The sequence below is a fragment of the Anas acuta genome, chromosome 8 (assembly GCF_963932015.1).
Source record: "Anas acuta chromosome 8, bAnaAcu1.1, whole genome shotgun sequence".
NCBI classification, from domain to species: Eukaryota; Metazoa; Chordata; class Aves; order Anseriformes; family Anatidae; genus Anas; species Anas acuta.
The window spans coordinates 3,784,159-4,063,504 of NC_088986.1; the positions used below are offsets into that span (position 1 = coordinate 3,784,159).

The 279,346-nt window shown below is 41.4% G+C and overlaps 5 protein-coding genes across 17 annotated transcripts; 3 read left to right on the forward strand and 2 right to left on the reverse strand.

The window, feature by feature from the left end:
* Positions 1-18,372: 18,372 nt before the first annotated feature.
* Positions 18,373-27,867, forward strand: LOC137860149 (cytochrome P450 2J2-like). Its single transcript, XM_068690038.1, has 9 exons — positions 18,373-18,986; positions 20,534-20,696; positions 21,361-21,501; positions 23,017-23,177; positions 23,962-24,138; positions 24,654-24,795; positions 24,967-25,154; positions 26,066-26,204; positions 26,824-27,867. The coding sequence occupies exons 1-9, from the start codon at positions 18,780-18,782 to the stop codon at positions 27,000-27,002; spliced, it is 1,497 nt and encodes a 498-aa protein (XP_068546139.1). The 5' UTR covers positions 18,373-18,779; the 3' UTR covers positions 27,003-27,867.
* Positions 27,868-29,335: 1,468 nt separating this feature from the next.
* CYP2J2 (cytochrome P450 family 2 subfamily J member 2) lies at positions 29,336-35,060 on the forward strand. Of its 4 annotated transcripts, none has more exons than XM_068690036.1 (10): positions 29,336-29,469; positions 30,052-30,382; positions 30,960-31,122; positions 31,369-31,518; positions 31,971-32,131; positions 32,553-32,729; positions 32,973-33,105; positions 33,363-33,550; positions 34,044-34,182; positions 34,432-35,060. In XM_068690036.1, the coding sequence occupies exons 2-10, from the start codon at positions 30,194-30,196 to the stop codon at positions 34,605-34,607; spliced, it is 1,476 nt and encodes a 491-aa protein (XP_068546137.1). In that variant the 5' UTR covers positions 29,336-29,469; positions 30,052-30,193; the 3' UTR covers positions 34,608-35,060. The 4 variants fall into 4 exon arrangements, with proteins under 4 accessions (XP_068546137.1, XP_068546135.1, XP_068546136.1 ...); XM_068690034.1 differs by lacking the exon at positions 29,336-29,469 and adding an exon at positions 29,496-29,842; XM_068690035.1 differs by lacking the exon at positions 29,336-29,469 and adding an exon at positions 29,496-29,836.
* A 2,714-nt stretch (positions 35,061-37,774) lies between these two features.
* Positions 37,775-76,583, reverse strand: HOOK1 (hook microtubule tethering protein 1). 2 transcript variants are annotated; one of them, XM_068690032.1, is made up of 23 exons: positions 76,564-76,583; positions 70,191-70,251; positions 61,378-61,463; positions 59,499-59,571; positions 59,121-59,171; positions 57,496-57,628; positions 56,109-56,176; positions 54,808-54,870; positions 53,687-53,770; positions 50,695-50,861; positions 49,988-50,128; positions 49,011-49,212; positions 48,143-48,253; positions 47,860-47,947; positions 47,715-47,775; positions 46,969-47,109; positions 46,233-46,320; positions 45,584-45,618; positions 45,026-45,108; positions 44,556-44,656; positions 44,119-44,220; positions 42,536-42,604; positions 37,775-41,464 (listed from the first exon to the last, which is right to left on the reverse strand). In XM_068690032.1, exons 1-23 carry the CDS (start codon positions 76,566-76,568, stop codon positions 41,306-41,308), a joined length of 2,172 nt encoding a protein of 723 aa, XP_068546133.1. In that variant the 5' UTR covers positions 76,569-76,583; the 3' UTR covers positions 37,775-41,305. The 2 variants fall into 2 exon arrangements, with proteins under 2 accessions (XP_068546133.1, XP_068546134.1); XM_068690033.1 differs by lacking the exons at positions 70,191-70,251; positions 76,564-76,583 and adding an exon at positions 67,946-68,104.
* Positions 76,584-77,460: 877 nt separating this feature from the next.
* On the forward strand, positions 77,461-89,949 carry LOC137860571 (E3 ubiquitin-protein ligase RNF170-like). Its single transcript, XM_068690951.1, has 5 exons — positions 77,461-77,804; positions 82,750-82,858; positions 87,314-87,387; positions 87,871-87,981; positions 89,062-89,949. The coding sequence occupies exons 1-5, from the start codon at positions 77,802-77,804 to the stop codon at positions 89,365-89,367; spliced, it is 603 nt and encodes a 200-aa protein (XP_068547052.1). The 5' UTR covers positions 77,461-77,801; the 3' UTR covers positions 89,368-89,949.
* A 2,211-nt stretch (positions 89,950-92,160) lies between these two features.
* Positions 92,161-229,529, reverse strand: FGGY (FGGY carbohydrate kinase domain containing). 9 transcript variants are annotated; one of them, XM_068690944.1, is made up of 17 exons: positions 229,376-229,529; positions 217,026-217,238; positions 215,147-215,258; positions 213,585-213,736; positions 205,465-205,553; positions 179,046-179,161; positions 165,733-165,861; positions 161,168-161,271; positions 138,509-138,616; positions 135,120-135,181; positions 129,942-130,089; positions 128,222-128,296; positions 124,505-124,625; positions 121,105-121,199; positions 116,903-117,006; positions 93,108-93,169; positions 92,161-92,387 (listed from the first exon to the last, which is right to left on the reverse strand). In XM_068690944.1, the coding sequence occupies exons 2-17, from the start codon at positions 217,224-217,226 to the stop codon at positions 92,356-92,358; spliced, it is 1,710 nt and encodes a 569-aa protein (XP_068547045.1). In that variant the 5' UTR covers positions 217,227-217,238; positions 229,376-229,529; the 3' UTR covers positions 92,161-92,355. The 9 variants fall into 9 exon arrangements, 8 of the variants coding, with proteins under 8 accessions (XP_068547045.1, XP_068547047.1, XP_068547048.1 ...); XM_068690946.1 differs by lacking the exon at positions 229,376-229,529 and adding an exon at positions 228,155-228,311; XM_068690947.1 differs by lacking the exon at positions 229,376-229,529 and adding an exon at positions 222,953-223,088.
* Positions 229,530-279,346: the final 49,817 nt, after the last annotated feature.

Genomic DNA, 279,346 nt, shown 5'->3' on the forward strand with positions numbered 1-279,346 from the left:
ATTGCTCACGGGGGTCTCCTGAGACCACCCATCCCAGTGAGATTCTTCTTTCTCCTGTTCCCCAGGGTAAGTTAAGGGCTTGTCACCCCATGTCACACCTGGGAAACGTAATAAGCCAGTGGACAAGGCTGTCCTTTACACGGCCAAAAGGCCTGGAGGCACCTTGACCCCACACAAGGAGCCTCCTCCTGCGAGGAGCCCCACGGCCAGCAGTGCCATCATCTCCAGGCACCGTGCTGAGCGTCAGGCTGGCACCTCTTCAGAATGAAAAGGTCTTGCAAGCCTCCAGCCAAAATAAAAAAGCAAATAAAGTTCCCTAAACGGTGCTCTGGGTTCAAAATGAGCTGTGCAGTGCTGGCGAGGGCAGGTTTTCCATCACAACAAGGCACTGGTGGGGGATGGCATTTCTCACCGCGCGCTAATGGGCACCACGCACCTGGCTCTCCACGTGTGCATGTTCTGTCTTTTATGGGTTTTCTTACTGCTGTTCTCACAAGCTGCTGGTCTTGAAAAGCAGAAACAGCACCGAAACCGAGGAGCAGATCCTCAGCAGATGTCCGTGGCGGGAGCTGGGCTGCCCCCAAATTACGGCAGCTGAGCCCCAGGGGCTGCTGTGCTCCGAGAAATAAATCACCCCGCAGTGACCTCCCAAATCTGGTGGCAATGAGGGACCATCTGCAGTGTCCTCGGTGCCACGGCACACACCTGGAGCTCTGATGCCCATTTTGCCAGGCTCAGGGCAGTCGGCAGCAGGGCACTGGGACCATCCGGCACAGGCTGCCAGTCAGTGCTCCACACCTGGAAATAAAACCCATGGCTGAATGTGGGAATCACATAAATCAGCTAATTATTCCTCTCCCCTGTGCCCCCTGTGCATAGTTTGGTGTCTGAGTTGGTTTTTTTTGCTTTTCTCCAAAGCAGCTGGAGATGGGATGTTGAACATGGTGTGTTATTGCTCCTAATGGTATTAAAGAAAAACATCTCAAGTGCTGGTTGGCATGTTTTGATTATATGTGAGGGTAAAATGAGTGCCAGATTTGGCGTGAGGAAGGCTTTTTCCTCCAGATGAGATTAACAGGAGTTGATGGGGGAGCGAGGAGGGGAAGCAAGGCACTGGGAGGTGGAGGGGGCACTGGATATAATCTCTCTCTTAGAATTAATTTGGTATTTTCACTGCACAAATCCCTGCTACAGAAGACCAGAGCCCTTGGTGGTTCCTCTTCTCTCTTCCTTTGGTGTTACTATTTGTGGCTTTATTTATTTGTACTAAAAGCCTTAAGCTCGTTATGGCATTTTGTGAAGTGTTTTTGTGGCTTGTGTTGAGTGAGTGTGTGCAGAGCAGTTGTTCCCTGGACCCTTTTGGATTTAATGTTTGTCATATGATTGCCTGTGATTTCATGACCCCTATGGCTGAAGTGAGCCCTGAGTTGTTTTTTTATGTATGTGCAATTTAGCTTTTAATTAAGGCCTTGTTATCCAGGGAGTTGCAGCTTGGTTGGCTCACATGCCTCAAGGTTCTCCTGGCTTGATGCTGCAGAAAGGTAGCCCATATTTGGAAATATTCGGCTTGTTTCTCTTCTTTCAGCTATCCAAGCTGTTTGAATTAATCTTCAGACTTCTTTTCCAATGTTTACTGAAGAACAGCAGTTTTTTTAACACTCCCTTTTATCACACAGTGTGATCAGCCGAGCTCAGACAATGCGCATTCATGCTGGGGTCTGTTGCTCATTTAGCCGTCTACGAACTCCTAACGAAGTGCAGATGTGCTGAGGAAGAGCCTCCCTCCACCAAACCCCGGGCCCTGATGCTTCAAGGAGCCACGGCCTGCAATCTGCAGCAGCTGATTGCAGGGACTGAGGACCAGAATGGTTACACTGGTCCTTAGTGGGACAGCTCAGTCCTACGTGGTCACCCTCGTAGCTTACCACGTCAGCACAATTAATTAAGCTGGGTTTTACTTTTATTTCTCCTCCTGTTATCACCTATTTTCTATGCTGACGTGGTTCATCAGGTCCCTGTGTTTAGCTCTTAAAATTCATATTATTCACAGGCCTAAGGTCTGCCTTTTTTCCAAGTGAGTGATTCTGTTGCCGTGGTTTTTGGGTGCCCAGACTGTACCACGTGAACAGGACTGATATACAGAGCTGACTTCTTTTTCGCATGCACGATCTCTCTCAGCTGTCTCTAAGATACCCACAGATTTTGGGAGCTTTGGCAGACACCTGGCTGCGGATTAATAGCAGACGACCGGAGCAGATAGGTACCAGACCATCATGCTGTCCCTTCAGACAGACCTGGCCCCCCTTTTCCCTCTGCCCCTCCTCCAAGCAGAGACTGTAAATTCACTTGGCAGCAAGTTTCTGAGATGCCACCACGCTCAGCTGTCTTACTAAAGTAACCTGAAAAAGATTACTCCTGCTAACAGGTTTTCACACATCTGTTTTTGGAGAGGTTTAACATAATGGGAAATTGAGCTGTGTTTTAAGGCGGTGGCTTGGGATGTAATACTGTATAACCATATGCCATGCCTATGAGTAATTAGTAGAGGTGGCTCAGACATCAGAACTTCAGGACCAGGCCCAATTTGGAGAAGCACTATGTCTTGAGAAGTTTGTAGCTGGTGCTTTTATTTATAAAATGTGCTTTTGTAAATTTAGGATCCAGACTTGATCTCAGATTTGGTGCATTTTGAAAGTTCCTTGTATGTTAGGTGCATTCCAGCATCTCCATCCTGATCCAGTTTTAATGGTTTTTTGTTTTATTCTTAGGGATTGTTTCTTACTGATGCTTTTCTTTAAAGCTATTGATTTCCCCTTCAGGTTCTTCCATGCTCAGTAGTGAAAAGTCAAGCTGAGTGCTACAATAATCTAATAATCTTTAGGAATAGTTCTGGAGTGTTCAGTATTAGCAGGGTGGTTAAACTCTGAGTTCAGTCAGTCATAATCATCATGTTGGAGCACGGTCAAGATGAGAAGTTTGGCCTGGACCCTGTGGCCATCTGGCCGTGGGCAAACCAGCTGCCTCCTGCGCTAGCAATGCCCATCATCCATCATGATAAATCCCCATTTCTAGAGACAAACCTTCATTCTGCAGCTTACCTCCCTGTGCACAAATAGCCACGCTCTACGAACAGCATCACTGAGGGTCATTTAGGTTTCACACAGGCTCTTGGAGAAAACTCACACCAAACACCCTGGTGCAGCCGTGGGTAGATGTGCCAAGCCTTGGAAATGTCCACAGCCTTGGTGGTGCCTCCTGGAAAGGAGAATGCCTGTAAATCATTTGGCCCAAAGGGTGTAGAAAGGCACCTGTGAAGGCACAGGGTCCTCCCAAAGGAAAGGCAGATAAAGAACCTTTAAAAACCTGCTCTCAGTGACACAGAATAGGAGCCATCCATCCTGATGCTGGCTTCTCTGTCACTTGCTGACTGAGGGAAATAGATGCTTGTGATACAGGAATTCCATTCCACTGAGTTCAGGTGCCTCGGGTAGGCCAGATAAATCACGATTTGGCTACTTTGATGCTTTAGCATCATCTCTGCTGATGCTAAAGGGAATCTAGACCAGTAGTTTTCTTGTAGACATCAGCCCCAGAGGCATCTAGCATCCAGGGAGCTGAGATGTGAATCTCAGCTGGCTTGTCTCTGCCTTGAAGCTGCAGTCTGAGAAAAAGGAAGCCTGGCTGAAAGCAAAGGCAGCAGAGACATAAAACAGATGCAAAATGTTGAGAAAGATAAAAGCTATGAGATGACCAACAGTCCTGGGAGGCTCAGGGCACTCTCTAAAAATGAGGCAGCACGAGGAAACAACGGGAGAGAAAAATGCAGGGTTGGACCAGTGCAGGAAGATGAAAATTTCCTTTCAACACTGAAAGTCACAGTTTCTAAAATCCACCTTCTCTGTCCCTCCCAAAATGTAAATGCTGGTAGTTACCCCTGTGAAAATCTGGAGCAGTTTTGTGGTAGCAAGTAGCAGATTCTTGGCTACTGGAGCCTCAACGTGGCAGATGGTTTTTTTGGAAAATGACACTTGCGGAGCCCAGCTGGTAACCACAGCTGAGATCTCCCTATCAGGGATCTTACAAGTCAACTGCTGCATCGGCTTTGATTTCACTGGAAACAGCGGCTGGGCTGCTGAAAATTGCACCCAGGTGTTGGGTGAAGAGGTCAGACGTGGCCAGCGGTCCCCAGGCCAAGAACGGACCCACTTCAGGCAATTCCCCACGTTTACCACCAGAAATGTCTGCATTAACTGTGATATTGCTGGAATGCTTGGCAAGTAATTATTCCTTTATAGGTGATCTGTTAAAAAAAGTCCTCCCCTGGGCTCAGCTAATATTTAGGTCTATTCTGGGCCAGAGTTGGTTTTCCTCTTCCTGTGACTGCCCAAGGCACCTTGCTTCAGAAAGGCCAATCTGCTGCCAGCCTGCTGCTAAACCAAGCCAGAAACAGGCGTTTTCCACCCCCCGGCAGGAAATGTTGGCATTTCGAAACAGACCCCTTCTGAACCACATGAGAAACTTGGAATATTAAAAGATTTTCCTGAATAAAAGGGTGGAAGAATGTTTCAACTTACACGTGTCAAAATGAAAATCAGTCAACAATTTGCCTCAAAAGTAAACAACGCAGCATATGGGGAACTCTGTTGTTGCTGCTGTTGTTATTGAAACCCTCATGCTCCCAGAATATTTTGCAGAAGTGACATTTTTAGATGTGGGGGGGGAAGTGTGTGACATGTATGACCAGTTGTATTTGCTTTTCCCTCAAAAAAAACATCAAAAGGGCTTTTGACATCATCTCTGCTGGGGGCTGCATGTTGTTTCACCAGCACAGATGACTGGGTTGCACTTTTTTTATCATTATTTATCTCTTGCACCAGGTCTCCATGTGCCCAACAATAAGTGAAGGACCTCCAAGTGTTTTCAGTGTCACCTGCAAGCTGGTTTTCATATCTTAACCTCCCCTCGGATCAAGAAAATACAGCTTTCTTTGTACCATCTGATCTGGATGCGATTTAACCCTCCTTTTCCAATAGTTTCTGTGTCCTCAAACTTTGTCTCTAAAACTTACTTCTTGCGCCCATGCCATATGCACACCCACCTGGATGTGTTATGTGCTATGTTATGTTTTATGCTGTGCTAAGTGCTATGCACACACACCTAACCATGATGTGTTATAAGTAGAGATAGCTGTGGATTTTCCATCCTGTCATTTTCCAACAGAAAAAGCAGATTCAAAAACATCAAATTTCGCTGTGGAAAAACAGAAGTCCTTTTCCTCTGTATGAACAGCCCCCAAATAAAGGGGGGGATTAAATGCAACTAGTAGACAGTCTACATTCAAGGGACTGCTTGCATGATGTAAGGTTTGGGAATTAAATCTATCCTCTGCAAATAAAATAAATAAATGAATAAAATAAAATAATTAAAATGTTGTTTTTTGTTTTTTAAAAAGTGTTAAAACTATTTTTTTTTACCGAAGTTACCAAATTTTCCAAGACAAGACACCCTATGAACTCCACCAGCAAGGTTCTTTGAAGGTCAAGGCTTAACTTTGGAAAAGCATAGTCCTGACAGTCCTCCCAACACCACAGTGGCAGGGCTGCATGACATGGACCGTGCTTTCCTGCAGATATCACAGCCAATAATGCTTTCCTATCTTGAAGTGTATTGGGATGTGCTCAGAAACCATGATGATCCTAGTGCCACAGAGGTGGATTGAAGTTACCTGGGGTCTTACTGTGACGTGGATAATTTGCTGGCTGTTCCCTGTGTTTGGGCATTTTTTCCCCCTTTAAACCATCCTAGTGTTTCAGCTGGCTTTGTAGTCCTCCAGATGAGCCAGTGAGCAGCTCACCTGAGCCAGCCGAGGTGTGCTAACACACAGACTGGATGATAATACACCATAAGAGATTACATCCCTCCTTTCTCACTCTCCATTTTTGGGGATTTAAACATCTACCCAAGCCAATGCAAGAATTATTCAGATTATTTAATGTTTCACCAAATAGATGAGCTGATTGATTTGTTTCCTATAAATAATTTCCTTTTTGCTTTTAGACATGCTAGAAAAGGAAAAGTATCTATTCTATAATTCTAGCCTTATCTATGATCCAGGTCCAAGTCCTCTGAATATTGCCCCAACTTTCTGAATGCTGTTGTAGAGCAAACACACCTTACAGCTGCTCTGTGGTGTTTAAAGGACAGAGGCACCTAAACAATTGTTCCCCTGGCTTCTGTTTCCAGTGAGTGAAAATATCTTACAGACCGAACATCGCTGATCACCAAACGCTGCAGAATTGTTGCTTGTTGCCTATTCTCTAACAGGGACGCACCAAAAATAGAAACAGCTGCATCTTTCAATTGGTGAAATTTGAATAATGTTGCTGTGCTCAAAATAAAATGGGGAAGCCGTGCAGAGCGAGGGGCTCGATCTGATAAGTGCAAAGGAGACCAAATTTCAGCATTCTGTGGCAGATATAATTCCAGATTTTTCTGACCCAAAGATCAAGGAATATTGGAATTTGGGATTCTAGTATATTCTTATGAAGGCAGCAGCATCAGCACAAAGGATTACACTAGGCTGCTCAGGGAATGGCCTCACCAGCTGATGCTGCTGATGGACAGATGTAGCAGACCAGTGACTGCCAGATGATCTCAGGGAGGTTTTAAACCAGGAAGATAAGAGAGCTGTTTTTCTTCCGTAACTCTTCTTCCCTTGAATGACTTTACTGGTTTTAACATAATTGACTGAAATTGGTAGAATTTTCTGAAGAGTTAAAGCTTTAACGTGCCTTGTCACTACCAGCCATTCAAGAGCACCTGTCAGCTGTAATTCTTAGGAATCATACATCTCTCTTACTTAGCAATACAGGAGAAAGTAACCCCAAAATCCATCCCCTTCTGTGATGCTGTTTTGCTGTTCTTGCCTATAAGGCTGAACCCACAGGTGCTCCTCAGCACAGGTGTCGAACCAGTGCAGCGCACAGCAAGGCTGATAATTAGTCGGATACTCTGCAGCAGTCAAACTGAGAGCAATTTCTGCATGTGAAATAGATGAACTAAGTCATTTAGGTCCTGCAGTACCTAAATATATTTGTAGACTGAGGTGCTGATGTAGGACAGAGGGGCCATGTCTGGCCAACGTGGGCCTGGTGCTTGCTGCTGTTCTCCACAGGAGACAAGAGGGTGAATGAGAAGCAGGGCTCGGTCCTGCTGCGGCGCCTCCAGATCTCCCCAGCACTGACCAAAAGGCTTTTTAGGATCTCTCTTGCCGGTTTGTTTCCAATCCATGGTTTTCCTGGGGATCACACCTCTGTGGCGCTCACCCTCCTCTTCCTCCGGGTGGCTGTGGGTTCCTGGGGCCTCCCGCGGGCTGGCCCTTTGCGACTCTTGCATCCTTCACATACTCGAGCTCATTTGTCACGTTCCCCCATTTACTCATTGCACAGTGATGCATATTTACTAATTCTAACATTTCCTCGTTAGTCATTCCCTCCAGGCCCATTAATCACTATAAATTCCCAAACGAGAGGCCACAGTACATCGTTCCTTCCAACAGACAGCTGACACGTAGTAATTAGGCAGCTGAACATAAAAATAATGAGGCTGAGGCTCCCGCAGATCTCCTTCCCCCTCTCAGCACCTCGGGGGCAGCCTCTGCAACACGCCTGGCCCCACAAACCACCGCTCACACCGTGCCTGCACAAGCTGCTCCCGGGCACAGACGTGCCTGTTTCTCCCTCTTTTCCCCCCAAACCTGCTACCCGATCCGTTGAAGAGGTACCCAAGCGTTCAGCTTTGTGACTTCTGGCGGTGTTTTTCTGCCCATGACATCAGCCCAGACACTGAATTATTGAATCTCTCTGCCTCCCCTGTGTCCCCATCATGCAGGGACTGGTCCAGCTCCCGTTGTTCCTCTCTACCTGCTGCTCCAGAAAACCCTCGTGCCAAGCTGCCCTGCCAGTTTGCCGCAGACTCTCCAGCTCAGGGCACACTCTTGGAAATAATGCAGCTTTTCACAATGGGTTTACACGCTGAAATAAATAGCATGATCCAGGCATTAGTTTGACTGCCATGTGCAACGCAAAAATGTTCTGAGAGACCAAAACGCTTTTTGTGTCCAGCCTAATTTTCCTATTTTCTTGTATTTTCCCTCTTTTTCTCTACACTGCACTGCTTGGGAGCAGTGCTGTAGATTTTTTTCTCTTTTTTTTTTTTTTTTCTTTTTATTCTGGTTTGGTTTTGGCCAGGAGGCGTTAGTGGTGATCACTTTTGCTTGCCACAGAAATGCCCTGGGAGCCAAGTGTCCATGTAGAAGGGCACAGCACCCTCCAGTCCAAACCACAGCAGCATGCCTGGCATTGCTGGCCAAACTGGAGTTACTGGAAAGTAGGAAGAAACTTCCCCTGTAGCTCTTTTTTTCTCCTCGTCCCTTCTGAAGCAATGTATCTGGGCTGCATTTGGCTTAAATAGCCCCTTGATCTGCTTTGTTTATGGTAATTTCTTTATTCCTGTGAGAGAGAGAGGGAAGCCAGCACTGAACTGATATTGTTATGGGACTACAGATGGGCAGATGGTTTGAAAAAACGATTGCAAGATTTCACTTGCACTCTGGGCCTGTCTTTCACATTTGGGTGCAAAGACCAAGTTTGTCTTCTGTCACAGGGAGCCTCGTTCAGATTCCCTAAAACTGGAAATCAGTTTGAAGGCAAATCCCCAAGGTCAGTGACGCCACAGATTTGGAGGTTAAGGATTTGAGGTTAAGAACTGACAATGAGGATGTTGAGGCAAGATTATGGAAATGAGGATCTGCAGCAAATTCTCTCTCGTTTCCCCCTTGTAACCTGCTAATGACATTAGTGTCCGCCTTTGGCGGCCCCTTCTCAAAAGGGAACTTTCTTTAGCACTAAAGGCGCTTCTATGAGTCCCAGAGATACCGGCAGTGAAACATGTGGTCAAATCTGCTAAGACCCAGATATGGGACACAGTCCTTAAAAGCCCGGCGCCGACTTAGAAGAAATAACCTGAAATGAGAAGCAGAGAAAAAAACAGAGAGGGAAGGTGGCCCCCACTGCAGCATCCCCACTCCACTCCCCACAGCCGCTTTCTCCCCATGCTGCTGAATGCACTCAGCTAAAAACTCAATCTTCACATCTCCCAGGTGAGCTGGAGCGCTCCCACTGTCCCTTCTTGCACCTGCGAGGCTGAGATTTGGAGGGATTCAAGCCAGGATCATAAAGCACTACCTACTGACGCTGCTTGCCCAGCTCGCACCACCCAGCTCCCAGCTCCGCGGAGTAAGCGAGCAGCCTGTGTAATGTGTTTTCGTGTCGCTAATGCAAGTCGCTGCCAGGAGGTAGCCAGACTCGTCTGCTCCAGGGAGAGTTTCTGGACATCTGGCCCACGGCTGGAAATTTCTGCTGTAAGTACTTGGCCCATCTTCCTCTAGGAGCACTGCGCGAGCTGGGCTGGATTTCATTTCTGCAGGGTGGCGGTTCAGTGAATAAAACAAAAGCCCCTTGTTTTCCTGCAAGGTCGTGTTTCGGCTCATGCACTGCAGCTTGGCTGCTGCAAAGTGAAGCCTCCTCCTGAAGCCAGTGTGACACCACACGTTTCCTCCTTCTTTTCCTCATGATGTTCCCACTGTAACTTCAAGGACAGACGACTGAGGACAGCCAGATAGGAGACATGTAGCAGAAGTGCATCTGTTCCCCATGAAGGTGGTGGGCTCAGCTGTAGGATTCATTCCCCTGTTTCTTGTCTGAAGGACTTTTCTGCTGGTGTTGGTGAGATCAGGCCCATTCCTCTCCCGTGACCAGGTGGCAGAAATTGGGATCAGTTTGCTCCTTTTCTTTAAATATTTTATCGAGTGATAGCTAATGAAAACCTGCAAGATATTTTTTAACCATGAAGTCAGCAAGATATATTCTATAAGGACAGCAAACTGTCCATGGGGATGGAGTTATTAAGTGTGGATAAACAATGTGTGTGCTGTTTGAGAAGCACCTTACACACCTGTCCAAAAGACCTGCCCTTCTATCAATCTCAGATGTATGAATTTACGGCCTTGTTATGAATTTCCTGATGCCTAAGCTCCCAAACATTGAAGCATTCATTCAAAGTAGCTATAGCTTTACAAATAGATTTTTTTTTTTCAGAAATAGTTTTTCCATCTGTTTGTTCCATTTTCCCATCTGTTCCTCCAGCCTCTTAGTCTTGTTCAACCTGTTTATGAAGATTGCTTTTAAGTGGAATATATATATATTTTTTTTCCATTACAGGACAATTGTTTCTTTCACAGTGGTTTGATTTGTTCTTAAATTGCCTTTCTGAACGGCTCTGGGCACATTTGCTGCTGACCCACTCACCCTTCCAATGGGTGTTTTAATCTTCCAATGTGACCATATGCTTTGAGGCCACGAGGAGTTATTGTTGGATAACCTGTGGTCACTGCAGGACCCGTGGCTACAGCCCAGTGAGACACCCAGCACGCCCTGCGGGTGGCATTAGGGTGTCCTCCTCGGTGCCACAGAGCTGTGACATCAGGGCACTTGAGTTGATTCATGCAGGTAACTTTTTTGCAAAATGGGACAGTCTGCTACCAAAAAATTCAAGTTAGTAGGCAACCCTGCTACTGCTCCCTGCCCCAATGGGTGCTCCCTGCCCTGACACCTTTCAGTCACCAGCTTGGGGACATTTTCTGCAAATGCACTTGTCTCATGTGACCCAGGTGTTGCTCACTGGCCAGATATTTAAAAATAAATAAATAAATAAATAAATAAAAAATAAATAAAATAAAAATAAAAATAAAAATAAAAATAAAAATAAAAATAAAAATAAAAATAAAAATAAAAATAAAAATAAAAATAAAAATAAAAATAAAAATAAATGTAGAGGTCCCCACTGAAGATGTTCTGCCACCACCTCCCAAGAGCTCTCTTACCAAGGAACCTGGAGTAGCCTCTGAGAGGCACCCAGGACAGTCCCCAGCCCATGTTCGACCAGTCTGCAAAAAGCTCCCAGGAACCACCAGGCAGAATTGTATTAAAGCTCGATCAGAAGCTGCAGGATTTGTCTCCCTGTAATTGTCTGAGAGACACAAGCGAGCGCTCTTCGAGGAGCTATCATTTCTGCTACTAAGAGAGCACACATTTGCGTCTCCCCAGGCCACCCAAAAAGGGATCTTTGATTTGTCAAAATATTCCTTTATGCAGGGGAATGGAGAGCTTGGAAGATATCCAAAAATGTGTTAATCTACACTTTTTAAATTTCTCTTTTTATGTAGGGAGGGGGGGAACTAATAATAAGCTTGTAAATCATGTGGTTAAGTTTAAAGAAAAAATGCTTTGGGAAAGTTTTCCAGTCTTCTGTGAGACATTTTGTTTTTGTTCCTTCTGTCTCCACAAGACTTTTGCCTTCTACTGTTTGCCAGCAGGAGGAAGACTGGAAAAATTCTGCTGGTCCTGTTATCACAAGTGACAATGGCAGAGTGCTTTTGTTGTTTTCCTTCTTCTGGTAGAATGAGATCAGACCCTCTGCTTAGCTAAAAACAAGACATCTTTTTTTGTTCCAGATGTGCTAAGCAATTTTTGAGAGAGCTATTTGTAAACAATGTTTTGTTTTTGTTTTTTGCTTTTTTTCCCTGTTCAACAAGAAGCTGAACACTTCCTCGTGTGGCCATGAGCCTTTGTAGGCTGCTGCGCTCCGTCTTTCAGGTAAAAGTGCTCACAATAGACTTTGGTGCAAAGGAGACCCCAATTCCTGGTCACCTGCAGGACTTCCCCAGAAGGACTCTGACCAAGCACTGGCCTTCCTGTCTCACTGCAGCCATCCACTTCTTTTAAAGGTCTATGCTCAACAGCATCTTGCTAAGACACTTACACGATGGGGAAAGCAGCTGTGGTTTTATTTCAGGATGTCCTTTTGGCCACTCGGAGCTGAACTGAAATGAGCTACAAATTTACTTCCATGGACAACTCTTTGGTCCTTGGGCTCTTGGGTACAAGATGCCAGTCCTGCATGTTTGATAGCAAATCTCAGGGCTCTACAAAATTTAATAAAAAGTTTATCCATCCTCAACCTGGGTTGGTTTGGTTCTCTTTGTTCCCAGAAAATAAAGGCTCTGTGTTCACAGATAAATTCCCCCCATATGAGTATTTCCTTTAACTGGACAAAAGCTTGCTAGAAGAGAACAGTTCTCCCTTTGGGCAATGATGCATTTCCCCGTGCTCATGGTATGCACTATTCCCTTCGTTCGCTTTGTTACTTTTTGCAGTTCAGCTTCCATACGCTGCTGCTCATGTGTGGTGCCAATGCTGCTGGTGATGAATTTCTCGCCGAGCTGACTTGAGCAATGTCTCTCTGAAGTAATCATTTTCTATCTCCCCAGCGTTTAGCTGAGCACATAGTCTCCAAGACCTTTCACCAAGCATCCATCAGCACTGAGTTCACGCTAAGCAAGACACTACCCTGTTCCAGAGGCTGAGCAAACCACATGCCTACGCTGTAACTAATTATTTCTATTGGCTGATTGCTTTTTAATGCGTCTGTTTTACAGGTAAACAGATTTATCTTAGAAAGGGAAATGTAATAATAGTGTTGGGTTTTATTCATCGCCTTCCTTCAGAGACTGAAAGGCTGTATGCTGAAATGGGTGTAAGCCTTACACAGAATTCAGCTGATTTTCGTACCCATGTAGCGTGGATGCTCCAGATTGTTGGGACAGATCAGGAAAGCCTAACAAAAATTGTGGAGCCTCCTAGCAGGAATCCAAAAACTGATGATATTAACCAGACGGTCTACAATCCAAAACTCCTCATGAACCTCCCCATTTTAAAAGGGACTTTTTATAATTTGCAAATCCCCTGGAGAAAGTGGTTTCTGGTGCAAGGAGACCACCACACATCTCAAGAACATCAGCTCTTTGTGGTATTAACTCACCCTTGTGATCCCAGGTGCAAAATCTGAGAACAATTTTTCCAAATTGTGAAAGTGTTTGCACATTGCTAGTACTGCAAAAGTGCTTGGAGATGTCTCAGACCACACAACCCATGGGCCAAGGAGATCCTAAAAACAGTGCTTGACCCAAAAATCTTGTGACTGACACATCAGAAGGGTGGATGGAGGCACAAAAGGAGACAGCAAAGCATGGCTCAGTTGTACAATGAGTAAAAATTAGGGGATTGCAGGAAAGGGAACAGAACCTGAGAAGCTCTTTCAGACTGACAAAATAAGGAAAGAGAAGATATTGAGGAAATTAAAATTCTTGGAGGGAGATGTCAAGTGTGTGCTGAAGGTGAAGCCCTACCTCCACGGGCTGATAGCACCGTCTGGGTGGCATCCTCACCCTAGGTACTCCTGCACCTTTTTAAATTATATTAAAAATATAAATAAATAAATAAATAAATAAAAAGGGGGTCTTGAAAATAAAACATTATGGCCAGAGATATTCAGGAGTGACAGTGGCTGCCTTCTTTTCAGCACACGGCCAACCTCCCTACAGCACTGGGCTGGGAGAGGGGAGAAGACCTTTACCTGCTGCTCGCTGCGGGCAGGGGGCACGGTGAAAAAAACAGGACCGAGGCATCTGGCAGCAGCTTTTGGGGCTGGACTTCGGTTTGCCTGCCGGGCTGGGGTTGCAGCTGGCTGGCCTGATCTCCCTGCCTCCCACTGGCTCTCACTGAGAGCAGAACATGCCTTCTCCTGCTGATTTCTGCTTGCCATATTGATTGCAGCAGGGTATAATGGAGACAAGTCAGGCAGAAAGCCAGCCACCCTTGGGAATGATTAAAGAGCAGGCAGAAAAGGATAGAAGTGAAGAAAAACAGGCTGACACTTAGGACGTGCTGGATTTGGAGCAAATTATGCCCCTTTCTCCACCTCACCCCATCCTGGTAATCGGGACCACGCAGCAGCACCTCTTTTTCAGCTCTGCCCAAAGAGAGGCACGGTATCGACCCTCATGTATGCGGGGAACAAAATCCCCAGAACTCATACAATATCCCCATTGTGCATGGATTTGCAGACTGATTATTCAGAGCGTAGCCAAGGAAAGGTAAGGCTATGACCCATTGTTTTCGTGCGATCAATTGAATACTGTCATTTGCATTTAAAACGCTCCGAATTCGCACTGTCAATATGCCAAACAGCTGCTCGGGCTTTTCAGCATTCCATGGTGACAATCACACTATCGTACATCATTGGCACCAGGATTTGCAATACTCTCAGTGTCAAAATTTTGTGTGTGTGTGTGTGTGTTTTTTTTTTTTTCAAAAAAAAAATCCCCCCCCCCAAATACCCAAACCTGTGAAAAATCCGCTTTTAAAATGATCGTGTTCGATGCTGCTAACCAGGCCTTCACAGATGCCAACATATCAAAATTCATCTCTTTTCTTCCTCTCCTACAATTAAAAGGTAGTTAAGAAAGAGGCTGTTCCTGATAGATCCACCTTCTGTTTTCTCCTTTGTATGCGTATTATTCATTAGCAGTCTAATAAGAGTTTCAAAATGCTCTGTGCCTCTGCCAGCAGGGCATATGTATGTAGACATGTGCTTGTGACAGATAAGTACATAAACAGCATATTGGCACCAGAAAGACATCTGTGCCTAGAAAAACGCTTGTGATATGTACATAAATGACATTTTAGCTCTAGTCAAGTCCTTGTGGCTTTGAGAGGAATATGTGACTGTACTCTTCTCTGTGAATACTGAAAAGGTGCATCTTAGGAAGGAGAGCGTTTTGGAGGTTTGCTGGGAGCCGAAGGAAGAGCTCTGATGCAGGGAATTGATGCTGGCATGCCACGAGCACGGCCTGGCACCCCCAAAATCTGACTCGATGCATCCACGCAGGGCACGTCGCTGAATGGGGCTGGCAAAGGCAATGCAGCCCCTGGCTGAGAAGAAAATAAAATCTCATCCCAAAGACCAAAAAGTGGGGGTGAGCTGGGGCGTGGGGGCACAAGGAGTGCTCCCCACAGTGTTCCTGCAACCTGCATTTAATTATCTGGCTGACAAATGTGAACAAAAGCCCTTCACCACAACTGCCTCCTATGGCAGAAAAGGGAAATTTTGGTCTATTTCAGAAGGGGACCAAGTGTGCCATCCTCTGGCATCCTTCCTGGGTTGCACCACGGGTTCCTTTGTAGGTGTACTCACACCCCTTGGCTTAGGCTCATAATGCCTCAGTTTACCTGCTCATGGTGAGAGTTGCCTGTCTGATAGCTGTAATTCATGCTGGAAACTTGATTGTGGCCAGGAGATAATGGGTGAGAGGCCCGTGGGAGAATATTTGCATCTGCTCATCGGTAGAAGAAAGAGAAGATGGAAAATTGGAGGCACTTGAGTATTTGCCATGCATGCCCGGCAGTAAATACGGACTGTCCTCCCTGATTTCAGGGCTTGGAGTCAGACCACCAGGGGTATTTGAGCCCTGAGCTCCCATGGGAGCACTTATGTCCCAGTGAAGTCACCCAAAACGAGGAACTTGAGCTTTACCCCTGCATAAACACTGGGTTCAAGCATATCATCCAGAGCTTGCTCTGGGAGGTACAGGTGCCCCGCGACTCTCAGCTCCTCAATTTCTGCAATTACAAATCTGCTGTGGATTTCACGAGATTCAATAATGCAAATTCTGGAAGGAAATGAGTGTCCAAAGCTGCCATTGCCCCTGGGTCAGTCAGGACCCACCTGGGTTGGATCAAGAAACAGCAGCTGTGCACATACAAAGCCCTTTGGGACATGGCCCTAGCACAAATATTGGGGTGGTCCCTGCTGTTCACCAGCTTGCTCATGGTGAAAACCCTTTCAGCTCTGATGTGAGGAAGAAAGAGCAGCAAAATATGCCGTGGTTCCTTTGACTTTGCTGGAGCCTGTTGGTTGACATGACCCGAGCATGCAGCTCCCCAGGCAGGTGGGGATCTCACACCTCCAGCCTCCTCGAAGCCTTGCAGGCTGCGAGGGGAACCGCAGAGTTGTTACTTGACTGAAAAAAAAAGTGTTCGGGGGGAAAATTGTCTCCAGTCACTCTCATTTTGCATGTGATTTTTCCTACATATGTTTCTAATCATTAAGAAATTCTGTAGCTTAAATAATGCTCTGAAAGTACGGTAACTGTTGGACTACATTCTGTTGTAACCTTATTGAATTTCACTTCTCTGGAAAAAATAATGGGATACTATATCTTGAAAAACAAATGGTAATTGCGTTTTTAACAGAATGTTTCTCTTTGTGTTTCAAAACCTTCTGCACACAGTTAGACATCTAGCCAGGGAAGAAGGTACAAAGCATATGGGCCAATTTCTGTCTGTTGGCTGTTCAAGATGCCTTAATATTTAAGCAGCGATGGGTGTGTGTCCATGCAATATGGCACAGTGTATCTATCTACCCCGTGTCCACGAGCTCAGGTGAGGTGGCCAAAAAGTTGTGTACTGGGGTCAGAAGAGGCATCCTAGGAGGAACTGGGGAAGGTGGATTTACATCTGCTCCCTATTAGGTGTCATCGTACCGTCCTTATCTCACATTAATTCACATTTGGGCTATTAGGAACACCGAAGATTGATGTTCTTGTGCTCATGGTGAGGACCAGAGACACAGGTTTATCTTCCAGGTGACCAGGATGTTACAGCAAAGGGTTCTGTAGAGATTGCAAAAATAGGAATTGTCCTGCACCTCTGCATTGCCCACACACCGAAGTGCTATCGCTTCCTGAGTGCTTTGGGGATGTGCACATCACCGTGAGCTGAGTTGATTAAAAAATGGGACCCAAAACAGCATCATTGCAATGCAGTTTGGCAACATGCTGGTGTTGTTGTCTACCAAGGTTAGGAGAGCCATGGTAGTACCAGAATGCCCTTCCCTCATTTCTGGTAAATCTAACATGTTAAGGACTTTGTGAAGAGATGCTTTTGGACATGTGAAGCTTCAAGGCAAAGTAATAGGCATGAGGTTTCTGACTGACAAGACACATGTGAGTACATGCAAAATGTGCTCCTCCAGCTAAAAATAACATTTCTCCTGTCAACCACGATGCATCCACCCCCACAACACCACCCAGAAGAACACATTAACACCTTGGCTTTGCACGTAGCCCAATTCACAGCAGCCACAAGTGGTAGAGGGATCTGCACTCTGTGTGCATGCTGACAAATCATATGGCATAGCGAAGAACAGAGGAGTGAAACTGGGCTAGCAGAAGTTGACGCCTTATCATCACAGTCCCTTTGAGCATGCTGTAGGCTGACACCTCCACCAACCGAGTCATCTCCCCGATGCCAGGATGAAGAGCACGAGCCCACTATCCTGATTTAGCCTCCGAGGCTCGGCTCGCCACACCAGGAAGGTGCATCGATGCAGATGGGTGGAAGAGGAGCACCTCAGGTGTGCTGGCACAGGGACAAGCAAAGAATGTCCAACCACTGCTCCTCACAGCTGTGCTACAGTGGGGGGTAAAATACACATTGCAGACCACTGATGTGGGATATTTCTCCCAGTGCTGCTCCTCACTTTGTGCCTAATGCCATCCAGAAACCTGTAAATAGTATTTCAAACCAAGAAGTGTTGAGTTGCAGATAGGCATCACCCTTGGGAAGGAATCCTACAGTACCTAAGGCAGAGGTCTGTCATACAGGCTGCGTGTGCTTCCACTGGCACCACAGTCCAAGGCAGTGAAAGACATGGACAGCAAAGCTTTCAAAAGAGTTAAAAGACTAGAGAAATATCATTTTTTGCCCAAAGATTACTTCCTGTGAAAATCGTCTTTTTTTTTTTTTTTTCTTATAAGTCAAAGCTTTCTGAAAAATGCTGAACACAATAAAAATTTACCATGCTAACCTTCTTACCATAATTTCTGGGCAAGTCTTTTTGAAAATCATTATCAACAGTTCAAATGTAGCTTGCTTGCACAGTACAGTTCCTAAAAGGTTAAAAAATATTGCGAAAATATTGGCAGCTGGCAAGGTTGATTCATGGACACAGATGTCACCATCAGACCATTGCAGTCTTCTCCTGGACAGCATGAAGCTTTACTCAGAGGAGATTTTCGGAAACCCAGGAGATTAAAAAAACGTAAATTCCAATCTCTCCTTTAGCCGGCAAGCACAGGAGCCTATGTTCTCACTCCTGAAATTAAGCTCCTTTAGCTCTCATCTAAGTGGCTGGGCAGAGCCTTGGGCTCTTGCAGTTCTTCCCTTGCCCGAACTTCACCCGACGCCAGCAAAGCCAGGAAGGCTTTGGAGGGCGTTGAAGGCATCTAGCCCTTCACAGACGGCGCTTAGCAGTTAACAGGATCAGCACCTCAGCGACTTGCAGGCTGTCCATCACCTCAGATGCCTTACAGTTTTTAAATTATGCAACGCCCACCATATGTAATTAGCTAAGTAAGCCGCTTTCACTTAACCTCAAATGTTTGTAATGCTTATAATCCTGGTTGGGTATCTGTATAAAGGAGCTCTTTGTTAAGGGCAGAAGGGAGCAATTTTCTTCTATAAGAAAACCAGGGACTTGACACGGATGTAAAGCTAAATGTTTGAAAGATCGCTTTTGTTTGGCAAACAGTGGAGTTTTGGGGGTTGTTTTTGGAGGTCCCAATGTTTAAACTTATTTAGCAAGTGGTCTGGCACTAGCCATACATGCAAAAGCAGCTTGCCTATGGTGAGTCCTGTCCCAGTCAGCTATAGGCATCCTAGCTATTTTTCCTTCTAGTCCTTTTTACTCCTGTTTCAGCAAATCTAACACCAACATCAAGTCCCTTCCTGGGATGAAAACCTGTGAGTTCACCAGCAAGCATGGAGCTTCAGCTTTGGCCCGTTTTGGTTTCTCTGTTGGACAAGCTGAACAGTTGGATGCTCTTGGTGATGCTTGTCACATTCCTTTTGATTACTGACTTTGTGAGAAAGAGGCGTCCCAGGAATTTCCCTCCAGGGCCACAGCTCTTTCCTTTTGTGGGAACCATTGTGGACTTAAGGCAGCCCCTCCATCTTGAGATGCAGAAGGTAAGGACATTTCTCCTACTGATAATATTTTACCTCCTCAGTGACTTTTGTCACCTAACCTGCAAAGCAAAGGTAGGTCCTGAAGAACAAGCTGTATATTAACCATGTATGATAGCAATAATTCTTGGTTTTATCCCTTACCACCACCTCCTCTTCCATGGGAGTTGGAAGGTTTGACGGAAAAGAAACTCGTACCAGAGGAAAGCCTCCTCTTTCTTCCCGTTGGACCATGGCCATTTTGTGCCTGAGCCCAGGAAGGGTTTGGAGGAGCCGTGCCAGACCGGGGGAGGGATGGCAATTGCTATGTGAAAAACTAATTGTTTGGACAATGCAGATCATGTCTCGAAGTTGTCTTTGTTCAGAGGCCAACAATTTGCCCCATTACATCTGAAATAAACATTAAGGCCCAGAGTTAACCTTCTCCATGGCTTCTTCTGTACCACAGGAAGAGGCAGAGATAGCTCTAGAAAGGTTTTCAGAGCTTTGACTCCCACCAAAGCCAATGACACACGCTGTGTACCTTGTCTGAAAAAGTGGGAGTAAAGGTTCTGGCATGCTGGTTGCAAATATCTTTTTAGTGACTTTTTGTCTCTCACTTTTACTTAAAAGTTTGACACCATCCTATCTACCCCAGATTTTCACAGCCCACTAGCCTAGCTGTCACCAGGGGAACCTTTGAGGAAGGCTGAGACAGTATGCTCAGGATATTGGGTCAATGACGCATAGTTGTTACTAATAAAATTAATCGCATTAATTTACACACATACAATGACAGAGCTGACCATTTGACCTCAGGCAGATTTCGTAAGTCACCAGGTCAGTTCAGGGTGACCGTGTGTGTCCCTCTTACAGAGTCACACCAAGGAGTACATGGACTGAGACCTTGGCAAAGCAGAGCCCAAGAGAGGGCATAATTGTCCTTTGCTCTTATACATCAGGGAGTTAAGTACTGCAGAGGAGAGAATAATGCTAGCAATGTCCATGCAAGGAAAATGGCTATAAATTGGCTATAAATGCATTCAGGCTTAAAATTAGAGGAAGTTTTCTAAGCATCAGCAGTTGGAGCCACTTTCCAAGTGTGATAGCTGGAGCAAGAAGCCTCACTGCTTCAGACAAAGTTGGTGAAGAGGACTACGTGTTGTGCCCTGCTCTCAGCAGCAAGAGCCTTGGCTTGGAGACCCAGGGGATGCCTTTGCTTATTGTGAAGAAGAGAGGAGAAACAGGTGCCCATCAGTCACAGAGCAAAAAAGGCCTTTGTTACAATTAATAACAGCTGGGTGAAAGCCATTTCATACCTACTAAAGAATATGAGCAAACCAGCCCTCCTGCACTGCATACAGCTCACTAACATTTCCTATGCCATCTCCAGCCTTCACAGAATAGTTGATGTTGGGTGGGACCTGCGGAAGATTTGGGTTTGCATTGTTCTAAGGTCCACCCCATTGCTCCAAGTGGAACTAAATTCAAAGTCAGATGCAGGCCTTCTCCAGGCTAGTTCTGAAAATCTCCATCTTCTTGCACTCAGAGGGCAATGAACTCTCTTTCAGCTCTCCGCTCGCTACGGGAAGATTTTCAGCGTGCAGTTTGGAAGTCTGACTTTTGTGGTAGTCAGTGGGTACCAGATGGTGAGAGAAGCTCTTGTCCACCAGGCTGAAATATTTGCAGATCGGCCAAATATTCCACTTCTCCAAGAAATTTTTAGAGGCTTTGGTAAGTACAGCTTCCGAGATTTTGCCACGAACATTTCATCTACTTGCAATGATAACAATCAGAGTGAAAGAAGGCTGAATTCAACCCTCGGTAACTGTGCCAATAAAAGTTTGTGCACAGAAGGTGTGGTGGTTTTACCGTACTGGGCAGCTAAACCCCACAACCGCTCTCTCACTCAAGTGCTGAAGTGGGTCTAATAACCTCACAGGTATATATTTGAATTTGTCTGGGGTTTAGGGATGACGCTGGGCTCAAAATCAGGTATTGACCTGGATGAAAGATGACACATAAAAGCAAGCTGTCCACTTGTGATGGGCACACTTGAAGAGTTTTCCCCTTGCCTTTCTCTGCCCAGGCTGCACATAGCTCCAGAGGCAGGGTATGGAGCTCCTGCCTGCAGCTCTGCCAACAGCGTGATAGTACTTAGAGTATTTTGGCTTACACCTTTTTTTCCCACGCAAAGTGACAAAGTAGCAAATCCATAAAGCTAGATCTTTAGCATAAGCCAATTAGTCTTGAATTTTAATTCCCAGGCAAAGCTATGGTTTCTCAATGTCTGCAGTTCTTGTTTGCTTTGGTCTGGGGTTTATAAGACCAATGGCCATTTCTGAATCCCACCACCCATATTCAACACAGAATCCTTGCTTGCTTTTTCCACCCACAGGGCTCATATCATCAAATGGGCATATATGGAGGCAGCAGAGAAAGTTTGCTTCAGCAACACTGAAAAGCATTGCTGTAAGTTTTGAGGAAAAAGTGCAAGAGGAGAGCCGGTATCTTGTGGAGGCGATTGAGGAAGAGAAAGGTAGGCAGCCCACGTGCAGCACCGTGCCCAAACCTTTCACCTAGCCTTTTGCCAGATGAAGGGAGAGAAGTAAAGCTCTTCCTCCGGTGTGACTCCTAACATGCAGGCCATTCCTACAATAGCACAAATTTCTATCTTACGCTTCCACACTGTGCCTTTTAGAACTTCTTCCAGACCTCAGGTCCCCAATTTCATTCCTTCCTTATTAATATTAAGCAAATATATGCTAGGTGTTTATTAAAGTGCGCATGTTTATGTGGCTAAGAAAGCCTTTTCTCTACCCTGCGAAGGTATAAATGCAGCTCTCATGATAGCAAGCACGTACGCTCAAAGGCGTTAACCTCTGCCTGTCCCTGGTTTTGCAAAGTATTTTAAAACTTGTTTAGTCAGGCTTTCCTTTTGTATCATGCACAGATGAAGCATGTGCCTTGCTCTTTTATGGTCCAGCTTTTAAGAACTGCCAGAGGGATATTAGTAAGAATAATTTGTATGTTGGTACATGGGTGATGCTGCACTTCAGCTTTAAATAGAAGCAGATGGGGTTTAGCTAATTCTATGGAGCTATATATAGTAAACAAGAAAGATCTAAATAGGAATTGTGAAATTATATACTGAACTTGCTCCATTTTAATTGCTGTTGCACTGAACAGTCCAAATACTTCATGTTGCCAATTGATTATAGTCCTTTACGGTCCTAATCAATAAACTAATTAAGCTGCTGTTTTGGGCCTTTCTTCCCATTAGTAATGACAAATAGTGATCATGTCCATCACTCTGGTATCTGAGCACCAGCCCAGCTTAATTACTTTCTCACGGAGTGGAGAGATCAGCAGTCCTGTGCGTGGTGCCTTGCATTTCAACGCGATGCTCCCCACAGTATCGACAGCAGCTCAGGGCTGTGCAGGACTCATTACTGATATTAGGCTCTTGTATCACGGCAAGCAGCTCTAGGCTGCCTAAACATGCCTGAGGAGATGATGGCCTCTGCTCGATAGCCCTCCTGAGGAAAGCAGGTGCGATGAGCATCAGGCCACACAACACTCTTTTAGGAGCCTATGGGCCACATAAGCCATCTCTGGATTTTCACAAAGGCCAGCATAAAGGCATTTCTGCAGTGTGATTCGTCTTGAGCTCCCTGCCCCAGGCTCTCTTGGTGTTTAAGATGGACACCAAAACCGCATTGGAGCACACAAACCCACACCTGCTTGTTTTCCCCGGGAAACCTTTCAGACCCAGCTTCAGCGGCTCTGTGTTAACATCAGTGTGTGCCAGCAGCCTGGGTTCGAGGGAAGGGGATGTCCTCAGGGAGAGGGCACCGTGGCACACAGTGCTCAACTTTCAGCAGGGTGAGTACTGGGGTTTTGGGGAGCCCAAGACACGGGGCAAAGCCTCAGCATCACCACTGGTGAGAGGCAGGGGAGGTCTCACCCCAGCTTCACATCTGTAGGTCAAGTACAGAATGTTTTATCTGAGAGTTAAAAGCAAGCTCCGTAGCTTTCATTTTGTTCCCTCCAGGACAACCATTTGACCCTCATTACAAAATTAACAGCGCTGTTTCAAACATTATCTGTTCCATAACTTTTGGGAACCGGTTCGACTACCACGACAATAACTTCCAGGAATTGCTGCACTTGCTTGCGGAAACACTGCTGCTCATAGGAAGCTTCTGGGGCCAGGTAAAGCCAGTCTGACACTTTTGTAACTTCAGCTCCATGTAAGTGCTTGGAAACAAGTTTCTAAGGTACTGAAGTAATCTGTTTTTCCCTGTAAAAAAAGGTCGTGCTATAAGGGAAATGACCACGGGTATTGTTTTACATGAGGCTGGGTTAATCCATTAAATCCATCAGGAATGCAGGCAAGCAAGTTAAAATTATTGAGGCACATGGACAAAAAAGATTGTGGGATTGTAAAGCCAACCTTATACCTGACAGAACAGAAAAGCAACAGAAAAATCTTTAAAGTCACTGTGTTTCTACCAAAAGAAGAGAAAATATTCATAGCACTCAGTGAAAATTCCCTCCTCCCCCACCCCTTTCCCAGCCAGCTTCTCAAATACTTTTATTTTATGACCAGAAGAACTCAGAGGCATGGTTTATAAGCAAGTAGGCAGCTCCGGGACTGGCTGCCATAGCTCCTGCATGGCCGTATGCTGTGGGCTGGGTCAGTCCTTGCTCCCTCTGACACTCATTTCTGACCCCAGCAGCCACCTCCAACCTGCCCTTCGCAAGAGGTGACAGCGTTGGCCACCCAGTGTCAGAAAACTTCATCAGCAGTAAACATCTGCTTTATTCTTATCTTGTTTCTACTTGCTTGCATGTGTAACTATATTGACCTTTGTAGCAAAACTGTTTTTTTTCTTGATAGCAAGCGGAGCTAATAAATTGTAGTACCGTCTCAGCTGTCATGCCCTGCTTTTCTTTTAAACCCAAGAAGTGCTCTTCTGTTCTGATTTCTCGCCAGCTGTATAACGCTTTTCCTTTGATAATGAGATGGCTACCAGGGCCCTTCCAGAAAATCTTCAGGCACTGGGAGAAACTTCAGCGCTTTGTGAAGGGTGTGATCATGAAACACAAGGAGGAGTTGGACCAGTCCGAGTCTGGCGATTACATTGACTGTTACCTGAAGGAAATAGAGAAGGTGAGAGGGAAATACCTAAAGCCACCTAAAGCTTAACCCCAAAAACGAGCAGACAAGACTCAAGGCAGTTTTGTTAGAGGGGCCTTCTCATTCACATCCAACTTGAGCAGCAGCAGGAGTCTGATCATTTTGAAAATACACAGATTTTTTTTATTTTTATTTTTCATTTGGAAGTATTTACACTTTGTCTTCTTCCATTTTTCATTCTGTCATGCGGTGTAGGAGGTTTCTCAGGGAATGTGTTTAGGTTTCTGTGAGAACTCGCAGGACGGTGCTTGTTGTGGTGAAACTTCACATTTAGAAATGCTACCTGCTTTTAAAAGTTGCAATACAGCAGACTTTGAGGCAGGCTTTGGGGGAAACCTCACACTTTAATGACAGTAAGGGATAAGAATTTCGAAGTCCAAGGGTGGTGGATAATAAAAGACTCGAGTTACAGACAGATGGCTTTGGATTTGGGTTTTGAAAGCATCCCCTTCCTACTAAGCACTTCCACTCTCTTTTTTTTACCCAAGTTTAAGGGTGACACAAGCTCTTATTTCCATGAGGAAAACCTGCTCTGCTCCACCCTGGACCTCTTCCTGACTGGGACGGAGACGACGGCGACTGCCATCCGCTGGGCTCTGCTCTACATGGCCGCGTACCCCCACATTCAGGGTAGGGCCACCAATGTGTCCATCACTATACAGCCCCAAAACAGATAATTGAAACAGAAAATTGAGTTGTTTCCAGGTTCACCATGTTGGGCAGGCCTGTGGTCCAGCTTTCTTATTGGGAACTTTTTGAGCATAGTTCTTTTTTGTATTTTTTTTTGTTTGGTTTCTGTAGAGAAAGTGCAGCTCGAAATTGACGCCGTGATCGGCCAGTGCCGCCAGCCCACCGTGGAGGACAAGGAGCACATGCCCTACACCAGCGCGGTGCTGAGCGAAGTGCTGCGGATGGGCAACATCGTGCCGCTGGGGGTGCCCAGGATGTCCACCAGCGACACCACCCTGGCTGGCTTCCACCTGCCCAAAGTATGCCCAGGACAGCAGCCCCCTCCTCGCCTCACCAGCATGGGGTCTTCACGGCCCCAGTCCCAAATCTCACCTGGAGGCAGCAGCCTGCAGGATCTAACAGAGAGATCTCAGCTTTGTAGAAAACAGGAGCTGTCCTGATTGACACTGTAGGGCTGTTACGGGTCTCGCCTCCTTACAGGGGAGAATTGTAAGATCCTCTTGTGTCGGTCATAATTTTCAGTTTTACAAAGGTTTGTTTCATACAAGATGCCTTCCATGAATTACATGAGCAGAGGCCCAAGAAAAACAGGAAAGCAAGCAGCTTGTATTTGTTAATTCCACAGAGTATTAAAAATAATCTATTAAAAGTAGCACTCGATAAAAGCCAAGTAATACTTATTGACGTGTATACGTTGTTCTGGCATTATGAAAGCAAATATGAGATTTGGATAGATTGAGTGTCTTCCATGGACATGATTAGTTGTTTCTTGGTAAATTAAAAATGAAAAATCTGGGCATTTTGCTGCACATTGATTGGAATATTTTTCTTTCTCTGACAGAGGATGTGAAGGTAAACCAGACACAGTTTTAATAAAAAGCACAGTGAAAAGGATCAATAAAAAAAATTATTTGGTTAAGTTGCTTCCAATTCCTCTGGGAACACAATTTTATTGGTTTAAATTTGGTTTATGTTAACATCACCAGTGACAGCAGCACAAGGTACAGATCAACAGCACAGTGATAGACCGTGGCACATAGAAGTGAACAATCCTGCAGGCTTTCACCCTCATTTAACCATGTTGGTTAGGAAAAACATGCTGTGCTTAGTAGTTTACTTTGTGTGTAGAGCAGAGCTAATAATAAACTAGTCTGACAGCACATCAGCTCTTCTTCCCCATGCAAACTCCTGCTTCCTCCACCTCTTGCAGGGCACCACGGTGATGACCAGCCTGACTTCGATAATGTTTGACAAAAACGTGTGGGAGACCCCAGACACCTTTAATCCTGAACATTTCCTGGAGAACGGCCAGTACAGGAGGCGGGAGGCTTTCCTGCCCTTCTCTGCAGGTAGTAAGATGGATGGGGAGATGGGTTTGCTGTTTGCAATGCTTTCTTTTTCCCCCCTGCCAGAGCAGGGGGAACTGCTCCGTGTCCAGCTTTCTGCCTCTAATAGCAGCCCATGCCTGGCATTTCCCACAGTGAAAATCCCCTGGCAATTAATATCGACTGCTCTGAGCCGAAGGGAAATCAATTCTGTTATTGCAGGATGAAAAATAAGGCTTTTTCCTCCTGCAAGAACTGTGTAAATGGGCTCTGTTTTTTTTTGACGAGTCTCCCCTCTTTGCCCATCCGAACAGCCACTGCCGTCTGCAGAGCAGGAAACTTCTGGGGACGGTTTCTGTACGATGTGTGGGTGAACATTGCCACCTAACCTTGCTAGGAAGAAAAGCTCCTGCAGCCCGTGCAATCCAGCGCAGGCGAGAGGAGCCTGGAGGCAGTGGAGACCCCAAACCAGGCCCCTCAGACCCCAGACATCGCCCTCCCTCATGTCCCACTGGCCCCACAGCCCCTTCAAGCCCCCATCTCCTTAAACAATGCAACTCCCCAGGGGCTGCTGCAGCAGCTATCGAGGACAATGCTTAAACCTCGCTCCACACACAGTGCAGATTTTTTCCTGCTTTTCCAGGCAAGCGGGCTTGTCCAGGGGAGCAGCTGGCCAGGACCGAGCTCTTCATCTTCTTCACCGCCCTGCTGCAGAAGTTCACCTTCCAGGTGCCAGCCGGTGCCAAGCTGAGCTTCGCCTTCACGCTCAGCCTCACGCGCTGCCCAAGGCCCTTCCAGCTCTGCGCTCTGCCTCGCTGCTGATGTTACTGAGCCCCCTCCTTGCTGCTTTGGCTGCTCACACACTGGAAAATGCCCCATTTCCCAACCACCCCCTTAGATTTTGGGCTGCAACGTCGAGTCACAGACATCTAGCACCCAGCGGCCTTGCTTGACCTGCGGGCAGTGGTAGCAAGGGTAGCAGGGCCGCACTCTGCACACTGCGATAAGGAAAGCCTTTGGGACACTTCCCTTTATCTCCTGCCCCCTCCCTCTATCGGTTTGATAAAATACATGAACTCTAAAGCCCTATGATTTCATCTCCACCCTCAGCAGCTCCCAGAAAGTTCTGGGCTCTTGCCCAGCACCATTATGGACACCCCGGGTGTCACAGCAGATCCTGAGCCTCAGGAGGCCTCAGGCCTGGGGACCGCACATTCCTCACAACACCCTCACAACGCTGCTTGCTTTTCCTATGGAAAGCCCATATCTAAGCAGACATTCTTGCAGAGGAAACATGCATTTTTTACTCCCATATATGTGGAAATTTTAAAGAGGTTACAAGGTGGTAGTAGTAGCCCAAGCAGGATGGCACAAGGAGCTGCATCTCCAGCAGGTCTCCAGAAATACGATATTGAAATTGTACGAGCAGGAAAGGCTTATCCCGTATGAGAAACTAAGTTGTGTTTTTGCAGTAGAACATGTTTTTTGAAGTAGAGTGTGTTTTTGCAGCAGAAAACTAACTTTCTGTGATCAGAGAGAGTTGTGTAGCCATAACAAAGAGAAGTGCTAAGTAGATAAGTAGACAGTAGAAGGCCTCAGTGTTCCAAAATAAGGTAAAAGACTGAGAAAAACAGGATGAGCAGTGTGGGAAGAGTAAAAAAAAAAAAAAAAAAAAAAAAAAAAAAAAGACCACAAGTTCTCAAAACATAAAAAAAAAGGATAAATTAAAGAGTCGATCAAAAGCAATTGTACATATATGGTACAGAGGAGCATCGAGTAGCTTGTGAACCTGTAGTACTCTGCCAGTGAGGAAACAGGGGAGGTGATCAGGTGTCGGGTAATGGGGAATAAAAGGTTATGACATGGTTACTATAACGTGCTCCTAATTGGCAGGACGCCCACTATTGCAACTGCAAATAAAATAGCTTCACAGAAGATCCTGTCTGAAGAAAATTATTGAGATTTTTCTCACAGCCGAGAGGTCTGTGCTCGTAAAACACACGACATGGAAGAAAAGGCCTGGGGCCATGCTCAGAGGCCTCTCTGCAGCCCCAAGCTCAGCAGGTGGCCCTGGGGCACGGCACAGGGCCGTGACAGAGACCCTGCTCCTGCCCACACTGGGGCCTCCCTGGAAAAAAGCCCACTGAGTATGTGACTAGTGGGGAATTTTTCCAGTTATGCAACCAGACTTTAACACTTAGAAATCCCATATTGTCTCCTATGTGCTTTAATAGTCACAGCACAGACCTTTCCCACTCTTTTTTTTTCCCTCTGACCATTCGCAAGTGACTTTTCTGCGTGCACACTTGCAGGACAGCAGCTATTTCACAGGAAAGCTGGATTAATTCGTGTTTCCTTTCCCCTGGGCTCGGAGCCCTCGCTGTGCAGTGGCAGATCTGGGCCACATGGGAGAGTCCTCTGCTCAGCCCTGCGCCTCCCTCCCGCTGCTCTCACAGCCGGACTCTAACCGGTTGCTTTAATCTTACTATAATTTTAATTAATGTTTTGCCGTTACAGGTGCCTAATGTGCCTTTTTAATTTTTTTTTTTCGTTTTTTCTTAATAGAGTAAAAAAAAAAAATAGATCTGTGGGCTTTTTCCACCTATGGAGTTTTCAGAGCCACTCAGGACTGGACACTGGTTTCTCTCCATTTTTATCCATGCCCGTGCAGGTCTGACCTCTGGTGTGTGGGTACAGCTTGCTTTGTTTGCATTGGCTTCACAAACAAATGTTGATCCCTTCCACTTTAAACTTGCCTTTCCCTGTTACGTTAATGCTTATAATGCTTCCTTCTCTACTCACACTCTCACACTGCTTCGTGGGAGAGAATAAACGGTTGCACGCTTTTATTTTTTCCCCCAATTCAGTGGTAAAAATAAAAGGAAAAAAAAAAAAAAAGAGAGAGAAAAAAAAGAAGGAAAAAAAAAGTTTGTAAAGACCCCATGCAATAAAGACAGGAGGCATGAACTTGTTTATTATGTGTTTATTTTATGAGTGGAACATCTCATGTGAGTGAAGGGGAACGTGTGCATTTCCGCATGCCGATACCTAAGTGTGCTTGAAAGCCAGAGATAAAAAGAGGTGTTCCCCTAAAACAGGCCCTTTCCCCTTTAAGCTCCATGGCAGAGCAGCGATTCAGCTTGTCCAAGTTTATCAGGTGTGCGGGTCACGCAGCAGCCTCGCCCCCTTGCACATGGAGTGCCCCTGTGGCACTTGGCCATCTCTGCGTTGCTGTCAGCTCTGGATGTCCCCGGAGCGAAGCAGCCGGAGCTGGCTCCTCCATCCTAACGTACGTGAAAATGAAGCGTGGTGTGTGCATGGTCGGACACGCGGGTGGCAGCGGGACCCGGCCTCATTAGCAAAAGCAGCGGGAAGGGAAGTCTGCGGGCTGGGAGCAGGGCTAGCGTCACCGCCGGGGCAGGACGCGACCATTCCTAGAAGCTGCTTCAGAGTGCAGACGAATTCACGTCCTACCCTCACCACCACGTGGAGACAAACCCTCGCCCCGTGAGTCAGCAAGCTTGTCAAGGTTTTGTGCAATCTTATATCGTACATCCCAGCTGAACCCGGCTCACTCTGGGGCTGTGCGTACCAAGAGGCAGTTGCCGCGAGCGAGGACAGCGAGAGGTGCTTGGACAGGGGCCGGGACCGTCACGGTGAGGGTATGGCTGCGGTGCCAGGAGGGTTTAATCCCTGCCCTGCAAGACTCGTTTCCGTGCTCTGCAGGAGGAGGCTGATCTGTGGGGCTTTGTAAGGCGGCGGTGGGGAGGTGGGAGGAGAGAGGGGGACGGGAGGTGCTGTTTTGTGGGGTAGTTTTAATGGGATCAGAGTTGATGTGTGAGTTGGCTCAGGAAGGGATTTAATCAAACAGGCCTCACGAAACCTGAGGGGGCAGGAGTCCGGAGGCCACCTGGAGGCCAGGCCAGCCCCAGCCTCACCGCACTGCTCTGTGTGCCCCCCGCTTCACCCGCACACCTTCCCTGCCCTGCTGTGTGCCGAGCTCGCCACCACCAATGTTGCGTCTCGTCTGGGATGGCATCTCCTTCCAGGTGCTCTTCGTCTTCCTCTTCGTCTTCCTGCTCGTCGCTGACTACATGAAGCGGAGAAAGCCCAAGGGTTACCCCCCAAGCCCCTTTGCCCTCCCCTTTGTGGGAAACACGCAATTTCTGAACTTGTCAGACCCTCTAGTCACGATGCAGAAGGTAAGGGGTGTTTGCAGCATTGCACGGGGGTCAACCCAACCCAACCCAACCCATCCCAACCCAACCCAACAAAGCCCCACAGCCCACGAGGACTCGGAGGGCTCACCCAGGGGGCCAGGAGCTTGGCTCTCAATCAGCAGCAACGTGGATGAAGTTTGCCCAGGTACAAGGAGCCAGTCAATGAATAAAGGGCATGGCACAATGCCACGGATCCAACCGTGGCTGCAGGTGCATCAGATAGGAGTGAAAAGGCTTTGGGGAGGGCGTGAAACAAGAGTTGTTTAACTCATCTGAGGCTTGCAAGGCCCGGAAAATGCAACCTGGAGAGCTTTACTTGGTTTATTTCACATGTACACCAACTCCTGAACACTGATTCAGAAAATGAGGAGAGATCATATGCAATCAAGCCTATGCTTGTGCAACCATCCCCTCTTCTCTCCTAAGCTTAGCTTCCCCATTTGCAATTTTGCATTGCAAATGTTCCTGTCCTTCACTGCAGGACACCAGGGCTGTCCCTGTCCCAACAGACAAATTCTTTGTGAATGAATCCCCTTTTATTTAATTACCCTTTTCCCAGCTTATCGACAAATACGGGAACATCTTCAGCATGGAACTTGGCAGACAGAGATCAGTAGTTGTAAGCGGGCTGCCGCTGGTCAAGGAAGTCCTTGTAACCCAGGGAGACAACTTCTTGGATCGCCCTGAAGTGCCTATCAGTGCAGAGGTCTTCAGCAGCTTGGGTGAGTTACCACTGGGGACATGTGTCTGAGCCCCAATCATGGTGCTGACCCCGAAAAAGTGCCCAGGAATGAGGCTGGGGGACAGTGCCATGGTTTGGCACTGATGCCAACCAGAGCCATGGGCACGGGCGCACCCCAGGAGGAAGGGGCAGAGGTCCTGCTCCTCCTTGGGAAAGGCAGAGCCCTCACGCTTCTTCCCCCTGGAGAGGGCACCTGCCTTTGCTCACGGTGGGCTGTGTCTGCCAGGGCTGATCTCCTCCAACGGGCACCTGTGGAAGCAGCAGAGGAGGTTCACCTTGAGCACCTTCCGAAACTTTGGCCTGGGGAAGAGGAGCCTGGAGGAGCGGATACAGGAGGAGAGCAGATTCCTCGCCGAGGCGTTCAGGGAGGAGCAGGGTGAGGACCATGTCACACAGAAACCAGTCTGGCCCATTAAAATTTCCCCCGTGACTCACTGCGTGCTAATGCCTGCTGAAAATACCTCCGCTCACACGCAATGCCAGCACCCTGCCAGCATCCCAGCTTCGTTCCAGGAGCGTTTTGCCCTCCAATTAACTGATGACTGCAGCGAGGTAGTGCCCAAAGCCCACCTTTGGCTTACTGTTCCATTACAATATTTATAAAATATCGTGTGCCTATAAGCACCAATGTCTCCAGTTTATCCAAATGGCATTTGCTCTTCTGCAGGCATTTCCAACCTTTCCAAACAAAGATCTCCAGCAGGGTGCCCACCAGGGGCCACTCACTTCACTTCTACTTGTGGAATATTTTACCTCTGATGACTGTGTTTCCTCCTCCTTTTTTGTGGAGACTGGAAGAGAATTGATTGTTCCCTTTTCCTTCTCCAGGGAATCCCTTCGACCCTCACTTTAAAATCAATAACGCAGTCTCAAACGTCATCTGCTCCATCGTCTTCGGCAATCGGTTTGAGTACCACGATGAGGAATTCCAGAAACTGCTGCAGCTGATGGAAGAAACGGTTAGACTCCACGGGACCTTTATGAGCCAGGTACAGCCCTCCTGCCACCAGCACAGTCAGCAGGCAGTTTTTCAAGGCCATGGTTGCTTCTCTGGAGTCAACCTCAAAACCTGCAGCCTTTCTGTCACTGAACGTAGAGGGTAGGCCAAGCCCAGATGTTCTCCTCTGCTCTGGGACCAGGTTTTCCGTGGGGGTTCCCACAGCTGTGCGGCCCCTCTCGCTCCCTGGAGGCATCCTGGTGAAGCTGCAGGCCCCACTGTGACTGAGTAATGCACCAGTCACTCTCATAACAGAGACACCAATTTTTTTTGTAATGCTTTCCCGGAGCTAAGTTATTTCCACCTACTCCAGCAGTGTAGCAAGCGTGGCAGTGCAAGCTTCTCAAGCTTTGAAAATGGAAGTGGTTTTCCAGCCCTTTACTCAATTTGCTCTTTTTCTTTTCTGTCCAAAGCTGTACAACTTTTTCCCCACAATAGTACAGTTTCTGCCTGGATCCCACCAAAACATTTTTAGGAACTGGAAGTTGATGAAAAAATTTGTGATTGAGAGGATCGAAAAACACAAGGAGGACCGGAACCCCTCAGAGAGCCGGGACTTCATCGACAGCTACCTGGAGGAGATGACCAAGGTCAGCAAGCAGAGCAAACCCTTCTGCAGTGGGGATTAAAAGTCAGGAAGGACAAGAAACGAGCCCAAATTCTCCACCTGAGCTGCAGGGGTGGCCATAGCTGTGCTTAGGATGGACCCATCGGTGGGATGGGGCTGTATGGGGCTTGGGGCTTCTACCAAAGCCCTTGGGGTTGACGTGGTGCAGATGTGGTGCAGGCAAGTCCTCGCTGTTCGTGCAGCACTAACACACCTTTTTGTGAAGCCCAACAGCAGCAACTTGCGTGAGGAAAACCTGGTGGCGTGCACACTCGACCTGTTCTTTGCCGGGACCGAGACCACCTCCACTACTGTCCGCTGGGCTCTACTCTACATGGCCATCTATCCCGAAATTCAAGGTACAGTTAGCAACAGGACAGTGCTTTTGCTTGGTTTTAACTCTCACAGCTCGATGGGAGACTCTCTTTGAGAGAAAAAAACAGGAATTCCCCTGCACTCAAGGTAAAAACAGTTTTTTCCAGGACTCCCTTGGTGCTCCATGGCTGACCTGGGCTAATCCTTCAGGGAGCCTCACGGCAAACACCCCACATTGTCCCCGTGTTGTTTTTTTAATGTTTTTGCTACATCTTGGCTGATCCTCGCTCTTCCCAAACAGCCCGCGTGCAGGCCGAGATCGATGCAGTGATCGGGCAGTCGCGGCAGCCAGCCCTGGAGGACAGGAACAAGATGCCCTACACCAACGCTGTCATCCACGAGGTGCAGAGGAAAAGCAACATCATCCCCTTCAACGTGCCCAGGCTGACAGTGAAGGACACGGTCCTGGCTGGCTTCCTCGTGCCCAAGGTAACTCCACTCCTGAGCACCGAGGTGCAAGGAGGAGACTCCACCTCCCAGGCACAGTTTCGGGGCAGGGCCACCCGCTCGCAGGCAGGAGGCACCAACCCACAGCATCCCTGCCCCTCACAGAGCTCACTCCTAGCGATCCCGTGGGGGTTTCTCTGTCCAAACACCGTCCTGGAGCAGGGTGAATCATGCACACCTGGGCTGAACGCCATGGGGCAGGGCCCCTGCGCGCACCACTCAGGCAGGGATCCCTTATCACACTGCTGTGGTTTAGGTGAACTTCGGCCTGTGGTTGCAGCAAACAAAAACACTGCAGATGACAGAAGGTTGTGGGTATATAATGATCACAATCCAGCCACGTGATGGGAGATAAATACTCGCAACAGCTTTGACTATCGATGCTCTTCATGGGAAGGAGAAGGGAGGATAAAAATCCGCCTCCTGTTGGCAGCGGCAGAGAAAGTGCAAAGTGGTTTTCTTTTTCTGCTCTCAGGGCACTGTTATGATCCCCAATATAACCTCTGTGATGTTTGACAAGGAGGAGTGGGAAACCCCAAACACTTTTAACCCTGAGCATTTCCTGAAGGATGGCAAGTTCTGGAAAAGGGAGGCATTTATGCCATTTTCTGTAGGTAAGATTTGCTGGATCACGGAACTGGGTCTTCCAGCTGCACAATGGAGACAGCAAGCCACCCAGGCTGGGGGCAGCCTGTGCTGTAGCACCTTGGGAAGCTCAGTTTGGGTGCAAAACTGGTCTTTGAAGCGTGATGTGGGCAAGGCGGTGCAGGCTGGGTGATGCTCCTGCAGGGGGAGGCTTTTTTTTGGCAGAGAAAACAAGGCAGCAGGCAGTGAAGGCTGAAGGTGGGTGGCTGTCTCCGCAGGGAAACGTGCCTGCCTGGGTGAGCTGCTGGCACGCACCGAGCTCTTCCTCTTCTTCACAACGCTGCTCCAGAAATTCACCATCCAGGCTCCGCCGGACACCACCCTCAACCTCCAGTTCAGGCTGGGCATAACGCTGGCACCCCAACCCTACAAGATCTGCGCCGTGCCGCGGTAGGGAAGCCGCGGCCACACTTCTTGGAGAGGGAGCAGCTTGGCTGCGAGGTACCAACCTCCTGCCTGCAGGGAGAGGCTGGTTTTTCTTTTAAAGCAATCGCAAAATCATTTCTTCTTACAGACAGACCTTGCAGTCTGTATCAGATCAGAAAGGCAGTTAGTACAGGATCTGCCAGGGCACTTTTTGGGCTTGCAGCACAGCTGTGCAATGAATGAGGGACTAAGGGATTTCTTCATTTTATGATGGATGGCCAGAGATCACCTTGGCAAGAAAATTAGCAATGCTTTAGAGAATGCAATGTTCTCACTGTTAGCACTTGTTTTACAATATTAATACAGGTAGCAACTGGTAACATTTTTTGCTTTATCTTTGGCAAATAATTTGTAAACAAAAAAACAAACAAACAAAAAACCTAACATCTCTCTTGTGCATCAATAAATGCTTCCTGAAACATTTTTGTCATAAAGCGTTTTGCAAAGAGAAGAGCAGCTCAGGCACTTCCCAGCACTGTCTGGGGACACCAGTCCTGCCGATGCTTTGGGGGATGGGGACGCTGGGACAGAGGTGGCCACACGGAGCCACGCTGAGCTGTGCCCACACCGCCGGAGCACTGCTCCCCGTTAGCAGAGAGGTTGGCACACGAACAGTGAAGGCAATTCATGCGGGCCTGATGAATATGAATGACCCTAACAACACCAGTGAGCCAGCAGGAAGACTACAAAAGCCTGTGGCTGGGTTCGGGCACACCACAGCAATTAATGAGGTGACACCCACACAGAGCACGGGCAGTACCCTCTGCTTCTGACCTCTCTTAAAATATAAATATTTTAATATTTTAAATAATTTAAATAATTATTTCTAATAATATAATAATAAAGTAAATAATTATATTAATAATTTAAATATTTTAAAATATAAAATCTACATCTGTAGCTACAGAAGCGGAGGGCCCTGCCTCCCAGAACGTGCTAACTCGTCCCCCTTCACCTGCTCTGTGTTTCCAAGGGGCTGGCATGCACGGGGTGGAGGGGGGAGCTCCAGCACGACGCACGGAGAAAACACTGGTGGCAAATTATCATCTAAAACCACCACATGGCAGGTGAAGGTGTCCCAGGACTGGCTGAGGGTTAACACCCGTCGTACATTGGCTCAGAAGGGCTGTGCCACTTCTAGCAAGGCTCCTTGGAGCGCAGGACTTGGCAGGGAGGCTCTGCCCCAGCCTCTCCTTTTCTGTGGCAGACACAGGCAGGTGGAAGACAACAGGTTGGACTAAGATGCGATTTCTGGCACTTGAGGCTCCTGGTTCACAGACCCCTAAGGCAGGGATGTGAGCACATAACGGTGGGAACCAACCAACCTATTTTTTAAGATGCAGGCTTGACCAGGCTCCTACTAGAAGAAGAATGAGCCAGCCCTGACCCTCCTCTCCCCGCACCCTCGTGTCCGCGGCCATGCAGCCACTCCAGCTTCCCTCCTGTCCTGCTCCCAGCGAGACTCCCGCATCTTCCCTTCACAACAGAAACAGGGAAGTTCCTTTGAACTTACGTTCTTTCTTTTCCTTCCTTATGAGAGCAAAAAGGGGAAGGAAGGGTTGAAGTGGGCTCAATGCCTAGAATCAGCTGGAAAGGGGAGGTGGGAGCAGTGATGTTTCTGTTGTGCACATTACTCCCAAAGCACTACCAGTCTGCAGGTGGCTGTTTCTTTTTTCCCCTCCTCCTTGGCTCAGTTTCCAGTTTCCTTTCCCAGGCTGCTGCTATATACAAAGGGAGACCTGGAGGGGAAGGAAGCCTTTGGTAAATAGAGCTCTGAGCACAGAGCTCTATCTCCTTACATATCCCTATTCCTATTTACATATCCCTGTTCCTATTTCCTTACATATCCCCCCCCACACACCCCTAAACCATCTCACACGGGTGGCTGACCTCACCCCCACCCCTTCTCGGCACTGGGGTCTGTACTGCTGCAGATCTCTCCCTCAAAATGCAAGCCTCCAGCTACAGTGCTCGTCTCCTAAGGAGCTACCAGAAAAGGTGTAAGCAAAAAGGGTCCCAGGGCTGACTTGGATGCTGCTTTGGGTAACCAGGCACCTGGAAACCAGCCCCCCTGCATGCAGCATCCCGTGCTCTGCTCCTTCCTCCCCTGCTCAGGAAGGCAGCAGTGGCTCCCAGTGCGTGCCCACAGCAGCTCCCCTCAAGCTGAGCCACAGATACTGGCTGAAAACATCCTGCAGCTTGGCTCAGGCTTCCTGTGCAGCTGATAACCTCTTTCCTTCCCTTCTCCCTCAAATAAACACCTGCAGTTTTGTTCTCTGGAAGCGTTTTTAAGTCCTGTCTTAGAAATAACACATACGCACACAGAAGAGAGATTCTTCTGTATCTGGCCATTTGCTTCCCCCTCACTGGGACATCTCCAGCAGCACAAAGACCCTTCTGCATCAGGAGATCCCTCAGCTCCCCCTCCTCATGGATAACAGGCAATACAAGTGCTTGCTTACATGTCAGGCTGCTCAGGGCAAGGATCGTGGTTCAGAGAAAAGAAAAATCAAGCTCTGTGGTAAAAGCAGGTCTGCAACAAGGCCCCTGAAGGAAACTTGCCACTTTCTCCCTGCTGATCTTCGTGCTAGAGGCCCGAGAGGCTGCCTGGTCTCAGTCTCACTTCTAGGTTGAGGTTAGGGCTCAGGAACAGGGAAGTCGTCAAACTGACAACCTGCAACACAGACTGAAGAAAGCAGTCATTTTTTTTCTCCAAACAAAAATGGGCCAGGGGTTGCAGAAGCAGGTACCTCAGTGTCATCAGTGTCCTCTTCGGTGTGGCTGAGGAGAGCATGCAGAGATCTGAGCGTGTTTCAGTAGCTATGAGCAATTACATAAGTCATTTGACAGCTCATTTGTAGCAGCCTTTAGCCTTTCCACTTCACCAGATGACTGCCAGCCAACTGAGGAGCGGGAACCAGCTTCATACAAAAGCAGAACTGTAAGCTGAAAAGACAAGGCGAAGGCAGCACACCTCAGATTTGCTGCTCTAAGACACGTACCACACAGTGGGACATTTGGGACAGCGTGATTGTAACAACGGGCAGAATCACTTCATATGTTGCCTACAAGTACGGATACTTACAGCAGCTGGGGACCATTAAAGGCATTGCTTGGAATAAAGACACCAATACATTACTTTTAAAAATCTTTATGTGAATATAAAAGAATTATTTCCAAAGAAACAAAACAAAAAAGATTAAAAATTAGTGCAACTTTTCAGGTTCTATGCAACACAGTGTTTACATTTGTTTTAAACTGACGATGTAGACACTGATACACAGAAAATCTTAACTCTAGCTTGACTAGTGGGGGGAAAGGGGAAAAAAGCAAGGAAGTCTTAAGAAAATCATTTTACTAGACATTATAAACTCAAACAATTGTTTTCATTTTCTATTTCCTAAACTATGGCTACTTAAATAAAACATCGGTATTGCTTATATTACTTATTTCCAAGTAAGTTTATATTGTATAAAATAGAATACCCATATACATATATATTTAATGAAGGAAAAAAAATGAGTTCAGTGAAAATTTTTTATCTGTTTCTTAATCCACTACAATACAGCTGCTCCAAGTCTTCTCAAAACTGCTGCCTGATCCACCTTAAGAAGAACCTACTAGCCCCGAATTTGTATTATTGCTACAAAATACTTCTCTTCCATAGCAGTTATTCTTAATCTCATATAAAGAAAATTATGAGTTAACAAATGATATGTCAATCTGAACTTATTTTTGCTTCTTTGGATCTGTATTACCCGTTTTACCAGAAAACGACCAAAATTACTAATAGTGCTGATTAAATTCAGCAATATTCCATGATTTCAACTCATCACTTGAATCTGTTCTTAACCGTGAAATCTGGGTAGGACACAAATTAATCCTGCTGCTGAACCAAGCAGCCTCTTTCTTTGCTCTGTCCCAGCAATGGCCAGAGCTCAGCAGTGGTGCACACTGCAAACAGCACTTAGATTAACATCGTTCTGCTGTTGTGCCACGTGAAATTTAGCCAGAACACAGCAACTCCAATAGTAGCCGTGTTTGACATTAATGAAGTTAATATTAAAAGGATATTTATTACGATCATTTCTGCACACCCAGATGAGCTGAAGTGACAGTATGGCTTATCAAATATTTACTTCTGCAGATCAGTTCCTCATTCACAGAACGTTGAAACAGCAAGTTGAAACAGCTATAAAATAGCCACTCTTACACAGGTCCTCAAAATCCCAAAGAAACGCTAAATAAGATTGCATTTAGCCATTTACGTTTTTTATGTTTTAACAGTTTGAAAAAATCCCAAATAAGTAAAATCTTTTCTAATACCTGAACACCTGATTCATTTTTGGCATCCCCAATAAGAATCCTGGGGAATACCCCACCCTGAAAAAGGCTTATCCCCAGCAGTAGTTCAGTATTTAAGTTTTTTCATTCCTACTCAGAAGACAAGCTTCTAATTAAACAATAGGGAGGTTCTTGGTCATTTTTGGTCCCAGGGTCTGCAGTTTTGAGAAGCGTACATCAAAGACATTTGCTCCAAGGTTTTCACTATTCAGCACCTGATATAACTACTGACACAGCTCTACCACTGTGAGAACAACGAATGTATCAAGCCTATTAACTAAATGATACTTGAAGGATGTCCATGAAAGTTTTCATGCTGTAAAGAACAAAAGCTGAGACCCATTCAACACCATCAATGACAGTTTCACATTTCACTAGAACACACCAAAGTACTAGGCTTTAGAAAAGTGAGAGTAAGCCTTAGCAAAATGCTTATGTTCTGCTGCTCACCACCAGCTCCCACACCACTAACAGATTAAATATGCAATTGTATCTTAATAATAATAATAATAAAAAAAATACTATCGCTGCAGCAGTAAAAGACTTCAAAACCCAAGAGGTAGTCCAAAAAAGCAGAGTCCTGAAGAACACAACCTGACAGACATAACTGTCCAACAACAGCTCGTTTGCAATATTCTGTTCCCATCACCTTTCACAAGTCTGGCTTTTAAATGCCTCGTGTAGACGTAAGTTTTGCAAGGAGAAATTTTCACAGAATGCCTAAACATCTAACACTGTAAGCCATCACCTCAATTAAGAAGCAACGCTTACTAAGTATTAAAAGTGAATACTTCCCTTTTCTCTAGCATTGCATACAATGCCCAAGAAAAATATTAAGATGCTTGGGAAGGAAGAAATCAAAGAGCAAACCATACTGAGGGGCATGCAAACTGCAAGACTATGCAGAATTCACAATTCAAAACATATTCAAAGTAGCAGAAAATTCTGCAAAACCAAAGCTGAACCCAGTTCTCAAAAGATGGCCTTAGAGGTGCAGACAGACATATGCTTTCACTCATGCATATGGTTGAGATTTACATTAGGTTTTGGACTGGAACAGCACCCTCAACTACGTAGTGTTAAGTGCATTCATTTAAGGGGTGCTGCAATTTTATTTTGTTTAACCACAGGTATAATGAGTTTGTTCTAGCCTGTTTGCAAAGAAGAATGGAATTAGCAAACTTCTTAAAAATACAGCTTGCAACAAAAATAAGACACTTTGTAAATAAAGTGACATAATTTTGTGAAAGGTAGCAACTTCCCCCACCCAAATTTCAGGTATTAATCCCAATTTCATCTTCTTAGATCTAGATACTGGAACTACTACAGTTTATGCACTCTTCTCCCTGCCAACAAATAATTTTTGCCGCCAACAATTAGCAAAGCAATCTCTCATTTACCTGCATAGCACAATTAGTTCAAAATAACTGCAGTGAAACCACATTTAAAAATGAAGAAAATTAATTTCTATTCAAGAGGTTGTATAAATAGCTGGAAATACACAGGTTTCCTTCCCACCCACACCACTACCTGCGCCCTGGCCTCTCACTCTCCCCGACCCATAAATGAAGTGTACCAATACTCCAGACTTTTAAAACATAGCCCAGACTTGAGTTAATACAATAGATTTTTTTTTTTTCTTAAACAGGAAAAAAGTCAGCTTATTTAGCTTTGGTGAATTCAACATCTTAAAGACAGGCTTTCCTTAGTGTATATATGCACAAACTTAATTGTTATTTAAATAGACTGAGTAATTGTGCCTCTGACTTGAGATGACAAAGCCTGTCTTCTCTTATACAAGTCAACTAGTACAACTTCTTTTTTTAAATAAATGCAAATATTTTCTTACTTCTAAAACTGTATTTTATATTATTTAAAAAGCATTTTTAAAACTTGGTACTGATCTTTTAAATTTATTTTCAGAAGAGCCTAGCAAAAACGTCAAATATTGCCAGTTTCCTGAAGTACATTTTTGCATAACATCTCCCTATTACAAAAGTCGACTCTCTAGCCCAAACACTTTAAATAGTTTTAAATATATAGTGCCAAATTTTATATTTACAATATATTCTGAAGGCAAATATAAATCTTAAGTTGTGCTTGTAAATACATACTGCAGTTATTAAATCTACTTCTACTTGGAAAGCTACGTGCTACCTTCTAGATACCACCGATCAAATTAATCACTTCTTGTTAGGTTCTGATGTTGAATTCACATTTGCCCTCCATCATAACCTCCTCTTTCATCAAGTAGTTGAAGTGGAAGCTATAAAACTTTTAAGGACACTTAAGCTTGTGAGTTTCCCTCATGGTCCTTGTGGTTCAATCAGATGTTGCACCTGGTACTTTAACAGTGAGATTCCTTCTGGTATTGGTGACGTGACGTTGTTGAGCTAGGAAGGAGCGTCCTGGGCCATCTCTGCAGGCTCCACTACTGCCAACAAGTCTAGCTTCCATACCTAGTTTCTGGAGGGTTAGGCTCTGTAAATGAATTAGATAATACTTAACACTACAGCAAAACAGAAGAAAAATGGGTCATCTTTCACACACAAAGCTAATGTTTATGTAATATGCACAAATAATTGCTTTTATTTTATTTCTAAGATAGCCTTGTGGTGCCATGCAAGGTATAAACCAATGCAGAAGTAAATAAGATTCATTCATTACCGAATGTTAATTTTAGTTCACCGTGAACTTGTTCCCTTATTAAGCATGACATTTAATTTTACTTTCATTGTTTGATTTCCCTCCCCAGTCTGTATGAAACTCTGTGCTTTGATTCAAATGAAAACAAACTTTCTCTAGTCCTTTTCATAGCAATCTAACGTTATAAAACACTTTGCAACAACACCGCTGTAGGATGGCTCTGGCTTCACTTCACAAACACTGTGCTAGACACTGCACATCTAAAGCAGGAACATGAAAATCTTTGGAACTATGGTCTCTCTTGGTCTCACGCCTAAGAACCTCAACAGTAACAAGTGCCTATTGAACATTCAAGAATTTTGCTTGATAAATTCATGAATTCCGTAAACTTATGATAACAAATGGTACATCACGATGGCAGTCATGGCCTATGACAAATTTTAAGTCTCCTGTTCCAAAGCACCAAAGACAAATAGAAAAGATTAAACAACATAATTTTACGGAATATTTGATTGTTATATCATTTTCCCTTTACGCTGCTGTCAAGCATGTTGATGCTGGCATTTCCCAAGTTACCTCAACAGTACTGGAAATTGTAGCTGGAACTCACTGAACTTTGCATTCTGGCCTACAGTCAGGATTAGCAAGTCGAAGAGTGTGATCTCATTTTAAACTGGAACTCTCTCACTTGTCTCCTTTTCCTAGTTCAATGTTTTTAGGCACGAGGCCATGCTAACCTGCAAGCTGGATATTTCAGACAAGTAGATAAATTACAGGCCTTCTGTCCTAAGCACCAGTTTATAGCAAACTTCAAAAGAAAAACAGAGATGCAAGATTTAATTGCCACACTTAGCAAAATGTGTTTCTCTGATTTATAAGATACCTACAAGTGAACTTTTGACCCACCTTGTTATACCATGCAGTTACAATTAGCTTTTCCTCATAATCACGTAATTTAGCAATTTTGTTTTCTGTCTGGAATGAGACAGAGAAGAATATCAATTAAAACACAGAAATGATCTGCATAAACTTACTTCAGTCCACGAAGTGAAATAAGCACACGCAGCAGAAATGCTTAAACATGCAAAGCAGCTAGAAGGCTTACAGATATAAATAAAGATACTTCCTTAAATGACGGAAACTACAGGCTACCTCAAGAAATGCAACTTCTATTTAAGCTTAACTGCTTCAAATTTGCAACTTATTTTAAAGCTGGGAAAAAAATACATGGAAAATGAAAAAACATGGAAAAACTACATGAAAAAACTACAGGGTGTATTAGAAAGTCTATAAATAGATTAGCAGTCTCTTCTCACTTTAAAGTGAGGAAAACTCAAAAACAAGAATGTACCCCTAGCTGCAGAATATTCTTATTGTATTCCTGAATTTCTGTTCTGTGTGTCCTCATGTGTCTTGCCCTCCAGATCTCTCTCTCACCATTGTTATTGCCGCCCTTTGGACATGACACAGTCTTTTTATATCCTCCTTATACTGTAGCACCCCAAACTGCACACAGCAGTTGAGGTGAGGCCACAGCAGCAGAGAACACAGCAGCACAGTCCCCTCGCCCGGCCAGCAGTGCCATGCTTGATGCATCCCCGGGTGCAGTTGGCCCTTTTGGCTGCCAGGGCACACTGCTGGCTCATGTGCAAGTCACTGAACAAAATCCCCAGACCCTTTTCCACAGGGCTGCTCTCTAGCCTCTCATCCCCTGGCCCATACATACAGCCAGGGCTGCCTGTCCCAGGTGCAGAATCCAGTTTCTCTTGTTAAGTTTCATGTCGTTGGTGATTGCCCAGCCCTCTAGTATGTCAAGGTATCTCTGCAAGGCCTCTCTGCTCTCCAGGGAGCCAACAGCTCCTCCCAGTTTAGTGTCATACCTGCTGAAATAACTATTCTAACCAGTCCCATCGGGGCAGCTATAAAACTGAATGCAGCATTTCCCAGTTTTCCTTCGCCCTTGGACTACTGCCAGCATTCCTTTCAGAGAAGCACAGGCAAGCAAATTTTCCTGCATTAACGGGTTACACTCTTCTGGTTTCAAGCACTCCAGTATACGAAGTCACTAACAATGGGTCTATTAAACAAGTCATTGCCCTAATACCTAGTCAATCACACAAACTAAGTTACATTACTACTGAAAGAGGTCAGACTCCACGCTTCTGTACAAGTTACTGTATTGAAGCAAAGCCATTAGGCTAGTGCAGTTTCACTTAGAGCTTTTCAGAGTTTAAAAAGTACCCAAATTAGTGTTTCGGGTGTACACAGAAAGACTATAAAAAAAACTTAAAGTGCCCATACAGATTCATGCTACGATAAAATCTTAATTTAGCTAAGCTAAAAATCTCTAGGTTGGATGGTCTGCACAGTTCCTAACTGAATGCAGCACTGAAGGGCACTGCACCATGAAGAAACAGTAATTTGATTGTCTGATATCTGAGACAGCAGAACACGTAAGAAGTTATTATTAAATATGCGTAAATGTTTACCTCCAATGCTTCAATCTTTTTGTCTCTCTCTGTTATCTGTTTTCTGAGTGACATAATTTCTGCTGATGCTGGATTTAGCTTGGGGTCTAAGGTTTTTATCACCTGTACAAGGCAAAACCAATACGTTACATGTCAGCTTTACATCTCATTTGCTCACAGGAGAGATACAAAAGCAGACCAAACTAGTCAAGTAACCAGGATGAAAACTAGGCTTTCATACAGTATGAAATAAGATATTAAAAGTTATTGAAGAATCATTAATGCATCTCATGGTTCAGGCTGAACAGTGTTCTCTCATACATTACACTGATTGCAACTGAGCAATTTGACCAAAAAATGCAACATGCAGCTATTAATTTTAGAGGGGAAGGGGACAGGACAAGTCAATGTGTTCAACAATTCATAGGAATGTATATGTTCAGAAATATGCCACTCACATTTCTTGCTTTCTCAAGGTACATTTTATATCTTTCTTCCATTGCTTTCATGTCCTCATCTTTTTTTCGCAAGGCTGCTTCCAGTTCTCCAATCTTCTGGGCTGTTTACAGAGATCATTAACAATGACATACAAAACAAAAATAGACATGGTACTTAAAACATTCCCCCTCCCCCCAAAAAAAGAAACAAACTTCAGTTACTACATAATTTCCCCTCAAAGTTCTTATTTTTGTTTCAGCTGAACCATAAGATCTTAGATCTGACCCCAAATTCCCATTTCGCACGGCATCATTCAACAAAACAATGCCCTCACGAGGCCTCCTTATGCACTTTTTTTTTCCCCCAGTTTCAGGTTTTAAAGCTACACTCTAGCAAAAAGCCTTATCCCGACAAGTATCCCATAGCCAAGTAGATATATGAATCATTTCAGAAGAAACATAACAGGGGGGAAGGGAAAACAACTACTTACGGTTCTGACTGACATCAGGCTGCAGTTCTGCAAGAGCAGCCTCCTTCTTCTGTAACTCATCATGAACTTCACTCAATTTTTCCCTACAAATGAAAGACTGTACTGAGGATTGCAACTAAAGTGACTTTCAAATTGAACCTTGATTACCTAAAGCTAGAAGCAAGATAGTGGGGAAGAAAAAAAAACACCAAAAAAACCCTTCTAGCATCTCTTTAGCATGATCTACAATCTGATGGAAGGATAGACGTATTTCAGAGGAATTAAATGCATTTTGAGTACATCAAGAGTGATGGTTTTAACAGTCTGTTATAGAATCAAAATGGTAAACTGCCATTGGTAATGAAGAGATGGTTAAGTGAATATTACTGTAACAAGATTATCATGACTGGAATAGACAAAACCTGAATGCTAATACTTAACTCACTACATGCATGGGTTCTCAAGACAGTGACTTGGAAGAAACAAGACATGGGTATGAAGATTTAGGCAGTTTATGTGCTAAAAAAGTCAAATTATTTGGCATAATTAAGTTATTGAGGATGCATGTGTCATACTTACATATGCGCTGCCAATTTCTGCTTCAGGTTGCTAGACTACGAAAGAAAGTTAAAATTCAGTTAATTTCAATACTTCACACCGCACAATGTTAAAAGTGTTCTTACAGATGAGCCTAGAATACTTAGCACACCTAAATTAGCTAAGCCAAACATAGCTTCAAAAACTGCATTTTTTATGCATGTCTATAACTGCATTCATGGTATCTGTCTGGTGCAAAAAGCAACCCCAGCATCTTCTTTCTTTAAAGCTATCCTCATTATAGCATCACTTAATCCTACAGTTAGAGATTTAAAGAAGTAAAACATAGAAGAGTTAGTTTCTTAAAGAAGGGGGAAAAAATGGAATTACACAAAATATGATTCTTTTCCAGTGAAAACAAATGGGTGGTGTATTTTTTTGATACAAAGCAATAAAGCAGTTTCCAAGTTTGCTTACTCTTGCTACAACATAAAGATATTTTACACCAATGAAAAAAAAAGAAGAAAAAGAAAAAGCACCTATCCAGAATCTTGCCTTCTTAGTATGTATCAGAACTAAACGCACCCACAAAAAAGAGGCACATCTAAACAAGACGTGATGCTATACTGAAGAATTTTAAACAAAACTTGTGTGACATATTCAAGGTCAAGAAGCCTGAGCATTTACTTACTCCTTCTGTCTTGGATCCCTGCTCCTGCAAAGTCTTCTGCAGATCTTCAATCTGCTGTTTTAACTCTCCAATATGCTCCTCATTTAGCCTTTTAGGTAGAAAAGCCAAGAAAAGCCAGTTAATACCTATCTTAAATAGATCACAGCACAGTAAGACTTTTCTTCTCCATGCTTAGATGATAATTTTGCAGAGGGTTTACCCAGCAGCACTTAAGCCACAAAGAAACTGATTTCAAATTCTTTTAGTCTGACTTCAACTTCTGCTGAAACAAACATTTGGCAGCTTTATTAAACATTTTATAATGACAGACCCAGAATCATTTTAAGGTTTAAGTAAGCTTAATTGCTCCTAAATACTCACATCCTAGTAAACTGCTTTCAGCACTCATTAAGTGATAGAGAAATTCAGACCATATCCCTGCATTATAACATTATTTGTTTGCAGTTCTAGAAATAGTTTATATCCATTCTTGGTCTCCCAAAAATCAGAGCTAAGAGCATCCTATAAACAACAAGTTCCTTCATAGCATGCTAGACACAGAACTGCCAAATTTTAAGACACATTTAAGCTTTCCTTCTTTGCCTCATTACCCTTTCCTGTTTTCTTCACATTGTTGAAAAGAAAAAGAGTAACCGGCTTCCTGCACAGTACCACGCTACAGATGGAAGCCACAAGACCACTCTGAAGGGCCAGAAACCACATTTCTCTGCATTTAGGATGCTGTTTCACCCATTACCTTTTCTCAGTTTCTAGTTCATTTACTGTCCGATGCTTTTGCTCCAGCTGATTCTGGAGCTCCATAATACGTTCATTTTCTGATCCTTCCTGTTGTAACAGAAGCATCTTATTTTCATGCTGCAGCCGAATAAACATTTCTCTGAAACAAAAAGAGGAACAAAAAGATCATTGCTGATTAGGAAATAATCAGAGGTAATATTCCTGTTCTGCCTAAATTGAGCAAAATAAGTTCCCCTCAGGAATACACTCAGGGGAATAATACAATTTTTGATTAAGTGTAACTTAAAATTCTCAAACAATACAACAGGTTTTTAAGAGAAATGACAAAGGTTTAGATTATATAATTCCAAATTCAAATTTTGTTGAGCCTTTATGTTTTACTCTGCCAGACTTTCACAGTAACATTAGCTAGCCTTTGCTATTCTGTCTTACTTGCTGTGTATTGTTTGTTTGTTTTGTCTGCAAGCCAAAAGATGAGAATTGTTTCAATCCATAAATGGATATTTTCAAGACAACCTTTACATAAAGGAAACTGACTTTAAAAAAAAAAAAAAGAACGTAAATCAGTTATGTTTTTGGGAAATAATTATTAAAAGCTACATGGGAGTCTAGAGAAGCATCATGGAGAGAAATCTAAGTGGGAGACAAAGTTGTTGCTGAAAATACTGAACTCACATGGAGATGATTAGTAATATGCCCCACACATAAAAATCCCCAAACTGGCTCAACGTTTGTGTGTCTTACCTATATTCTACCGGCAGAATTTCAGCAGCAAGATTATCGTGGCTTCTAACACGAGACGCACCTGAAATTGCATGAGAAGTTTGTTTGAACAAACATACAGAAATAATTAACATACAAAGAAAAGCCTCTGAATATAAAGCAATACCTGCTTGAGTCAGATGATCCTGCTGCATCTGTGAATACCGGAGCTCTTCATTAGTCTCTTTTAATGCATCACACTGCACTATCAGTCTCTAAGAAAACAGAGATGAAAGTAAGTCACACTGCAACATTTTAGGACCAAATAACATTAATAAGGACTAGTACTATGTATTCTATACATGCACTCTATGTATATATATATATCTATATCCATAAAACAAAAATATGAAACATACAGCACTGATTTTCATTAGATGTTCATATAAGCTCTCATTCAAGACACTTACTTCTTTTTCTTTGATTAAAGCTTCATATTTTTCTTCAAGTCGTTTCATCTCAAATGCTAGCTTATCAGCTCTTTTTGATTCTTCAGACAGCTTGTTATGAAGTTCCTGGACCTTTTTATTAAGAGAAGACATTCAGCACATGAGGGTTTCAACATTCTGTCTTTAAGAATTATGTTAGAACCTTCATTCATACCCAGTTTAGCAAAAATAAACAGCTGATCCTCCAAGCTTTTGCATGTTTTGGTGTGTTTGTTTTTTTTTTTTGTTGTTGTTGCTGTTGTTATTAATTAAGAGGTAATGAGCTTTTTGAATGATTTAACAAGTTCAGGTAGCTCCTTTCATTATTGCAGGAGTTAAATGTTTTATTGTTGAAATAAATGCTACTTTCACGGTTTAAAGTAAATTTCCCTGAAGAAAGTTAATATTACATGCATGTCATCTCAGTAATAGCTGAACAACTTCTCCCCAGGAACACAAGTTACCTTGGTTGAAGTAAGTAAGTAAAACCTCCAAATCATCAAACAGTTGACTGAGAGGGAAGCTACAGTTAAAATTGCTAGCTTGACTCTCTTTCCCGGTTTATTAAAGCAAACTGCAGAATATGAGGGAGTTTTCAGAGAAAAGGTCTAAGGGGGCAATACAGGTTAAGTCCACGGCCCATTAAATTAATTTTTGTTGATGACATCGTCATCAATTGAAAAGCAACTACATTTTTTTTTTGAATGATTTAAATCCACGGCCTGTTAGATTAAGCCATTCATTGTTTTTGTTGATTTTTTTTTCCAATCAAAAATAATAAAAATATTTGCACTCAAGTAAGAATATCAAAAGAAAAAAAGTAACATCTTAAGTATAGATGCAGTCCTACCTGTCTTTTGTAGGTTTCTAACTGGGCACGGGCTGCATTGGCTTTCTTTAATTCATCTTCCAGACTGACTGTATTGTGCATATACATCATGTTGGTTTCCTGCAGAGATTTGACTTGTCTGCGGAAGTCATTCAGATCCTGTAGCTTTTTACGATATACCTCAATAGTTGATTCCAGCTTACTTGCTTTGTCTGCAGTAGCCCTTAAAGAATAAGCAGGAATTAGCACAGTATGTTTCTTCTAGAGAGACTAGAGTCAGATTCTTCTTTCATGCAAATTCAAGCAATTTTCAAAGGCAGATGCAACATGCTTAAAAGCAGAATTAAATCTTACTGCTTTATTTTGCTGACCCTTTGAAACAGTTCATGTAATGTGTGCACCCAGCAGCACATCCAGTCACTGGATGGACCCTCTCTAGAGGCAGCTGGTACTTGCATTTGTGGCAACACAGGCCTGGACACAGAGGGTTGGGAAATACTAAGAGTGCCCCCAACATTTATGGACTTGTGTGTATTGGCCATCCACATGATACCAAAAGTTATGTCAAAGTTCTAGCTGCACATACACTTTTCTACATCAGAAAAGTCAGCCTCTTGACAGCGTAAAATGTTTTCCTTAGTAAAAATGTCCTCCTTAATAAGATGCACATTCACACTCATACAAAAATTTCCTAATTCATCCAGAACTTAACTTTCCACTGCATGTGAAGAACAGTATCTGTACTTATTTTACCCTGCTTTGCAGAAGAATTCTTATACTAAGAAAAGGTTATGTGTGAAAGCTTGCAATTCATCCCTGCTTTGTCAAGGGGCCTTTTTCGAACATTTATTTTAGACCTTGTTTGGGTAAGACCCATCCACAGAAGTAATAGCTGTAAAGAATTCTTTTGAAATACAAACCCTTATGTTTAGTCATTAAATCCTGCCAATGTGGAGAAAAAAATAGAAAGAAAAAAGAAATCTGTGTATATTATATACCTAAGAATATCATTTTCGTCTTTCAGTGCCCTAGATTCTTCTGCCAAAGAGGTCAGTTCGTTGTTTCTGTGTTGCAGTTCAATCAGTTGTTTTTCTAAATCTTCACAATGGACACGATAATCATCTTTTGCAGCTTCAAGCCTACCAGATCAAAAACAGGAAGTCTATTAAGAATCCATATTCATTACATATTTTGCTCATGATGACCCATTTAGTGCTAGAACTATTAAAGTAAGAAAAGGGAAACCTATTGATTTGAGTAGTAAAAAAAGGGTACTGTAAACTTTTGACTGTCTACTTGTTAAATCACAATGAATTCTGTACTGCAAATTTATGATATGATATTTCAAGGAATCATATGAATATTTTTTCATAGGAATTACAAGAAGAAAGACTAATATGTGAAAGAAATCAGTGCATTAAGGAGACTTTTTTAAACACAAATCACGTTGGTGCTTATTTCTGCTTTCCATCACCTTTTAAAAAAGTGTCGAAGGGCCACAATACTGTGATTACAAAATAACAGCTTTTTTTTCCCTTCAGGGTAAAGGCCATCTTTAAAATAGGTTATGTTAATACAGTAGTAGAAAGTTTTTATAGCAAAGGAAATTAAGATGGGAAATCCTTAAGGGGTATCAGAAAATCTTGTAATGTATCTGACATGACAAGCAAGGGTTCTTTGAAAGAAAAATAAAATGGTTTCATACCTGAAGTTTTCTTCTTGAAGTTGTTCTAGTTGCAACTGTGCATGAAAATACTTTTTTGCTACCACAGTATTTGGATCATCAATAGAGTCATCTAATTGCTCTAGTCTGTCATTCATAATCTCATTTTCTGACATCAAGCTGTTTTTTTCATCCTGAAGGGCAGCCACCTAGCATAGATAAAACAGCATCACCACTGTAAGACCTGTCCAACCAGAAAGAACTAAAGCAAGACAGCAGTATATCACCAAATTAGTTTACGAAAAAGGTTGAGGGTTTAGAAATTTTAGAATGTAATTTACACAGCATACAGATGCTTTAGTGTATGTAAGTTATGAAGCACTAAAGGAGAAGTCCCTCTTAAAAAGATAAATTTTTGTAACTGAAACCATGGTAAAGGCTTACAATGGGATATGGAGAGAAACTAGTACTTTTATTAAAAAGGATACCATGGATGCCATACAAAAAAAAATAAGTACTGGTGTCAAAGTTACTCTCCATCTTGCTTGTACTTAACAATAAAAAGCAGGATGGCACTGGCTAGCACACTAACACAGTACTGCCGTGCGCTCAGCAGTGGATGGTTGCGCAAGAAGCAGTTTCAAGCGCCATAAGCTGGTAAGCACACACGCAAAAGAAAAAACCTGGACAGCTTCATATAGAGCATGCATTTTTGGCAACAATCAAACAGGTTTGATACTGAGTGCTCACAGCTAAGCAAATGAGAATACAACACTGTACTGAAACAGTCAGTATATTAACAGCCATAAAATGGGGAAGGATTAAGAGGCTAGAATCTTTAAAGTTTTTCTAGTGAAAGCTGTTGTGTTAATTTTAACATCCTGTCAAACGTAAGAGCGTGTAGCACGTGTTAGTTAACTGGCATTTAAACAGGGACAATACGCTTTTTGGGTTATGCTTTCCTGAATCATAAAGAAAACCTACCTTTCTTATATTCTTGGAAAATATCAAGGAAGACTGAGACCTTACAAGTGAATTTATTAAGAATTAGTTTAAATGAGAAGTGTCAATCAATATTATGGCTTCAATAAGTAAGTTAAAAGTATATATATCGTGATGACATTACTAGATAAAACATCAGATATAGCCTAAACAATGCAACATTAAGAAACAGCTTGTTTGTGATCATAATTTAAAAATCTATCAAACAGATCTAAGAAACAAAACTGTAATTCCTATACCACTTCATTAGATGCTGGCTCTCTAGGTCCACTCCTTTTTAAATACTGGATATCAGCTTACTGTATACATGCATGCACAAACACCTGTGGGTAAAGAACATATCTGAGCCTTACTCAACATCCTTCTTACTGTTCAAGGCTCAGCCACTCCTGAAACATGCAGAGAATTCACATTTTTTTAATAATTTTAAAAGAACACCTGCCCAACACCTCCTAAAAACAACCCTTTCACACAATTCAGAACAAGTTTTCCATTTTTTCTCAGTTCCTTTCTGATAGTTCTCTCTTCTATTATTTCAGCATAACAGAAGTAGTATTAATCACTGGACCTCAAAGTCAACACAAATTATGAAAGTGTATTTAAAAAACACATCATCTTATTAAAGAACTCATCTGTTTATAATCAGCAGTACCCTTCCCCCAACATCGTTAATGCCTTCACCTGGGCCACACTGTTATGAGCACCTGGGTTTGTTTAACCCATTGTTATTGAATAGAGAAATCTCTGAAGGAAAAACTTGTGGGGGGTATAGGAGAAACCTCAAGATATCTCCACTGAGACATACTAAGTCTCCTAATGGAAGCAGAAAGGACAGGTAAATTATTATCAAAACTTCTAGAAGTAAGAACATTTGAATAGTGAACACAACACTTTGAAAAGTTTAACAACTGTGATCTGCAAGCTCAGCTGTCAGAGCAATCCTCTTGCACATTTGAAAGAATGGGTTTTCTTCTGCAGGGTTCTCCTCACAAATACTTTTACACCTTTGTTTTCACCAGGCACATGTACTATTATTTCAAGAAAAACAGAAGTAAAATACTAGTTTAATTCTAAAGAGATCTTCCTTTGCATCTGCAATTAGCAAGGAGAGCTCCTTTTCTAAACATATTATACTATTTCAGTTGTTACTACACTATCTGCAAGAAATTTAAAACTGGCCTCTTGATTTATTTAATTTATTTTACATAGGTTCATAGAGCCAGTATAGTTCTCTGGCTCCTATAAGATGTCATGCAAATGTTCACTTCATACAGAAGCAAATGTGAATGAACTGCCTTACCACACTAACCTCTTTTTATTCCCAGAGTATAGGGTCATAACATAGGAATAAAACTTAGGGCTAACAAATGTGTTTTTTTTTTTTTTTTTTTTTTATTATTTTATTTATTTGTTTTTAAAAAGTGAGTTAACTTAAAGTTAATTAAAAGTTCCATCTTATTGTTATGAAATCCTCTCTCCTTCCTCTAAAGAGACTGGATTAACTCCTGTATCCATTAAAAGCAAAAGTAAACGTATTATCAGTGTGGTTAAGCAAGAAATAATGAAAATGAATTGATCCTATTTTGCCAAATATGCTCCATGTTAAAATTGCATACAATAAAGAGTTTTTAAATTTTTAGATAAATTTGAATCTTTCATCAACAGCTGTTGGAAGCAGCATAATTTTCCTATGATTAAATCTAATGACTGATTATTATATGAACTGCTTTTTTTTTGGATACAGTTTAAAGGACTAAAGGCAGCAGTGACTAAAAATGGAATTGGCAATTGTTAAATCCATGGTAGCTTTGTTTTCATGGCTATTTGCTACTAGGAGTAAACAAAGGTAGAAGATGAGGTCCTTTGTCAACTCTTAATGCAAAGGTTGCTTCATCTTACACTTTCATCAGGACACTATTTCCAGTAATTGTATTCTGGAGAAGAGAATGGCTGCTCTTTCCAGAAACAGACAACTTTCTAAATCTTAAATCACAACCACTACATATTAAATTAGCTGCTTGCTGTTTCTTACCTGCAAATCTAGCTCTTGACATCTTTGTGCCAACTCTTCTTTTTCAGCTAGTGCTTCTTGAAGATCCTCCAAAGCTTTTTTAAGCTTTTAAAGAACAAAGACAGTGAATTAATTCTGGCTTCCACAGTGTCTCAATTGCTTATATAAATTGTTTAAAGAAGGATGTTAGGCATGCACATAGACTTAGAAACCCCCATATACTGTTGGATCAGGATCTCTGTTCATTTCAGCCACATTTTAAATTTATACCACTTGTAATAAATGAATTATTGAAACTCAGAGTAACATTCAGGTTCAATACAACAACTTATGCTAGCAGCAAAACAAAGAACACACCCAGCAAGAACCGTATTGTCGCAATTTCCAAGTCCCTGCCTGTTAAATGCCTCCTGCTCACTGGTTCGCATATGCTCAGTAACAGAAACTGTAAGACTCATGTACATGGATGAAGTCTAAAACCTGGTTCCCTGGCTTCCTTCCTCTCAAAATTAAATTCACTGTCAACACAGCAAGATCTTTCCAAATTCAGGCTTACACTGGTCAATCAAAAGTTCCTCCTTTCAGAAGAGAAATACAGATGTTCCTTTATGAGCAGACACTTTTACAACTTCATTATACATTCACGTTAATAAAAATTTTCATGACCTCTTAAAAATAGAGAAGCATTTAGCCTGATACAACTGAGTCTTGATGTCCACTTAACTCTTCTGGCTATGTAGGTTCACACTGGCATGTTCTACCCCATCAAGGAAGATTACCTAGCTTTCACTTCATATGTTGTAGAGAAGCTGTATTAGAACAAACCTTGCTACCCACTTCTTAGAATTAGCACTGAAAATGATACCTTATTGTATAATCTCAGCCTACACCAGCATGTTGCTCTGCCCTTTGTGAACCACTGTGGTTTAACACTGTCAACACTAACTGGAACACACCAAGCAGTTTGTGCAGAGAGGAGACAACAATGAAATTTATTGTTGAGTGTTTTTTTGTTGTTGTTGTTTTTGACTGATTGGTTTTAAAATTGGAGAGGAAGAGCTGTCCTCTTCATTTGGGAGATGGAAAGATACTGATTAGTGTTCAATGTTAAGCTGTAACAGCTACAAATATTAGGCAGTTACCTGCTGTTCCATTTCAGTTGATGTATCACTTGCAGATGGACCCATCACTTCCTTGCTCATGAGCTACAGAAAAAGGCCACAGGAAAAAAAAAGGTTAAATTAGAGGTTAATATTCTGCAAATTTGCTGTCTACTGAATATCAGCTGTATTTTCCATCATTTCCCTCAATACATCAAAATAGATTAATAATAACAAAAAACTCATTGTTTGTAAAAGCTTTGAAGAAAATGTAGAATAACAGGGCAGATTTCTCCTTCTTGATTAAAAAATTAACCAAGTGTGAACAGTAACGTGTTAATGGATGAATATATTCCCTGCTGAATTAATTGCTAGCCCCCAGTCAAGTTAAAAGGGAGCAGACCAGAGGACAGGATTTCACTCAGTGAATTTAATAGTTATCATGCTTCTTTGTGTCACTTACGCTAATTGTCATTAAGCACAAATAGGAACATTAACACAGCTCTCACTGATCTCAAATACAAAGATATACATTGTATATTTGACAGCAGTTAAAGGGCTTTACTTCTTACTCAGGCATTAGAGTTATTCATACGACTTCTTCAGAAAGTTTGATTAGTCATAAAATAACAAACAATTATTTCTACCAATAGGGTATTAACAGCTTTAAAACCTGCATAGCTAGTTTAAATCTCTAAGTTTTAAAGCCTCCTACCAACTCCACTGCTATCTGGAGGGATGTGCAATTACATGTTACATTTTCTTCAAACATCAGTATTGTAGTTCTTGCCTCCTTCCACACTCTCCTGACCTTCACAGCCCTGAAGCTCACAGATCTGTAGAGACTGTAGAGATATGCTGTAAGCTGGATCACTGCAACAATCCAACTAAAAACACAGGAAAATGGCAGGGGGAGGGCACCATGACAAAAACAGAAGAAATTCTGCTGGGAGTTCATAAATCAGATGCTGGAATGACCTATCAGAACTATGCAGCCAAACTGTTGCCGTCAGCATAGCCTTGGGTCCAAGACGATAACACTGGGACAGAAATTTCAGAACCTGACTTCGGTATAAACACCAGCTGCCATGAGATAGACATCTCGCGTGAAACAGGAAATATTAAGCATTTATCATCTCCACAAGTTGAACATTTGGGCATAGGAGACTAAAATCAAAACCCTTTAGCTGGAGTCTGAGGCCTCTTGGTTCTAATCCTCCCAGACAACTTAGTCAAGTACTTAGGCTCTTCACAGACATTTATTTGGATTAAAGAATGCACAAAGATCAACAATTGGATATACAAACTTCTCAGCTGACATTAGGCTTGGAATTATTACTTACCTCTTGTATGGCTGTCATGACAACATGCTGAACAGACTCTTCAAGGGTCATGATATTCTGTATGTGTTCTACGAAAAAAAAAATGTTGTGACTCACGATACAGACATCATAATGGCTTGAGTAACACGACAGCTTTTTTTGTTTAATAAAGATCAAGAAGTTCTTCTCTAAAATGCTGTTCTTTTTACAGTGCTATTATTAAATCAACATCATTATTATCCAATAAGATAGTAGATAAATTATAAATTCTTAAGTGAACAAATTTATACTATGTACAATAGAGAAAGCAGATTAAGATATCTTTCTTCCACGGTTCTTTTTCTAATAACATACCTATACATACGTATAAACATAAGTTATTGCAAAGGATCAAAACCCTTGCAATTGAGTTAATGAGGTATAATGAAATATAGTTATTTCTAGTATCTTCATTCCCAATGCAACCCAACTTAGCATACTTCCTAAGCATTCTTTGATGAAATTATTCCAGACTACTTAGGAATTACAACTGTTCTACCAACAAAAGCATGCCAGGATTTCTTAGCCATCAGAGCATTAAGCATTAGCTCCTGTGAGAGATTATTATCTCTACAGATAGATAAAAGACTAAAGATCGTCAAAATGCAGTTTCTAATATCAGTTTTTAATTTGATTTGCTTAATTGGCATTTGCATGGTAAATTTTAGGTCTTGGTACTTGTTTCACCAAGTAGGAATAACCCCTCACACACATATTTCAGACTATTTTCACCCCATCTTGAACATAATTTGAGTTTTATGCACAGAAGCAGAAAAAATCATAGAATCATAGAATCATAGAATATCCTGAGTTGGAAGGGACCCTTAAGGATCATCAAGTCCAACTCTTGACACCGCACAGGTCTACCCAAAAGTTCAGACCATGTGACTAAGCGCACAGTCCAATCTCTTCTTAAATTCAGTCAGGCTCGGTGCAGTGACCACTTCCCTGGGGAGCCTGTTCCAGTGTGCAACCACTCTCTCTGTGAAGAACTTCCTCCTGATGTCAAGCCTAAACTTCCCCTGCCTCAGCTTAACCCCGTTCCCGCGGGTCCTGTCGCTGATGTTAAGGGAGAAAAGGTCTCCTGCCTCTCGATACCCCCTTACGAGGAAGTTGTAGACTGCGATGAGGTCTCCCCTCAGCCTCCTCTTCTCCAGGCTGAACAGGCCCAGTGCCCTCAGCCGTTCCTCGTACGTAAATATGGGAAAATGAAGTGAAATCCTGTTTCAGATTAAGTATGCAAATGCAGCATATGAACAATTGAGATGTTCTGATACATAATAAAGCAAATAATTCTATACCTCTTCCACCTTAAGAATCACTACACCCTGAAGCAGTCTGCTGTTCATCAGAATAAGGTAGCCCATACCTTGTTTCCTTTCACAGTTGACTGCACAGCCTAGAATAAGCTGCAAAAATCTTCCCAGTTCAGTGGGATCCGAATTCTCAGATATCTTATTTAAGTCAGGGATAAGTTCTTCTGAAATCTGTTGACCCAAAAACTGAAAAAACATGAAAAGAGTAAGAAGGCTTTTGCTTTCTCACAACATGATAATGTGTTACCATGTAGGAAATCTGAAGAATGAAGAGGCCGTTAAGAGATTTGTTATGAAAAAAACTTATAGAAGGGAAAGATTTTAAAGATTAACTTTAAAGATTAAATGCAGAGATACAAACAGAGTATATAGTATTAGATCAAGAAATACAAAAAGACCTAAACAAATGTTCTTGTTTGTTACAGGGTATCATACATGAAACCGAGGTGTCACAAAACATCTCTTCTGGGGGCCAGGAAAGATAGTCCTAAACTTCCTCTCCTTAATCTTTATGTGTGCTGGGGAAAGGGGTACTCAGTGCAGTGCTAGCCAATGACCTTTACCAAACTCTGCACCTATTTGCCTCTGAATAGGTCTAAGTCTAATCTGAAGTGAATGGCATTAAAAATATACTCAATCCACTCAGCAATTATTAATTGCCATGAAGTTATGCAAATTGATAAGAGTTCATTGAAATTGCTCTAGCAAAAACACAAGTTTTGAAAATGCACTAACTGAGCTGTTTTTAATGACCCCTTGCACAAGAAAATAGTGGTAGCAATAATTTAAAATTCCTACGATAGGCTTCAAATATTAGAGATTTTTTTTTTCTACCACCAAGATAAAAAAGAAGTTAAAAATGTTCTCAAATTCCGTTTCTCCCTAATCCTTCAAAAACCTTCTCATAAGCCTAAATATATCCAGAGCACCTCAGACCTGACAATACAAATGGCTCAGCACTTGGTATCACAACTAAGGCCAGGTGAGACCAGGAAGCAGGAAGATGATCCAGCTAGCTTTTCTACATCATACCTATTACACAACTGCAGTCAATCTCCATACTACATTAAACAAATGTTTTCTGTTAGTGGGTTGTTGTTGGGCTTTTTTTTTTTTTCCCCATTTGTTTAAGTCAGAACACAGCACCCTTTTATGGCTACAACACCGTCCTGCATAAGTGAGAACAAACTGCAATCCTTCCTGTACCCAGGAGATTCATTATTTATCTACCAGCTTCCAGGTGAGTATCAGAATAAAGACCAGGATCACTAAATGTTGTCTAAATGTTGTGTAGAAAAGGATTTGAACTTCACCAGACAAGAGCAAATATTAATATACACCCAAAGGTCTGTAGGATGCTGTAGTTCAGCACTTCTGACATGTGCCTGGGCAGCAACAGAGACATGGTTTCCAGATTATACTCCTACTATCTAAAGTAAACTGTTCAAGCATGTGTATATATGATATGCACAAACATATCACTTGTATTAGCATCAGACTAATTTTATATTCATTCAGACCTCCCATTTAACTGGATAATTATCACATACTTTCTATCCTAAAAGCCCTTAAAATAGATTAATTAGCCAAGGGGAATAAAAAACACCCCAAAAATCCAGGTTGAAGAGGAAAACATCTATTCTTCAGAACAATTATAAAATTGCTGCTTTTTCCTTACCTCATGATAGTAGTCCATAATTCCTTGCAGTATCTTCTTCAGATTACTAGACTAATAGATGAAAGATAAGGTTATGGGTTTTTATTAAGACTATTAATTCCACTGTAATTAAATAATTTACAATCAAATGCTTACACAGCAGCTTTATGAGTGGACCACTTAATGACAGGGGAAGAGAAACACCACAACAGAAAATCCCCATGCAACAATATTGGAATGCAATCAAACTATTGATAGACAGTTCAAGTACATTTAAAATAACCTCAAAAAGTCTGTGCTTAATTCTGATCAGTAGTTTTTGGACTGCTAGATACACTCAGGAAAGACACTATATCCAACCCCACAAAATTTTTATTAACTTCAGCACTGAATACCTACCTTTATTCTCCAGTTGTCACCAACATCTTCTTTAATGCGATTCAGCCAAGATGCATCAAACCAAGCAACATCTCTGAAATGAAATTCAATGATGAAACATTAATAAGCATGCATTTAATTAAATAGGGTACTAGACACTTAGCATTAAATCATCAGAAAGTTTAACTAGGGTGTCTAATGAGGCATGAACTCCTGGAAATTGCAAATTATACTTATGTCACAGGGAATTTCCATCCTACTGGCTGAATTATGATACTATCTTCCAGGGCAGGAAGAATTTCTGTAGATGTTCAAGCTAGCTAAACTTGGTAACACAAGTATGTAAAGGCCTTTGTCATGCTCAGTTATTATCTTAAGAAGTGATCGCAGTGCTGTACAGAAACATTATCATTTGAAAAGTGCTGTCATTAAGTTTGCTACCTACTCTTATGTATTTAGATTTTTCTACCTTCACTACAATTAGTCAAAGGCACTTTGCAAGAAAAAAAATCATTTTATCTACTTGTATTTCATATTTTTTGTATCTCTTTGGCTCCCTTGGGTAGAAATATATTCACTTCACCATCATAGGTGAGCTGCTGGTGGGGGGACACGCTTTATACACGCTGAATTGCCAAGAAGCACAACCACAGCGTACCTAATTGTATCTCAACTTTCACATCACACTGTTTATCCCCGGCCTCAGAGCACCTAATAAGAGGCAGTTATTATCCCCACTTGCATATCAACCACCTGCTTGTAAAGAAATTTGCCCAAGGCCTGTGTCAGCCTAGTACCACAAATATATGCTAAGCCAGAGTTCTAGCCTCTAGACTACACTGCTGCTACAGACCTTCACTTGTAGCGCTGCTGATGTTTCCTATGCTAGCGTCCTGATGTGGCAGTTTGACTGACACACTACTTTAGAAATAGTGGCATCCAGCTACTTAACTGACACAGTACAGAGATGCTGGGAAACAACCCTCAGCAAATCTTCACTAGGCAATCCTCAACCAATTTTTGCAGGCTCCAGGAAAAGAGTGAGCTGTCTTTATGCAGCACACTTTAAAAAAATAAAAATAAAAGTGTCAACTTGAAAAAAGAAGTTTAACTTGTTAAAGTTTAAAAAATAATTTTTAAAAGTAGTATCTTAGTCAAAAACATATTTTGAGCAAGGAAGTGGTAGTTCAGGCTTCTCTTATTATGGGAATCACCACCAACAAATGTTGCAGCAATGACTTGTTTCAATCAAAGAATGGTGGTGTAATCCTCTCTGAGGAAACTACAAATTTCAGAATGAATGCGTCACCCAGCCCAGTACCATTTGTCATCACGCCAATAAAAATGGAATTTATTTGCTTTTGTTTGGTCCACTGCAACGGCTTTTAATAGTAATGGACCAGTGTTGCTGAGGTTTCCTGGTTCATTTTTCCACACAAATAAGTTAGCACTTAAATCTTGTGTTCTAAGTCTGCAACAATTGAGCAATCCCAAGAGGAAGACAGCACAGATATGACTTTTGAACTTTTAGTTCCTCATTCCACAGAGGCACAGATTTCCATGGATACCTGTATCTTAGGTATACAGTTGATTTAAAAAAAAAAAATGAAAGAGATTGTAGGTTTTGCCTAATTACTCTTACATATGAATTTAAAACCGCAGTTAATATCTCCTCAACTTCTTTTCCACTCTATCATATTATTATGTAACTAGTATATCATCTCCCAAATAACAACATAAAGTCATACTTTATTTTCTGCTATCAACCATCTACTCTAAATTTGTAATTATAACATAAATGTTTGTGTGGGAAATGTTGAATTTAGCATGACCATGCATGTTAAATAGAAAAGCCTCAAGAAACTAAATACCTCTTCTTGGAACTTAAGTATCAACTTACATTTGATGAAGTACCTGTGCCATGGCAACCCCATTAGTCAAGTCTTGAACATCTCTGCAAGGTGCCGCAGTATTGAATGTCTGCAACTAAAGAGGGAAAAACATTGTGTTTCTTAGTCAGATAGAAGGACAGCAAACTAGTTATCATTTTCCTCTTTAAGACACAAGCATTTAAAAGTACGTCTTTCTACTTCAGGCAGCCTGAAATCCTTTTTGAACTACATAGCTTTTAAACCAACCCAGTTGTCTCGGTATCTGAGACTGCTGATTATAACTAGTCGCTTAAAAAGTTAATATTACTATTCTTTGCTTTTCAACATTAGTCTTTTTATTAGAAAGCAGATTATGGAACAATAATCAGGAAAGTAAATTCATAGTTATCTATTCCTCAGATTATGTTGCAGCATTTAATTCTGGACACACGCTACCTAAACAAAAAGTGGCATTGGAAGAGGGAATGAAGACTGATGAGAAAAATACATATACATAGATAATATCTCCAGTCCTTTACTACGTGCATTTAGTAACAGAAGTCACAACCACCAATAGAATGCCCAGAGATTACCTGGGGATTAAGAATGAAAGCAGAAAATTATGAAAAACTACTGTAAAGTTAATGCAGTTATCCAAGAGCTACTGTACACGTCAAAGATATGAAGACAGCTGAGAAACACTGAAGCATTTGAAATGGTGCAAGCTGGCAACACAGGAATTCCAACATTGCTCTAACGATGTTCCTATTAAAATAGGCAACTTAAAATATTGCTGTATATCCAAGAAATTTCTATTGTAACATCTACTATACATTTTTCCCAGGTATTCATATATATTTTTTCTGGTATTTTACAAGCATCACACTACCTAATGTTTAAACACACTGCTGGATGCAATTTTACCCCATCTACGTATTTCTGCCTAAAGATTAAGCAACAAAGCCGCAGTTTTCACTTTTCAGCTCTATTATAAAACCAGATTACAGATGAAATTAATTTATTGGAAGTTTATTTATCTATTCTATACAAATTATTATAAGTAATCTTTGCATTCTGCCCAGTGATTCTAGACACGAGTATAATTAAAGTCCCTTTGTGCTAGGACTACACAAACAAGGTTCAGTTCCCATCCTAAAGATTTAGATTTATCAGCTTGAGTTTTTTGCAGCTACCTTCTCCAAAAGTAACAGCAGGGAAGAGTATCTTCTTCATTTCTACATCGTTACAGAGCACCGCAAGGACCATTTGCCTACCAGACAGCTCTATACACAGTAACCAAGAGTCCCATCGTCCAGTGATACACAGTCTGTAACACAAGTACAACACACAGCCGCAGGCAGCTCTTTTATCAGGCTACCAAGTTCTGCATGCAATTCTAATAGTTTCAAGGTATACAGCCTTAAGGCACTGAGGTACCCAGGTTCTCAAGTCACTCCACTGACCGTAAAAAGCAACCGCAAACTGCCAAATATTTCATCAGGCTCCAGGAGTTTGTGTCTTGGAGAACCCCTGGGGAACAGACAGGGTATTTGCCTTTAACAGCCCTCAGTCTCGTTTTCTTCCACGAGCTTGGTTGAAGCACTTCTCATAGCCCCATCTCAGCACTCACAGACTCTGCAGGACACCCCTTCTCGTTAGAGCTGCTCATCTGCTGGCTTCACTTCACACCCCCTGCTTCTCATGCGGAAAGAAACAGCGAACAAAGTCTTCCCCGGCTGCATTCTCCAGAAGCTCAAGTCTGTACTGAGCTTTGCCACAGCCACCTCATCCTCCTGTGTCATTCAGGGACTCAACAGTCCTTGGTTACTCAGGAAAAGAATTCCTGATAAGCTTTATTTTAAGTTCAGCTTTATTTAGCACAATGGATAAAAAGGAGAAAGTTTGCTGTTAATACTGTTAAAAGGTTTCTGTTGGATAGAATGGAAGGACGAACAAACCTTCATAATCTCTGCCCACTGTGAAACCTGACTTCTGGTACTTATTATGCTCACGATGTCCTAAGCCACCCCTCCATCCCATGAGACCTTCCCCAAGCATCCTGTGACACTTCAGCTTTTTCAAAAGCCACCAGTGAATGACTTAGTCAAGTGCATTTGGGAAATGGCACTACTTGGACAAGAGTGGCAGAGAATTACTGTTTCCAGTTGTGAGAATCTGAAGCAGTCATTTGCCGTGTTTATAAGAGCGACCAGAGACTGAATATTGGTTTGCTTGCTTCAGAAACTGCCTAACTGAGCCCAGAAGAGAAATATATGCAGACAGGTTTTTTTACACTTGTTTTTCAATTTAAAGAGTCTTTTTAAAATCCCCTATTATGGCAAGCGACAAGTCGGTAATCCCTTGTAGGTTACATAAAGGATTAAGTAGGAGCACACAAAGTGAAGCAGCGGTGACTGACAGCACTGGTTTCTAATACTATAGCAGCCTTAATGCCAACTCGGGAGCAGGCACAGCAGCTCACAGAAGTCAAGACCAAGCATGCCAGAAGTCAGAGCTTTATGGCACGACACTGCAGCGCTGCCGCTTGGATATACACCCTTGTAAACCTGAAGAAATTGCTAAGTAGGGTAACAGGTTTTCTCATTTCACTTCTCTGATCAAGGTCATCCAAGCTGGTCGAAGCAAACAAAACCTTAGGAAACCTTGTGACGCGCTGCGCACACCGGTACCTCCGGGAATACAAAGAGCTAATTGAAATTAAGCAAAAAGCAGGACCAGGAGTCTTAGTTTCTCCCCGTATTTGAAAGTTATATAAGCTCCCAGAAAAATATGAGAGTAGAGATATTAATCATGGATTCTCCAAATCCCATGCCAGACGAGCCACTTACTCCGAGCAGTTTCTGAATATATTTATAAACCAAAAAAAGTTAAGGTGTGGGGAGGAGGTTGGCAGAGGCAACTATAGACTTCCGGATTGCAGCAGAGCTATTTTGTTCACATTTGATTAGTTTTTCTAAAAATACAGCCTTAAGGACATGCTTAAGTCCATTTCACAGATCTAGCATAATCACTCCCTGCTGCTTGCTACTACAACAGAGGCAGATATTTTTCCTCACAGACATACAGCTACTAGATTCAAACTATGCATTTGAAAACTTAATTTTCTATCATGCAACACTTACTGCCTGTTCTCTGCATCTGCTGAAGGTTCTACCGTTGAACAGCTGTGCATCAAGCTGTGTATGTATTCACAGTGTCCAGCAGAAATCAAGAAACCTACCCAACACATGTATGCCCTAAGTCTCACCCAGGAGATCCAGAGCATTTCACACCCACACTACAAATATTTTAAAGTGACAGTAAACGCTCCCACTCCTAACCCCAGAATTGTGATGGACCAACTCCGCCACAGGAACGTTAACATTACAAATGCTGCTGGTGCCATTTGGCACTGGAGTAAGACCACAACTGCAGTGGGAAAATCCTCCAGCTCAGAACATTACCATCCATGGAACACACTACTTGCTGCTGGCAGCTGGCTCTCACGTAGCATTCAGTCACACTAGGACCGATGAGCACCTTGACACATTCTACAGAAAGGGAAAAATAAAAGCCACCCACTCTTTTGCAGGTTCACTTTTATAAAAACGTCTCCAACAAACACACCAAACCTGTAACCCTGTTCCTGTATCTGGAAAGGATGAACTAGTCCCACCAGACTTTCAAACTCCTTCCTTTCTGAGACACTTTACAAATTATTCTCTCATGCAGCTTCTAATTTATGTATGTGAAGCTTTGGGTTATACTTGCTCAAATGAGATTTCTAAAACACACTTTCAGAAGATCATAACCAAACAGAAACAAAATTTTCCTGTAAACAAACCAGTTAAGTCGGTTTCCATACCAGTGATCCAAAAGAAGCACTGCAGTTTTGCCAGTCGCTTCCATACAAGCAAGATCAAGCCTTTGCCATGACATGATTTTTATTAACCTTTGGGTACAAATAGACTCACGTCACATTTCTCACATTTGCCACCTGTACCTCTTATGTCCTGCACTTCACACACCCTGCCTCTGATTTTAGCAGAGGAGCGTTCCTGCAAACTGAGCTATGGGGGAAAGAGGCCATACGGTAACTTGTACTTGCAGTGCCCAGGTATGTGTCTTCCCATTCAGCACCATCCCCCCTTCATTAAATGAACAGTGATTATGGATGTGTGATACATACCCGAACACCCACACGGTGTAACACTGCAGCATATATAAAGTGAGCACATGCCTCACCAATGCTTTAAGGCATTGCCATTGGCTGGCCATAGCCCTACAGCGGACATTTGCAGAACCAACCCATGTGTAAGGACCCTCCTCTAGTTTGGAGGCAGACACAGAAGACTTGGAGAGGTGCAGTGCCAGAAGACATTCAAGGAACTCTTACTCTGCTGCATAGTACTGCATTGCCAGCCCCACTGATGCAACTCTTCCATGCCTCTCCTACCCAGGGATGGAAAACATTCAGGTTTACTTCACATCTAACAACCAGTTTGTCTTTCTGACTTAGAAAATTATTTCTGCAACAACTTTAGGCTTGCGAGTTCAATCTCAACACATACTCCTTGAGTCAGTTTTTCTTAGAAACTCGTACACGTTCCCTATATAGATTAAACTAACTCCACTCTATTTTTCTGTAACGTCCACAAAAATTAAATACAATCACATTTTTGTTACAGAACCAATAGATAACATTTTTATTCATACTTTCTCTTCCACCTCTGGGCACCGCATATTTTCAAGTACAAAACTGCTAATGTTAAAGAAAAATCAGGCAGCAGAACACATAAAGTCACAAGCAAGGGGAACAGATCTTGGTTGTATTAAAGAAACAAAATGAAAAACCTTTACTGCTACACAGATCTACAGAACCCTCTTCTCTTCAGAGCACTTCATTGCTCTCTCCCTAAATTACCCAACTTCAGAAGACCTTTTTTTCCCCAAGATTCAACCTACTATGAAGATCAATTTGAAAGGACTTCTGAAATATATCTTTATTAATGCTTGGTTTCTACTAAGTTGTAAAGTAGGTCAGAGAAAGAAGGTGTTAGATCTAAAGACACACACCTAGCAAAGCATCTGCCAGGTGTTGTGTACAGAACGGGAACACACGGGAGTTGGATGTTGATTTACACTAACAACTCTGTACAATGCCCTTTCCATGTAAGGCTTGACGAAGTTATTTTAGAATTCTCTTTAGGATCCGTTATGTGGTTAGAGGTATGTACAGTGACTATACTAGAAGGAAAATTAAACGTAATACATTTTAAAGGAGGAATTCTAAAAATAAATCAGCTGAGCCCTGCTGAAATGATTTTGAGATAGAGTTCAGGACTGTATTTGCTCAAGTTCTTTCACTGATTTATTTTGCAATAGAATCATAATAGAGTTATTTTTAACTGATTACCATGAGGAAAAGAAGGTTAAACAGCCCAAAATGAGAAAGAATAAATAAATCTCTCTTATCTTTTAATCTAACTGAAGAGAGGTAAGCACAAGGTGCCTGAAATTCTAAAAACCAACAAATTGTTAGGGGCATACAAGGGCACCAAAAAGAAAATGGGAGGAGGAAAAGATGGCAGAAATTGTTTTCCAGTGTTTTATGACAGACTGAAATGCATTAAAACTGCTGTATTGTCATGCAGAGAGGAAAAGGAACAGCAACTCTGGTACATGCTACTATCACATTCGCCAGTTTCATTCCTGGATCTCCACAAGGCTTCTCAAATGCTCTCTTCTCTCCTCTGTTTACATTTTATATAGGAAGAATACCTGTTATTTCTAGAGAAGCTGATAGTGCCAAGTATTTCTGGCCTTTGCCACATGAGTTCTGTGTAACACAGCTCACTCTCTCCTAAAACATTTGCATCTGCAAGACTAAAATTATGGATGAGCGCAGAAGAAACTCGGAAAGGACGAGGGACAAAGCAAGCGAGCCCGACAGCTGAACCCAAGCAGAACGTGCTTCTCGCACATGCAGCAACACCCACGTCAGCACGCTGCACCTGGCTGTGAGCAACGCTCTGCCCAACCAAAACCTGCAACCGAGTCCTGAGGTTTCCGCTCCTGTCAGCCGAATTAATTGCGCGTATTTATTACTATTGTTAATTACGGAGTGGTTTCCCCACGTGAAGCCACGGCCGCGGAACCACAGCTTGGGCCTACAGGCTACCACAGGCCCTTCTGCAGGCTGCCAGTCCTGCAGGGGCCTTTTAGCGGCTGGAGAAGGAAATTTATCGTGCGGGCCCTGTCATTACAGCCCTGCCTTCACAGCCTCGCCCCCAACTCACCATTTCCTTACTGCGGGGGGCCCCTCAAACACTCCTCAAACCCTCCTCGGCCCCATAGGACCCCACAGGACCCCTCAGGGTCCCCCCAGCCCTTTATGGAGCCCCCCCAGCCCCTTATGGAGCCCCCCCAGCCCCCCTCACACCGCCCCCCCCCCGTCACCATGGCGACGGTGCCCTCGCGCCGCTCCCAACGGCCGCCCCCTCACGAGCCTCCCCCACCCCTCCGGGCGACGCCGAGGCCGCACCACCCGCCGGCCCTCGACGCCCCGGCGGCGGGAGGGCCCGAGGCGGCGCTCACCCAGAGGATGAGGCTGTCGCAGAGCCGCAGGTCCGCGGGTTTCGCCTCCATGGCGGCAGCGGCCGGGCCTCCCCGCCAAGCGCCGCGCCGCTGACGTGACGGGCCCCGAGCGGAGGGAGGGAGGGGCGGCCCTGTCAGCGCCCACACCCGCCCCTGCCTTCAAACGCCCAGAGTGGCAGCGGGATGGACCAATCACAAGGAGGAGGGGGCGCTCTCCGAGCCAATCGCCGGGGCGGATTCGCAAGGGGGCGGGAGCTCCGCCGCTGCCTCAGCGCTGCCCGCCGGTGTTGTTAGTGGTGCCCGGGCTGCGCCCCGCGGCCGCCGGTGCTGCCACAAGATGGCGGCGGGGGCCGGGCTGGGGGGTCCCAGTGCCACGGGCTGTGGGGAGTCAGCGTGGCTGTAACGGCCTGTTCTTAATCGAGGCTAAAATATCAATACAAAAATAAAATAAAATAAAATTATTTCTTTTGGCGGAGGCAAAGGGCGGAAAGTGCTGAAGCGCAAGCGTGAGGAGAGGCTGTCAACTCTTCTCCAAGAGTTCTGCCTTCCCCATTTACATCAATATTTCTCCAACATCTGGTTCAGGGTCTTGTAATACCCTGCCTCAAATGCTCCAGAGAAAAGCTTAAATACCTTACACTAAGGCAAAACAATTACACTGTCCCTCTGCTGTTTTAGCATAAGAACTTCTGTAGATTTTTGCCTCCCTTACAAGTTCATGTATTTTTTTTTTTTTTTTTTTTTTTTTTTTTTATTGATTCAGTTTTATAAAGATTCTTGTAAAGATTATAAGGATTCTTACGGACACCTGTTATTGAAATATCCACAATGACATTACCACTGTCATGAATGTGTTAAGAGGGGACTACCAAGCAACTTAAGTAATATTTGTTAAGGGTCTTACCTATACTTTTTTCTGGCTGTTCTACTTATTAAGATACATGCTTTAATCCTCTGTTACTGATTCCACTTTGTGTGAAAGATTAAAATTGCAATGCATGAAGTAGACAGCATTTACATAACTATTTCCCCTCGTAACGCTATCCCACAGTGATAAAGGCTATCATTAAAAACAGGATAATGAGTAACAGGTTATTTGAATAAAGTCCCACAGACTTCTATACTAGGATTTGTACTGTTAAGAACATTTATATTCATGTTTGTCCTCTTTTATAATTTCTATTAGTTTTTTTTTTTTTTAAATTTCTTTTAGACCTCTTAATTTGGTTACTGTTCCTTCCTTTTGGTACTTTACCTCCTTTCCCTTCACGGGAAATAACGGTGTCGTGTCATTCCCACCCACATCTTTATGCAGTATCCTACTCACTTCCCGCAAGCACGTAATTCTCCATGTCTTCCTGTTGATTTCATATGCTTTTTCTCTACAGATTCAGCATCCCACACCTTCACTTTCTTTATATGGTTTCTAAAGACACTTCCTCTTTCCTGGGTTTATGCTACACGTGCCAGGGAACAGCAGAAGGCAGCAGCTTTCCAGGAAACCTGGACTTAACCAGGAATAGAGCCAGCAGGGCAGGGAATGCACCAGCTGGGGCCATGTCCCACAGTACCTCAGCAGTACAGGTAAAATGTGCAGGTTCAGGGATGATCAACCGTAAATGCATGGTATCAGGCAAGTTCATGGAAATGAGGCAAGTATGAGGTAAAGCCAGGAGGGCAACCGACCTGTCAGGGTCAGACACAGTCCCATGATCAGCACCATGACCAGGCAGCTCTGAGGTCAAGCTGGGAATTCATTCCATAGGTCACAGTTCAGATCAGCAAAATCCACAGCTGAGAGTGAGCTGAAGGCCCAGGGCTGAGCTTAAATAGAATTTCTGGGCCCTTGTCAGAAGTTGTGGAGAGAGGTACCCACTGAGGCCACTAATGCTTATTAGTGCACTCAGGGTCCTAATGACATACTCTGTTTCAGTAGGGATCATCTTCCATAAATGCAAAAAATAATGAAGAGAATATTTCTCCTCTAGAGGGCTGTACAGTACTGACAAAAGGGAAGGGTGGAGCTTAATCAGAACCAGCCAAGGCCTAATAGCTCTATTTCAAGATTGCTTCTAGTTCAAAAGCATCCTGAAATTTTTCACATGAGATGGTTATGTGGGAAAGATGGTACAGACTGTAGAGTACAGGGAGATTGGCTGTAATCTGTAGCACAAGCACTAGTCTGAAAGAAAAGGCAGGCTGTTCAGTTTGGTAACTGGGATTATGTCAGAAGAGATTGGCTCACCCTTGCGCTCCTGGTTTTTGCATCCTCTTCAGAGGGATGACTCCACATAATTGAGTGCTCGCTGAAATAAATCAGTATTGGCACACTGTGAGGACATTTCCAAGGAACGTTACACATACAACTTAAAGAACTCTACAGAGAAATACAATGCCAATCTGTGTAGCTATTTTACATCTTTCCAACTGCAGCTATACACGAGTACATCAGGAACACCGGCACTGTGCTTAGAGTTCAGCTGTGGGGTAGAAGAAGTAGTAACAAAGGGAAGTTATGTAAGTAATGTGGGTGATTTGGGTTTAGATTTTAAACCTAGCTGGAAATTTCTCCATGAACTGCAGCCCACTTGAACGTCTGTCATCAAATTTTGGTTTTGTGCCAACCAAGGTAAAAGACTACGACCTATGTTAACATTCCAGAGACAGGGAAGACTAGCTTGGCACCTCACACCAGGACTTCAGTTCAGTCTCATGATGCCTAATGTCCACTGTTAACAACATTTTAAAGTCAGGCTAAGTTACTTCTCACTTATTTAAAATATATTCACTCCTCTTGATAATGCATCCTTGACAAAAGTGTCTGACGGTCGCTTAGTAAGGGATGTCTACAATATAGAATGGCGTTTGCTACAATAATTTAAATTGCTAGGGAAAAAAAAAAAAAAGATTGTTAAGACTTTTTGATTTTCATTGGGATTTGCATTATGTCCAATAATATGAATGATATTTAGTTCAGACAGTACATTTTGGTAGCTTGCTCAAGAAAGTCATATATTCAGACACTTGAATTTCCCAAAGCTCTTGTGGCAAACACACATCTCTTGTTGTTTAACAATATTCTTGTTCAAAAATCCTCATTTATAGGACTGCAACTAATAGGGATTTTTTAAGCACTTGGAAACAAATACATTAGAATGAAAAATACCAAACAGTGACACTTGGTGGTTAGTTATGTAACTTGCACATTTCTTGACAGAATACATGAGTTGAAAAATGAATCTCAGCTTTTCTGTCATATTTAGTAGTTTCACTGATACAATTTGTGAAAGTCTATATTTCTTTGCCATCTTTCAAAAGCTTCAGAAGCATCAAGTAAGCCTCTTGATGTTCTATGGGACCAACACATTTGAAATTTTCAGATGAAAAAACTAGAAACTAACCAATTACCCAGATTTATGCAGTTAATTATTACAGAATACAAAACGCTGTGAGATTCCTAATGCCTGCTGTATTTCTTGGGCCACATGTCCCTTCATGTCCCATCACAATTACATCTTTTTTGTATATATACTTCCACTGCCTTTTGAATCAAGTTCAATCTATATTGAAAGTTCTTAATATTTTCATTAAAAAGGCATTGGCTATCTGTTTATTCCCAGAATGTGGATTATAACAACTTAGAAGTTGTTATAGTCAAACAAGGATTATTCATCAAAACTGAGCATGTAAAAATCATAGAATATGATTTTTAAATCTTGGTTCTAATGTGAACTGAAAATTTCATCAATACTTTACTGGTCTCACACAGGTACGTGTCTCCTGAATGTACCAGGAACAGAACGGGCTTCCAAAGCTGCAGGTCAGAGGCAATCAGCGATGACAGTCTTGTGATCACTGCTTTACCCCCATGGCTTGTTGTAAAGTAACCAGAGACCTTTGCCAACTGGATTAGTCATACCAATCCACTGTGTACTCCTTCTGGGGCATTGGTGAAAGAGTTGGGGGAACAGCTAACTTCATTATTGCTTTTCAATCTCACCATGACCTGCATTTTACAAGAGCAGCAACTCCCAGAGCAGAGAGTGGTTGAGGTTACCTTACCACTATCTGGCTTACCTCTTATTTCTGAGCAAAACATCTTGAGGAAATAAAAAGAAAGGAAAAGCAAAACAAAACAGAAACAGTAGAAAAATATATATATAGCCCTGATGACTGAAGTACTACTTGGGTAGCTGTCTAGTTTCAAAGGAGATCCCACTAAGACCCCACTTTAAAGATGCTCTGCGATACCTTACAGATCAATTATGCCCTGAGGGAAATCTTTCAGTATGTAACTGAACTATCTATTCTGTAAAATACTTTGAAATATTTTGTCTGTTACAGGAGATGAAAAGCATTATAAATGCATTCATTATATATATATATATATATATATATATATATATATAAAGTAGGAATTCTGGATATTTTATAATTCTGAAAATTAATGCTTTTATGAGAGTATATTCATCAAGGGAGTTTGTATTTGGGCTTTTCTGAAAGGTGGAAATATCTCCACATGGAATAAGCATCTTTCAAATATTTTCGTATCTGATGGAAACACTATCATCACTTGAGGCCCTTCTTGGAAGTCATTCAGCTATGAGAACACTTACTTTTAATAAAAGACTGTTTAAGCCAGTGGGATTCCTGGAACTCCTGAGCCATTTACGCTCCTCTTCACACTTTTCTTAGCACATCTTAACTCAATGAGTATTTTCTTTGATCCCCACAGACTTCATGGCGGTAAGAAACTGTAAGTCATCTCATTAAAACTATGACAGCTTAGACTGGCATTTGTAGCCTATCTTACAATGACTTAGATTTGACTGGAGTAATTTCTGGGGTCCTTGAGTACAAAATTGCTGGTATAGTTATCTTAGCCCACACAATACAGTGAGTTTGTACGCAGGATACAAATACATCTACACATATTATACAATAACGTCACAATTATTGTGTTATTATTCTAGTAGATTTAGTTTACTATGGTAGTTTCAGAAAAAAAAAAAAAAAAAAAGCAAGTGCTTTTACGAATATTATTTAAAGTTTGCTGATGATACTAAACTGGGAGGTGCTGTTAACTCTGGAGGGATGAGAGGCCTTGCAGAGCAATCTCGATACCTAGGAGTAATGGACAATTGTTAATAGCATGAAATTCAGTGAGGGTAGATGCTGGATTCTGCACCTGGGACAGAGCAGTGCCGCACACAGGCAAAGACTGGGAGCCAAGAGGCTGGAGAGCAGCCCTGCAGAGAGGGACCTGGGGGTGCTGGTGCCTGCAGGTTCAGCAGGAGCCAGCAGTGTGCCCTGGCTGCCAGGAGGGCAGAAGTGCAAAGTAGGAATCTATTGCTAATCTCATGCACAAGGCATGGTAGGGTACCCCTATAAGGTTTTTTGTCTTTTATTAGATAAAGAAGAAAAGGGGAAAGGAGCTGAATATACAGAGAGGCTGCTTGGGCTTGATTTGAAGCTGTTGTGAAGTTCCTTACTCGGTATTTATAAGATTCACAGACTGTGCAGATATGTGGGTTCTTTTCAAACTGTGTATGTTAGTGTGTCTGGCCACTCCACTGTCTCTAAATTCTCCTGGGGAAAGGAAATTCACTTTGCAGGGTCGAGAAGGCAAGACAGACTATACTAGAACTATCCGACCTGATCACTCCTTAAAGAAACAGAAAAGATGAGTACAGTGAATGACAGATTATCTCTGCATTAGTGTTCCGTAATTCCCATTCAAGAGGGCTAGACAAAATATGGAAATAATGCCACAGAAGCAAAAGTCCCAATATCCCAATAAATTCCATTAAAAACTATACTGGAAACAAAGTAGGTTGGGTTTGGGAAGCTAACTAGATTTATAAAAAAGAAAGTGACCAGAGCTTTATAATTATACCTTTTGGCTTCATACAGAAGGAATAAAAAAAAAAAAAAAAAAAAAAGTTTAACATCTTTAAGAATGATCTACATAATCTACCTCAATCACCTCAAGAATGTATCTCAGAATCAGGAATTCTTACTAACAGTGACTTTTGGGGATAAAGTATTTACACCTCTGTGACATCATTTCTTCTCCACAGGACCTCACTGCCTCACCGCAGCCTTTCTTCCTAACATGCTCTCTGCCTGCCTCAGTTGTTTTCTTAACATTTGTCAATCTCCTATCTGTCCTTTTCTATTTTAGGCTTTTTGTTTACATTCTCACAGATATCTGCACTTCTATTTTGGTACTCTTATCTTTTTTTTTTCAGTGGACAAGGTCACACGTGAAAAGGGGCTTTGGCAATTCTGGTATTAGCTCGCTGACGTGAATTGACATCACGGAACTGTTTGCACTGTCATGGTAGCAGCTCCTGGCTAGGCGAGCTCATACATATTAAATTTCTCAGATGCAATTTCAGTTTGAGCTAGTAACAAGATAATCAGTCCTAGGACATGAAATATGACATAACTTGTCAGAAACAAATCCACATTCACTTTCTCAAATCCTGTTTCCACAAGAGCATTGAAAAGGCAGTGCAATGTTGTGACTTCATTTGGCTAAGGAGTATTTGGCAGGTGAGCTTACGTCCCAACAAGACCATTTGGTTTGTAGATTCTGATCATTAAATATCCTTGCTTGTAATTAAAACTGTGCATCAGCTACCTCCAGTTTTCACCACATCTTTTTCCAGGACTGTTCTGTGAGTGAGCTCATGAGCTTTTTGCTTTTTTTTTTTTTTTTTTTTTTTGAGGATTGGGGGTGAAAAATGAACATAATTTCCAGAAAAAAAGTAATCCCTTTAGACTGATTGTGTGCCAGGGTACTGGTGTGTAGTTTTGCACACAGAAAATAATTGTGATAATATCTCTCATCTCTCTAAAGAGAAAATAATTTTCAAAACTTTATGTTCCCTGGCACCTATTATATACCATTATATTATTATACAAAAGCATATCATCAGTATACAAGATCAGCTGAGTGAAATCGTAATTTTTTGTTCATTTCCATTATTTTTCAGTTGAAAGTTAACAGGTCAGTTATTAAAGATCATTTTTTCCCTAACATCTATACAATGGTATAAAAAAATCACTAAAATATTAAAGTGTTTGAATACAGAATAGTATTCTCTAGTTGAAGAAGAAAGGTCTGTGTTGAAAAATAGAAACACTACACTAAAATGTCACAGCTATCAAGTGCTATTAAATGCCATGGAAATGTCCAAAACACAGTTGTTGATATTCACGGTATCATTTACACACCGAATACTACGTTTGCATGCATGTAAAAAAACAAGCTCAAATTTCCTATCACTTTTATACCAATGTCATTTTACTTTTTTACTTTGAAAATAAGCTTCAATCTGCCTAAGAATCTTGAACACATTTTATTCAGATTTCTAAGATTCTGTGTTCCAGAATGAAAGCCAACTCCTAACGCAGGTGGACTGAGCCTCCTTTTAGCAGGTTGCTCATTCTAAGCAGTGCCAGACAGGTTACAACTATTTTAATCGGCATTTTCAACAAAACTACATTTTGTGCTTGGATCATTCCTTAAGATAAAAGTTTTAATCGTCTGGTTTTACTAGCCATTCACTTACATTTCCATTTAAAGAGATTTCTCTCCTGATTTCCTGATGCAATTCACTGACAGCTGGTCTGATATGCTTTGCTCTTGCTTAGGAACATGTTAGTAGCAGCTCTGATAACCTACATCTCCATTTTAGCAGAACACTGTAAAGCCTGCCTACGTATTGTGTATCCAGCAGTCAGTCTTCACTACTCTTATTTCCCAGGATGGAATTAGGTTGGAGCTGGGACACACTGAGAATTCGTAATGCAAAGCTCCATCTCAGTCCTAAACCCCTTGGTTTGTGTCAGATAAGTCATTATATGAGCCCTGCTCCAAAACACTGCCAGGAGGAGTTATTTCACATCTTTATATGCCTTGATCCTGATTTTTGGTTAGGTAGACATTTGGGAAACAGAATAAGAAACTTTATGTGGAAAATTGGGAATTAATAACACAGTAATACAAGTGGTTGGGGTGAACAGACCTGTTGCCTTTGATGGGACTGTTTGACTACGTGAAATGTAATGGTAACTGAGCACTAATAGCTTGAGTGATATAAAGAATGAAAACAAAATCCTGCTTATGCAAACAGGGAAGAATTTAGCATCCAGTTTCCAAGACTAGTCTGCCTATTGTGTAAGGGCATCAGTGACTGCAAAAGAGACAGCTCTATGCACACAATCCCTGGCAAGTAAAAGGGAATCTGGGTTCATTTCATAGAAAGTCTACAATCTTTTTGCTATTATTTCGTTAGGGGGAGTTTCAACTCTGTATTAAAATAATTCTGATCATATTTTGAGTTAGTACTAATCAAATGCTTGAGTAACCTAGCTAAAATAATTCAATGTGTTCAAACGAATTTTCTAGTGGATAAACATTCCTGTCTAAAAACCAGAGTCACTGGCAGGAATAATTGGCATCCTCGTTAGCAGCCTTTATGGATCTAACAAGTTGAGCAGAGCAGCTGGGAAAAGGGTGGAGAGAATGAGCTACATTCAGGTATTTGGGGTGTCCTTTGGGGTGAAGCCTTTTAGCAGAACAGCCCGAGAAGGATGCCGTTACTTACCCCATGTCAGTTCTCTGGGTAAGGGAACGTCTCCAGCTTCTGCCTCTGTCAGTCTGGCACCTTTAGTAAGTAATTAAATCACACTGTAGATGTGTATGCATACTTAGATAAATAATAAATGACAGCTATCACACTGTCATGAGAGCATGCATGCATACCCAGGGCAGGAAATCACATACAGCATTTCATTTGGTGCCGATCTCTGTCTAACAAAGTGAGGAAGATGCCCTAGGGACTGGTGACTAACAAGGAGCATTGTTTATGCTACAAATCCCATCCGGTTATTAGTCTTTGAAAAGAGCTTTGTTTAGCTTATCAGTGCTCCAGCAGGAATGCCAGGGGCATTACTTTTGTTCTGAGTGTATTCCTATTCCAATATTACCGACTCCCACTCCACTCCTCCAGAAGAGGTTATGTGTTACCTGAGGGCTGAAAATTCGGCATGTGCTCCAGTGCCATGCTGTTAGAATCAGGGTAGTTAGCACTGCACAAAACCAAGGCCTCCTTATTAATTTTGCTGCATTAAACTGCAGAATATCTTTACAGAAATCAAGCCTTTCTAGAGGACTACAGAGCGCGACAAAGAATAACTACTTCATGAGGTATACATGCCCGTAAATTAAAATTATTTTAACGAGTAAGATCTTTTGCTTAAGTTCTACACTTTGCTTGCTTTATTGGACAATACTGTGTTACACAATCTAATTTGGCACTTATGTAATACCAAAGTATCACAAGTGTCTGGCAAGTTTTAAGCCCATTTCACAACAGGACTTCAGTTAATCACTTGTCTACACAACTGATAGGCTGCTATTTTATCAGGTGATCAAAATACCTGTAGATGCCCTTGATCAAGTTAATATTTAAAAAATAGTAATGCACTATTTTTATTACATTCAGGTACCTTTTGATTATGTTAAACATCTTCCGGGAGGAAGAAGATATATTTAGGTGTTTTAGAAAGGGAAGGCTGTTTTCTGTGTTGTTTTTTTCTTCCCCCCAGGAGACCTCTGTTTTTGTTTTTATTTTTTGTTAGAAGACTTGCTTTATTTGGGGGAAAAAAAACAAATAACGACATATTTCTTTCATAACCATAATTTAGAAAACTTGACAGACCCTTGCCATTGGGCAACGCAGTTAATAATTGACAAAGACGTACAGCGGGCCTTCATGAATGATTCCACACTGACAGCTGGTGTAACTTACTCAGCTCCTCGCAAGCAGTTCTGCAAAGAGGAATGGTAAGTTGAATTTTGCATAGGTTTTCTCAACCAGGGTAGGACATGATCATTAGAATGATTACAAATATTTATTCCTATATGTGATTATTTATTTTTATTTATCATGATTGTATATTGGTATATTATTTATCTATATCTATTTATAAATAAGTATTTATTTACATTTTTAATCATTAGATTACTTTTGGAAAATTTGCACAAGTCAATTCTTCTCTTTAAAATATGTCCTATTCTCATTTGTGATTTGATTTAATATTCATTGTCAAATAATGAGCTGTCCAGTGTATCCTTGTGGGTCATCTTAATTGTGATGTAGATCACTTTTACTCCTCATTAATGACAGATTCTCATGAAAAAATGAATAAATTGTTGTTAGCACTTGAATCTGCCAAGTGCTTCTTAAACTTTCATTTCTTTTCCTCAAACATACTGACTCATCACTGATGCTTTAAAACCAAACTTCCTAGTGGTAAAACTGGAGGATGTAGTCAGCTGAGCTGTGTTGCAGAAGTAAAGGTTTACACCTAGGAGCCTCTGGCTTCACAATCAATTATATGATTACTACTTCATGCTTTTCTTTTGCACACGTATTAGAAAGTTATCAAATCTAGTGATGACATTTTCATACAATAGGCTTGATTTTGCAGAATTCTGCTAGAATTATTTTCTGAACTGCTCAGCTTTTATTTTAAGACAAAAGATGCATCCAGTTTTGAAAAGATCTTTTTTTTTTTTTTTTTTTTCTCTGAAAAATCTGATTCCATGACACCAGGAACTTCTGGGTTTGACAAGCTTCTAAACCTAGCCTCTAACCAGGTACCTACATGGAGAGTTCCCTTGCAACTCTGACACCAAAAGCAAAAACACCTGTGGTGCTCATTGAGAAAAAAATAAACATGAGGACCCAATTGTAGCAAAACTTAAAACTGTATTTAGAAATAAACATGGAAACTCTCTGTGGTCTTCACTAGCAGACTTAAAATTTGACATGAAGCTCTGTACACCATCAATCATAGTAAACCCTATCAGTATGGCAATATCCAAGCCTGGGATTTTCCAAGGTGAGATAGGCACAAATATCCAGTACAAGGCTATGGAGCAGTAACTTAATGAACACTTTCAAAGTTTTTAGACTCAAGTGTCAACAGGAATGACAATTTTAATTGTATTCTTTCTAGATTACATGTAGAACTACTGCATGAGAGGAAGATCCTCAGAAGTCTGGTATTTTGGGCACAGTCACACTAAATATTTTGTTTTGTTATGACTTAGCACCATCAAAAACTAACAGGCACAAGCCACAAAATGCTAAGTGCCATAATCACTACTTCAATCTCTCATTCAGTCTGCTAGTTCAAACGTTCAAAGGCTGCCTCAAGACTTTGGAAGGGGGAAATTTATCCTGGCAGACTTATATCTATGTTAGGTTATCATCTGTCTTTCTATCAAATCCAGCTGGTCACTATCCTTATAACCAACATTAAACCAACTCAAACACCATCTTGAGTGCTTGGACTAAATAAATCAAAAATTTGATTATGTGCACATAATCTATTCAAATAAATGAAAGATCTAGCATGTTCTTCCTAGCCTATCTGAACTCAGGAAAAAACTAAGCCACTGATATCTTTGCTGAAGGTGACTGCAAGTCCCATTTTCCCCAATATGCTCTATTAATGGGGCTACGAAAGATCAAACCAGGGCTGTCTAGCCCTCACTGCTGCACTGGATGCCTACAGAAAAATAAAGAAACAGGTAATTATGTGAAACTTCCCCAGAATACTCTTTCATTCTCTGGTGGCTTATGGTTCATTAACTTCTTCCGTCAGAGGTACTACCTTTGCATTTAATAGCACTCGATATCCAGTACGTATTGAATTCAGAAATTTAGAGCATCCATAACAAGAACATCCACTGCTTAATTGTCTGTGTAAAGAACCGCCTATTTCTTTTCCCCAAATTTACTGCCTGTTGGTCATATTGTGAGAGCTGGACAAGTTTCCCACCTTGCTTCATTCAGTAAAGGAGCGATTCCAAGATAAAAAATGCTGCTTCATGGTAGTGAATTTGCATGATTTTTTTCTTCATCTATACATGCACATATTCCTCACCTGGTGTCACTACCACAGGATCATTGCCTGGTTCCTTCCTGTAATTCATAAAGTCCTAACTCAGATGCATCAAGCACAGAGCTTCTCAACAGCAACTCGCACTTGGCGGCTGAGTTTCCAGCCCTGGTGCTGTACAGCAACACAGCAGCAGTCAATTTTCCCATCTTCTGAACAGCACAGACTCTGTTTCTGCAGATTTGCTCATGTAAGTCAGCAGAAGATGAGTCATCTGGAAAAAAGTTATAATCATTTGTCCCCTAGGAATCGTATAGTAAGTTAATTATTGTACAACACATTCTGATACAAAATACACAAGCAGTTTCAACTTGTTGAGGTTGCAGAGAGCGAGAGCTTCTCACAATTTCCATCAGTTACGGTCTGGGAATGCTGGGTTTCCCTTGACTCAGTATCTGTTACATAATCAGAAACACATTTGGTTTGCTTTGTTGTGAGGCAAAGCTAAAGAAATGTGTGTCTTATTACTTTGCAAAAATAAAGAGCCGATACCTAATCGGTTTATGTAATATATGCCGATGTGTAAACATCAGTAATACAGTTATAAACACACCAGTTGAGCACTCCGGGCAGTTCCTCAGCTGATGCTAACTATTACACTTTTCTATCAGTTGAAATCATTCACTTCTGAATCTGCAAACAGCCCATCAGCTTTGCACTTGAAGGCAAAACACAGGGCTGCTAAGTGCTGTACGAATTTTAGGAAGCATTATGTCAAAGCATGTTTGCCCAGAGGTCATTTGTCAGCGCAGGGGACTCGAGTCTGTCTGATCTCCATTAGGTTTTAGTTTGCCATGGTCAGTAACCCCAGCTTTGTCGGGTTATTGTGTGGCTGCCACGTTAGCAGGGAATGAAGAGAGCATCTTACTAGTGCACAGAGGGGAAAATCTGAACACAGCATAAACACATTCAGCGTCTGAACTTTCTGCTGGGTCTCAGAACCATTTATAACTTCATAAACTGTAAGGAAGAAATACTTCCCAGCAGTTACAACTTGTTAGTTTAAAACCTTCAGTTCTTTCTGTTTACAGATCCTCATTTTAGGAAGGAAAGACCAGTATTAAAGGTGCTGATTTAAAATCACTAATTCAGCGAACTCATCATTTTAGGCATGGCTATGACAGGAGACCTGGTTTCACACTCATTTATTTGGAAGACTTGTAAGACAACCTCTTTCTTTCTTGGAATTATTAGTTAGAAGAAAATAATTATTTTTTTTTAAATCTTTGTTGTTAGACGATTTTACATCTTCACAGTCACTTTGGGTCTTCCAGCATTTGGCATGGAAAATCGAGAATCTATTCAATCTTCTCTTTATAAAAACTTCCATAAACAGGTCAATTATTTGGAATTGTATTCACTGATCTGTCATGGAGGCAGGTGCCAATCAGCTATGTGAGAAACAACGAAGCAATCCCAATTGGGCAACACGGGACAGCAAGCATACAGTGATACTGTAATCTCCAAGTATAGCATCATCACATCTGAATGCCTTATTTAGGTCATGGGAAAATAATACCCATTCCATATAAAGCTGGACTTCTGTGGTCATTAAGAAACACATGGAGTTCATAACTTCTTGATCAAAATGCAAAATGAAACTGTAATTGATGCTTTCTCTTGTTGAACCTCCCTAGACATGCCTAGGCAGTGGAGGACAGCCACTATTAATAGCCTTTAAGATGGTGCCTTAAAGTAGAGGACCTTCCTGGGAAGCTCCCTCCCAATTTCAGAACTCCTCTGTTTCTGGGACTGATAGAAACATTGGAATAGTTTCATCTCCGGAAAGGACACTGGCCATGTTATTATTACAGTTTCTTCATTGTGGTTAGGGCCATCGAACATATGGTCAAGTATAAGGTTCTCTGTGATGTGCTAAGACAATATAGGCAGGCCCCTTATCCCTTATGGACGAACTAATGCATCATAATAACAGTAGCAAAAACTTCAGCTGTGGTGAGGAATCAATATTGAGTAAGAATGGCTATTTTACCTCTCACTGTATCAAACAATCCTGGCAAAGATGAGTATACTGCCAAATAACTTTTATTGCCTTCAGATAATGACTTGGGAGCAAAATTTAGAAGACCTGCACACATCCTTCAGCCTTTCCAACACAGGTGGAGAGTACTCCAGGAATATTATAACACAAAGGAATATTATAATACAAATATGCCCACTTTGAATTTCAACATGCCTCTTTAGCACTTCAGAAGCTTACAAAGCTCTTATCTTTCCGCTGTAGAAACAAACCTCAGTATTATTCTTAATTATAGACTTTTATAAGCAAAGGGAAGGATTGCATAAAAGCCATTTTTTACTGAATGGTGACTTGTAGCTACATAGCCTATGATACACAGTAAGAATACCTTTCTGCCAAGGAAGGCAGAAAATGGCCTGGTCCTTATTTCAACACATTTAAGTGCTAGGCATGACTACAAAGAAGGAAGAAAAAGATCCAAAAGCTCCTGAGGCAAATTTTGGGTGCTGTCTGACTAATAATGACAGAAAGACAAGCCAGCGGGTCAAACTCTGCAGGCCTTCAGAACATAACTATTGCCCCATGGTATGTGGATTAATCGCTGGAAACAGAAACGTGTCTTGATCTTAGCTCTGACACTGGTGTTTTCTGTAGGATTACAGAAATAATTTCTTTCTGCCTATCTTTCCTTATCTGCTGAGGTAACTACTAGTTATGCATGACATCTATATTTATTTAGCCTCTGTGACTCTCTGCTGTTCATGGGAGATGGTTAATGAACTGAGCATGTCAATCAAAACACTAATTTACTGAAGACTCTGCACTACTTCTCTTTCAGGAATCACTCCAAATCTGGCAGCCCAGGAACCACAGAGACTTCAGCTGCCCCATCTGTCTCCAAACAGCTACTCTCCCAGTAGAAACCAACTGTGGACATTTATTCTGTGGTAAGTTTTCTGCATTGACAGCACGCTTCCTACAGAGATCTCAGGTTCTATGTAGGAACCAGTCCAAGCCTTTCTCCCTAGAATTAAAGTCAGTTCTCTCACTAGAAGCAAGAGAGTCCCATCTCTGTGTCACCAAAAATTCAGTAACAATATTTTTATCTGTTCATTGCCTTTATATTGACAAGGGGCCACTTTTGAAAAGCAAAATGCAGGAAGTCACAAGACAAGAGGTAACAGATGATTTTGCAGTATTCTGTTAAATTACAACACAACTCATGGAATGCTTAAAAGGTCCAGAAAACCACGCAATTTTTATTCAACTATGCAAAAACCCTAAGCTATAAAAATCATCAATTTAATCGTCATACAGTTCGTGACTGTAAAAGTTCAAGCTACAACAAATGTGAGGTCTTCTCTTTGAGCATGAACTCACTTCTGGGAAGACAGCTCGTCGTTTTATATATCAATATTCAACAGCATAAAAAAAAAAAACAAGTATCCCATAAAATTGATTCAAATTTTATTTACATTGGTAAAAATCAGGTGTAAAAGATACCAGGCTTAGGTCTGATTCTGTTCCACAGGCTTGCTTCCCCAGTGAAACAATTGCCCTAAACTAAAGCTGAAATGATTTAGAGCTATAAGGCGCTATTGTCTTGCTTTATAGTCCTGTAAAGGCTTTCTTAAAGAAAAAAAAAAAAAAAAAAAAGTGGAAGTTACGTACTAAACCATTCAAAAAGTGAGTTTCTAGTCATGTATAGGCCTTTTAATCTGTTTAACTCTTCTTAAAGAAAATCCATGTGGTCATACATAGAAAAAATATTCAGACATCTCATCATGATGTGTGCTCAGTAACTGTTTATGCCAGTCGAGGGCCTGTCTTAACAGAAAAGGAGACACTGCCTGGATAAGCAGTGTGAGGGTCCTTCTGTTGAGGCTGCCTGTCGTGTGGCCTCCTGTCCTCAGCCAGTGCAGCTATCGTTGCTGGATAGTCTCACGTAAAACCATAATTCAGCGGATAAATGTGTCTGCTAAGTGACTTCTTTGAGGCTGCTAAGCCATATGGTTAGGATTACAAAATTTAAATAATTTTTCAAAGGAAGACAAGGACGAAGCACAGAGTAGTGGAGGGAGCTATATTCATAACTGCATTTATAGAGGGGATTTCAGGATTTTTAAGGCCCACATTCTGCACCACTGGAGTCAGTGTGAGCTTTGCACCTGCTCTGAAAGGCTGCAGGATAAGGCCACCAGCATACTTGGCCTGAACTTCACAGCTTTGCTCACACCTCTGACATACATCCTCTGGTGAATTTACAGGCAAAGTTTACAACCTCACTGCCCCAGCTGCTTATCAGGTTCCTGGCTGAATGCTGTCATCACCGCTGCATGAGTGGCAGAAAAGAACTGGAGTTTGTGATCTGATGAGGTTGAAACTGCCAGTGAAGGTGCTTCAGTGCTCCTGTGCTGCCCATCAGTCATCTCTGGCAGAGGGTCGTGCAGGCAGCTGGCAGTAATATCTGATACTGCAGCACAAGGTACATCAAAAGACACTGGTCAGAACCATAAAGCTCCTTCCTACATTTTACGGAGAGCTTAAAGCAAGTGTAAGTTATATTTACAAGCCATTTGAACTTTTTTTCTCCAAGTAAGAGTGTTATAAAAAGAGTTAAGCGTAAATGAGAACAAGGCACTTGTGTTTTATATTGAAAAGCATTCACCCAAACCAGCCCCTCATCAGCACTGCCACTATCTCTGTCCTCTGAAACCGCAACAAATCAATGGATCAGCAACAGCTACAGGCTGCTTGTCTACCACAAGCGACACCATTTAATACTGTAGCCTCTTTTAAGTTTTTATTACCACTCACTGTTTTATACCATACAGGAAAAGGATGCTTTGAATAAAACTCACTCCAGAACAAACAGTAAGCATATGGCCTCAAAACATGTTTCAAATAATATCACGTAAGTTATAGTTTCGAGTACCGAGATAGACATAACAACAAAAGCCATTAACTTTCCACTTTCTCTGGCCTGGGTAGCATTCCCTTTCCTACCTCTGAATATGACATAATGATTTGGGCTTCATATTTGTTTTGAGATCTGCGGAGAAGTACAAGTTTGGTATATATTGTTATCATTAACTGCATCTATTTGGTTAGGCTTTACATTCCCCAAGTACATCTTCATATACACTCTACAGCATAGAATCCAGAGCGATGCATTATCCGGGTTATGACTATGTTTATATAGTAGAAGCGTAACATGTCTGTTTTTCATGTCTTAAACCAATAAAACTTTACATTGGGCTTATCAGAACCATTCTACGTAGATCTAAGCCTGTTGTGACTGAAATCAGTAACAAAACTTCTCTTGTTGCCCTGCAGAACAGAGCTAAGGCAATGCTGAGCACTCTTAATAAATTCCACTCTGGTAAAAGTTTTATTTAAAAAATGTGGTCAACCCAGAGCTTTTAAAGAAGATTAATGTGGACTTATAAAAAATGTCTGATTTTATTATTAGTAGTAATTCATACAGTTTGTCCTGAAGTTTTCCTTTTCAGCTTCAGTTTGAACCATATGTTCAGGAAGTTCAACTGAAAAACGATCCTTGAGCAATATTATTTTTTTCTAATTAACAATAACCACAGAGGTATTTTAGAAAAACCTATGGACTCCCTCAGAAGATTGTGTAGCAGGCTAGATTAAAACAGGATTTTGTCTATTTTATGAAAAAGGCACTGAAGCACAAATAGGTCAACTTCATAGGAGTCTTTCTTTCCTGTTCTACTAAACAAAGGATTCTGCATGTAGCACATTTTAATTTCCACAGGGTTATTTTTTAAAGCCCTTGATGAACTATGGGATCCAGTAGTACCCCATTGTCATCACTGGGACATCGCTGCGTGGATCACGATACAGAATCTGAACCTAGAGGGTCAAAGCTGCTCCTGAAGTCAGGCATGATGTCTGTCAAATGTAAAAGTTCAAGCAAGAGCTTGAAGTTGGCTGCCAGACTGAGTTTATACATCCCACATGAGGATTTAGATATAAACACAGCCATGTGCCCAGCTAACTGTTCCATATATGCAAACAAAATAGAAGAGTTAGAAAGAAAAATCCTGCACTCAAATGAAAACAAAACTAAAACGTACAAGTCAGAGCAAGGTTCATAAAAATATCTTTGGGCCAAATTTATCATCCCTAATATAAGGATGTCCTATAAAGGAAGTAACTGATAGTATCATGAACACTTTTTATATTTGACTTCAGACACATTTCTCCTCTAATATTCCTCTTTTCAGTAACAATGGACAAAAAAAGTCTGGGTGCAGAAAAGTATTGCACTGAGGGCTCCTGAGGATTTATTGTCTTCACTTAAACTACTTGCTGGTTGTTTCTAGAAGACCATTGTTCAATTCAATAAAACAATTCCATCAAAATGGCAATGCAGTGTTCTGCTGTTGCTTTCACTGCGGTCCTTGTCAAATTTGATCAGTTTACATGTTAAAAGATTTTTTTCCTGACCTGTCACGCTGCACACTGCGCCCGGGAGCTGAAAGTCAAGCTGTGCTGCTTCTGATTAGATGCAATTTATGTTTTGCTGGTTTTGCTGTTAGTACCAGCACTGACATTCACGTGTGTCAACCACTGCTGTCAGTTATATGCACACTCTAATCTTAGTGTCCTCAGACTCTGCCCTCCTCCACACCTGAGACCTTAGCACTAATAAAATGATAGTGCATTTGGAAATTAGTTAGCAGTTGTCTTGGCAAGACAAATCAAAAAGAATGCAGCAAGTCACTCTTCTAGAGCTATGCAGTTCCAGAGGGGTAACACAGTTGAAATACAGTAATTGGAAAAAAAAAAAAAAAAGGCAAAAAGATAAAATAGTCCCAAATATGATACTTCATCACCAAGACCTGTATTGTGCCGGGAGACGTCTGCAAAACCAAGCTGTCCCTTGGCTGTGCGTTGGTTTATTCACGATAACAGGCCCTCAGAGCCCCTGAATGCTTTACTGACCTGGAGGAAGTCCACCTTCATGCAGCTGCGCTGCTTTTGTCCACAGCAGCCAGCACAGTGCTCTGCATTGCACTGCACTATGTACACATATTGGAAGAGTACCTGTATTTGTGAGTGTTTCAGTCACAATCAAAGGAGCTTCAAGAATAAGATGCTATCCGCTGGCATTAAACTATCATAGTCATTGTTAATGGGAGGCCCCGTGGAGCTGGATACATCAGTGCAGGAGATCTAAGACACCATTTTCACACACTCAGTTTGCCAAGTAAAACCACATATTAAACTGAAAGCAAAGAACTACATTCATTTTCGCAGCCAGTTGCAGAAAGAGGGTTTATTATTTCTGATAACATCTTTGTAAACATGAGATATCCTCAAATATGCTTCATGCATCTTAACACTTGTTTTTGGTTTTTTTTTTTTGATAGGTTCCTGTCTAATCACGTACTGGAAACACAGTCCCTGGTTAGGAGCAATAACCTGCCCTCTCTGCAGACAAAAGGTAAGACATCTCCCTTGTATGTATCTGTGTTATGATAAATACAAATTGGCTTGAGCTCTTAGGATCAACTTTATTTACCCTCTATTTTTCCACTGCATTTCAAAACCCACTTACAATTGAATGACCCTGCAGCCATTCGCATTTATCATTTGACACGTCTTATCAGGCAACTCTGTGAAATATTAAACAGGCCTTTGGCATTTTCCTTTTGTACAGTTTATTGAGTCTCTTCTGAGATAACATTCCAAAAAAAGCAATAGGGGACTTCCTCATCTCATCTGACTCCTTCCAAAATCTGCCTGCTGTACTGGTAGGCCGGATGCAGGTTACAAAAGGAGAAGGTTCTTGCTGTCGTGGAACTGATGGAACTGGACAAAGGTCAATTTGCTAGGAAGAGACTGGACAGACGTACAACAGAACACTAGCCTTTATACTGAAGATTCAGATACACCGTGCTAATACCTATCTGCTTTTCTCATGAAGGTGGTTCTTCTGGATAACATCTCTTGTGAAAAGCAACAGGATAAGCCAAGCAAACAAGTTGTGCATGACATTAGAGCTTACAACAAGCGTTTCTCAGGGCAAACTCGACCGGTAAGTATTTATAAATCTACATTTACCTACTTAGTACTGCATAACACACAGGATTGAAAGAGACCCAACAGTGAAAACTAGTTTGTATCAGTGTGTGAATTATCTTTTTATGCACTTATTGGTGGTATCAGAGGGGAAGTCTTACCAGTCACTGCTGGGTTCAGCATCTGCTACTAAGCACCTACATCTAGGTGCTTCTGAGTTCCTAGCTCAGAGGAATCATTCTGCAGTCATCCTGGCAGGGAGAAGACAGTGTGAGACGAAACACAGTAAGCAAAGCAGAATTGGAGATGGTCAGCCTGGAACTTTCAGATTTGAACTTCAAGATTTTAAGTTGCATATAAGTTTCTTGTTCCAAATGAGATTCCAGCTTAGAAAGCAGCTGTTTTTTTCTCTAGGTATTGCCAAATTTAAGCAGTGTACATTGGCTCTGTACTTCATTAAAGCTGGAATTCCATCTGGTGCAGAGACGTGACAGGTAGTGGAAATGATACGAAAGATGAAGGCACACATGAGGCCCATTCTTGACAGCATGTAGAATATCACCAAAGCAAATCCTCCTCTCCTGTCATATCCTGGTAGGGGGCCCAAGCAGGACTGTGGAGTCTGCTTTAATCTATGGACTATAAACTAAGCGCTGTGGATGAGAATGTTATCTTTCAACCCAACAAACTAGTATTAATGAAGAGGAATAGTCAGTGTGTCCTATGGTTTCTGTCCATACTCAAGTGAGACCTAAGATCTCATTTTCAAGTATTAATAGCCACAGTTGAAGCTAGATTTTAAGGAGAGGCATATGCTCATTGCAGACATTAAGGCCCAGTTTCCAAAAGGACTCAGTGTCAAGCATAATACTTTATTTGCAAAGTGCTGGGAGAGTGAGAGCTCCTTTTAGAAAGCAATGTGCTTGTAGGTAGTACAAAACCACTGACCTCTGTAGGCAGATGTGGACAGCACAGAAAGTTTTTGCATTCAGGAGATTTGAATCTAAAAGTGCTTAAAGACTCATTCTTTAACACAGACTCAAAAAGAAGTGCACAAATCAGAATGCATCATAGTATAACTCATCTGCATATTTAGTTTTCAGATTACCTTTACGACATGCCGTTATTCCTGACTCTTGCCTGGAGAGGAATCTTTACCTGGGGTGGTCTCGTATGGATTTTTTTCATAAGAGTTGTTGTTTGCTCCTTTGGAACAATCATATGCTTATCGTCTCCCTTTGACACGATGCCTGGGCCTCTCTGTAGAACACTTGGAACAGCTGATGACATGGTAGTTGTTTCCCTTCTTTTAATTTGTATGATAAACATTTGTCAGCAAATTGCATCAAACGGGGTAAATATGGCAAGATCTGCAGCTCAGAGCATGCTGTCAGAATCCTGAGCAACTCAAACTTTGATTCCTTGGTCAAACTCCATCAAACAGTGACAGACTTCTCCTTCATTTGGGTCAGCATGTGATGGATTTGTCATTCTGCTGCAGACAAAGGCTGAAGCAGGACTCCGTGATATTTGGCGTGGCCAAATGATTTGATGTGCAAGTGCTTAGAAGGCTAGTTTTACATGCCACTGTATATTTGCTAGGCTCTTTCATGCTTCACTTTTCTACAACTTATCCTCACATAAAGTGCCTGAAATGAAACTGCTTAAGGCTGTGAACAAAACCTAGAATTAAAATGCCAATCAAATTGCAGTTGAAGATTTTTAGAACTCTTAAGCTTTGACATTTTACATCTTGGCTCTATTTGAATAAAACTTTGAGAACTTAGCAAACTCTGCAATTTGCTAGGTTTCATATAACAAAAACAATGTTTGGTAATACCTCTACGAAATCGTGTACTGGTACTTTGTGCTATCACAGCTGATTACATGTCCATTGGAATACAGATTTTTTATGTTCCACAGTGACTACAGTCCAATTCTAAAATTGGATAATATGGCTTGGAATAAAAAAGCAACTGTAAAGTAGAAGTATTACAAGGGGAGAACAGCATTAAAAGGATCATGCAAGAAATGTGAACAAATCTTGGTGTAAGTCTTCCGTATAAGCCTAAGCAAGGTACACAGCTTTGTTGGAATCTGTGCACCTAAGCTTTAACAAAGTCAGCATAAACGTTTGCTTCCTTTGTAGGCTTCATACACTCCTTGTGATTTCCTTGTAAGCCACGGTACTGGTTCAGCCAGGCAGATCAAGGCTAAGTTTATGATGATGATAATAAAGTTTATAGAAAGTCTGCTAAAGTTGGTGGGAGTGGTTGTGTTGAGCTGTGAAGAGTTAAAAATGCTGGTATAGTACCAGACAATCCTACACGTCTCTCCCTATATAATCTGTACATTTGCTATGTATTTGGAGTCAGTGAACTTATTTTTATGTATGACTTGTATATTAAAATTGTTATATTAAAATATATGAATATTTATTGTTCACAATACACTGGTCTCCAACTGTTTTTTTCTTTCTACACATTTTCAATTGACATCTTTTATTGTAGCCTTGAATTGTATGTTATGATACACCAGTATGTTGCAGTTATTTTCTTGCTTGTTATACTCTTTTTGTTATGATGTTTTCTCATTTTATTCCCATCAACTTTCATTGTCTTTAATTATGTCCCTGAACTTGTAAAGCTGTTTCTCTTAACAATGGGTACTTTGGAAATGGCAACAATTGCTTTTCCATGAACTACAAGGCAGGAAGTGCATTGTTTCTTTAAAAAAATTACCAGATGTTTTTGAGTGCTGACTACTAACATAAAAACCCCAGAAACTATTATTTTCCAAGTTCTCTAAGTGTAATTTTGTTATTGTGTAACTTCTGTTTGCATTTAACTGGGAATTGCAGCCTATGCCAATACAAAAGAATGGAACTTCTATCAAGCTAAGTGTATAAAGATGGAGTCCATTTTTATGAATACTGATGCATGGAGAGGGACTGACTGTAGGTTGTTTCTCTTGCATAATAAAGGCTCACCAAGAAGGTCACAGATTGCAGTCTGAAGAAAAGCAGGGTTCTCATTAGTGACCTATAACACACAGTTGATTTGAGTATGTTCTTCTGTTCTGCTACCCCTCACTTCTTTGTCCTTTAGGGGACTCCTTAGGGCTTCTGTTTTTGCTTTTAAAACAGAACAATATCTTTTATTAAAAAGTAACAGATAAATGCATAGAAAAAGAATTTCTGAGAGAATCTCACTAAAGGCCCTGACAGTGTTTGCATCTTTCAAGATCAAAAGTATACAACCAGAGTGTCCAGCCATGCCATGATCTGGTGGTGTTTGCGTGACAGTACCCTGCAGGACTAACTGTCTAGGGCAGCCTTCAAAATCACCTGAAAACAAATGGAAGCCCCTTGCTGACTGGATTTGGCCAGCGGGCAGCCAGGAAGGTTTCTGAGCACTGACAAATGCAAGTCTAAGGAAGGAAAACCATCTCTCTCCCTCTGCGTTCTCTGTACCTGCTGTCACTGGGTTTAGCCCTGCAGCTGGCAGGCTGTGTAGATGCATAAGGTTTGAGCTGGGTCTGTCTGAAGCAATGTGATGAGAACGGCCATGGAGTGCTGGACTGTCTCAGGGCTGACTCCCCACGAGGCAGCTGGCAGGGTGGAAGGAATGCACCTGCGCTATGAACATATTTTCAGCAACTGTGTCTGCTCAACCTAGTCCTTCAGTATCAACAGTGGGCTGTCTCACATCTGCACAGAGATTAATGTGTACTGAAGGCTACTTGCAGAAGACAAAACAGCTCAAGTTATTGATAGGAAAACGACTACGCTGCAGGAGTAGGAAAAGGAGTAGGAAACAGAACAAAACAGATAGGGGAAGATTGCACAGCTGCAAAATTGATTTCTAAATATCAACCACCAAAAAAATACTACAGTCGTGGTTAAAAAAAAAAAAAAAAAAAAAAAACACACATTCCAATGGAAATCACATCTCAGCTGTAGGAGATACCAAAATTAAAAGGGCCCCTAGTGACGCTATGGGTGCAATACCCGTGAGAAGCACGGCAAAGGTCAGGGATTCAGGTCCGTGTTGTTCCTCATGCTACTCCTGTGTGTGGCCAGTCTGTAAACACCAGCACCACGGTACCAGCAGCTGGCTGAGTCTTCTCTGACAGGACTAAATGAGTATTTGTTGTCCCTGATGTGTGTGGAGTATAGATGGAAAATACCCAACGCTTCACAGTGTATGCATTTTATTTCTCATTAATAAAGAAAATATACAATTTAGATGACAAAAATACGTTTTTACCATGGACAGTACAGTGAAAAGAAATTACCCTGAAAGTGTATCCCTGCTGTTCCCAGACTATATGGCTCTGGACTAGAAGCCTTTCATGATGGCGCGATACTCTCTCTGGTGCTCCAGGAGTTTCAGAAATACTTCGTATTTCTTGTCATAAAACCTGTAGTAAAAAATAATAATAATAATTTCCACGAAGCTTGAGATTTTAAGGTTTAAATCCCTTGTAAAACACGTTCACTTTCTCTGCCCCGCACGTCAAGCTCCCCGCAGCGGGCGGGCCGGGGACTGGTACCGGGACCATGCCCACAGCCCCCCGCCGAGCTCCGGCCGCGCCGCCAGGTGGTGCCCGCGCCCCTCCGCGCCGGGACGGCCACGGGGACCGGGACGGGGACGGGGACCAGGACGGGGACCAGGACGGTGGCGGCAGCACCCCGGGGCCTGGGGCAGCGCCTCAGCCGCGGGCCGCCCGCCTGCCTCGGCCTCAGCCCCGCGGCGGGCCCGGTGACTCGGGCCTCGGCGTCACTTGTTGGAAACGCAGCGCTGTGGTAGCCCCCGGCGGCTCCTCACAGCTCCTCATGTCCCCTCACAGCTCCCCACATCCCCTGACAGCTCCTCACAGCTCACAACCCCTAAAATCCCCTCACATCTTTCACCCTGCCTGCCGCCGAGGCGAGCTGAGGGCAAGGGTAGGGCTTTAGGGGGTGAGGTGTTTCCACACCACTTGGAGCAAATGTCTTCCTTCGCCCGGGTTGAAGAGGATGCCCGTATAATCTTTAAAAAATATGGGGCATAACTGCATTCAAGCAGAGCTAGAAAGAAAGGGACATGAACTTCCTTTGAGGCAAATTCTCACAGGTGAACACACAGAAGCCAGGGCTACCTTTTGTGCTCGTGGTTAGGCTGCACGACTCGCCCGATTTTTCCCATTTTCGCCATGGCCTCCTAGTAAAAGACAAACACACGCTGGAAAAGCCTGTTTTGATTTAAAATACTTTTTGACAAGAACAAGATGTTTCAAAACCAATCGGAACATTACTGATGTATTTTGTTTCGACTGAACAGGCCAGATGGCATAAAATATGTTCAATCCCATTATATAGTAGTCATGAGAACAAAGTACTGCAGACCCCTCAGTAAACCAAAATCTGTTCCTCTTTCTTACTGGGAGTCTGAGGCAGAACAGACTTATCTTTTATTATTTACACTAACCAAAGGAAATGTTAAACACTGCATCCCCGGAGGGGAGATTTCTCAAATAAAATGATGCTTTACATGAGATCTCTTAATCATATTCCCAAAGTATTGATTCCCTGTAGCAAGGGAGGACTCCAGTGCGCTCCAGAAGCTCAGTGTGACTTGCAAAGTTCTGTTACGGAGCCTACAGCTGCCCTCCCATTCCAGGATAAAGGTGTCAGAGACGATTTTGATCCTAATTTGCTTTTGGCCAACATAAAGTCAGAGGAAGGAATGCCACAAAATCTCCCCAGAAGGAGTCTCTGGGACAGTCACAAGAGGACTGAGCGGTTTGGTTCCTTTCCCAATTTCTATGAGATTCTGATTTCCTATGGATTTTCCTTAGCAATCCCACTTGCATGAGACACTGATCACCGATGTGAGCAGAGAAGCAAGCTCAAGTTCTTGGGCCAGGGTGGAGGCAGCAGGCTCAGGCTATTTTAAAAGGAAGTTATTTCACAAGGAGCATTATAGCCATAGTTTTCAGATGGAGCAGTGTTAAACATAAAAGATCAGGATTCAAGAATAAGTGTCTGACCAAATCTCTACCAGGAGTCATAGTTTCTAAGCAGGACCCTAAGTTTTAATATTAGTGCCTATTGTTTTAATATTAGTGCCTAAAGCACAACGCTGTGAGGGTGTCAGTGGAGAACAGTCAGTCTGTGCCAAGCTGCTTCTGCTGGAAGCCATCTCGTCAAATGCTCCAACCAGATTTGTTAAAGGGCTGGATGCTTTTATAGTCTGTTATATCTGTAGTAGTAGAATCTTTGCCTTCCACTAATCCAGCATACAGCTGAGGAACTCGCAGACCTTTACAATGCCGATGAGCAATGTAAGCACAGTTTCACCAACCCAGAACAAGCAGGGAGACTGCGGGTAAGCAGGTGACTGGCAGACGTCACATCTGGTTTCCCATTTCCCCTGCGTTAAAGAAATAGGATCATGACCTAAATGCCAGGATGTACGTGGCCAGCAGATCCTGTCTCCCATGCACAGCAGTGTCAGGTCAGCTGGCACACGGTGCCTGCAATGCCTTCGTGTGCCAAAGCCGCAGGCGGCCCTCTCGTTCTGCCTGGCTGGCTGAACCTGTGCTGTTATTACCTGTCATGTTCTGGGTACCTTTGCTTCATTCTTCAGCATCAACAAATCCTCTTATACTGCCAATTCAAACGTACTACTCAAACGTGGAACACCTAACTTTCTACATTTGTTGAGTTAAGGGGATTAAATGCTGGATAAAACTGTGGCTCTGCCAAAGCAAGAAGCACTGCCCATGATGGTGGTCAGCATTTTACTGTTAGAGCTTCTGACAGAACAGCAGAGGAGTATTTCTGTGCACTGATATGCCTATACTCTGTCATACGTGCAGAAGTTGATTGTACTTGGATTCCCAAAGAAACACCCTTGAAATAACACTTCCAGTGAGATACTGTGTTCTCTTCTCTGGGACAAGTGCGCCTGCTGGCACAGAGACCCTGCACAGCAGCCAGATTAAAATACTGGCAGGGAAAGGTTGCTATCTTTCCCAGTAAGAGAAATGAGCATTTATTCTCTACTCCTTAACAAGTGATACTAGCTCAAGCATTGTTCCTGTTTGCAACAGTCCATCGTTTACAACCCCCTTACATGGCCAGATGGATTGAGTCTGCTCACAAAATGAATGAACATGGGGGAAAAAAAAAAAGTAAAAGACAATTTCCTCTGATACAACCAGATATCTTTTTTTAAGATAGCTTCCTGTCTTACAGGAGAAACACAGAAAACATAAGACAAAGGCAGAGATCCTGCACGCTGCACAGCAAAGCCCCTCAAAGCATTCTCACCAAGGGGAATAGTCACAGAGCTTTCAATTCCTTGCTTTACACCTATTGAATTGCCCAGGTGCTACTGAACACACACACACACACAAAAAAAAAAAAAAAAAAAAAAAAAAAAAGCACAATAGGACCACCTGATAGGGTGCAAATGTCTCAGACAAATCAACTTTTTTCTCAAGTGCAACAAAAACGAAAGAGAAGGCCAGGCGTTGCTATTCCCCCTGTGCACACCGGCAGGGTGTGCTTGCTGCTGGCCCGTGCCGGGCAGCACTAAGAGGACACGAACAGCGCTGATCCCAGGAAAGGTTCTGCTTTGCCATAAATACTCCCCCCTAACCTTGTGTGTTACTCTGGGGCCTCTTACAACTTTCAGTGCTGAAAAATGCACTGACTACTTCTTCGGGAAATAAGCCAGCCCTCTGAGATAAACATGTATCTAGCCAGGTTTTATTTTTACACCGTTATGCATCCAGCTAAAGGTCTTCTCAGGTTGGTTCAAGAGAGCACAGATACCACAGTGGTATGGGTGCTGTATGGGCACGTCCTCGAGCTCCCACCTGTGCCGCTGTCACACCACTCAGGCCCCACAAGACATTGGGCACCCACAACACACCAGCTTTCAGACCACTTGTGGTGGTCTTCAAAGGGCCCGCGGAGCTGATGAAAGCCTCTTAAGCTCCCTGGGAGCTGGAGTTTCCACTGCTACCAGTGTTATGCCAAACTGCAAAAAGTTCCAGCAAGCGTCCTAAAACTCTGATCTCTCCCCAAACACGAAGCTTCTCTTCACATTTAAATTTTCATCTTCTCCCTGTGACTTCCCAAAACTTGAAATAAGCTGCTCTCACAGTGACACAGGCCCGTAGCCTTCCTGAAGCTCCGGCCTCATCTCTGGCACAGAGGGTCTGGACAGGCAGTGAGGGGGAAACCACCACGCCATGGGGCCGGGAGCAGGAGAGGCTAGGAGGTCCCTAAAGAAAAACGGGTCCTTCAAAGCCTGACCTAAATCAGGAAACACAGCCTTATCTTCTGCCGACTCACATTTAGCTCATTTTTTAAGCACAGGTAAGGAGGAAGATGCCAAAGCAGTCTCTTCCAGTTCATCATATAAATATTTTGTATTTTTAAATCTGCTAAACCTATCGAGGTCTGCAGAAATCCACAGCATTAGGCCTCACAGCAACCACCACGATAATGTCAAGTACCATGTTAAAGAAATACACAGCCAGCAATTTTCAACAACTCACTTGTTCTAGGTTGCTCAAAATATCCTAAATTAATTCCTCTCTTAATTTGCATTTTGGTTGTGTGGTTTTCTTTAAAGTCAGCTTGATCATTGTTCATTTGAACAAATACTTTATTCCCAGAGGAGAGTCTTTTCAACAATTTTCTGGGGACAAAGAAGAACAGAACATTAAAAATATGAATTTATAATGAAATCAGAAACAAAGGAACATAAGAATCGTATTACTGAATCAGATCAACCTTGTGCACTGTTCTGTCCCTAACAAAGCCTTAAATATAGCAAAATGATAATGCTGCTGTTCAGAAATAGTCTGTTTGAGGGTCAACATCCAAATCCATAATTCCAGTCACCAAGAATTTCACAATCTTAATTTGAATGATGCTCTATCTTCTTTGTTTGCCAGTCTAGACAGTACAATGAATACAGTGATTTAAACACAATGAATTCTCTCTTAAAACAAAATATTTTGTAAAATTGCTTTTTAATCATTTCTTTTCTCTCTTTCCATAAAGGCTAGGCTATAAATAAACCCTGAAAGTTCGCATTTGATCATCATTTCTAAAGGCTGGGCAAGAGGCAAGTGAAGGGTTTACACAGAAAAAAATAGAGGCACTGTGGAGCAGAAATAAAGGGATGCATTCATGATTCCTAACCTTTTGTTAGAGTGTCAACGCTGAGACAGATAGAAGCCAGTAAACACTCTGCTCACCACGGGGAGTTAGCCCCATGGGATTACCCTACCCGGGACCGAAGGCAGAGGCCCAGAGAACCAAAATCTCCAAGGCCTGCTGGTATTTCAGAGCCACGTGCCATTCTGCTGGCAGCAGGGTGACCCAGTTGGGAGGGCCACTGTCATTTGGAGCAATTCACTCAGTGCTGGTGGCCAAATTCTGCTCTTGAGCACGAGCTGGGGCAGGGGTATGACACCAGGGCAGCCCCAGGGCAGAAATGGCCCGCGGGGCTGGGGAGCTGGCCCACCACAACGCCCCCTGAAGTACGGAGCCTTCCCATGGCTTACAAGCTGTAGGGCAAACAGAAGGGTCCCCAGTTCTCTAGCACCACCCTCAAGGGGGACAAAACCTTCTTTTGACACAGCATATAACATCTGGAAATTTCAACCTTTGCCCCTTTAATAAGAGAAAGAAAAAGGTTTTAACACTACGTGGGAGACACACTGCAGCAACCTCCTCTGTCATGCCAGGAGACACCAGGAAAGCACGTCAGGCTGGCACTAGGAGCACACAGGTGTTACAAGGGTTATCTTTACATGGGAGGACAGCTCTCCTCTGATTCCCCAGGGAAGGGCTGACTCAGAGCACCCGGCACGATCCTGCGCATCCCACAAGAGCAGCCCATCTCCCTCGGGACAAGGAAGATTAGCCTACCTGTGAACAGTCCTTAAGCCTTTTTTTTTGGACAGAGACTCATGGACTTATGTGACTGAGTATTACCGAAAATTAATGGGATGTAGGCCCTCAAAAGCGTACATCACATGAGAAAATCAGATTTACGGGCATCAGCCTTAGGTTTAAGATAAACCAAAGAAGTAACTAAATCCCACGGAAATTAATGAGCTGGGAACATCAGTCCCCCTCAGAATTTAGGCTTCTGCTTTACTTAGGTACTTTAAAAAGTGTATCCAAAGTTAAATGGATAAGGCAGTCAGGCACAAATGCAATTTTGCAGCTGTTTTCTGCCCAATTACTCATTCTGAAAATCCCAAGAAATGCGAGGACTTTTAACTAGTGTAGTTAATAACAGTAAAAACAGCTATCTATCATCTAAAGTTTGCAGAATTTCAGTGGCTGAAAGCATTTGGCCTGCACGTATAAAAGCATACATCAAAGCTCACCAAACTGCCTGGGCATACCACTCTTCGGTTACAAAAACAGCGTGCCAGCTACTTAGAGGAGGAATCTTTAGGCAATATGAAAACCAAGAGGTGTAGTAGAGTGCAAATTCATCATGTTTTCTCTCTGAATGACGCTGGTTTATAGCTTGTCCAGTGACAGCCGTGGTTCTGTTGTACCAAGAATGACTCATCTAGGAATGATGGCAAGGATGAAAAATAACTGCTGTAAACCAGCTTTGGATCAGAAATTGTAACAGGAGTAATTCAGAAGTCTTGGAACAAGCTGGAACGAGATGCATGGCTTGCTCTTCTTTCCAAGCCAAAGTTGGTAATTCACCTCATCTTGGTACTTAGGCAAAAGAAGGAAATTATACTCACTTTTACTGTAGTAGTACTAAGTGATCAAAAGCTGCCATTCTTACAGCCAAGAGTGGTGAGAAAGCTGTAGAGGCAAACATCCTTCATCAGGCATTCCTGAGAATGGCAGGAGCATTCGCACAGGAGATCAGTCTCAATTTCTGAACCACAGAGAGCTTTAAAATACAAATTTCCCCTTGACAACATTATCCAGACTCCCACTCAGGTCAGTCTGGACTCTTGTGTTTCTGTAGAGCTCTGCTATCACAGATCCAGTATCAGAGGAAAATTTAAAAGTTGGTCCATTTACAACAGACTGATATTTAAGAACACTCTTCCCCACCACATTTGGTTTGATTTGTAGAGTTCAACAGGTGTAACTACCTTCAAAGTAACAGACCAACCTTCTTTACACTTTTAAGTCCCTATAACAAGTACAGTAGTAAAATTTACTACTGCAAAATTTACATGAAGTAAAATTTACTTTCTTCAGCAGTGAAGAACTCCTTCACCCATCTCCATTCCATACCCACAAGCTAACAGCTGCTAGCTAACATCCTTTTAAGAAGTCCAGTCACAGACATACTTGGATTTGAGGGGAATAAATAGATTTCTTGAAATGCTGATGTCCAAGAAATACTTTTAAAGTGTTTCAAGATTTGTAAGCAAGGCTGCTATCTTCTTACAGGCTTTCATTTAGGGATTGCTTACTCAATAGCCTGGAGATGCAAAATTCATCTTATCTATGCTTACAGGAGTTACATGAACTCATTTATGCAACAGAGCCCTAGCAAAACATTACTTTTCAGAGGTATATGACTGCATGAAAAAAGCATGTGATGGACCACATACAATATTTTTCTAGTGGCTTTCCCCCCCCTTCCTTTAAATTTGTTTGAGTTATAGGGGCAGATCTTGGCAGCATGCACAAAGCCCAAAATCTGTAACTCAATTCTCTGTGGTATTCTGAACGGAGGGAGCCAAGTTTTAAAACACGTTATGGATAAATACTAGGGCCGAGCAAAAATTTCACACCTAAGACCAAAGTGTGAAAATTTGGCTCTCGTTCATTTAGTGAAAAGGTGGAAAATTTCACACAAGCTTGTATTTTCCTTTTGCTCTGTTCCAGCAGAGATGGCTGCATTAGTATCAAACCTCAGAGCTGTTTGCTGTCTGTGAGTCTACAGTGAAGGAGGGAGAAGAGGATGGAAGGGTGGAGGTGCAGCGAGCAGGACAGCAGCTCAGGACTTCAGTTCAAGTCTGTCTTCTAGAAAGAACGTCTGGCCTTTTGAATCTCACTCCCCATATCTACTCACATGTTAGGTAACAGCACTGGTCCATCTTAAGAGAAAATGTTAAACATTTGTTTATTAAAGACTGTTCCTGTGGTGGAGGGGAACCAGGCAGGTAGCGTAGATGCCCCGCATTATTACACCAAAAAACATTATTACCAAAAACTTTCCAACTTCAGTCAACAGGGCCAATGGGGCAGCCCTTGGATGGGGCCTCAGTACAGAGACAAGGTGGTTTTCTGGTTCGAGCACTGAATCAGGGTACAGAAAGTGCAATAAATTCCCCAAGTTGTTTTCAACATGTAATTAACTCTTTTAAGGTTCAGTTACCTCTCCCTAAAATAGGCTGAGCCCATTGTTTCCCTCCAGGCTCGATTTGGCTTGTGCACGCAGCTTGTAACTCTAGGTTTGTCTCTAATTTTGGACCGTGGGTGGCACACGGCGGCCTCAGTCCCACTCCTGCCCTCCGTGCCTGATTGAAGTACGTATCACTTGACATCCCCGGCGGTGTGGGAGGGTGGTTTTCACTCCTTAGCATCGGAGACAAGAACAAACAGAAAAGAGATCACGTAACAGACGAGGCAAGTGCAGATGAGGCCACGGCACCACCTCTACCTCCAGAGCACTTACTCTGATCCCGTTCAAAGACAACGTGGCCATCGGTCAGACCGTGGCCACTGCAGCTCGGTGTCACACACAGCTCATGCTTTGGCCAGGCTGGCCAGCCCGCAGAGCCATAAGAGGAGCAGCAGTGGCAAGGCAGCTGCTGTGAAGGGTGGCTTGTCGCGCTCGCGATGATATTAATTACTTATTCTGCAGACCAAATTTAGCATGGGATGAGGGTCAGCTATGATTGTCACATCATCTATCAGCTGGAAACTATGTTTGGGTCTAAGCTCCAGCCACACTGCTACTAAATATAGGCTGTTTTGTTGTTGATCTGACTCTGCACTCCCCCAAGTTGCCTTTGACTATCAAATAATTAAGCAGTTTGCTCTGTGAGGGCTCCGCTGCTGGCAACTCTTAGTGTCCAAAGCTACTTGGATGCAGATTTGTCAGCTTAGCATGGGTTTCAGCTTACCCGGGCAATGGAAAGAACCCAAGTGTTTCGCTCCCGTTCCAGTTTCACAGCTTGCTGGCACTGGGTGCCATGAATCAACAGTCTGCAGGCACCGTCCACGCAGTCTGCACCGGAGCTGGGGCACAGCTTGGTTGCACGCACCCAGCCATGAGCTCGCACAAATTATTCATCAAGTTTATGTCCATTTTACAATGCTGCGGATGGAGATCCACAACAGTTTTAAATTAAGCTGGCAGATACTGCCAGGATGCAACCAGAGCAGCACAGAGCTGTGCCTGGTGCCCACCACCAGCCTGGGGCACACTCTGCCTCCTCGCCACACCGTGTGGCTATGCCATATACCACACGGTGGCTATGCTGTAGCTGGCAGCTGTGCCACCACAGTGGAGGCTCCCTGAGTACACCACAAGCCAGCACAGACTGTACTTTTGAGGTGGAATAGATTTATCAGCCATACACAGCATCACTGTTGCAACAGACTGAGAAGGTTTGATCATATCAACCACACAAGAAAACACATCTATTTAACCCGCTTCTTGGACTTGGAAAGGTTGTGCTGACAGGTAGTTCTGTGTAACGGGAAACTCACCTGGGAGTAAAAGATCAGATTCCTACATCACAGCCTACTGCAGGGGACTGCCACAGAGCTAAATCAGCCCTGTCCGTACTCATTGCTGCTGGTGATGGGAGCACTGCTCTGCTGCACAACCTGGAGCAAGTCCTTTTGCTTCTCTTTCCCCCTTCTCACCCTCTGCTTGCGCTATCTGCCCTAATGCTTTTATGCTCAATTTTAGGTGTGAAAACCTTTGGGGCAGGCAGGGCAGGTGTGCGGCTCCGCTCTAAACCACAGAACAAAAGAAATGAGCTGGACAGAAAGCAGGAGGAGTCGTTTGCACAGGGGAGGGTAGAACAGAGAAGCTGAAGACCAAGCATCCACACAGGATATCCTGACACCCGGCTGTGTATTTGACACAATATTTTGTTGAACTGTACCACTTCCTTTAAGGTGCAAAACTCAGATTTATTCAGCTGATTTCTTTTCACACACAGCTTTCCTTGCTTAGTTCAAACTTTTATTTGCCATCTGGCAATGGGTTGGGGTTTATGGGGGGGAGGGGATAGGAAAGGGGGCTTTTGCTTTTTCTTTTCTTTTCTTTTTTTTTTTTGCATCTGTATTTGCTTTATGAGCTATGGCTAAGGCATCATTTACACATGGGGAACTTGATCGGGTTCTCTCAATTCTTTCCATATGTTCACTTATGCTGTCAAAACATTTTTTTGATCTAATTAATCTGCACACGTCTCTTCATTCATTCCCCTCTCGGTAAGTTTTCGCATTTTGGGGGTTATCTAGCTGGGATTTTGTCATGAAAACAATTTCTGACTACACTTGGCTTTATGGCTACCTTATCAAGAAAACAAAAGTACATGCATCATTTCATTCTTCATCTAATTATTCATTCGCATCTTTCAAACACATTCTGAGGAAACTTTCCTTTTTCCCCTCATCTTTCAAATATATTCTTTGTCATGCTCCAGTGTCTACCTGAGGTTAATGAGGAAAAACCCTGCTGCGAGTTTTGATTTGGGATTATTTTTATCTAGTTAATCTGGTGTGTGGTCTACTATTTAAAAAAAAAATAAATCTCAGAAATATGCTTCTTTTTACTCAATCTAGACTGCACTTGGGAAATTACTCTGGTCATGGATTCATAAAAAACGAAAGTCCTTTAAAAAAAGTCTTTCACTACTGTAAACCATTAGAAGCTTGAGATGTTAAAGCAGAGCAGAACTGCACAAAAATAGGAAGAGAACCTTTCTGGTAACCTTGCAGACATTCTACCTACAAGAAAATAAAGCATTACTTAACAGATAAGTGGTGTTTTAGAGATCTCCAAAGTGCACCACGCAGAAAGTAAAACCTAAAAGAAACCAGAAATCTGCTAAGCCTAAAGAACCGGACTGCAGAGCCGTTCCCCCTTGTGAAGCACAGTGCAGAGAAGATAACTGCCTACTGCAGAGTGCATTTGGTTTCCTTGCCGTAATTGCTACAGACAAGGATGCTTCTAGCGTGCTGCTCCAGAAAGTGATTTTCTCTGCCAAATCAACCAGTGATTAAATTGGGCAAGAGCTGAAGCAAGGCTCCACCACTGACCAGCTGCTGGTGTTGCCTGGTTCTGTTAAAAGCTGTGGCATCCTGTCTTCTCTAGGTCTGAAAAACAGAGGCAGCGAGAGATGAGAAGTTACCAAGTGCTACTTGCACGTCTGCCAGTAAAACTCTAGCTATAGCTTACATGCCCCTGGCTATAAACATTTCTTGAGGGATCAAGTGAACAAACACAAGCTGTTCCCTAAGAAGTGTGCTGTTCCTAAAAAGCACCTTTGCTCCACATATTGGATACTTATTGCTAGGAAATTTTAGAAAGCTGCTCCTGATCTCTAGATAGCAAGGGAAGCCTGGTCTGATGGATGGGACGGCCAGTCTGCTCCCCAAATGTGCTCTAGCAGCAGCAAGGGAGGATCCCAACCTGGACTGTGGGATTCCAGCAAACAGGTGATAGGGATTGAGGGTGACATCCTCAATGCAAACAGCAGTGCGCTGTCCTGACAATCTCTGAAAAAACTGAGAGACCTGCTCAGCTTGGTTTGAGCATGCTGCCATCAGACACAGCTCACGGATGGGCTCCTTCCCATACAGCCACAGAGTCACTACGACTATTACAGGAGGGTTTGCTGGGCCACAAACAGCCACACAACTCATTCCTCTCCCAGCCCAGCAGTACTAGCCTGTGTGATGTGCATGCTCCTGTAAAATGTGATGAACTCAAGACCTCTTGGCTGAGTCCATGCTACCTGGGCCCATTTTGGGTCTCGGTTAATTTCTAGATCTTAATGGAAAATACAGATCTTCAGTGATTTATATGAGGAAACTACAACAGTCACATTAGAAGAGGTATACAGGAAGAAAATACAGGAGACAGCCCATGTACTACACCACGTAGATACAACACAGCAACCCACATATGGTATTGAAGGTCCATCCCAATTATTTCAGGCTGTTTTCAGCAAATGTGTAGGTGTTGGTCAGGCAGACCCTCCCTTATTCCCTCTACGACTCCTTCCCAGCTTCCACTTCAAGCACTCTGTTACCAGAAAGGTTCTCTCTTGTTTAAAAGGCTGCGCGCTGGGCAAACCACAGGTGGAGGGGAAAGCCTCTGAATGGATCAGAAATGGCACAAATTGCTCTGCAGGTGTTGCAGGGCAGGAGTACACATCCCACACATTCCTAAGATTGCAGGTCTGAAACCAGCCTTTCTCAGATGAAACTAAAATGTTGGGAAACTCCTTACGGTCTGCTTTTTTTTTCCAAGATGTGAACTTGTCCAGTTCCGATCCACTTGCTCCTATACACATGTATCTCTTGGAGATCACTTGGAAATGGTAAATATAGTTCTCTATCATTAAAACTTCTCTGTAAGTAGGAACGCCTTTCAGTACACAACCCCTCTGTGTACTGAAATTACATTTACTGCACAGAAAAATAAACCTGCAGGCACCAACTCACATGATGCATTGGGAAGAAGCCGTTCTTGTGGGTAAATGTCAGAAGTTACCCTCATCACTACCCCAGCTATCCGTCAAGCCTGGCATTCTTCTGCACAAACCCAAAACCAAGGGCTATTAATCCCCTCCTGCCCTAGTACCATACAGAGCCTCTGACTGCAGCGATATTACTTAACCTCTTTTAACGAGCAAATCTAAACCTGCCACCCAGCATTGCCAGCAGGAACGTTTAAAGGTATCTGAGGCATCTTTTTCCTTAGGAGGCCTTCTAAGAAAGCATTTGTATTCATTTGGCAAATAGAAAAAGAGCAGATTTTATACTTGACTGTGCCCCAAACAATAGCTGGTTGTGTCTGAAAACACACCAGTTGGAATTAAAAGTGCAGTTAGCGTGTTAGCGAGTGACTCATCGAGAGGCAGCAGAGTCTGGCTGGCTCGCAGCCCGAGATCTAATGCAGCACCATCCTGCCCCGGGGGTTATCTTTAAAGTTGAGATCGTGCAGAGAAGAGTATATTAGACAGACCCTACCTGCCCTCCCCCAGATTTTGGCTAGGTGAGGGGACTGGTGAGCTTGTTTAGAAGCTGTCCCTGTATCTCCAGGACAAACGACGCTGAATCCCCCAGAGGGGCATCCTGACCCTATAATACCCAGCTGGTCACCGTTCTGCATTTATGGGGCTCTCCGCTGTCCCCCCACGTTTCATGTTTTGTGAGATGCCCCCAGCTAGCTGCACCTTGGGGCTCCTATTTCCAGGCAAACCTTGCCCCTTCCCTCACTTCAATGAGAAATTTCTAACCCGCTGCTCCTGAAGTGCCTATGGGGGAAAACTCCTAGCACACTGCTGTGGCTCTAAGGAGGGCAGTGGGATCCGCAGCTCCTGGCTTTTAATCTTGGAGAAGTCACACAAGCCTTCTGCACCTCAGTTCCTCATATATGCCATGGGAATCGGTAACACCACCGGATTAATATCAAACACTCAGGCGGGAAACCTAGCCAATGTAAGGCACAACCGAAGAGAAAACACTTTGTGCTTTACAATTCAGCTGATGCTAAGAACTGAGTCAACTCCTGCTGCTGAGGATCTGGCCTTTTATTTAAAGACAGCAAACTGAGAGAGGAGATGAATAGCAGAGGCTCAGATGGCTCACAGAGCTTTTCACTTGTAGGTCACCAAGCAGAACCTCAGCGAGGTCACCGAATGTTTAAAAGTTATCATGGTATGCAAGCTTTTTAGTGTCCTTTGCTAAGTGGATTTATTGGTTTCAAATTAATTCCTATTGTAAGCAGTTCTCACAACATGAAACCCTCCGTTTTTCCTGCTCTGAAGCTGTTAACCCTTTGCAAAGCTACACAAGCGAAGCTGTTCCCACCACCTGAACAGATTCTTTTAAAACTGGATTTGAAGAAACGTCCTGACTGTGAGCTGAGCCTGGGTGACCTCAGGGAGCCTTTCCTAGGCTGGGGTAGAGGCGGAACCACGACAGGACAAGCTGCACTGCAGCTGCACATACTGTTCCTTGCCTGTGCATAAATCGGGACAGGCAGAGCCCAGCTCTGCCTTTACTCCCCCCAGGGTCCCGCAGGCTTCACGGGGTCTCCTCATGGGGAGAGATAAGTGTGTGTGCTGGCACCATCACAGGCCTATTCTTTGCAGAAAGCACTTTCTGAAAGAAGAAAAAACAAAACAGAAGAAGCAAAAATGAACAACTATATCATTATCTACTGTGCCGAGATCTCAGCAGAGATCGTTTCAAAGATCCATATTGTTTACAGCAGCTGATGGGAGTAACAAGTGCTGAAGCTGTGCTCTCGCTTAAAGTGCTAACATATTTACAGTTTTCAGTCCTGTCCTTGCGCTTATCTGTCATTTCAAGATGAATGCTCCTTTTGTAGAGGCTAATTACTTGCACGAACACTGCACCAGCTCAAAATCCCAGATTTGTTTTACTTTCCCATTAGCAGCAATTTTGTACTTTGGAAATTGCTTAATACAGCAAATATTAATATATATATATATATATATAGCTAGTTTTTGTTCAAAGGTATTTCTTTGGCTGTGACAAGGCTAGAATGGGGGGAGGGAAATTATGTTACTTTTGTCTGAGGAAAGTCTTAATTTTACTGTACAGCTTTTCTAAGTGCAACAGCCCATTGTTCTACTCTGGCTTGGTTTCTGGTTTTAGAATAATGTGTGAAGATGCAAAATCAGATTAGGTCAGTAACAAAGTGCTTGAAAAGACAACAAAGTGCTTGTTGTCTTATGCTCACTAATCTTCTCTATATATAAAATGTGAGAAGTTTGGTAGAATCCCATCCTACCCCCTCCTCTCCCAACCTTGTAAGCCTGTAAAGCTGTCAGTCGTTTCAGTTTTACAGGAACAGAAGGAATGCAGGCCGTTCTACAACTCAGTAACTTAATTAAAATAATAATAATAAAAAAATACAACCCAGACATGCAAGAAAAAGGATACAGGTTAAAAAATAAAAGTCTTATCCTGTTTTACATTACATTCATTGGATTACTGGCCTGCCACAAACCAATTTCAGAGACAAATCACAAATGTTCAACAGTACAAGAGGCATCTGCTCTTTGTGCTAATCCTGCAGTCAAAAAAGGGTAACATCTGATTTGCACAAGTCTTCAGCAAATAACTTTAACTGCAGTTGGGAAGGCTCAATCCCTGAGCAAAAGGAACATCCACTCTCTCAGTGTCTTGTAGGATACAGCTTTAGATGCCTAAAGCTACAAGCCTGTGAATGAAAATGCTGACCTTGAATTAGCCTTTGCTGTTTCTGAGGAATTGCCATTACAAGCGGTGACCAAATTTGTGCTTTGAAGGATGTGGTCTCCCTTTCCTACCTAAATATTTACTTTAAACAAGAGTTTTGCATATGAAGTGCATTTCATCATAGATGTATAACACAACCTTTAAAGGTCATGAATGCTGTAAATATTAATATTAAAACCTGATACAAACTTCGGAGTGGTATTCATGCCACACTATATGAGCCATCTTTCATATTATATATTAGCAATGAAAACTACCACACATAATAAACTAGTTACAGTTCTAATGTAAGCTTTTGTTTTCCAGTGAAGTCAAAAGATTTTCTGATTAAGTGCAAGTGGGTCAGCATCTGCTGGCCTTTCCACTCTTACTTCTTTTAATCCACCAGAGCAATACCATTAACACTGCCATACATTTTCTTTGCACTTTTCATTCTATCACCTTTAATATAACTCTAAAGCTAGTCTGTGAGGTACTTAAACATCACCAGGTCTACTTCACAAATCAGCTGAATAAAGAGCAATTTAAACAATTTATCCAAAGCCAGAGACAGAATCAGTGGCAAAGCTGGGAATAAAACCCATGTTCTCTGATTCTCAAGTCAGGTAACATCTATTGTTTGCTCATTCACAAATTCTGCTCGTATTAACACCAAAGTAAACTCAGAAGAGCTTGGTACTACAGTGGTCTACGTTACGTTTGAAGTAGTACAGCTGATAACAGAACTTCACTCAGCATGTGTATTATCTCCTACTACCAGGCTGCTAATAGGAATTACATTGGCAAATACAGCTCTTTTTTCCCCTGTCGGTAAGAAATACTGTGCTACAGTTTATATGGTATTTGTTTGATCCGTAAAGCCAGGCAATCCAGTTCTTATCTCAAAGACATTAAACAAGTCTGCTGATTTGAGGTGTTTTAACATTTCTGGACATTGGTATCTGTTCATACTTAAGGAGTTACAATATGAACCGGGACACTGATAAACACAGAAAAGCCCTTCTTCTTTAACCCTTACTGCTAACGCTGCAGAAAAAAAATCAAGCATGCTTGGATAGAAAATGTACAGAAACTCTCCTCTCCATCCCTAAATCCTATTGCTGTGTTACAGATATAAAGTATTATCCATTGTGTATTTGCCTGCTTCCTGAAATCACCATCAAAAGAATGGCAACTGTCCACATCAGGATAAATTAAGAAAGTTACAAAATATAGCAAAAATGTGTATGGGAGGAAAAAATAGGCAGTAAAGTTTAAAGGCAGCCAAATGAAACGCTCATGTGAAACAGATCCTGTGTAATTAGCCACTAGGGGGAACAAGAGTCATGCTGCTTAATTAAGGTGAGGTCACTTTTAGCAGTGGGCTGGCAGGTTATCCTTTCCCAAGCAAGCTGGGGATGCTTAAACACTTTCTCTGTAAGCTTATGAGTGGGACAAAACTTTTCTGACATTCGGCAGGTTTCAACTTCCCTTTTCAGGTCTGTGTGTGCCTTGGCACAAGCAGTTAACTAAACGTGAAAGATTCATACACCTTTTGTATTTTCTAGCTGCAGTTAACCTATTTTCCCACCTGTAGCACCTGGTAAAATATTTGAACCAAAACATGGGAACAGAGGGGAGGGGAAGAAGAAAAGGGAGAGGCTGTGTTTTTCAGACAGGGTATGCTTTGGTGTCGCCTCTTCTAAAGTAAAAGGGGAGAAAAACCACACACAGCTCATGTGTGAGCTGTGTGAGAGTTGTAAAGCAACGCTCAGTGATATGGTTAGAATAAGGTAATGGTATGGGAGGAATTGCCAGGCACCTGCATCCGTACCTGTCTGTGTTAACCTGAGAAACCTGCTAAGCACTGTACCATGAAAAGGAGGTGAATCTCTTTCCAGAAGGCAAAGGAGGTGCTGATTACAGCTCTCTGCTTCATGTGGCTCCCTCTCATCTTCCTATAGGGAGATGTACTACGTGATGTTCCCTAATCAGAGCGTGTTGCGAAGTTACACCCTAGCCCTTGGGGAACAAACTCTGCTCCACATGTGTTCAAGCTCTCCACTCCCACACCATCCACAGTGACCAGCTTTTTGTGACCTTGGGGCATGGCTGAAGCTGCACGAGAAAAATGAATGAGGCAAAAAGTAAAAGCCCCTCTCGGGCCGCTCTTTGCTGCCACTGCTCAGGACACCAACCCATTCATCAGTATGGCTGGGACTGAATCACTGGCAAACAATCTTTTCTATTACCATAAAAATGACAAAAAAAGTAATAGTTATAGCCTGTAAACACAAGACCCACATTAAATAAGAGCTCTACGTGGTACGCTGTGACTGGTAAGTGGTACACTGTAACTGGAAGCAGGAGCCCGCTCCTATTAGAGCCAGCTCAGCCTAAAGAGTATCAGATGTTACTCAGGCCTTAGAAGGTCTGAGACAAACTCTGTGTGTAAGAGAAAAAGAAGGCAAATGACTCATGACAGAGTTTGTTTTAATATAAATGACTTTTTCTGGCTCTTTGCTTTTAAAGACTTGCCATTTTCAGATCTTGAACAGCTAACCTAGGCAGCTGCCTTCCCCAGCCAGTGTCCTTCATTTTGTGTATAAAACGCTGGCATTTACAAACTCGTATTCATCTGGCTAAGGGAGGGCAGTTTATTTTAGCACTGCAATCAATGCCATCATAAATCTTTCCTCTTCCAGTCCAGGAACACTGGTATACCCTAATCAGTGCTATATGGATATGCTGTACCCATAAAAAAAGCAAAATGCACCACAATGCTTAACCAAAGTACTGCGAGCCTTGAAAGCAGACCTGAGGAATGAGCACACTGAATGAGCCCCAAACCTTCCCTTCCTCTTCGCTTTTTGCTATGCGAGGATGTGGGCACGGGGCTAAGATATGGAAAGAATAGAGAAAGTAAGAGAGAATACTATAAAATAGGAGAAAAAGAATCAACAGATGAGAAAAGCAAAAAAAAGTGGAAAAAAAAAATAACTGAGAGGCACAAACAAGAAGCTGGCAAGAACACAACAGGGAAAAAAAATATCAGAGTGGGAATAGGGATGTAGGCAGAGGGAGATGGTAGGGATACTGGCTATTTTATACCCAAAAAGCCCCATTCTCCACCATAACTACATTCTTTCTCATGTTTCCTTTAGTCTCTTTCCATGCCTGTCCCCTGGGTCTCCTCTGGGATGAGTGGAACTTCCCCATCCAGAAAGCCGCAAGTTTGGCATTTTGTGTCCTATGGCAAATGTGCTGGCTACACGGTGTTTCCATGGGGGCAGAGTCACACAAATAAAGCGAAAAGCAAAGCTCGCCTGTCTCCCTTCCATGCAGTACAAGAATCATCCCTTAGATGGGACCATTGCAAAATTAAACAGCCTTACAACCACGACCAGTAAATAGTGAGTAATGTGCTTGTATATACAAAGCTTTTATACCAAACAGTCAAAGAAAGTGAGGATAGCTCATCACAAAAAGACCCCATTTATTAGAAGAGCTTCAAACAGCTTAGCATCTTTAGGGCCATTACTCATCTCTTTCACCTAAGCTAAGTGCCAGCTTCCATCCTTGAGGCTAACACATCCAATTTATCAGCTGTAGGACACTCAAACACAGTTTCCCCCAGTCCAGTCTAAAGATACAGGATTAAATACCTCAGCTATTTTATGACAACAGACAGGGAGAAGCCAATCTGGGAAAATTTTGCAAAAATTCTTACCAGACGTTTTGAAAGCAAAAGTCTGACACAAGGCTGCTAGACTCAGAAATACTTTGCTGAATACATCCAAGGAGTTTAACACAGTTGTGAGCTACAGGGCTGGGCAACGAAGGACCTTCCAAATGCAACACATTAGCATTCTTCAGCCCCCACTTTTGGGAGGGAGAGGTTGGGCTGGGTGACAGTATGGCCCTCCATACACATTCTTGCCCTGGAGAGATTCTTTGGAGGAAAAAAAAAAACAAAAACTGATTAGAAGTCATTTTTCTTTCCCAGAACGTTTTGCCTTGGAAGGTCCCCTAGGGACAGTTGTGCTTCCAGAACTCCAGAAGAAGCAACGCAGCTGTGCAGGTGAGATGTAACCGTTCCTCAGCCTGCACTGCCACATCACTTTATTCCTTGGCAAAGCAAGGTGCTCCCCTCGGCCCTTCTACACCCACTCTCCTTCCCAAAATCTCTGCCTGGTAAAGGACTATCTGGAAGCTGAGTGAAAAACAGCAACTTATAGGTGGTGCTCACACAAAGAGGTCCCTCGTGGGTCAAAGCCATTATGTACTGAAGGTTAGTAATGTTCAGGGGAATGCAACCCTTAGGAGCATTACGCATGAAGTGCAATCCCTATAAATTATTCTTAGCTGAGAACTGTTCTTGTAAAAGATAACAATGCAACTCATTTTTGCTGCTTGTCCGCTCCCATAAGGCACAGCAAGATATGGGCACTGTGCTCCTCCTTATTCATGGTCCCCCAGTGCTTTTCAACCCTAACCTGGAGGAATATCTTTGTGCAAAAATCTGCAAGTTATGCTTTTCCATGCCCAGTTAGTGGTTAGCCTTTCTGCTTATATTTCCTTCAAGAGTGACAATTATGGTCTGCTAATCGCTACGTGGACACTTGTCCCAATAAAAACAAATCAGAACCATACAGCAGTTTTATATGGGTTGTCTCTACGGGTCACTGTCCAATTTCTAGTATTAACTTGTGCATTAAAAATAGTTAAGCACTGTGGGTGTGAAAATTTGCTTCAGAACACAAAAGCAAGCAAGGGTTGGGAGTGATCTATGTCTATATCTAAGAAATCAAGGAAGCAAGAACCTATGACTTAGCAAGACAAAGAAAGAACTGGATTCCAGTGCTGAAGATGTGGAAAGCCAGTATGCTAATAAAGCAACTGGCTTTTCTTGCTAATAAAACTAATAGGGCTTATGGGATCTCTAACACTTCCAATCCATGATTATATAAAAGAGAATAAAGAAATACTACTTAACATAAACCACAGTGAAATGAAATGCATTGGAAATGTTCAGATGGTAAGAGTCTTATTAAGCTACATTAGGGCAAAATAGGGCAAATTTTGAGAAACAAAACCCTCTAGGCATCTTTAGTAGAAAGGATGAGGTAGTACTTATATGGTAAAAAACCTTCAGATATAGGATGGCAAAAGTATGCCCAGGTGATACAAACTACTGGCATCAAATCCCATAAGTAAGTGATCATGACATTCTTCAAAACTTTACCACAAAAAGACCACGAGCTCTTCAGACAGCCAGTGCAGTGACTCTACACGCTCGTGCTTTGCTGCAGAACAGTCTGATCCCCTGCGCTGACATAGCAAGAGTGCAAATCCCAGATGGAAAATTAATCTCACAATGTAGCCAGATTGAGTTTCCAATTCTCTAGTGCATAACTTGAAGGTTGTTCTGCTCAGCTATTGAAGAGGTGAGGGCATGGAGACTTTAACTCGTTTGACATCTCAAACATTATTTAAGCAAGACACTCTGAAAAGGACCTTGCTGGCCACTGACAGTTACAAAGGATGCATGGTATCCTCCTTTGTACTCAAACCTCCCATAAAATATTGCTATCACGCTCTTCCCTGCCTACATGGCCTGGACAGAAGGGGAGTCCAAGGTCCAAATGACTTCAGCCATGTTTTTGAGCATGTGGGTAAAACCTGGCCTTAAAATAGAAAGGAGATGGATCACTGTACGTTTTACAGAAAGCATCTGTCTACTATAAAGACACATTTATGGCTTCCTCATATTTATGGTTTTCCTCAAGACAAGGCCAGCAAGCTAGAATAACGGTAAGGTAGAGATATTAAAAACACAATTTGTTCTACAAGTTGTTCAGTCTTCGTCTGCCTGAAAAAAAAAAAAAAAATCAGCTAATTGTACATAAACTCCACAGCTGTGGTCATATCGGGGCTTGTTCCATAAATGTGCAACAGCAGAATCTGAACTATTCTAGTAAGCCTATTTTCTCCTGTTTGCCAGGCCTTGGGTTTACCGACAGATGAGAAGAATACTCCTGGTCTAGTAAGAGTCTCAATTGCTGCAGCTTAACAAAACACTGCCTCCTATTCTTTGCCAACATCAGCTGATGTGAGTTTATTAAAAGCTAAAAGGCATGACAATCTAAGTGCTGAGCCCACAGAACAGATTTTATTTACATGCATATGGCTGCTTCTAACATGGTCAGCGGGCGTGCACAAGCAAGATGTAAAAGTCGGGTGAAGTCAGTGGAACTACACTAACGTGCAAACCTGTATGCATCTTCAACACAAATACAGAAAATTAAACAGATTTCTTGGGTCGTTCAAGCACTGTTGAGATCTTTGCTGCCCTTTCAGTCCACCCTCATAAATTTAAGAATAAGTAATAAAATCTTTATCACTGTTCTCAGACAGAATTAATAACAGATAAGCCACCCTGATATCCCAACACAATGACTTTCACTGATGCCCACATGGAAGGCTACGCTCCGTGTCATTTCATTAGCGTGGTATTTCATTACCCACTTTTAGAAAAATAATATGGCCGTATCTTTAAGTATTAGATTTCTGTGATTGTTGCCTCCAACTTCAGTACTTCTGTGCCAGATACTCAGCTAATGTAAATGGGTACAGCTCTGTTGTAGCCCATGTATCACACAGACTCACTGCAGCTGCCTTTCCTTGTCACTAAAGTTACTGAGAAATTCCAAATCTGAACATTTGTGCACTGGATGACATTTAAATTGGAGCATGCTAAGTTTGCACAGAAAGGCCAGCACTGAACAAAAGGCACAGCCTTTGTATACTATTACCTATAGCATCCACAGCTCGTTTCTGAATGGGTAATAATATGAGCCAATTGCGAGAGCCATAATAGCCTTTATCATTTCAAGATGTGTCATCTGCAAGTGAACCGTGTGTCAGATTCCTGCTTGGGCTCCGATCCAGTGAAGTACTTCAGCAGATGGGCAGTCCTGCTTGTCTTCAGCTGAACTTCTGGCCTACTTGAAAGTTAAATGATGTACCTAAGTGCTTGATTGGATCAGGGCACTGGAGTAAACTGGTGTCAGCCCCCTGCAGTCCTGGAGCAACGCTGATTTACATTAACAGAGAATATTGCATTATGATTATGGACTACTATCATCTGTCATTTTAGTAGCTATATGACCCGCTACTACAAACTTTGACATTTTCTTAGACAAGTTTTTACCTGTAATAATTTCAAGTGATATATAAACGACTACAAATCATCTAACGTGACAATGAACCAAACACTACCATAACAGCATGTCCTAATCTGATAATACATCAAATGTATGACAACATATAGCAATAGACATAGCACTCCACCAAGAACATTTAACAGCAACAGAATTATTTCTCTCAACTCCAATATAAAAAGCAGCCAGCAGGATGATATCAAATGATGGCAGCTCTGCTTCTCATAAAAGGACCTTGGGGACTCCAAGGAGATTTGTGTATCTGCACTTCAACAGCATAGCAATGTGGAAATGTTAAAGTCAGTAAAGCAAACAGTCCTCAAATGAGAAGGGCAACAGATGTCAACCAGTATCACATGTCAGTAAACAGCAACAAGACAGAGGGTACTTTTCTTAGCACTTTTGTGAAAGCATCCTGCTATCAGCTACAGCCACATCTCAGCTGTTTGACTCTCTAAGTGGTGGTGCTTGTACGTGTGACCTAACTCCCACCACGAGAGGATTTCCAAACATATGTGAACACTGCCCACTGAATTCAGCTGAAAGAAAGTAAAAATGTTTTCATATATTTATTGTGGCTTTTGAAAAGTGAAAAAAAATACACTAAATATTCTCAAACTGGTTGAAAGCTCATTGTGTGCTTGGCAGAGACACAGAAGCATTTACATTTCTCAGCTTTAATGCAAAAGGATCATCCTTAGGGCAAAAAAGGAGTCCTGATTCATCCATTTTTTACCCTAAGTGCTAAGACTTCTGACAGTAAGGCCAAAATACGCTAACTAAAAAGGCACTCTTTGTACCATAAACACTAGGCCACAAGGAACTGGACAGTGGCCATCAAATCACCGCCTTTTAATTTTTTCTCTCTCATCTATATTTCTCTAAAGATTTCTGGTAAGAAGGCAGCTGACTCTATACAAAAGCCAGAGGCATTGCCAGTATCTTGGTGGTTTCATACATGATGTATCGAATCTAACTTATTTATGCAAGCAAAACAAAAAACAAACCAAAACAAAAAACAACCTGTCAATTAGGGAAAGATGTATTTCAGTGTCAAAACACCACGGAAAGAGGTAAAGGGATACATTGCTACTGCTGAGTCACTGCTTTGAGTCCAGCCCTGGATGAAAATATAGCCCCCAGTCATCGGACATCTCAGCTGTTCGTGCAGAAGACAGCTTGGTTCTCAGCAAGCAGCACAGTCCACATCACAAACTGTCCCTGACATTGCTTGATAACTTTGCTGACAGTCAGAAGTGAGAACACACGAAATGAATGGACTGTGAAAACTCAGCTGTTTTCACCACCAGAATATTGTCTCCAACAATACGTATATGAGTTATACACTGAAATTTAGGGTAATTTTTTTATGGAGCACATGTCCTTTCAATATAGATTGATGATATACTTATCCAGGAAGGAAAGTGAAAGAATTAATTAAATAAAGAGGCCATACCCAGCCAATACACTACAAAGAAAAGCAAAAGCTGTCTCCAAGCCTTGCCCAAGGATGGCCTCTACCTATACTTGTACAAATGAGGAACTTTTGAAGAAAAGGAAGGAAAGCCCACAGCACCTTAACACACTCCCTGCACACACTGTGGTGCCTAAAAACAACCACCTCCTTCCTTTGCATTTCCAAAATACTCTAAGGGAATAGAAGTAAAAAAGCATCCCAACAGGACAGAAAGGCCTTTAGTAAAAGGTGCATTAATTGGGTAAGACAAGCCAACAAAATGATTAATTTGCTACTCTCCTTCAATATTATGTTTACACAAGTTGATTATAGCACTTAATTACTAATTCACCCTGCTCAAAAACAAGAGCACTTTAAATTTTTAATGAGATGAGGGAAGGCAATATTCCCTAACTCAACAGGGAGAAGTCATTTTATTTCCTCTTTTGATTTCCCAAGTTATTTCCATTTCTAAGGAAAAAACTATCCCCTCCCTGATCTTTCACTTGGTTCTTGCTTTTGAAAATATGGAAATCACGTAGAACACTTGTATTAATTTCAGTCCATGACCTGACAGGTAATGCTTTGGAAGAGGAATAGAGGATCAGGTCATCAGCTGAAGCACGTCCACGGAAATAAGTGGAGCTACACAAAATTACACCAGACAGCCTGATCCAGAAATGAAAAGGGCCCCATCTCGCCTTTTCTGTCAGCAGAAAACTCGAGCAGGTCCCTGCACTACTTATGGGTGTTCTCACAAGCGAGAGCTCTGGTCAGCAATTCTCACCAAGAAGGTATTGCCGAAGAGGTGCCAGCTTCTCTCAGAGCAGCAGTTCTGCTCAAATGGAGGGCAGCATCTCTCTTACATAGGAACAGACACCAGTGGTCTTGCTAAAGAGAAGCAACATATTGTTAGAATAGCAGTACCTACCGTAGAGGACAACGTGGCCCTAATCAATAAGACGAGGCGACATGCACAAGAGCATATACACAACCTGATGGGGTACAAGGGGAAAGGGCTGGATGCACATCACAGATACGGGACACTACACACAGCACTAAATACTCACAGAGCTGCACACCACACACCAGGGTGCTGACACGTGTACATGCTCCAGCACCACCCGCTGCTGAACATTTAAGCGGCTCCATCTAACAGAACATCGCCACCACGCCTACCTCATTTTTGTCACATTATTTTTTTTTTTGCTGGTATCATTGCTTTGCTAAGCACTCTCCAAACATTCCTGATGTTTGGAACAGCGTCAGTGCAAGACGAGGTCCTATGGAAGGAGCATTAGTAGGAAAGAAAACCAGTCCTGCTCCAACCCTGACTTCTAGCTCGATGCTTTACACCAAGAATGCCTGCAGAAAGTTACCAGTAAAGCGTCTTGTGGCAAATCATACCAAGTTTCTTCTCTTCCACCTTGGCCAGAAGAATGACCCACGTTAAGATACCAAGTCCAAAATAAATCTGGTAATTTGGTTTCATACAGGTAATTTTATTAATTGCTTTAATGTGCAATTAAGGAACAGTCAGTGGGCTGCTGGATTTTATAAGGCAATAATCCCGTTCCCTGGCGTACAGCTTTGTCCCAAAACGTAGGTTATCAAAAAAAGAAAAGAAAAAAAAAAAGAGCTGGATGATTGCCAAATCAAACAGCACCTTCTTCCCATTTTCAATTACATACAAGTGAAGCAGAGTAATGAGGATATACTGGAAACTTTGACATTTATTTATTGAATATTTTTACTGAGAAGGAATTGCTGGCTCGCTAAACCGGAAACTATATTTTTACTACAGAAACAATCACACAGAAAACCAGGATCCTGCTGCTCTGCATGAAAGGAATGGCTAGGACCAATAAATTGGCCCATCTAAGCCAGCAATGTTACGGTTATTTCATTTAATGCGGCACATATTTCAAAAATCCGAAGCCCCGAAGTACGGCATATATTTCCAAAATCTTTCTGTCGTGCGATATTGCACAGCGCTGTCCTCTGTGTCAGCACCGACCCAGGCAAGCTGCGCGGCAGTTCACAGGAACAACGACCAAGACATAACAAAACCACTAAAAGGAAAAGGCTGTAGCAGGGGCAAGTGAAAAGATAAACTAAATTGCAAGAAGAAATTCAGAAGATTTTCTCCCTTTTCCGGAGATTCTGGAGACTAAATAACTAAAAGCTGAAATGGGAAATAACTCTCACCACACTGTGTTTTTGTTTTGTTTTGTTTCTCTTTTTTGGATACCAATTGTTTTAATTCCCTTTTACCACAGAGGAGAAAAATGCAGAGAGAGTAAATGAAGAGGAAAACAAGGAAGTCAACATTCTTTGAAGGAACAACATATGGTGACCAGGCATGAGAGATGGAGGTTATAAATCTCTCCTTGATGGAATTACCTAAAGATGAAATTGCAGATCCAAGGGGCTTGAGCTTTTAAAACTACACACATCCAGCAAGTCAACCTGCATGGTTACAAATCTTGCATTAACCTTCATTTCCAGTATCTTTTTGCAAAGGCTCGGCATACTGAGGATGTTGTTCCTGCTATAGATGTGGTGAACAAAAAGCATGAAAATCTTTACTCTGCAAATCACTCAAAATAAGAATAACAAAATAAGAGAAATAAGAATGAGAAGAAAATACCGCATCCTGCAAATAGCCACTGCTGGGATGAGAAAAGGGATGGAGTCAGGACGTGTATTGGTGCATGTTTCTTTGTGAGAAGAAACTTATTTAGGGACAGCAAAGTATAGAGGAAAAGCTCATTGGTGTTCCAGCTACTATGACCAATTGCCCAGGAAAGTGAAGGGTGGGCATCCCATTGTTGTACATACACTGCTGGCTGGGTTCATCATACAGCGATGGGTTGGTAAATGAGCTCCCTCTCCTTGGAGCAATGATCCCCTAACATTTCTCTGAAGCAGATCCTTTCCCATTTCCAAATTCCAGTGATGGAATGGCACAGGACTAAGGATCAGGATACAGGAGTATGAGAGTAAAACAGCAACCACCAAGTCCACATATGTGGACACAGATACAGGTTAAATCTGGATGAAGATTACCAGAACTGATTGTGAGGGATCTTGGTTTTGGGTGGTATTTCCAAGTTTTCCTAAAGATGCCTGAATTTCACAAAATGGAGAACAGCCAAACCAGGAAAACCAGATAGTTTTTATGTGTTTTGATTTTGACATGGAGCGGAAATATCCAAAAATCATTCTGAGAAATGTGACCAAAATCACTGGGACAAACACAGTAAAAATTCCCCTTCAAACAAACATAGAAATAAGGAAATGGCTTATTGTAAAAAACACACTTTTCTTCTCTACTGTTAGACTGAGCAAACAAAGCTCTGAAAAGCTCAATAACTAAGTACAAAACATCAAAGGACATATAATAACTTCTATTATTTGCAGAGACTACAATGCTGCTGAATGTTTGCAGCAGCACCTCTAAGAAAGATTTTTTTTTGCAAAATATGTTAGAAAAATAAACTTAAGAGAAAGCTACTGAACGGCAATGTTAGAAGAACATTTACACCATCCTCCCCAAAAAGACATTTATAAAGTTTCTTGTTTCTTCATAACATGTAGTTGATTAAAAAAAAAAAAAAAAAAGCTGTGTTTGGGAAATCACACTTATTATGCAGTGCAAAGGCACTCGGATTAAATTTATATTTGTTCTTTTGCTTTATATACTGGTATTCCCGTGAGCCAAGAGGCAGGAACCTCCCAACATACTGTAAAAGAGCAAACACTTTTTAAATTAAGAAGTCTCTGACATGATGTAGTCTGACTGCAAAAGATTTCTGAAGGAGTGTGCTATGCTGACATATGCATCTATGTATAAAATATGCCTATCTTCTGACATTCTTGAATAAGCTGCTGACATATTCTGGTATGTAAGTGCAGGGATAAAAGCTAAAGGAAAGGAATATACCAAAATTATATAAAAACAAATTACACAAAATTTTGCAGCTATAGATTTTTCACATGGATATGAAGACAGAATTAATAAAAACAGATTTGAGATGCTCACTGATTGAATAACAGTGCAAGTTGTCTTAAACTAGGAATGAAATATTGGTGTATTGGAAGGGAGAAGATTAACAGAAGAGTAGGAATTAAATATGAAGTCCTATCACCAAAAGCTGCTACTGAAATTACTCATATCAAGACAATCAAGTTCTCATTACAAGCACTGGGTTTCTGAAGTAGGTATACACATTGCACAATGTATTTGTTCAAATAGGATTCATCTTAATGGAAGAATTCTTAGGAAAGCAAGCTGTTCCTTGTGCTAGGAGAGGAAATGTCTTATGCTAGTGGAGTTGACAGGTGGGAAAAGAAATATAATTTTGAGCATACAGACCCTTCTTCTGATTTCTGTTTATTATTATTTGTTTAATATAATAGCAGCTAAGTCATGCTTTGGCTGATCCACTGAGCATGAAAGCCTACTGCCACTTTTACAACTGTTAAAGGACTGAAATAACATGAATAAACATGAAGCTCCATCCTCATTATTAACTCTGCATTCACTCTGAGCTAGATAACAAGTGTAGGTGTGCCTTTTTTTTTCTTTTTTTTTTTTCTTTTTTCTTTACTGTATATATGCTATGTTTCTTATGTTTAAGATTCCTCAATGTGAAGGAAGGTAAGTAGGACAAATATAACTGAGATGAAAGTGGGGCCTTCCTGCAGGAGCAGAGCCTTGCCAAATTCCCTTTTCTGTCTGTAAAATTACACAGTCTAACTTCAGAGAGAGCAGCTTATACTTGCATGTAGCCACAGTCAAAAGACTATTAGATCTTCTACACCTCTAGCAGAGTTTAAAAAAAAGGCTTGTGAGAAAGTGATGCTGGCTCTTGTCCGGCTGTGCAAAAGGTACAAACTTTTCCACTTGAATTAAGGTCTGTACATGGTGCCAAATGTCAAAGCGTAAAATACAATAAAAATGAAAAGAAATCAGGTACTACATACCTGTATAGATGCAAAATCCCCAGAAGCACAAGCTCCAAGAATAGCAGCACCCACCAAAACAGACTCCACTTCTTTGGACAGGACAACAGGCTTGCCTATACAAGAAGAAAACATGTCTCTGTTAGAAAGAATAAAGCAGTACAGCACTAGCAGCACAATAAATAATTAAAGTAAAAAATACAAATAAAAAAGGAACGAAAAAGGACTCAAAAGCACGCTCACGCTTCCATTCATAGTTAAAATCCACCATAGGTTAATGTAAATATCTTGCTGTGTGGTTCCGGGCTCCAACAAAAATGCAGAATTTAAATAAAACAATTCCAGCAAAATATTAATGCAGAACATAAAGCACACAAAGACCAAACCCCAGATCTTTCACAGTGGTTATTTACCTTAAGGCACCTGGTATAAACCTGTTACCCACACCCACCAAACCCACCTGCAAATTAAAAGCTGACCTTGAGGGGAAAACAGGGAGGTATCCTTTTTGTTTCTTTTGCAATGAACAAAAAAAAATAAATGTTTGTGTTTGTTTTTAAATATATAGCCAACAAAGCCAGTCTGTTTTTGCTGGAAGACATAAAAATATGAGTAGTAACCTTTCACAAGCTATGTATGAAATCATATGAGAAATCTCATCTTCCAAATTGTACAAGATATTTGAAAACAAGATTAAAATCCTGGAAACAACAAAAACACCAAACTTGCTGTATATTTTGAAGTAGAATTAAAAAAAATTGTTTCATCACCCATGGGAACCATCAAGAACATACTTTCCTTCAGTTCACACAGAGTTTTCTGAGATCTGTCTTACCAGTGTAAAAAGAGCAGGAAAAAGAATAATAAACTAATAAAAATCTGCCTGCTTTCTTATTTCTCCCTTAAAATCCTAAATAGCAAAATGTCTAAATACTTTTCTAGCTACACTTCAGATGCCCGTCCTCACTAAGTCGAAGAGTTTCATATTCCTACAGTATTTGGTATATGTCTGAATTTCCATTACTGACATAATTTCATTCAGTGCGTGATGATGCAAACACAGTGGTGGGAGGAGGGCTTCCTTCTGTGAATAGCCTCAGTGATATTATGCCCCCAAAAATGCTGCTCCTAAGAGACAGCTGTAAGGCTACAAGGAGCTGAAACTGGAAGGAGGATCCAAAGAGAGCTCTGAGTAACTCCTACAGAGGAAAAAGGCAAATACATGCTTCTGAAAATGGGAAGTCAAATTAATGTAAGAAACAACTATGAATGCAGAGTAAATTCAGCTTCCATGCCAGGCATTGAGTTACATGATGCTAACTTCGCATTGTTCCACCAGTTAAAGCTGCTAACAATCATTTTTCAGTAACATAAAGGTGCCATGGTCCTTTTTATATAATATCTTCCCATAGGTAGCACAGGCAGAGAAATGGGTAAAGAAAATGGGTACAGCAAGTGTGTGTTTGATCGCTGGAATGCCTACTAACAGTGAACTAATGGAATTACAGCCTCTCTTCAATTTCTCTGGATTAAACCAAAGGCATCCACCTTAAAAACGTGCGTGGAGGATCAGACACTTGAGCATTCCTCCTGTTAAGATGGACAACAGCTCAGGACTTGGGTCAACTTGGAACAGATGCAGACAACCTAAAGCTGAAGCTTACAGCTCCATGGCTGTTTGCCAGGCATTGAAGCAGAAAGCAATTTTCAGCATGCTCTAAAATTTACTGCACATTTCCTGCATCACCAGAATGAATGCAGAACTCTTACCAGACAAACAAAAAGATCAAGATACTTTTTAAGTGCCCTACAAAATTATCTATTGGATGTCTGCATGGCTGAGTCATGGGCATTTGCAGCTAACAATAATATATTCAGATTTTTTTCTTTTCGTGGAAGAATGGGGGATTGATCCTGGAATGTTAGTTATTTTATCTGATAGGCTCTAATGAGTTCAACACAACCAAGAGCATTTCAGTTAGATGAACTCTGACATCTCTTGTCAGTCACAGATTTTACAAATGGGGGAGAATTCCAGACTGCAAAAAGGCCTTTTTGTACTGGATTGTACTTGGCCATTAGTTACAGTCAAAGAACTCCTGATTACATTTTAATCAGAATACCTTTTCACTGATCTTTTATTTTACGCATCAGGAACCAGCATCCCAAACTTCACATGCTGAAATTCACCTAAAACACTCCAGCCATGTAGGGAAAGGTATGCACCTGATAACATTGTTTTTCTGAGTGTCACTCTGACTACAAAGCACTTAGTGAATGTTAAGGTCAATAGGCATTACACTTTTTGCTTCTCCATTTCTGTTTTCATCCTAGCTAAGTACATAAAGCCTATTTTCATCTTCCCTCCTGCAGCAATGTTATGAAGTATGGTTTGGTGTTAGAGCAAGTCAGATCACAAACCAACTGCCCCAAATCTGAGCATTACAACGTTAACCATGACAGCTCAACTGGTCTTAATTTGAAATATACCCAAAGCACACATCACTCAAAGTTCCTCTGAAGCCCTTCAAACTAAATTTTGTTATTTGTTCCACATTCTTTAAAGTATATTCAGCTGACTCACAGGTGTGCTAAGATGTCCAGTACACAGAGGCTAAGGGGAGATGAGAAGTACGGGGCAAGCCTGAGACCTCCTCTTGGAATGAACCATACCCAGGACCCGTCATCCATCAGTTCTACAAAATCACATGGAACACCATGCAGGAGCAAGGACCCAAAAACTGTCCCCTAAACTATACTGTTGATAAAGACATGGACAATTTGGAAAGGGACAGTTCTACATAATGGATAACGTCCAGCATAAGCATGAACATGAAGCTCCACAGAATTCAAATAGGATGAATCTGATAGAGGTTTTAGTAGAAATGAAACACTCCTCACATAAAACACCCTCTCCAAGTGTACTGTACAGTATCCTCATCTAATTAAGTTCCTATAATCTGTCTGAAATGAATAACTTCTATAGAATGGTTAGAATACATTTATAAAAATCTGATAGTGAAAAACATCCTGGACATGTAATTTATACCTGTTAGTTTTAAAAATTCCAAACAGTTGTTGTTGTTTTTTTTCTTTTTAATTCTATCACACTTTCTTAAAAAGTCTTTAAGGCTAAGATCCACAAATTGGACATCATGCTGGAGGACTCTCCAGAAAGCTGATTTCTAACAATATGAATTATGGAGTTTTGTTTGCACCACATCTCTGTGTTATTCAAGTATCATTAAATTTCAGGAAGTCCAGTTGTGCAGGAAGTAACATTTCATTACAATATTTTTGGCCAACCAGCAAAATACAGTTCTATATAAAGAAAGTATTTATTTTTCCAAAGACAAAGTACTTAGCCACCTAAAATAATAAAATAGTTTACACTCCTTTCCCCACACTTCCTCTAACTTACCAGTAATGTCAGCGTGCATCTGCACAAAGAGAGGGTTCTTGCTCAGCCCACCACACAGAAATAGGGTGTTGAGATGATGCCCTGCAGCCTGCATAGTTTCCAAAATATGTCTTGTTCCTAACTTCAAAAAGGGAAAAAAAAATAATAATAATAATAAAAAAAAAGAACACAACAAATGAGCACAGGAGAACAACCACAGGAACAGATCTTAAAAACCAATGTTCAGGACAATGTGTAGGACTGAAATGTGCAGATGCTAACTGTCACCTAGGAGTAACCTGAGGCTGGGAAGAGATCTGTAGGGGCATGGACTAGACTTAGCTTTATCCAGTAAACAGAATCGTAATTGAGAACAAAAAAAATCAAACAGATGGCACCAAGAATTGGGAAGTACACAAGCACTACATATCACACTACATCCTTGGGATGGCTGAAGAAGGGAACAGCCAGTCTACAGTGGCACAGGGAGAAGGGGCTTACAGGGAAGTACCTACAAGGGCGAAGGCAGCGAGTATGAGAAGAGATAGAAACGGGCACCAGGAAAAACTGACGGCACTGATAAGCAGCTGGTGGTGACCATAAGCAGCAGAGTATAGAAAACATTTCCAGACCCAGAACTAAACCCTACATGGCAAAGAACATTCTCACCAAAATTCCTATTTACTTTGTAAAAAAGCATCTGAAAATCACTCTCAACACAGAGATTTCAATTCTGGAGCCAAATGGCAAAACAGAAGAAAAAAATGAGGGCAAACGAAAAACCTGTATTTTCTGTCTTTTCAGCAAAAAGGAAAACCTGAAGAATTTTCTATTGGCTTAACTATTTCTCTTGGCCTTTGCCCTTAGCAAAACAAAATGTTCCATTTCACGTCTGGATTAATTGAAACATGTCTAAAATGTGAGCATATTTTTAAACTTCTCATTTAGAATTCTCCATTCTGAGAAACTCAAATTAGAAGATTTCAGTGTTGTGCTCGGTAAACAATGAAAGCAAACACTTTGCCATTTAAAAAATACCTTTGCTTTTCAGGCTTGCTTTGCTTGCCTCCCACTATTCACCGAAGTCAACCCCTCTCCCTTTTTCCTCTTACAAGAACATTTTCAGTTTCTCTTACAAACTGTTTGTCTCCCCAAGTTCTCAGCTTTTTATAATACCCTGGAAGTTGATTTTGAAGTAGAAACTTGACAAAACGCCAAATTCAAGCCAAAATTTTACCCAAACTGACTGTTGGTATGAAGTCTCCTCCTGGTTAAGTTTTCACAAACCGTTATAGCATAAAGTTTTCTTTATAACCAGGTTTTCCTTATGCTGTGATGCGAGTTCACTAAGAGGTCTGCAGCCTGCAATAAATTCCTCTTAAATAAAAGCTACTGAAAATTGAAACTAGCAGAGTTTCATCAGACTTGAGACATTTACTGTGAATGACTGGCACAACGCAGGACAGGTCTTCAAATATATTTTGGTTTTTAAGGCGAGTGGTTATGAGGAACTTCAGCAGCCGCAACACCAGCTGACTAAATCCATCACTTCCCTATTGACACAGAGGGCTAATTTCCAAATCACACAGCCGCAATTTTAATTATGGAAAAATAAACTACTCAAGAAAGAGTCTGTCTCCTCCGAACTGGCTTGACGGCCACAATTATATCTCTGATCATGTTCTCGTTGGTCTAACTGTTGCATCGCGTTTTGGGATGAATAGCTGCAAGGATATTCTCTTCCACTACTTCTGAAATTCAAATTTATGAACAACTTCTCTCACAACATACACATGCCAAAGACCCTGAGAAATGCTGTGAAAATTATTTTGTGTTTACCTGCCTGGAAAATTGTATTCACAGAGCAATTTAAATTAAAGCCAGACTTATTTCACCGTGGGGGGAACTAATTTAATCCTGGATTGGAAAAAATGCAAATTGAGGGGCTTCAAATGCAAATTTTATATAAAAAAGAAAAAAGCGTCTCCTGCTGAAAAGAAAACTAAAGATTAACATTCTGTGGGCAGGCCTACACTTTTTACAAGATTTTTGCTTGGGTTTAAAGCCTATCTTGCACCCATTGAAGACAGCTAACGGTATGGGACTGGGGCTGTCCTGAGCAAGAACTGTTTCCTTCAGCAAAACAAAGCCAAAATTGGGAGTAAAATTAAATTTCTCAGGTATCACATCAGCAGTTAGTAAATGTATCAAATGAAAACCAAGTCTACTTCTGTCTACTTTCTAGTTACCGTTTCGGTAGTGTTCACAGAAAAATCAATTTCTGTGAACTTGCAATGAAAAGCAGAGTATGACCTTTTTATATTAAATCTCATGATCAATGCAATTAAGTATCAAAATGATCTACAGATGCTGAATTTTGAGTCAAACACAGTGTTCGTGTTTTACAATAAAATGTGAGTTGTATTGCACAATGAGATAATAGGTGACTTTCCCAGGATTTCCAGCAGAGAAGGTTTCCACCTCATTAGCACAGTACAATACCTGAGCACCTGTTCGATACTGGGAAGTTTTGTTTTCGGTTTCTTTCAAGGCAGTATCAGTGGCTGGCATTGTTTAAACTCTCCTACACATTCTTATTAAAATTGGGGGATTATACCGAAGCATCAGGTAAACCAAGCTAGATTTAAAAGGATCAAAACTGACAACAATCAATCCTAGACTCACGTTATTTGCTGAAGATGGAGGGTTAACACACAAGATGTACAATTCACAGTAAATTTACAGCAGCCGCCCACCCTCCATCCCAGATGGCTGACCCAGCCTAGCAAAGTTGTTGTTTAACCAGTAGAAGAGTTTGGAAGTTTTCCAAGCGAACAGAGTTTTGTCAGGAAAACTCCCCAATTCATCAAACTGTTAATGTTTTGCAAAAACACCTCAAGTTCAACAAGCCTTTTTTTTTTTTAAAAAAAAAAAATCACAAAAAGGATGTCAAAGGAATGTCAGCTGCAGTCCCCGAATGCCTAGGGATAGCACGCCTCATTGCAAATCCCCTGCACCAGTGTTTCAAAACAACTTCTTTGACCCAGGTTTTCATTTCAAAATAGAATTTCTCGTGAACTGGAAACTGTGGGTTCCAGAAAGTCTCTCATCTGAGAAAACTATGGCAGAAATAAAAGTATTTCAATAAAATTACCCATCTCTGCATGTTAGCAAACATCTATGTTCTTGTAATGATTGTCTCTCATCTGCTTTTACAGAAACACAGCCACAGCCTGGAAATGCCATGTACGAGGCAACTGCTTGCCTTGCAACAAGGGAGGAATGAGATCTGGTCCATTCAGTCAGGAGAGCTACCAGCTGAACCACTGACCCACTCCAACTTGCTGCGGTGCAGTTCTGGCTCATTGACCAGGCAACACAGGCAAATCCACAGATTTAGGAACAATTTGAAAGTCAGGCATCTTAGGGGAAAGCAAGTTCCACGCCCATAATGTCAACACTGCCCCTTAAATTATCAGCCTCTTTCCTCACATCGGCATCAGACACAAAGGCTCTGAATTGTCATACAAAAACTTTTTAGGGGAACACACTCTCCACACTCTGTCTCATACAGCAGGGAGCCCTCACCAATGTGGGTAAACAGTATCTTGCTCCTTTAAGAAGTCCATTAAGTGAATTCAGCTATTATTAGAAATCTGTTTAGCAGAAGGGAATGATCGGTCCGCCACAGAACATGAGACAATTCATTTATTCTTTTATGCACTTAAAATGGCTTACAGCAATGGCTTGAATCGTGGCCAAGTAGATAAGGGCAAGTTCATCCAGACCCCGAGACAATGTTAGTCCAACAACCTGTGCAAAGATCAAAAAAATAAATAAAATTACAAATCCAGCCAAGGTAAAACTCTTTATTTTCTATGGTTTCTTGTTGTAACAAGTTTAAGTGCTAATTCTAAGCCCTATTTTTGTAAGTTATACACATAATATTATGTTAAACATGTTATTCCTGATCTGGGGAAGAACCACATAAATTGTTCTTGCCCTTGCAAAGAAATAAAGAACAAACAGCATATTGTGTGGGATTAGAGATAGATTAACTCTGACAGTTTTATGTTATGACTCAGACATTGCTTGTGAATGTATTTAATGTAATAATATGAAAATGCTATTACATAAAAATAAGTTTTTAAAAGCACTTCTCCCTCTCCTTTCCAAGCACCCTAACGCTGAAAGACAATTAATAATTAAAGACCATATCTTAACCTCCTTTACTCTGACATAAATCAATATTGCACTGTAGTTACTCTGGATTAAAATCAGCATAGGCAAGACCTGAGTGCAGCGATAAATGTGGCAGAGAAAATGCACTGCTATTACCAATATTTGCGTAGCGCCATCGTACCAAGGGAAATTCTAATTCTGCTGAAGGCTATGGCTCTTCCATAAAACAATGCAGGTATAATAGGACCACACAAATACGTAAGCTATCTGTATTTTTTAATGTTTCCCCTGTTTGCAGTTTAAAATATGTGGCAGTGCTTACAACTACCCTTTCATAGCTCAGCCTCAAATACAGCAAATTTTGATGCTGGAAAGTAGCTTGAGATACTCACTTCAAGGACAAGATGACATTTTGACGTATGTTTTTGCATTAATCACTAGGCATTTTGATACCATCCAATTATGCCCTTACGACAGCTTTCTGTTACGACCCTGCACAGTAACATCCTGGCCTGTTACCTAGCCTATCTACCACTCTGACGTTCAGTGAAAAGAAACATCCAAATGTTTAAATTGCAGCTGAAAAGCTCCCCAGCAAAGGATCTCTCTGGTTCCAGACTGCAGTGCTCTGAAAATTTCCTCATGCAGAACACAACATTTCAAGCCTCTTGCGTTCCAAAAGTAGCATTTTTAAAACCACAGAAGATTGGGTTTAGCTTTGAGCAAAGACGTATGAAGCACCGTGCCTGCATATTTTTTACCATCTATGCCCATTTTTAACAAAAAGCAGAGGAGCTTTTCAGTTTCTGTTGAAATTTGCCACCCAGCAACTCTGATAAAATACCTTTACAGAACATTTATCTTCTTTAATTAAGCAATCTCTCAAGAGAACGTTTCATTCATTTCCCAGGTAGGTATACCCAAATTTGTGCTAAAATTCATCACAGCAGAGATGCAAAATCAGGTAGGGAGGGGAGGTAACAAGTGTGAGCACTGCTAGTCAGTGTTCTGAAGTATGATTCCTGGGAAAAATACTGGGAGACACACTCATTCTTAGAAAATAAATGTGGCTGTAGTGATATCTGAACTATAATGATCTCTGGTTTTCTACTGAAACATAAGCACACTTCAAAATACAGCAAGAAACCCAAATCCTATGGGATAGTTTAAATAGCTGAGGAGGAGTATGTTCAAAATTGAAAAAAAAGCTTCTTCCAGATTTTTTTTTTTTTTTTACCCTGTATTGACCTCTTTGCAAAGACAGGCTGTTTCTTACCATGCCCTTTAGTGTCAGATCTGTTAAGGGAGATCTGTTACCATGGAAATCTGGCCAAACATGTAAATCAACAGTGAGGAAACCCACAGGCAAGGATTTCTTAATCAGATCCAGGTGACTGTTCAAGTATGTATATATACTTTGAGCTCTAGAAGAAAAACAAGTTGGAAAAAAAGTGGGGGAGGTTATTCATCAAACATAAAACATTTGTACTACTATCAAATGCAGAAAACCCATCAAAGAATCCCAAATCCCAAAAGTAAAACAAAGGGGGAAAAAGACAAAAGTCTCTGCTTGCCAAGCTCATGGCATTGCAGAGTGCAGGCAGTGGGGATGCCTTTCTCCATGTCCATCCAGCAGATGATCCAAATTCCTCAGGTCTGTAGGATAAGGGAAGATACTAGATGCTTGTGATCTCGAGTTTGTACATTATCTCCTACGGGCCCCTAGTCGAGACCAAGTGGTCTGATATTTTGGGCTTTGATGTTGCTTGTCTGTAACAGAAAGGTGCTGACACTGTGAAAGAGAAAGTTGGAGAAAAGAAAGCCGAGAGTTACGCATGTTTAAAAATTTCTCCAATTAATCAATAGCACTAGGCTTTCAGCTTTCCTTTTTTAAACCATAATTATTTCAGTATGTGTTATGATTAAAATGCAGCACTAAGGGTGGAGGAGAGAAAGCAAGTGGCTGCTATTTTAGGGAGGAGCCGAACATGGGCCTAAATATGATTGTATCTAAGTTGAGATACTACACCCAGCTCCACAACATTCACCAGACATTTTCCTGGACGACCAGTAATCTTAGGACTAACAGTGAATTCTTCAATGCTTTGGCTTGCAACAGCTCTAGTGACATTCCATTTAAAAAATGTTGCAATTATGCTCAGAATATTTTTTCAAACACTCATCCTATCATAAACAGATTCGTATATATTTTTCAACTCCTTGGAAATCTCCAAGTGGGGCATTTAATTCTAGACATGTGGGTCAATAATACATCTAACCCTAATTACAATTGATTAGTCATTGTCTCATCCACTGTAGACCCAAACAGTGATAGTCATTTAGCCTCTACATGTATATTCAATCACACACTAATGAGATCCCTAAGGGAATTTGGCATATGCTTTACTAGTTTGACTTCTGACCTGCTAGCAGCTGTATATTTATACTTTGCATTCAACCATTCAGCTACATGTTTTTTCAATTATACCTTACCATGTGTATGCTATCAGAGGATATCATTCAAACTGAAGTACACTTGGAAGACATTAAAATAACTAATTCACATCATTATTCACATACTTTTAAATGTGCTTTATGTGTCTTCCTGGACCTGAATGATGATAATTTTGAGGTCACAGTCTTTTTTTTCTTTCTTTTTCCTTTCCTTTTTTTTTTTTCCCCTTGTGTAGAGGTGGCCTTACTTTCTACATCCCTAAAGACTGCGCTATATGCAGTATGTGTAAGGACAAAGTCATTGTATTTCCAGTCTAATCCAAGGTTTGACTGTTGAGAAGAAAAAGAAAGGAAAGCTTCACTCAACCAGAAACCCACTAGAAATTCCAGCTTCCATCTGATCTCCATGCTGCTTGATTATTCTCGCAAGGGTTAGCCATTTGTGCCACTCTGATACAACCAGAACACAAGGACTGCACAAAACAAGCTGAAATTCAGCCAGTTATGCTTAGGATCCAGATAACCTTGGAATTACACTTTTTCACACCTTTTTCTCTTTTTATCTATATATAGATGTGGGTTCGAGTCTGAGTGATTGGCAAAGTCCTTAATTTCCTGCTACTCCAGTTTCTACCAAGCCTGCAGTATTACGCCATGAGCTCTCTGAAGCTTTTTCTATCCAATTCCAGGAGATGGTATCAGCAGCAGCTGGAGCTGGTTTGCAGAGCTAGGCACAAGCTACTGCTCTTAAAAAGGAACGATGTTGAAAGTGGAGAATAAGAAATCAATACAAGTTTGCCCAGGGTTATGTTCTTATTAGGGGCATGATTTCAAAAAGCAACAAAGTTTGGTATTTAATCTGTTTAAGAATCCTGGAAGGTGTCAGCATGCGTCTTTGAGGAAAAAATCTAGAAATTTTAGATTTTCAAATCTACAAAAAAGGCTACAAAAATCTACACATACAGAAAACTGCCAAATATTACAATGTTCTGCTTGAAAGATACCAGAACAGCTGACAGATATTGTGTGTAACGTCACTGCTTTTTTTTTCAGGAGCCATTAGATGGGGAAATGGCATCAAGGAAGGAAAGCAAATTCTGTCCCAAAACGAAGCTCTTGACAAACACAGCTCAACTTCAAAAGGCATATAATCTTTGATGGCAAACAGTTAGACCCTTTTTCCACCAGAAGATTAGAAACTGCGATTTTAGGGAACGTAAGTATTTAAATTTTAAAGCGTAAATGATGGTGTTATTTCTTTGATTTCCTACTCTAGACTACACATACTGGATTTTACCGTATGTGATGGGTAGATGTCAGACCTACACAATATATGGAGTGAAGACCAAATGTGTTATCTACACAGAAATTTCTGCAACTCAGTGAACTGCAGGGAAAAAAAAGAAGCTTTGATGTTCACCGAGTATGTCAATTAGTTAGACCAACTGCTAAATTTACAGCTGTCCGGACAATCCTCATGTAACTCAACCCTCTCCATTTCCAGTAAAAGAAGGGAAAAGAGAACATGGGAATAGGACTGGGAGGGTTGCACAAGACTGGTCTTCAGCACAAGTGGTCATCGGGAGCTGGTTTCTGGCAAGCGCATCTAAGCCACTCACGCCCTAACAAGTTACCACAAATCAGCTGAAACAATGATAAATGCAGCATGCAAACTCTTGCTGCTGGTATATGCAAAGGAACAGAAATCTGCACAGTGTGGTTTCTGAGGCCAGCTGCTCAGCAGGCAGTTTGACACTGCTGAGCCTACTTACAGTGTTGGGAGCCTGAGAGGAAGGCCTGGAAGACAGGCTTGGGAAGGCAGAAGTAGGCCGCAAAAAAAGAGGCACATATTTTTCACCTTGGATGTTTTTCTTTAAAATATCCAGATAGACGTGCTTTTTGTCACCACAAAACCAGCTCAACTCTTCCCAGCATTGCACCTTGCTTGGGAAGTAAAGGGAACAAGCAATTGCACATGAAGCATGGAATTTGTTTTCTTTCAGTGACCCTTCGCAATTGCGGGACAGATAAAAATTTCTACACCAAGAATATACTAAATATAATATAATAAAAAGAGAGACTCTGAAATATTCTGCTGAGATTTCCAGGCACGTAATTTATCACCATCGTCAACAATCCTCCAAACGAGACACTATGTTCTCATTAAGTATATGACTTAATGCAAGTAAACACAGTACGAAGTCTGGGCCAAGAGTGTTCGCGAAAAAAAAATGCATCACACTTGTACAGCTACTGCTATAGTCCCTGATATAAGGCTACAATTTGTGTTCAGTATGTAGAAGGAAACAAATATGGAGAAAAATAAGTTCCTGTTTTTTGTTGATTCAAATGGAATTACCAAAATTTTACAAATATTTGAGAAGGAGAGGGAGAAAGGGGATGGCAGAATTAATAAGAAACTGGTTTACTAAGTTTGTAGCAATCAAAACGTTTCATTAGGAGTGTAATATCTGGAAAGCATTATAAAAATACATTGAACAAATTAATATTTATAAAAATTTTATAATCCTTTTAATAAAATATTACAATCTTTTTATCAATGTTCTCTTTCACAGTTTTACTTACCGCAGAAGACTCAAATCCAAAGTTATGATACCACAACCTCAGATAACATGGCTTTCTCTTCCCGATATTCTGTATTTAGTGGCCTATCCAGATCACAATCTAAACTCTTAGCACTCTGAAATTAGTTGTGGTCAGTCAGTATCAGACCCCGATATAGACAAGCAGGCAACTGCATACTCATTTTTTCTGCAACACACATAAAATGGTTTCTTCTGGCATTAGAGACCAAACTAATTCTTTGTCTTAAGCTTGCGCTTCATATGGGGGTTCAGGAAAAATGGCCTGGAAACTAAAATTCTGGAAAAAAACACCCCACAAGCAGTCCAGATCAATTGTTATTCCAACACAGAGATACATTTGTTTCCCCATTTTCTTTTTTTAAGAACAACAAAGAGAATTCTAGGAAGCATGAATCTATTCCATACTGAATGAAGTCCAATAGATTTCTGGGAATTCTGGTCAAGTTCTTAGCAAACAAATAAGACACTGAACATTACAAAGCATCAAAGGGTCATCCAGAGAAACCAGGTACCTTTATCTCCCCAGGGAGGGCTGAAAGTAACTACATGAATTTTAATACATATCTCAGGACCGTCACTTGTCTTTTAGACCAGAGTGATAAACTGGAGATAAAGTGGAAAATTTTCTGTTTCCTTCTTTGGTCCAAGGAAGAAGAAGAAATTAAAGAGAGAATCAATTTTTCATCCAATGTGCCGAATTGTTCAGCTAAGATCTCTATGGGAGTGCTGTGAACCATGTTAAGAGGAACCCAAGCCAAAATAGTCTCAGAACATTCAGATCCAACAGAAGCGTCTGAACTGTCCTCATCCACTTCTAAAGCAGACCAAACTAAAATAATACATCTCTCATATTCGCATGCTCAAGGAATCCTGGAACTCCATGCGAATCTCTCCTACAGCTTAAGTTTTGACTGAAAATTTATCCTGGCTTTCTGTGTTCTATTTTTGCTGTCATGCAGGAGTTTCATACTATGGCTATGCTTTCCTTCACATGACTGTTCAAAAAATATTTAATAATCTATTTTTAATTAAGCCCTATCTCATCCATAGAGCTCCGTATGTCAAATAAAGACACATCATTAGCTCAAGATGCTCTGCTGAACAGCGATAATGCTTCGGTACCAAGAAATATGCTGGGTTGGATACAAAATACGCTGAAAAGGAGGAAGTCGGTATCACCACCTAGATACCCTGAAGGTATCCGAGGGGAGGTTAAAGCTTTGAGCTCTGAGCAATCACCTGGGAAGCCTTTGTAAATACTTCCAAACCAGTATTGCTCTGCTGATTCTTGTGTTCCAGAATATGTGTAGAGCACTGCAGTTTCTCAGTGCTGGGAATAGAGTGTATCATCAATTGGTGAGGCAGGCAAGTTACAAAGAAATAAGAACAGTGACCTGGCTGTGGCTTTTGATTGTAATTCCGGGAAGGCAACATGGCCTCGGACCACATGCTCTATCTGAAAAAGAGGAAAACAACATTTATGGAATGAATACCTCTTAAAAATTCAGTCCTGGAAACGCGCAATGCAGTTTTATAACTTTAAAAAGACAAGAGCTTCTAAATTACTTATTAGGTATTAAATCCTCATGAAGCCGATGGCAAAACTCCCACTGACATTACTGGATTCACAATTTGGCTTAAGAACAGTAAGTAAAAACAACTGTATAGCAAAAAAGGCAACATATAAGCATATCGCTCCTGAGTCAGAACAGCAAGCTGAAAGGATGGATTTTTTTTCCTGTCCAACAATATTTGAGAATATGTCCTCGAATCTCTCCTCTTGCTTTAGTGCATACCCTCACTGGAATTCTACCAGGAGCATCTTCTTGGCTGAAATCCCTACATCTTTCCATATCACACTGTTAAGATAAAACACAAGGTGTGTTGTCATCCTGATACATGCTCCATATGCTCATTGCAGGAAACAAAATGTTTCCCCTACAAGCAATTATTGCTATAAAAAGCTCAATACAGGCTCTGCCTATACTAAATTTTAAAACATTCCTCAACTCCAGGATGGCTATCGTTATTCACAAAACAAAGTATCAGGTAGAAGTACATGGATTTTTAAGACTAATTCAGCAGGTTTTGTGGCCTTTTTATAATATTCCATCAGTGTGACCATAAAAGCTAAGGAAGCAAAACTAGAGCTACTCAACTGCACCGACTATGTTTGGTAATACCTACTGGCAGCAAACAACATTAGGTACCTCATTTTTCACTGTATGAGTTTAGGCCTTAACCAGTAGCAAAATTTTTATAACGAAGCATATGCATCTGAATGTAGAAATAAAAATAACGTATGCCTGTTCCTTCTGAGATTTACATCAAAGACAAAACTCAAACATGCACATGCATTAGAAACAAAGCTTTGGCCTGATATTTGCAATATTGAATAATCTCCGTAGAACACAGGAGCAGCTCATAAATTCAGAAACAAATCTATAAATAAGTATCATATGTATGTATGTGCTCTGAAAACACTTTACACAAAAATGTTACAGTAGTTATAAAGTTAGATATTTAAATGCCCTGAATTCAAGACATGGCCACATGAGGGTTGCATACAGAAACTCTTTTCTGCTATTCTTTATTTTACAGTTTGTAATGATATCATGACATCCTTCGTCTCTGTTACGCAATATCTTTCTTTCTGTAAATTTTGAAAGTCCAATGCAAAAATCCAACTAATCAATACACAAACTTTTTCGAAGCAATCAGAGTTTTCAGTTCTTCATTTGGACTCTGTGTGAACCAATGTTCAAAATCCAGCAGACTTTTTCATAGCTATATCAATAAAAAAATAATTACAGATTTTTAAAGGGAAGCATTTTAAATTCAACAGATAGCTCTAAAATAATTCACCTTTGGGCATAGGCCAAGCAGTGAAAAGAATCCCAAAACATGTCCAGATGGTAAAAGCTTGAGAAAGCAGAAGCTTACAAAGACTATAGCTTTAAAATTGAAGTGATGCTGAATGTGGTCTATCCTCCATGCTAGTGTGCACAGACTGTTTCTTCCTGTGGCTCCCCATGTGTTTGCTGTACATAGAACCTCAACAAAACCACATGAAAGATTCTAAGAACGTTTCAGTAAGATAGCTTCCCTAATATACCTAATATTACTACAGTTGACTTCAGCTATGCATCCTAACAAGAATATACATTTTTCCAGCAATTTCTTAAATGACTCAGGAGCACCTTGTTCTCTGGTACTAGAATGGAATCCGATAATTACTGAAAAATTTTGAAATGCCCTAACATAAAGCTCACAGTACATTTTCAGTGGGGAACAACCATATGCCAGCTAACAGAGAATACTACTAACTTGCTATATCCTCTCTAGAGTTGAGTTCAGTGTCTCCACCCACTTTGGGTTAAATGCATAGAGACATCTCTCAAAGTGTTCCTACAAAGTAATGCACAAGATTTTCTGTTTTCCTTTTGAAGTGGTTTGTCATGAGCAGTAACTAAATTTTACTTCTGGTTGTAGCAGTTACCTATAAAATGGGACACCTCGGCTCTAGCCCCAACTCAATCTGAAAAATTTAACACATACACATCCTACCTACTGAGAGAGTGCTGTAACCATGAGGCTAAGGGTAGGCGCTGGGATGAGGATCGGAGGCTGGAGGGGAGGAAGAGGGCTGACTCTCCCACTGAAGGTGTGACACTGTGCAGACAGGAATTTAAGACTCACGTGGCCAAGGACCGCACACGGGAGGGAACACCAAGTCATAGCTCACTGCTTAGGGTGTGTCTGAGCTTCCTGATCCAGGATTATTTTTGTTCCTTGTTCAGTGATTGTTTCATATGGAATGTGTGAATGCAGTGATGCCCGACTCCGCTACTTCCTGGACAGGTACTCGCATCACGAGGCTTTTTAAGAGGTAGGCGGTGTTCGGTCTGAGTAAGACAGCAATTATGCCTGCAATTTGTGAAAGGCCAAACCCACCTGTATGTTTCATGAGCTTACAGAGAACACCCGCAGGACTGAGCCCTGCTTCCTGTAGTTTCTCAACAGGAGCCTTGCACCTTGCTGCTCAGGGCTGGTCAGCATTGAGCGAGCAGGGAGCCACATTGGGAGCTTTAGAAGCTTTTGGGGTTGAGCAGGCATCGAATTCTTGCTGACACTTTAGGACTCAAGACGCCGACATTTAACCTAAATACTGTTTTACACAGCGAGACTTTCTTTAAATTTGACATCAGTGTTTTAGTATTGAGTGCCTCCGTGGAAATAAGACAATTCACTTTTAGAGGATCCACTACGTTTTTTTTTATTATTATTATTTTTATTGATAAATTAAATTAACCTAATACACTCAGACTCTTTGCACTCAAGGGATGGGGTAGATATAGATAGGATAGCATGTCAATATATTACTACTCTGTCCATACATCTTTCATTTACACTCATCAATGAATGAGTACAAATGTTCTATATAACAAAATGTGTAATTTTCTTTATCTCGAAGTCTATCTCAGCCTCCTGCTAACATAGAGAATGAATGCCTATTTGCCTCTAAAACTATATAAAAAGGAAGGGCATGTCTTCCTTTTATGGAGGAAGTGCTCTGTCCCATATATAATTCCCTACTAGAATGAAAATGAACAGGCTGTAAGGACAGAGCAATCACCTAATTGTTTACTGCTTTCAGCAGCATGGGTTTTCCTATGATCTTGTAAAGATGTTTCGGGCAAAGCTCTGACTTAATTGGCAGTGAAGCTATCCCAAATGATGACAGTTAGCTCCCATCTTGGGGCCTGTGTCTCTATGCACTTACCAGTTTTCCTGTAGCACTCTGACCTCCTTCGTTCAACCACAGTCCAGGTACCATAGCAGAGAAATAAGGTCCCCAAACACCAGGCACAAAAATGGGTGTTTCACTGACCTGGAAAAGTAAGAAATAGATTTAGTGACCCAAACTAACTGTCCAAGTCCAATACTGAAAACAGTTTTTACTTCTGCACTGAAGTTACCAATATAAGTGGAAATGTATAAGTAAAGATTTACTCTATGGAGAATATAGAGAAATATGTCATCATTGGCATCATTTTTAGACAACACAGCTGCAGCTACTGATTGCACAACTCCTATTTCTCCCACTCACACCCATTTACACAACAAGCCAAAGAAGAAACTTTCAGGAATAGGAGCTGTATTTTACACGGAGAGAGCAAATGCCTTGCTTCTCCAGAAAAACACCTTATCTAAAACGAACATTTGGATAAAACAGTCTGTGTTAGACAGTCATCAGAAAACACAGCTAACATTATCAGTAACCAGTGTTTACAGAGCGCTCCTCCTGTATGTTTTTAGAGACTCAAGGGGGGATCCAGCACACAGAGAGGTTCCCCCAAGAGCTGCCAGCTCCCAGGCAGGTGCCTTGGGTGGAAACTGCAAAACTGGCCTGGATGAAAGGGGATTTGCTTGTCCTAGCCAACAGGAAATACTTGCCTGGGTCAGCTTTAGATTCTGCTGCTTAGGCTTAGCATTACATGAAACATTCCTTAATATCTGTGAGCCCTTTCGTTAAGCCAGGTATTGAATCACTCCCTTTCGGGAACTGATGTGCTATCCCCACATACAGCGATGGCTTCTTCCTATACAACCCTTCAGTAGCTACGTTGCTCAGGATGTGGGAGACACTACTTCATTTCCTCTCTCTACTTCAGAAGATATCTATTAGCAGTTTATAAGGTTGAAAGGCATTTTCCTTCCCCTGCTAAACCCGTTCCACTTTCAAAAGACTAGACAGATTTTCTAGACTTACATTCCAGTCCAGAAAGAAACCATGGGAACTGCAGGAGGTCCAACAAGTCCAAGTGCAAGGTGCTGCGCTTGGGTCAGGGCAATCCCAGACCTGAGGTCAGACTGGCAGAGGAAAATTCTTCACTATAAGGGTACTGAGGCTCTGGAACAGGTTGCCCAGAGAAGCTGTGGATGCCCCATCCCTGGAGGTGTTTAAGGCCAGGCTGGATGGGGCCCTGCCCAGTCTGATCTATGGGGTGGCCTCCCTGCCCATGGCAGGGGTTGGAACTAGATATTTAAGGTCCCTTCCAACCCAAGCTATCCTATGATTATACAAACAGAACAATGCTTTTATATATATATATATATATATATAAACCTTTGTCTTCTTCAGCAAAATTCTAGACTCCTTAAATATGCTCGAGGTTTGCTGTTAATTTCAATAAAGCAAGAATTTCATGTCAAAACAGTTAAGGAGCGGTAAATAAAAATTCAGCCCTGTTTCTGTTAAATTCAATGCACATTCTCCTTACATTTAAATGGGCCGAACTTTAAAGACAGTTTTTGCTAGCAACTGGGGAATATGTGCTAAGATGCAGTTTACTGGCATTTGTGCATCCCACATGTTTAGTAAATATACCAGCAGCAGGGAGGTTTCTGCACAAACAATAGTCTTCTCCAGCCACCAAATTGCATTACAGCTGATTCTTGTCATGATGTAGAAGAACAAAGCAATGAGAACCGGTTTCTCAAAACGTATCCTTAAAATTTCAAGCAATCCTGATTTTAATCTTTAACGTGTCTAACAAATAGGAGAATCTTGCCCAATTCTCCCCTATCAGCTCTGGTACCCTGTCTTACTTTCACCACAGATGTATGCGTGCACATGTGGCTGTGTGTCTGCGTAACGTTTTGGCTGACTAAACCCATTAAAGAGCAAGAATAGCTGCACTGAATTTAAAAAGGCATTTATGACTCCAAGTGGACAAAGCTACGTCAAAAACATTGCAAAGACATTTGGTTTTGTTTTGTTTTCTCTTAAAACTACAAATTAATACAGCTTGGAGTTTTCAACACCTCTATTGGGCAAGCCTTCTCTTACAATTTCAATAACAAAATGAAGTGCAACAGAAATTATTCACTAAATGTTTCTAAAATTTAAAATCCGAAAATAAGCTGATTTTTAAACCAATTCCACATCACTGACCTTACTGAGAACACCGCATAAGGTCAAAATTGCTGATTGCTGTCTGCTCTGAACCGGTGTTGGAAGCGTGCTGAGGACCCGAGCATCTTGTCTCGTTCCCTTCCTATGGCCATGGACACAACACCCATCTCTCTACAGGTAGGAAATAACTTCTAGGGCAGAAGGGGCTTGCTGTTTTGAAGTGTCCTCTCAAAGTATTTTTGATCCAGTAAACTTTGCAGTACTCTATAATCTACTGTGATTTGTGATTCTAGCTCCACCAGATGTATCAGGCTTAAAATTCAACGGCTGCATAGTGTGAAAAGACCAAATATTCTATGGATATTAAAGGTACAAAGATGCTTTATGAACATATAAGAAGGCATAATAAGGATGGTACACTTAAAAAAAAATCTTTCTTCTGTCATTGCTCCGCAATTTACTAAATTGTTCTGTGTGTCCGGTAACAGTAAAAGGTTATACTGATTAAAGGACCAAAGTGCCCCTGGACCTGGCACTGGCCTGGTATTTTGGGGACTCACAGGCATTTGCCAAGACAGGTATTTCCATGCAGGCTCTTTGCAAATTACACTGAGCCTTTCCTACCATCTTCCTACTAAAGTACCATTTGTACACATTCCAGCAAACTTTCAACACGTATACAGAGCAAACGAGGGAGCTCTGTATTTGATGGACGTTGCTAGTGGGATACTAGGTAATCATTTTTTTTCATCTGTCAGAACTCCCAACCAAAATAAAGAACATTGGCTGTCATGCTTGGATTTATTAGTACTGTATGCGGCATCATTAAATTCCCCATTTCCTCCTTTCACTTAAAAAGTTTAATCCGCATTTTGCAGACACCATGGCAGGTATCTTAATTCTGGGTTTTGATGTGCGTGGTGAGAAAATTGGGAAGTAACAGACTCCCAAAACCAGGCACAACCTCTTTGAAAAGCAATAGGATGAACATTCTTCTGCAAACACATGCGCAAGAGATAGCAAACGGTTTCCATTTCCCCTCCTTGAAATAATTTGGATGACACTTAGGTTTTTCAAGCCATGTAGCAGCTGGCATTTGTATTTTCATAATAACAAGTCTAAATTCTATTTGAGTATACATACCACTCAATCCCACTAAAACACATGACCAGACATAAGCGTAAGGTTGGAGAAATTGTGCAAAGTTTGCCGCAGAACCCAAAGTTTTAGGTTTGCCCAGTTTGCCAGACTCAGTTATTTTTATTCCACTAACACCATGTCCTTTTCATAGTTTTCTACTGCCTTCAGACATTCTTATGATGATATAGATGGATCAATGTGGTGTCATTTTTTTCCTTTAATGAGCTTAAGAAAATCCTTAATCTTTTTAGTAGAAAAACAACATCTGTTTTAGATTTATGGGCAATTGATTTTTATTTTTAAAGCAAATAAGAGATGACATCCTTCTTTGAAAGTTAAAATTTGTATTCAAAAGGAGCCTCAGATTTTCTTCCTTCTATTTAACTTAAACCCATCCTGTAACACACTCCTATTGTGAGGAATATTAACGTTTATTATTTTTTACATATAGAGAAACTGGAACACAGGGAGGGTAAAGTCACTTGCCCTCTGCTAGATGTCAGAATGCACTCTGCACAATTATTGCAGCAGGCATCTGAGGATGGGAGATGAGAAGCATTTGAACCTATTCACATTTTGAGTCATAAGCAGCATCTATAAATATTTCATTTGAAAATATTCACACAGGGACTATTGCCCCATCTATAACAATGCTTACTTACAGAAGTGTTATACTCCCTGACAAGCAATTCCTCACAATTATTCGAGCTGTGGATAGGGAAGAATTCTTTTGTGCAGGAAAAGATCACCTTTCCTCGTCTCCCCAACATGTGCATTCCTACTTGCTTAGCCCTTCATTTCTGTTGAGACGAGCATTAAAACAGTTCCAAGATTTCTGTTCATTTAAATGGAAAAAGAGAAGTTCAACATCTGAAAGGGAAAAGAAGGAGGAAAAGGTTCTATCTGGGAGGATTTAACCTCAGTGTGTGCTCTACAAAAGATCATACTAATATGTAAGATATGTAAACATATAGAGCAATCAGAAACAAATGAAATGATGAATTCAGTTTAACAGTATTCAGCTGTGGTGCAACTGCCAGAAGGCACTTTTTGTTATGAATAGATCATTTGGATGAGTTACAGACCAGATTTCTACCCTGGCGTGTGCTAAGAAAATCAATGTCAAACTATCTAAGATCAGAAGGTATCACCAGCACATCTGGCAGCCCACAGAAATGAAAAATGTCTTTAAAATATATAATGGCTATATAGAACTAAGCTAAAGTATGAAAGAACCTGTTTAAATGTCACTAATATGAGAGCCGTAATATATTTAATTTAGTTTTAGGAGAGGCAAATGGGAAGGACTAAAAAAAAAAAACACAACAAAACACCAAAAAAAAAAAACAGAAAAAATCCATTTCTATTGTAAACATTTATGTCAAAACAAGCTCATGCTTTCTACTTATAGGCTAACTTACAGCTCATGTAAGGGAATCAAAGGAGTCCACACATTTAATCCAAGCTAAGTTCAGCTTTCTGCACTGTCATTTGGGACAAGGAGTGGAACAGTGCGCAGACCTTCAGAGATGAGAATCACCTAGGCACACAGCCATTCCATAAAGTGAGCGAGTTGCAATGTGAGATTTGTTTTACTTAGCTTTGTTTTGCTAGACTAGCCATAACGTTCAGGCACATGCTTGTGTTTCCTCCTCAGTTCTGTGTAAATGTTAACGGTAATCAGAGACAAGATAAAATAAAACAGGCCGTGCTGGAGAGGGCATGAATTCGAACAATTTTCTTCCTTAGATGACACCTTCTGCTGCTGTTAAATTCTGTAAAACACTGCTATTGGAGAACGTGGCTATTACCTGAAAAGTAAACCTTTATATTAACAGGATACACTGGTATATATACACATCTTCCATTTTCTTTACTTTTTCCTAAAAAGGCCATTGGGCCTCTGATATCTGTCAACATTCTAGTATCCATATCAGCTTCTCTATTTACTTGCAGTATGACAGAGATGAAATCAAATTTATGTGGAACTATTCTTGATTTACGCTCACCTACACGAAAGCAAAATTAAGCCTTCATTCTGCCGTCACAATTACTTTAATGTAACCGTTTGCTACTGAGAAGCTAGGTCAGAAAATTTGTTGGAAAATCATTTCACTTATCAACTTCTATAGCCACAAATTCAGAATAACAGCTGCTTTTGTTATGCTAAGGTAGGTATGAAAGAAAATAACAATTGAAGCGAGTAAAAGGAATAGCACTGTATCAGTCACCAACCAGTAAATGCTCTTTGCATGTCTGGACTTTGATCACTGACAAGTCAAATACTTTCATTAACTTCTTTGCAGATGTTTAACTTTCAAACTTTCTGACTGCCTGTGGGTTGAGAATACTGATATTCATTCAATTCCGGGGGTTTACACTGATGCACAAAATCCTGTTTTAAGAAATCTGTATCATTTTGCTTCTGTTGACAGATGGGTCTTATATAGCTATTTCACCACAACTCTCTGACAAAGAATGAAAGAGATTCATATTAAAAAAAAAAAAAAAAAGAGAGAGAAAGAGAGAGAATTCAAAGGGAAACCCAAGAATGTTTCATTTCTAGGCTTCTGGTTCAAAGTCGGGTCATATTAATAGCTACTGAATGTATGATTTAATAACAGCACTTTCTGGAGACATATATTAACTGGGTAGAGTTGGGGTGTACAGCTGTATTTTCAGAGTAGTGATGCCTACTCTACAATTGCCACCCTGGCATTATTTCTCAAGCACTAAATGGGTTTAAAACTAGGTTTCCCCATCACCCTGGGGGCAATTCTCTTGGTTGAGATTGCAATGAGTTCAGCCAACCTCTTAAAACATAGTCATATGGTCTGAATTTTTGGGTAGACCTGTGTGGAGCCAGGAGTTGGGCTCGATGATCCTTGGGGGTCCTTTCCAACTCGGGATAATCTATGATATATATTATGAGTAGTAATTAAACACAGAACAGCATTGAGTCTTTGGCTTGATTATAAAATAAATTTAAGAAAATAAGATCTTGAAACACAAAAGATGCGTTTCAGGACAATTAAAATTTATTAATATTCCGATTCCTATATGTCATATAGCCCCAGTAATTTATTTAATTATATTTCAAGCTTAAATCCTCTGGCAATCAGCGTTCTGCTATGTAGCTGCATAGCTTGTGGTGGCACGTCCCATAGCTCTCTTCCCTGTGACAGGTTGGCATTCCATGGGCTGCCCACAGGGATGGAGTTGCTCTACAATGACATTAAGACCATGCCACAACCATTTTTGCACAGAGCTAACTTTAACCCACTGAAAGCATGGAAGTTACTTGAGCGGAGACCACATGCACATGGAACATGGACTTAAGGATTCTGCCTGAACACATCCAACCACAGACAATCTTGGGAATTTGTTTACTGACAATTTAAGTATTTTGGCTTATATCATGAAATCACTTGCGTAAATGCCTTGATGAACATAGACACCATCATTAGTTGCCAAGGCTATGTCAAGGGTTTATCAAAGTAACCTGGATGCTTACTAAACATCACAAATTTGTTTCACAAAATCAAACCAAACACAACCCCACATTATGTAAAAACGACCAGAATCAGAAACATACAGAAAGTTTGCCTGGAAATGCAGACTGGGATGTGAAATTTCTGATGACAATTTGCAGCTAGAACTCCAGTTCAATCCCTGCTTTAGTTATTTCCCAAATAAACTTCCAGTACAACCTAGAGGAGGAGAAGCAGATACATTTATAGAGACTACTGTGAGCTATTACTGAAAATAGCAACCCATACAAGAAAAGCAGCAGAATTTGAATGACAGGCACACAGAAATAGTTCTGATTTTCTGAATATTCCTCAGAACATTGATCTACACACTACACACCAAACAAGGTATGTGATTAACACCCAGTGAAAAAAAAAAAAAAACAAACACATTCCTACAGCAACTTGACTGCCTCATCTCTGAAAATATTTCAGGTGACTTATGCAATGGGATAATATACTGCTCAACCTGGCTCTATATCTATCAAGAATTAATTAGAGGAAAACTCCACTGAGATTGTTAAACATTTCCACTGTGAGATTTTTATTCAAGGCCAAATAAGGAAAGGTATTTGATTTTTTTTTTTTAATCTTATAATTTTTAATGAAAGAATGCATTGAATCACAATAATGTTGGTTATTTCAACTTGTACTTAACTTATATTTTTATGTACAAAGAGAAAGTCATTTGGACCTGGGCTTCTAGCCTTGGGAGCCAAAGCCTCAACTTGTTCAAACCTGCATATTAACCATCAACTTCCACAGAGCTATGCCAATTTATAGTGCTTGAAGATCTAGGCTCACACTTGTAGTTAGACACTTATATAAGTAGTCTGACTTTCAAAATGCCACATTTCTTATTGAGTACTGGCTCAGGAACACAGAATGTGAAGCCCATTGGTTAGGTATCCAAATCCAGACTTGGGCACCAACCCCTAGGAAGTCTGTCAGCCCTAGCCTTCATGTGTCTGTAACGAGTATCTATAGCATATGTCCATACAGGTAAGAGACACCTCTTCAAATGTGGGACATTATTGTTAGGTAAGAAAGAAGAAAGGAATTTGTCTGCCCATGTTCCTTATTTCCTAAAATGTAGGGAATAAATGAGTTCCTAAAGACAGCTCCTGCACTCAGAGCTTTGTCTGTTAGAACTTCACACAACCTCCGCACACACACACTTCAAAAGCTGAGAACTGGACACAACTTTATTAGACACATTCCTAAATCAAGGGTGATGACTACACACTCCTACATTTACTGTTTAAAACTAATCCATCAGCAGAAACTATAAGGCAGGGTTTGGGGTCCCTCCCCAACCAGAGGAACCTGGTTCATAAACCAGTTAAAGACATCAACTAAAATGTTTCTTACAACTGATAGTAATTGTTTCCCTTGCTTACCCAAAATTTAATTTAAAGTTGTTTTATTCAGCTATATTTTCTTTTACCTTTTCAAATGCAAGAGATCAGGCCCTTGCCAAGAGCTGGGAATGTAACAGGTCACGGGCTGCACTTGTATAAGCAGCTTTTCTGGAGGTCTGCCACCAGAAGCCAGTCTGAAGTTGTGTTTCTGAGAAAACCTTCTGACAAAGGATGCTGCAGGGCTAAAGTAACTCACTGTACTCCTTAACAGAGTAACAGACTTCTCTACAGGGCAGCCCAATTTTAGATACCAGCCAGATCCAGCCTCTTCAGCTGAGCTGACTCTGGGTATTTCATGTTTTTCTCAGTATGCCGCATCAGTTTTCAGCCAATGGTAAGTGTGGTATCAGTACCTCTTAGGGTAGAGCCACATGAAGAAATGATTATGGACAAAAATAGGAGGTCAGTTGCCTGGCAAAAACCACCTCTACTCATCATCTTTCTGCGGCGTATCACGGGACAAATCCCAGCAACCTTGCACATTCCAGAGGAAACCAGGGCCAGGAGTGCTACTGCAGTCGCCAACATCGTGCAAATACAGGCTACAGATTAGTCAGTTAATTTCTTCACATGTCCATGCTCTTAATAACCTGATTACAAAAAAAGTCCATTGCTTTGTCTATGCTGATTTTAAAATAATTTCTCTTTTTTTTTAAAACTATGAATCTTATAAAAGAAGCTTGCAATAATATCACCCTTCAGAGAATTGTCCAATATTAACCAGGAAACCTGGACAACTGAGATCTGTTTTAAATAGAGTAATATTTTTCACATTATAAAATTCTACCATTTTCCTGAGGGGGAAATACAGTGCAAGAATGATACCTACCTCTCCTGCTGTAAACTTCTGACAACTTCTCTTTCCACTGCAAATCTCAAGGTTGAAACAGTATATATAAAAGTGGGAAAAAACATAAAAGTAAGGAAAAAAATAAAAGAATAAAATGATATTGGAAATAAAATGCTTTTCATTTGCCTTATTATTTTTTTAAAGTGGTGAAATGTTGATAAAGTATCATTTCTCTGCCAAAAAACGTGCTTTTATAAATCTAGTTTTCAGCCAAGAGAAGATTTAGTAAAATGAGAGACAGAAAGAGAAAAAAAAATCTTCAAGCATGATTAAATCCAATAGGGTGAGTATACATCATCTTATTTTCACTGTATATTGCTTACCTGATCAGAGCAAGGCAACTCAGTTTTAATAAAGTTAAGCTTGGCTCACTACATTTAGGGCTGCATTAAACCTCCCCAGTCATATTTTCCCCATACAAGGACGGAACAAACAGAGTGGGTGCTCCAGTTCAGAAACAAGACTGAAATTCAAACACGTACAAATCTTAGCTACTGAACTTTCACAAGGCTACCAGCAATGTCTTTGCAGCTCCTTCCCATTCAAACAAATCCTTCTCCGAGCTCTACGTAAGGAGACTGTCCCCCCATGTACTTTGTGATAAAAGCAGAGACAGCCTGCAAACATTTTCCTTCTCTCTATGCCATAATAAAGGCATTGTGCACAGGAATAGAGATATCACAAGCACATTGTGATCCCCAACCCACTATTTAAAAGCAAATGGTGCACCATGGAAAAAATATGCAAGTCAGTGTTAGGAGATGCAACGGATCTCTTAGCCACCTGATATTCCTCTTACCCAGGAATGCTCTGGCAACTGAAGCTGAGAGGACCACATCTGAACAATGTGCTCCTCCAGTCCTGTGTCAACTGTTTACCGAAATTTGCCAGCAATTTGCAAAAGATGGGAGCTGTAACAAGACCTGAGTGTCAGGTAGTTGGCTTCTTCAAAGCACAGGCTGGAAGAGCCGTATCAAATTCTTCTCACCTGTTGGCACTTTGTTATATGTACTTCTCAACTTTCCATGAGATCTGCAGAGAGCTGGCAGATTTCTGCTAGCTGACTCCTGATGGCTCTGTGATGATTTTACTGACTCACTGTGAGCAGCAGACTCACATGTGCATTCCTGTGGGTGATGTACCCATGAGGCCCTACAGAACTCAGGGTCACTAAGTTCACATGCGGTGGAAGATGATGGCAGCTTGGGATTAGGTAGCACTACCACCTTGGAAGTCAGATCCTGAGATTCCTGTTATAAAGAGACAAGTTGTGAATGCTATTCAGGTAGAACTGAAACCCACAAACACACGATAAGGGTAGCAAGATCTGTCTTTGACATTGAGAAACAGGCAAAAGGCTAAGAAAGCAGAGAAGGATCCCTGAGAACAGACTGTGGAGGCTGTGATTCAACAGTTGATCTAAAAGGATATCATAAACTAAAAAGGTGTTGGAGGGCTAGATGCAACTGTTTTCTTTGTAGAAGAATGATGCTGTTTTATTTGTACAAAGAAGTTTTACGGGGAACTGGCTGTTGGTTGAGACACTTGTCCCAGGACCTGAGAACTGACCCCTGAGAGAGGCTGGAGCCAGCTGATCAAACAGCTTCTGTAGCACTACAAGGAGAGAATGGTTCCAGGTTAACAGGGCATTTGGAATCATCTACGAGATAGGTCTCCACAAGATCACAATGAGAACGCTGTGAGAGAAGTCAGAGCACAGCATCCTAGCCTAGAACTGCCTCTGCATTGGGTTGCCTCAGACACGCAAGAACAAAGCTGTTGTCCTCAACAGAAAATTTGCACCCCTGTATATTTTTATTCCTTATGTGTGAGGTTAACCTTCTGTGTTTATTCCAGGAAGCAAACTTGGAGCCAAGCCTGGGACAACTTGAGAGTCTCGGCTCTGGAAGAAGTTAAATAAGAATGAATTCATGGGCAATCATTCCAGGCTCATTCACAGTTCACCATTTCCATCTCCCTAAATCAAAGATGCAAGAACTTTTAATGTCTTATCAGGGACTCTAACCGTATGTTCAGCTTTGAAACAAAACGTTTAAACTAGATGAATTCTGATTGTTCCAGGCCTGAATCCTCATATACATTTAATTCTGCCCTTTATCAGTATCCACTAATACTAAGCATATCTCATGTTTCAGCTTGGGTATGTATACAACAGGCACACAGTAGTATATCATTCTTTTCTTTTCCCAAATTCCAAGGTTTCTCATATAAATTGGAGGAAAATAAATAAATTAATTAATAAAAGCTTTAATCTGTTAAATTGCTTTTAAGGTCCAAAACAGAAAGAAAAAAAAAACACTTTCCTGATGGATTCAGAAGTTTTTTTTCACTAAGCACTTAAACACTACCAGTAATGCACTGTTTTGTTTTATTGTTTTACTTCATGAAATGTCTGGATACAGATATACAGATTAACCTTTTTTTTTTTCTTTCTTTTTTCCTTTTTTTTTTTTTTCCTCATATTTACTATGTCGCCTTCCTTGAAATGGGAACTAGAAGTGTTTTGATAAATGGACTGAAAGGTTGTCTGGTTACATGATAGCTTCTGCTTGTGTCCTGTGCTGAAATGCTATTATGTACTCTTCTAAAGCAATGCTGCTCCATGACTCACAGCAGTTACTTCGATGCCTCTCATAACAATAGCTCACTGGGGATATAGGGCTTCAAATGAGCTGGAAATTTATACCACCCATTTATTTTTACTTCTCTTCCAATGATAGATACTCACTGTCACAAAATGCCAGTTTATGTGAAGATTATAAATCTTTCAGCACAGATAACTAATTGCAGGCCATTTTAAATATTCACTTTATAACACTACAATTTGCTGTTATGGTAGATTAAATCCCTGAAGTTCATCACAATATGAACTAGCCCTACCCAATGTTGTAACAACAGAAAAAGTTGAACCAAAAGATCTGTGTAGCCCACTAACCTGTTGTTAACAGTGGCCAGTAAAAGATAGCTTAGTGAACACCACAGGAACAGGGTAAGCATACAATAATTTCTCCCCAGAATATCCTCCCAGTCTCCAGTGAGTGAAGGTTCAAGCAAGTTTCTGTTTGCACTTCCAAGCAGTGCAAGACATCAAATCTTCAAAAGTGACTGAAATTGCAGACAGAACATATTTTGCTTGAAAGCCAGGAATCTCTCACTAAAAACTCCATTCGTGCATTGGAAAATAAATTTACTATAGTGTTGACTTGGAGATCAATTTAAGGCTTTGAAAGAACATTGGAGTTTTTGAAGCGTCTCAGCACAATTCTTTCAGCTCACAGTCTTTCAGCTTCAGTTCTGGTTCCTAAAGAAACATGCCACAGATAAGATTTGCAGCACTACCTTGTTTTATGAGACTAGCAAGAGCTCTCCCCAACCTGAAAGGTCGGGAAATGTGTGCATGGAACAGCTATCACACAAATACTGCTGGTTGCTGCACCTCACATGCCAGATACTCACAAAAAAACAACTTCACAAACCAACTCCACCTCCAAATAATACTTAAAAACCCACTGAGAAGTCTTGGTGTAGTGCAAGGCAGGTCCACTCCTTATCACTGCGTCTGGAGGACAGCAGCATGACATGCTGGGCAAGCATACAAACACAGATTTTCCGTAAGAGAGTTTTTGAGCACTGATCTTTTCCCAAAGAGCTGATGGCAGAATTGTCAAATTGCAGGCAGATACGGGCTATCCTGTTTCATACCTTTTCCTATAGACTGTGCCATAAGACCTTTGTCTTCTCTTGAAAAGTATTTTCATTGTCATCTCTAACATGCATGCTAAGTAGTCCAAATCTCGATAGCCCAGTTTGGTCAGCTCATTCTATCAGATGGTGACAATCCTGAAGAACTTGGAGCTTTGTAGATGATGTAACAGAAATTAAGGGAAGAATGGGAAACCAATCACAGGTGTGGCATTGAGCAGGTAGCTCAAGTTTTCTTGCACAGATGTATCACTCCTTACTTCATTATTTATGGGGGTGAATTATTCTACTAAACGTGCAGTGCTTACTGCAATTAATACAAAACATCAAGGAAAAAAATATTTTAAAATGAGGTCTGGTTTATTTACCTACTCTGGATGCCCTTCCCATGTACCTTAAGATATTTTTTTATTTATTGCACAATGCAGTCCATTTTAGAGATTATTTTTTTTTCTTTTTCACTATTAGGTAAGTATTCCTGCTATATTGCTGAAGGCCACTACCAACAATAATATAAAACTTACAGGTAAAACAAAACTTCTGCAATACCCCTGAGTTAATGGAAGCAGATTTACATTACATGGGCTATGCCATCACACACTATTTTAAACACGCTTTTATTTGAATAGCTAAATGGGTAAATCCTGAGAACCTTACTTGGTGTTTATTCAGCCTTTACTTACTGAGACAAACTCCCAAGGACAGAATAAACACTGGGAGAGGACCTCAGGCCTTCACCCACAGTTATAAACAATGAACTCAGCATAAACTGTGATTCCCAGCTGACACTGGGAGAAAAGCAGCAGCTAACGCTTCTCCTCATTTTGCTTCCAGAATGATTGTATGAAAAGAGATTTACTTTCTTCCTAATAAACTTTTCCCCATCTAAGATCCTCACCCCAACACAGTTGGAGCAGCAGCAGGAAACTTGGATGAATAACTCCTGCTTCACGAGAGGCTGAATAAAAGGAGGGGGGAGAAAAAAGGAAGAAAAGGAAAAAAAAATGCTACTAGAAAACCTACTGTCCAAATACTGATGAAAAAGTTGCCTGACTGGGGAAATTGTTGCTGTTCAGAAAAGTAAAAAGATACTTAGAAATACTGTTATATCTTACACCAGGTTGGCCCTGGGAGTCCTTAAGACCTGGCAGTGACATAACACACATTTCATTACCAAAATATCTCTCTGCACAACTTCAGTTTGATGCTCACGCTGCAAGTGGATAAATTGCAGAAAGGAAAGAGTCTGGCCGAATCATAAAGCAAACCAACGATACTAAACAATATTTGGGATTTTGGCACCAAGTTCCATGCTACTCACTGCAAGTACTGCTACCTCCAAAATTTTAAAACTGACAGAAAAAAACGAAGCTGCTTTTCATACAATTATTGTATTCCTTGAAAACTCTATTCAATTGTTTCAGGGCCCAGAGACATCCTAGCTGATGACCAAGGATATCCTTTATAATCTTTCATTTAATCTGAAACTTATTCCTTTACAGTCCAGCTAAGTTCTTATGAGAAAAGGGTTAGTATGAGTGAAAGACATCACCTGTCCTTTTGGTTCACCATGAGATCTAGACACACCAAATAAGCAGGGTGCTTAATAAGTTCATGCTAGCTCACAAAAACAAGGTAAACAAGTCAACTGGAAAGACCATTCATTATATATAAATACGCTATATGCTTGTGATCTGAAGGAAATCACCTATCCAGCTCTCCAAGTAACAGAGCGTGCCAGTAAGGCACTCAGGTTTGGTCAAGACCTGTGGGCTTCAGGCTAACACCTTCTTCTTGGTCAAGGGGGGAAGAATCAGAATTGGTTTGCTGGAAGCATCAATAAGATGTACCTGTCAAATCTGATATCATCACTTGAAGAACATAGAAAAGGAAATAGGAAAATCGTGTTACAAAGGAGGTCTGCTTCTGGACTGCAGAAGAGGTCTGTTCTGAACATAAACAAGAATACTAGTATATAAAGAATGAAACAGAATTAGTGTTGTTTTATCCTATCCCCTACAATCCTATGGTATCTATACATCAATGAAGCAACAAAATATTGTAATGTTCCTTGCTGCAGATTCCAGAATCTAATTTCCTTCCTCCAACAGAGCAAACAAACCCCCTATTAAAATATACAAGAATTATAGTTCAAGGTACAAGGTGCTAGCCTCTAGAGCCAAATCTACTAACAGGTAACCTTCAATCCCACAGTACTTTCAGCAGAGGGGCCAAGTCAGGCAGCAGAGTATTTCTGGCAGCTAGACCAGACAAATCTTACCAGTGTCAACAGAAGTAGGTATGAATTCCAGTCTCTTGCTCATGCTTTCTAAGGAAAAGCATGGAACAAGTAGGGATGAAAAGGTGATGAGCCCTATTAGCAGTCAGACCTGGAGGAAGCCCAACATAAGCCTTTACATCCATTGTGCTTTCATCAAATAGATCAGAAAATCCGAGGAAGGAAGAAAACATCTCTGGTTTGTGCATTTATCATACAGTGTAATATAGCATTGTCTGGAGTCTGTAAACACTGTCAGTTCAGAAGAGGGAAATGTCTTGCATGCTCAAACATACATGGCAGAATTTCTCACTCAGATGCCCTGCAGTCCCAAAGCACTGGATAGGTGCAGTTTGCAAAAGTAAAGACAACAATTAAAAATCTACTAAACTACAAAGTGCCTCAGTCTCGCACCTAATAAAACCGGAATAACAGTTCTGTCTCTCTTACCCCTTTCATTCATTGTTGCAAGAACCCTGAGACCACCGAAGGGAAGACACTGCAGAAAGGCTTTGTGTTATAAATCAAATACCCTAATATATGGCTGTGTGTCACACGGGGTAGTTTGCAGTTAACCGCAGTATGAAAACCACTGTGTCTGCTGGAATTTTCAAAGCAAGCATTTTCACTGATGTCAGGGAGATGTCTGTAGAATATCAGTCTTCATATAGTCTCCAAGCAGAACATTTTTCAAAGCGTTCACTCTATCCACATCTATTCTTTGAGTCTTTGAACTCGAATGATCTGTTCACAAAAGGGAAGGAGAGTTGACTGCAGTTTTCTGGAAATGTTACTAAGCATTACCTAGTGTCCGTACAATACAGTGACCGTACTGCTTTCAGCTACATTCCCAAGAACAGGTTGATTACCTGCAAAGTGATAGGATGGAAAACTTGGATTTCTCTGGCAGGTACACACTAAATAGGAACATCCCATTCTCCCAGTCACCAACGCATACCTGAGCTTTGAATTATGTCAGACCAGGAACAAAGGAATCTTGGTCATAACAAAAACTTTTAATAACCCATTTACTGAGAAAACCTTCCTTTCATCTCCGCCAAGCTTTAGAAAAGGCTGGGAGGCAAGCAGAAATAAACATTATACAGACTCACCACTGCTGGCTCTAAAGTAAACTCCCCAACTTCCTATTTACATTTCAAGATCTTAAGCTTTGTGGTTTACTAGTTCTGCAAGTAAGTGCTTTGGGTTTTGGAGGCTGCCTGCACATGATGTCCCACCACTACTGAATTCTTCCTAGCTTTTATTAATATAATAAGGAGGTCAGAAAAGCAACAATCTTTTATATGCCCTGCTAGCAGAAATATTTTACTTCTCGCCTTTTAAAAACAAAACAAAGCAAACAAAGCGTACAATGTCAAATTAATGCCAGCGAAGGGGATATTACAGCTCTGTTTGTTTCTTTTTCAAACCAAGGATGCTAGAAAATGGAACAAGAGAGTCTCATTAAAAAAGGGTGTGGAGGACTTCTTTGAGGGACAAGTAGGAGGCGGCGGCATTTTTATGGACGTGTAACCCTTCGAAGGCCACAGGCTGGAAAGGCTCCGTGACCTTTTCCTCAGAAGGCTAAATTTGTGTACAGAAAGGATGGGCAACCTGTATCAACAGTCGTGAAGAAAATGTGGTTTTCATTTCATGCAGCCCTCCCTGAATGTAAAACGTCTTCATTAGCTGGGAAGTCAGCACTGTGACCGCTGCCAAATGCAATATAGAAGCCAGCAGAACTGAACTGAAAGAGGACAGAGTAAGGGAGAGGTTCCTGTGACACTAATTTATTTCTCCCATTTGAAAGGCACTGGCTCTGTGATTCACATGTGCAGAACCGGCCTTAAGGAAGAGGAGAATATTAAAAAAGCAAGTGGGCAAGCGCTTATCAATTTCAGAAGGCTTGCTCAGGTCATTTCAAAAACTTCTCTAGGCAGTCTCTGCTTCCAAAGCTTTGCTTTTGTTTGTAGTTTTTTTCCTCCCCTCTCTCCCCACTCCTTACCCTCCCAAAGCCAGCCCCTTTCCCCTGGTCAGCAGCAGGACAAATTGCCGCCTTTGCTAAACCCTGGGTCGCAGCCAGTTGGCACTCAGCGTCGCTGCCGAGGGCTGCTGGCCCTGTCCCCTCGGAGACCGCACGTTTCACGTCAGGGCCGCGTGTGCAGCGGGGCCTGCGGGGCGCGAGGCTGGAGCGCCGCACGCAGCCCCCAGCCCCCTGGCCAAAAACCCATCGCTCGGTGCCACCCCGCTGCATTCAGCACAGCTGGCAAAGCGAGTACCAGGCTGCTTCGTCTCCGCGAGTTTTCCTCTCATCACAGCTGATTTCAAGCAGCTGAGGAGTCCCTGCGTAGTAATTACTCAAAAAGTCTGCTGCTTTAACAACGTGGCATGTTCTGAAGAGGAGACTCTGGTATCGGAGCCAAAATATACTGAATCCACTTGCTGGTCTGGCTCCCACCGAGATTACAGAGATCAGGCTCTGAGAACACTTTGAGCCAGCATGTCTCTGCAGCCTCCACTCCAGGATGTACTGCAAAGGACACGTACTGTGCATGCTTTGGGGGTGGAAACGTGCTTTGCACTCTATTTGTGTGAACAAAGCTGGCAGCCTGGGCGGATATTGTGGAGCAACGAAGCCCTATTGTGTTTGCCAGTCATCACGAGAATCAAATGAACAAATTTAGAATAAGCAAATTGGACTCAAGTTCCTTTAGCAGAAAACAGGCAAAGACTAGTCAGGCTTGGTAAAAGAGCCTATGGGATATTCTTCCTAAAATAATCCATAGTAAGCACAGGAACAGCAAAATGAGCTGCCCATTTTGCTCTTTGTGTAGTTGCTCAAGCTCTGTCTCTTAGGTTATATAGTGAATCTGGCAAGATAAAAAGTGAATTACTTGTGCTTCTCAAATTTTAAAAGGGACTAAATTATAAGCTTCAAACCACATGCGCATTGCCACCAGGGGAAAAAAAGCACTGTGCAGCAAGCCAGGTGACTCAGTTCACAATGACAAGGAGCACAGGAGCAGCAAAAAGATGCAAAGGAAGAGACTCCATCTAAACCAAAAGGTGACCTGACAGTCCCCAAAGGAAGTTTTGCACAGATTGCTGATAAAGAAAAAGGAATGGCTGAAGAAGCACACAGACCACATCACCAAATGAAGATGGAAAAAAACAAAGAGAGATCCTCAACAGGACAAAACACAGACATGGTATATTTGGGACTGAAATGCCAGCAAATTCAGATCCCCCTTTCCCTCAGTAAGCTGAAATGAGGCCAGGCAATGTTCCCGTTAAAAGCTGTTCTGGGCTCTGGCTACTTCCTTCAGCTGTGAATCCAAAGAGGTGTTCGGGCAGGAATGACAAATATTTGTCATGGGAACAACTGTTCTGCAACAAGTGCAAAGCAGAACACCGATCCCTCACTGCACCTAATTCACCACGGCATAGGCAGAAATAAAAGTTATACATGTTTTATGACCAGGGATATTTTAGGTGGATCTCTTTTACTTTATGCATACGTAGTACATAATCAGTACACTTACAAAATTAGTTTTGGGAAAAAAATTTTCCTTATAACTCCTTTCAAAATCTTCAAAACCAGAGTGGTCGCAATCTGCTGGGTGTAACATAGCTTATTCAAACCTGTAGTCTCAAAAAGGCTAGTATCATAAAACATTTTACTTTGAGGAAAAAAAAAAAAAAAGGTGTTATAAAAGGTGTTATAATGTCAATTTAGTGTCCATGAAAAGAGTGTTATTCTAATAGCATGTACGGGAAATCACTAGATTTATATACCAGTAAGAAGCAGCAACACTGCTGGGTTATTTGCTGCAAGGAAGACTAGGAAATTCCTGGTAGGAGTACCCTTGTTTGTATTGCTCTTTTGCTGTTTGCAAGAGTTAACCCAATTCTTCGTGGTTTTACACATCTGCAAAAGGGCAAGCATGTTTCTGTTTAGGAGCGGGACAAGATAATACAGATGTCTGTACCGAAATCCCTCCGATCACACACAGGTTTCAGAAGAAAACAAAGGATTTCTGAAAACATTAAAATATCAGACACATAAGATACTGGCAGGAAGACAGGCTTTTAGGGAAACAACTGCCTTATTCCCAGCAGCTAAGGCATGTCTGTTAGACCGATGCAAACCACTGCTTGGGAATAACGTACGAGCTTCTATTTCAATGCCTCAAACCTGCTGCTATTTCACTGTGAGAAACGACTCACGTATTTTGGGTTGTCACCATGGCTACACAAGCAAAGTCTCCTAAAAGTTCCAACACTGAAATGTGGGTGCTGGAGTTCAGAGACCCTTTCTCCACAGTACGATGACCTGCAGCAGCCCACTCAGAAAAGCCAGCCACTGAGTGTCCCTCACTTGAAAGGCATACCTACGCTCTCCACAGAGATCAAAGCCACAGCAAATGAATCCCAGCCCTGAACCGAGGGACAGACCTTCACAAGTAAAAGGACAGCTTATTTGCCATTCCAAATGCAAAATTTCGCTGATGACTTTTTGCTAGGGCAAAGGAGGCAGCAGAGAATCACGCAGAATGAATAACTGTCCAAAAATATTCCACAGACCATCTTTTTTTTTTCTTTTTTTTTCCTCTCATGGATAATGGATGAGCCCTGAGGTGGCAGCGACTTTCAGCAACTACCAGCTCGGACCTGGACGTGGATCAGTAGCCTAATTACAACATGCTTTTTGCCTCTTTCATGAGCTAGTCAAGTATCTCAACAGAAACACAATGCTTCGCGTGTGCCTGATCACCCCAAACTGTCAGTGGTTAATTCCAAAAAGCGTATCCTCACTTAAAAATGATACTTCTACCACAAATTAAACTATTACAGCCAGGAGTAAAATTAGGTTCCACATTTGTACTCTCTAAAATATCAAAGGCATGATTAGCAAAGTCTTTTGTTCAAGATCTCCGGAGTCCTTGAGGTAATGAAAACTGGGTCATGGAGTTATTTCTCTTAAAAGTTTAAAGCAAATGCCACGCTCGAGCAATACCTGCCCTGTGACTCACGGAGTATGAGAAGGGAAACGCTGTACCAAGACACCCCGAGCAGCAGCAGCACCCCTGCCCCCACCAAGGGGAGGAAGGGGGGGAGGCACAGCAGATGATTTTGAACAGTTTCCTGTTACGATCCCTTGAAAGAAATCCAACCGTACTTTCACCCTGCTTTCTGTTTTCTGAATTTCTCCTGACAGTTGGCTCTTGCGTTTGCCAGAACCACAACAAAGGACGGCCTTGAGTTTCCACACAGGCCATTTTCTCCCTCTCTCTTCTCTGATCATCTCACAAAGGTATTATTGTTGCTGGCTCACTGGGGCTCAGTGCACCTGAGGCAGATCAAAGGCACTTTTTAATGCCCGCCTGACCACACAGGTCTCTCTCCCACTGCATTAAATTAAACTCGATGATTAATCTCTGTAGCCCTGAGGGTCCCTCGGTGCACATGGGGAGAGAAAATATATATTTCTATCAAAACACAAGTATAATATACTTTCATTTTATAGCCCTAATTAAAAAAAGGAACAGCTAATTCCAGCCAAATGCAGCTGCGTATAGGTCTCATTAAAACACAAATACAACTGCTCTGTGTGCTCCACATTTATTTCATACAGTATATGCAGGTAATAGATAAAAGAGCAGTAAACCAAAATCTTTTCATAGATTAAATCCAGAGAAGTTCAGAATTGGCTTATTGTCTGTTGGCTAGAGATTGCCATGCCTCTGATCAGTGGAGTGAAAGAAGGCAGTGAAGGAAATGATTATAAAATGCTGAGTAGTTATATTTAAATAAACCCAAAACTGCACAAGCATCTATCTCTGAGCTTGCATTCAAACCATTAAGTCTTGAAAGGTTCTACCTTGCCTGTGGCGTGTAGCCTGTGCAGGCTTTGGGCTAGCTTTAAGGACAGAACAGAGCATCGATTCACATCAGCACGGACTTTATCACGCCACTTCTCTTACATTAGCACAGCTAATGGAGCCATGTCTAACATTGTCACGGAGTGCACACACAGCAAGTGCTGTTAAAGTCTCTATCCTGACATGCTTTGCTCCAGTTTGGCAAAGGAAACAAACTGCAGTTGTGAACTGGGTCTACATTGGAACTTACCAATATACATAGATTAAAAATTAATAAATAACCATACACATGTCCTCCTCCAGGGTGAGTTATATTAAAGGAGTAAGTTACAGCCAGCTGGCCCATTTCCAGCTGCTCCACGTTGCCCTCAGACCTTTTGGGGAAACTGTCTGAGAGCTCCTTAGCTCATGGCAGCCCAGTATTATGTCTCTATTAACCCAGCTTAGTTTAATGATTTAAACTAACTCAGCTAAATGAAACAGGTTAGGAAGAGTTCACATAAACAGATTATTCTGAAGGGGCAGAAACTTCCATCAGAAGTGGAAATAATAAAATAGAGGCAGGCTTGGAGGGGCATGGTCTTCCCCCAGAGCTGGTATCTGCAGGGTGCCTTAACTGCACCTTGATAGATACAGAGGTATCAATGTGATTTTTCAGAGACAGAGTAAGCTAAGAGTGGTGGAGTTAGAGGTTTGAATCTCTTACTTGGGAAGGAACCCAAATATATTCCAATAGTTGTACAGGATTTAAGCTTTTGTTAAAAAATGCTCTACTTCACAATACTGGGATTATTCATATCTTTAAATTCAATCATGTGCTTAAATGCTTTGTTGAACTACAATCCATGTGACAAGACCATTTTAATACATGCTGTTACTACAAAGACAACTTACAGATTCTGTTAAACCTGACATTTTATTATTGCCTTTCTTTCTTTTTCTCTACTGGATATCTCTCTCCATGAAGCATGTTAGTCCTCTCTAAAGCCTCTAGCACTCCCACTGCCATGTGCTCATTTAGGAAAAAACAAGTTATTATCAGTCTAAATTTAAGAGCAAAATGAGTTTTAAATAAAAAATGTGGCAGAAAAGGGTACTTATCTAAATGGAATGCTTTCAGACTCATACATTTTAAAAAGGTATAAATTTCAAAAGCAGACACTAAATTTTAATTGCAATTTCAGAAAAAGCTTTTGTATTAATTCTCTGAGAAAAATTAGCAAAGTGAAAATTGCTTATCTAGGTTTTTCTTTTTAGTCATGATACGGATCATAATTCTATAGATCATGGCAACTTTCAGAGGTAGAACGATTTATATTGATTAAGTGAAGTGGTGATGGAGAAGGGCTGTGACTGGAGATATGTATTCCTTCTCCAAAGACACTATTCTGCAACACATTAGTGACAAGCTTGTCACAGATAACTCAAGCTCAGATTTCAGCCTGCTCTTTAAGCCACTCTAGCATCGCGGTTTTTACTTTTCATGTCATTTTTCAGTATTGATTTCTACTACTATTAAAGTCCTTGCTTAATAGCAAATGCATGGTAATATATAATTAATATCCAAAGTTAAAGATAGAGTTACCAGAAAAAAAAAATCGAGGCAAAAGAAAAGGGTGAGAGGTACAAAGGTCATTTTTCCCTTCAGACACATTAGTTACTATATTCTGTACAAATTAGGACTATGCATACAACCTACCCCCATGTGGCATGAAGATGTTCCACAGATCATAGCAACTCGCGATGTAATTGGCTGGTTTTCACATGGCAGGTTATGTCCTTTCACATCTGCTCCAATTACTCCTATTAAAATAAAATTAAAATTCGATTTTAAAGAAGAGCAAGCCAACCCTCACAAAACAGTGCTTTTCCATGCACAAATAATTGCCAAGTATCTCACACCGCTACTGCAAATCATAATAAGTCTACTTAGAAAATAAACAAAGCTATAAAATAGCTGATATAATGTGTGAGGTTTTTTAATTATTATTACAGATGCATGAGGACACAAGATGATTTCTTGTTCATGTTTATCATCATAATCTTTAAGTGTTATTTCAACTATAAGCTGACCTTTGGTTATTGTTTACTTCTTAGGTTGTACACTAAGATACAGAATAAAAGCCTGCCTTGCTAGGAAAGGCACTCCAGCAGGTATGTTTATTTGTTGACAGTTTATCTTGTATATACTGTATGATGGGTTTTGTCAGGGGAGAGTTGAAATATTGGATAACTTGGCAGGAGACTGGAAAGATGCCAAGTTTGTTGTCTTGCCTGCTGCTGCTGTCCTGTCCACATCAGACAGAAGCATCCTCAGGAGGAGAGATTCCTCCTTCCCTAAGAGGAGTTGTGCTTGTCTATGAGGAGCTTCTGCATCCAGGACAGGACAGAAAGGATGACAAATTCAACAAGCACTCAGCTCACAGCAGGAATTTATACCAGGAGATGCCAGAGAAGAGCCAGGAGTGTGCTTACAGATTTGGGGCAGATCTACAGCCAACTTCAACATGCATGTTATTATGCTTAGATCAATTAAGGGCAGGCTGAAGTGGAAATTCTGCCCTCTCCTTCTTCTCTTAGGTTGCATTCTTATGTTGCATTGTCCTGCATCCAGAAAACTGAAGCAACATGACAAGAAATGTTCTTTAGTTTGTCTTGTTTCTCTTGATCATTATTTTTCAATCAATCAGATCAAGGTGCAGTTTGGTGACTATGTTGCCAATCCTACAAAAACAAAACAAAACAAACAAAGAAACAAACAAGCCTACAACAACCTTTCTCCACACTGTAGGAGGATGGCAAAAACGTTTGCTGGACATTTTATATTTTTAAAATCAAAGATTTTAAGAATTGAAAGATGCCAAGTGTTGTGGTTAGCATGCTACATTCCATTAACACCCTCTGATGTAGGACACCATTGCAAGATGGTGCCCAAATCAATCTGTTGGGCTTTGTCTTATCAGGGTTGTCATGGTTATTGTGGTATTATCATGGTTGAAAGTTACTAAAATAATCAGAAAATTAAGGGCTAAATTTTAGTGTCTTTCCTTATAAGGAAAAATCTTTCCTTATACCCCTTTATCTTAGCTGGCTTGTGACTACATAGAAGCATGGCTGTCATACACAGAGCTTATTTGTAAGGAACAACAGAAAACTAAAAGTAATGTTTCTTACACTTTATTTTTCACTGCTCAAGCAGAGATGTGCAAGAGTTTATATTAAGAATTGTGGATACGGTTATCTAAAAGGCAGTTTCCTGTACTAGAAAATACTGTATTAAAAATTCTAAAAGGAGTTAAAAATACTGTTCATGCTTCGGAGCGAAGAAATATTAAACTGATTTGTCAGCATATGTTGCAAATGTATTTTCATGAACAATACAAAATTGAAGAGCTTCATGTTTAGATTTTTTTTTTTAATCACTATGAAAACATGCATCTGCAAAATATGCATTCTGCAGAATATGCCTTTTGGGTTTTACTGAAATCAGTGGAATTTTGTCAATGGCTTTAGTGTTTAGAGTTACTGGAGTCTTCCTATTTGTGATTAATTTAAGTCAGATAGCAAATAATAATAGTAATACTGAAAACGTATATGTTTTTATTAACCAATAATAATGTAACTATTTTTAGAAGTTACTTTTATCTTTAATTTAGTTGTGATTTTTCATAATCTAAAGCAGACTAAAAATTTTGTGAAGGTTCTGAAGACAAACTGAGAACAAGTCTGTGTATCACACAAACTCTAGGACAGATTTTATTAAAACAATCAATGCTAAGCATTCATACTTTTGGATCTCTTCCACAATGACAAAGTACTTTAGATACTGGACAATAAATCCTCTAGTTTTGCTGAAACAATGCTGATCTCTTTTTATGAGATCAGTCCCAAAAGACTGGCCTCCCATACTCACATTTTTATCTGTAGACTCTTTTAAATTGGTACAGTAGGTCAAAATGAAAGACATATCTATTTGGCTTTTAGGTTTTTACCTTTCTGTAATAGGTATCAGATGGACTGATTGAGGAGTCATACATGACCTCTACTGACATACGTATTAAATAATTCTTTATCTTTACCTTATTTTACTCAAAACTTCAAAGCCTTCATAAACTCCAGGGACCCGTCCAGCAAAAATACATTTTATAGCCAGCCAAAAGCAGATATGAACAGCGCATCAAATGCTATTAACACTGAAAACAAGATGTCCATCACGCTGTTTTGGTTTAGCCTGCAGGATGCAAGAGGGCTGCTTTCCTTACTCTCCTACTACAGGCTATTTTCAAAACCACAAGCAGAATTTGTTCAAGAATGAGAGTAATGGCACCCACTGGATGTTATTGTCCTGCAAACTACCCTGATGTGTCCTAATATATAAGCCATACCCTTTAGAAAAACTGTTGTCCTCAGTATATAATCCTCAAAATACATATAGCATAAATTCTTCAGAACAGATTTTGTAAACTTTTTTCTTTTATCTTCTATTTCTGGAATGTAGTCTTACAGAGATTTTGGTCCCAAACTCTAAAGAGGTTTGAGATGCTGCAAATAATTCTCCACTTTTTAATAAATACTTTGCTGTACACACAGTATGAAGACAGGAAGACAAACAGAAACTCTCTGATTAAACATTCATGATTTAGCCATTACAAAAAATGTTTACTAATACATATTAATAGCAAAAGATCTGATGCTATGGTCCAATTTGTAAAAAGGGTAGGTGACTATAAAGAAGTCCATTAGAATACACCAAACACCTGTTTAGACACAACATTAAATTTAAAAACAAAATTTAAAAGTTTAATTTAAAATATTTTTCTCAGAACTTGTTAACATAATAATGTTTGTATTTCAGACCAGCTTATCATTACATCCATTTCAAGAACACAAAACAGCCAAGGCACTGCCATTTTTTTGCACCTAGATATCGTACGATTTGGTCAATTAGGATACTAATTGACACAAACTGATTTTTAAATCAGTCTCAATAGTAAGGACTCAACATATCTACAGCTATGACACTAAAACTCAGTCTTCCTTGCTGCATACACTCCTTTGTGGTCAAAACAAAACACTGGATCCAGAGCTAATTCTTCTGAGGTAATAAGAAAAGCAAAAGATTACAGAAAAAAATTACAGAAGCAAAGTAAATGCATTTAAACATATAAGAAGTTCCAGGCCACAACTTCTAGAAAAATAAATAAGGTTTAAAACACCACAAAATATTTGAAACAAAACTGGTACTTTAGCAACTAATCATATTTCATTTAGATCTAGATAAAAATATTCTGATGAGCAATAGATTTCCATTGAACAGTACTGCTTCAATAACACTGAAACTTTCTGAGGTAAAAATTTTTTCTAACCTACCAAACTAAAAAACCTCAATTTCCTGCTGAAAGTTACATTGAATCACTTTGTTTTTGACTGTATTTAGATAAGGACAAACAGCATAGTATGAAAATGAAGGACTTCAGCCTCACCAAACATATTTCAATACACCTGAAACTGAGCATGTTAGAATACTGTGCTGGAAAAAAAAAAAAAAAAAAAAAAAAGAAAGAAAGAAGGAAAACTATTAGGCCTTCCACTCCATCTATGGATACAATATTGAAAGCCTCAGAAGGGAATTACCTTTCACCAGCCAGTTCTCCCTCCACTCTTGTTTGCTACAACAAGAATTGCTTACTTTTGTTTGAATATACAGTATTTACATCCTCTTACAGCTAAAGGAAAGGCACTGGTTTTAGTATATATTCCATATTCTGCTATCATAAATGTATATGAAAAAGGCTCCGCTGCATTACTTAAACCAGGGATGAATTGCTCCTAATGCTAAGAAGGAAGACCAACTATGAAGAAGCCTCAGACATGAGTCTTCTCCCTCAAAACTGAAACTTTTTACTTCTCTTACTTATCCCCACAAAATTTTCAGCAATAGAAGATGCAAACTGTCATCATGTTGGCTTGCCAACCCAATGGTGTTTCAGCTCAGGAATTCAAAGTGGAACTAAAAGAAGTTAATGCACAATTTGGAAACCCAGCTGCAAAGAAATAAACAGTGATATTTAAGGACTTTGCTATAAACAGATATTCAACATTAGTAGTTATTGTGAGGATTTTTTTTATTTTATTTTAGTTATGCTATTTCATAAGAATAGCATCAGAGCAAATTGCTGGATACAAAACAGGCTATGCAAAAAATGGCTAAAATTAATTCAATACATTCCTGTTTCCAAGAATAGCAAATATGTGACTGAGTACCTAGTCCTCCAGCATGCGCATCAATGAGAGATGCTGCTACTGCAATCCCTTCCGGGAGACCGAGATCTTTTGCAGCTTCTGGCGTTAGACCTTTTCCAACAGACTCTCCAGGAGACAAGACGTGGTTTCCTGGGCAGACACAAGAAAAACCATACACCTGTCAATTTACCAAACAGAAAAACAAACACATACGTTATTACAAGAACTCCCTTCCTCCCCCTGAAGTTAGGGTGGTACATATAAAACAAAAAGTGTATCAAAGAACTCTATCTGATTAAGAAATATGTTTCATTATGTGTCTGTATATTAAACACAACCATGCTAGATCAAGCTACCCCATAGCAATTTTAAAGTTCAAAAGCATTCAATGTCCTGTCTCGCCACGGAGAAAGATTTTGCCACGAGCAATTACATTCTGCTTGGCACCTTTCCAGGAGATATGAAATACTTGTGCAGAAATTCCAAGTTCTTGGGGTAGCTGCTGACTACACTGCCTGCAGCCATTCCCTGTGTGCAGGAATGGGATTCAGCTCAGCCCATGCTCGCAACTCCTGTTGCATAAGACAATGACCAATTTTTTTTTTCCTTCCGATTTCTACCCTCTCTGAGAGTTTCCACTAGCAATAAGGTGGCTATAACAACAGAAATTCTCAAACTGCCTAAACCATCAAATTCCTGCTACTGCAGCTCTACTTCCTCGTAGGCATAAATCATCCAGTTTTGGGACTTTGCTGGAAGTATGAAGAATGTTATGGTCACTCCAAGCACAGTCGGTGCAACCCTTCCCTCTGCCTTGACACCAAGGAGCCTGTGTCAGGTCTCGCCTCCACTATCATAACATATTTAATTCTTTCTAGCTGAAAGAGATATTGTTCAGTAATTAAACTATGCTGATAGAGGTAACTCAGGAGTTAGAAAAAAACTAAATTCATGAAACTTTCTGAATTTAAGGACTCTCCCGCACCCAACAGACTCCTCTCTGGCAGCCGAGTCTAACCAAAGCCAAAGCAATAAGTGGCAGCTCCTGCAATCACACACACACCTTTATTTATCTAAAGATTTGGTGGGTGAGAAGCAGTGAAAGCCACAGCAGGAGCTCTCATACACCTTCCTGCCAATACCATGGCTTTAAGTCAGAGACGTGCTCATTTACTAGTACATATCTTTAGCATTACTCAGTTCGGCAAATCTTCAGGGCAGAGTTGACAAAACTCCTTTTTAAGAAAGAAAAGCCTACTTTCACAGTTGATTCAAGTGAGAATGTTACACCTAAAAAGCATTTTGATGTGTAGAAAGGAAGCAACACATTGTCCACAACAGAAGCCAATTAAGGGGAACAGCGTATCACAAATTAGCAGGAACACACCAATGCCCATGAGCATTATCTTCTAAAAATAGTTATGCTACCTTACTGTTTGTTGAAAAGAAGGTTTTAATACTAAATTCACAGGTGGAAAGTGGGTCTTTATTTTTATACATCACCGTGGCAGAAGACCTTTGCCTTTGCTGCAGACAGCACGCAAACCGCTCCGTGCTCGCTGTGCCAAGAGTTTCTGTTCTGTCAACGGCCACACCTCTGTCTCTGAAATGTCAGGCTGAATCTCATACTGGAAATTTAAAACAAATATGTATGGCCAAAACTTTTGATTTGGCTTTGGGTTTATATTCAATTATTAGGCACACTAAGCAGAAGTCATCACTCTCCACTAACTTATACAGGAGGAAGAGATAATATCTTTACATCTCATCTCTCCATCTCTTTACATCTCTATCTTCTACATCAAAAGAAGCCTACATTTTATTAGTTCCTGGTGTAAACACAAACAATTGTGCTAGCTGTTACAAGAGCTGTATCTTTTGTGATTTCACCCCTCAATAAGTTTTGAGAGCAGGATGTTTCTCTTTAAGAAAAGTTGTGTGTTGTCTTTTGGGTTCTTAAGACATCAGAAAATAATCCAAGTTGTGTGCTTCACCTGACATTCAAAGACCCTGCAGGTGGAAGGAAGTTCAAAAGAGTTCATGCAGCTAAAACCACATCTTTTTCTTCAGAACCAGTTACATGACCTGAAAGCAGCCAGATACCTTGTATATACAGCACGAGATGAAAGCAATCTGATATAAAACCTCTTTCCAGGCACTCCATTCCACTGGCAGCTTGTTTGTATCAGTCATACTGGTCAAATATTTTAATGTGTTATTATTATGTGGTTAAGCTCCATTTTAGAGATCAGAGCTACTAAAAAAAAATCTTTTCCTACCAGCTTCTCAATTATTGTATTCCTAGTTAATAAGCACTATGGGAGCAATTGCAGAGATAAAGAGAATGTGCTGCTTCTAAGGGCAGCGGCAGCAAATGACCCTATTGATTCCTTTGGCACCAGTGATAGATCAAAGTGACCAGCAGCACTGCTGTCCCCCATGGGCATCAAGTGGGTGAGGATGTGTCCAGGGATGGGCTCCTGTGCGTTGGAGATACAGAGTAATAAACTTGTATTTTAATAAATGCATTAAAGGTAGGGTTTGGCCAGCCTGTTTTAGGTAGAGCTGAGCAATTTCTCGACTGAAAGCAACGCTTCCTGACCACCTGGGAAGTGATGGCATGCAGAAGTCACCCACTACAAGGAGTGCGAGGAGGTGTCTCCTACATCACCCAGGTCAGGGAGTGCAGCAGGGAGGTGCCAGCAAGCGAGTGCAGCAGCCAGAACACCGACTCTGCCCCTCTACTTCATCCTCCCAGCTCTAGAAATCCCTGAATGCTCTGCTACATGCCTATGTTCTTAAGGAGCTTTATAAAAGAGAAAAAGCAGGCTCTGCATGGCCACTCCTGTCATCACAAGAGCTGCTTCCCCACCCACACAAGAGTGAGTAAGTAGGTGTGGAATGGGCCGAGACCTAGAAAGGGAATTATCACTCCCATGGTTTACTCCTCACCGAAAAACGAGAAAACTCAGCTAAGCATCAGTGTGCCTACAGTCTGTAAGTATAAAGCTATGAAACGATAAAAACAAAACAAACAAACCAAAACATGAAAAGCAACCAAAGAGGAGCCACAACTGAAAAGCAAAGGATTTGTAACAGATGGTACCTCAGGACTAGGCTAGGAGAGAATGAGGAGATTCTTTCTTGAGCAAAAGGCAGTGGCTTGAGAAGTCAAGGGACAGCTAGCACAAAAACAAAGGCATTACACAGCTACCCAGCAGGACTTCAGCAGCAGGTGCTGCCACCCTTAAATCCTACCTGTCAGGGAAAGAAGCTGTCAGAAAGGGAGGAAGGGAAATGAGAACCGCCTGCACACAGAGGCCGTCAGTGAGGGCATTACAGGAGGCTGTGTAAAACAGGCAGTGAAAGGAACGAGTCTCCTCAAGACTCCTGCCAAAGTAAATGCATCGAGTCTTTTGTTTACAGTAGTCTCCTGTGCAAGTCATTTACCTTTGCTATAATGATTTCCAAAATTAGACCTACCCAAACAAACCCATAATGGCTGAAGCTGGAGAACTTTCTCTTTCACATTCGTACAGCTGTTTCAGTAACGCAGTGCCTCCACAACCTTTTCATTTTCTGTGAGACGTACTATTTCTAGCTATTTTTCCCCTATAAAGCAGCAAGTTTACAAAAGGAAAAAGCTGTCTGAATCTCTTCCTCCTCTTTTATCCTTTTTCGAAGACTAATGTTCGAATTTGCTATGATCAGGTTTTGTTTAAAGAATTTATGTGGTACCAGTGACCCTCTACCTTTTCAGGCAGTTTCCACAGCAACTAGCTATTTACCAGACGTAACACACCAGGCAGACAATACATCTCCAGTCAACTTCGGTGATCAAAATTCACTCTACAGTCTTACTAATATTTAACAGAAGTAGGTTTTTTTCGTACATAGACCTTTTTCAAACAATAAAAGCAGAGCGCAGCAGGAGCCCGCTTGACTCAGCTATGACATACCCGCTCGCTCCAGAGCAGCTTTCCTTCCATCACGCACAACACGGTTGTGCTGCATATGCAATTATATTTGGCTGCATATGTGCATCAACATACAGGGTTAAAAAAAAAAAAAAGGAGAAGGGGCTGTCCCATTTCTTCACTGACTTGACACAAGCAAACTTGAAGGGATGTAAAAACCCCTTGTTGAAATCCCTGCAGCCTCAGAAAACTCAGCCAAAGGATACATCCTAAGTTTTACAAATACTCCTCCAAAACTGGTCAATATAAATGCTTTTTAATTTAAAAGCCAACACACAAAATAAATATGCTGTTAAATAAATGACTTACCACATGGATTAGGAAAGTCATTTAGTTAAATAAAATGGTGCTAAATAAGCATCACAGGAAACTGGAGCCCAGTACAAAGAAGGACCATCCACCTAAATGGATCTCAGAATAAGTTATGTAAGAGTATTTTTCCCTTCTCTGAGATGCATTATTATAGGTTTTGTGGGGCATTTTCTTCAAAGATTTTGTAATATCTAGGATAGCACATTTAGGTGCTTAGTTCATTGCAAAGCTTGCAGGTCAATCTCTGATATTTGTGCTTTATAACAGTAGCATCGCAAAATGCCAGAATTCTGGGATATACAAGGAACCTGAGTGATATAAATCTTCCGTTATGTCATCCCAGCCCTACCTACATAAAATATATTACTCACTATCCCACCCTATTACATACAGTACTCACATTTAACTGAGGTGTGACTGATTGTTCTGCAATTTTTAAACCTGGCTGATGGGCAGAAACGGGATCATTAAGAGATAAGGGAAATGGGATAACAATGTGGACTAGAAAATAATATTCACTTTTCTTAGGACTGAAAGTCTGGTGGTTAGAAGAGTGTTACAAATGGTCAGATGTGTTTTGTTTTTAACATGGAAATATCTTCCATAAAATTTCCCACGTGGTAGTTGAAAACTTGAGAATTTTCTTTGAGGAAAACCCAAACAAATTGTGATATTATAGGTCACCTTATTTAAAAGTGAGAAAACCAGTTGGTTAAATAAAATCATTTTGGCTTTCCTCAGTTCCAAATTAATCTCTGTCTATCTGAACTGCCACAGTAGCTTGAGGCAAGTCTAGTTTGGGTCCTTTCCATCCCACCCTCCCATACAGCTTATGCCTTCCACCGGACTACAGCTCAACTACCTAACATGGAATTACTTAAGGCAGACATTAGGTTGCTAAATACGGGCAAAAACAGGCAGATTGTCATTCATTAAGCTGAAAAGTAAATTGGTCTGCAGACCATAGGTGCCTACTTCAACAAATACCATATCCTTCTTGTCCAAATTAAAAAGAGCTACCTCATGTATAAATGGAAAGCTTTCCTGGTTGAAGGTCAAAAGAAAAAGAAGAAAAAGAAAAAACAACATTCTGCATCACTGGATCATTAGGCATGTACATTGATGGACGTGGTTGGGTTGTCTTTACTAGATTTCAGTGAAATAGTGCAGAATGAAGATTCCGTGTAATGCATGGTTCACTACTCACTTGGCTGACATGCATGCAGCTATACAGCACATGTATTTAGATGGCTACGTAACTAGGTGTAGTGTATTCGCATCCAAACTTGGCTGCCTTACTTCACATTTCTGCTTGCAAGCAGTAATTTCAGTATGTTGATTATTTCCATTTCTGACTCTTCACAGTACAATATTCCTTACAGTCTCTCAAGATACTGGAGCATCGTCAGTGTAGATGACGTGACTATTGCTGTACTCTCAGAGTTGCAAGTAATCAGACTCTGGTTTGGTACAATACATCACTTAGATCGTACAGGCAATTTAACTTGTACTAATTATGGATTACTACATAACAGAATGTTTTTTTATTACTGTATTTTTTAAAAAATGTAATTCAAATGATAGCATCTCCTCTTTGAAGAAATAATTACCCCTTTTCAAAACTGAAAGAAATGACAGACCAAAAATAACCCAATCAGTTACTGAAAGAATGCTTTTGAATCTTTCAGCTAAGCTTCTGATACTTGTACAGTCTTATTCCCCACCACATTCACACGGTATCCACTTCTAATACCCATACTGAGAAGATACTGATGCATTATAAAGGGTTCAGAAATGAGTCGGAAAAGCAATGATAGGGATTGAGAAGTATGATAATTCACACAAGAGTTTTGGTGAAAAACCTTGAGTAGCTCAGTGTTTTTCTTTAGCAGAAAATTTCAGTCTGTGCAGGTCAGGCATGTCACTACAGTCTGGCAGACCAGAGTAAGAAGTTAAAATTTAGATGAAAAATGAATTATTTAATTAAGTCATTAATTCTGAGCAATGAGAGCAACTAACAATCAACAACCTTTATGTCTGAAGTGGGCTCTGTCACAGAAAATTATAGAGTCAAGACTGGTTCTAAGATACACTTTAAACTACTTAAACATCAATTTCAGGGAGTACAACAGCCTCTGACTTAGAGGATGTCAGCAAATTGTTTGAAATAGCCCTTCTGGTTTTATAAATCCTGACTCAAAGCAGACATCTCTGTTTTAAAAATCATCTCAGTATGAGGCTTGAGCAAAAAAAAGGCGATGAACAAATCAGGACCAGAGAGATGATGATCCAGGTAAAAAGAAGAAATGACCTACAACTTTTCTGCGAACGGATGTTTTGTTTTGTTTCTTCTTCTTTTTTATTTTTTGTCCTACTGCTTTCCTTTTTTTTTTTTTTCTTTTTTTAAGAATTGTATGAAAAAGGATGTCAACAGATTTAAATATTAAGCAATCACAACAGGCTCAAAGTCTGCTCAAAGCTTTGCCTATGACTATTAAAGTCAAAAATTCAAAGAAAAAGCTCCTCGTTTTCATACTTTATAGGAAGAAGTTTAGAAGTCCACAGCAGGTAGTTTTATTTATTTATTTATTTATTTATTGAAAGCTCTAAACTTTTAATACTAGTCATCTAACCCACAATGAAGCCTGCAGATGAAAGAACACAGCACGGTACTCCTCACTTCTTGCATGAGAGAGGAGAACTGGAAAGGTACAGTCTGCCAGCAGAACTCAGCCTGATAATAAAAAGGATGACTGATGGTTCCCTTCCTTAGAGTGGAAGAGGAATTAAAAATTGTCACCCAGGAAAGGCATTGAGATAGACCTGAGCTGTCTTATTCATTTTGAAGCAGTTTAATCCAGCCTATTGAAGAGCAGTTATTGGAAAGAGCAAGAAAATCTCACGTGGAGAACTCAGGTGACAGGACATGCATGAAATTCAAGAAACGGGTAAGGGAAGTCCTGCACTGCAGTGGAAGAATCCCGTGTACCAGAAGAGGCTGGAAGCTGACAATCACAAAAAGAAAAAAAAAACAACAAAAAGGTCCTGTAGCTCCTGGTAAGCATCACGTCGAATGCAAGCCAGCAACGTGCACTTGCAGCAACAAAGGCAGTGGCATCCTGGGCACTATTAGAAAGAGCATCACCAGGCTGATGGAGGTGATCCTTGCTCCCTACTCAGCATTGGTGAGATGACATCTGCAGTGCTGTGTCCACGGTACAGGAGAAACATGGATGTAAGAGAGCGAGGCCAGAGAATGGCCCCAAGGACAACAGAGGCACGTCATGCAAGCAGAGGCTGAGAGCTGAGACTTTGCCCAGCAATGAGAGCTCTGGAGGGAGATCTTACCCACGTGTATAAATATCTGATAGGAGGGAGTAAAGATGACAGGGCAAGACTCTTAGTGCCACCCAGCAACAGGACCAGAGGAAATGCCCACAAGCTTAAATAAAGGAAGATACATTTAACCATAAAAACAAATGTGTTTACTGGGAAAGGGTGGCCTGCCTAGACAGACTTTGGAGTCTCCATCCTTGGAAATACTCAAAAAAACAAAAAAGAAAAGAAAACAAAAAAAATCAATTGGATACAGCCCTGAGCAACCTGCTGAGATGACCCTGCTTTGAGCAGGGGGGCTGGACTACATGATCCTCAGGGGTCCTTTCTGACCTCAACCATTCCTATGATTCAGTGATGTCAAAATTAAGAAGAAAAAAAAAATCACAAGAATATGTTGCTTTTCTGAGAAAAAATATTTTTAACATCTTACTGCTGAATCATATATTATGAAATAATGCCTCAAGCTCTGAGGAAGGAGACACCCTAAAACCTCTTTGCACTGTGCCAGTTTCACCTCCTTCACAGTTGCTGCAGCTCTTGGACACGCTGAAATGACAGGAAGCCAGAAAAATGTTAGGATATTTGGAACACTCTTCACTTTTAAATTCCATGGATTCTGACAGCATAAAAGTGTAAATATCCTGTGATTCATCCTTTTAATTTTGTTCAAAATTGTAACATGTTTTAATTTATTTGGGATAGGAAAATACAAAAGAAAGATAAAAGGACTCTATACTTAAGAGAAACTTTTTTCCTACTGTTCTTTATTATTTGCAAGGCGTGGTGTTTGAAGCTCACTGTTACAATCCAGTTTTATGAAGACCTGGCAGTTACAAACTGACCTGAAAAAATCTGTCTCTCCCAGCCCTCAAGGAAATCCCTCACATACACTGGAGGATCTGGCATCAAAGGCCTTGGAAAAGATAGAAAATTGGCTGAACTAATAGATTGACCATTTCCTTCTGGAAATCAACGGAAGCAACCTGTGGAAAAGGGAAAGCATTCTTACTGAGTCTGGCTATAAGAATGAATGGGTAGCAGACCCAGAACAGAATTTAGGCAGAGGGGTGTAGAAGGACCAGAGGGTGTTCCTCCTTACACCACCATCACCTGCAAAGTCAAAATCAAACATGAAACAATTCTAACAGCCTTACTCTAAAGCCAATAAAGAGAAACTACGAGTTCGGAGACAAGAAACAGCAACAGAGACGTGATGCTTGAAGACAGGAATACAACTGATTTCCAGACTACGTGATGTGAAAGTTCAGGAAAAAAACAATAAAATTTTAAGAATGTTTTATAATTTTATGAACAGGATTGGCAACGGTAATCATCTACAAAACCCAATCTTGTGACATCACAATCTGTGCGTGCAACAGTCATTTTCATTAGTATATTAATTTCAAGTACTCTTAAGTTCAAGGCAGACACTGAATTTCCATAAAACCTGTGAGATTTAAGCAATCCAAATACTTCCCTCAGTTCTGCCTCAGATGTTCACAAAGATCTTATAATTATCAGCCACGTATTTATTCACTTTTGAGGATGTGGCTCTAAACACCTACTCAGGAAGGGCTGTATTTCCAAGAATTAAGTCTATTTACAATATATATATTTAAAAAATAAATAAAATCAGTGTGCCATCACAGATGAAAGAAGGTAACAAGCTGCTGTTTACAAAGGCTCAGTATTTCAGCCTTCAACACACAATCTATGAGAACGCTGAAACCTACCCTGCAGTACCTGCAATGTTCTCTCAGACAAATTGAGCCATTTTCAACAAAAAAAAAAGAGACCTGGCATAAAATATTACCATTCAATAAAAAATCATTATTTGGTCCCTTAAGTAGCCCCTGAAGTAGAGGGTTGTGGTGGAAATTTATCAGGCATTTTCCTCCAAATGGAATACACGCTTCGGTACCCTAAGAGGTCTATAGTACATGAAATTTTAACGGAATTGTTAATGTCTTTCTAGGTTTTATAATACCACAAAGAGATACTCATCATGCACTTTCGCCACAGCAGATAAATGCTAATGCCTGTAGTACACAGCATTTTCACAGTGGTTTTGAATACAAGCCATCGCCTGCTCTCACGGTGGGCAAATTAATGAGATCAATAAATTTTGCAGTATTTCCAGATACAAATCTTTACCTTCGCAAAAATGCTCAGTAAATTCACAATGTACAGAAGGGACCACAAACAACTTCTTAGGTGGATTCCCTGAAAGGTTAGCCTGCTCTGAGAAATGCAGAATGTCAGAGGCCTGGGAATTTTCATATGTGAACCCAGACTTTGATGTGGGAAACATTGGTGGAAGATGCAAAAGGTCAGAAGCGAGGGTCACCCTTATCAACAAGGTTATATGTTAAGTTAAACTGAAACTACGAGAAGCATGCTACCTGGAACCACAAGCAGCGCTCTGATTACAGTAAATATATTTTTAAAGGGCAAGACATTTTAAAAGTGATGTTTAAAAGTGTATTTATCAGAATAAAGAAAAAATTACATTAAATAAGTTTTTTCTCAGGTAATTTCCATAAATATTTTCAGTATCATGAAAGCTAATGCTACTTCAAAAAAACCTCTAGTCATAGCGATTCATTGTCTGATTGGAAACAATACTAATATCAATTACAGATTTAAAAATGCACAGCTTTTCTGCCTATTTTTAATTGGTAATTTTTCAAAAAAAATCTCAGCTGATTTTATCTTGTGATTTTTGCTTTGTTTACAACAAAATTATGATTCAGAGCCTACTGCTGCTAATCTTTTAGGACAGATATGGGAAAAAAATATTATCTCTCTTTTCAATGTGAATGTGCAGGCATTAAAATCCATCCTTGTATTTGAGCTAAACAAACCTTGAGCAGAGGCATGTGGGCTTGGGCAAGCTCTACAGGAGAACAAAAAGGGAAATTCCACAAGAATTACTTCAGACTTGTTAGGGTTTTGTTTTTATTTTTATTTGAGGAGGAGTTTTTGACCATGTACAGTTCCCCTCCAACCTACTCCTACTGAGGTTATCTGTCAATTTTGGGCTCCTTAATCTGCAAGGCAGCCAAGTGCACTGCTTAGGATTCAGGTCTGTTGGGTGCAGCACATTATTATACGCCTCCTGAAAGTGCACACGAGTTAGTTATACAAAAGGAAGGCAATTTGTTTAATGTGCTGAAGTTAACAGCAGCTGAGGTTGTTCACTTCATGTGACAGTGCCCTGAAGTGGTATTAGAAATATAGCCTCAGCTGAGTTTGTGCAAGGCATAATCCTGGGTTTGCTGTGCTCAGGTGAATGTCTGTGGGCTCCTGGGAGGACGTCTGTGCAGCGATGCTGCCTCGCCACCACTGCTGACGCCTCTGGAGCTGCTAGGAGCCTTCCTTCCACAAAATACAAGGCAGTTCTAGCTGCAGATCGCCCAGTGCTGCTGGAGTGACTGGCACTTCCCTGGTAGCTGCACCTACACTGTCCTGATTGATTTAAATTAGCTGAGCTCATTCAAAGTACCTTTACCACGTCAAGTAACGCTGAACACTCATTAAACCAAACAAAAACCCCAACTTTCACCGGAATGATGTTACTACTCCCATACAGTGACACTGATAAGATTCGGGGTGGCAGATAAAAGACACTTCCCCAGCACACAAGACAGACCTCAGACTTGTGGGGCAGGGAATGAGTTGGCTTGTTCTGGTGTCTTTTTGTCTCCTTCTGAGGCCAGATCCTACCAAGAGACTAGCAGGCACAGCTTAGAAGTTGAACTTGAAGGAATTAAAGAGTAATTGCTGTCTGTTTTCCACATTCATACAGGGAGCTCCTTACTCCCTCTTCATAGACATGTGAATGAAGGTCACTGTCCTGCTTTTAGATTTTATCGCAGCTGAGTATAATGAATGTAACAGCTTCCTTTTTGAAAAAAGGCAAGGTCAGAAAAATAGGTCATGGAAATAACCATGTATTATACCTGAGGCCAGGTTTCGGCGCTATTATACAAAACAAGAAGCATCTTATACTTTAGATATGCATAAGATAATGAGCCCAAGGATCTGAAAAGGTGAATTTTCAAGGTGCATTACAGTATGTACTTTTCAGAAGCTTCAAGTTCTAGCCTACAGTTTGATGTAATTCTCTAGGTCATATTCTGTTCCTCCAGTTCCTGCAGACGTGTACCCATGTATCCTATGTGGAGTTTGTTGAAAATCAATGCAATTGCCCAGGGAACTAGATGCTTTTGCCATTAACTAAGGAATTATTGTTTTCCTTTCAAGAAGTGCCTGTCAACAGAAGCTAATTTACTGATTTGTTTTGTAAATATTGTGCTTTAAAAAATGTAAACCTGATATTTGAAATTCATTGTTTTTGTCTTGCCAAATTTTGAGCCATAGACAGATAACTTTTATGAGGCTTCCATCACTCCAAGGCCCTTTTTCTAATGACTACAGTATCATTTCAAACATGTATGTTTAGTTACTTAAATGGCAAATTGCTTTGCACTGCCTTTGAAGTACATTGCATAAATATTGAATTAAAACTTTAACTCACACTTCATAAATAATTTATTTTAAAAATACTATTCCGTAAGACCATCCGCTGCTGAGATGTTCAATTTTCTGGTAAAAACATGAAAATATTGCAAGTCTTACTTTAATTTGTTGAAGATTTGCTAAAAGCCACATGTGATAGATGTTACAAGAATTGTATTCAAACAAAAACCTCAGGAAGCTAAAAGTCTTATGCTCTAGTAGGTTTTAGACCTTTGCATAAGCTGTTTCAGTGGCAGGAGGAAATGCTGAAATCTATTCAAGGAAGCTTTCAAGTACAATTATCTGATACACCTGAAAATGGCTTATAGTACATTTTGTAATGATCAGAATAGCTTATGGATTTCTTTATATTTCATTTCCCTACAGTCCTCCCTTTGCCACTTCTTTTTCATGTTGCTGCATTTAAACTGCTGTACAAACTTGTTCAAAGTGCTAGACATAAAAAAAAAAAAATCAAAGGAAATTTCAGATAATTAACTTTGATGAATGAGCATATTTTAATTCATGTCTGGTAATATTCTTGTTAATGACATGTCTGCTTAGGACATCCATTAGAAGTCCATTAACTTAACAGGGAAAGTCTAATAAAGTTATCCTGGAAATTTTCTGGTATATTAACATTATGGACTTTTAATGAATATCTGCTGTAGGAATTGCTATTAGCAAGGCTACCATTCTAATTAAACTTATGCTCTAAGAGAGTGAAGAAACAGCATGAAGATACTAACAAGCAGAAGTAGTACATTTTTGGAAAATTACTGTAAGAGAGATTGGTATAGGTTACAAAACATGCTAATAGTAGCAGAGATATATATATGTGTTTATATATCTTTTTTTTTTTCTTTTTTGTAGCTTGCCATCCAATATGCCAATATATTGTGCTTCCTTCATACAATCAACTGCTGAGGCTCCCCACTTACTTCCCTGTTATTGAGATTGAGCAGCAATGAAAGGCTAGGAGATACAAAATTGAAAAATAATTTTTCATGACAATGCCAAGTAAAAAAGTGTATTTTGGAAAGCTATTACCTATAGGCATCCCACCTTGTTATCAACCCATCTGAAGATTCATCAAGGCCTTCTACACTCCTGCTGACAATCACAGTAATACAGCTAAAGGTCTTTATATGTGTGTGTGTGTATAAAAGAATCCCCCCAATATACCTATTTTTTCATATTTATCCTTCACCAAATCTTCCAAACCAATGATATTCCAGAAACTGTCATCCCAACCTCCATCTGAAGTGTATGTCCACTTGCAAACTAACGTACAGAGGGACCTGAAAGGAGACAACACATGCACAGAATCAGGAAAATGAACACAAATGATTTTAAAGTTGTGACTAGAAAGACAGTTGTGCAAAATGATCTCTTCATTGACTGTTCAAAAGTTCCAAGCATAATGCTAATACCAAAACAAAAATATGTTACAGTTTGGAGAGTACGCCTTGAGATAACCTTAAAAGGACCTTATGTTTAAGATTGTTTCCTGCTAACACAGCTTCATTACATAAATAAGTCAAATAACAGGTCATGCACATGCATAGAAGACAGTATAGCATGAACATAACAGCTCTTCATCAAGCAGCTCGAGGAAAGATTCCTGTTTTTCCAGGCTGTACATAAATAGCAGTGTTTTACAAAAAGCATGTCCTTAGAAAAACCTTCTATTACTTATGTTCAAGCTGAATTACAAGTTGCAGGACATGATGTATGCCCTGATAATTAGATTAAATAGCATTGCTTCAATACCTGCAGGTACAAAATGCCTTTATCAGGTGAATGTGTACGAGCAAAATCACATGCAACTACAGGAGCTTCTGTTACAGCATGTGTTCAAGTACCACTATCATCGGGTCTGTATCTCAGCAGAAGCTGATGACAGACCAGTGACATGCTGAAATAGCATTAGCCATGATGCAAGTGAGTGCAACATTAAGCTCTTGTTTCAGGTCTTGTTCCTGATAAGACGATGGTGAACTTCACTGTGACAGCAAAGCATCACAAGGGCAGCGTACAGGAGCAGAATATAAACAAAACACAACAGCATGTGCACAAATGCTATTGGAACAGTTTTTTTCCCCCTCCTAAAGTGATCCATACCCCCAGCCTCCCATTTGCCCCAAAACATGAATAATGTTCTGGAAAATTTAGTATTTAACCAACTGTTGTCTGTCTGAACACTAAGAACCATCTCAGAACATCAGCATTTAATTGTGCTTGAAAAGTCAGTAAAGTAGAAGGTATTAATAATGCTAACTACGACTGAAAATTTCAGCTATCTTTAATCTTCAGAATACTGTTGAACCACCAAGAACAAGACAGCTGTGATGCATCTCTGAAACACAACATCATAACTGTTCTTGAGGAGAAAAGCCCCTTTAAGGGATTCATTCTTTGGTATCTTACAAGATAACTTATTTATGACTCATTTTCAGCTGAGGTGTACTTTCACAGATGTATACTTTTTATTAGGATTTTATAATCTCAGCAAGCATCTTCAGCACAAACTGAATTTTACTAAAGCATCTGAACAGTTTTGCAAGAAAAAGATCAGATGCTTTAGTAAAACTAACATAAAAATCCTTTCTACAAAGTGTATTTTCTGAGTTAAAGCAAACCCTCCCTTTTTTTCTACGTGACCTACCTAGGGACCTAAGTAAGGAGAACTAAACTAAAAGTCTCATTGCATTACATATTGCTATTACCATAATACCCACGAAAACCAGCCCTGGACAAGAACCCCACCACACACAAGGTACAAACACTGGAAGACTGCTGCCTTCAGAAAACTTAAAAATAAGACAGCAGCGAAGTTTAGAGAGGTGTCTGAAGCAAGCCAAGTATGTAAACACCTAGAACCCACACCTATAAACACACTGAAACCCAACTAGATACTCAAAATACTAACTGTGCAGTCAAACAGAGAGACAAAACATCAGCTGGTAAAGATGCCATTGTACTTTTCCTATCTAGGCAAAGGAGGGCTTCTTATTTTACAGCTGTAGCAGAAAAGTATGCAATAAACATAAGGCATTATCTCTCTCCCTTTGAAAAGGAGGTTGCTAAGAGAATGGAGCCTGCTGCTTTCAAATTCAACAAACACTCCTGGCACAGCTTCCTACTCACCTGATAGAAATACCCTACAAAAGATGCGACAGTGCATACCTCTCCTCCACTAAAACCCTAATAACAGAAACAAGGAAAGAAATCAGCAAACAGAACAGAAGAGAAGCTGTTTTTATTTATTAGATGCAAATCAAACACTGCAGCTTCTAGACACTGATACTGTACACACCATACAGCCAAATGAGAACAGAAAGAGACTTTCCTCACAACTAGAAAACTTCTGCAACTTGGATTCACCAAGTTTTGGGGGTTTGCAATGAGAACCAAGGATGCAGAAGTGAGGGCAGGATTACAGAATCATAGAACGGCTTGGGTTGGAAGGGACCTTAAAGGTCATTGACAGTTAAGGACACTGTTCTCAGTGTAATCCTCTGAGCAGAAAAGATCATGCAATTATGTGGACTTTGTATCCTCCCATTTTCTCATCCAGGACAGAAATGTGTATTTTAAATGCATACATGCATCATGTTTTCCTTCATTCTGTTCTTCTGGAGTGACTTTTTTTTTTTTTTTTCCAAACAGAGGATTGCTGCTGTTCAGTGATATTCCCACTGCTTAAAAAGGTGCAGTGCCTTCTCTTTGCAAGAAGCAAATCTATTAATATTACCTGTCTTGGAAAAAAACATACGGAGTTAACTATTTAGAGCCTTAACAATACAGTGGAGATTATTTCAGGGTTGCAGTTCAAGCACTGTTGAAGTCTGCCTCCTCCTCTTCCCTCCCCCCACTTTTTTTTTTTTTTTAAAAGCAGTTTAGGAGTAGATCAGACAATTACAGTTCAGTGTCTGGTAGGAAAACAGAAAAACATATGACTGTAACTATAGCAATGATAATGTTGATATAAGAAATTCCAATGTCCAAGGATTTAAAAGCCAAACACAGAAATCTAATTAGAACCTTTGACAAAAACTGAGTGAATAAATAAATTGTATGCTGAAGAAAATACTGGGGGAAAAAAAATAAACATTTTCCCCAAATGAGCTCAAACATCTCATTTAAAAGAAAAATGAAGACACAATTTCAATGAAAGATTATTTCATGACTTTAGGGAAAATGTAGACATAAAGAGTGAAACAATAATGCATTAAGTTTTCCCAAATATGGTAAATATCAAACCATAACAATTTATCATCAGAACGGAACATGTATTTTTCTAATTAGATCAATGCTATGAACTGTTGCCACACCCTGAAAAATGCTCTAAGGATGACAGCTAAATGTCATGGCTTCAAAGATCACAAAGCAACTCCCTCTGAGTCTCTGTGCTTATCCAAAGATAAACTTAAACTGCCCTGCAAGACTCCAAAGAGCACGTTTTAAACAAACAAGGGCTGGTTCTTCCATGCAGCTCACTCTCAGCAGCACTTCATTACATATATTACACATATATACACATATATACATATAGTACATAATTACATTACATATAGGTTCACTGAAATGGTGTGAGCAAGGGACAGGCAGACCGGCCCCATCCACTCAATTCCAGCCTGTTGGAGCTTTCCTATGGGGTATTGCTGACCATATGAAACAGCGAGCCCGTAAGTGTTTTCATCCTGTCTGTATAGATTTATAAATGCAAAGTGCTTACAGAAAAAGGATAAATAACCGATTTCTAGTTGAATTTTTAACACAATATAGAAAATATGAACTGGGAAGGACATGTCTTCCCAAATGAATCAGCTGGCATATCTATATAAGTGGAAGGTTTTGATATGAATGCCAACCTCAAATCTGAGCTACAATTTATCTCATGCCACTAGGCTTTCATTTTCATGGTCACAACAAGAACCTCAAAATGCTTATTTTGTAAATACCTTACAAGTGTTTATGTTTCTCTGGGATTTATGTTTCTCTGGGATTTAAGGTTCTTCTTCCACCCTTGCTGATACTCATTTTCCACATAAAAAGAATACATTTAATTAAATGATACAGCTTTCTACAAATCTTTAATATTTAAGAGAAAGTAGTGTAATGCAGAAGGGCATTCTGCTCTCTTAGGTAACAGATCAAGAAACTCAGTTAAAGGATTTGAGACCTCTGTAAAAATAGATAAACTTTATGACATGGTTCAAAAGAACCTAGATGTGTTGGTCAGCCACCCACCTGATAAGGTGCTCTAATAATTACACACAGTTGCTCGATCTGTATATCCCAGAGAGCTGTATACATGTGAAGAAAGAATAGCTTATTCATGTTTCTTCACCTTTGAATACAATGGTATAGATGCATATCAGTTTTATTGCTAATTCCCCTTCAGCATATAACCCTGAGGAAGTGATAACTCAAATGGTACCTTGGGAAATCTGGATCCAAAGAGACTGGCCAGTAAAGAGGAAGTTGAGGAACCAAAGCATTTATTTAGCAACTCCTAAGTTTTATGAGATGAAGCACAGGCATTAAACAGAAAAAGTACTGATGTTCATAGATGTTCATTCTATCGTATTCCTTTTTTTCCTGATTATTTGGCTGTACTACCTCAATTATTTGGTCATAAACGACAGACTTGCAGCAGTGGATCCTGGATGAACCAGCTGCACAGAAGCCAATGCTCCCCATCCTTTGCCACCAGAGTCTGATGGGTTCAGAGGTGCTAAACTGAAAGGCAATAATCCAGGACACAATCCTCTCCTGACTGCCTCATCTCACACAGACCTTCAGAAGACAAGGAGTGGAACCCCCCAGTAACACAGGCCATATTTAGCCAGGCTGACAGACAATGAAGTTGAACTCTTCTTCAAGCACATTCCAAATACAATGAAATGAAAGATTTCCTTTCTCTGTTCAGAACAAAACATTTTGCTCAGAATACTCCCACCGAAAAGCAACACTTTCAAATGGAAAACTTTAATTTAAACCATATTTTCCAACAGGAATATGATTATGTTTAGAGTTTCTTACAAATTTTAGTCTATGAAGAGCGATAGGATCCTCCTTGCATCCAAGAGCCTCAAGAAAAAAAAAAAAAAAAAAAACAACCTTAAAATTCATTACAAATTAGATTTGGCTGGGCACAGCATATTACACAATCCTTTCTGTTACAGTCTAGCTTTGAGTTCTTGCACATCTTTTGCTGGGAACTGGCTGTGACTATGCTGAAGTCCTGTATGACCAAAATCTTGGTATGTCCTCACTAAAAAAAAACGAGGTTCAAAGTGTCTTCAGTGATTAAGCACCTGAGTTGCTCTGGCCGTGCTCTAGTTGCCTCAATGCCTAACCTTTTGAAGGTTAGTGGGGGCAAATGGTCCTTTCCAGACAGCATCCTGGCATTAGCAGTGTGTGCTCCAAGTTGGTTGATAAAGGCTCTGCCCCCATCGTCTTCCCATTCTGAATATTCTCATGCACTCTGTTGTGCTCCTTGGAGAGATGGAAATTAGGTACTCATAGAAAAATGGGAAAAAAGTACTGTCTTAGTTATCTGCCTGAAAATGTATCTAAAGTATAAAGGTCACAAAAAACTTCTCCACAACTTGAATATTACCTAGTGAAAAGTTGCCCAAGCTTTCTTTGCAGAGAGAGCACTTGCTGTCTCTGACAACAAAATACATTTTGGGCCATGTTCTATAATTGCAGTGGTCTTCTGGATGTCATCTGAATTTGGTTTATAGGTTAACAGAAAAGTCTTAACAAGAAGAGTTACAAGAAGAAAGAGTTTCTCCCTGAAAAGTGACCCCATAAGGAATTTCCATTCAAGATGGTTGGTACAATACCAGTTATCCTGGAAAGTGCTTTGGCCACCAGTTTTAAAGACAGATACCCTATCTTGACCATCCTGAAGTGAATGGAAGCTTTACTCTTGATTCCAAAGCAAAGGGATCTGCTTCATTCATCCTAGTGGGTCAGAAATGAATTCAAACTAATTAATGCAATTCATTTTGCAGGCATCATCAAACAATGCAAGGGTTTAATCACAAAATGTGTTAAATGGAGCACTTCAGTGAAAAATGTCCCTGCATCTTGGTCTCATATTGACAGAGACTTGGTGGTGATGAACTAAAACCAACTGCACCTGCTGAGGACTGTACCCAAAGCTAAGCCCCACAAAAGCTGGGATAAAGTACTGTGAGGTCCCACAAGGAATAGTGTGCAGTAGGATAAAGTAACCTTCTGCAGAAAGTTTCTGTCGGCCAGATTTATTTAAAGCCACAGACAATCAAGAACTACGAAAGCTGTATGAGGTTCTGAAAGCAAGAATGAGACCTGAAACAATGGAGTGTGACCGTCACAACATCAAACATGTTTTTCCTTTTGTTCTGCAAACTTTAAATTTAAAGCAGATTTCAAATGCAAACTGAAATCCAGGGCTTAGGTTCTGCTCAAATGAACTTCTCCGCATACAGACATCTGGACCAAGCTGTCAATGTCCTCCCAAATTATGCATCCCAGTCTTGAGGCTTTTTACAAAAATGAGCAATTCAACACTCCGTTACAGATCTAACTGTGGTTTTTCACAAAAATGTTCCAGACAAAAAATTAAGACATAGCACACATACTCTCACTGTCCAAGGTTTATATGAAGCAGAACTGGGCATTGGCACTGCAAAATCCTAAAACATAGCAGAGATTATCACAGAGCAATAGGAAAACAGGCAACTATTTTCTGCTCCATTATAGCTAATATGTTAATACCTGACCTTTTAAATAGAACCAGATTCTTAGTTACATATACCCCACTGTTGTACCTGTCACACCGATGTCTGCCTACCTGCTGTATTTGGCTGCTTGGGGGGAAACAGGAAAAGAAGAGGGTAATTTGTCCTGAGGGAACACTTCTCGGTAATAGGAGGAAAAATGTGACACCTAGTCATTTAGTCTTGGAGCATATAAAATGAATGAGATGTTGCCCATGTTAAGTGTTGGCTAAAAAGAATCAAAGAGCTGTGGGTTGAGTTCACAGCAGTGTAAGAAGAGCTGCACCTGTTGTCACTCAGTTACTACCGTAGATCTCCCGGGCAGATTAGTTTTAAACCACAGGGCCAAGTAAATCTGGGTGTGCTCCATTTCACATGTGCTGTCTGCATTTTACTCATTTCACCTATTCAACAGCTCTTTAATTGCATGTACACAAACTGAAACATGTCAGGGGCTGTTCCATCCATCCACCTAACCGTGCAAATCCCAAGTTCCTAATATTTACAACATGCTACTTTTTATTATTCATGCCTTTGACCTAAACCCTGTGAAAACCCTGCTTGCCCAGACCCATTGTCTTTGTACAGCAGTGCAACGTGACTGTTGCCTGACGAGGGTTTGCTTCTAACAATGCATTAAACATGCCAAACAAAAAGACAGGTGGAGAAGCCGGTTCGGGACAACTAGCAGACACATTCCTATCGCACTCAGAGGCCTCCCCGTCCAGCCTTTGCATCTCTAAGGATTTAAACCCAGGCAAGAAAGGCAGCAAGGACATCACGGTAATCAGCAATACCAGTTCTACTAACTTCATTCTTTCTATGCTCTGGATAACATTTATATTAATAAAAAGTAGTCTGTTTGCCAGCTAGACTGTTAGAATTATTTAAATGTAAAAAGCAAAGTTCTCTCCCCTGTTTGAAATCTACACTAAAACTGCACAAGAAAAAAACAAAACAAAACATTTTTGTATGTATGTGTATATACACATATATATAAAACTCTATGTTGAATTTCCTTCCTTCTGCGTGATATAAAAGCCAGCATTTGCTAACAGTGAGGTCAATGCCCATTTTTTCATGTGTCACGTGTGAAGCAGGATTTAACTCCACATCTCAACCTGCGAGAGCCCATGTCCCTGAAATTATTTAAATCTCCCTTTCTTTAAGAAGTTTTCATTATCTCACTTTAAATATCTTCAGTATTGAGTTGTCCATGAAGAAAACTGAGTCTCAGGAAGCAGCTCTTCAGTTTCAAAAAAGGGTCGGTAGAAAAGGCTGCATTTTCTTGCAAGTGTGGCAGTTTGGTAAAAGCTACAAATCCACAAAAATCACCAACCTAAATAACAAAGCTCATGACCTCTAAGCTGGATATGTTGAAACTAATTCAGATACTGGAATTTGATGATAATAAGACCTTCCCTTACACTTTCAAGGCAATTTCTTTTTTAGCCTTGTCTTTTACTGAAACCGCTATTGCACAGGCTTTTCCTTAAAATCTGTACTGAAACTATTTGATCGAATTTCAGCTAAGATGTTATTATATGCCCTCCATTTCTTAATGTTGCTGGCTCAGTGTACTTCTATGGTCCTAAGTGATTCCTTCACAATTGATGAGACTGAAGCTTGATTTAAAAAAAAGTAAACTTTTATTCAGCATAGCTTTCATTTAAAAATGCAGAACGGGTCTGTCTCCCTTCCTCTACCATAAATCTTCCTGGCAAAGAGTAGTCCATGGAAGAGTAACGTATTGCTCTATGTAAGAGGAGGGCTCCAGCAAAGGCCGCACTCCTGGAAGCAATGCACAAATACAGCCTCCACACCTGCCTGCCAGCCAGCCCCATTTCGGTACCTGAAATCCCCTACAACATCCAGGAAGAAAATACAAAACAACAATCGCTTGTAGGACCACAACTTTGTTTCCTTGCAGACTTCTCCAGGATCTTAGTGAGAGGAGGCATTCAAGGCAGGTGTCTTACCATGGGCTCTCAGGCCTTGTGTCAGGATGCAGCACGCAGAAGCAGGACTCTGAGCACACACAAACCTGTGTGCGTGCCGAAGTGCCACTCACAGCCCTTAGGAACAACCAGAATACAAGTGAGCAGGAAAGAAAGTCTTTCCATTTGTAAGCCAAAAAATTAACATTATTTCTGTACAGGAGAAAAAAGAATAATTAACTCAAACCCCACTGTAGGACGTGGTGTTCGTGTTGGAACTCTTAGGAGCTTTTGATTGGCTTTTTAAATTACTGAATTTTCTACGCAAATATGTTGCTTACTTAAAGGGAAGGATTTTATTGCCTGAAAAACACAATTCACATCTGCAATTTTCTACACCCACATCTATAATTAATCTCCTCTGATTACAGCCACTCCCTGACAAGATTCCATGTTATATTTAAACACTGGATGCCACTCTGAAAGGAAAAAAAAAAAAAACACACAGAACAATAGGATCATTTTCAAGGACCACATAGCAGCGTAAGGTTTAGAATCAGCAAAGTCTTTAAATTGTGCTATCAACTGACCAACCCCGCCAGAGTGAAGAGTGACCTCCAATTACCACCATAATGGGCACAGACGTCTCTTGAGAAATATAAAGTGTAGATGTTTTCTCTGCTCCAAAGAGGTAAGAGATTGATGTTGTATTACACAGATATGCTTCAAACTTAATGACACATTGTTGGGGAAAGCACTTCTGTGACACTCACACTCTAAGAATCAGCCCCCATAAAAAGTCCTTCACTGGATAAGATATCTTCAAAAGGCAACTTTTGTACATCTTGCCAGAAATCTGAAAGCACACACACCCCTTTATATACATACAGATATTTATTAAGGGCTGGGAGGATGTACGTCTGTATTTTTTTGCTGAAATCTATTTAAATCTCTCTTTAAAATATATAAATAAATGCTTCAAACAAATGTTGAAAAGGTCATAAAACAGAACGTGAATCTGCTAACTAAACTAAACTGAGAACTACTTAACTAACTGAGTAGATATTTCTTTTGCTACTTGTAATAGTGTCCAATTAAAAAAAAAAAAAAAGAGTGTTTCTCTTTAGGAATACGCTATCAAAAGACTTAAAGCTTTAGACTTTTAAATTCAGTTTTCCTAGAAGTTATGTCATCAGACCTGAAGGGAAACACCCATCTCAAACACAACACGGCAAGTTAGATTAATCCCTTGTGTATATCCAGTAATTTTGGCAGATTCATACCAGGGATGCATTTAGCTAACCATGTTGAGTTGAACCAGAAATTACAAAATAAGAATATTTTATCCACCCACATACACCTCACCACGTCATGAGGCAAGGGGAAGCAAACAGTCAGCAGACTGCCTGCTTTTTTATTAATTTCATTCTGTATTATATTACAGACACCCAACCAAGATTCAAGCCCATTGTCTTCAGCATTGTTGAAAAACACATAATGAGACACAGTCCTAGACACAAAAATGTATTGTCTAGACAAATCAGACATAGCATGTGGGACTGGAAATATTAATCCATTCCCTCAAAAGATGGCAAATGGAGGAAAAAGAAATTGAGAGACTTGGCCAAGGGTCAAAGAGTAAATGTCAGTCGGACCCCTAAAATGAATCTTCAGTCCTGAGACTCAGTCCAGTGACCTAGGCAAAAAGACACCATTCAGATACCATGATGCTGAACATGTTAACCATCTTCCTGTGCATGGCTACAGTCTAAATCTTTAAATATGAGAGTAAAAAAAAGTGTATACTTACATACAACTCTATTTCTTCTCCACTTTAAGTTTTAAAACTTTAATAAGCAAAAGAAAGGTCATAAAAATCATCCAAAAACAACAATGCAAATGAAAAGTAAAACTGGAAATAAAGCCCATGCATCTAGACAGTCCAGTCCAGCAGGCTGCCCTCTGGACAGACCTCCTGCCATTATGCAACATCAGCAGTGTTTCGGTTCAATTGATGCAGAAAAAATACACTTTTCAACATCAGTATTTCAAGCAAACCGAACTGCAATAGTAAGTAAATATATTTCTAAATACAAACTCTTAGTTGAAATAAATATCTTCTCCTGTTACCCTCTGTAGACATTTAAAACTATTACACAATTAAACCTGAAAGTACTGGTACACAGAGCCAGCATACAATACAGCTTTCCTTTGAAGTCTAAACTTGGGCAAATTTACCATACTTCAAGGCTTCACCAGACATTCAATGAGAAAAGGCTACAAGTTACCAAGAGAAAGGAAGTTAGGTTTCAGACCAGCTCCCTTACTACTGTGTGGTTTTTGATAGAGCAAAATTACTCCCTTACAGCACCATTAATTTCTCCTAATCCAATAAGGGCAGCACACCACTACTCACACATCCACACGTGCATCACCAAGCACATCTGTCAATAGCAGCTGGTGCTTCAGCCACTGGTCCTCCCATGGTGACATGCATCCTCATATCCCTTTGCTGTATTATAATAGATTATTATTCAACAGAATTGGCACCAATAGGGTACAGGAAGGTTGCAGTTTTTAGCTCCATTGACACTTTATTCTTCTACCCTGTGAAAAGTGGATGTGGGAAATGCACCACCAACATCCATCTTCAGGGAACATAAGGACTTAGGAGGTATTTTGGACTTTTCCAGTGGTTTGGAAAGGGTGACATGATGCTGAGAAAAATGTCTGGCCAGCAGCAGTGCAGACACTGATACTCTGCATGGTGACTGGTACTACATGTCTCCATGTGAGCAATGCTACACTTCGTGATGTGGTGTGTGTTTTTTTTCATAAAATTATGCAGAATTAGACTAATGGGGAAAAAACAACAAACAACAACACAAGCAAAAAAACACCACAACAACAAACACCTTACAACCCTAACAATGATATTTTGAAAAATAAATAATTCTCTTCTCTAGTTTGCTATAGAAACAGAGTTTACTAATTCATGAGTAAATAATACGTCTGTTCCTAACATTTTAAGTGTTGAGATTCTAATTTTGCATGGTACTTAAATATATATATGAATATAAAGTCTTGAAGAAACGTCAGTAGAGTTAATGGAGCTTTTACCAGCTTAGGCAGGCATGTGCTGAACGACTGTGCTGAACTGGAACCCAGGCTGTCAGGCACTTGTGGCCAAAGACTAAGTGAAACCAGAACAGAAGCAGGGAAATTGCCAAGAGTGCTGAAATAAAAGAAAGTTTTAGTAACTATATTTTGATGGAGACCGATCAAATTTCACACTCCAAACTACAATATTGAGCCCTCCTGTATTCAGGCAAAACACCTTCAAACCATATTCGAGTTAGGATGACAGGATTTGGCTGCCATGTGGATGTGAATCAAAAATGCATGTTAGGGATTCCTGCACAGGCAATGAGGTGTGTTTTTACCTCCTGTCACAAAAATCAGGTCAGTCAATTTATATTCTTTAAATCAAAAGTCATTCCAAAATACAAGGTACATTTGTTCAGAACCTACAGTCCCTAATATCATTTTTTAATGTTAAATGTTTAAATGTTATGGTTCTCATTTCAGATGCTTAGATCTTGTTACACAAGGAAGATGGACAACAATGGTTTTTACATTCATTTAAATCTTAAAAACAACTTAATCTGGGAATGAACATCCTCAGCGCTCTCAGGGACAGAGCAAACCCTCCCAGGTAAGCCGGGTAATGCCCGAGCTTGCCTTGCACTAAACACTGTGAAAGGTGACGGTTGAACCAGAAGGGTGGAGTTTACCACTGTTCTAAACTGTAATGAACTCTTTCAGGCAGTTCTAACAACTCTACAATATTTGTCTTTCCCTTTCCTGATACTTGAATTATACTGTAATACTCAAAGAAAATAAACATGCAAATATTGCAAGCACAGAGAAGAATGGACTTACGGTCAATTTAAAATTCCTTTACTGGATGCCAGAAAAAAAAAAAAAAAAAAAAGAATGTTCTAGTCTTTCTTTAGTGCCAGGTATCTTTTAAAGAAAAAAATATGCAAGAATTTCCATGTTTGTGTGGTTTAACAAATTAGGCGATGGAATTAAGATCATGCTTCATAGAAGCACTGTACATTTTAATGTAAGAGAAATTAAGAACCAATTTTAAAAATGCAATTTTGAAAACTTCTATTTATCCAAGAGCTGGGTCCTACTAAGACTTAGGTATGCATAATCTGACCTGAACAGCACCTTTGACGTCAACTGGAGCATTTATATAAGGCAAGTCACTTGTATGCATAAGCATCCACAGGATTGTGCTATACAGGTAGTCCTTACTACCTCCAACAACTAAGTCAGCAATACCAGGTTACACATTCTGCATGATAAAGTCATTTTCCTTAGCATAAAGTGTTTTGCCCCTTGTCAAAGACAGCAAAAATAAAACGTGCTAATGTTCTAAGATGGCTCTAGAGGTGAAAGGCCAACTTTCACAGCTGCAAGATGCAGACAGAAATCCTAAAGTCTCAAATTAACTGAGTTCTCTTGCCCTGACTTGCCATGGATGGTACGAGAATGAAGAGAAGGGACAGCACAAGATCTGCAGATCTGTGGTAATCAGAGAGATGCAAGCCTGGACCGCAGTAACAAAAACCAGAAACAAACAAACAAACACCTAAGTAAATCTACTTCTAGATTAAAAATTAACAGCAACTGCCACCTAAAAGGTAGCAAAAAAAATTCTGGAAGGACATATGTACCATAGCATGGGCTAGACCCACAGTACTGTGCCTGAGGATGCCCTTGTTGTATGGCAAGTGCTGCCAACCAGATTACTCAGCAGGAGCAAGACATCAGATGAAAACTTCTCTGGGTGAACTGACCTTGATTTTTCCCAAATGCACGATTCCTTCATACACATTGCCTATTAGTTTCCATCAATAGCCTACAGGCTGCAAATCGTTTTGTGTGTCGTGCAGGATGTCATACTCAAGTCACAGAGTATCTTTCCTGGGATGTAAGTGGACAAAAAGTTCAGAGGAGAAAAATCAATAGCGTAAAAAGAACAGTTCCCCAAACATTCACACAACCAACAGCCTGTTCATACCAACATGCCTGGAGAGCAAATAAAGGCCCCAGACCAACAAAGCACTTAAGCACATGCTTTAACTTTAAGCACGTGCCTAAGTGCTTTGCTGGACATAGGCCCAAAGAAAAGAATGAACACGGTTAACTGAAAAGCCCTTCAGAATTGGAGGGACTGCTTTGTTTTTCCATTAGCTCTAGTTGCTAGTAAACACACACATGTGGCCTCAGCATCCCGCCCGAGGTGGTGAACCCAGCTCACACCATCAGGGATGTGGCACAAGCGATCCCTTGACGTAGTTCCACGAACGGGAGGGCAGGGAGCTGGCAGGCACCAGTGGAAGCAGCACCCTCGTGGCTCTGACAGGCAAAGCCATCCAATGCCCCGACCATCCAGCTCCCTGAGTAGCTCACCACCCGCACCTCGCTGTGTCGTTATTCTTTCACATCAAGCTCTGGAAACACAGCCTGGAGGCCTTACAGAGAAGGCACAAAATGTTGCCCTGGGATGGACGGCTCTCCTCGCCCTCTCCCACGTGAGGGAAAGAAAGCCAGGCTTGGACGGGATCACGCCGACTGCAGGCCTGGGGCCTGTGGCTGGCTTTGAAGAGCACCGCTCAGGCCATTAACAACATTTTTACACGCATCAAGTTTACCCCAAATAGAAAGCGAAAGCAGAATTCCCTAAATTATCTTCAGCAAAACACTTAAGTTAAAAAAAAAGACGGGAGAGTCCAAACACGGCCTGATGATTAGGGAGGTAGGTGAAGCTGGAATGAAACAATAATAAAAAGCCTAAGAACACGTCGTATATTCCTAGCTCTCGAATCATTAAGGCTCCACATGACAGCTCTCACAAGCACTGGAATGGCAAACTCACTCGCTTTTAAGCAGGAGTGAAAGTGGTTAAGCCCTAGGACAAATAAGTTGAAAATTTCAGCACAAGTCTGATCTCAGAGAGTTTAAAGGAATGCAGACTGCCCAAAAACACAGCAGCTGTTTGTTTTTTCTGCCACCTTTCCAAGGTTCATGTCTGGAGTGAGGATAAACAGTTCTGAAAAAAAGTTATGTGGAGTTCAGACTTTAAGAAAATAAAACATCAGACTAGCGTTTCTTGCAGAAAGATTAAAAAACCCCAAACCTTAAATTATTCAGCCCTGGAAGTTTTCAGGTAGAACTCTTGGGAACAGAGAGGTAGATGGCTCGAGGCTTCAATATATTAAAATGCTTTCTCTAAACCAGTGTGCATTTTCAAAAGCTTGGCATGATGTGGTTTGCTTGGGCAATAATCCTCCAAGCGGAGTTTCAAATTTAATAAGGTATTCCCTATTACATGCACATATGTGCACATGCACACACACACTGACGCACATATGCTGGGTCCCCCTCAGATAAAAGAGGTAAAAAATAAAAATTAAAATAAATAAATAAATAAATACCAGACAAAGCCTTAGAGATCTTCCTGAAGCGGTTTCTATCAGCACAGTACTTATCGTAGGAACAAGGTAATTTGTGCCATGTCATTTTGGACATCCTCTTTCCACTCCTTCTCCTCCTTTCTCTCCCTTTTTTGTTTGTGCTAAAGCAAATGAGCATCAACTTTAAGTAAATAATTAATATGTCTCTTGATAGGTTAGGCAATTAACAATCCCTTGACACCTAACATTTTTAGTAGGTCTAATTTTCTTTTGATCCACATTTAAAGAGACATTACCCTAAAAAGAAAGAGTTAATAGAAGATTTACTTTGATAGATTGCTGGTGGAGCTAACCCATATAAATAAGGATTGCCTGTGTTGTTACAGGCGTGTCAGAAACAGCAGTAAATTTCAGGCACCACGTTGAGTTTCAACATCTGTTTATGAACCGTCCTTATACACAAAATGAACAGTTGCTACAGGACAAAGTATACAGAGAGTCTGAAACAAACTGGGATCCGTTCAGAAAGCTCTCCCATCACAGTCATACCTGGTGCTACCCAGCTCACCATGAGGATCGGGGAACACTGAAGAACTCTCCTTTGTCTGAGACACACACATGCCCATCTTAATGTTCATTAAGTACAGGTACAGGTTCATGGAAGGAATGTCAGAAGATGGAAGCTACAGGAGAACAGCTTTCTGTATATTTTGTGGGACATTCTCCCCCCTCACAAAACTTTTCACTGAATATTAAAAAAATCCTATTGTGCAGACCCTGCCTCACCCCTCAGAAGAAAGAGCTCGCCTTGGAAAATGAGGATGGAAGGAGAAGACAAGATCTTAAAAGTTTAAAACTAGTGAATGAAACTTGGAGTTATTTCCTTCATCCTAAAGGTGTATTACATATGCATGCACACAAGTGGGTTTGGAGGTGGGATTTTGTTTGCTTTTGGATTTATTTATTTATTTTGAATAAAACTAGCAAATCTTTGCACATCCTCAGGTAAGTTTTCCCAGGCAACATAATATGCAGTACAAAGGGCCCCAAACCCCTCTTTCTCACTGACAAAAATTCCTTGCACATGGGTATTAGAGGCCACTGCAAGGCTCCCTTCCATGACCTCCCTCCCACACTAACACACACTGGCACGGGGAGCCTGGGGGTCCCGGTGGGGGCCCAGATGTGGGACTGTGAGCTGCCTGCACCCCCCAGGTAACACAGGGACAGGCGCTGAGGAATGCTTGTTGTTCCCAAACCTCCACTCAGCGAGAGCAGAAGGGCAGATACATACCACAGAGCACCAGCAAGTTCATAACTCAGGCTGACAAATCTGAGACAGCAGATAACTACACGAACCAAAATAAAATGGACAAACACGGGCTTTGACTTAGATTAGCAGCTCAGGAGACAACTTAAGGCTGAATGTGAGTAATCTGAGATACTAAAATACAACAAAATAAGCAAAGTTGCTCATTCTTGTTTCTCTCTCTAAAATCTAAATATTACCTGAAGCCAGTTAATACTTAAAGACAAAATATAGAGCTTCCTCCATACACTTTAAAATTAAGGTAAAGACATGGTAGAACCTAGTTTTAACTATCCTGTCCATAGGAAGATTGTTTCCTACACATACAGGGTCTAACAACCAGTAAATGTAACTTTGGTGCACCACACTGCAATCATTATTGCTTCACCTATTTCTCTAAAGTCAGACGGTCAGAATCCTACCAGTAAAATTTAATTAAAGAAGGTTGTAAGAAAACAAACAGCCTTTCTTGGAATGTCTTTGATTCCGTAAGCACAAATACATTTCATCCACTGAAAACTGAATTACAGCTTCTCATCTAATGAGCAGCTTAATGGAACGGCACTGGAATAAAGGAAGAGGGGAACAAAAACCCAAATCCTTGGTGATTTCATATAACACGTTATACAAGAATATAATACTGGGCTCGCTATCTGGGAACATCAATTTGCTATGATAGAAGTGTTTGCTATCTTAATGTAAGCAGGAGGCACAGCCAGGCACACCGAATCAATAACCAGACCTTACTGAAAGTGGCAGATGGGCTACCACAAAGCAGAAATGGCAGCACACACACGTAAAAGCGTTTGCCTTCTTTAGACGTGTTCTTGAAGGCACTGTACCAGTGACCTAAGATGATTTTTATATGCAGATGGCAGGTCAAGCATAAAAGTACACTATTGTAAAGGTTACAGTGCTGGCAAAAAAATCGTATCACTGCTATGGACAAAGAATCACTTTCTTTTGAAGTCTGAGCTGTCAGGATATTTACATTTCACAGTTAAAAGGCTCCTCTCTGGACAATATGAATGCTAAAACAAACAAGAGGAAAGGTCCTATGTAAGCTAATGCTACTTTAAAGAGATAATGTAAATCAACCCTGACATCATCAGTGTCATCCTAAAGCACGAGGAGAATTTCCAGTGAAAGTTACTAACATTAAACAGATTTAGATAGCCAGCCAACAAAAATAAAGCAAGCATATAAGTAGACTGCCTTCCAGTCCAAGACTGTTGTTTCAACCATGTATTACAGTGAAAGGGATAGGAGGAACGCTCCGGTGGTGAAAAGCATTTGTTTGGTGAGTCTGGAGGAAGAATTGGTCCAGAATAAATAATTTATAGTGTGAACTGTAAAAATACGTATGCAATTTGTAACTGCAAGTTAGCCAGAAAGCTGGACACAAAGCTAAACACTTAGAGAAATCTTACCCTTCACACTGCATGGCTATATTCCCATATACAAAATATTAATGCCACCTTTTAGTTAAGAAGAATATTATAATGCTGAATTGATTAAGACTTTTATATATATGATATTACAGAAGATAATTTTTTTTAAAGGATGCCCTTATGGAACAGTAAGTTTAAGTGAGTTTTAATACTTTTAAGCACTATATGTACTCAAGACTTCACGTTACATAGTTTTCTTTTCCTTCTTTGGTTGAGAACTCTTCTGGAATGTTATTGTTTTCAGGGGGTGGTTTTTAAGAAGTTCCCGTGAATACATGCATTATACATGTGCTCACTGAAACACTGCTGGGGCTGTAAATGACCCAAGAGTTCAGCAGTACAGCTATTTTCTTATCTGGTTCACATTTAGGCAAGAAAGCAATATTTGCACACTCTTTGCTGAATGGAGACCCAATTTCACAAGGGACAAGGGCCTTGCATGGGGCTTTCCACAACGTTTCACGTAAGCACGAGTTCAAAGAAGGTGACACTGTTTATAGCATGTCTTGTACCACGGGGGTCTGATCGGTGATGGCGTTCTCAGAAGCTAAAGCAGAAGAAACATACACCCTGAACTCCTGGCTTAATAAATAGATAAATAAATAAATAAATAAATAAATAAATAAAATAAAAATTAAAATAAAAAAAATAAAAGGAAGAAGAGGACTGAAAGACAAAAAGCCCTTATGTGGTTTCAGCCTTGTCTTTCCTCAGAATTTAAGGCCCTAAGACCACAACCTCCTTTATTATCCCCCCAGCTTCAGTGAAGCACAGTTACCCAGGGCTGCCACCATTGCTTAGCAAGTCAACAAGCTGGATCTGAAAGACTCCTAGCCATCTCTTTGCAAACGTTATTAAGGGAAGATTATTATCTGACCCTCCGAGAAGCCAGTAATTACAGTGTTCATGTGTACATTGCTTCTGCACAGGATCAACAATGAAAGGGTTGTTTAAACACAGCTCCTTTGCCTTGATGGAAAACTTTGTGTGTACCACTCATCAGCTCAAGTAAATGTTAATGACTATTTTGGAAAAATAAAAGCCAGAAACATTTTCTGATGTACCATAGCATACTTAGGCTGCTTGTGATGTAGGATGTTGCATTTTGAAACTGCAGAAGTAAGACCTTTAGCAGCAGTGAATATATGAACCCCGAATTTTATTTTTAAAAAGTGCTGGCGAATGTCTTAACCATTGCACAGACACACACACACACACACACACACACTCTCAAACTACCACACTAGGCAAGATCAGAGCTTAACAGCCAACAAAACACACATTCAATCCCTGAGCTCATTTTCCTGAAATAGAAAACTACATATGTTTCTCAAATTTCACATCAAGCCACTGCACAGCCCGAACTGCAGGGGAGACCGGAGCCAAGCCTGCCTTTGGGCTTGGGGGAGTAAGGACCTGAAAACAAGATGATTCCTCCCCTATCACCGCACTTCTCGGCCACAATCTAAGCTTACAAACACCCCCGTTTAACAGCATTTCTAGCGGGGGTTGCTTATCAAGCAGTCTTTGCTTTGTCAAATTAAGACGCATTGCCTTGGATTAGTGAGACTCCCTGAGTTCAAAATGACTTCATGGTTGGCTCAGAGTTCACTGTCTCCGTGGCAGGGTGCCAGTAATACATCTACTACCGCGCCTGCCCCCAATCCTTTTCTATACTGACCTGGCTGACTCTTTTTTTTTCTTTTTTCTTTTTTTTTTTTTTTTAAGCAGCAAAGGAACACAATAGAAAACTAAATGCTAGATGCCGTCGCAGCTAATTAAGGACCTTAACATCTTTAAGAAAAATAATTGGAGTAGTAAATATTTGAAGATGTGAATTGAGATCTCTGAAACGCGACGTCTCGATGTATGTCAAAGCTGCTGCAGAGGGACAATGCAGGTTTTCTTCGCCCTGCAGATACAGTTAGACACTATGAAGGGCTCCTGTTCTTGTGGAAAACACATTAAGTTTCTCTTGCTAATATTTTGTAAAGGGCATTTGTACAACAACAATAGCTAAAGCTTCCTGTTTGCCTGTATGCTTCCTGGCTAACATTAACGAGACCTGCTAACAATTTTCTTATTTAGCACACAGAGCTCTTTCAGACGACTCTGACCCAAGGACATGCCGTTTTTAAATTAATCATTAAAAAGAAAATATCTAGCAGTAATGGCTCACATTGCACCTGCCCTTCACATTCCTGATCATTTTTGCAGCTACACACTTCCTATTTTCTTACACTGCATCACTCTGTGTGTCACCAGTCTCCAAAGAACATGTTTTGAATTTATTAAAAGCCCGATAGAAGTGGAATTCTCTCTTGTTTGGCAAAGATACCGTCGCAGGGACACTTGCTATTGGCTTCAGGACAGGAAATTCATGGTACTTTGTTTGTCCAATCTCAAAAACACCATCCCTCCCCTCCCTACCAGCCCTTCAAGATAATTCTCCCTTCTCCAGAGATTTCTCCAAACAAGTCTGCAAGTCTGAAGGCTTGGGTTTCATAAACAGGACATAAAACCCGAGTGCAAGTCAGGATACTGTCACCGTCACATGGACCGTAGTGCTGATCAGGAAACATTCCCTAGCCCCTCTCTTTCCAGAGAGAGGCCCGATTTTCAGACTGGGCATCTTCTGAAGCTGGTACAAAATATAAACAAGAAGTCAAACACCAGAATCCCAGCCAAAGGGTATACATTAGTCATGGCCCAGCTAGGAAGGAAGGGAAGGGCAGCTGGCCCCAGGAATATGGTGTCTGCGCTGCTCCAGTTACCACGGCTCACTGACCAGGATTGCTCAATCCCTTAAAAAGACACAAGCATCCTTCAGATAATCATTTAACTTACATTAGCTTGTCTCTTCTACAGCACCTCTAAATATAAGCTCCTCTTCCAAATTCTCTCTCCTTTCGAAGTTTCTAGCCCATCTGGATAAAATGCTTGGTGGGGACTCCACTAATCACAGTGACAAAATCACTGAAGGAAAAGTGATAAAACAAGGGGAAAAGAAGCAACCTCACAGCAGTATATGTATGTATCAGTTTAACAGATGAAGAACAAACATATGAATGAGTAAGAATCAAATCCTCAAAGGTATACAGTTGTCTAAACACCTCCAAAAATTCACTTCTACAAATCACACAGGGGACATGATAAAGCAGATCTGAATCAAGGTTCCTGGATTCAAAAGTACCTCCCTAGCTTTAATGTTTTACTGCAAGCTTCCAGCACTGCAGTTCAGCAATGGCCCATATTCTCCTCCTATTTATCCCAGCACGCTCTGCGTCAATCCCACTAACATCACGAGTTCTCTGGATTTAAATCAGTACAACAGAGCCATCCTTAGCCCTAACAATAAGCAAGTGGGAGGAGGTTATAAATAAACCTTTAGGACTTAATCACTGCTTAATGTAAAGAGTCAGCTATTTAAATGTACATAAACCAAGACACCAGCCTCCTTCTCATAAATGAAGGAGAAGGAAAAAAATTGTCAAGGTATTTTCCCACTGAAAATATACTGTATATTAAAAAGATACCCTTCCCCCCCCTTATACACATAAATAGCCTAAAACTAGTTATGTGGTTCATGTTTTTTTGATATTTTTTTTTAAGAACTACAGCCATTTGTGTTTAAGTTTACAGCCTGCAATTACTATAACAGTGTGAACTTCTTTCCTATGAAACTGTTTTTCTCTGAAGAAACTCGTGATTCTGAGATCTATGTTGGATGTAGATAATTTACAAAAGATTTCCCAACAAAACATCTCTGCTATATCATTTTCCCTGGAGTAAAGGCTAGCAGTTGAAGACTGAGTGGACAAATATTTCCACAGGAGAATCATTTGGGTCAATACTCATACATGAGATGAAGTCTCTACTAGTTAATAAATTACCTTCCCCAACTATTAACACATTTGGAGTATAACATTAAAAAAAAAAGTTCATATAAATGTCAGCTTGTTCTGACTTTTTTTTTCTGCAACTTTGGGAGTTTCTTTAAAAGAGTTCTACGTGTCTGACTTCTTCACTCATTCTGCTACTTCTCACTTAGGAACTATTTGCCAATGTTTTCTTTATAGGTACTGAATTGTTCTTCCTCATCCAGTGGCTTCTTGCATGTTGGATACTCTCCACTTCAGTTACTGTCAGGCCTGACATTCCTACCTGCGCTTCCAAAACCTCTACTCTCTTTTGATTACAGCTCATCTTGAACCATGTGAATCCAGTAAAGACTACCTGGTTTTCCAGGGAGCAAAATGCTTGTGATTGGAAGTGGCCTCAAGCAGAATGCTGGACCTCAATGCACATGACCTTTTGAGAAATTTGTGTGTGAATTCTACCTGATGTAACAGCTTAGCCATAGTCTTCTCCACAGACTAATCCTTCATCAGACTTAGAAATACAGCAGAATTGTAGAAGTGCATCTCTGATACAAATCCTCCATCCACAACGCAGTAACTTCTAACTAAACCAGGTATGTATTTAGATATTATTAAGATAGCTTCATCCAAAATACCATATAAAGGAAAAGTTATCAGAGGTTATAGACGGTGGGTGGAAGAGAGCAGTGAGTCACACTCACCATGAGTAAAAGTGCTGAGCCTCTGAAAAGCACTGCTAACATGTCTGTGAAAAACCAGCTCTCTTCCTCTCCCCAGCAGCACTTCTGCAGTAAGACAACTGAGTACTCAAGTGGCCAAACCAATGCTCGTTGCTGCAGCCCTGGGGGGCAGGAAATGTTCCAAAGGTTAACTAGAGAGATGTCAGTAACACTTCTTAATGCAGACCAGCATCTGGATCATTCAGAACAACCACACGGTATTTCATCAACCCAACGGAGCAATAATATGAGTATTTTTAATAGGGAATATTGTGGGTGATCTTTGAAGACCAATGGGAATCATCAGTTTGGAACTCATCTTTTGCAGTTCATGGGTAGATGCTGTTCACTGAGACATACAGCAATTTCAAAGGTAAAAATCTGAGTATGTTTGAGTGCCCATCTTTCAGGTAGAAAGCATTTAGTGCTTACTAGATATCCACTGGGAAAAAGTCCTTTGGCAACAAGACAGTTGAAGCCAGTAGAATCATCTGAAGGTGAAAAACAAACGATTTCATACTCCGAAACACTTATCAAGAACTGTCTTCAAATACTTCAAATCCTGATCACACACTGCTTAACTTGTAGCACTGAGTAATCTCAGTGAAACCAAACAGGGTACATACAGTTTTTAAATGTTAAAAACATCCAAAATGTTTTAAACTGGCACTTCAAAATGGAAAGAAGCAAGACTAATAGTTTCGATGTATGCAGAAGTCTCCTACAAAAGTGTCTCTGCAACTGCTTTGATCCTAGTAGAATACCCACCACCAAAACAGATTAAAAACTCTGTATCTTTTATCAGGGCCATGTAACGTGTGATTCACAATGACTAACACTGTGCCTTGCCCTGTGAATAGGCTCCTTTGTGCTCAAGGGGAGAAAAGGTGGTAAGAATCTTACACTTGTTAATTCCCACTTCCACAGAATTATGAACATATGCGGGATGAATTACTTCACTTCACCAAACTACATGGAAATTCTCAAGAAACAGGTGTGCACAGGGGAGAGCAGAGGATGGAAAAAAAAAGTAGGTTTAATTCCAACAAAATATTTCTTGTCCTTATTTTCCTATTTCTCCCTCCTTTGTTACCATATAAGACATTCCACTAGAGCCAAAACGATCAGTTTAATGTGGGGGAGCACACATTAAAGCAGCACAGGAGGCTGTGCAAGGAACTACTTCACCCAAAATATAAAAAGGTTGAACCAGAGGGAGTGATGAAAAACAAAAACAAACACACACATACCACTTTCTCCATAAAGTGTTTTCCCTACATTCCTCTCTCCCGTACAACATTCATCAATACCGTCAAAAACTTCTGGACTAACCAAAATGGCATTTCCAAGGAAATAGACTCGCCACTAATAATTCAGTCAGCTCTAATCTGGAGTACAACCTTTTGCAGTACTTTTTTTTTTTTTTTTTATTTGAGAAGAGATTTTTCTGCCTCACCCCCCCAGAAAGCTGCTGCTAAGAACACAGACCCAAAGCGAGGAGGGACCAAGGAGCTGGAGTTACCCACGAGCGCTCCCTTCCAGATCTACTTTCAGAGCAAGAGCACCTGAGCTTCACTGAGATCTGAGTGCCAGAGATCTCCCCAAAAACTCACAAATTAACCCTGTCCCTTAACTGAAGGCATCCATAAGGGACAGTGGACAATAACTCTGTTACCATGCTCTAAGCTCCCATGTACCCCTTCCTAACTTCTTTTTAAAGCCTCCTGCCATAATCTACAGAGGAGGCTGAAAATTTTCATCCCAAGAATTCAGGCTGTACTCCTGTACAGGTTAAAATAGCATTACAGAATAAAGTCTTTAGTTTGTAAGATCTATTTGCTCCATCCCAAGTTCCCAGGAGGAATTAGGGTCCTGCAGTGCTGGGCATTGACAACTTACCCAAAAAATCCCCTGCTCTTCCCCAAAGACCTCCCAGAATTTACAACCACTGACAGGTACATGCAGCAAACAGATGACAAATACTATGCTGGAATAGCAAACACCAGGCATGGCACACCGACTGTGTAATTCTAGCAAGAGTTTTGCAAAAACCACAGCAGGTGGGAATTTTCAGGAATACATAAAAGGCAGATGATAAACAGCTTCACTGTCCTGAGCACAGTCATCCTCTTCTCCATCCAGACTCCCCAGTGCTGCAGCATCCGTTGTTAGCAGCGAGCCCTCACTTCTGCAATTCAGAGAGCTGCCCCGCCAGCATAACTCCTGTACTTTGATATAACCATTCATTTCCCAACAGCTAAAGAATTAGCCATAGTAACAGCTACATCTTTAAGGCTGCAGGAAGGCACTGCTCTTCTTTTCCATCAGCTCTCGCACTAGTTGGAGATTAAGAGAGATGGAGAGAGAAAGAGAGAACAGAGAGGGGGATTTCTTTTATACATTAAAGCTGCCACCATTAAACCCAAGATGGACAGGACTGCATTCCGTTTTGGCTTTTTTGTATATCAGCACAAGGTGATCATTTCTTGATTTGCTCACACATTTCATCCCATCTATTAATCTCCATCTGGCCACAAGGCCAAACTGAAACTGGGTTTGGAACAGCGTTCTAACCAGTGTCCTAGCCAGGTGCAATACGATGCTCCTACCACATGTAGGAGCAGATAAAAATGTTTCCTCCATGTTCTGCTAAACAGAATTATTACAAGACAAATGGCAAAACTCTGTAGCCACATACAAGTGATATTTAGGCATACCTATTTTCCAGGTCATCATATCCTCCAACTACCTCAAAAAGGCTCTCTTTAGGACAGGAAACTAGTTTTCTCCCACACAATTGTGCCAAAATTTGAGAAGCACTCGATCTGCAGCACCCTTAAATTGTTTATAGAAAAACAGGCAATTGCCTTTCTCCGCCTAGTCCCCTGAGCACAGGGTGCTAGTTTTAAATCAAAGTCTTGAGTGTTTTCACAGTACAGAGGCCCTGCATGGCACATCCTCTGGGAGCCTGGGATTTATCCTCCTGAAATTAGAGTTGGGTCAGGTGAGAAGTCAGCCGAGATTGCAAGATCTTTGGGGTGAGGGTTGTTCCCTTGTTACATAGTTCACAGCCACACAGCACAGGAATCTGACTAAACTTGAGATACTATCTTTCAACTGAAAGCTACCAAGATCTTACAAAAACATTGCTTTTTTTTTTTTTTTTTTTTTTTTTAATAAGCTAAACTTGCACTTTCCTGCTATATAATGCAAAATATTTAACAATAGGTGTCTATTATGGAGACTGACTAGGGAGAAAGAAAGCACTCAAACAAAAAGAACTGTGCTTGATGTGCAGGCATCTTCCACTTCAGGAGCCTAAAGCTAGCCTGTAACCACTTGTCATTTTAGACTAGTTTTTTGCACAGTTACAACTCTGTAAACTGTGATGGAAATATCTGTGACCTGCACAGAGCTGGGTGTGGAACTAGGCCATAAGACTTTATTTAATTATTTTTTTAACCAATTAACACTTTACCTCACTTTTCACATGGACTTATTTATCTGCAAATGCATCACTTGTAGTGAAGTCACTTTAATCAAGACTAAAGGGCTTCTCTCAAAAGGTACTGATAAATGGATAAAAAGATGCTTTGGAAAGCAATACAGCTGCCACATTTTACACTGAAGCAACCATTTTTAGAAAGGTTTTACCAGATGCCTACCATACAAGCAAAGTATTTTGTTTCAATTCTCAAAAAGTCAATAAATTTGTCAACAAAAGCAGATTTCAAAGCATTATTAGATGCATATTTCACAGTAACTAGAGCAATCATATTTATGTTCCAAAATGGGGTATAAGACCAATTAACCAACAGTTGTAGCAACATACTCTATCTGTGAATTACACTGCTCACAGGAACAACTGTGTTCAGGAATGCACAATGGAAGCAGGAGATAGGTTCAAGATGTTTTGGGGCAGACAATTACAGACAGATGTATATAACAGCATGTCCAGTCAAAATGAATTAAAGCAGGAACATACATAAGAAAATAGACTAAGACGACCAAATCATAATGTTATAATTAACATACCTTGCAGTAACACCTGTGGCTTTCCAAGATAAGAAATCTGGAAGATCAAAGAAGTAGCCTGCCTTCTCCCAGCATGATTCTTGCAAGTTCTAACAAAAAAAAATAGAAACATAGATATTAGAGGCCAGACATGATCACGTCCTTATTTTAACAAAATTAATAAACCTGCCCGTTGTGTAAAAATGACAATCTTTCCAAACCCAGTGTTCTGATCTCTCCCTAGATTCCTGCTCTGCTCACTTTGCAGCAATTTACTGCCTGAAGAACTGAGTCCTTCCCCACCAGGGACTGATCATAAGAAACGAGTTTCCCAAGAAGACTTCATGGAGGCACATGTTTCAGATCAATAACGTGGGCTCTTTCAGTTCCCAGTCAGCTGCTTAATGTCAGAGCAGTCTCAAAATCAGTAGACAATTTACTCAAAAAAATATTTCCTTGAAGAATGCTCTACTTTCTAAAATTAACCATTTTATATTTGTTACTTCTGAGCTCTAAGTACAGAAAAAAAAAGAAAAAAGCACAAATACCTATGTGAGCACCAGAACAAACCTTTCCAATCTATCTGGCCAATTGATCAAAGCTTGCAAGGACCTGTAAGCTTCCAGGGAAGCTGGTTTTCCCCACAGCTGGGACATTCAGAAGCTCTCGACCAAATGGATGAACCGATAACAATCAGCTTCAATGCCACACTACAACCTTACAGTTGCCATCGAAGCATCCACATAAATGCTCACCAACAACCAATAAAAGTGTGCAAACTCTGCCTCTCTTTTGTAAAATTTGGTTGAAATGAGTACCAAAATACAAAGTGGTGGGTTCCCAGTTGAACAGAGAAATGCTATTTCTCCAATTGACGGAGTAAGTGAAGATGATTGCAGACAACAATTAGCAGAACTATCCCCATAAGCTCCCAATAGCCACATGACATTTCCAAGCTCCTAAAGAACTTCTGCCAAGAGAGATCATCTACAGAGTTTGGTGCAGGTATCACAGGATGATCAATGGCAAGGAAGTTCCCCAAAGAGTAACGTCCCATGGCAGAGCAGCCTTGCCCTGTCCTGCACCACCACAGTAACACCCAGTGACCACCTTGGTGTATTGAGATAACTTGGAAATACCAAAAAAAAACGAAGGCAGTGCTGCCAGCCGCAAGGTTGACAAATCAGACTTCCACAGAAAGAGAAGATTGCTTTAAAAAATCTCCACTGCCTTTTTAAATAACTGAAACAATGACAAGTTGGCTCACTAAGATCACCACATCCTAGCTGGGGTCTTTTGGACACAGAGCCCTGCCAGTTTCAACAAAAAACAGAATTTAGGTCAACAGTCGCATCTAGCAAGCTACAGTGGAGCTAGAGGGGTACTTCAGAAATGCGTAAGATTGAAAATTACGTGGGTCTTTATCTATACGCAAGAAATCTGCGGGATGATTTATTTGCCTTATTGTCTTTTAGCTTTCAGGTCCTACTGTTTTCATCTACTCTCCATCAGTTCAGGACAAAAGTCTTGTGCAAGATTCCAGATGCAAAGCATTTTTTTTTTTAAAGTGAAAGTATTAAACACTAAGAGCCTCAGTAGCACAAGCTACTGAGCTACAAAACAAAAACCAAACAGCCCTGTAAGAATCTGTGGTAAACGGCTGAATAAGTGGCTAAACTATTTTAGCGAAGCTTCTAATAGCTTTGTTATTATGATTTTATTTTCAAGGCTTTTTTTTTTTCCAAATTATTCAATGAATTGTCAATAAGTAGTATGAAAAATTAAATTCCTTGCATTATCAAAGCTGACATCAATTTTCTGTAGTGAAAATGAAGGTACATGATGAATTGAAATAAAAGGTAATTCAGTTTTAAGAAATACAATTTGCTTTTAACTTAACGCAGATACTAAGCTATTTCAAACCAAAATCTTATAAATTCCAGAAAGTTACTAAAATGGAATCTATGAATTCCATTATAAAAACCAAATTGGTAGGTACAAAAATGCATAATTTTGGTTTGGTTTGGATGATGAAAAGAATCTATCTTCTTTCAGTTTAGCTCTTCAAAAGCTTCTCTAATTTACTGGCTTCATACTGAATTCAAAAAAAAAAAAAAAAAAAAGAATGATCCAGTTGCAAACTTTTAACACAAACCATACAAGCATTGGATGCCTGTTCCAAATCACTTGGGTTTAGCTTATCTTCCAGATGTATGTTGCTGCTGCTCACATCAAAATTTGACTTTTTACGTGAATGCACAGGTGCTCCCAAGGTTAGTACACAGGTCATTCGGCCTCTTTTGATCATATAAACCATTATGTATTGGTAAATAGTCTTTAAGTAACAACAGAAGTAGATCGGCCTTTAATGTTAATCATAAAAGAAAACAGATTAAGAATAACTGTCCACTTCAAGCAAATCTGTTTTATCAAAGATGTTCCCTGGTTCTTTATTCTACTGCTTCAGGAATTCCCAAAAGCCACATGTTAGTGACACTGAAGTATTTTGTTTCATGAACATCCAAATGATTCATTCTTTGCCATCTCGATGCTTTGTCATCACTAATTAACACAGACAAAAAAAATGGCATGTCCTGATGCTTTTTCCAAACAAACTGAAAAGTCTCCACGTTTTCGACACTCACTGAAGTTAATTCTAATTTATTTTCACTCACAGTCAGAAATCTGTGACCACATTAAAAGCACTGTGGAAAAGATCCAGGAACGTTCCCAGTGCTGTATTCATATCCTGCGACTCACCCTCCAAACTCACTTGTAAAGAAACTAATTCATTCCTTCTATTTTTGAGAGGTTCTCATGGATTCCTCTTTCTTCACTGCCATATTTGAAATAATAAAAATGAACAAGCAAACAAAAACCTACGTCTCTAAACAATAACTTTTTGAAATCCTCATAGATAATCTTGAATATCTGTGGAAGTTTAAGAATTGCAAAGTACAGCGTCTTTAAATATTCCTAGACAAGAAGGATAAAAGCAGAGTGAGGGACTGGCAGAACTGCTAAGTAGGGCTGGGAAGGTCTTCACTGTCCCATGGATATAATGGTTGGATACTGAGCTCCAGTATCTAACCATTTTCTGGAGATACCTACAGGAACGTAGAAAGGAACTTTCACATTTGCATTTGACTGGTTGGTTGAGGTAGTCTATTTCTGATTTCCACTTTTACAGGGTACTTTATTTTCTTGTAAAAAGAAGTAATCTTCAGATATCTAGTGTCAGTGAAAAAACTTTTTTCCCCCCACCAGAAGTAAAATATTGAAACACTGAAGCTCTGCAGACTTTCATTATTGCTAATACAGATTAATATGAATCAAAAGAACTTAAATGTTATTACAGGCAGCCTTTGCATCTGAACCCTGTTGACCACAGGAATAACTTAAGATGGGCTAGAAGCAAAACATGATTTACTACAGGGCATTGGTCTGTATTTTATGGTTATTTGTAAGTCAAAACCCACAAATTCAAAAATCATCCCTAACTGGTTTGTTAGAAACCTAGATTAAAAGGAGGGGGACAAAAAAAGAGGTTTTTACAGTTTAGTGTAACAAAGAAAGCTGGCATGGACATTCCAGATCCATATCAGGTCAAGATTTAAGTCATCTGAAAAATCAGAGAAGAAAACATTCACTGAAGAACAGCCTGCTTTTACCAATTCAACCCAAAATTTGAAACGAAATCTCCCAGGCAATCTGTAACAGTAGGCTATGTAGTGTGTCAGTCTCTCTTCTTCTCACTTACAGAAAACAAATATGCATTGTGTCAAGGAAGAAAAAGAACGACTGAAGACAATGCACACGCTCATGAGGATATAAGAAACTGATGTCCCACACCCTACTCCAATTCAGACCAAGCAAGAACTTGGGGCTTGGATCTCCCACACCTCAGATCAGACGCAAAACCATGCCATAGAGCTATTCTGATACCCAAGATAAGCTCTAGGCAGAAATACCATCCTTGCCAGAGCCAAGGCAAACCGATCAGTTTGGTAACTACCAGTTGCACTCAAAGTAATTGGTAAAAACTGAATTATCAGATTCATCTTAAGGCTGGAAGTGTTTCTTGGGGGTGTGAGGCCACCTTGGAAAGTAACCTGCTGGGTGTATGGCTGGGTGACAGACACTCAGAGGTGCAGGTGTTTCAAACCTTCCAGCTGTTAAACATTTTTTTTTTTTTTTTTTTTTTTTTAAGTGCTACTCCTGCTGGATTAGCAACTGCAACTAAAAGCCAAACTCAACAGTCCAAAGTACAACCTAAGCAACTATGTCTAAATTACGTATGGATCCTGATAACTAAAAGCTGTTAAAGCATTTATAAACAAACCTTATCGAGTTTGGTTCCAAACCCAGCAGCTTGGATCCATTTTCACTGAACATGGAGTTTGAGGGGTTTTTAAATGGTAAAATCTTACAAGTAGCATTGAACAACAACAAAAAAAAAAAAAAAACAACTGCAAAAGGCAGCAAGGGAGAAGACACGCATGAATGTTGCTGCCAAGCTAATGCCAGTACATCAGCTATTTTTCTCTCATCCCTAGCCCTGGAAAGAGATGTTTTAATTGTTTCTGCAAATTATTCCATTGGCTGTTAAGCTGCGGGTATGCAGAAAAAAAAAAAAAAGAGAGAACAATAATGCATAAAAAGGCATCTGTAACTGAAGATGTTAAGGATGTTAACCAGTAACATACAGAATGATCACTGAACAATGTGCCAGAAAAAAATATGAAGAAAATAACTAGAGAACTATCAATTTTAATGATTAATTGCACAGGAATTATATGCTAGCCATTTGTTTTTTGTTTTTGCTAAAGGGAGGCTCTTCTTTGCTTTTACTCACCATAGTTAAAAATGAGGTGTGAAAGCACACTATAGGAAGACTACACTGCATCTGGGGACTACCAAGCAAATACCTATTCCCAGTTCAGCATCCCCCACCCATTTGGAATATGCTACAGCACCTCTGATTTAATGGGACAAATATTTTTTAGAAATGGTTGATTCGTAATGTCATTAGTACGATGAAAATGTAACAAGCATCCTCCTGTTTTGGCACTGGCTGCAGTAAAATTTCCAGCCAAAAATTAGTAAACAAGATTCTTTCTTTGCTACCTCTGGGAAAAAATGCTAACAAGCTAATTCTAGAGCTGGAGAAATAACCAACACAGCTTTTATGGTGCTCTGTTTAAGTTATGTCCTCACTACTGTACTGTTGGTTTGCCACACCATAGATCAAAGACACTGTATAGCCACATATGAACTGACATGCATCTGCAAAAGAATCTCCAAGTTAAGGAGATGTACCTACATGTTCAGTTCATAGCACAAATTTACCCACCAGAACTGTCTGTGGTCTCCTTCTGCCAGTGAACATGCAATTTCTCTAGCCAAAGTCAATAAAACAGAACAACTGGCTTAGCAAAGCTGAAAAAAAAAAAAGTGTACCTGCAACTACAGAGGGGCAAAAAATAAAACCAAAAACAAACAAAAAAACACTATTGGCAATAACATTTTGCAAGACAATTCTAAATAATAAAGAAATCCAAGAAATCATTGCTAGAAGAGAGAATTTAATTGGTTATTTCGAAAGACCCAGTAACTAAGAGCTATGTTATTTTTAATTGAAGTTTACATTCAAACTTATCTTATTGACTTCAGGAAGACTTTGTCAGAATTATCTTTCAGCTGGTTTCTAAATATTTGTGAAAAGATAATGACTGTTTTTTTCAGTTTCACCTACAGCTGATGTTGTTAATTCAGCTGACCACATGCCATGCTGAAATGTGACCGTATCCATAGAAATTAGGTTTTAGAAAGTCACATATTCGTTTCGGTTTATATTTCAGATTTAACACTGGACCCTATCGCCACACATGGTCCACACAGGCAAAGAAATAAAATGTTGTTCCTAAGCCACAGATATGCACACTCCAACAAGGAGGTTCCACAGGCTATACGGTAGCTGCGTTCAATTGATCATTTACTGCAAAGAGCGGTCACCTACATGCAAACTTCACAGGCAGTGGTGGCTTTGTCATATAAATACCTATCTGCAACCACAAACGTCAAGACCATCCAAGTAATTCCATGTAGACTAGCCAGTAGGTGCCACTGGGTAAAATGATTCAGCAGTAATGAACTGAACGTAAGCCAAGACAATTCAAACAAAAGATCTCAAAGACCTATTAGGGCCTCTGCATTTTGGTTTCTTAATCTGAAATCAAAATGGAATAGAGTGAAAGAGCTGGATGAACAGAACATGCTCTGAAGCCTCTACTTTCTAGTTAAATCTTTATTCTCTGTGCAGTGGAAATGTAAAAAAATTAAAAGAAATATACAAGATAAAATATTCTATGGAAAGTCAAAAAGGAGCTGATGAGAATAACTTGTGATTTGGAAGAAAAACTGCAACATCCTTCCACAAATAAATACAAGTCATGTACAACAGGAAAGTCATAAGAGATAATGCCCAGCATTTACTTCTCGTACAATGAAATCAGCTCCTTCCTCACGATGAGTGAGGTCATCTTCAACTTCAATTCTAGTAAGAAAAAGATGACGGAAATGGAAAAGCACAGTTAGGTCACCTTAGCCCTCTCCCTCTTCTCCTCCCTCTTCATTACCTCCAATAATTCAGAGTAAATTTGATAAGCTGTATTCTTTAGAAATACCTATAATTGTTTAAATGAAAATTCTTCAAGTAATGGAAATTCAATTTCCAGAAACATGATGCCTACCAAAGGGACAAAGGTCTTACAAAGCTTCAGAATACACCTCAGTTTAGTCAACATAAGCTCCCCTTTCACTAGACTGAGTAAAAATCTTTTACTATATCACTTAAGTAAATTGTCTTCGGAAGTTCCCAAAGTCAGTTTTGATTATGGCCAGTCACATTAGAATATGCCAATCCATTCTTGCATTCAGAAATGTATAAAGAAGGAAAGGAAAAAAAAAAAATCACGATGGTCTATGGTCTCCTGACATCCTGGCTTGAAGTTCTGGTTCCCTCTTCTCTAAGTCTATTGTGGAAAAAGATTTTTTATTATTTCACTTTTTATTATTTACATACGGCAACTTACATTTGATACTCATGCCTCAGGAAGCAAAGTTCTAGGAGACTGATATTAGTATTTCTGTGTAGCATTTACAAACAGCATTTATTATCCTTAGTGACCATTAATCTGCCAGTACCTGCTTCTACCAATTGACTCCTTCGATTTTCCCCAGCCTGCACCTTATTATATACAGTTTAGTGTGTTATTATAGGACATTTGTAAGGACAAGAGACTTCAGCTGCTTGAAACTGTCAGAAAGTAATTCACATTTGGGCTTCGTTGAAATGACAGCCAGCATTGAGACCAAATGTAAAAGCCAGACTGGAAGAGGTTATGAAAAATTCAAGTGGCAAGCATTTTTCCTTTTATCTGACAGTTACTATTAAAAAGCTGTATGTCATCCTGTAACACACAAAATTTAAGCATGAGACAGAAGCAGAGTTCTACATTATGAACAGAGTACCTTCCTTCTACAGATGGTCAACTTCCTACAGGCAGTACTGAACTAAATTGTTCGGTCCTTTTTTTTGGAAGGTTGATGGAGCTCTAACCGAACCATTTCTATATCATTTCTATACCAGCAGCCAAAGACATCACACAGCCCCTCACTGCTGGATGCATTACCTCAAAGGCAGGACATTGAGCAAGGATACCCAGTGTCGAGACAGTGCTGTATACACATTGCTATAAATCCATCCCAGAAACAGAGCCTGCACCCCTGTAAGCACGTCCAGCTACAGTATTTGAAGCAGAAAGAACAGTATATCACCTGCACCTAAATTCCTATGTATACCTGACCTTAAAATTATGTAAGAAAGGCATATGAAATGTTTCAGTGGGAAAAAACTGAATCTCTATAAGATTAAAGATATTTCTAAATAATTGAGAGGGAAAAAAAAAAAAAGAATCTCAAAGCATTGGAGATGTTGCTGGCCTTACTTTGCGCACCTTTGGGTTGAAGAATTTTGCACACCACTAAGGTTGAAGAATTTTCTTTATGGACCTCGTTCTCAGAAATCAGCAGAGTATTAATTATTACTAGAAATACATCACAATCTTAGAGGTACTCACTTCCTTTATCCACAACAGTTTAGGTGGCTGCATTTCCACAGACATCACTCCCCCAACGTAGCTCAAAACCCTGTGTTTCGTTGCATTGATGCGGTCTACTTGACTGACTGCACGATGGTCCATCCACATAATGACATTCCTATCGTTTTGTCCTTTAAAAATAAATAAAATAGAGATTGTTTTAGGGCTGGTAGAACTCTACCTAAGTTCTGTAAGTTACTATGCTCTAAACTGCTTCACTTTTTCATGGAAAACTCAAATACTACTTGCTTAAACAATTGACAGTAGGTGTCTAAAGATAAAACTGTGCCCAATTTTAAGACATGCTGAGCACTGAGAATGCTGGGTGAAACCAGTCAGGCTTGTGAGCACCCAACAACTTGGAGAAGCCATGCTCTTGTAGAGTGTCTTTCATCCAAAGCCACTTTTTTTGCAGAGTGCATATATATTTAAAAGCATAAAGAAGCTTTCTGGTGACTGAGAATTAAAAATATGACAAAATCTGACAAATTAAATTATAAATTGAAATTAACCAGTCAGCCAGAGTGGCAAAGATTCTTTTTCCTCTTCTATTGTCATGAGAAAACTACCCTAAATCCTTTCAGAAATACTTTCATGGGGGTAATTTGCTGCAATAATTTTATTTTGGATGTGAAAGGCAAAAGCATTTGGCGAGTCTGTGTCACACATATCAGCAAGAAACAAGAAACATATTATTTAAATTAACCTGCAAAGGCCATGCTAGACAGGTGGAACAGTAATCCAAGTGACACTTCACATTACTCTCACGCTGAGCACACTGCACACTCAACTTCATGACACAGCCACTCATGCATATTTCATCTTGAAAACATACTCCAAGACAAGCCAGCTCTATGAGGCACACCAATATTCCTAACATGGATCCAAATTCAACTTAGATCTGCAAGACTGCTTGAAATCAGACCAGTGCACGCTCAGTGTGACAGTATTCTGTCCATTCCTGTCTTTTTATTTAACAACAACATTGTGTGAAGTCAAAGTTCTTGTCTTGTGTATCAGAGAATAAAAAACAAGAACTGAATTTGACTCAACAGACCAAAATAGCCCCAGACATCATTACACATTGAACAGATTGTCAAAAACTCTCAAACTGAAAAATAAATAATCTTGCTTAAATTTAGCAAAGGACATTTCGGGGGCAATGTTGGCTTTTTTTTTTTTTTTTTGATTTGGCTTGCTTTTTTTGAGAAAGATAGGAGGAGATGACAAATATATCTGAGGTAGAAGGTGAACATCAACAGAATTGTGATTACGGCTGTGTACGTACTGATTTAGCACACACCTTATCTTAAATAGGATTCTGCAAAAACAAACAAAAAAAACAGATTTTTCTTAAGTCTTTCAAAATATCTACTTTAAAAATCTACTTTTGCAGTAGAATTAAAGGAATAAAAACAGAAAAAAGTCTTTTAATAGAAAAGACATTCTGCCTTCAAGATTCAACCCCATGACCCTGCCTTTGGATGAAACCAAGTTCAATTGCATTGCTGCTAACACCAACTTCTGTGCTGGAGTCCTACCTTCAGAGTTGACTGCCAAAGGTTGGAACTGCTTATCCACAACAACAAGGGAACATGTAGCATCAAAGCCAACCCCTCGAATCCGGCTGGCATCTATGCCACAGACGACTTTCTGCAAATATATAAAACACACTTATATACAAATATATCCATACACGTGAGAGTACCATGTGAACCGATGACCACAGAAAGCGAGTTAAAGTTTAAATTACAAGCTCAAACTCCAAAAATTTAGAGATTAAGCTCCATTAAAAGCTCTTTAATAGCTTTAAAATCTTACTAGCCACAGCCCTGGATGAAAGCAGGAAGCACAACAATTTCAGAAAATAAAACTAGCAGAAAATTTGAACTGCTAATTTTATCTCTTTTATAAGAGTTTTGAGTTAAGCTCCATGTGAAACCTGGACAGAGGGTTAGGGCTAAGCGCTTCCATCAGTTACTTCACTCAGTTACCACCTGTGAAGTGAATCATCTTCTAGAACTGCTCTGGTAATACTGTGCCACAGCTCTTTGCCCTACAATGGTGAAGGGCTCCAAAAATAAATTTCTGTCAAGTTGGTTAAAACCTGTAGCAGTAATAACTCTGTAATGCACTCCTTTTCAAAAACTCTGCTATTAATTCACGGCTTCCAGCAGCACTGGGAAAAAAAGGAAGTACAACACCCAAATGGATCAAGTGCCAAGTGAGGTTGCAAGACACCTAAAATGTAACACAGTAATAAATTGCCACTTCTCAGCAACAATAAAAATATCATTACCTTAATTAGTACTATAATGACACTAGACTTGCTGCAGTGCCAGTGTCTTACTGGCTCTGTAAAGCTATAGTTCCAAAGACCGTATTTCATTGCTTAATTCCATAGATTGTATTTAAGAGCAAGAACAAAGCAATTCACAATGAGAAAAATCAAATAAGCAGAATAAAAGACTTGCTCTGCTCTAACATCCATCTGCCCTTCCCTCCCCTATCACTCCTGCCACACTGCTCCTTCCCTTCCCTTCCCCTCACCTCGTCTCCTTCATCTCAGGGCATTTCTGCCGAGCCAAGCTCATTAATGTTTGAAAAGGCTGATCAATACCAAGAGAATGGGTGAACTGTCCATCTGCAAAGTACCAAGCATATCATGAATATTTAAAAAAACAACCTTAGATCATGGAGCAGGCTGGGGCTTTATTAAGAGCCATAAAATGGCTCACATGTACGCTGCAAAACAAGGTCAGTAATTTACTTTTACCACCAGCACATACAGGCTTGGATCAGAGGGTCCAAGGAGATTTTCCTGTATAGTAAGGTTTATTTCAGTCTGTTTTTATGCTGAATGCCATCCAAAAACACATATAATTTATTTTGGCTTTATAACACTGGACAGGCATCACATGTGATAGACGGTCTCCCTCAGAGCACCATCCACAAACCCAACTGCAACTTCTCTACAATAAATAAAGGAGCTTGTGACTCCAGTGCAGCACAGTGTGTTCCTCTAAATGTATGCATTATCAGGTTCTGAGCAATCTTGTGTCCTCTAAAGAATTGTCTTGTGGCTAGAACATAATACCAGTGAATCAAAAAACCCTGATGTGAATCCTGAAGGCAGTGGGTACATCCTTCCTCAGAGCTAACAGCACAAAGGAAGGGCTTTCATCCTCTTTTTAACTGTATCACCCTGGCTTTCAGCTCCCCACCTACATAACAGATGTTAGGCTACAAGAGCCATACCCTAAAGTACCTTAAATGCCTAAAGGTGGTTACAAGTTAAATAGTAACGTAGCACCTTCAGGATTGGATGTTAAAGGCCAGTGACTGGAAGACTTCGAACTCTCATAACTTGAAGTGCTGCCTACAAGACAGATCTCCTTCACTTTCTTTTTCTTCAGATACCTTGGTGACTGTGCAACAGGCAGCCCAAATGTCAGCAGAGGATTGCTCGTAGTGGTCTGGCTGGGGTTCCCAGATTTGGATTGGCTGCTCTGCATGCGCCACTACTGTCCCAAACTCGTCCACCAAAGCTGCACGAACGCTTGCTGATCCAACATCAATTCCAACGTAGTATTTTACTGAAGTTTGCTTCTTGCTGTGCATTTTTAATAAAACCTGTGAGGAAAAAAGAAACACACACAAAAAAAGTGTTTAAAAAACAGATAAAATGACTATGTACTGAACAGGACAGGAGAGATGCTGTACAAGTGCTTTGTTTGGTATCTTTTTTAGCAAATCTTCATGTGACATTTTTAAATTACTTTGAGTTTTCAAGTCTTGCACTACGTGTACTGTTTTATCTCAAATGTTTTCAGATATGCTGCAAGGCGTAGAAGTTCCTGAAAAGCAAATTGTAAATTCACTTGTAAGAACACAAGTGCTATGATAAAATTCATGCACTTACACAATCAAGGAATTGAGCAGTGGCCATACAGTACCACCTCTACATAAAGGGAAGTAGAAGGAAGGAGACAGTAAGCAAAGGAAAAGGTATGGATTCAAACTCAACTCTCATCAATGGGGAAGCTGCTAATAACTCGTCAATTGGATTCAGTTGTGGACAAGGCTGAAAGTAACACCAGGGACATGTCATTGCCTTCATGCAAACAAATTATACCCCTGAACTGGTAAAAAAAAAAAAAAAAAAAAAAGGGTTGCGTGCCTGGCTGCACTGAACCCCAAACTGAAGAGGAATGAGGAGCCAGGAGCTGGTGCCTCCCATAGAGCCAACAAACATGACAGTGAGTCAGGCTGAATTCTGCAGAATCTGAAAACGGTTTCCTCCTCCCCCCAAAAGTGGTGTCATGTTGGTAATTAAAATAACTAAGTGACATATTACCTACTTTTGAGCCCTACAAAGAAAAAAAAAAAAAGAAAAAAAAAAGGAGAAATTAACTGCTTAGGTTTTTAAGATCTATCTATCCACCGTGACTCCGCACCATTTTAGACATTCAGAGAATAATTTGCTGAAATTATTTTGTTGAGTTACAGGAGTATCCCAGGAAATCTGTGCCTGCTCTCTCACAACCTACAAGAACAAAGTGAGTTCAAGTTAATCAGTTTAATTATTCATAACAAGTTGCTTGCTTCACTATATTATGCTTAAATAGATGACATTTTATATAGTGACAAATGCACTGTACTTAATTTCTCAGTTTGTCCTTAATTAATAGTTAACATTTACATCTAATCAAGCTGGGAAAATGCTAATTAAGAGCTGATACAACGTATTTCATAGGTCAGACAAGTGCTTACATGAATCTCCTATCAAGCCTCTGAAACATGCAGAACTCAGCTGACACTTAGTCTCTGACTTCCAGAAAATGAAAGGATCAACTATCATTTGATGAATCCATTTAGAGAGCACCGAAAGGGCTCTGTAAAAAAACACTCCATCTATCCCAAAGAAGTGACCCGGATTACATCTGTGTGTGGAAGATGGGTTGTTTAGGAACGTGGGCAGAGGCAGAAAGATTGGAAAAATATCGCTTAGTAGAACAACAGGATATTCGCATTTCAAATTAATCCTGTGCATGGTTTTTGGAAATAACTAACTTCAGTGCCAAAGTATACCCCAAATGCAATAGCAAGCACTGAAACCCAGAACTCTGAAATCCCTCTTTCTACCTTTACACAATAACAGCTGATTGTATAGCCATGTAAATTATACTCCCATTTTGGAAGCAATGCTTTTTACTTGCTTTACTCCTACAAAATGGGAAAACAGATCTCTATTTTCCTATGAATTATCTTCAGTACAGGTCAAGCTCTATCCTTGGGTGTCAGTTTGAACATAGGGCTGGAACAACCCAAGTGGCTGTTCACATCTATGGCTGGCTTCTAGCCACTGCTGTTGATGGCTACTACAAATCTGTTATCACTGAGGGTCAGAGGTGAAATAACAAAGAAAAATAAAGGTAAAAAAGGCTTTCCCTTGCCTCAGAGAACTCACAACCCATGCACCATCCTGTACGATAATTAAGCAGCATAACAGCTGAATTAGGACAATGTTGCAATTGCAGTTAAAACACCATAAGCCAATGGCCTTGGCTAACAAAATCTACTCATCCAGCCAGCTTCCCTCCATCCTGTCCCCTTAAGTGGTTCTTGGAAATCTGTTTAGTCTGCGAGTTCTGCAGTCACAATCTGTCCCATACTATCGCTTTGTGCTGCCTAAACCTGTCATTTCATGCTCTGACTGCCATCACTGTGGGCCCAGGACCATTTGTTTTTTTTTGTCCTTTGGACAGCACTGGCACGAGGGAGCTCTGGTCCCCCACCAAAGCTCCTTGGCAGTCCAGTTCAGTCCAAAGCAGCTATCACACAGCTTTCTGCGTGCACTGAGGTAGGCGCATGGAAGGGTTGCTAGAGGAATTTGTACACACTGATAGTTTTTAATACCAAAAACTAAAAAAAAATCAAAGCTAGAAAGTATAGGGCAGCACTGATGGGAACACTAAGCACTCTCAGCCTTCTGATCCTGCCCAGAAGGTGCAACGCACACTAATCTTGCTAAAGCAAGGTCATCTGCTCAAGCGATGAGCAAGCGGCTAAAAATAATGGTGTGCCATGAGTCTAACACCTAGGAATATTGGCAAGAAAGCTCACTTTATTTTCTTGGCCCTGGCTCTGTGACCTGGTCAGACTAACAAAAGCTAATGCCTCTGTCACGGAGAGGACAATTCTCCCGATATCAGTGATTAATACTGCATCTGTCAGCTGGGGATACTTACAGCACTCTGCCTTTTCCTCTTAGCCCTTGGCTGTAAAAGGAGTTTTAAGACATTCTGCTCAACAGATGATGGTCACTTCTTCATTTTGCACTCAATCTCCTCAAAGCCTAACGGGCTGGCTGCAGATGCTGCTTGCAAGAAATCTTACTGTTAGGAAGAAATTGCACAAAGCTGGTCCTGCTACTATCTCATGAATTTCCCTGTTTTTTCCCTAGTTTGGCTCTGCCTTTAACTGCTGACTCATAAAAAGAAGAGAATAAACCACAAGTTGCAAAGATTTCTTTTTTTCTTTCTTTTTTTTTTTTTTGACATAGGCAAATTTATCTTTCTTACTTTTCACAGAACACCAACAGCAAAAGGAATGCTTTACATCCTGCCTCCTTCTCACACACACAGGATTACTCCAGATTTTCATTTCTCTTCCCTGTATGGCAGCCTTGATTTTAGCTTATTAATGTGTTTTGCTACTTCGAGAACAAATTTAACAGATGTTAGAGAATTAAGCTCATAGTACCTCCTACTCAGCACTTAAAATTACGGCTTTGCATTGGATTCTTCCCACAAACATTTGAAACCTGGAACTCAATCAGCCCATGTAATGTTTACTTTTCTTTTTTCCTTACTAAGCAGCCAGGATGCGCATGTGTGAGGGAGTTTGTTTCAATGCTCAAGCAGCACATATCAGTCTATGGACATACACTATTTTATTTCTCTAAATTAATGGACAACGAGCGAGAATTGTTAAGTGACAGACTTCAAACAAGAAGTACCACAAACCTACTGGAATTGCTTTTTCTCTGAGTAAAAATCATCCAGATTTACAAAGCAATGCTTTGATAACTCATAGAAAAAGGCTAAAAGTAAACATTAAGCTTTTTTTTCAGGCACAGCAAGCGCTCAGTTACCGAAGCAGCTCAAAGTACAGTGTCTCTAAATTAGGATCTGATCTGTTTGCAGAAACATCATTTGATGCCAAGGGTTTTTCTGGAATACCAGCCCCTTGGTATTTCACCTACTTGTCAAGCAGGCCCACAAAAAGCACCGTCATCTCTAGGTCAAAAGTGTCACCAGCCAGGGACTCTGCCTCAAGCTATGAATTGAGAACCTAAGAACTCAGTGGTGAGGTTGGCTGAAAATCTTTAGCTAAAGTACTTTATAGGGAATTCAAAGAGGAATGTTCTCATTCGATTTTGTTTACAGAATATTCCTTTGGCACAAGAGGAGGCTCCAACTCAGAAACAAAGCAAAGGAGTGGAGAGCTAGGAGAAGGTCCCAGCACAAACTTGCTGGTTTGGAATCTGGATACCAGCATCTATTACCACATGCATCTAAAATTCTGTTGTGCAATAAAACCTTGGTTTGCATTTTGTGTCTGTCGGATTCTTAGCATGCACATCCTGCAGTCAGTATAATCACAAGGAGAACAGTGAACCAGAAGAAACCAAAAGTCCTAAAGGCCCAGTCAGACAGATCAACTCCTCGAGCACAGTATTCCTAACAAAATATTTGATGCACGGATGATACGATGATATTTATGGACTTCCCAGGTGGTGGAATGTGTGGTGATTACACCACTACCCTTTACACACTTTTTTTCCCCCACTTTCTCAGTTAAACAGGAATCTGGTCTATGACAGCTCCTTCGCCAGACACAACACGAACAGATGATGCCTCTCTACACTGCGACAGAGCAGTGAGGGATCTGAGGCAGAGCAAGCAAGATAAAAGACCCCTGAAGCTTCAACAGAGCTTTGGCTGTCTAGTGCAGAATTAGAGCATCATGTGGACAAGTTATTATTTGAACTTGCAAACAGAAAGAGAAGGAGAGAGGGAAAAAAAGAGATTTAAAAAGACATCTCCAGCTTAACCATGTTATAGGCCATGACGACAACCACTAAGCCAGGACAAGAAGCCAAAACTGCCTCCAAGCACTAGAAAAGCAATGGTCTCTTTCTTTGCAAATCACAGCAGGGACAGAATGGCTTTTCAAACAGGCATTTATGATCAAAGGCCTGCAGCATACGATAAATATTTATATGGCCCATTAAATAATAGTCTGTATAAATATTATCCAAAATGTGCACGCTGGAAACCACAGACTTCCCAGTTTATCCTTAAACAAATGTGCTAGTTTTCCCACATAGGCAATGAAAAAAAACGAGGGGTGAAGCTCATTTGCAAAAATATTTCTTTTTATATGTATAAAAAAAAAAGAAAATCCTTAACATTGTTTACTTTAATTTAAAAGGAATGACTAAATAACCAGTGACTGCTTCATTACAACTGCTAAATCCAGTTTGTCCTACCTTATTTCATGGTTATCAAATTGCCAGGACATACCTTTCTGTTAAAGCTACAGGACAAGAAGGCTGCACGCTCACAAGCACGCCGGCTGAAGCTCAGCAGAAGTATTTATCAGCTGCAAGTATAGCTTTTGGGCTATCATGAGATTAAACACAAGGAATTAGGAAGGACTGGCACGTCTGCTTTAAACTTTGATCTTTTGGAACGCTGCAGGCTGCCCAGACCCAGAGATCATGGATAAACAGTATGTTTTTAGTAGTGCAGCTGTGCTTTTCTGCGGATTACCGGGAAAAGATTAACAGGCTCAAATTAGGCTTCATAATCTTAGTGTGAAAAGATGTAAATACTTTAAAAAAAAAAAAAAAGAAAAAAAGTTGTTTGTCAGTTGTAGAAAGAAGATAAAATGAAAGAAGCGTTTTTGACATTATGTAGGAAATCCAACATTTTGTTGCCTTTCTAGGGTTCCCGTAAACTACCAGAACTGCTGGTAGAAGACTGGCAATCTCTTCTTGAAGACAGTGAGTTCCTTTTCCTCTTCCAGGATCTTTAATTCCTGTTTCGATGTGAACAAAGAAGGTGCATATCTGTGGGAGAGTGGGTGCACACGGGGAATTCTCCTGCTGTGTTGAAGGCCAGTACTAATATAGAATAATACCCTAAAATGCCCAAGGGACTGTGCTATAACTACCCACAAACACTTATTTTTCAGCCATCCACCAGCAAACAAAACAAAAACAATGAACAAAAGCACACCTCCCCTCCCCTTGCTCCTCCCCAAACAGAAACACCTACATGCAGGAGATCTCCCAGACTTTGGAATGTGAGCACTGTGCTAGTAACAACAGAGCTGCAATCAAGGAAAAGCAAGCTGCAGAAAGTCTGCTCATCATCGTCTTCTTCACTGAAAAACAAACATCCTCCATCAAATATCCATTCTGTGGTAAATTCTGTGAGGCTGCCTCATATCTTAAAAAAAGAGGAAACAGCTGAACATAGTGGGGAAAGGCCTAAAACCATGGCCCCAGCACCTGGTCCCATCATACCCAGATTGTTCCTCCAAACCTTCCCAATCGCCCCCCTACCCCAACACTGTAACATTACCTCAATAAATCCTATCACAGGACTGAAAATATTCTACTTTCTAGTACCTCCTTTTTTCCCCTGTATAAATAATTCACTATGTACTAATCTGCTGTAATGTCTCTCCTATCCTTTTTGTCTTTTTCCCCTCTGTGTTCAGGACAAAACCATTACTTCATCACCGCCTTCTGCCCTTTAATTTCACCGTTTGTATTTTAAATACTTTCAGGCCAAACTACTTCCACCTCCTCTGACAAAAGGCACAACGCCTCCTGCTCCGTCCTCGTGTAACTGATTTCCAGCTGGAAACACACAACACCAAACCAAGTCACTTGAAACAACAAAAAAGTAACACGGACAGGGAAGTAAAAATGACTAAGCAAACCATTCTAAGAAATGAGATCCAACATTCGTTTATTTTCAGTTTCTTCTGCCTACGTAGATCTCTCGTGAACAGCAGAAAGATGTCAGCATGACCACTGTCAACAAATACCAAGCTCATTAGTGCACAACAGAGTTGTTGTTTTTCTCTAGAATCTGCTCTGTTACAGATTGGTGCTAAAATAGAGAACTGTGCTCTCCTCCCAGCCCCTCTCTCGAACTCAGGCTGGAAGATACAGTCCCTACCACTAATCAAGTGAGAGCAACAGCATTTTCTGAGCCCTGATTACAGCAGCACACGGCTACAGGGGTCGTCTGAAAGGCCCGACCAGAGCAGCATCCCTCCGCAAGGAGCAGAAGCCACAAGAAAAGCACACGCCTGCCCTTCTCGTACGCTGATCCTTCCCCCAGGACAACCTCTCAGCCTCCAGCTATCTGCAGTAGAGGCGCTGGCCGAGCCAGAAATTTTATCTTGAGGATTAACAGACCTTGAAGGCTTTTTCCTCTATAAATTTATTTGTGCTCTTTTGGAATCCGGGGAAGCTCTTGCAACTGCAGAATACCGCGGTAATGAGTTATAAAGCTCCGTGTCAACAATGCAAGAAAATGTCCTTTCAGATGTTCGGAGCAAGCCAGTTCAGAAACCTGCTGGCTTTGTTTGATATGCCCAACTTCCTGAGTTACACGAAGCAGTCATTTCATATCTACCTGCTCAATGCAGCCACGACACCATCAGCACCCCGAATCGCCCCCAAAAGGCTTGCTGCTATCTACAGACCATGGGTGATGAGCGAAACCCAGGTGTAAGGTGGTCAGATCCACCAAAATACGTATTTCTGCTCTCTGACCAGATGGCTTGGTCACAGATGTGTCAGTAAGTACTACAAGATGATAGTAATAGCTAATAAATAGCACCTAACGAGCCCCAGGCAGCTTTGGGCACGCCGAGGTACTGCTCACATACGCTCACCGAAGACAACGTGTTGGTGGTCACTGAGAGGAGCAGAGAGGTGCTGCTTGGGGGCATGGAGGCACCTCTGAAAGGTCAGGGATTTCAACCTGCAGGCAATGCCCAGCACGTTGGCCCTCACAGGGTGTCAAACAGAGGAATCCAGGAGCTCCTCTCAACTGTGTGCTTGGAGAAGACCAAAGGCTCTCCCTGGTTTTCTCTGAAGGGGGAGCGAGGCATCACACAGCTGCAGAGCACCCCGAGAGGCTCTCTGCTGCAACCATCAGGAGATCACACAGTCAGAGGCCAAACACAGACTGGTTCTCCCTCAGTAAGACTTTCCAACCTGACAGTGTAAAGCTGGGCTGCTCCATTTCTTCCCAAGCCTGCAACTACACCTCACAAAAAAGGCGAGTTCAGCTCCCTCTCTGCTCCACTGTCTAACACCAGCACAGCAGGAAACAGCTGCAGGCAGGAGCTCTCAGAGAAAGGGAAGGCTGAGCAAAGGGCTACAGGAACGCGGAAAATGGAGACAAGGACTGCAGGCACAAGCTGCTGGGGAAATCCAACAGCTCCAATTCTCTCCGGGGATATCTTGGTCCTGCTTTGACAGGACCACCACTTCCAAAGCACGGTGTGATCCTGAAACCACTGGAGTCGGTGGCAAAACTGCCACCCACATCAGTAGTTCAGGATTAGACTCCTGACACTTGCAAACGTTGCAGGTGCACTCTCAAGTCTGCAGGATTTTGAACGCTTGCCATAATCTACATCTTGTCAAGCAGAGGAAATGTTGATCACTCTACACCAAGACACAATTCCCACGCAGGAAAACCTAAGGAATTAAGAGAGTACAGTGCTGCACCCTTTCTCTTCCACACCCTGAAAACATTAATGGATACAATACACGCACACCAACCTATTTAGATCCATTCTCTCCTTGATGCTGCAGTTGCATGCCCCCCTAAAAGCTGCTCTAATGATCTGGCAATCCGACGTGTCCCAGATGACACAGCACAATGCTCGAAGCTCTGAAAGAAGCCATCCTTCTTTACACTGACTGTGAGGGGAAAAAAATACAATCTGATTATTACATAAATTGTAGCTTCATGACTGAGAAGAGGTACGGGGCTCCACAACAACTTATCGATCCCAGTGGTTGATCCTTTTCAACGTAATGCAAAGGAAGATCTTTCTATTCTTATCCTTTCTATTCATATCTACCTGTCACTCTAACCTAACCCCCTCTGGACAGGTTAAACAGGATCAGTTCATCAGCTGTAAAAGGGGCACATTCCTGTACTGTAATGTTTGTATTTTTTATTCTCTTCCATGTTAAAACAGAAACATAGAGAAAAAATTAAGTAGGAAATGCACCCCTAGCATAATAATGTTAATACGAGAAAAAAAAATGCTTAAAATTTAAAATATAGTGCAGAACAGAATGCAATTTGAAAGGCATGAACAGCTCATATAACCACACACACACTAGGTTTAAACTGCATTAATGGAGCAAACCAGGCTTGGTATCAGGAGCTTCAGAGCTGGGTACATAAGCTTACCTGGAATCCTGCAGGAGCCATTATGCTACTGCAGATATTGAGTTAGTCAGCTTGAGGTTAGTGCTGATACTCGAGCTTTAATCACATTTGTAGTGCCCAGCGCTACATCAAGGATGAACTTGGCCCTAGCCGTGCGATTACGTATCGGTAGATCAGTACAAAAATAATTTGTTCCGAGTTCATAGCGTTATGAAATGACAAAACATCAAAATTAGCATTTTGGCTGAAATCCACTGCCTTTCCCATCAAGGCTTACACATTTAAGCAACATCTGAACCAACTGTCTATAATTACTCCTGGCAGATACTGGAACACTTAGGCCAGTAGTAGATGCAATAGTGAAATCAATTTTTAACGACATGCTGTAAACCACTTCTATCAAGATGCTCAGCCCAGAAGCAAACATGTCTGTAAGCCGAATCCTGAGTCTACTCTACAGTATGTGTTCACTCTTGCATGGGAAGAGCATGGACTGACAACCCTACGTAATCTGTCATTTTAAAATTAAACATTTATTTGGTCTACAATACTAAAATTACTAGCCTTGAAGTTCCTGTCACAACCACTTACAAGCAAATGAGGCTAGGCTAAAAGAAACAAATTCTGCACATAGATCAGATATCTAGATATATCTGCCATACAAGGGTAACATGTCTACAACCTTTTTTTTTTATTTCTTTCTAAAGAATCACATCTGTTCATCTCAAAATAGTGACTTATCTTCCTTCTTCCCACATACAGAGTTTTGGGGGAGTGAGGGTGTTTTTGATTTCTTTTTATAAATGCAAAATCTGCTTTCTTAATGATCCTATCAGTCCCATAATTTCAAACTCCCACAAAGACACGCCTAAATGGGTATCAGGCCAAACCTTCTCTGTAAGTTTCCTTTGGTGACTTTCTCAAAACATCCCAGAAGCCACCAGCTTGTAAACCTGCTTGCCTCAAACAGCTGAGGGTCACACATTTTCCAATTTTATTTTATGAACGGTCTCAGTACTTTTTCTTTCACAAGTGGAAATGCAGAGGGCAAACGGTAGGCAGCTCAAGACACCAACCTGAAGGCATTAACAAGAGCCAAAAAATAGACAATGCTAGGCAGAGATTTCCCTCTGAAAATAAAACTCTGAAACACATTTCTACTGACACTGTGCCACTAGTGTTGGTTTTGCATACGAGAAACTTCACTATTCCAGCACAAGGGAAAAATTTCAACATGGGTGATTAGAAAAACACAAGATACAAACCAGGACAGAGGAGAGCTATTCTGATCCTCTCCTGCAAACCTACTGGTTCTCAGGTAGCACAGCTGCCTCTAACAGAAACAAAAGAAGGCTTAAATGAGAGCTTATGGGAAGACAGAAGACAGACTTACTGAGGAAATTAAAAGAAACAAAATGTATGAGAACACTTATTTTGGATGATTCAAAAGAATTAACATTTTTAGATGATAACTTATGTGTATCCCTGTAAGAAACACACAACAGAGCAAAAAAAGTTGCTAAGAATACACACAAAAACTTTCCAGCCTATTCCTAGTTTATTTAGTCTCTCAATAAATTAGTTTCTACCCCAATTCTTACAGCTGGGAACAGCTGAACCTTCAAGAATCCAATCCCCCCTGCTTTCCGTTTCCATCCTCCTATTCCCGTCACCCCTTCCAAGAGGAAAAAAAAAAAGAAAAAGACAACTTTTTTGCCATATCCCAGCATAGAATCATGTAGAAAAGTGGGTTATTAATATTTAAGACACCTCAAATTACAGTACATTTCAGTACTGTATTTCAATACATTTAGAAACAAGTTAATTTCAATAAATTAAGCAGACGGTCTTCCAGGATAAGGGAATACATGAGGATGAAAAAGGAGAAGACCACCTCCACGTAACGTGTGTTTACTACTTTCCCAGCTCCTCTGAGGAAAGAGAGCCCTCTCCTCTCCTTTCCTGACACTTGTTTCTTAAGTGTTCTCCAGAGAAGAAGCACTGTTGCTAAATTTATTAAACTATCTGTCAAGTCGCAGGCACCTCAAAAGAGAAGAATCCGCAAGGTCACCGGTTCCTGGCTGGTGCCGGGCACGTCACTCGTGAGGCACGCAGCACGAGTAAACTCCATCAGGTTACTGGGGTGGGCACCCTGCCAGCCCCCCAGCTTTACGAGAATACCGGGACAAGTGTCCAGAGGGGTGACACAAAGGAGCCGGCCCTGCAAAGGTGTGAGAAAGCAGAGCTGTGAGAGGAGAAACGAGGCAGCAGGGGTAGCGAGCAGCAACAGGATGCCGGTGGCAGCAACGGGATAGTGGGAACACAATCCTGGAAACCACCACCTTCATTAAGGGCAAGAAACATTTAAGGAGAACTCCCTGGGATCTGAAGGATTAAGCAAGCAGCGAGTGATACACGTGTCCCATGTGCCTACGCCAGGTCACTTGGGCACTGCCATCTGAAGCAGGTGAAAGAGTGAGGGGCTGGCGGCACAGAAAATGGTGCCTCCTGCTGCAGGGCCGTGAGAGGAGAACTGATGGGAGGCGAAATGAGGACCCCAAGAGCCCTCCGGTGCCTCCTCGCCCCGTGTTTGGCACCCCAATCCTGCCACAGCCTGTAGGCACCGAGGGGCTGTGAGGGGCAGGCCAATTCTCATTAATTTAGGTTTTATATACAAGCTGTGCTTCTGAGAAACGTCAGGAAAAGCAGAGCTGGGGAAGCCGGGCAGGGAGACCAGCACGTAAATCCTATAATGCCCCCATAGGTACACACTAACCCCACAAACGTTATATAAAACAGCGTTATAGCACGCTTTAAATGCTCAGCCAACGTGGGCCGGGGGCGCAGCGAAGGGAGCTCCCGTGCCACAAGCCGCAGGGCGGCCCCAGCTTGAAAGAAAATTAAAAAAAATAAATAAAATAAACAACCCGCGGCTCTCCAGGGAGGCCGGGCCCCGACCATTAATGGCCGCCGCCCCGGGGGCGGGCAGGGGCAGGGGCAGGAGCACCGCGCTCGGCTCGTCCCCGCAGGGCCGGGCCCCGACCGCCGCCCGCTGCCGGGCAGGAGCCGCCCCGCAGCCCCCGCAGCCCCCGGCCCCGGGCAGGGCGGGCAGGGAGGGGGCGGCGTCCCCGGCCTCCCCCGCTCGGCTTCGGGGGCCGCGGCTGCTTCGTGTGGGGGCCCCTGCGCCGAGCTCGGCCCCGGCCATTTCACGAAGCTCCAGCGTGTGCGAGGCCGCCCGTGCCCTGTGAGGAATTCGGCCCGTACCAGCGCTCCTGCCTCGGAAAGGAAGCCGTGCTTCTCTTTTCTTTCCAAGCGAATAAAGCAGCAGCAGGGGAGGGGTTTGGCTCTCGTCGGTTTGTTAAAGGGGATTTGCTGGATCTCAGCTGCAGCCCCAGTGCCCTACAGGACTGCAGAGACGTATAGGAGGGTGCTGGAGGGTTTCGCTTTAGCAGCTGTGCTGAGAGCCAGGGGAAGAATAAACGCGAGGAAGCAAACCGAAGGTTATGCCTGAAATGAGCATTCCCCAACTTGACCATAAATACATAATCACTTGTAAAACAGATAAAGCAGGATGGCGAGGTGCGAGCCAGCCCTTCTGCACGGGGTTACTCTGTTTGAGAGTTTTACCTAAAAAGTTGTTTTAAAAATCCCAGATGTGAGGAATAAACCCTGAGTTTATGTGAGGTTTGCACAAAATGGGGGACAGGATCAGGCCCTGACACCTTCCTCTATCACCCACCTCAGGAGAGTGGATGGAAGCCTTCACGCTGCCATGTCCAAGCCCGTCTGAAGAGGCCCTGGGGGGCCACCAAGGGTTTCTCCACATACCCTCCTCATCTTCCACGTCAGGAAATCTTTGAACAAAAATCTCTTTTGAAACATTTCCAGAATTTCCCCACTTCGGCCCAGGCAGAAATACTGCGAGAGCAACCTTGCTCAGGCAAAGATGAGTGTTGTCTCGTGGTCAGAGCTCAGGGTTAGCGGTCAGGGGCTGTGGGTTCTCATTCCAGCTTGGCCACTGAATCATTTTGAACCCTTCTCCAGTCACTTCGTATTAGCACCAGTTAGTAATTTTCCGTCGGAATGATTTTCTGACAGAAAGCAGCATTTTACAAAACTGGAACCTTTGTGAAAATTGACTTTCCGTTGGGGATACCTTGCATCTAGGCAGGGAGGGAAAGGACATTAGACCCAAACTGAAATATTCATCGCTTCCTTGTGTTAGTCCAAATGTTTTGCTTTGAATAGATTGTTTAAAAACAAATACCACCCTCCTGGCTGTAACTCCGAGTCAGCTCACTGCGCCGTGGGAGTTTGTGCTCTCATGCTCTGCTTTGCGCCCCGGGAGGTCTGCACCTCCTGTAGCGCGATGTAAATGTCTCTGTCCTGAGCTGTGCACATCACGGTCTGAGTCAGACCAGTCCCAGCATGCGGGACCTGGCCCTTGGGAAAAATTAGCAGCAGCAAGGACTGGTCTGACTGGGGGAGTGGGCCACGCAAAGAAAGTATAAAGTGCATGGACACAAGCTGTTTCACGTTAGTTCAGTGATCCAAAACGAAGTGCTGTGACTGTGGATTTACCAAAATGTTTTGTGCAACTGAGAAGCAGTAAAATGAAACCGGGGAAAAGGACACAAGGGTTCCTCTACCATCCCTGACAGTCAAATCCTGTAAACTCTTCCATAAACACACTGAGCTCCAGTTTATAGTTCTGGCTCTTCACCCCCCAACTATCTTCTTTCTTTACTGTTTTGTTCCAGAATCCCATTCCTCTGTTCATTAAAAATAATTTTTATGATTTCTGTGTATTCATAGCTGGCTGACACTTTCTTTTAATACAAATAACACTTGTTCTCCTCCCACAGTGTATTTATACACACTGCTTAAATCCCTTCTTAGCCCTTGTTTTGCTAAGTTATGTATTAACCATTTACATTTTCTTTCATAGCAGCAAGGTTTGGACTACCTAATAATCTTTCTCTGCACTTGTTTCAGTCAGAATTTGTATTTTCTAAACATGAGTGATCACAGCCCAACATCACGTATAATGTTCAAAGTGATGTCTTGCTGGTGACTTGCACAGTGGCAATAATAATTTCCTATGCTTGCTTTTAGCTACAGACAGGGATCAACACTGCCTTTTTTACATCTATATCACACTAGTATCTCAGTTTATCCAGGTGTTTTTCATCTTCAATTTATAGGGAAAAAATATATACGGGGAAAAAAAATAAAAAAATATATATTTTTGAAATACATAACATTCCCTTAATACATTTCTACATTTCATTACACTTCTCTTGCCCTTGCATGATTTCATTCCAAGTGGGGTGACAAATGAAAATATTTTCAAGAACAGTTACAGGACCTCCACTCACCAAAATCAGTCCTGGAAATGCTATTTTTTAAATGAAAGAATCAAACACTCCCATGTCCATATGAGACTTAATCCATTACTCCTTTGAAATATTCCGAAAGCTAAGGGTTAAGAGGTGTTATATTAGTGCAGAATAATGATGATTAATTTTTGTTTCATATCAAATGCAGGAAGAGTAGATATGTGTGCAGAGTATCTCCTACAACTTCAAAATCTGTATGTAAACCTGAAAATGTGATGTGGGTTTACGTATCTTAAGTGAAGCACAAGACCATTGTAGTTTTGCTTCAATTAGCACTGCTTTATACAATCTTCCTCCCTTTCCCAGATTTTGGACGGAGTCATTTAAAATGTATCCTTTTACCTTTTCATTTGAGAGTAACTAATGAAAATTCCCTTTTAAATGTGCTTTCTGTGAGACAGGAATGTTCTTTTTTTCGTGATTACCCAAAGCCCGTATTTCAAGCTACAGCTTCAGGTAGCGTAAATCAGCCTTGCTCTGATATGGCCTGCAGTCCTCTCAACCAGCACTGCAGAACAATTTAGTGTTTATAGATGACAGTTGGCATCTTTGAAATATTCTCTTTTACAGAACTAGACTAGATGTGACACTTGCTGGAGAAGAAATCTTGCATAAATCTGTCTGAAAAGACTCACTTAATCATATTACTTCACTAGCAGTGGTAACCTTTGGAGGCCAAAGTCCAGACAGGTTGAGAAATGGCACATGAGTACATAAAGGTGACAATTCCATTAACTGCAATCAAAGAGGGAGGTGAATGGTGAGATAAAGACAAATGACTTACTCTACAAAGAAAAGAAAATATGTGTGTGAAGGGGAAAGATACAGAACGAATGTTTTCCAGCCTTGTCAAGGAAATAAAGATCCAGTCCCACTCCATTGGGATCAACACAAAAACATCTCTCTGCCTCCCCGAATGCAGGATTTGGCCCAGGATCCCAGCCTGCTGGAGAGTGTTAGTGCAACCTCTCATGTCAGGAGCACACGTGCACAAGTGAGATGTCCCAGGAGAAAACTATATGCAGAAAGTCCTACTGAATTGCCCACCATAGCCATGCTGGAAATGCCAACGCTAGCCTAGTTTTGAAGTCAACAGGATCTTTTGAAAAAAAAAAAAAAAAAAAAAAAGTGGAAAAAACGTTGGCATTTCTGAATGATTCAGAATTCTCAAATGTTCCAGCCACGATCTTTCAGTCCAACTGAGTGCACCCCAGAGGATGAACAGGAACTGCTTTGGGAGTTTCTTTTGGGCCCCAAATCAGAAAGCGTGGGTACGTGTTGATAACTGAAACCACCACCACAAGAAAATAAAAGTTCTTCGGCCGGTTCAGTGCCAAATTTCAGCACAGATGAAAGAGAGATTGGTGGGACGTATCCTCATCCCATATCCGTCAGTGAGGCCAAGGATGGCATAGAGAGCACTGCTAAGACAAGTTCACATTACCCAAGTTTTTTTAGAGGAGGAGGAACCTTAAAGGGAGTACCATGCTGGCTACAGAGTTGCTTTGCTACACTGGAAATAAAGCCCCAAGCAGATCTATCTGTTATCTTGTAAATCTTTCTAAATTTATGTCAAAAAGGAAATAATATAAAATCCAGCTATATAAACAATTACTTTCTCTTTTTCGATTTTTGCACTTATATATAGTGTTTTCAGGAATTTCTCTGCAGAAATCCTCATCTACAACCAATGCATTTAGCAAAACAAAACAAGCAGATAAGCAAATTGTTTTACTCATAGCAGCAGAGCTGTAAAAGAACTGGATCTTTGAGCATTCAAAAATTCTGCTTACTTAGGTATTGATTAACATAACAATTGAAGGGAAGGAAAGATTTATAAAGGATCATGTAGCATGTGCTTGCTTCGGCGGTTTTAACAAGCACCTAAAGTAGTTTTCAATCTCATTTAAAGCAGGATAATACTGGTGTAGGAAACCGAAGCTGGGAAATCCTTGGGATGAAACGCTTACTGAACTATCATATTGGGACTGTTCATTCACACAGGGAAACAGGGAAGTAAAAAGCAGCTCAATAATATGTAATGATAAGGGATTTTTGAGTGGAAATCTAAACTCTGAAGAGTGTATAATAGGAAAAAAAGGAAATTTCCTTTGGGGGACTTTTTCTGGTTTTAACAGAGATGTTAAGTTACCCTTAGACACTAGAGCAGCCAAAAAGGAAAATCCCTGCTTTACACAGCTCTAAATATAACTAGCAAAATAATTCAGATTTCATCAATCTGTGACTCATTTGCTTAAGTTTTGGGTAGCTCACCTTTTAATACAAAAGTCAGAAGCCGATATAAACAAGCATACAAGATTTCACGCTCCACCAAAATTCCAGTGTCTTGTCTAGGGCCGGTTCCTGCCTGCCCTCCTGGCTGGCTACCAACATCCTTTATTCTCGAGGGAGCCAGCCTTCCAAAACACTGCTTGGCACTTGAGTCGGTGCTGCTCTGTTTTCCTAACGCTGACTGCAGGCAGGATGTTTTCGGACTCTGGTACCCAACAGTCAGGCATTCCAGGGAGCTCGGGGATTTTTCTTTTGGAACCGTACTGCCAATGCCATAAGAATAAGTGGGGTTCTGTGATACCGTGTGGTCCTGATGGGAAGATGGGATGACTTTCTTGCTTGTGTAGGGATGCACAAAGGGAAAATACACATGCCGCTTTTGTAAACTCTCCTTCTGGGGTGTGAATGCTGATAATTCTGGCTTTAAGTCAAGTTTTCATCAACTGGCTCCCCTTTGGGAAGACTGCCAGATCGCCGCATATTAGGCAAAGCGAAGCTCCCCTTCCAAATGCTCGGCCAGAAAGGAAGCCCACTGCTGCAGTGTAGCAGAGGGGATGCTCAACAGTCTTTGCACACGTTTGTTGCTGTAACCACTCATGGTGCCAGCACGTCAAAATGTCCTCTTTGCTCCCCGGTCTGTGCACACATACAACTTCTGCACATCCCTTTACACTCCTTAAATATCAGAAAGATGACTTTATCATTAGCATTTATAGCCAAGTATTTCCTGAGGCCACTGATGGCAGGGCCAGCTACAACTGTGCAGCCTGTGCCTCGTGGGACAGAAGCCAGCCAGCAGGTGAGGGCAGGCAGGTTGAAATTTGGGACCAGCACCCGACCGACCCCTCGCTGCCCAGGAGCTGACGTATAGCCCTGCTCTGGCTGGGAGGCTGCTTCGTCGGAGCCATCTTCCCTCCTAACCCTATGGCAAGATCCAGATGTGCAAAATCGCGAAACCACAATGTGTTGAGCTGGAAATGAATTTCACAAGCCGAGCTGCGAGAATCAGTTGAGCTCCTTACATTTCACAATACAATACATCTCATGAAAAGCAACTAGCAGAGGTTAAATATTTTTCTGCAACGTCCTCTCAAGACTTTTGAATTAGTTTATGTAAAGTAGTTCCTTACAGAGGTGATCTATCATACAGCGATGCCAAAATCCAGGCAGCATGGAGAGGGGCAGAAAAAGGCTCTAACCCTCCGAGCAGCACGTCTTGTCTGCTTCCGTGGCTGGGACTTTCTACAAAAGGCAGATCCTGTTCTGCCCTTTGAATTCAGACGCTCGTGAACACAGCCATGGAAGTCCAAGTACCATCAGCATCTGCTCATTTGTAAAAATCATCATTGTCCGCTCTCCAAGGATAAGGCTGTTAACTGGAACCTGTATTTCCCAGATTATAAACAATGTGCTGCCTTTCTCCTAAACTCATTGCAAAATGTACAAATGACAATCTAAAGCCAGTGCTGTCATCTTTTAAAATCTGAAATTCAACAGGGGCTCATTCAAGTACATAAAAAGAAGTTTGCAGGGTCATTTAGCCACCTGCAAATCATACACAAATAAACTAAAGAGCACTAGAAACGGGAATAAAATCCCCATATATGTAGCTAGTTCCTATGCAGTTACATTTTCATGCTCTGTACACAACCCAAAATAAATTGTCTGTTTATAATTAAAACATGATACCGATTCCAAAAGTGTTGCCCCCAGGGAAATAATTTTATACCAAAGGGCAGATTCAGCCCTGGTGCAGTATTTCTGATTTTCATGGAATTACACCATTAAAGAATTTTGCCCCACATCTTGCCCACACTGATGCAATTCAACTTCTAAGGGACAGTGATGGGTTTCCTCCTAACTCAGGCCAAGTTTCTGGAATAAGGAAAGTCTGTGAGAGATTCAGCTGGGGGGATGTTTTAGTATGGGATCTAGGGTCATTCACATAGTAGAAAACGTCATAGGATTTATATTGCACTTCTTGGGTGTCAGAATTTCTTGCTTTTTCTTCTTTTCTTACAGATTCCTTGTCAGTAGGTAGTCACATTGAAACAAATACAAAAAAAAAAAAAAAAAAAAAAAAAGTAATGAAACAATTAGAGGCAGCTGTGAGTAGAAAGACATTTGGGGATCTTGTTAATTCTGCTTCATTTTTGCTACATAAATCTATTTTCTAAACTTAATGCATTGCCTGAGCTTCTAATATATGGTAACAGAGCGTCTGCACCACTCAGAACTCCAGAAAAAGATATAGAATGTTAATTCTCCAACATTTCATGTGACTTCAAATATTTGGGGCATGATTGATCTCACGCTTGTCATAGTGCTTCGGATTTGTGCTTTGCCTGACACAGAAATCTGAATGCACACACTGACGCTCTCACTGATGTTGAAAACTTCTGACTTCTGTGCAGAATCAGTGAAAAAGAGCTGGAACACTTCCCTCCTCCGGGGGCTAACCTGCTCTTCCCTGAAATCATGCAGCTTCATAGGTCACGGCCCAGAAAACAGGAGTTTCCCCAGCAGTTCCTGTCAGTCCTGCGTGTACCGGGCACCGTGACAGGGGGGCTGCAAACGCTGGAAATGGGATGCTGTCAGGGGACTGGGGGAGACGACTGCATTCTCTCTGCAATTGTCTGAGCTGCCAAAACAGTGAGGCAGATGCCCAGATTCTTGCTTAAGGCTTCCTGGGAAAATCAACGGTTTTGAAACCATATCAGAACCAAAACTTCAGAAAAATTACTCAAGCTGGAGTAAGAAAAAAATGGTAAACATAACAGAGCCATCAAAGGTACACTTTAAATTTCTCATTCTCATTCTTGACATAACCTGACAAGTGGTGTTCAGGAGGCATTTGTGTGATGCTGTTATTAAAGTGCTTTAACGTGTGGTCAGCCCCGAAGTGGTCAGGCCGTTGGACTTGATGATCTTTGCAGGTCCCTTCCAACTGAACTATTCTAATTCTAAAATCTTTGTACAGAAGTTAAAAAAGTTTTTGGCACAGAAGACAGTTGCTATTCAGAGCTCCTTCCAGGGCAAAGCACAAGCAACAGAAGGAAACTGCTTTAAGCTTTCTTTAAAAATCACAGTGCTACATCACCATGGATAACCTTTGGATATTACAGGTTTTCTTTCTGAAGCAATGATAAAACCGTCAGAGCTTTAATCAACTTTTCAAATCATTGACCTGTCTGAAAAACTGAAAGTGAAATAAAAAGCAAGGCAGAAGAAAAATCAGAAGTACTGTACATTCTTGCCATTTCTGCCAGCCACAGCAATGAAGTGTTGCGATGAAGCGAGATAAACATCTGAGGAAGGAAATAAATTGTAGCTCTAGTCTTATTTTAGGCTATTTGATGTCTGATTGTTTTCAAAAGCAGGAGGACGAGGCTGCTTGTGTAACTCCACCCTCCCGAAGAATCGCCAGGATCGTTGTTTATGAGCGTGATCGACGCCGCACCAGCCTCCTCACCTACCGCATGTCGCAATCGTGGAAATACCACGGGATCTTTTAATCCACGGGATGTTTTAATCCGTGTCTCCTTCCCGTCGTCACCTGGTGTGCTGAAACGAACATCTTGGGAGACACAGGACTGAGGAATTAGGATGGCAGATAATTATCTCATGGGATGCATTTCCCTTGGCCACAGGGTGAGAAGCTGGGAAGCAAGCCCACGTGCGGGGCACAACGCCAGCGTGATGGGCACGCTGCTGAGAGCACAGGGGCCTGTACAGATCCCCCCCAAGGTGGTGACAGCATTTTGGGAGGGTGGCCAGGGGTCAGAGCACCTCTATACGAGCTCATTAATCCATCCTGATACACATTCAAAACTGGAAAATGATTGCTGGCAGAAAGAGGCATAAATATCCCATGGTCCTATCAATCTGGAAGGAGGATAATTCAACACTAAGCTGTCCATACCTTTTTTAATCTACTGACACAATCAGTAGATCTCTTCTGTTTTCTTCAAAGGGAATGATACTTTAACTCTGTCCACTCATTCATTTGTGTATTCTACTGTTATAACTAATTTTTCTAAAAAAAAAGTTTAAAAAAATTTGAAGTAAATTGAAGAATTGGGGAAGGAAATTAAGCTTTTAATGAATTAATCAAGCTTTTCAGAGCAGGACCTCATCATTTTAATCTTCTATTACAATCTCATTGGCTAGTGCCATGCTTCAAGTTTACTCAGTATTTTTTCCACACTTCATTTTTAAATTGCAGCTGAATATTTTAAATAGTAACCAAAAACTCAATCTAAAGCTAATTTGTGTGCATTTTTTGCCTTAAAAAAATAGCCATCCAAGGGTTACTCACTCAGCACCAAGCTTTAGGAGGTCAGCTTGATAGGGAAGGAAAAGTGTCTGTTACTGTTGCTTTGCTTTAGTATGAGCTAGAGAAATACTCTTCCAAGCTGCTGCCTGTGTCGGGCTTCCAACCAAAACTGAATGAATGCAAAGGAGGAAGCACGACGTACAACAGGCTTAAATATATAGAGGCTTTGAGGTTTTTGGAACATCAAACCCTTCACAGTACAAAATATTTGCAATTCGGTATTGCAAGCATTTCCTTTCCCACTGGAAGATTAATTTATCATAGAGGAATATGTTGTGCTCAGACAGTATTGCAAGCCGGTGGTGTTCTTGCTACATTAACTTGTTCTCAACCAGGAGAAAATTAAAGTGTAACCCGTGGTGAGGGCTGTCTTTGAAATTGCTCCCTCTTATATCAAGCCCCTATATATTCAGGGAACCAGCTCAGGCTCCGAGCAAGGCTAAGGATCTCAGTGGTACTGTTGGCATTTTAATTACAGCTTTTTCAAGGTAATCCATATCTTAGCAGTGGCCCAGAGCGTTGTATCTCCATTTGTAACCTGTTGCCATATTTATTCCGTATGACCTTGCAGCAGCACCCCAGAGCCAGTGACCAGAGGCTCACCGACTGCACCTCCTCCTAGCACAGCTTCCAGCAATGCCTCCCGGCCACTTGCAGCTTGTTTAGCATGCAAAAACCCACACTGGCTCTTGGGGTTGAGTAACCATGCTCTTCTTCCATCCCCGTCCTTAATATTGGGTAAGAGGAAGCTAGGGGATGAAACAAGCCATCAGATTTTGTTTCTAAGGCCCCGAATTTGTAAGCTGCAGTTGTACGGGGGTATCTGCTCTTTGACAACACTTCCCATATTGTGTTTCAGCCAGGAAGATGGATGTACCTTACTTAAAGTGAGTCATTCACTGAACCTAGGCCAAACTCTGAAGCAAATCTGGGCCAGTTTATTGCCTCAGGAGGAAACCTGGTTTTTGCATGAATTAGATGTGAAAATAAGCAGAGCCTGACTGACATCTTCTCCGAATTCCAACTGCAAGGGTAAAACCCAGCGGGCATCAGCCTCAGGCATGACAAAAATGAGGAGGGGAAAATGAGGCTTCCTGTCTCCCCTCCAAGAACCAGAGACACACATGTTACTCAGAACTTGGAATAAATTGTTAATTATTTATACACTAATTAACCGATGTTTATAGAATGTCTTACATATGTAAATTGCTGTAAATACGCTTACATTTTTCTCGCAGTCTCCAATTAAATGAACTTTCATTCTGGAGCAAAACAATTCCATACCAACTTGTTTCACCAGTTCTTTAGCCAGGCACTTCCTACAGCTTTGCAGCTAATGGTCCCAGCTGAAGCTGCTCTATTGTATTTCCCTACAGAAATTTCTGTGCTGGTTTGTAGCTGCTTTAATTCCATCACAGATCACATTCTGTTTAATGATAATTTGATTTTGCATTGCAAGACCCAGATGTACATTAGGAGGTCACAACCTTTCCATTTATCTCTTAAAGTAACTATTTTTTCCCCAAGTTCCATCAGGTTAAAACAGTTAGCAATTTTTCTCCTTGAAGTGTCCCTTCAGCTTGGCCAAGATATATAATAGATCAGTGTAGCTACGAATGCATTACAACATTAGTCATCAATTAGTTTTAAACCATCGCTGTAATATATCATTTATCTAGCTTGCTGTAGCACTATTGTGAACATTTAATTTTTTAAAGGCATCTTGATTTTTTAACCTGACGGCTGCATCCCCCTTTTGTCTCCTGTGCAGACATCTCCTCTAGGAACAATAAAAATGAGATTTGTTTGACCTGCACTCAGGGTTCGTTTAAGCGAGATGGATTTTAATTGCTCTGCCTAGTCTACCAGACAGCTTTTATGTAATATTCCAGACATTTACGCACTGTCTTTTCCCTTGCTGTAAGCAGGTGTGTGCGCCCACAAATGCCTGTAAAGCAGCTCTTACTATTCATTTCACATCTCTGACGATCCTCTGGGAAATTGCTTACTCTGAGGTATCATTGGCATCAAATTAAGGGCCTCGGTCATTGCAACTTCTTTTTTCCTAAGGCTGTTTTCTTTTGTCTTTGAGATTGAACTTTTGGGTGGCTAATTCTCCGAGGACTTTGCTGAGGACTGTGTTCCTTGTGCTTGTGCTGTCGTCACACAGCACAGGTGACTCACCTCTGCCTCTCCTGGTAGTGAGAACGCACACAGAGCCTTACCCCCCAAAATCCACGTCATCTTTCGACCATTTGCAATGCATTTGACTTACATTTATGGCTTGAAAGAGTTTGGAGTGCAAGATAACCAAGCCGGAGAGAAGCAAGTCTCTGCCATAGATATTCAGTATCTTGAAGGATCTCTAACTTCAATTAGTAAGTCACGCGAGCCACTTATCACAGTGTTGACTCAGGGCCCGAAACACCCTGACTCCTCTGCCAGCTCAGAGAGGAGGCAAGATGAGCTCACATTTGCCCACGATTTGCTGAACCTTATTTGCTCCAGCTGCTCCAGCAGGGAGAGGAGAACCTAATGTAGGGAGTTCTCTCCCTGCTGACTCTCCTCTTCCACGGGTGATACAATCTGAAGATGATGTCCTCTGTCTTTCCTCTTCCCATTCCTAAAAAGGAAGATTTGGCTGTCCTGGGAGTTACCAAATCAGCACAAAAAAATGGGCCTCCTAAGCAGTTATTTGTGCCTGCAGCTGGTTCTGGTCTAGTCTCTGTTGGACACACACATGTACTCAATTCCCCTTTGTGCTGGATGCCTATTAAAAGCACAAATCTGCAAGTGAGGAGGGTCTCTTTTACCATGTCAATGGAAGTGAAATACGTAAATCTCCTGCATGCTAAGGGAGAATGTGTGTTTTAAATGCCTGGGAGAACAGCTGTGAAAAAGAATAAGTGGTTTGTATTATGCTGCACAGTGTCACTGATCCAAAATGCTAAGCTGATCCTCATGTAGCACATTGTGCTTGCTCCGTCCTTGCGTTACACTGCCTACTGCTTCCATGTGTGGGTAACTGGAAATGCACAGCATTTCAGACAGCACGGAAATAAAAAAGGGGCAAAACCAGCTTCTTCTGCCACAACAGGACTGTCATGGTTCACAGCAGCAAGGAAAAACTGGATTGGAAAGAACGATTCCAGCTAGAGCCCTGTGCAGTGAAGCCCACTCCAGTTGGGTTGGAGTGAGGCTGCTGCATGATGATAGGTGAATCACAAAACATTTCAATAAAATGAAGGGTTCTGTGGGAGACTGTGAAGTGAAATCCCACTTCCTTTCCTTAGCACCGAAAGCCAGAGAACAACATCAGAGCACGGGGTACAACCTGCACAGCTCAAGGGATCCATCTTACACCTATCTGAGCCAGCTCCCGAGGCCCAAAACTGCACAATTTCCCTCCAAAGAATAGAAGAAGCAGAACATTAGATGTTGATTATGTCATCAATAGGAGAAATTCAGCTGCTACATACACTGAGAGAAATCTTAAAATACTTTAACATGATATAGAAACTACGAACAGAGCAATGACATCAGGAGAGAGACGGGAGGTCCAATGCACTTAATTTGAATATGGACACACAATTCTTTAACTTCATCTTATGGTTTTCTTCCTAGGGCTTGTGTATCCATCAACAACACACCATATTATTCACTTCTCTGACAGAAGCACTGAAAATCAGAAACCATGTATGTAATACCAAACAAAATCAGAAGTAAGGCCTGGTTTCAATGCTGGAATACAGATTTGTAACCTCTGAGGACCAGGCGCAGCAGAGGTGGAGCGTTCAACAGCTGTAATGCGCACCCAGGAGTCACATTTGTTCAAAAAAAAAGTCACATTACTTAGATTAATTGGATGTGTCCAGCTCATCCCAAGTCCACTTAAGCCTTGGCAAACTTCTAGCTCAGAGGCTTAACAAAAGTATTAATACAAGTATTCCTTTATATTATCACATTTACATAACAACTCCCACCTTTGCAGCCTAATACTTATTCTTTGGAACATGGAGAACTATTGACTCATAATTGGACGGGGGTGCCAAAACCTCCCAAATTTAGAGATGTTTGGAACAAGAGAGTTTAGTTCAGGCCCATCCTCAACAGCAAATTAAACACAAGTCATCATCTGTGTGAGTGACATTTTCAGCATGTCCAGAGCCTGGCATGAGCTGACATTCCTTCTCCCAGTAAGATTTACGGAATTTGCACATTGAGAAGTATTGAGGTAAACCATGGTCCAAGGGCCAAGTGCATAAATTAGACCTGTCCCCTCCCTTCAGTACATTGCACATATACACACTGTAGGTTGGCTAACTATACTTTTGGCAACTTGAGCAAGTTTCTGTGAGTGTGTGTTAACAGAAGGGGAGTTTGTGTCATACTCATGCATTTACATTTTCTTTTCGAAGACTTTGTTGCAGGGAATGTGTTGCACATCATCTTTCTCTCTATTCACATCAGATACTAGATTAAACAGACAGAAAAAAATAAGTTGTTGTTGTTCTCTCTATTCACATCAGATACTAAACAGACAGAAAAAAAATATTATTAGAAGTTTTGGCACATTTTGCTCTATCACAGCACAAATTATGTCACTTGTAGATCAGATTAGTTTAAATTAGGCAGGTCAATTTAAGCTCAGCAAGAAGTGCCGGGTTAGCATCCTCAGGGACTGAAATCTTTTCCTGATAAACAGAATAAGTCCAGATCAAGGAGTGTCAAGTGAAGCTTCATGCACAACTTTTCTTCCATAGAAGACAGACATATTTTCTCAAGAAAACCAAGTGTTTATCTGTTTCTCGAGCCCTCTGCTTATACAGCAAACCAAAATGACCAGTTGGCATGCTGGAGAGGGGACTGACACTACCAAACTTCTCCTTTAAAAAATTGTCAAGTTTTTTCTATGAGCTGCATCTTTGCAGTAGTCCATGTACCTGTGAAATATCTGAATCACTGTCTTCCATGTGTCAAAACGATGCCATTTCTGGGCTGTTCCATCTTCCTCCCACAGATCTACCACACTTTAGGTAAATTACATGGCCTAAAAACCCAAATATGGGTTGCAGCTCTGACTGGGTCTTGGTGACTTCTAAAAACGTAATGTGGTGAATGCCAGTAGGAAACCCACACATTACCCCGAAGGGATGCAGTTTACACTCCAGGCGTTCAGCTTTCAAACTGGATTATCTGTGGCAAAGCTTTTCTCTATGACCTGAAGAACCAGGAGAAGTATTTTTAATTGAAGGCTGAAAGCCTCACATAATCAGATGACACAAGAACTAGGGCTTTCTGAAAAATGGACGACACTGAATGATTTTGGGTTAAATCAGAAAAGAACTAGATGCTGTTCCTAAGTCTCCTCCTGAAAATGAATTTCCAGCAAATTCATCCTCCTTCCAAGCCTCCCAATCAGCTCAAGCCCTTTTCTTGCAAAATTTCTTCATGTCCCATCTTCCAGACTGTCTGATATATCTGCTCCCACTCAACTTCTTTGCAGAAAGCCTTTCCTTAGGTCCGTGGCATTCCAGCACCGTGGCGTTCCTTGGTGTCCCTTTGAGCAGCCGGAGGATGTGCTGCTTCACACGATCTGCTGGGGCTCTTCCCACCACATCTTCAGCCCCTTCCAATGTCTCCTGTGCAGAGTGAGGGAGATGGACAGCACAAGCCATTGCAGAGTGTCTGACAATACTGGGCAGAGGCTCAGAGCTCAGTTTCTTCCCTTAAATCCCACCTTCACCTCTTACCAAGAAGAACAGTTGCTCTAGAAATGAGATCCAGAAATTAGCTCATTCCAGAAATAACAAGCGTCAGGAAAGGTTTCCGTCCTCCCAGTTCTATCTAAAATTATGCCCAGGAAAACACATTGATTGCTAGGGGATGCCTTTGGGAGTTGGCAGAGCCTAATGAAGGGCAGCAGGGAGGAAAATCCTGCGTGCCTGTCTGCCAGAGCATTCTGTCCTCTCCTTTTGGCATTGCATGTTCGGCCCTGGTGCAGAAGTAGCCACAGGAGGGGAGGTGGATTCACCTGAAGAGGGAACAAAAGTGATGGCAAATAAAGCAGGCTGTCAGACCCCAGCTAGCACATGGGACCAGAGTCCCACAGCACCACTGCCTCTTACAGCAGTTCCCTCCTCGGCTTTGCCCTCCTGATTTCGCCTTATCAACAGAAAGAGATTTGCTGCTTCACAGTCCCTTCTCTCCTCTGCAATTAGGACTGCACATCATTAATAGCCCCCAAATACAAGCCTGAATGCAATTCCCAGACACACGGCCCTGGAGACTCTTTCCAGCGTGCATCACATTTTAAAAGAAGTGCTTTCTCTGAAGCCATTCTGTCCTTTTCCCAGTAACAGAACAGCCTGGTAGCAACCACAGCAAGCTCATGGTAGGAAAAACAGCATTAGAGGAGCATTCAGTGTTCACAGTAATCTCCTTTACTACGGTTTAGCAGAAGTGTAGCTGGAATGGCCTGAATATAAAAACCAGTCCTTTGAGCAGAGCAGAAACTGCTGCCACAAAATTATGCAAATTCCAGACCTGTTTCTGTAAATGAACATTTTCCAAGGGAGAACATACAGAGAGCAGTCATACGGTCCAGCCTGAAGGGCCGTCAGGAAATTCAGGGTTTAGTCCCAGCAGACAGGTACTTTGGCTCACTCTGCTTCCACATCTCCAGACCAAAACAATGATAATAAAAATCACAATGAAAGCAATTGAAAAATATTTGCCTAATTATTTAGCATGTGTTTGCATGCTTTTGGTATGTTAAACAGGAGGCTACATAACCTACAATCTCAGGACAGATAGGGAGGTAGAAAGTGGGGAGGAGAACAGGAACAAAACCTAAAGCATGTAGTCATAAATTCAGTTCCGTAGAGAAACGGAAGCTGAAATGCTTATTTAAGAAAGGCTTAGTATGCAAAGACTCAAAGCCTGCTGGAAAAAGTCAGGGAGTTCATACCAGGAACATGGGCTGTGACGCAAAAGGAAGCATGGAAATTGTGGGAGAAGCAGATCCGCGGGTGGACAGGGCTGGAAATACCGGTCGGGCTGAGGGCAGGTACCATGACAGGTGTACAAAGGATGATGATGAAGAACGCATTTTCGGTTTGAACGGTGATGAAGCATGAGTCCTGCTGACTAAGAGTGAAACAGCACAGACGGCGACTGTTAGATTCTGCTGCTCCAGGGCAAGACGCGGCGGCCGGCACCTCAACCCAGGCAGCACCGCCTCGGAAATAACGCAACCGCTGCGAGCATTATCTGCGGATCTCAGCTGCCAAAGCCGTGCTGGGAGCCAGGCACCCGCCTCAAGAAGATGTTGCCCCACGACTCTTTGACATGGCACATTTGCCAGCAGGTTCAACCAGAAATTCACTGAGCCGTGCGTCCAAGTCAATAGGACAAAGCCACGCAGGAATACCCGTGAGTCACCCGGCGCAGGAGTGGCACCACCTGCCCAAAACCAAGCCCGTCCCGGAGCCGCTCCCTTGGCATCCAGCGAGGGTCTGCCCTAGATCAAGTTCTCCATCTGAAATATCAAACCCCTCCTCATCTGGGACAAATTTACTGCTTTGATCTTTAGACACCCCCCCCTCTTCTGTGGACATGCCAGATGAGGTTTCCTAAACACTCAGACATCCGTGGAGACAGAAATATCGACAGGAATCAGTGCGGAGATATGTCACCTTGGCAAATTTAACTTAATTCGTCCCCTTTGTGCTTTGGCAACTTTCACCTGAAGCTGGTTGTATGATTTGTCGTACCAAATTAAGTATGATTCAAGAACAAAAATAATATGGAGCTGAAGAGGAACTGAGGTTTTCATACTCAGTGAAGTAATATAATAATCACCTATCAAGAGGAAAATACATGATAGATGCCTCTGGCAGTAAAATTCTTAAGAGCATCATGAGGTACGGGTTACAAGAGAAAAGACAAAGACATAAAGAAGTACAGATTAATTCAGTCAGGGCAGAGCAGCAAGAAAAGCAGCTGGTTCTGATATTCATATTGACAAAACTCTGGCTGGCCATCAAATACACCCTTCCCACCCAGAAATAATTTGGACTTGAAGGGAGCATAAACATCCCTTATCATTCTATATCGTTAATTACCAATTCTACTGGGTGTCCAAATGCCGGAACATCAGTATCTGAATTCCAATATGACGTGGTCCTAATCATCTGAAAGTAACTACACTCTCTGCCCCATGGTATACTGTGTACGGTTCATGTAGGGAGAAGCATGACCTGCCATATGGAAAATATCTGTCAGAATAAATTATTTTTATCTTATGTTAAGAGTCATTCACAGTCTCCCACTAGTGTTTGCCATAAAACCAAGAAAAAGCGAGGTTGTTTAAGCACTGTCTAACTCAGAGGCTGGGAATGGATGTCCATCTAGTTTTGCTGCAGTCTGCTGTAGTCTTTTTTAATGCAACACACGCATTTAGCAGTCTGCAAATTCCATGGATGATTTCAGTAAAAGTGGGAGGTTATGCTACCAAAGGAGAACATGAGCCAGAGATGTTCTATTATCCACATCCTATTAAAGGTCAGAGAGAGCTCTTACCTCAGTGCTATAATGTGACCAGAAACTTAATTGAAAATATACAAAAAGGTCATTAATAAAGGTTATTAATAAGGAGATGAAGCCATAGTAAATTTAACAGAGCTCAGAGGAGGACTTTTTCTAGAAAGAAAAGGTTATATAGATAGATAGATAGGCCTTTAATTAAGGTGTATTGCTGGGTTAAGCGTAAATTTTCCAAGCAAGCAAGAAGGTAGAAAACTGGTAATTGCTTTCAATTTATATTATAAAAATCAGTCATATTCATTTTGCTTCCTCTGACAGCTTTACTCAATTCTAAGCTTCATTCACTTAATTGGAAGGGAGATTTCTTGGAGTAAAAACACAAGGAATTGAAGAAAGAGACAGACAGATTGCAAGAACTGAATGAACAGCACTTTAAATGAAATCATTTAAACCCCGTGTCCAAGATTCTCAATAGATTCATGTTTGCTGTCCTCAAGGGATATTTATTATCAAAGCTGAGTAGGAAAAGATTGGAAATTATATCAGAAATGGTCTTATTGAAAATTGAATCTGAAGAACTCCCCATTTCTATTACTAAAATAAATTGTCCACGTCTCAAAATTAGCATAGACTAGAAACTCAAACATTTCTCTCACAGAGACCTCTTGCAACAATGGTACGACTCAATCAAGTATTACCAAGAGGTACTCATGCGTAAAAACTATATTTGCTTCAAACATATTCTTCTCTTTCATTTGTTCACAGCCAGGAGTTATAGAAAGGAGTATGTTCAAAGAGCATTGTTGTAAGTATTCATACAACACTTTTTGCATAAATTGGCCTCAGAAAAAATGTCTTACAAATGCGATGAGTCCTTGTGGGTTTGGGAGTTATCCAGTTACTGATAAGGAAACAATACTTGGTGTCTTAAGTGGCGAGTAACAAGCGGTAATGATAAGAACTAGCGTTTATGGTCTTGGAGAATAATCTACAAGTAATTCAGAAGACTAAGTAAGCTGTCAGAATCACTTGCTGACTACTTCTGAATAGTAAACCTACATCTCTTTTGCAGGTAAATTGCCTTTAAAAAGCAGATTAAACTGGGCAGGGGGGTATTTAATTTTTCAGTGTGAATATTCACACAGCCTCAGTGGTATCTAGAGAACTGCCAGCCCTCCTTCCCCTGACAGTCTTGCACAGGACAGCTGTTTCCACATTTACTGTTAATGGATAAGAGAGAGAATTCTGTAATTATGATCAACCAAGGTACACTAAATTTTAATCTTCTAATGCATAAATCAGAGTGAGTGCATCAGGAATACTCCTGGCTTGGACAGTGTGCTCTGCTACAGACAAATGCATCGCCAGTGCAGTGCAGGTCTTACTGGGATCCATAAACCACCCCTTGAAAAGGACCCACAGCAGAAGAAGGATGGTAAAGGTGGGGAAGGCTGAAGCAAGACTATGGTAAGTGGTACAGTGCTAAATCTCTCCCTGTCAGAAGACTGATGATGTTAAAGAAATTACTCCACAGATGGTTTTGGTCTACCATCTTTGGCTTCTAGAGGGAAGTGACACGGGATCATTAGATGGAAAGAGGTGGTTAAAAAAATCCTAATGCTAATCATTTAGGAAATATAAAATAATCATTTTTTTGAAAATATTTAATACTTTAAGTATTCAAAGTGGTGAGCAAGCCTTACCTAATGAAACAGCAAGGTGAAAGTAAAACCTCAAATTCTAGGTTGCTAATGGGAACAGAATAATGGATTATCTTTAAACAATGCAAGGCTAAAAGAAAACACCAAAACATTCCTATGTTAACATGAAAGGAATGAGATTTCAATACATGAAGCACATTAAAGCTAGCAACAATAAATTTTTATCTGTCAGCAGGAAGCGAAGATAGCTCTCCAGAAAGCCCATGGAGGATTAGGGAGAACAGCAGACAATCGACAGTGGAGCAGAGAAAAAGCTGGGAACATAACTATAAAGTGCTTGAGGAAATCCCTAAATCCATTGGTATTAAAGCATTTACAATGACTTTTCAATTTTGTGGCCAATCTCACTATCAGTAGAGCTCTGTCATCTATGTCAGTGGATCTGTTCTTAATGTCAGTAAGTCAAAAAAGCTTTAGAGAGGTTTGAAGTTATGCCATGAAATGCACTTACGGTGGTTTGCTGAGGAAGATACAGGTAATAGCTACTAGTGGGCCTTAGCTGTGAACACAGAAACAAGTTAAAGAAAGGTAAGACACTGTGAACCCGAAGCATTTCGGGTGCTCTGTAGCTATCAGGAGCTTCCAGAGCTGAGCGATTCCTGCTGGAGCCGCGAGGCTTGGCCCGGCCTCTGCCTCTGCCAACTGCTTGTGGGACTACGTGGGGAACTGCATCACTGAAACAGCACAGCTCTGAAAACCCCACATGAAAATCAGAGAGGGGGTATCTGTTTTCGTGAGGTCAGATTACTTCTCTAATCTAATTTACAGCACGGCTCCACAAGCAGTCGCACAGGCCCCAAGAGGAGGCGGTAACCTGCAGCGTGAGGGCAGAACTGTGCTTCTAAGAGAAGAAATAACGTTGTAATGGGGCCTTATTGCTTTGCTTTTGTTTTCAACACATGCAAAATAAGCTGCCTTCAGGAAAAGAGAAGTAAGCTGACTTCCTTTATCCAAGGGTAAAAGCGAGCATCCAGGCAATTATCACGGACCTGCTGAAATGTTGTGTCTTCACATCCTACTGTATTCTTCTCACTAGCTCTGAGAAGGACAGAGCAAGCACATCAATTTGGCACTAAAAGGCAGTTCTGATAAACCTCCACATTTGCTAAGAATTAAGCCCTAAAAAGAACTTCTCTGGGATCTGAAATAGAGCAAGATGTGAAAGACTGGCAAAAGCTGAAGATATATAATGGAAACTCCCCTTGCTTTCAGTAGGGAGAGCAGATAATGTGTAAGAAGGAGGGGAAGGGTCTGTGTTATTTCAAGGAAAAAATATCCAGGGTTCCTGTCCAGCCAGACAGATATAGCTGTTCTGAACTGCAAGTACCCCACAACCTCCTCTGTATGAGCTTCTGCTTCTGCCAGCAAACTGAGAGACCTGACACCACATCGCTGTTGTGCAGTGACTCTAAAAGGCTGCAGCATTCACAGAAAAATGCAGCTGGTAAGATCAGCTTCCTCACTCCCTCTTTCACTTAATCCTTTTGCTTGTCCACATGTTTTGAAGCAAACCTGAAGCTCTGCATCCCAACGCTCAGCCAGACACAGGGAAGTCCTGCCCAGCCATCACATCCCGTCCCCATGTCACAACATCCTTCACCCATCCCCTCCCCTGCTACCTCCAGTGTATCTTTGTACCTTTTTGTTTGGATCTTTCTCTTTCAGTCTTAAATCTCTATTTTTAATCTGTGTGGAAAGTCTTTATGCACATGGGGTGGCACCTTATTCTCTGAAAAACTCCTTTCCTTCATGAAGCAGAAGTCATCCAATTAGCCAACCTGCTGCCTTTCTATTTAGAGAGGGACGAACTCATTGCTCTCTAAGTAGTTCCCTGAGCACAGGGACAAAATAAATCCACTTCCCACTCTGCCTTTTCTACGTGAACTCTCTGACACAAGGGTTGTGTTTGTGTTTCTCTCAAAAGGGACATTAAAAGGACCCCTCTACCTTTAATTGGCCAGAATTTATATATATAATATATAATATATATATATACATATACATGCATATATTATATTATATTTTCACAAAATCTATAACAAGTTTTATTATGTTGTGTTTTGACCTCAACTTCCCAGTCAAATTTGGTTAATTCAGCCAAAAACTTTAAATGTTACTAGAAAGGGAATAATAGACTGCCATGCACATACTGGTCATGAGTCTTGTTTCTTTGGAAAACCTGGCTAAAATGATCCTAGCAGCACTTATCTTTTTTGAGGACAGTCTTCATAAACAAAGATAAGATGTTGAAATATCTAACCCTTCTGCTGTTGTTGCATGTTAAGCATTGTTTTTAGAGAAAACTGTGCATACTAACTAAAGCAAAACAAAAAGAAAATTTGGCAAAGAACAAAACAGCATCAAAGTACTGCTGCCTAAAATAAAATGATACAACCCATCAAAAGCTTGTTGTTTTTTGTTTTTTTTTTTTTTTTTTTTTTTTTTGTTTTTTGTTTTTTGTTTTTTTTTCCTGACAAATCTTTTTTCTGTGATTGTCTAATATTTTGTTTTGTTGGTGGATTAATTTCTCATTCAATAAGTTACAATATATCATGCATGGTTTTTTACCAGTCCTGTTCATAAAACAACGGTTTTCCAGATTTCTCATTCTAATATAAGAAAAATAAGTTTCCAAAATCAAGTATTATGCAACAATAAGCAAATAATGTAGAACATTTTTGCAATATGGCAATAAATTAAAAAATCTGGACTTTGTTAGGGCCCATCCCAAAGCCCTGTAATGTCTGTGGAAAGACTTCAATCAGATTTGATCAGCCCTCGTAAATACAACTATTAGTTCAGACCGAAATGTTGATAGTGCAACTTGGGGCTTTACTTAACCTTTTCACAAACAAGCGTCAGCAACATCAATGAGACTTACGCATGTACAGGCGTGGGCAAAAAGCAAGCACACTGTCGACATCAAGTCACCAGCTTACATAGCAAATGCTGTCCCTAGGTGAAATATCCAGCAAGCTGTCAGTTGTCCCAATTGATTTTCTTCCCAAATAACAATTTGCAAGTACCAGGACACAAAACATCACTGAACGATGCTGTAGGAGGAAGAGGCCAAAATGCAGGCTGAGGCCTCGGGGCAGATCCAACCTTTCCCCTTTCTGTCTACCTGTGACAATCCCTTCTCTTTTCTGATCTGGGCTTTACTCCAGAATTATGCATTCATCAGTCTTCTGGAGAAAAAAAATATATATATATAAAAAAAATTAAAAAAAAATAAAAAAGTAACACCTACACTGTCCCCTAAGCCCTTCCATTTTGGTCTGCCTCAACCCTTATTACCCTGACTGTGTTTCATCTTCATTACTCTTTCTCCTAGGATCAGACAAGGGATGAGTGTGGCCATCAGAAAAGAACCTTAAAACAGCCTTTGTCTTTACGGTCCACAAGCAGTTTATGAAAAGGAGGTTGTTCCAAATACAACTCTTAAATATGCATATATATATAAAATCTGCTTCTAGCCGTATTACCATTGGAATGATATGAAACTGAAAGCAGGAGTGTTTTACACAGTCACAACCATGCTAAAAGGCACAGCACATAAGTGTTCGTATGCTCTCATGGACAATACATGGGGTTGGAGTCCAGAAGCCTGAGCTCATCCTGCCACTGACATCCAGCTCAACCCTGGGCAAATTATACAGCTTGATCCTAGACCTACTGAAGTCATTGGCAAAGGTCCTTTTGACGTAACAGTACAGGATCAGGTCCTGCATCTCCGCTGCTTTCGTTGCAAGGTGTCTCCAGGGTGAAAGTGTGCGAAGTGTTTCAAAGATTTAAAGTACTACAGTTGTCATCCTGCAATTCTTATTCATGCCTGCTAATTTTTACTTGTGGGAGTAGACCCATTGGCTCCACAGTCGTCACTATTTGTAACGTTTCTAGTATTATTCATAACACATCTAGTTTTCTGGCATGTTTTTATTAACTTTAAAAGCAGAACATTTTTAGCATCACATTTTATAAGTTGGATAGATGCATGATATAATTAACCAAAGAAATGTCACAAGAAACACAAAGGAAATATTCTTCTTATTACATTCAATATTTAATTGCCCAGTTACTCTCAAGTCAAACCTTCTACTGTTCGGAGAGTTGTCACAGATCAATTCTGTTGTTTCATGTTTTTTTTTTGTGAGGTTAGATGCCTCCTTTTTTCCCACCCCAAAAGAGTGGCAGGGAGCTAAAAGCTGCTACAAGCAACACCTATAAAGGAAAAGAAAGTTACTAAGACACTGTGAGTGCATGGGCATGTCTGGAACAAGGCTAAATGAAAAATTGCTAGCATCCACAGGACAGTTGCTCTGTTCCACATCTGTGTATCTGTCCATGCCAGTATGACCATTTCCACAAGCATCCCCACAACCTGGTTGATTATGTGTGGTTTTGGCCATTTCCATCATTATTTTCATACATTCATGGGCCTTGCAAACAGTGTTCTCTTTTATTAAATATGGTCTCTGCACATGGCAATGAGTTAGTGCTAGTCTTTATCTTACCTAACTTTAGCTGTCTAACATCAATCAGCAATCATTGTATTTTGTAGAGCATTAGGAAGTGGTACAAGGAAGCAAGATCAAAGGGCGATCCACCTCACCCCAGCACAACTAACACCGACGGGATGAGTCACCATCCCAGTCCCCAATGACAACAGATCAAGAGTTGGGTTGCTTCCTTCGTCTGAAGGCTTAGCTTCAGATGGCTTAAGTTAGGTGAAATGAATCCCACTCAGATTTGTATTCAATATCAAACCCTGCTGCTTCCCACAACCTAAATTATTTTAGTCATCAGGTGCCTTACTCACCGCCCTTTGCTGTTTTATTAAGGAGCTGACTTATGGAGTAAAAATCCTTTCCTACAAAATTAAGGGAAAATGCTTCTTGTGTTTTTAACTGTGCTTCTGTTGGCCAAGTACTTCCTGCAGGATGGAAAAGTGTGGGTGTGGTGAACTCTCTGTGCGTAAGAGATGCCAATGATGCTGAAGCCAGAGTAGGAGATAATTTTCAAAAGCTGCCTGGCAAGGAGTTGGTCAACCAGGCGTCAGAAGAGCTCAGAACCGGCTGGCTTTGCAGCCAGAGCCATGTTGGTTGGTAGACTTGAAATCAGCACTTTCCAGAGGGCATAATGGAAGCAGATCTCCTGACCCTATGGGACTCAGCAGCAGCTGGGGGTGTCTGATTGCCACACAGCCCTCCGAAAACCTGAGTGTTGCATTTAAGGATGCAGCTAATGGAACTCCTGGTGACTCAGCATGAGTCAGCCCAATTAAGAACTGAATCAGGCTCTCCAAATATTCCCATGAAGCTCTTCCTCTGAAGACTTCAAAGTGCATTACGAAGATTCAAAGTGCTAACGAGTAGGATAATCCAATGATGGTATCAATTCCGGCGTGACGCACCTCGCACGTGACCATGGATAAGCCCATTTAGAGGCTGCCTTTTAACAGATATTTGGAAATCACAAATATTTAGAGATTTGGATTGAAATGTAATAAAGATTACCTCTTAAAGATCTTCTCTGTAGAATCCTATAAACGTGTTGTAAAATTTTACAGAAAGATCATTCCTCTAACTGTTGTGCTCTGGGGGCTTTCCTATAATAAATACCCGTGTTGCTACATTTTGGAACACAAACTGAGCTTTGCTGCTCAGTCAGATCTGTTGTCTGAATCATGTAGCCCTAAATTCAAGATTTTGCCATCAAACTCTTGCTTGTTTGATGAGAAAATAGGTAAGAGGCAAAGCTGAACAGAGCCACACTACACGTTTTATGTTCGTTGATGGAGCTACAGAATACAGGCATCAATATCACACAGAGTAGCTGTAGAGTTGTAGGACTCATCTGGTTCTTTCTGAGGACAACAATGAAACCACACACTGGTTTCATTTGGGTGAAGGTGCTGACTGTGTTCTCAGAAAATAATGCTGGGCCAGCCCTACAGAATAACAAACAGTTTTTGAAAGCAGTGATTGTAGGAAGAGCTGAGCACATTCAGCAGCATCGCTGCTGCAGGCACAACGAACATGTTGGGGGCCTAAAACTGAACCCACTGAAAACAACCGGAAAAGAAAGTATGTCTGCCCTACATATTGTGCTGATAAAGGATATAAGACATCATACTGTAATACCTGGGGAACACCACAAACACTTGTCCAACATCTAGACAGCACAAGATACGCTTAACCCACCCTAGCTGTACAATGGTGTACCAAAAGTTGGAGTGGCAGCAGCATCTTGGTGGAGCGATAATGGATTAAGATCGTTTCACTCCAGGTAGCCCTCAAAAACCTCCAGATGACCTCAACAGTCCCTGAAAATCCTGACCACCCTTGTGATACCTCAGGGCCCCCTGGTTTGGGAGGTGTTCCTCTGTGAACTTGGAGCAGATGTGTGTTGAAGCACTGGTGAAAAGGACTGTCACGGTGAGCTGCCAGCGTCATCCGCCTTCTTCTCCTGTCCCTGTCACACAACCAAGCCCACCGCTGGCACTAGCTGCCTTCCCTGCTTACAGCTTTTATCTATACAGAAACTGAAGAGGCCCGGGGCACAGGCTAGATCCATGACCAAGTGTTTAACCATCAGGACACAAGGCTGGCACGGCACTTGGTGAGTGCTCTGCCAGCCGATACCCAGACACACGTGGGGGACCGTTCCCTGGAGGCTGTCTGGAGGAGGCCACCTGCTTCGGAGGCAGGAATGGGGGAAAAGAGTTGAATCATATGGATATGAGTCATGATCTGCTACTTTGTGTTCGGGTTGTTTTAGTTTTTAGCCAGAGAGACCGGGGAATGAATGGTCACTCTTCCTGAGGCACCGAACTACTCTTCCTGAAAAAAAAGCTACTTACTGAAAATAGCATTTTGGTGAGAACATGCAAAGAGAAAGCTTTTCACTAGGTTTGCCCTCTGCTGTGGCTAAGCTGAGGCCTGCAGTCGCTTGGGCTGCCATCCAGCTGGATTCAGAACAATTCATTCACTAGAAAATGCAGAAAAAGAAACAGGAAAAAACTATATGAGGTTTCCATGGCCACAGGACTATATACTTTCTTCTGACCGTTATCACAGATTTCAACACTTGCCAGTTTGCCATCCAGACAAGCAATAGATGTCAGAAATAATGTTTGCTTTTAGTGAGTGTTTGTTCCAGATACATCCCAGGGAAAGGTACTGGTTTTGAGCCCAAACAAGTAACACATTTTCATCTGTGGACAAACCACAAAGCATAGACATCCAGACATCTAAATGTTGGCTCTAGATCTCTTCTTCAATAACAATAATTTCAGTGTGATTTCAAATTATTTTAGATTTCTAAAGTTCATGTTCTTTTGTGATGGTTGTTGATAATAACATGTCAGGTGAAACACAACGTAAGGCTTACCAAAGGACTAAGATATTAAAAATTACAGCAGTTGTTGGAGAAATTGCACAAATTTTGACTAATATTCTAGAACAAAGAAGAGAAGACAGAAATAAATCAGCTCCTCTTATCAGTGATGCTGGACTGTAAAGCAGATCATCCTGAATTCATTTGTGACATATTCAAGAGCAGCAGGTAGAAGCGCAAGCAGTCTTTCTTCTTTGCTCTCCTATGTGCTTGGTCAGCCTATCACTATTATCTAGACAACAGAAATTAGTGCTTAAGAGGAAAAAGTCTCAAAACGTTCATTAAACACTATGTTCTCTGTCACGCTGTTGCCCTATTAAAGCCCCCACGTCCTGGTCCACCAGGAATACCTGCACTCTTCATTTGCTATGTAGCCTTCTTCCCTCACTTCCTGAAAGTTCATTTATTTAAAATCCTTGCAGGCTTGACACATTTCAGGACTGAAAGGTTCTGTAGAGAATTGGATATCTTAGCCCAAATTCCAGGCATGTAGTCTAAGGACTTTGCTAAACCAGAATCTCAGGGCTGTTGAGTTACTATTCCTGTAACTCAGAGGTTTTTGCCAAAGTGTAATAGATTAAAAAAAAAAAAAAAAAAAAAAAAAAAGGGAAAGGAAAGAAAAAAGAGAGTTTCTGTGAATCTCTGTACATATCTTTGCTGACTAAACAGTCTGCACAAAGCACAAGCAACTCAATAGTTAATAACAACAGGATTATCCCCCCCAACACTTGGTCTGAAAGGGCTACAAGCTCTGAGTCACTGCACAGTTGATTTAAGCTTAACCCTAATAGCTCTGTTATGCTGTGGCTTATTCTTAAATCTTCTTGGAAGCAGGAGAGTGTCAACAATAAACTTGTAAGGTTTAACACTCTAACACCAGGTAAACTGCATTATCTCAATTACAAGGATCAGCACTGTCCTTGCCACTGCATCACAGAGCTGTAAAGTAATGCTGGAGCAAAAGCATGTGCCTGCTGGTATATGCCTGAAGAGGTTCTGGGAATTAATTCTGCTTTGCAGAACTATTCCAGTTATTCATGTGACTCAGCGGCTGAGACCGGGATCTTCCTGCACTCACATGCTGGCGTGCTGATTCAGGCTGGTTCAGCAGCGCGGGATAGGAGAGACACCTTATCAAAAGAAAAGCCCTCCTTGGGGACAGGCTCTCCCTGCAGTAGCAAAGGAAATTTCCGTTGCGCTATCTGGAGCAGTCCGGCGGGACAGGAATAGCACGTCATTAGGTCTGGATGATTTTCCTGAGTAAGAAGGGAACCATTATTTTCAACCAAGAAAATAGTTCTTAGCGTCGCTGCTGCGATGTCTGCCCAGATGTATTTTCAGGGCTAAGGGCTAGCACCGTGTCAAAGGAAAGCAGAGCTCTGCACTTCTGCCTGCAGAGTCATACCTAACTATTTCAGTCACACGTGGCATTCTGGCTTTATTTATAAATGTTTTAGAAAAGATTAATGTCCGGCTAACCCTTAGCATAAGCACGTTGCAGATGGGAACAGTAAATTGTAATGAATTTATCAGCACCCCCTGGACTTATTCAAATTTGTGTATGGTCACAAGGACATTTGTAGTCGATTAACCCTTTATAAAGCAATTGCAAATAATATCTTGACCTGCAAGGCACTCATCATCCCTGTTAGGCACAGAAGACGGGAATTATCTGATTAAATGCAGGCATGGAGGAAACCTCAGCAACTGAGCCAGTCACTCCATGCTCTCCCTGAGGATAACAGAATCAAGGAATTGAGTTGAAACCCCCAGAATTCAACATCTAAAATTGGTCTATCCAATGGTAGCCAGAGCATTTCAAGTGACTTGCCTGGGATCTTACAAAACAGACTGTGGCAGATCAGCACCAAGACGCACGTTTCCTAATTCGTGTCCTTGTTCTCAGTCCACAAGACTACAGCTGCCCTATAATCACATAATTACAGTCCTGCTTCAGTGAAGCTGTGAATATAATTAATCAAGGGTCTTAAATCTGCCAGCTCCAGAAAAAACAGACTTCCCTTAATATTATGCACAGCCCAGTATTCCTGTAGAAGCAACTACTGTAGTCAATACAATCTAGGTCAGCCACCTAAACACTGCAATACACAAACGTACCTGGTTATGTGTGGGGGTTACTTCTTACACAGAGTACCATGTTTTCATGGGCCATGCTGACATAAATAGCAATTACAAAGTATTTTTGCTAAGTATTTTGGCACCTGCAATACCAAAGTATTGTTTCCTGCATTTACTTGGGTGGGGGGAGGCTGTTTCCTCAGCAGCCTCCCCCCACCTGGCCTTGGACTTGGATTTTCTCTTTCAAATGAGATTATTTTTTATCTGCTCTGCTGCTCACTTCTCCCACAACAAATGGTACATTCAAGGGGAAACAATGCATTTAACCCCTTCAATGGGTAAAAGTATAATCACAGCAGTCTCTGATACATGTCTGAATAAAAAGAAGCCATCTGCTGAAACAGGCCTTGGTAGGTATCAATGGGTTGGAGTAGAGGGGAAAAAAACAATCTATAAAACTGAAAACAATGATGTCCATAACAGAAATGAAAGGGGAAAAGGGGAAAAAAATAAAAGACTCTCAAGATGTTCTTCTCCCTTCCCACCCCAAAGATGTGGAAGATGTTAATTACTTGTCAGACTACAGCTGTGGATGCAGGTACAGCCTCTCACAACTCCCTCCAGACGGTACAGCTGTAAATTCCTACTAAAAACAGAATTTAAACATTTTTATCTATGTGAAAAACTTGAACATCAGGTGCTGAGGCATAAATCCACATGGTATTTGAGGGTTAAAAACCAGAGGAAAACTGTAGCCTGGGAAAATTAGGGGCTTTCCATTCCCGGTGTAATGAAACAACAGATTTAAAGTTCAGAGTGAGAAAAGTCATTGAAAGGAATTAGATTTCCAGCTTCCCGAGACATACAGGCTTTGTTTTTCAAGGCTATTGATAAATCTATCAGTCTCCCGATTACTGTCCCCTCGTCCCCTGAAAAACCTTCTAAAAAGGAGTCTGCTGCCTTAATTGGAAGGAAAAGGGTTTAAAGAACATCCACTGTAAGGCCTCTCTGAAGAAGGAAAGTCCCTGGAGGCAAAACAATAATTGGTTTTGACCTTCCGCAGTTAAGGAGGCGTTGGTAAAGACTAGACTTAAACACAGCCTGACAACTGCGAGTTCCAATCAAATTCAGAAGGAGACGGAAATTGGATAAGCAAATTCCTTTTTGTTCATGACCCCGGTGCCGCTCTCCTTTCCCCCTGCAGCATGACACATCAGAATCTTTCCCGCGTGCCATAAATCACTGGCGAGACAGCAGTAGCCTTTGAATCGCTGTCTTATGTTACGCTCCCATCTCCCAGGCGAGCAGCGGGAGCAGTCCCCGCTCTGCTCTGGAGCAGCCCAGCCGCACAGCCCGGCGCGGCGCAGAGGCTGGCTGCAGCGAGGAAGGAAGCAGCGTGAGTTCAGCACTGTTTTCAGCACGGTGTAAATTCCCTCGCTTGGAGTTTGGAAGAAGCCTTCACATTAGCGCCGGCAGCAGCTTGCCAATTTAAGGAAATTTTGGGTTTGAATGCACGAACTCACAATCCCCACTCTGTCAGGAGCTGCAGCTGGCAGAGTGCTTTCCTTCCCTTAAATTTGAGCTCAGGGAGGACGCTCGATGCCAGCACCACTATGGGAAGCGTAATGCTTGTTGTGTTACCTCCTGCATGGCAAGTGCATCTTGTCTGGGTGTCCGTGCAGACCCCTGGCAGCAGCTGGAGGCACCTCGGTGCTCCCCGCAGCCTGTGCCTGCCCACACTCATCGCCACCGCTCAGCACCGCCGCGCTGGCCCCGTGCCGTGCAGCTTGCCAAGGCCTCCTCAGGCTCCTGGGGTTGTTTGTTACCTACAAACTCCACCGCCTCCAGGTAAATCAGAGAACCCGAAACTCATTTTTCTGTTTTAAGGACATCTTAACTTCATAATTCCTCAAAGGCCAGCAGAGCAAAGTTTTTCTTACAATGGCTCTGCATGCAAACTTGCAACCAAGTTTTGCTGTACTTTAAAAAACAATCCCCTATATGCCATTTCTCCTGAACAGAGTCACAACACAAAGACCACAGACCAAATAAAAGTGCATGAACTAATGGTGAATTTTTCCACCTTAAATGGCCAGCCAGTTTGAGATGGTCACCACTGAAACCCGACTCATGCAATTTGCAGGTATGACTCACAAGAGCTGGAGGTCCAAAAGCAATAAGAGCACAGCTTGGAGACATATCAAGACTTTGGAGACAAAAGTTATTTATTTTTAGGGTCTGATGAGACAGAGGTGAAAGTGTAAGTGGTATATAAGAAGTTAAGCGTGATGTCCAGGTGTTTTCTCAAGGCTGACATGGTTTCACTTTCTCCAGGAAAGGAGCTAAAAGCAGGGAATGGCTTCATACAGACAGATGTGTAGAGTTACGATCAGTAGGACTGTCCCAGAGCACCTCCTCCACATGCTCTGACCCTTTCTCAAGTTTTAGGAAAGGTTGCTTCTTCCTGCCTCCTCCTGCTGAACCTCACCCCACTTACCATCAGCCATGGCTCTTCCAGCCTTTTTTAGGTGTTGTGCCAGCTGATGCCTGCTGAGGCCATGGAAGGGCTCGGTCCCAGAAGTGCTCTCTTGCTCTTTCAGGCCAGAAGTGCCCAAAGAGTCAATGTGACATTGAGTCGGACAGCAAAGCAGAATATCCTGACAGTATCCAAGCCACGCTGCAGCTGCTGCAAGTCAGCAATGCTTAGACTCTGACCTGGCACCTTACGTGCTCTCTGAGAGTGGGGGCATTTGGCCCAAGCCCAGTCCCAGTGGGTAGAAGCAACCAGTACCGAAAGCATAACCACGACTGATCTTCGGAAGGACCAGGTCTGGGACACGTTTCAGAATCACAAATCTCTATCGTTTGCACCCTCCCAAGTCTCTGTTACCAATGTGCTTCCCAACCCTAAGTCCTACCCTGCCTCATTCCATGTATGTAATTCTCCCCCCTACACCTTTTCAAATCTATCTGGTGGTCTCTAAATTTTGCAGAAATAACTTGCCAATTTAAAAGAGATCTGGCTGATTCACATTAATGTGGGGAGCTCCAGCAATTCAGGACTTGCTCTTTATTTTATTCTGTAGACTCAGACTTCTTCTGTGCACTGTTCCTGCCCTCAGGAAGCATTACAGACTCCTACCAGGAGGCACAAATCAGGGGGAGGGTGAATCCTCATCTATAATAATGTTCAAACCGTATGTAGGCAATGGGAATTAATAAAACTGGAACAGGCTCAGCACTGGCACTTTATGTAGGACAATACGTACCTCCTGAGCTGGGTCATGTACCTAGCACGTCCTTGCTGAAGTGCCAGCTTCGCAGAGGAATGCTGACACTTACAGGGTGCTGCTATGTACTATAGTAGAGCAGAGGCTTCTGCAAAGAGCCAGCAATGCAGGTTAGCTGGGAGCATATAAAAAAAAATATATCTATAAATAATGTTCTACAAACGAGGTGACATAAAAGATCTAAAAATACCAAAAGGCCACTTTGTCAGGGGGTTCTTTAAGTTGTTTTATTTATTTAAGGAGTTCTAAACAAATGGGAGGGAAGGTTTAGAGCCAGATAAGAAAAGAGACAAATCTAACATTCAAACTGCAAGATGCTGTGCACCTCTAACGCCCCTGGAAATCAAAGATGCTGAGTTCCCGTCACAGGGGCACAACCTAGACTAAAAACCACAGTCCTGTGCCTTTGTTGATTATTTACACTTGTCAATAGACACTTGCAGTAGCGTTCAGAAAGGGCGGTCCTTGCTCCCAAGAAGTCTCAGTTCAAGTAGCAAGGAATTCTTGCACCTTTTTTGTTTCTGCTTCTTGTTTTTTGTGTTTCGCAGCACTTAAAAGCAAAGCAACGAGCTTCAGCCATCCACCTCGAAATAGTTCAGAAAAAAACCCACACAATTTTCAGAAGCCAAAGCACAGCCTCAGCACTCTGAAGCAATTTACTCATGCTCACCGGGCCAGTCAGCAGCAGAACCAGAAAGGAGAGCCAGGTCTTTGCTGTCATCAGCAAGGCCATGTCGACTCTTTGTTCCTCTCCTATTTCCAGCACTCTGAGGTGCAAGAAGCAGAGCCTGATGGCAGGGGTGATATTAGGGCAGGAAATGAGTCAAAACAAGTGTCTTGAAAGAGCGTTACTTCTTTACAGGGCCAGGGCAGAGCTTGCTTTGGTGATCCTTCAGTTCTGCCCTTAACTGCTCTAGCGGTTTCTGTTAAAGAGGAGGTCAGACGAGGATCGGGGACAGACAATTTTCACATACTGTTCCAGCAGAAGGCTGCAGGAGCCCTAGCGGAGCCCTGCCATCTACACGGGACACCGTAAGATCTCCTCAGTTATCCATACGCAGCTGCTCCAGGAAAACACCATGGTGCTGGGGCGAGAGCATGTCTGCGGAGTCACGCCGCGGCACAGTAAGCGGCTCTCTTCACTTGAAGGGCACCGTGCCCTGCACAGCCCTCTAGGTCACCGCATTTGTTTTCAAGGTCTCTCGACCTCAAATATATGTTTTTAAAGATCATCAAGGCAGAATCTGCCCTGCTTTCAGCAACCCCTGTGCCGAATTCCGCTCTGCTCTAAGAGGGGAGCAACCTAGCTCGTCCCTGCCCAGACATCCCTGCTATGAGGATGACACACCGCCGGTCACACTGTTCACACCAACTGTGGCAGTAAACTTTATTTCAACTTTGACATTTAGTTCCTGTACGGTGACTCATGACCATCCACGATGCTCTGTTTAGGGATGCAAGACTCCAAAGCCAATGCAGGAAAACAAGCAGCAAGCTACAGCGATCAGAAGGAGGCAATTGCCGAAACAATGCACCTCATCATTTTTGTAAACCGTGGGGGTGAAACAATAGGTGAGGACAAGTTCCAGCTGCTATGTTCTCTTGCAGAGGGAAACTGGCAATTTATATTTAAAGTGCACTTTACTAAGTGTATTTTTACCAAGTGTAGTTTTTTAAGGCAGTATACCAGTCAATGGCACTACCTAAGCCATTCTAGCTTAACAAAAGCATCAAGTCTTCCAGTTTCCGGACTTCTACAAAAAACGGGAACACAAAATTGTTTCAGAGTGCTTTGAATATAAAAATAAGGAATACCACAAGCACAGAACACAACTACCTAAATTCTTTGTCTTGTTCAGCCTATTTATAACCCTCCACAGAGCTGAAGTTGTGCAACGAGTGATGATTTATGTCCCTTCTGACCAGGCCTGAAGATTCTCAGGGCAGGTGGTTGGAACAGCAAACATGTCCTGTTTCTGATACGACAATGAAGCACGTGGGCACGGGGCTCTGCCACCATCCCAAGGAATTCACCATGGTGGAGAAGCCAAGGCATTAACCACAGCTGACCCAGACACAACAAAAGAGTCCCCTCCGCCTGCCCCTGCTAAATTTACCATGTTCTGGTCTATTTATGTAGCTGGTGCTGAGAGTGCACTAGGAAAAAATAATAATCCTTAAAATCCTAAATTAACTTTTTATACGTGGGTGTCTAGAATTATTTGCAGATACCACTTATGACAAACGTGGTTGTATCTAAGGAGTTACCAATTTTGTTTTTGCAGGTATTATGGATTGTTCTCTTAGGCTCAGTGAAGACAAAGAAACACATTTTAGCAATTAGCATTTACTTAAAATCTTTGTTATGTACAAAGACATCTTGCAGGGACACGTTCTCACTTCCTCAACAACTGAGAAGCACTCCTTTAAATCCTTTAACTTCACGAGGAAGAATTCCTCTTGACTGTATATATGGAAACATGAAGCCTACGTTACAGATGAAGCTGAGTTGTGAGGTCAGAGACAGCAGGCAGACTTCTCAAAGCTGGTGTCAACTGGAAGAGCTCTCGATTACTGCTGAGCCATGATGATGAGCTAAAGAACAGCCCAGAATGACCAAGTTTGCCTCGAGTTTCCACCTCCAGCCATAAAACCAAACTCCTGTAGCTGAGTATCTGTAAACAGCCAACTGAGGGCATATATGTGTCTGCTGGCTGGAAAACATCCAAGTTAACCTACTCAGAAACTCAGCTCCTTTCCCTCATCTTGCATCACAGAATTATTTATTTGCCTGAAGGCAGTTTGAAGCAATTAGTATACTCAAAGGTTGGTATTAAGACTGCTATTGATAGTGGCGTGGGGAAGAAAATTGCAGTGAACGTCAGTAATCAGAGCATTTTTGGACCAGAATAGTGTTCGGATTAGTGAATGTCAATGCTATTTCAAGGTTATGCTTGCTAATATTAGTAAGTAGTCAGACATACCAGAATGCTATTTTTTTTCTTTCTTTTTTTTTTTTTTTTCCCTATTTTTTTCTTAAAGCCAAAGCTCTGACTTAAGACAAAATGTAGCCATGGCAGCAGGAGTGGTACAGGGGATAACACATTACCATTCAGCTGGCCAAATCTTTTGGATTAGCAAATTTTGGAAGAAAGAGGTTTCAGTGTATTTAATTAACTTGTCTTAAGAGTTCTTGATCTTGTTTCAAACCACGTAACCTTTAAGGTCTCTGATGAGTCAATGTTTCTAGACCAAGACTTGCAAGAGAATGTTTGAATGCACCTACGAGGTTTAGGAGCTTGCTGGTTTGTGGCTGAACTTCTACTCCTGAAAGGCAATTAAAACAAACAAACAAAAAAAAAAAGACAGGGAATTGTTTGTGTTGTTTTAAACAAACAAACAAAGCAACAACAACAAAAAACAGATTGCTTGCCAACAGGTAAGGTAAACTTACTGTTTCACCTTTTACCTAGGTAAGAGAAACAATTATGCTGCTTATTCCTATTTCTAGCTGAAATGAGTTATCATTTTTTGTTTCCCTCTAACTTGGAAATAATTTTCTAAACTCTAAAAAGCCTCAGTATTTGTCTTTTGTGTAAGCAATTTCTAAAGGTCAAGCCTAAGCATTTGATATAAGAAAGAAACCCAAGTTATTAGACACCCTTGCAAGACCAGGCACTAAAATGTGCCCAGCCAGACTAGTCAAGTGATACTTATTCAAAGTTATGCTTTCTGTGCCTCAGTCAGACCACCATGGCAGAGATCATGTCAGTGCTTCCACTGTAAACTTGACATAAGGTTTGTAAATGAACCAGAAAGCCAAGCAGAAGCTTAGACATGGGCATATCCATTTCAGTGCAGGGCTGTGTCAGAAGAAGCTTGCCAAGTTTTAGCACTCACAACGAGTAGAAATAAGTGATTCAGGCTGGATTTTTTTTGTTTTTGCATGAAGAAGCCTGAGAGAAATGTGAAATGTTGGGAAGGTCCTGTACAGCAGCTCCTGGTGTCCTGCGCTCACATAACCAGCCCTCGGGAGGGTTAGCCTGAAATGGGAGTGAACACGCTGTTGTCAGGATTTACAGGGGTAAAGAAAAGGATGAGAAGATCACGGATGTTTGTTCCCCTACCTTTCCTCCCCAGACCTGCCCACAGCTCCCTTTTGCTCACCCTGACAAGCCTTAGCCCCGTGGTGCTGGAGAATGGGACAGCAGTTCCCCCTAGGCACCTCTTTTGCTCCTGAGGGGTGAAGTGCTGAAACAGAACTATCTTGCCCATGCCTCAATAACCCTTCAGAGCTTCACACGGCCAAGTGACCGGACCTCTCTGCCCCTGTACTTCAGGGCAGAGCTGCTGTGGGAGCCAGGTCTCCGCTATTATCGAGTTTCTCTGCCCGGAGGCCAACTGGCTGGCTGGGTTATGACTAGACACAGCCCACGGAGAGGAGGCAGAAGAGCAGCCTCATGAATTCTGCCATTTGGCACAGTCTTTGGAGAAGCCTCGGGCACTCGGTATCGCGCAGTGCTGGAGAGAACCCTGACCTCGCTGCAAATCGTCTGTTTAACAAACCACCACCAATGCGCTTCCAGAAGGAGTTATATCATGAAGATATTTTGCTTTTATTTATAGCAAAGCTTTTAAAAAGTCAGTGTGCCAACAGCACTGCTCTGGTACACAAGCTATCACAAGAGCTTTCTCTTCTACGTGGGAGAAAAAAAAAAAACAGCTTTGCCATAGCTTTGTGTGGTATTTGCAGTCAGAAGGTGACTCTCTGGTGGTGACCACCACGCTAATATAACCTATATTACTTTATACACAGATTACATCACACAATCTACATGCTGCTTGTTTGCAACCTAGCACTAGTCATTAAATAAATATTAATTTGATAGGTGGGCATCTTAAGCAGGCCTACAGAAACAGCACCAGGTGCAAATAAAACTTACATGTTTGCCTCAGTGGCCAGAGGGGCTCTCTGGTACGTAGCATGCAGGCTTCTTCAGAGGCAATGTAGGATTTGGGGAAGTGGGGACTGATTTAAATAAAGATGCTAGAGAAAGTAAAAGCTAGAATAAAGCAAAGCAGTAAAAAAAAGCAGAGAAGAACAATATCAGGGAAATAGAACTCACTGGCAGAGTCTCAGTCATCTCCCCCCTGTAGCTGCACACACAAGTCGGTAACAGAAATGCACAGTGATTGTTGGGCACAGCAGTCTGCTATTGTTAAAATAAGTAAAGGTACTTCTTGAGCATAAAAGCAAACATTTCACTAAACAGTCCATCAACTTATAGGTGTCTCTTTTTGTTTGCAGGTAGACGTGTAGAATTTGTGATACCTGAACTCGCTGAGGTTGCCTTATAAATAAATATGGATTGCTTGACAGATGCTGAGGTAGGAGGGGTGGAACGCTTTCTATTGCAGTCTCTGTAGGTTTTTATATTCCAGCACATTGTCCAGATGCCCTTAAAAATAATCTGTAACATCTTTCACATAAGGCCCTTTCCCCATATAATTTCATCTTATTACATTTTATAGCAATGCAGCCAGCCCCCCAAATTCAAGTGATGATCCTTCATTTTCCTCAACAGCACAATTAGTATGGTACAGATGCTCTGCTCCGGGGTCAATTTCAATTCTTAAAAAACAAATTACTCATAGTACGTGTTCAGCTCATTATCCATGTGGGAGTGAGGGAGTGAGAATGTATTACTGTTTACCCACATAACCACTCTGAAACTAGCAGATTTTCCCCCACACTGCTGTACTGCTTTTCTCCCATCATGACTCCAGCAAGATAACTTGCAAATAATATTCTGCGACCAATTTTGCTCAGTAGTAACTTGCTTTCAGAGTTAAATAGACTAGTGACTACAGATGTATGTATAAAAATACATGTATATGTATGCAGGGCCAAACTCTGAATATGGATTTGAGTGTAGGAATCCAACTGTGTGAAATTCTCACCTTGCTGGCTTCAAACTCAGGATTTCATCCTGGGTGCTGAAAAACTTCTTGGGCTGCTACTCCCACACCCCTGAAGAGTCCAGTTTTCAATAAAGTCCATTAAAATCTCTGTTATAAAGCCAAAAAGGCACTAAAATACGTTTATCTTCAACCAGCCCAAACAACAAAGACTCAGAGATCTGATCTTTTCATTGCACGCATGCAACCTTAAGGAGACAAATCTAGAAAGAGCACCACTTATTTTGGCTAAATGACTAGAAGAAATGGGGAAAACAAAGCGATGGCAGCTTGCCCTGGGCCTGCTGAGATGGTTGTGATATGATACAGCATGCAGATGTGAGAATGCTCTGGAAAGGACTTAGCTCTGCCTGATAGTCTAGCAATGCAGGGCTTGAGGTATTTTAAAGACCAAGCTGCTGGAAATGAATAGCATGCAGCTCTCACAAAGCTCAGTCTTCAAGATGTTTAGCAGATTTTTCAGAGAACCTAAGTCATCTCCAACTCACTGGGAGATTCATCATCTAAAACTCCCGAGAGCGTTCTGGAGGATAAGCCTGTCAATACTATGTATTTGACAGGACTTTTGCTTTTAATGCCATTATAAACACATATTGTCCCTATCTCACATGATGAATTTTCATCTGAGATCAAAATTTTTCTCTAAACTTCGCCCTCTTTTCAATTTGAAGAGGTCTTACTTACAGGAGGTACTAAAACCTGGGCTATGATCTCAGGAATATGTGGTTTGAAATCAGACCTCTCTCCTCCTCTCAGCATCCTGCTCTGAAGACTCTGTGCCATGAAAACCTCCATGGTGAACATCTCTGCCACCGCACAGACAGGCTTTGTAGAGGAGAAGAAAGTTGACCTTCTGTGGATACCACAGGCCTTTGTCCAGGTCTTGCTTTCAAAGCAGGAGCAGCAACATTTCCCCTTTGGTGCATGAAACCACTTTTCTTGCCATGCATAAGCATGGGGTTTGTGGACACGCCGGGAGATGAACGTTAATTTCAGGGCAGCATCTCTCATCTTATTGCCTTTTAAAACTAGGGGAAGACTGTGCTGTTACTGTTCTGCTGCCTTTAAACAAGCCCTTTCATTTTGGTGCCTTGTGCAGGGCTTTTTGTTTTGCCTTTGGCTTCCTTTTGACTTTGATTCTTTTGTGGGAGGTTTTATCCCCCTTCTAAATGTCCCACCCACTCAGCATCACTTCAAATGAAAAGATTAGATGTCAGCTAGTCTCCGAGTACAGAATTAAAGAGAACAACAAATTCTACCAAGGGTCTCGCTCAGACTGTAAAAATAAAAGATGAGTTTGTATTGGCAAGGGCCTCTCTTGATCTGTTAATATCAAGGAAGACAAAATTATCTGTGTTCTTTGTGAAGCAGCAGTTGTTTTAGTGGGGAAGGAAGCCAAGACAGCTGTTAGATAGTTCAGTACAAAATACTGACAGTGACACACCAACAACAACACCAGCAGTGAGGGACTCAGCCAAACCGCCAAAACACCGAGTGTTCTTAGCGGCGCTGCTCTTAAATAATTTGACAATTTGCAATAATTGAAAATTTTTCAAACAGAGCGGAGGGTACCTTTTCAGCTCGACTTGGCCTACAGCATTTACAAAAATACTGCAGGAAGAGCAGCAAAATCTCTCAGATGCAGCAGACACTGCTGAGATCAAGGAAGCAGGTCTTGGTCGGCGCTCAAGAAGAGGCGCAGAAGGAGCCGTCCCTGTTTAGCTTGGATGCAGCCCTTCTGCTCTGCTAAGGAGAGGCCGTGAGATTTCAACAGCTTTTGAGGAGTCCTTGGTTCAAGCTACGCGAACAAATGGCTGTGTCCACATGACCTGCAGCATGCCCAACCCCATGACAAAGGATTATGAAATCATTTTTTCCACTTCCTTCGGGCAGGATGAAAGACGGCGTGCACCGCGGCCAGAGCAAGCAGAGGTTCCTGGCTGGGACCTTGCTCTCACCCTGTCATCTTGCTCTGGTGACTTGACCTCTCCTGCACATAATTTTCCTCCATTCATTCTAACTTCCCAGCAAGCTTTTATTTGAAAGTCTTCAAGACTTTCAGATGGAGCCAATATCTGAACACAAGGAATGAAATTCCGCTTTCAGTCACCCTTTTCCTATGCAGCACCAGGATTAAATAGGGTGGCACGATGCGTGACACCGCGTGCTAGGCTCAGCAGCAGACATTGGGGAGCAAAGTTTGGCCCATCAGATCATTGAACAGCACAAGCTCCAACCACCAGTGCAACACAAGCTGTTGAAGACTGCAAGAAACTTGCACTCTGGCCTGGTTTGGAAGGTTTCGTGTCCAATTTCTCCCCGTTCTGGCCCCTGGGTCCTCTGGAAAAGCTTTCTTTTACTCAACTGCACCCTTCTACATGGCACATTACTCTTCCCTCCAGCTGCACCTTCAAAGCTTTGCAAACTCCAATTACTGTCTAAATTGCATTTATGGGGAACAAAAAAAAAAGTCATTTTCTTTGAGTGCAGAAGTGCAGAATTACATGTTGGCTGTTTTCTTATAGATTTGGATCACAGAAGAACTTGGAGGAAAAAAAAAAAAAAAAAAAAGAAAGCCCCAACTTGGCTTTAAGTAACTGCCTTTGTCTTGTATCAGTGGATGGAGTAGAGAGTGGAGAACGATCCATTTCTGCAATAAAGACCAAGACCCACAGCTCTGATGGAAATTAAGATCCTCTACCCTGCCAGCAGAAAGCTCCCACTGATGTTACAGGCCTATTCCACAACTGAATTCAGCCCTAGATCTCCCCAAATGCTCATTGCCTATATTTGTAGGGAAGTTATAACGACCACCCTTTTTCACAGCATTACTGACTCCAGCAACCTCCCCTGCAGCCCCCACCCCCCTTTTATAAGGGATGCATCACATCCTAAACTCAGTAACAGATGTTCTTTACAAGGCAAGAATAATTTACAGGGTTTTGTGCACAGGGAACTCACCCTTTTGAAACCCCTGGTTTTGCATGCATACACAGCTTGCCTGCAGCACACACGGTCAAACTGGGTGAGAATTCCTGAGATCCTCTAACCTGTGAGTGGGAACTTTCCCATGATAAAAATTGATTTCACAATCCAGTAAGTAAAGAGAGAATTCTTAGAATCCAAGAGCCAGTAGAAATACTTAAATAACCACAGCAAAATTCACTTTCCGGGTACATTATTTCAAATTTCAACTTTATGCATTTTTTCAGCATTTTTTTTTTTTTTTAATTAAGGGAGCAAATCTCCTTTTCTCAGCAGATTAAAGATGACCTTCCCAAATTTTAATGATGTTGCCCACTAATTTGTGGGAGATGAACGCAAAGTTGCAGCTCGAGCAGCAACATCACCTGACAAAGCCTTTGGCACTATACGCCTAAAAAAAACTTTTCTGCAATTTCTCTTCATATTTTCAACAGCTGGATAGTACACTGCATTCAGATGCGGGTCCAAATATAAATAGCAGTTTCTCTACTGACCCACATACTTGGCCTATATTCAGAGTCTTTTAAGATGCTTCCATGAACTGCAGAGCAGTGTCAGGTATTTCTCCAGTGTAATCTTATTTATGAGGTTCTGCTTCCAAAACAGGACTAGACCAACTGGAGTTGGGCTCCTTCCTCACAGCTGAAAGCCTCTCCCCCCATTCCCCCCCATCCTCCATGGGAATATACCTTTATCCTCAATATCTTTCATGGCTGCTGACATCTTATTTCCAGTTTTTATTGTCTGTCTGCTTCCTCTCTGGCTACTTCTAAATGCTTCTGCTCCCAGAGGCACACTGCCTCCCCCGACAATCCCCACTGCCCACACAGCTGAACTGCAGCCTAGCTGGCAGAACGCTGCTTCTTGGGGGGTTATGGCTCCTCCTTTACCTTTTCTTCCCCCCAAATAACTTGGCTGCTTTTTACAGCTATTCGGAATGAACTACAGTTATCAACACCTCTGGATTGAGTGAAATATGAAGGAAAGAGAAGAAAAGCCGTAACTGACGGGGAAAAGTGGGAAACCAAGAATCAGTGAAGAAAGCTGAAGTTGAAGCTGGAGCACATGACTGCACAACAATACTTGTGAATATTTTGTTAGTTCAGTTACTCTATGTTTGACTCATCAGGTCTGTGAAATCTCCAAACCAGACAAATCAGAGTAACTGAATTAATCTAAGTACAAAAACCATGGCCCAAATCCTCTGGCCTTTATCTAGGGAAGTCTTTTATTGGAGCCTTCAGCTGGAAAGAAACTGCAAGAATTTGTGGCTGTGGAGCGTGCAGTTACAATAAATACATAATTCATCATGGAGAGGTTTGTTAAAACTGTTAGGAATAAAATAAATGTTCTTCTTTCCTACTGAAAAGAGACGTCAGTTTTTCTCTTAAGATTACTCAAAGAGCTAGCCAGGCAGAATAAAGGCTTATTGCATTAGAAAGCATATAGAGCCCTTTTATGAACTCTGGCTGCAGCCATTCTCTTTGTGAGACTCTTTGTTTCAATTTGTTTTTCAGCAGCTGTATCTGATCTGTATCTTGCACACTTTCATCCTGCAACAAAACACAGCTGCAGCGACTAGAAATTCCTCATCTGTCCGTCTGAGCACATCCACACGGAGGGGACAGGTACTCACGAGAAGCTCCAAACCCGACTTATGGGTGTTAAATGCGATAAGTAATTTTAGATTGAGTCACGAGGTCTGGCTATCTCTCTGTTCATCATTCCTGGAAGTATGAACAATAGCACCATCTCAAGAAAGATACAAAAGTTCACCGACATAAAGTGCATGCAATTACTGGCATCGCAGAGTGACCACGATTGCCACCCCTTGAAAACGGACTTTTAGGTCAGAAATACTCTGCTTTCAAATGCAGACTAGAAAACTACTCACTATGTGGTTAATCTAAGCCTTTTATTCTGAGAAATCCTTGACACACAAGTGGCAAGATCACAACCGATGCACAACAATTTCAGCATCTCCTTGCCTGATTTACGAAGACGTTATCTGCTGAAATAGTGCAGACTCCCACCACACATAACGTGCATGTTAATGCTCCTTCTAGACAAAGATGCCTCAAGAGAAAACAGCACTTAGGTAAATGCGTCCACATCTTCCTTACCAGGTGAGATGAGTCATGTAGGGGTCCACACATTGTACTTACACTTGGGGTTTCCAAAGTACCACCTTCCACAATTAGAGCAGAGAGGAGACCCAGTCACATTTGCAAGCTTGAGAGGGGGAATGCAGAAGACAACATGCGGGAACAAGTTTTACAAAGTAGGGTTGCAATGAATTCAGTGCATCTCAGATGCCAGAGGAATATCGTGATCACCATGAATATAACTTCTTCTCCTCACCCCCTTCCCAAAAATCAAGAGAGACATGAACATGCTAGGACTGATGGACTTGCAGTCTCCCCCCAGACTATTCCCTGACTTGAAGTTTCCTCATTCTGTGGTAGAGCCCTCTCCTTCCTGCCACAGGTGCCAGTCAAGGGCTGCTGAAGAATCCCACAGTTGCCAATCGTGATTTACAAAGAGGGAGCAAAGATACACTAACGACTGTGACGCTTACCACTAATTACCACTTATTCAGGCACTAATGGACTGCATTGGCCAGCACAAGTCTAACTCAAAAGCCTTTGCTGTTTGAAAAGAACCATTTTAATTTATTAAACACTGTGGATCTCAGGCACTGATAATGGTAAACATGCCCGCAATTAAAAAAGGAGTGTACACAGCAGCACCAGCTGCACCTGCCTGACTGGCCGTATTTGACCTGGACTGCACTTGCAAATTGTACTGGTATACTTTAGTATTTTTGCTATTCTTATTTACACTCAAAACTGGAAATCAGTGACCCGTATTTCAGGTATCATATATTCAGATCACTTTCTCTCACTTCCAACATTTTCGTTTGCATCCTTTAAACAAGGTTTAGATGCTGAGGAGACCTCGTGTCCTGCAGAACTGCTAGAAGCCTCAGGAGAAACCACGAGTTCAGTGCGTGAGAAGGAAGTCAGTAACACAACCTTGTTCCCTTCCAGTTCTGCACCCAAGAAAAACAAAGCCGTGCCTCTTTTGAAGTAACCAGTTCAAATCCAGTCTGCTTGGCAGTGACTTAAAGGCCTTACTAAAGGTAGCCAAAATAATAATAAAAAAAACACGTATATATATATATCCCATGGAAGATTCTGACACTGATATTTGCTTTTCTGCTAATCAGACAGAAAAGCAAAATATCAAATGTTTCATAGAATGGAAATTCTGAGTTATTTTTAGCTGAAAGCATTAAAATTAGTTCATTAAGAATTTCTATCTTATAATGTCAAACCATTCATATCTATAATTAATCTCTAATATCATAGTAATTTTTAGAGGCTAGAAAGAGCTTAACTCTAAAACAAGGAGTCAAAATGAAAGTCGCTATTTCATTCTCAAGTAATATCAACATTTCCGTTGAAAACTTCATCAAAATGAACTTCCCCCAAAATTCTAATTCTGCCAAAACAGCATTTTCCAAAAGAAATGTACTCAGAGAGACAGCGAGAGAGAGAAATTGAAAGAGGAAAAGCTAGCTGCCTGGCAGCCTCGACCTCTCTACAAACAACAAAGCCAAGTCAAATCCACCCACCCTCCTTCCCCCTCGCAATTGCTGCCTCTCGCAATTTGATTACAAATCTCAGGACATGCTGCGGTTTTGCTTCAAGCTGTTGGTCCTGGAGTCAGGCTGGTTACAGGAATACCCCATGGCTTGCCTACTCTAGAAAGGATTTTCTCAGAAAGAATTTGTTCAGACAGAAATATCAGTAGATCTGTCTTGGCAAACAGCTACGACGGACATGCGGCTTGTTCCAGCAAACAGAGTTCCCCGGGCTGAATGAGCTCTTTCACCAAACTCACTGCTTTGCTGGTAGAAGCCCGTTCCCAGCACGGCTTCTGCCCGCGGAGCTGTGCGGCCAAGAGGCACGACCTTCGCCTGCTCCTGATGGATGAAGCTGGGGCAGCAGGGCTTTCCAGGGTGCACCGCGGCTCCTGTTTAAGCAAGTGCTTCTCCTGCTTTCAGGACTGAATCTTAAATGTGTCTGATAACATCTTGGGACCCGAACTGTGATTTTTCCATTTGTGGGGTTGACAAAAGGCACGAGTTTAATTAAGAACCTAAATGAAATCAAATGAAAAAGGAGTGCTATTTCCAGAAACTGATTTAAATACTATTTTGGAACTAATTAATTATGTCTTTATGCCTAACTTTTTACGTACTTCTTTCCATTTCTACACGCTAGTCCCATTGAGATACTCCCTCCTACCTGAGGAACCTTCACCTAGCCATTTCAAATTGTGCAAAATCTTCAAAGTTACTTTGATTTGGTAGCTTTTACGTTCCCTTGGCACCCCCTTGTCATGGGTACAATTGACTTCAGTGAGGGGGAAAGCAAAGGAACAAGAAGATGCACGTTACTCAGCCCATTGGGCTGCAGCAGGTATTTCTCAGCGGCTACACGCTTGCAGGGAGGAGGTGCAGGGGAGGGGAGAAGCCAGGTAACCATTCTGTCAAATCAAAAGGTGTTTCCGGGTCACCGAAAAATCCCAAAGTTACTCCAAGTTTTTTTCTAGCCTTCTTTTCCACTGCGAAGACCAAAACCTGCCCCGTCAGATGCCAGCCAGGCTGTTACTTGTTTTGTTGCGGTGTTGCTAAGAAGCAGGGCTGTTTTTGCTTACTTGCCTCCCTTGGGCTATTTCACAACACTTTGTAATATACACTGCTCTTTTTTGTTGCACATCTGGTTTCGATTTTAGGTTTCAGAACCCCCTCTGAAAACTGAGATATTAGCTTTTCATATCTATCATCTAGACAAAGTGCATCAGCCTGTCAAACTGAGTGCACCGGTGAGACGCGTTTAACCCTCTCAAGTAACGCTCACGTTACCCTCCAAAAAGCTCTTTGCATTTGATGTCGAGTTCAGGAGGTGGAAGCGGCTCAAGTATTTTGTCTAATTTGCTGTGTGAAATTAGCTGCAACCACCATTAAATTTTAGGCATGAAATAAAATTGCCCATTTCTTGAAGCCATTACACGGGATAGGAAACCCCCACGCCTCGCAAACGCTAGCAGGGAGTGAGCCGGGCGGTGGATTAATTGACCATCGCCCCAGCAGATGCTTTACAACCTCTCCCAAAACCTCTGGCTTTTCGTTTTCATTGGAAGCAACTACTCACAGCAAAGCAGCTAACTAGCACGAGGAGGGGTTCTCCTGTGTCTCTGTGAAATGGTGTCGCTGGATGTCAGAATAACCCCGTTTGTGCCCCGGGATGGCTGCAAACACAGCCCTCAGGCCCTGCAGCACAGCCAGGCTGAGGTACCCGTGCCTCCAGCTCCAGGAAGGCCACATCCATGCCTCACAACCCACCACCACCATCCATGCTGCCCACAAAGCATTTCCACAGCACCGATCCACATACAAACAGACTGATGAGGGAATATATAACACATATCCCTGCTCTGCTGATATCCCTAAGCCAAATAATGTCCTCTAAGTCCTCCCCAAAAGCTCTTCTTGACACTCCACAAGCAAAGCTCTGGCCGAGGCGGTGGGCAGAGCTAACTGTGTTTCTTTAGTCTTCACCCATCTGGTCCCAGCATCAGTTAAAGTCGCAATTAAAATTTATATCACTAAGCTAAGGTCACTCAGAAAACTTGTGCCAAGAACTACATACATCTGACACCCTGTGGAGAAAAGAAACTGTTTCTGCTTTATCTCGATAGTTTGCTTTCCCCACCACCCCAAGGATTTGTCCCCGTGCCCTTCTTAAGCCACTCTGGTGACTGGCTGATCCTCTAAATTTTCTCTCTAAACTAAGGATGGTATTTTTCTTCATTTTTGGAAGGGATAAAGCCTGTTTTAATCAAGTAATTCTGTATTAAGGCTGGATCTCTGCCTTTCAAGCTGGAAAATCACACAAGCTTTGTACAATGTTGTTTCCTGTCTCTGTACAGGTTGAAATTCACAGCCAGCCTTCCAAAACACCACGCAGAAAGCCACAGTCCCTCTCTGGGCCTTCAAACCCATCCGTTCCCTCTCTCACTTGGTTAACTTCCTCTCTTGCTTTCTCAAGAGCTGCTTCATAGTCTTCTTCCCCCACTGTGCATGTACAAATACGTCAGGGAATCCTCCTTTCTCAATAGGACCAACAGGTTTCGCAGCTCCTGTACAAGGCCCGGGCCGCTGGCTCTCCCAGCCCGGCAGGCTCTGGCACGTGTGGCCCTCCCCAGGAGCACCCGTGCCCGGGAAGCCCAGTAGCACAGCAGGTTTGAAGGATGCAAGGCTCTCTAAGCATCACTGAAACTGTCATTTAGAAAAAATACCAGGCAGTTAGAGCCAAGTCTGGCACCCTCACTTGGGGATGGAAGAGCTGCAGGCTGCTGTGGGCTGCCCACTGGGAGCTGGGGTAAAGCCAGGCAGGACTCACAGGTCGGGAGAGTAACAACTCTTTTTTACTCTTCATCCTCGTTCATCTACTTCAGCAACACCTGACTGAACCCTGTTAACCTAAATCCATGAAATTATCCCCGTAAACCTTAGCTAAATATACAATTCAAAGTCAGCTTTTCACCCATGTCCCGAGATCTATCCCAGTAGCGCTGGACATCCACATTGAAAGGGGAATTGGTGCCATGGAGGTTCGTATTGTGAAAGAAATTTGGAGAGACACAAATATTTGTTTCATGGTCAGACTGTCCTTTCCTAAACAGGAGTACAGGATGAAGGTAACAGAGAAGGACTCCACCATGGAGGAGCTCTTGCAGATTTCAGAGACCCACTAAGCTCAGGACACGCTACCAGTGACTGTACCTCAAGTCCCAGTGCCATGGGGCCTCTTTCCTCACAGGACATTGGAGAAGCTCAGTGGATGAAGGGAGAGGTCTGAAGGACAGCTAGGGATGTTCTCCACCCCACCACCTCTTTGTCCAACCTTCTCCTACCTGCTGCCAGGCACAGCAGAAGCCAGCAGAGCAGGGGGCACATGGTGAGACCAGGGCTGGGCAGCAAGGCCTCCACTGGTACGGGGACTCTGAGGAGCTGGCCTAGGACTAATTGCTACAGGGTCTCCATGGTTCACGTAATCACAGGCATTGTGGTCTTGTGGAGTGGAAACTGAGATCACATGGGACAAAAAGTCTGAGGAAAATCCTCATGATAAAGCATGCGGTGGGTCTTATCGTTCCCCGTTCATAGCTTACTAGATGTTCCAGGGAAAAATGAAAAAAAGGTATTAACAGTGGTAAGCCACGTCTTTCCATGTCCTTTCATCAAATCTGAACCAACCCAAAGCTTGGAGCCTGCATATCCAGTTCCCTCCTCCCACCCCCCCTTTTTTTTTCTTTTCCTTTTTTTTTTTTTTTTTTTTTTTTTTTTGGTGTGGTTGGGCTCTTCCCTCTGCACAGCCTCTCGCCAGTTCAGCCCTGGAATGCTTCAGGCAGCTCCCTCCACCCAGCAAGAGCCCTGCCCAAAATGCTATCCTCCTGCTGGCGTGAGCTCACCGTGACCTTTCAGCAAGGCCCAGCCCTCCGTCCCTCCTCGTGTTTGGAGAGGCTCGTGGAGCAGTGCCTTCTTTTCAGCTTGTGTGCTTCATGCTTAACCAATTAACATCTCTTCCTGAGAGGCAAAGCAGTGCTCAGTGCTGTACCAGCTCAGGCAGGCAGCTCGTCCTGATTGATGGCTCACGGGTGAGGAGAGGGTTAAGAATATCACAGAGCAGTGGGGACATAAGAGAGCTTGGTCTGGAAGCAGTTTAAGTAACCTAAGGAGAATCTGATACAGACCAAAGACACACAAGTACAGATGCATTTAATAGAAGCCTCTCTCTGCTCGAGATCTACAGCTGAGACTCATGCAGCAAAATGTGCTGTTTGGAACATACTGTGCTCCAACCACGATGGCTATGGGAGGAATTGGAGCCAGTATTATGTGCTGGTGCTGTTAAGTACTCAATGTTCACTTAGCACACACGTTTGGGGAATGTATATTTATGCATACATTTTGGGATGCAGCACATCTCATTGCAAACTTGGACAGCAGCTTGCTCTTCGATCTAAGAACTGGTCTATTAAGAAATCCCAGTATTGTGTAACCATGGGCAAAGCCCCACATGCTGTTCCAGCCGCAGCTGAGCCAGGTTAAGAGGTTACCACCTCCAGCCTGCCCACAGCTGTTTATCCACTGCCCCCCATTAGGGGTTACCACCCTTTTCAATGAGCCAAATAACTGCATGTGCAGACACTCCCAAATCTGGCTCTGTCAGAATGATCCAGCTTAGCTTGAACGATTTTAAGTAGGTTTATTGTTTGGGCGTTTTTTTTTCTTGTTGATTTTTTTTTTTTTTAGCTAGCTCATGTTGAGAGTGATAGTTTCTTGACTCAATTCAGCTGCAACTGGAATAGCATCTCTGACCATGCTCCAATAAAACTGTTGCAAAATTACATCTGTCAGTCTCTTCAATCAAAGCCTGTGGGACTCATTTAAGGATAATGCAGTGAATATTTGTTCCCTAAACATTCTTTTGTTCCCTAAACATTCTTCTGTTCCCTAGGTTTTAGTGGAAATTTAAATATCTCATGGCAAACTGATCACTTGTGCTTGCAGCAGCCTGTATTCTCCCCCACTTGTTTAAGGAGATCTAAGACAATCAATGCTCTGAAGAAACCATCACAAGAATCTCCCCAATGCCTCCGTCTTCCAGAGGATTTGCAGTTTCCCTTAGGTGCAGAGCTGCAAGATTCCAGCAAGTCACTGGGGAACTTTACCAGAGACTGTCAATGCATTTACACTATTAGCACTGTTACTTTACTTCACTTTCAGTTCTTGGCATGTGGGACTTTGAAGACTTGTCAAGCTTGGGCCTCACAAAGCTGTGCCAGGATGCAAAAGAGGTAGTTTGGGGAGACAAAAATATTTGCTTCTCTGACCTCCGTGTTTGGCTCCTAAGGAGTTTGATTTGTATTCGCGGCTGTGCATGTGCTCTCAGGGAACACACATAGCTGAGGCCAATTGTATGAGATTGGAGTACAAAGAGAAGCCCTACTTCGGCTCTGACATTTAGCAAGCCAAGAGGTTTGAAAATGGAGCCAAGTCAATTGCCTGGCTTGGCTGTATGAACCAAAACACAAGCCTCGCCACTGGAATTGATTATATACACATGAAAAGA

Excerpts from the sequence above, each read along its gene's own strand:
- HOOK1 (XM_068690032.1), bottom strand. Across the intron at positions 53,771-54,807 it reads CAACTGAAATGGAACAGCAG|CTTAAAAAAGCTTTGGAGGA; the intron begins GTAACTGCCTAA and ends GTTCTTTAAAAG. Across the intron at positions 50,129-50,694 it reads CTTCAAGAAGAAAACTTCAG|GCTTGAAGCTGCAAAAGATG; the intron begins GTATGAAACCAT and ends TTGATCTGGTAG.
- LOC137860149 (XM_068690038.1), top strand. The coding sequence starts at position 18,780 with ATGGAGCTTCAGCTTTGGCCCGTTTTGGTTTCTCTGTTGGACAAGCTG. Across the intron at positions 18,987-20,533 it reads TCCATCTTGAGATGCAGAAG|CTCTCCGCTCGCTACGGGAA; the intron begins GTAAGGACATTT and ends ACTCTCTTTCAG. Across the intron at positions 23,178-23,961 it reads TAGGAAGCTTCTGGGGCCAG|CTGTATAACGCTTTTCCTTT; the intron begins GTAAAGCCAGTC and ends ATTTCTCGCCAG.
- FGGY (XM_068690944.1), bottom strand. The coding sequence starts at position 217,226 with ATGCACAGCAAGAAGCAAACTTCAGTAAAATACTACGTTGGAATTGAT. Across the intron at positions 138,617-161,167 it reads CATCTTCATGCCACATGGGG|GTCAGTGAAACACCCATTTT; the intron begins GTAGGTTGTATG and ends TTACTTTTCCAG. Across the intron at positions 117,007-121,104 it reads GGGATTTTGCATCTATACAG|CAAGACCACTGGTGTCTGTT; the intron begins GTATGTAGTACC and ends GCTTCTCTTTAG.
- CYP2J2 (XM_068690036.1), top strand. The coding sequence starts at position 30,194 with ATGTTGCGTCTCGTCTGGGATGGCATCTCCTTCCAGGTGCTCTTCGTC. Across the intron at positions 32,730-32,972 it reads ACCTGGAGGAGATGACCAAG|CCCAACAGCAGCAACTTGCG; the intron begins GTCAGCAAGCAG and ends CTTTTTGTGAAG. Across the intron at positions 33,551-34,043 it reads CTGGCTTCCTCGTGCCCAAG|GGCACTGTTATGATCCCCAA; the intron begins GTAACTCCACTC and ends TTCTGCTCTCAG.
- LOC137860571 (XM_068690951.1), top strand. Across the intron at positions 82,859-87,313 it reads CTGTGGACATTTATTCTGTG|GTTCCTGTCTAATCACGTAC; the intron begins GTAAGTTTTCTG and ends TTTTTTTGATAG. Across the intron at positions 87,982-89,061 it reads TCTCAGGGCAAACTCGACCG|TTTTCAGATTACCTTTACGA; the intron begins GTAAGTATTTAT and ends CTGCATATTTAG.